At 43.7% G+C, this 288,358-nt stretch overlaps 2 protein-coding genes across 2 annotated transcripts; one reads left to right on the forward strand and one right to left on the reverse strand.

Annotated features, from left to right (window-relative positions):
• Nucleotides 1–57,596: 57,596 nt before the first annotated feature.
• FOXA1 (forkhead box A1) lies at nt 57,597–61,926 on the reverse strand. The gene is made up of 2 exons (XM_044272105.1): nt 61,481–61,926; nt 57,597–59,432 (listed from the first exon to the last, which is right to left on the reverse strand). The coding sequence occupies exons 1-2, from the start codon at nt 61,550–61,552 to the stop codon at nt 58,230–58,232; spliced, it is 1,275 nt and encodes a 424-aa protein (XP_044128040.1). The 5' UTR covers nt 61,553–61,926; the 3' UTR covers nt 57,597–58,229.
• Nucleotides 61,927–99,827: 37,901 nt separating this feature from the next.
• TTC6 (tetratricopeptide repeat domain 6) lies at nt 99,828–241,085 on the forward strand. The gene is made up of 31 exons (XM_044271261.1): nt 99,828–100,385; nt 108,138–108,239; nt 110,678–110,881; nt 111,658–111,773; nt 125,388–125,597; nt 128,999–129,158; nt 129,454–129,558; nt 130,907–131,037; nt 131,276–131,351; nt 132,978–133,381; nt 133,521–133,995; nt 136,331–136,460; nt 139,410–139,585; nt 140,850–140,986; nt 142,639–142,808; nt 144,213–144,333; nt 151,238–151,388; nt 155,764–155,846; nt 158,152–158,228; nt 167,260–167,411; nt 172,185–172,316; nt 181,169–181,318; nt 183,865–184,005; nt 193,151–193,264; nt 200,906–201,025; nt 207,313–207,386; nt 214,733–214,943; nt 230,505–230,657; nt 234,637–234,807; nt 238,373–238,598; nt 240,902–241,085. The coding sequence occupies exons 1-31, from the start codon at nt 99,828–99,830 to the stop codon at nt 241,066–241,068; spliced, it is 5,397 nt and encodes a 1,798-aa protein (XP_044127196.1). The 3' UTR covers nt 241,069–241,085.
• Nucleotides 241,086–288,358: the final 47,273 nt, after the last annotated feature.

Raw genomic sequence — 288,358 nt, forward strand, 5'->3', positions numbered from 1 at the left:
TCTGTAGACCTTTTTCCATGAATCCTCTCATTGCACAAAGGTCATAGACTCTATCAGTTTGCTGTTTTGAGTACTAGCTTGCACATCGACAATTGTGTAGATAGATCAATGTGTACACAAGACTTGTGTGCTGTCTGTGCATGTGTATATATCACTGAGTGTGCACGGGAACCTAAGAAGGGATTTAGGAATAGAACAATTAGTTCAAATGTGCAAGCTTGAACTTAACAAATGTTTAAAATATTTCAGCTTTTTAGATCGTGCCAAAACAAACCAACTCTTTTCTAAAGACGATGTATTATGTTCCTCTCTGGCACTGAATACCCTTCAAACATCCCAGGTATTTTTCTGAACCTGCTCAAGACACGTGTATGAGACATGACATTTGAATCTGATGTTACCTACAAGACTGCGGCCCATCCAGACCTACAAGAATTTACTACAACCAGAAGACAGGAACTCTGATACAAGATTCCTAGTTGTGCCAGAAGTTCATAGAGGTTATATAGATACATGGACAGAGGATGAATATCAGCAGGTCCAACTGCAATATGGCAGTGATGTTTATTTGGTTTCCTTGTAAATGTTCTGCCGATCACCCAATGAATGAGAAAATGCGGCTGGTGGCAAGTTATTGCGAGCTGAGCTGAAGTACACCGGCATGGCCACTACACAGTGATCGGAGCCTTCTGCTTCCAACTCCATCCACTGGTATGTTTTGGATATCCATATCAAAAAGGTGGAAAAGCATTTGCTTATTTGTCCAGAGATCAGTGGCACCTTTACATGGGCCAGTTATAAATTGAAGCCATGATGCAGATGTGACTGCTACTTACTGGGGAGGGGGTATGGTCTTTTTTTTTATATACATTAAGTTTTTATTTAAATTCATTTTATTCATTAAACTATTAATACTAAATACTAAAGCCAGAACATTTTGCAAGTGTTGGTTCAATCTATGTCTGCTGAATAGTTTTCATTTTCAGGCTCTAGGACAGTCCCAGATGTTCCAGATTTATTCAAAGTTGTCACCTCTTAATACATTTGGAGCATTTTACTCCAGCATACTCTGACGTAAGACTGGCGTACAAAAATACAGTCTTAGTGAATTTGTTCAAATGTCCTTCCCCAATAGACAGTCCCATATTTTACTGACCGCAATGCTGCTCATCTGTATTGAGAGACAGTCCCAGTGTTTGGCAGGTAAGGCCTCATTAAAAAAAAAGTTTAAGACCCCCTGATGTAATGTCAACAAACTGCTTAATGGGAAAAGTCTGATTCTTTCAAATTTGAAAAAAAAAAAAACACAATAAATATTTGTGTTGCATTAAAGTTATTACTTTGTGTGTCGGCTGCATCTCCCATACCGACCGCAGCTCACACAATGATGTGAGTACAGTATGATAGGGCCACAATTAAATAGGAACTGACTTTATCATAAATCACTACGAGTCAGTTAGTTCAGGTCAGGAGAATAGCGATCGGTCTGGAAGATGTGGGTGACATATAGCCTGTGTTTCCCAGACCAAGCGCGATCGTTTGAATCAGCCATAAATCTTGCAAGAGTACGCTGGGCAGGCTGCTCAGGTCGATGCAGAAAACTCCACCCTGAGAGAAGAGATGTTGGTGTTGACCCCTTGGCAAAGCACCCTCAATTGGTATATAGGCACCATAAATAATGGGGAGCCACATCCCAGCAGAACCATGTTAGGTATTCTGGTTTCATTTGTAAAACTCGTGGCAGCTTCTTTTTAATGAGACAAAGAGTTATCATACAGGGAAAATGCAGCACCAAAGACTTAAATGACATATTCAGCTTTGCTTCATCTGTATGTATCTGTTTCAGACCTCTGCTAACACACACAAGGACACAAATAGAATTCATAAGGCCCCATAGCAAAGCAAAGAATTGGCTGGAGTAATGCAAATATACATATAACGGTGGATGGATAAGTGGCATGTAGAATATCTTCAGCTCTTTGTAATGTTATAAAGAAGATCTGCTGTATGTACTGTCATAAAGAAGATCTTCTGCTCTACGCAGTGTCATATAGAAGATCTTCTGCTCTACGTATTATCATATAAAAAAAATCTTCTGCTCTATGTAGCATCATATAGAGGTTCTTCTGCTCTATGTAGCATCATATAGAGGTTCTTCTGCTCTATGTAGTGTCATATAGAAGATCTTCTGCTCTAGGTAGTGTCATATAGAAGATCTTCTGCTCTACGTAGTGTCATATAGAAGATCTTCTGCTCTACGTAGTGTCATATAGAAGATCTTCTGCTCTATGTAGTGTCATATAGAAGATATTCTACTCTACGCAGTGTTATATAGAAGATCTTCTGCTCTATGTAGTGTCATATATATACAAACCGGATTCCCAAAAAGTTGGGACACTAAACAAATTGTGAATAAAAACTGAATGCATTGATGTGAAGATGGCAAATGTCAATATTTTATTTGTAATAGAACGTAGATGACAGATCAAACGTTTAATCCGAGAAAATGTATCATTTTAAAGGAAAAATACGTTGATTCAAATTTTCACGGTGTCAACAAATCCCAAAACAGTTGGGACAAGTAGCAATAAGAGGCTGGAAAAAGTAAATTTGAGCATAACGAAGAGCTGGAAGACCAATTAACATTAATTAGGTCAATTGGCAACATGATTGGGTATAAAAAGAGCTTCTCAGAGTGGCAGTGTCTCTCAGAAGCCAAGATGGGTAGAGGATCACCAATTCCCACAATGATAGTAAAGATAGTGGAGCAATATCAGAAAGGTGTTACCCAGCGAAAAATTGCAAAGACTTTGCATCTATCATCATCAACTGTGCATAACATCATCCGAAGATTCAGAGAATCTGGAACAATCTCTGTGCGTAAGGGTCAAGGCCGTAAAACCATACTGGATGCCCGTGATCTCCGGGCCCTTAAACGACACTGCACCACAAACAGGAATGCTACTGTAAAGGAAATCACAGAATGGGCTCAGGAATACTTCCAGAAACCATTGTCAGTGAACACAGTCCACCGTGCCATCCGCCGTTGCCAGCTGAAATTCTACAGTGCAAAGAAGAAGCCATTTCTAAGCAAGATCCACAAGCTCAGGCGTTTTCACTGGGCCAGGGATCATTTAAAATGAGTGTGGCAAAATGGAAGACTGTTCTGTGGTCAGACGAGTCACGTATCGAAGTTCTTTTTGGAAATCTGGGATGCCATGTCATCCAGACCAAAGAGGACAAGGACAACCCAAGTTGTTATCAACGCTCAGTTCAGAAGCCTGCATCTCTGATGGTATGGGGTTGCATGAGTGCGTGTGGCATGGGCAGCTTGCATGTCTGGAAAGGCACCATCAATGCAGAAAAATATATTCAGGTTCTAGAACAACATATGCTCGCATCCAGACGTCATCTCTTTCAGGGAAGACCCTGCATTTTTCAACAAGATAATGTCAGACCACATTCTGCATCAATCACAACATCATGGCTGTGTAGGAGAAGGATCCGGGTACTGAAATGGCCAGTCTGCAGTCCAGATCTTTCACCTATAGAGAACATTTGGCGCATCATAAAGAGGAAGGTGCAACAAAGAAGGCCCAAGACGATTGAACAGTTAGAGGCCTGTATTAGACAAGAATGGGAGAGCATTCCTATTTCTAAACTTGAGAAACTGGTCTCCTCGGTCCCCAGACGTATGTTGAGTGTTGTAAGTAGAAGGGGAGATGCCACACAGTGGTGAAAATGGCCTTGTCCCAACTTTTTAGGGATTTGTTGACACCATGAAATTCTGATTCAACATATTTTTCCCTTAAAATTGTACATTTTCTCAGTTTAAACTTCTGTTCCGTAATTTATGTCCTATTCTGAATAAAATATTACAAGTTGGCACCTCCACATCATTGCATTCAGTTTTTATTCACAATTTGTATAGTGTCCCGACTTTTTGGGAATCCGGTTTGTAAGATATTCTACTCTACGCAGTTTCATATAGAAGATCTTCTGCTATATGTAGTATCATATAGAAGTTCTTTGATAGACTGTCATTATTATGTGTTTTTTTCACTATGGAAAGGAATGCCTTAGAGCCGATGGGCTCCATAGTAGCTTCAGGAACTTCTGTTAGGCCCTTGCAACACTTATCTCCAAGGGGATTAGAGGATTATACAGGTTAAAATCTAGTTTGTAGACATGCTACATCCATATAAATTATATTGTGAGCAATTCACTATTTTATCTAGGGTCCATCAAATTTATCTAGTCTGTTGCAATATAGAACAGACATCTTCACAATAGGCTCCTGTATATTCTGCTCTACGTAGTGTAATACAGAAGATCTTCTGCTCTACATAGTATCATATAGAAGATCTTCTGGTGTATGTACTGTCATATAGAAGATCTTCTGCTCTACGTACTGTCATATAGAAGATCTTCTGCTCTATGTAGTTTTATATAGAAGATATGTTCTACTTACTGTCATATAGAAGATCCTCTGCTCTACGTACTGTCATATAGAAGATCTTTTGCTCTACGTAGTGTTATATAGAAGATATGTTCTGTGTACTGTCATATAGAAGATCTTCTGCTCTACGTACTGTCATATAGAAGATATGTTCTATGTAGTGTCATATAGAAGATCTTCTGCTCTTCGTAGTGTTATATAGAAGATATGTTCTATGTACTGTCATATAGAAGATCTTCTGTTCTACGTACTGTCATATAGAAGATCTTCTGCTCTACGTACTGTCATATAGAAGATATGTTCTATGTAGTGCCATATAGAAGATCTTCTGCTCTATGTACTGTCATATAGAAGATATGTTCTATGTAGTGTCATATAGAAGATCTGCTCTACGTAGTGTCATATAGAAGATATGTTCTATGTACTTTCATATAGAAGATATGTTCTATGTACTGTCATATAGAAGATCTTCTGCTCTACGTACTGTCATATAGAAGATCTTCTGCTCTACGTAGTGTTATATAGAAGATATGTTCTATGTACTGTCATATAGAAGATCTTCTGCTCTACGTACTGTCATATAGAAGATCTTCTGCTCTACGTACTGTCATATAGAAGATATGTTCTATGTAGTGTCATATAGAAGATCTGCTCTACGTAGTGTCATATAGAAGATATTTTCTATGTACTGTCATATAGAAGATCTTCTGCTCTACGTACTGTCATATAGAAGATCTTCTGCTCTACGTACTGTTATATAGAAGATATGTTCTATGTAGTGTCATATAGAAGATCTGCTCTACGTAGTGTCATATAGAAGATATTTTCTATGTACTGTCATATAGATGATCTTCTGCTCTACGTAGTATCATATAGAAGATCTTCTGCTCTATGTGGTAGTGTTTGATAGACGTGTGGTTTTTTTCACTACAAAAAGGAATGCCTTAGAGCCGATGGGCTCCATAGTAGCTGCAGGAACTTCTGTTAGAACCTTGCAACACTTATCTCCAAGGGGATTAGAGGATTATACAGGTTAAAATCTAGTTTGTAGACATGCTACATCCATATAAATCATATTGTGAGCAATTCACTATTTCAGCTAGGGTCCATCAAATGTATCTAGTCTGTTGCAATATAGAACAGTCGACTTCGCAGCATGCTCCTAACAGGGGACAAGGTACGCTCTAAACGCCCAAAATATTCCAGCGACATTTAACACGGCAGAGTTAGTCCCTGAGCTGACCTGCAGCCTCGCTGTACACGTTGTCTCTGTACAATGGTCCACAGGGCAAGGTTAGTTCAGACATGTCACTGGCCCCAGTAACTCCAAGGCCACTCAATGATTCACAAAGCAAACAGCAAGTGGGGGACTGACGACTCCAGAGAAAAGCACCAGAATCTAGTGATCATTACATTGATCTATTACAAGGAGAATATTTCTTTAGATTTAGTTACTGGATTTCCACTCATTTTGTCATGATGATGGAGCACATGGACGGCCTCTTCCAATATACTCTTGTAAATGACGTCATATTAATCACATGATCTTTTGAGCTGCATTTACTGTACATGCAAGTTCGGTGTAAGTGATAATATAGCTCATGTAATAACAATTCTGGAGCATCTATTCTTATGACTCTGTGTTGTGCCATTCCTTTATTATTCCTTCTGGAAGTTTATGTATTAATTACTAGCAGTTTGCAATTATGGTACAGTTACAGACTTATATGGCGAGATGGTCCAGAATTTGTATATGGTGAATGCACATAATTAGTCAGGAGAGGTGACAGCTCCTCTTTAAAGGTTTGGCAGTAAGTCACAAACGTGTGCCGGCCTTCAGTACACTGGGAAGCGCAATTTGCGGTCCCCAATGCACGGGCACAATCCGCGCAGTTTCCGCAGACGGATGCAGAACTATTTAACTTGATCTGTGATCCGTCTGAACCGCCAAAAAATAGAACTGTTCTATTTTTTTGCGGTGCGGAGGCACGGATAGAAACTCTGTAGTGCTGCCGTGGGGTTCCGTGCTCCTTCTGGATTGCGGACTCAGTCAAGTGAATGGGTCTGCCTCCATGATACAGTGTTCACGCGGCCAGTGCCTGTATATTGCGGACCCGCTGTTTGCATGAGGCATGAGGTCTTAGCTTGTGGGAAGAATATAGGAAGTAATCAAACTTCCTGTGAATTAAAGGGCAATCTAATTTTGGGAGTAGGATCCTGGAGGGTGCCCAGCAGACCCTATCTGCACCACAGTGCAGCAAGATTATCAGTAGAAATTTAAAGGCTCCTTTACACTACCTGATGTCCGGGCAAATCTGCCGCTGTAAAAGTGCCACCAATTGCATGATGAACGAGTAAAACACTTGTTCATCAGGTAATAGGATCGTTGGTGCGGTCACCTAAATCATTGTTTGCTAGCAGCAGATAATACCGTCTAAACAGCCTCTGCTGCCGGCAAACAATGATTCTGTATGGGGACGAGCAGGGGTGCACCACTAATGAGGCCAGGTGAGGCGATCGCCTCAGTTAGGAGCAGCCGAAGGCCCATGGGCTGTAGGGAAGGGGTTAGGTTAAGAAATTGGTATTGGGAAGAGGGGGGGTGTCGTTTCAGTTTTCGCCTCAGGCAGCAGAAAGGCTAGGTGCACCCCTGGGGACGAGTGATGGCATTAGTGATCATTTCTCCCCATACTGTCGAGGAGATCACTGCATGTAGATTGTAAGCCCTCATGGGCAGGGCCCTCTCTCCTTCTGTACCAGTTTGTAACTCGTCTTGTATATTCTTAGTGCAATTGTCTGTATTTTGTATGTATACCCCTTTTCATATGTACAGCGCAATGAAATGAATGTAAATAATAATAATAATGTAAATACGGCGGTCTCCTCCACTGACGAGCAGGTGTCTATAGGGAAGGAACGCTTCTTTTCCAACAATCATCTGCTCTATCAGGCCATGTAAAGGGGCCTTAATGTATATGAATAACTTAGAGTATCTATCAGCTGTCCTGACACAGTAAATAACCAGATACCATATGAAATAATGATTTTGTTACAGTTGTGCCGCTCCTCTCTATTTGGCATTCATCTACAGTAAGTAGCAAACTCATAGCACCCACCTCCACCACTGATTGCTATGTACAATCCCAGTGCTGCACACATGGCCTGGGCTCACCAATGCTACACCACAGGCAGTTTAGATATACCATTGCTAGAATAACTCTAAGGCTGGCGTCTTTTTTTTGTTGCCATTTTTGAAGGGTTTAGCGTTTTTTGGTACGTTTTGTGAGCTGACTGCTTTGTGGCATTTTTTTTTCTAGATCCAGATGTTCCATGGAAGTCTATGGGTAATTTTAAACACAGTGCACGCTAGCATTTTTTGTAGTTACTTTTTTCAACCTTGAGGTGCGTGTTTTTAGGTCACTGGTGTTTTTTGGAGATTGCAGCATGCTCTGGGTCTCGTGTTTTCCCCTCACTTTGTGGCATTTTTGTCCCATAAACATCCTTTTTTTTTTTTTTTTTGTCTGGCTTTAAAAAACATAAATCCCAGTGTGTTGCATTTTTTCCTGATTTTTATTTTTTTACCAATGTAATTTTCCTATACTGCTCTAAAGAGGAAGTGACATCACAAGGGGGCACGTACTTTCTTTTAAAAAACAAAAGACACATACAAAAATGGCAGGTGATAAAACACACCATATGGTCGAAAATGCCTAACAGTCAACAGTTTTTAGACTTTTTTTTTCACCAATAAAAACCTCATAGCACAAAACTCTGTGTGGCCGCACCTTTAATGTGGATTATTTTTGTGCTCAGTCCTTGGGGATGCGCCGTAACGTCAAACTGATCATTCGGAAAATGACAAGATTTAAAGAAAATAAGGAAGCGGGACTTATGTGTGAGCTGCATAGTGTTTCATGTGTAATGCAACCAGTGGCTTTAGCCTCTTCTGTAATCCATAATTCCCCATTGTACACACTACTGCTGGAAATTAGGGATCACAGTGGCTTGTAATGAGTAGGCTCGGTTTCATCTTGTACCTCCTGCAGCTTTTGCTGTAATACAGACTTGTCCCATTGAATAGACTGGAGGGCATGGCAGGAGCTCTGGTTAGGGTAGAGATTACCAAAGTCGCCTGCTTGTCAGATCCACCCCCCCTATCAATGCCCCGAAAACAAAACAACCTGGGTGTCCTGCTCTAGAAAATCCACTGCTGAATCTCAGCACTAAATCGTAGCCGGCTAATCCCACTCCTGCCTCCCCAACATATTGTTCCATCTGTTCCCCCAGGATAAAAAGGGCCGGCTGCTAATATATGTGAGAGTGAAATGGCCGAGCCCTAAGAGAGGACACAAGGGAGAGAGATGTCCCAGGAGACCGCCAAATAAACACGTTTTACAAATGGATTCCTACGGTTAGGCCTATGCTCGGAGATACTGTTAAATAAATTAGCACTTCTAAGGGAGGGACCTCTGTGATCTCCAGACCTCATGTATATCAACTACTATCAGTCATAAGCTCAATTAAGCTTTCCTGCTCATTAATTTACCCATAAAGGACATCTTCAATGGGGCTGAACGATGGAAGTCGCTGAGGTAGTTTTAACAAGTCAATGAGTAAACTGCTGTTTCTGGAGAGATGCAATTAAGATTCATTGTATGAAGAACGAAATAAATCAATTACTCGATAATTACAACTCAAGAAAACTTAATACATTTCTGTCATAGTTATCTGAATGGAGAATATAATAGGCTCGTTGTAATAAACTGCTTTAGGATTCCTTCATCTGAGTTTATTATATTGTTTGTGTTGTTGTTTTTCTTGAATTCTTAGAGAGAGATGTTTCAGAACTGGTGCAAAGCTAATTTACTACTACTTCACTTCTCCTTTACTCATTTTTGGTACATCTCTGTCTATTATCTACTTTAGATGATCATAGACGTAGAAGTCCTTCCTTTATATTTCTCATTCTTTTTGACTCCCCTTCTGACGGTGGCCCAAAAAAACTGGTCATTGTATCATCATTAAGATGTATATATCTATTGAGGTTTCTAATGTTATAACATGTGAGGAGCATAACACGTTCTGTTGATGTTCTACAGCCAAACCTGAGGTTCATGAAGATCACAAACTATTGACGTTTTTAAAATAACTTTTCATCAAGTCTCTATAATCCAAGAGTGAATTGACACTTTGGACATAAGGACAGAGCCTGGAGATCTATTAGTCACCTAGAGCACTTCTTTAAGTACAGAAGCATAGCTTGCACAAGAACCGATTTGCCAGCATTAAGGGTTCCTCAAATGCACCTTGCCACCCAAATCAAGCATATTATGACTATGTGGCTGGTATGGGGTAAAGACTTTTGTCCAGGTGCCTACATCACTCTCAGTTCAGCCGAGACATAGTCATATTGAAGGTGTAGCCATAATCATCTAAGTTTACTTGGGGAACCAATATTTGGTAGATTGAATAATGTTATCATCAATAGAAGCCTTCCTCACAGAAGTGATGAATGATTCTGTCTAGTAAAATTATTAAACCAAGGTTCTAAAGTAGAAATAAAGCTAAAATCACACACACGCTGCATTTTTCGTGGCATTTTCTACCTTTATGTCAATCACACTGCAGCCAGATGTTACATTAAAGTCCATAGTGAAATATTGAAAGATCTACATACATAGCATTTTGGTTAGTAGCATTTTTTGGGTCAGTGATGTTTTTTTAAAAGACAGTATGCTCTGAGTATGACATGTTTCTCCAGCTTTTTTCCTGTAGATATCTTGCTATGATTGTAAAAACACAGGAAAAAACATGTAATGTACATCTTACTACAAAATGGAAATTGCACCAGACATTCTTTTAAAAATATTTTGTGCAAAAGACTTTACCGCTAGTCATAGTTATTATAAGGTTTGTCTTAGAATACACTCATATGGCATGTACTATCAATAGGAATCTGGCACCTGAAGCCACCACAAGTGGACCTGGTCCAAACTGGTCCCATTCTTTTAATTGTTAAGTGGTTCCATATATGCTGCCACTCTGTGCTGGATAGAATGGAATTGTAGAGACATGTAATACATTTCTAAGTAAAAGCATTCCTTAAAGGTCATATGTCATCAGAAAATAACCTACTGTCTAAATCACGTTTTTATGTTAAACATCTTTCTAAAGAATTTTTGGTGATGTTATTTTTCATTTTCCATGTCACTATCTGTATTCATAAAAAAATAAATCCTACAGTTAGTCCAATCACTAAGCCTAATAATAGGCGCCACTTCTTGGTCTGTACTGATCACTTTCCAGCAGTCATCTCATTATAATCACAGGCAGGAGCACAATGACAGATAATGCCTAATATAGATAATACAGGATCCACCATTTACAGTAAGTGATTGTTAAAGCTTACCTACCCCCTCCTGACCTCTGCACTAGAAAACTCTCCCATATTAACCAATGGGTCAGCACTATTCATTGTGTCTGCTGTAAAGCATATCCCTAAATGACAACTGCTCAGGCAAGATGGCAGCCCCCTGACTATGTTCAGGATATAGAATATACAGTATATATATATATATATATATATAAATATATATATATATATATATAAACAATCTACAAACTGATTAGAAAAAAAGAATACAATTTCAATAAACAGCTAAAAAAAAGAATGTGTCGCTATCTAGTTTTAACTGTCAGGCAAAACATTCTAGGTGGCACATTCCCTTTAATATTTTTTTTTATTCTGTGTTTCCCTTGATGCCTGGGTATAGATTATAGATTTTGAAAGGTGTTGACCCTGTGAGGAGTCAGGGAGCATGTATGTATGTTAGTATATATAATGAGGGCTTGATTTTGGGTTCCCGGGGAGTAAAAATACCTTTTGGTGGTTCCTTCATTGTAATAAAGTTGGGAGCCAATGCCTTACACCAGGGATGCCCAACCTTCGGCCCTTTCGGCTGTTGCAAAACTACAACTCCCAACATGCCCTGATATCTGTAGGCTGTCTAGGCATGCTGGGAGTTGTAGCTTTGCAACAGCTGGAGGTCCGCCCTGTCTTACACCATTAGTTTATTAGGGATTGACCAAAAAATGTGCCTATGTGACCACAACATATACGTCTGAGATCCTATTCTTCATTGACCCCCCCTAATGTAGAGTTCACAAACAATGCCGAACGGATCAGTAGGGCAGTCCTAAAAAAATCCAGAAGATGTTTAGAAAGGATGTAATAATAAAGTAAAACAGCATAAACTTTATTTATTTTATGCACTTATATACCGCTATAACATGGGTTTTGCATGGCGGATTGTCTGCACTTTTCTGACCTTCAGCGCTTTTCGCCGTTTGACCAGGATTTTTGATGCCCAAGTCCCTTGCACAGAGTCCAGTGACTGCCATCGCTCACAGCCGGCGTCGGCCATGTTCTCATTAATGAGTCATTAGTAATTATTAGTGGTTAATAGGATGTGTGATCCTGCTGCCTTGACAAGAAATGCTTGCCGGTGATTTCATGCTACATTTGATAGAGAGGTAACTTAGGCTGTACTTGGCGTGGAAATCCTCGTATTGTGTCCGAATGCTTTTCTATGCATCAAAGGGAGTAGGAAACGTATTAACCCCTTTTTAAACCAAATGGCTGGGGAGCTGAATACAAAACCCCCTGTTCTGTACTTTAATTAAAGTCGTGTTTCTGCAGCCGGGCAGAAAAGGGCTATTGGAGGGAGTTGCTATAACAACACCAAATCTTTCAGGCCTTTTCTTGTTAATCCAGTCCTCCCGTCTGCCTTGTCACTGATACTCGGGACAATGCTCCCTCTCCCGGGCTCATTCCCATTATCCTCCACTTGCTGTATGATTATAGTCTGTGCCAGAGTTATGTCTTTGTTTATCTTGCGGGGTTTTCATCCTTTTATTGTACTGCTCTCCTCCAGAATGAAAGGGGCCACAGAGACGAAATACAGAATCCCTGTACTATGGACCAGTATACGGGCTATCCGCCATAACTCACAGGGGTATCTCCAGCAGAACACATCTGGGTTCATTTCCGTTTCTTTCTATAATTATTTTGTAAAGTCTATTTTTTTAAGGACAAAAATATAATTTAGACAAATGTATTAGATGGATAGATACAGATAGATAGATAGATATGAGATAGACATTAGCTTGACAGACAGATATTTAATTGATTGATAGATAGATAGATGATAGAAAGATAGATATGTTGATATATAAAAACATATGAGAAATAGATATTAGATAGATACAGATACATAGATTGATATATATAAATTCATGTGAGGATAAATAGATATTAGATAGATATATAGATAGATTAAAGTTATGAGATGGATATTAGATAGACATTAGATGGATAGAGTAGAAATTAGATAGATAGATATTAGATAGATAGATAGATAGATAGATAGATATGCGATAGATTGACATTAGCTTGACAGACAGATATTTGATTGATTGATAGATGATAGAAAGATAGATATGTTGATATATAAATACATATGAGAAATAGATATTAGATAGATATACGCAGATACATAGATTGATATATAAATTCATGTGAGATAAATAAATATTAGATGGATATATAGATTATAGTTATGCGATAGATAGATAGATATGTTGATATATAAATACATATCAGAAATAGATATTAAATAGATAATGTTGATATATAATTACAAATAAATAAATGAGAAATAGATTTTCGATAGATGGATAGATATTAGATGAGATAGATGGATAGATATTAGATGATAGATATTAGATGATATAGATAGATAGATATTAGAGATTAGATGAGAATCTATTCATTGGTAAGTCAGTAAATACTGTATATGCTTTTACTACACCAATTTCTCACCTTCACCTATCGTCCATTATTATCAGATGTTTTTACATAAGGTCTATCACATACAGTTTTCGATGCAGTTTTTGAGCCATAACCAAATTAAAAAAGAAGGCTACTTATACAGGAAAGAGATCGCCTACACTCCTATTCACTCCTGTGTTCGGGTGAGAAAATATATCATGCAGTTTTGATGCAGTTTTGCAAACAATCTAACATAATAAACAAATAAAGGTTTAGTGTCCTAAATACTGTATTACAGAGTTGTATAAACACTGTAAACATGGCTGACCCTCTCTGCACCGTTGGTTTGTGGCGTAAAAAGTGGATGAATTTGTTATTTGAGAATTATCTGCCCTATATATGTGAAGATGATGATATTCCTATATTGTTAATACACATACAAACTTACAAAGTGAATCCAATACTGAATATACCAAGCAGTCTACTCCGGGTTACAATTTAAACAGTGGACTACAATTCTTCTGTATTATTACTAATAATTGTAACAATACAAATTATAATAATACTAATTCAAGTCTAACGGATAAATAGGAAGAATTTGTGTTTTGCATTTGTAATATAACTTATATCACTGTCCTTGTCATCACTCCAAGAAGAACAAGGAATAATAATATGGTAAGACAGAGATCAGCAACCTTCCTCACTCCAGCTGCTGGGAAACTACAACTCCCAGCATGCACATTTACTTGGCTGTTATTGTAACTCCCATAGAAGTGAAAGGAGGATTCTGGGAATTGTAGTTTCAGAACAGCTGGAGTGCTGACCCTCCCTGCAGTAGGAATTAGTTTTATCTTATAACCGCCTGATATTCACAATTTGACCTCGATACCCTTTTTTGTCTGAGCAGACTAATGTATAGATTTATGGGAAAGATTCAATACAACTTTTATACGTTTTATACATTTAGATCTCTGCTGTTTCTGACCTCAAGATGCCCTATTTGTATTTCATGATTGATAACATTCCCTGTGTAAAAGGTGGTTTACATGGTGAAGGTGAAGCGCTACATTTACATCACCTAACCTGTATGGGGATGAGTGACGGCTATCGCTCATCCCCATACTGATATACTGATTCATTGTTTATGGGCAGCAGATCACTGTTCAAAAAGCATGCTCTATTGCCCAGAAATGGTGATTTGGGGGCCCTGCACAATGGTTTCCGCTGCAAGGGAGAGCGTCGGAGCCTGAAATGCTCCAATGCTCATATCAGAGGGCCTGCCTGGGTGAAAATGGGGATATGGCACCCTGACAAACCCTTTAAATGCCTATACAGAGATAGTTGACAGTCACTGATCACGCCTCGCCCATGTACAATGAAACCAAAAAGAGCAGAGGTATAAATGGATAAATTACAAGTGTTGCTGAATCTTTTCCTATAAAACTCTATATCAATCTGCTCAGCTCCTCCTGCTCTATAACGTGCACTGCATTTCCAGTCGATGAGTTCTCTGTATGGAATTGCATCCATTCTCTTACCACTACTACACAACTGGCTCATAAATTTGCATATTTTATTTTACAGAAATAAAATAATGAATGAATGGAAGTAAATCACTTGAAGGGCACATACACATGGAAATAAGAAATATATTTAATGTCATTTCTCTAAAATATTTATCTGAGTAAATACTGATATTAAAAAGTTACTGCCCCTAACGTAACGCTTAGAAATGTTGATTATTATTGCAGGCTGAGAGGACGTGCTGTCAGGCACGTCCTCCTTGTCAGTGCTTTCAGCTCAGTCATTCGACCCAGACTGGTAAGTAAGGTATTACACGTCCTATGTATCCATCAGACACTATGCCATCCTTCACAGATCTCTGACAGATGTACATGGCAGGAGAGTATACCCCTGATAGAAGAGCCTTATACTGTCTGACAACTACAGCCTCTATGGGGGGGGCAGTCAACCTCTCGATCCTAAATTACTCCGTTCTTCTTCATCTCAATGTCAGGTTACTACTAAAGGCAAATAAAGGCACGTATACATTTAATCTGAAATAAATACTAAAATAAGATTATCATTTATAGAAAATTGTTTGTAATATAATTACTTTAATAATTAATTTCCCAATATTGTTTAAAGACAAATTTACTTTATCCAGGCACATATTCCTTGCTGGTAAAGTGTCCGTGTTAGATACAGGGTGCATTTATTTATTTTATGCACTTATGTAGGGCTGGTCTATTTACAGACATTAGCCTCAAGCTACGGTAAGTTGTCTTTGGAGTGTGGGATGAAACTCGAGTTCCCGAGGGAAACCCACACAAACACGGGGAGAACATACAAGCTCCATGCAGCGATTTTGTCTGTAATCATGGGACACTGTGTAGAATGCTAATATAATCTATGTATAAAGGACCACAGGCTGGTTTGTCACTGTTCGTATGCTGATGCCCTTTAACTGGAAACTTTATGTGTTCTCATCATATATTGTGAGCAATGTCCATTGACTAAATAGTATTTGAATATTACGGCATCAGTGCCAAATTATTACAGCCTATTGGGCCTCTCTTCCCCTTGTCATCGGGTACCTAGAATCAGGAGTATGCGCTGGTCACAGAAGGTGAAGTCCAATGGTTCATCACGTTATAATACCAGAATCCTCCCAATGACTTTCAAATGTAGGTGCTGGTGGGACCTGTATGTAGAGGAACAGCCTAAAAAGAGAACTACTCGTGATGGTGCTAGATAGCAAGGGGTGTGGTATTGGTGTGGGGATGATATTTGGACACTGTATGGTGGTATTATTTGGCCTCACTATCTATAGAACTATTAATATGAGCATTTTATGGTGGTCTTATACAGTAAGTCTACTTTTTGTCTGTTAAAGGGGTGATCTAAGATTTTGATATTGATGGCCTATCCTCAGGATAGGTCATCAATATCAGATTGGCAGGGGTTAGATACTTGGCACCGCAACCAATCAGCTGTTTGAAGAGACCGCGGTGCTCCAGTAAGTGCTGCGGCCTCTTCATTGGCCATGTGATGTCATGTTCATCGGTCACACGGCTTATGTGCAGCTCAGTCCCCCTTCATCCTTACAGTTGCATACACAGACATACACTATATGGACCAAAGTATTGGGGCCCACATCTTAATCTTTAAATTCAGGTGTTTCATTCAGTCCAGTTGCCACAGGTGTACAAAATCCAGCCCCTAGCCATGCAGACTGCCATTACAAACATTTGTGATAGAAAGGCTCATTCTAAAGCACTCACAGAATTCCAGCCTGGTGCTGTAATAGGATGCTGCCATTGGCAACTCATGAAATTTCTTCCCTCCTAGATATTCCATCATCAACTGTATTATTATGGCAAAGTTGAAACCTTTTGGAACCACAGCAACTCTCATTAAATGGAATACCAGAGATGAGTGCTGAGGCACAGAGAGCATAAAACTAACGCTCTACTGACTCTATAACTGCAGAATCCAAACTTCCTCTGGCATTAGCATGGGTTTCCATGACCAAGCAGCTTCATGCGAGCCTTACATTACCAAGCACAATGCGAAGCATCAGAGGGAGTGGTGTAAAGCACACCACCAATAGACTATGGAGCAGTGGAAACATCTTCTGTGGAGTAATGAATGATTCTTCTCTATCTGCCAGACGGATTAGTCTGGGTTTGGAGAATATCAGGAGAATGTTGCCTGACTGCACTGTGCCATCTGTAAAGTTTGATGGAAGGGATAATGCCAAGACATTTTGGACAATTGTAGGCTTCCAACTTTGTGGGAACAGTTTGGGGAAGGTCCTTTTCTGTTCCAGCATGGCTGTGCCCCAGTGCACAAAGCAAGGTTGGGTGAGTCTGGTGTGGAAGAACTTGACTGCTTGCACGCTGTCCTGACTTCAACCCCATCCAACACCTTTGGGATGAACTAGAACAGAGAACGGGAGCCAGGGACTCTCATCCAACATCAGTGTCTAACCTCTCAAATGCTCTTCTGGATGAATGGGCAAGCTTTCTGTAGAACGCCTTCCTAGAGGAGTAGAAACTGTTTTAGCTGCAAAGGGTAGAACAGCTCCATATTAATACTCATGGACTTAAAATGGGATATCATGAAAGCTCCTGTAGGCATAATGTGTAGGTGTACTTTTGTCCATATAGTGTACCTGGACAAGTAAACACAGCAGTGTCCTCATGTATGCATGCATGATCAGAAGCAGGAATAGTTAGTGCTTTGTGGACACGTGGACTTCATGACAACCCTATGAAATATTAGACATCGAATGCCTTGAAACGTACATTTAGAAATCAAGCTTTGTTAGTGCTGTTTGGGTCCCAGATTCTTCTATACATAGTGTCTCCACCATGACACCATCAAATCTATGTCGGAGTTTAAGTGCGGCAGTTCTACACAGGGTTTATGTAGGGTCACACGTTGCTTAGCAGCCTAATAAGATACTGTTTGTCTGGAAGCTATTGCCTATGATTATTCATTCAAGCTAATATTAGCTCTGATCCTAAAAAATAAATACTGTCTATGTCATGATGCTTTTTATATTGTGTTTAATATAGGTATATAGGACGTAGTCTAGCAGGTATACATGTCCAGTCAGATAGCAATACCTTCACATATACATCTATCTGTGTGATTTCCACATTTGTCATTTGACATAGTGTTCTTATATCCTATTCATGTAGTGCTCAGTATTCCCCAGTGCTATAAAATGTATTTACATCATATATATATATATATATATATATATATATATATATATTATCAATAGTAGTACATACAGATTGATATTTATGACTAATGTACTAATTATCATGTTACCATGTATGGTTAGACAATGTAATGTCTGTATATTCTGCAGTATAAGGAGACGTCGCTGTTCGTACCCAAACACTAATATATATACAGTGATCTTCGCCGATCTTCCTGCTGTCTCCCCTGGGTGCTGGAGCCTTTCTTGAAATCCAAGAGATATTAAACCAAAGCTGCTCAGTCATTTTGCAGGAGGTGGGGAGTAAGTCGAAGGCACTATGTTGAATATCCTCCTCTCAGACAAGGCAATAAAACAAGGATCAGACAAACTGGAGCAATTCAGAGGCTAAAAGAGGAGAACCTCTGAATGAAGTAACCTTGAAATCATCATGTTGGAACCGCAGTGGGGGAGCCCCTCAACGAGGCACTATCCTATTCTGCTCAATCGCTCACAAGACCTGATATTTCTATATTAGAAATCTGTATTTTGGCTATTTTTAATCATTAAAGATAATAATTATTAATAATAAGAAGAATAATGTATTGATGTTATTGGTTTCCCGTTATATTTCCTCCTTAAGACAAATATTAGCCAGTGCTTATAAATCTCTGAGTTGACCTCTCCTGTCCAAATGTTAGGGCTTATTCAGACGTAGGATTTTCACATCCAGGTGCTGTGTTAAGAGTAGTTCAGAGAAATGGTTTAGCGCAGCAAAAAGGATTTTATTAAAATAGTAGACTGGAGATGATTCATTGACTTCTGCTGGAGATTGTTGTGGGCATGCTCTATGACCTGTGCACAGGTCACTATGCAGGGAGGGGGAGGAGGTGAGCTGGGACCATCATCTATTGTGACTTCTGGATCCTGTGTTATCTGCTTCCAGCCTTATCATAGAGATGGTACCTTTCATTGTAATTCTGCCTCTGATGATAATGAGATGATAAATATATTAAATGTAAAAACTTGAATTAAACAATAGGTCATTATTGAGATGTCCCGAGAGTTGCTGCTATTCATGCACTGTAGAATGCATGACGACTGACTTGCCTTTGAACCATCTGTTGCCCAACTAATAACAATCACTTTAAAAATAGTTTTACGGAATTTGTGAGTGATGGACCATACAGTCTGTTGGAATCAAATTATTAATTGTGACCCGTTAAAGGGGTCATCTGAGAATTATTTAAAAGGGCTGAAAGCAACCAGTCCTAGAATATGAGCAGGACTGGTTGTCTCCACTTGCAGAGCTGCCTAGGGGGCAGGGTGAGGGGACTTGGCCTCACTTCACACTACGCTCTGGCACTTGCATATACTACACATTGGTGAGCGTTCCTGTTAGGCTGCTCAGCCATGATGATATATCATTGGCAGGATCACATCATTACCCTCTATTGTAGAGCAGTGTTCCTCCCCAGGCAACTTTGCAAGTAGAGTTAACCAGCCCTTCCCACATTCTAGGACAGGTTGCTTGCTGCCTTTTCAAATCATTCTTGGAGAACCCCTTTCAATATGTAGGACTATACCTATTGTCAACCACTGTGCTGTAACTTGGTTGCTTTGTTAAAATCAAGTCAGAAGCTCTTTTACTATCTCCTTTACTGAATGTCATCTTGAGTCATTGTCAAGAAACACTGAAATATGAAGTATTACAACGGGCCTTCAAATGTCCGTAAACCTTTAACAGCTGCTGTCACCAAATGCTCAATCAGACCACAGCTATCTCTCTTGAGTTTCCCTGGTGATGCCAAAGTTGAATTTTGTTGTTCATGGGGCGACATGAAGAGAAAACCAAACGCCTCTGGCTGCAGACTATCTCCTAGTCAAGCAAAAGGATGGGGCAAAAAATGTAATGTGTATGAGTGCCTATAGAGGAGGTTATAATATTACTGACCATTCAAGGACTAAACCCATAGAATACATGTCAATAATGCTAGTTTCTCTGTTCATAATCTTCTTCTTTGTCCATGAGTGTCTACCTCATCCAGATAGTGTTCTTCTTGGAAGAAATAAACCTAGTTCCAGCACTTCAATTTCGTTGTGTTGCCTTCTTCTTTATTATGGTGACCAATTTACAACATGTAGAAAAATCCAAACACTCCAACACCAGATAACTGGCGTTGGAGTGTTTGGATTTTTCTACATGTTGTAAATTGGTCACCATAATAAAGAAGAAGGCAACACAACGAAATTGAAGTGCTGGAACTAGGTTTATTTCTTCTATTACCAAAGGTCTTACCTGACTTGCTCCGTGCACTGGGGGTTAATGACTATTACCAGGTGAGCTGGAATTCAACTATACACAATGTTCTTCTTGGACTCTGCTTCAGTCGTTCTCTCTTCTTGATTTTGCTTTCTACCTTTCTCCTTACATTCCCCAGGCTGAAGGGCTAAGTTTGCTCTTTTCACAGGCTGGCACAATGGCATTACTGGAGATAATGAATTCAATCCCTTGGAGGGTCATATAGGGGAATTTGTAGCAAGACTGTTTTTTTTTTTCTTTTTCTACAAATGAAAAGGAGACCGGCATGTTTTCCTTGATAACCTCCTTTGATGTCAAGGCGGATAATTATTGAGCTTCGCCTCTTGTCCCTCAACTTGGCTAAAAGACAGGGACATAGAGAAATAGAGTAAAGGCAGCCATACACCTTAGATAGTAGCCAAAGGAGCAATCATTGAGCTTGTTGGTAATTACGGCCACCCATTGTTTGAGAATGTTGCGTGACAAATAGTTCACAGTATTACTTTTTTATCTTTTTTTGGGATAACTATTTAATTTATTGGATGTAATTATTATTATCAGTGAGTGTTTTGTTTTACCTTTGACCCTTCACTGGAGGTGAGGTTCATGTTCATGTGTATATTTATATGTCCACACATACCCCAGACTTTTTATTGTGTAATGCGTGGGGAAGGGACTAGTCCAATCCCAAAACACGTAGCTTTTTACACTGTCAGTAAAACGTTAAAAAAGACCACGCATCCAGGCGCTTCAACTCCAGCAGCTCCTCCCAAAAGCCCTTTTTTCTGGCATCTAAAGTTGATCCCAAGGGTCCTTGGTTTGAACTTTGCGCTGTAGCCTTAAAGGGGTTGGCCACTTTATGGTTACTGTTGATAAATGTGTTTGTGAGATGATTACATGGCACTTACTAATATAACCTTTGTTGAAATTCAGCACCATTTTCTATATTTCATAGGATGTACCCAGTTCTTCTGTCCACACAGAGATCTTGTCCATAAAATGGCTGCTGATGCCTCCTTCAATCAAACACACTGCACCTGTACTAAACGCCCAACAGAAAAAGTGCACTTGGCGAGTGCAGTGTGTTTGAAAGGAGGAGACATCACATGGAGGTCATTTGTCTGTTGATATAACCGTTAAACAGCAGCCATACTATGGACAGGACCTGTATGTGGACAGCACAAAAGACTTAATAAACAAGGGGACATATCTTATGAAATATATAAATGGTACAGAATTTCAACAAAGACTATATTAGTAAGTGCCATATAGTCATCCTACAAACACATTGATAAACAGTAACCAGAAAGTGGCCAACCCCTTTAACTACTTCTATGTCTGCAGGGGTGTTGTGCTACTAGCACAACCCCGAAATGTGAGCATACCTTATTACACACTCTTTTTGTATGTATTTTTTTGGGGGGGAGATAAAGCACTATGTTGTGCCATTGTGCAGTTTTGCTTTAGCTAGCCTGCAGACTATTGTCTGTCAAAGATGTGATCTTTCTGTTACGTTTTTCTGTGTATGGCATGATCAGCCAAATTCGACCAATCATTTTCCTCTTTGCACAGTGTTTTTTTTTTAATAAAGATTTCCCTGATCAGTCAGTTTAATCTGGATGTTGACGAAAAGATCCTTCATAGGAACGGCTGTCAGATGAACATCAGAGCTAATATGCATGACTGACTATAGATCATCAACAAAATTCTAATGTGCATAGGCAATTTTAGGAGAACTTGGCAATTTTCTATTGAATGTTTACCGCGAATATTACCCATTACTGTGAACTGAGAACTTGGCAATAACCAAAGACAATTACCTTTCCCAACTGGTTCAGGACCCGACTAGAGGGACGCCCATACTGGACTTAGTATTAACCAATAGACCTGACAGAACAACAGATGTGCAGGTTGGGGGACACCTGGGAAATAGTGACCATAAAATAATAACCTTCGAATTGTCATTCAAAAAAGTGTTTCTTCAGGGAGGAACAAAAATACCATACTTCAAAAAAGCTAAATTTTGCCAACTAAGAGAGGCCATAGGCCGAACTAACTGGGAAAAAGTCCTCAAAAATAAAAATACAGCCACAAAATGGGATATTTTAAAAAACATTCTAAAATCTAATTGTGAGAGGTACATACCTTATGGGAATAAAAGGTTAAGGAACAAGAAAAAAACTATGTGGATAAATAGAACTGTAAATAAAGCAATAAATGACAAAAAGAAAGCATATAAATCACTAAAACAGGAGGGTAGCGAGGAAGCACAAAACACTATATGAAAAAATTGAATATGTAAAAAAAAAAAAAAGCAGCCAAACTAGAGACCCAGAGAATAATTGCCAAAGAGAGCAAAACTAACCCTAAAATGTTCTTCAATTATATAAATGGTAAAAAGTATTAATCTGAAGGTGTCTGCCCTCTACAGAGTAGTGAGGGGGGAGTTGCAGAGAGCGATGAGGAGAAAGCAAAGCTATGAAATATTTTTTTATTCACTGAGGAAAATAAACTGTCAGATATTTCAATGTAAAAGTAAATTCCCCATTAAAATTGCCCTGTCTGATCCAGTAAGAAGTACAGCGGCGTATTAAAATAGACAAATCGCCAGGAGCTGATGGCATACACCCCCGTATCCTAAGATAATTAAGTAATGTCATAGCCAGACCCTTATTTCTGATATTTGCAGACTCTATACTGACGGGGAATGTCCCACAGGATTGGCGCATGGCAAATGTGGTGCCAAAATCAGAGCCCAGAAACTATAGGCCGGTAAGTTTAACGTCTGTCACGGGTAAACTGTTTGAAGGTTTTCTAAGAGATGCCATCTTGGAGTACCTCAATAAAAATAAGCAAATAACCCCATATCAGCATGGCTTCATGAGGGATCGGTCATGTCAATCTATTTTAATCAGTTTCTATGAGGAGGTAAGTTCTTGACTTGACAGCGGCGAATCAATGGATGTTGTATATCTGGACTTCTCCAAAGCATTTGACACTGTACCGCATAAAAGGTTAGTATATAAAATGAGAATGCTTGGATTGGGAGAAAATGTCTGTATGTGGGTAAGTAACTGGCTCAATGATAGAAAACAGAGGGTGGTTATTAATGGTACACACTCAGATTGGGTCACTGTCACTAGTGGGGTACCTCAGGGGTCAGTATTGGGCCCTATTCTCTTCAGTATACACTGCCTGTCCAAAAAAAAAGTCACCACCTGGATTTAACTAAGCAAATAGCTATGAGCCTCCTATTGGATAATTACTGCATGGGCGATTATCTTTCAGCTGGCAATAAGTTATTTAACCCCAACCGGTGCAATGAGTTGCTTCTCATTTCTTAAACAACCATGCCAAAAGACACATCTCGTGGTCGTGGAAAAGATGTTAGTCTGTTTGAGATGGGTCAAATCATTGGCATGCATCAAGCAGAGAAAACCTCTAAGGAGATTGCAGAAACTACTAAAATTGGGTTAGGAACTGTCCAACGCATTATTTTAAACTGGAAGGATAGTGGGGACCCATAGTATTCGAGGAAGAAATGTGGCAGGAAAAAAATCCTGACTGATCGTGATCGGCGAAGTTTGGTGAAATCAAATTGAAGAAAAACAAGAGTAGAACTCAGGGCTATGTTTAATAGTGAAAGTAAGAGCATTTCCACATGCACAATGCAAAGGGAACTCAAGGGATTGGGACTGAACAGCTGTGTAGCCTTAAGTAAACCACTAATCAGTGAGGCAAACCAGAAAAAAAGGCTTCAATTTGCGAGAGAGCATAAAGATTGGATTCTGGAGCAATGGAAGAAGGTCATGTGGTCTGATGAGTCCAGATTTACCCTGTTCCAGAGTGATGGGCGCATCAGGGTAAGAAGAGAGGCAGATGAAGTGATGCACCCATCATGCCTAGTGCCTACTGTACAAGCCTGTGGGGGCAGTGCTATGATCTGGGGTTGCTGCAGTTGGTCAGGTCTAGGTTCAGCAACAGTATGTGCTCCAAGAATGAGGAAAGCTGACGACCTGAACATACTGAATGACCAGGTTATTCTATAAATGGATTTGTTCTTCCCTGATGGCACGGGCATATTCCAAGATGACAATGCCAGGATTAATCGGGCTCAAATTGTGAAAGAGTGGTTCAGGGATCATGAGACATAATTTTCACACATGGATTGGCCACCACAGAGTCCAGACCTAAACCCTATTGAGAATCTTTTTTATTTTTTTGGTGGCGACTTTTTTTTTGGACAGGCAGTGTATTTATTAATGATCTTGTAGAAAGCTTGTGCAGTAAAATATCAATTTTTGCAGATGACACTAAACTATGTAAAGTAATTGACACAGAAGAGGACAGTATATAACTACACATGGATCTGGATAGATTGGAGGCTTCAGCAGAAAAGTGGCAGATGAGGTTTAACTCTGACAATTGTAAGGTTATACACATGGGAAGGAATAATACAAATTACCCATAAATACTAAATGGTAAAACACTCGGTAACACTGACATGGAAAAGGACTTGGGAATTTTAGTGAACAGCAAACTAAGCAGTAAAAACCAGTGTCAGGCAGCTGCTGCCAATAAGATAATGGGTTGCATGAAAAGGGGCATAGATGCCAGTGATGAGAACATAGTCCTACCACTTTACAAATCACTGGTCAAACCACAAATGGAGTACTGTGTACAGTTCTGGGCTCCTGTGAACAAAGCAGACATAGCAGAGCTGGAGAAGGTCCAGAGGAGGGCAACTAAAGTAATAACTGGAATGAATGGGGGGACTACAGTACCCTGAAAGATTATAAAAAGTAGGGTTATCCACTTTAGAAAAAAGACGACTGAGGGAAGATCTAATAACTACTGTATGTATAAATATATCAGGGGTCAGTACAGAGATCTCTCCCATCATCTCTTTACCCCCAGGCCTGTGACAAGGGGACATCCTCTGCGTCTGGAGGAAAGAAGGTTTGTACACAAACATAGAAGAGGATTATTTACGGTAAGAGCAGTGAGACTATGAAACTCTCTGCCTGAGGAGGTGGTGATGGTGAGTACAATAAAGGAATTCAAGAGGGGCCTGGATGTATTTCTGGAGCGTAATAATATTACAGGCTATAGCTACTAGAGAGGGGTAGTTGATCCAGGGATTTATTCTGATTGCCTGATTGGAGTCGGGAAGGAATTTGTTTCCCCTTAGGTGGGGAAAATTGGCTTCTACCTCACAGTTTTTTTTTTGCCTTCCTCTGGATCAACTTGCAGGATAACAGGCCGAACTGGATGGACAAATGTCTTTTTTCGGCCTTATAAACTATGTTATTATGTAACTTAAAGAGGACCTTTCACTAGAATAAAAAATCTAAACTAAGTATACAGACATTGAGAGCGGCGCCCAGGGATCTCCCTGCACTTACTATTATCCCTGGGCGCCGCTCCGTTCTCCCGGTATAGGTTCCGGTATCTTCATATGTTCGGCTCAACTGGGTGGAGCCTATACCGGGAGAACGGAGCGGCACCCAGGTATAACAGTAAGTGCAGGGAGATCCCCGGGCGCTGCTCTCCATGTCTGTATGCTTAGTTTAGATTTTTTTATTCTAGTGAAAGGTCCTCTTTAAGGATATCTATTCTACCAGGTGACTATATTGCATTGTATATCCTTTCACTATTGTTTTTTATATATCACTGTATAAAATTCACTATAGTTTTATTGTTCGCTGCTATGAATCTGGTTTTATATCAGCTTCCTGTTCACCGGATTCTTAGTTAATCTTCTATGACAGATTGCTTCAACTCTGAAATCTCATCACCATAATGCACAGCTTCTTTCATCATCAGTGATGCTGGAAATGACCGGCGAGGGCCAAAGTCATGTGTTTCATAACGTAATCCTGTTCCTCTGTACAAATTTTTTATGGAACAGAACGATCCCTTCAGGGGTGATAATTACTGTTGTGCAGGGGAAAAAAACTGAACTTCTGGCCTCAGCAGAGGTCCTAGGTTGGACACCCATTGTTGTGCATCCCAACCTGAAGCCATAGCATTCTAGGATGGGAACCACCTTTAAAATGTTTCTTTATGTTGTAACAAATCTATGAACCTAGTCTGTTATAGGTCAGCCCTTATAGGAAAAATGTGTCCTTCACCTGCACACTGAAAAGGCTTTGTGCTCCATTTTGTGTTATAACTGTATAGTTTCTACATTGTAGAAGTTTGTATCTGCTATTTTCTTGACAAACTGTGGGTTATAAGTTAAGTATAACCAAGAACTCTAATATTGATGCTAGCAATTGTGCAACATTTTTATTTATGAAGATGTTCTAGGAGGACAATTGAGGATGGAGGTCTATAGATCCCTCACTGTGTGCACCCATCTCAATGTGTGAAACATCTGCTGTGGAATAATGGTCAATTTGGAACATCACCTCTGAGGAAGCCCATACATGGCCGGTTTGAAACCCCAAGTGACTAGTTCCTGGACTGACCACCAGTAAGCACTGCAGAGGTGAGAAGCACATTCTTTTTGTCTTTACACGGCGACTCATACAAGTTCTTTAAAGTGAGCAACTTTTTTTTACCATACTATTGTATCTAGAGATAATACACCTGGGAGCAGGTCTGTACCCTTTTTTCCTTTTGTGATTTTATTGGTTCTTTGGATCTGGTGAATTGAACATCAAGGACACCGATAGTCTGCACTCCCACTATTGGGTTCTATTCACGCTTATGCCAGAGATACCTCCCAGTACAACCTGTCAAGGTGAACCCCAATAGTATGAGGACAACTGATTGCTTGTCCACATACAAAATCATTGTTCCTGGACAACAGAGGCTGTTTAGACCACACAATCTGCTGCCCGAGGACGATGAATAAGGTCTCCACACCTCAGATCATTTCACCCGATCATCGGGTAATCTGTGGTTCCTTTAGACTATCGGGAACGAATGTTCATAGGAACATTCGTTCCCGATAATTGCCACAAATATTGGGCCTTGAAAATCCACCATTAGTCCAAGCTAGCTGCCAATCACTGATAGGACCGCCCACATGACTCCTAAGCATAGACATTTAAGTTAATGAATAAATTACACATTTTATGGAATAATTTCCCACAAAACTATATATCAATCTGTTCAGCTCCTTCTGCTCTGTAACATGTTGCTTGTTCATCGCACTGCATTTTTATGGTGACAGTAAATGTGGAAAAATAATAGAATTTTTTTTTCTAAAAAATATTATAAATGTAGCAAATATTCACCTGTTAACTCCCCCATGGTTCCAGTTCCACCTCTCTGTTACCATACTGTACATCCATATGACTGCGGCAGCTAATCGCTGGCCACATCGGTGATGCCTCTATGTATGCCACAAGACTGCTGAGGCCAGTGACTGCAGCACACACATGGATGTACAGCAAATCATTGCTGCAGCAAATTAAACCCACCATCTGCCTGGTTGTCTTGAATTTAATAATTTATATATAAAGTATTTTCTGCCTATGGTATAGCTTTGGATTTACTATGTTTGCAGCTCACTATATCAGAGCTATGCATGAGTGCAGACCGTATGACTGACGACCACCCCAGCCTTAGGATAGACTTCATCACAAAACGCATGAAATATTTCAGTGACTTGACTCACAAGCCCACTGTATTGTAACATAACCCGACAGACAGGTTATTAGTGGGAGATTATGATGTGACTTCTTGATATTACACTTTATTATTTAAACTCAGTGGTGCAAGTATAATCTTCAAGGTATGGGATGAGGCTCTTCTTTCATATTCCAGTGACTTGGGAAGGTATCTGTTGTGGATGGAGAATATTCTATGAGATCTTGTGTTGGGAGGCCAACTGCATTCTCCAATCAGTGTTTAGTGATCAAACAAAAATGCTGAGAAGGCTTAAAGAGGTTATCCAGAAATAATGAGTGTTTAGCGAGTGCCTGCAGCCTGCCTCTCTGCTGTGTCAATGTTCTGGTTTACATCCGGCTCAGCATGGACATGGTCACATGCTCCAATGCAGGCCTAGTGGCCACATCACAGCTGAAGACATTGGCTGCAGTGGAGCATGTGACCATACACCAGATGTCAACACTTCGGGGATCGGAAGATGGACACAGCGTAGGCAGTGTGGAGGTTCAGCGTGGAGCAGGAAAGTATGAATCTTCTGTTTAGAGAGGCAGGCTGTGGGCACTTGCTAAATACCCATTATTGCCAAAATAGCTCTGTAAAGAGGACCTTTCACCTGGAAAAACATTGTGAACTAAGTATCATGACATATACAGCGGCGCCCAGGGATCTCACTGCACTTACTATTATCCCTGGGCGCCGCTCCGTTCTCCCGTTATGTCCTCCGGTATGTTCGGGGACTTGGTTATAGTAGGCGGAGACTTAGGGGACTTGGTTAAAGTAGGAGGAGTCTGCCCTTGTTCTGCTGGGCGTCTCCTCCTCCTAGGCTGTAGCGCTGGCCAATCGCAGCGCAGAGCTCACAGCCTGGGAGAAAAAAAACTCCCAGGCTGTGAGCTCTGCGCTGCGATTGGCCAGCGCTACAGCCTAGGAGGAGGAGACGCCCAGCAGAACAAGGGTAGACTCCGCCTACTATAACCAAGTCCCCGAACATACCGGAGGACATAACGGGAGAACGGAGCGGCGCCCAGGGATAATAGTAAGTGCAGTGAGATCCCTGGGCGCCGCTGTATATGTCATGATACTTAGTTCACAATGTTTTTCCAGGTGAAATGTCCTCTTTAAAGGCTTATTTCCATCATATATATTTATGGCATATCAACAGGATATGCCATAACTATGTAATAGATGTGGGCCCTACATCTGGGACCCTCCCCTAAAGGTAGAGCAGAAGGCCCTGTGATTCCTTTTTTAAAAATTTACACAGGCAGCACTCTGCATAGGCTACTTTCCAGCGCTTTCAGTTCTAGTATCTATCTATCCGTTGCATTCTGGGGTGCTGGAGCAGCAGCTTGGCAGCTGTCAGGTAAATGACTACCTATTCTTTATTGCCGGTGGATCATGTGTGTTGTTCATTTTCATCCTGTTTGAGATTTTGATGTCGTTGGCCTATCCTCAGGATAGGTCATCAATATCTGCTGACACTCAGCACCCCTGTAGATCATCTGTTTGACGTGGAACTCAGGTGAGCACTGTGGCCTCCTCACAGCATACTAAGCACAGCGCCTTACATTGAATAGTGGCTGTGCTTGGTATTGCAGCCCAGGCCCATTTACTTGAACAGGACTGAGCTGCGCCTAGGACGAGGCCACGGTGCTCACCGGACTGCTGGAACCTCTTTAAATAGCTGATCGGTTGGGCTGCCGGGTGTGGTACCCACACCAATCTGATATTGATCACCTATCCTGAGGCCAGGCCATCAATATCAAAATTCCAGACAACCTATTTAAGGGTACTTTCACACTAGCGTTGTGAGGATCCGGTAGGCAGTTCCGTTGCCGGAACTGCCTGCCGGATCCGGAAATCCGTATGCAAACGGATATTATTTGGATCCGGATCCGTCTGACAAATGCATTGGAATACTGGATCTGTCTCTCCGGTGTCATCCGGAAAAACGGATCCGGTATATTTTTTTTTCACATTTTCTTTTTTAAAGGTCTGCTCATGTGCAGACCAGAAAACCGGATCCGTCGATAGGGCAATTTCCTGAACACTTGGTACCGGATCCGGCATTATTACATTTCAATGGAAATTAATGCCAAATTCGGCAAGTGTTCCGGAATTCAAATACCGTAAAAAGGACGGAACGGTGGACATCCTGATGCATACTGAACGGATTTCTTTCCATTCAGAATGTATTACGACAAAACTGATGCAGGTTTTTTTTCCGGTATTGAGCCCCTATGACGGAACTCAATACTGGAAAACTTTAACGTGTTTTAATAAACTTTCACCTTTTTTCCCCCAGAACCATTCATTTTCAGATTGCCCACATATCCATTTTATTGTTTGTGCAGGTCTCGGCAAACTACAGAATAATAAACCTTGAGTTCTGGGAGATTCCTAGTCCACCCCAAGGCTACATTATCATTTTAGGGTTAGAAATGCAAGTAGAAAAGGAAGTGAACTGATACCCAATGCAAGAAAAAGCGATAAGAACAGACAAGATTCCCGCCAATGCTGATACGTGTTGTACCGATTGCTGTGTGTAGCTGGTGTAATATATTTATTGGTCCACCTCTTCCTTATCACCTTGTGATTTTGTAGTCGTCTCTTTTATCCTCCTTTAGAGGATACACCAGTCATATAACTTATCAGAAGGACAGCACAATTAGCACTGACAGTCACTGGCTCCTCACTTTTTCATTCCTTCTCTTCAATAAAACAGGATATTTTTATTTCTTAAGAAGATCCATATCTCCTGCTTGTATCTTATTAACAAGGGTGACGAATGTTCTACTTCTCTTCGGAGTAACATTTAGGACGTCACTGATGTACTGCCCTTTACCTAATGTTTTTACAACCGCAATTCTGTCACTATGTCTCCATGGTCTTATACAGAATCAGTTACTAGAGCCAGGCGGATAGCAAAATGGGTCCCAGGCAACCAGCAAAGCAGCCTCCTGCTTACAGCTGTTACACTTTTGGTTTTTATTGCATCTTCACGCCACAAAATACCGTAATGCAGTGACAAGGTAATACTACCATATATAAGCCACATAATAACAGAATATAATTCCCAAATCATAGTGCAATATACTGCTGAAGAGCCCCCGTACTCCCATATAGTTCCCATATAATACTGCAATTCAGTTCCAACATGACACCACCTTATACCGGGCAGTTTTTATTTGCTCCAAGGTTTTTCGTACGTGGGCGGATTTTGCATTTCTGGGGCCGCTAGGAAAGTGATGTCTGGGGACCCCCCATCACACCGCCTTTGTACTGCTTAAGGCCTCATGCACACGACCGTTGTTGTGTTCCGTTCCGTTGTTCCGTGATCCGTTTCTGTGTGTCTTCCTTTATTTTTGGAGGATCACCAGACATGAAGGAAAGTAAAAAAAAGTCTAAGTCAAGTTTGCCATGCAAATTATAGGAAAAAAACAGAGGCGGACGCGGATGACAATCTTGTGTGCCTCTGCGTTTTTTCATGGACCCGTTGACTTGAATGGGTCTGCGAACCGTTTTCTGTGAAAAAAATAGGACAGGTTATATTTTTTTGACGGACTGGAACCACGGATCATGGACGCGGATGACAAACGGTGCATTAGCCGAGTTTTCAACGGACCCATTGAAAGTCAATGGGTCCACAGAAAAACGGAACAACGGACACGGAATGAAACAATGGTCGTGTGCATGAGGCCTAACTCCCTCCCCGTCTGTCCACTAAGCCCTACTCTCAGTGCAGCCTGGATACTTCTGCCACTGCTCTAGAGCTAGAAAGGGCCATCATGGCCCCATGTTATCTGAACTGGCAGGCAGTATGCCCACCACATTTTTTTCCAGCTTCTGGCCAGTAGGGGACCCCAAGCATTTGCTTGGTTTGCATGGTAGTAAACTCTGCCACTGCAGGACCCATAGTAAAAGCACTCAGTTCCCTAAGGCTAGCTCCGAATCCTGGTCAGTAGCATACAGGTCCACTATTTTGGGTTCCCTTCCTAAATTCCTTGAGTTGTCCTCGTCTACTAAGTCCTATTTCTAGGATATCCACATGTATGGCTGCTATTACTACTACCCCAGAGGTATTGTCATCCTTCTTCCTCCTGAAATCCATCACCTGCTCCCATGTTGTGATATAGTAGGATTAATTAAACCTAATTAAATCTTGGTTATCTGTTCTCTTTAAGCACTGCTCTTCTGTATACTTCTGAATGATATACTCTTTGTATTTATGTATTCTAATCTGCATTATCTGGTATAACCTAGATGTAGACTGCTCCTAGCCTAACATCTGCTTTGTTTTCATATGTCGTCTTATTGATTGATATTGGGGCACATTTATTAAGATTGGTGTTTTAAATGCCGGTTTTAATAAGCCGGTGGATCCGCCAAAGTTATGTAGAGGCGCCAGCCTCTACATAACGTCCGCTGTTCACTTCTCCTCCTTTCACAGTACAAGGCTGGTCACTGGCATGGGGAAGAACCTTCAAGCTCCATAGATGGGCGTCTATCCTCTACCCGACCCTCCTGCAGGTAATCAAGGAATCGCAACCATAGTGAAGCACTGACTTCCTCCGTATATTAAAGTGGTTTATTATACTTACAGATTCTTGTTAAAAACATGTCAAATCATAAGGTGCACACACACAGGTATCGGGCGAGAAGAGACGCCCATCTGTGGAGCTTGAAGGTTCTTCCCCATGCCAGTGACTAGCCTTGTACTGTGAAAGGAGGAGGAGCGGACAGCAGCGCGGTCTTCCACTATAACGACTTGTCTGATTTTGTGATTTTTACCCACATCACATTGAGGACCTGCGGCGCAAGAGTACAGCTACGCATCTAAGTGATAATATATTCTATCGTGTACATAACTTCAGCGTTTCCACCTCTGAGTATGTTAGACGGCTTCCTTGCTGTCTTACATTTAGACCATTTTCTAGGCCTAAACCAGGCGTACAAAATGATGAATGAGACGGGCCTGCCGGACCATCCCCTTTCCCCGCTCCTTTTTTTTAGAACTGGCGTGAGCGGGGAAGAAGTTGTAGATTCTACCGTAACTTGACGTGCGACAGAATCTGCGCTAGATATACACCACAGAAGGTGACCGTTGCCTCATTTCTAGGCTGTGCAGGATACAAGTCACCATCCCTATAGGATTATAGTATGTGGATACAGGACAGAAGATAAATGTATGATCACTGAGGGCACCACCATTTAGAGGAACCTCAATCCCTCTCACCCAGTGGTAAATGGAGCAGCAATCGAGCGCCATTGCTGTCCCTCCAATCAAATTCTATGAGACTGACGGAAACACAGCGGCTAGGACTCAGAGGTCAAATTATAATAGTATGGGGTCAAAATTGGGAAATGAGGCTAATTATGTACCTGCACCCAGGTTTTCTACACCTCATGTGCAAAATAACAATCACCAAGTAACTTCTAACGTCTGCACATAGTGATGCAGAGACGGCCCTCATCTGGTCATAGTGCTGCATACAGTAACAATCTGGTGAGCATATCCGCGTTGTGTTTCTTTCTTTAAGAGCTTGTGAGCTTGCTCGTCAGTGAACATGTGATAAGAAGGTGTCATGTGTATATTTACAGACAAATACAGAGTCACGCCATTGTCGGCATTAATGCGGATCCAGGGGGAAGGGAACAATGTATCAAATGCTGCTATGGTAACAGAAACAGATGATTGGCATCAATGACAGCAAGTGCTGGATTTTTTAAATGTTATTGAGGCTTGTCACCACAAAATGCAGAGCAATCTGCCCGCAGCATGTTATAGAGCAGGAGGAGCGGAGCAGATCGATATATAGTTTTATGGGAGAAGATTCAGTAAAACTTGCAATTTATACATTTAAATCTCTGCTATTTCTGACTTCATTGTTCATGGGGGAGGTGTTATCGGTGATTCACAGCTATCTCTGTATACACACTTAGGGTGCATTCACACGACCGTAATTTTATTCTGCGTGCAGATAATGAACAGATCCATTTATTTCTATGGGTCGGGAAAAATTTTAGATGTCATCTGTGTGCTGTCCGTTCCGTGTGTCTGTTCCTTTTTTTTTAGAACCTGTCCTATTCTTGGCCGCAAATTGGGGTCCGTGGCCCCATTGAAGTCAAAGGGTCGGCAAAAAACACGGATAGACACGGAATGCATCCATGTGTCATCTGTTTTTTGGGGACCCCTTGACTGAAATTTTTCACGGAAACCCCTTTCAGTCACATGTGGCAGCAACATTGGCCCAGGAAGAATGGAAAGGAGACAGCAACTGAGCAACATGGCCATCAATGTAGAGAAACTGATCATTTTGGTGAAAGAACGGCCCCAATTATGGGACACCTGCTCTGAAGTTTACTATGACCGCATCAAGAGAGATGCAGCATGGGAGGAGATTACTAGAGAGCTGCATCCTGAGCAGTGGGAGAAAGCCAGCAAGGCCCTGTGCAAGAGCATGGGTATGTGTAGACCTCATATAATGTGATGTAACCATGCTGCTTCCATAATTATGTGACCCCCATGCACCCTAAAGTATGTGACCCATGTGCACCCTAAAGTATGCGACCCATGTGCACCCCAAAGTATGTGACACCCCCAGTGCACCCCAAAGTATGTGACACCCCCAAGTGCACCCTAAAGCATGTGACCCATGGGCACCCTAAAGTATGTGACCCATGGGCACCCTAAAGTATGTGCACCCTAAAGTATGTGACCCATGTGCTCCCTAAAGTATGTGACCCATGTGCACCCTAAAGTATGCGACCCATGTGCACCCCAAAGTATGTGACACCCCCAGTGCACCCCAAAGTATGTGACACCCCCAAGTGCACCCTAAAGTATGTGACCCATGTGCACCCTAAAGTATGTGACCCATGGGCACCCTAAAGTATGTGACCCATGTGCACCCTAAAGTATCTGACCCATGTGCACCCTAAAGTATGCGACCCATGTGCACCACAAAGTATGTGACACCCCCAGTGCACCCCAAAGTATGTGACACCCCAAGTGCACACTAAAGTATGTGACCCATGGGCACCCTAAAGTATGCGACCCATGTGCACCACAAAGTATGTGACACCCCCAGTGCACCCCAAAGTATGTGACACCCCCAAGTGCACCCTAAAGTATGTGACCCATGTGCACCCTAAAGTATGTGACCCATGGGCACCCTAAAGTATGTGACCCATGGGCACCCTAAAGTATGTGACACCCCCAGTGTCCCCCAAAGTATGTGACACCCCAGTGTCCCCCAAAGTATGTGACACCCCCAGTGTCCCCCAAAGTATGTGACACCCCCAAGTGCACACTAAAGTATGTGACCCATGTGCACCCTAAAGTATGTGACACCCCCCCAGTGCACCCTAAAGTATTTGTCCCGCCTGCACTAACAGGTATGGTGACACGAGTCCCCAAACTTGTCATCCAACTCCCGTTGCCAAGTGAATTACCTCTCAAAGGACTCTAAGGACAATATTTAAACTAGTGTGAGCGGCTTAGGGTTGAGTGCTTACCCCTGCTACGGTCACATGGTATACCTTCAAATTTTTGATTGGCGCCCACAGTACAGAACTCTTTCACAGCTTGAAGCAGATTCAGTAGAATCAGTGCAGGTATACCATGAACATGTGACCCTAGTGGGGAAAAGCGCCCAAAATCGTCTGCAGAGTTCATGGAGACAAAGACAAAATTAATTTGGCAAAAGGCAGTGGATGACAAGTGTAGAGACTTTTGGGCAGAATTTATGCTGGCGTAAAGAATACAAACAGTTAATGAAGTATATTATTAAGTTCGATGTACTTGCACAGTGTATATGATTAAAAAAAAAAAAAAAAGTTACTCGGTAAAAAAAAATTAAAATAATAAGAATATCATATGCTATTTTTCCAGTGAAAATTTGCCAAGACAAGGTGGAATAGCACCAGAGACCAATTCAGATGGGAATTGTAATGACCGGCGTCACGCACAGGGAGGGAAAAGGGAAAGCCCTGCCCAAGGGAGAAGGAAAGGTGGTGACCTCTGACTCACCTTGCGGCTGGCACCTGACGTCCCTAGACGGGTTCCTCACCCGTGCGGCGATCACGTGCCTAAACCCTGGCTCTCCCTAAAATGAGCCCTAGATAGTGAATGGGCCGGTGGGATCGCTAGTCCGCACCACTGACACTAAGAGGAAAACACCAAGGAGAGGACAGACAATACAGACAAAAACATAAACCCAGGTGGGCGACAACAGCAGACCACAAAGGTCCAACAGGGATCCGGAGGGAAACGTTCTGGACCAACAACCAGAGAAGGCAGCAACACAGCTCCAGTGGGTCAGTATACAGGTCCTTCTCAAAAAATTAGCATATTGTGATAAAGTTCATAATTTTCTGTAATGTACTGATAAACATTAGACTTTCATATATTTTAGATTCATTACACACAACTGAAGTAGTTCAAGCCTTTTATTGTTTTAATATTGATGATTTTGGCATACAGCTCATGAAAACCCAAATTTCCTATTTCAAAAAATTTGCATATTTCATCTGACCAATAAAAGAAAAGTGTTTTTAATACAAAAAAAGTCAACCTTCAAATAATTATGTTCAGTTCTGCACTCAATACTTCGGGTCGGGAATCCTTTTGCAGAAATGACTGCTTCAATGCGGCGTGGCATGGAGGCAATCAGCCTGTGGCACTGCTGAGGTGTTATGGAGGCCCAGGATGCTTCGATAGCGGCCTTAAGCTCATCCAGAGTGTTGGGTCTTTCGTCTCTCAACTTTCTCTTCCCAATATCCCACAGATTCTCTGTGGGGTTCAGGTCAGGAGAGTTGGCAGGCCAGTTGAGCACAGTAATACCATGGTCAGTAAACCATTTACCAGTGGTTTTGGCACTGTGAGCAGGTGCCAGGTCATGCTGAAAAATGAAATCTTCATCTCCATAAAGCTTTTCAGCAGATGGAAGCATGAAGTGCTCCAAAATCTCCTGATAGCTAGCTGCATTGACCCTGCCCTTGATAAAACACAGTGGACCAACACCAGCAGCTGACATGGCACCCCAGACCATCACTGACTGTGGGGACTTGACACTGGACTTCAGGCATTTTGGCATTTCCCTCTCCCCAGTCTTCCTCCAGACTCTGGCACCTTGATTTCCGAATGCAAAATTTGCTTTAATCCGAAAAAAGTACTTTGGACCACTGAGCAACAGTCCAGTGCTGCTTCTCTGTAGCCCAGGTCAGGCGCTTCTGCCGCTGTTTCTGGGGAATGCGGCACCTGTAGCCCATTTCCTGAACACGCCTGTACACGGGGGCTCTGCATGTTTCTACTCCAGACTCAGTCCACTGCTTCCGCAGGTCCCCCAAGGTCTGGAATCGGTCCTTCTCCACAATCTTCCTCAGGGTCCTGTCACCTCTTCTCGTTGTGCAGCGTTTTCTGCCACACTTTTTCCTTCCCACAGACTTCCCACTGAGGTGCCTTGATACAGCACTCTGGGAACAGCCTATTCCTTCAGAAATTTCTTTCTGTGTCTTACCCTCTTACTTGAGGGTGTCAATGATGGCCTTCTGGACAGCAGTCAGGTCGGCAGTCTTACCCATGATTGCGGTTTTGAGTAATGAACCAGGCTGGGAGTTTTTAAAAGCCTCAGGAATCTTTTGCAGGTGTTTAGAGTTAATTAGTTGATTCAGATGATTAGGTTAATAGCTCGTTTAGAGAACCTTTTCATGATATGCTAATTTTTTTAGATAGGAATTTTGGGTTTTCATGAGCTGTATGCCAAAATCATCGATATTAAAACAATAAAAGGCTTGAACTACTTCAGTTGGTGTGTAATGAATCTAAAATATATGAAAGTCTAATGTTTATCAGTACATTACAGAAAATAATGAACTTTATCACAATATGCTAATTTTTTGAGAAGGACCTGTAGAAGTCCAGGCAGGAAGCTCTATATCTGGCAACCAGAGAAGTGTGAGAGGGGAATATAAGGAGGTTGGGAGTGCTGGACAAGGAACAGCTGAGGAGAAGGAGCTACGGATCCCTGAGTGAGCCAAAAAGGGTTGCAAAGCAAACCCAGAAAGCTACCATAAGGAAACAGCCCTATCTTACATAGAGCGCACAGCCAACCGCTGCGACTTCCTGACCCCGGGTATAACCGAGTCAGGCGTGGTTCTTGACACCCTCGTGACAGGAATTGAGAGAGACATTGTGTAGTGGGGATGTTGGTGGGAAGAAAAGACCCTACTTGTACACCCAGCAGCTGCGTTTTTTAAAAGACATTATGGAATTGCGGCCGTAAGTAAATTTTTATTTAGTTTCTTAATATTATTTTACATGATGTACATTAATACAAGTTTATTTAAAATATTTTTTATTGAAGACCTATTGTCTATTAGAAGGCAGCGGCACTCCTGTGAGCTCCGTGGCCTTCTCTCAGCCTTTTGTAGGTAAGTGACGACATTGTGTTCAGTCTCATGACCTAGGCTTAGCCGAGCCACATGAAATGGGGCTGAGCACAATACCAAAGACAGCTGCTATACAATGTACAGAGCTGGCTTTGGTAATTATGGTTAGGCTTCTTTCATACACAAGTAAGGTTTGTCCGGCCGGCTTTTCAGCCAGGGGAAGGGCCTGCCGGATGTCCGCCCCGGACCAATTCACTAAGGGGACCAGATCTGGCGAAAAACGGCAAACATGCCGAGAGGCGCTCGGACAAAAAACGCAGCGTGCATCTGTTTTAGTACGGATCTGGCAGTTTTTTTCCCGTGGTGGAACAGCCTGCTGGACAAGCCTAATGAGAGCGTGAAAGAAGCGTTGCGCTGCTATCTGGTGCTTGTTGTGCCAGAATTATGGAGAAGCCTGTGCTTCTTCATACATTTTGTGCCAGCTATGGTGCTTTATTATTAATATGAATATGATTTTATTTATTTTTGTTTATAGTGTTGTGAGAATATTACCTGTGTTTATTGTAATGTAATTTCCACATTTTATTTTTTATTTTTACTGCACTGTTGACAATCTTGAAGAGGAAAAAAAGGTCTGTCGATTCGGATGAAACGCAGATCCCAACTCTTAATTTACTGGTTGCCTGTAGCCAAAACCCCCCAGGAAAATATGACGCCACATGAACTGCAAAAGCAGACAGCAACTGCTCGGGAAGAAAGGCCACTTTCTTCATGGACGTGTCAAGCAGCACGACGTCGGGTCCGCAATCAACCGGTGGAACCACCCGCAGATACTCGAACCATGATTGATAAATATGTGCTCGAGTATATGACAAGAAATCAATCTGAGGGCCCAGAGGAAGTAATGTTGAGATCACTGGCTCTATTCCTCCGTCGTGTGCCACAAGAGTGGCGCCCCCAGTTCATGTCTCTTGCTGGATATCTTTTCATGGCCTCAAGACCCGTCTGAGTTAGTCCATATGGTCGACCAGTACAAATGAAGAATTCAAGGAACACCTTGGATTCAACAAACCACCCCAGGGCCTCGACCATCTTTATCTAGAGTCCAATTCTCCTCCCCACCCCTGTACAGCCAGGATTGGCCAGCATCACAAAGGAGTGACCAAATGACGGGACAATCCATCAGCAGTTATACAGGCCAATATCCACATCATGAGCACGGAGAGGGACAGCCAACCTCCACAAGGGCTTCATGGCCATTTACTCGCAAACTGTTTGAATTTGGAATTTTTGTTTCTGTTTATATGGCAATATTCTGACATAAAGTTTTTTTGTTTCCAACATAATTGTGCCATGTTTTTTTTTTAAAGGATTAGAAACATTTGCTTTTGAGTAATGTTAGGAGCCTCTCTTACAGGGAAAATGGTAGTGCATATCTGAAATAGTTTCACATCTCCATTGTGAATTGCAGCTAGATGTTCTCTGCAGGAACATTCTGCCAGAGTTCACCACGCAGGTATGAAAATAATCAATTTCACGCTATACAATAACAATAAATAGTTTTCTTGGGAGGCACATTGCGGTATCACTATGGGACAGATTATTACCAGTACCACAGTCAGAAACAGAACCGTTTCATGGCCGCTCCGTGTGGTCAGACCCAAGGACTATAGTGAACACCATCAATATCTTTATCTCTCTGAAATATTTATGGCGTTCATTCATTTTTATATATGAGCTGTATAATATCCTTCAGAGGTGTTAAAGGGGTTCTTATGTATCCTGAGGATATTGCAGGAATATCAGAAAGATTTTGGTCCATCTTGAGCGATCAACTATTAAAAAATTGTTCTTAATACAAGTGTCGTCTTCTCTGTACATTCAGAGGATATATTTGGGCTTCCCATTACATCAACCTCAAAGCTTTTATTACCATGCAATTGTTATACGGTCTTGGCCCATTTTGACATTGGTGGCATAGTACCAGGATATGGTCCCAGTGTATGATAGGTATGTATCTAACGGGTGACACCACTACCTATCACATATTGGGCCCATATTCAGGTGATATGCCCCCAATCTCATACATGAGCCAAAGTATTGATTTTAATTTAAATTATAATACAATCATTTCATTGCATAGGTTGATAGTAATAAGGTATTAGAGGGTATCTAATGCCAAATTCAAAATTTAATTTTAAAATGGAGACAAAATAGTTTATAAATTTTATATTTAAAATAAAAAATTCTTTAGGAAATGAAATTTTGAATTTGGCCTGGAAAAATACCCCAGCCCGCGAGCCCAAGTCAAGGGTCCTCATTCTCTTGCGAGTTCCTATTCTAACTATAAAACATTTGGGAGACAAACTAAACTAAATGATCAACAGTGTTCTCAGTCAATATAAAATCAGTGACTACCATGAATTGCTTCCAACTGCCATGACAATGCTCCCTCTGGGCTGGTAAAATACTCAGTGTATAAATCACGAATATTCAGGCCTGACGATCCTGGTCTTCCATGCAGTGTCTGGTCCAGACCAAACGATGAAGAGGTCATGTATTGGTCCAGGTCAGCATCGAAGGAAGCATTATAAATCCTGATGAAATTGTGAAGAGGAACACACGCTTGAATCACCAGGGTAGCATTCTCTGGATCCATCTGTATAGATCACATAAACACCCTCCACTTGTTGGAAAGTAGTCCAAAAACACACTCCACATATCGACGGGCACGAGTCAACCTGTAGTTGAAGATACACCTCCTGTCACGTGTGGTCTCAGTGCAAACCCTTCATCAGCCACAATGACAAAAGGAGACGGAGGTCCAGCTGATCCAGACAGTCTTCTTGGCTCTGGCAGGTCGAGCTGGTTGGACTGAAGCCGTTCACCCATTCTGGAAGCACAAAATATTTGTGCATCTGATGTGCTCCCATAGGCCCCGATGTCGACAATTATAAACTTGTAGTCACTGTCGACCAAGGCCAACAGGACCACAGAAAAATATTGCTTATAATTGAAGAATCGGGACCCTGAGTGAGCCGGCTTCTTCACACAAATGTGCTTTCCATCCATAAAACAGTTTAGAAACTGGGTGCATTGTTCAAAGCCCTAAGTAATCTTGCACTTTGGGCTCCGGCATCATCGCCTCTCGAAGTCGCTCCCAGATTACTTTACAAGTGTGTGGAACGATCTGAGAAATGGTAGAAATCCCCAGCAGGAACTCAAAGTGCAGTGATGCAAAAGAGTTGCCTGTTACCAGGAATCTGAAAAATAAAATTGTTAAAATGACTCTGAGGAGGTGGAATTACATAAAGTGTGAATACTTTACGATATTGGTGTTTACCTGAAGGTGACGATTAGCCCTTCCTCAGGTGATATGCAGCACCTCATATTGGTGTTCTAAAACATGAGACCAGGACGAAGAGACTCCAGCAGACGGTCAAGGGTGGACACCGACAGCCGGCAAAATAGTACAAATTTCTCTGGGTGTTACCTCAGATGGGTGTACAAAGTATGGAAGTGTCCCTTCCTGTACCATTGTGAGACAATGGGGTGAACCCAAAGCCGCTTCCTCCTCGATTCCTCGTCCAACATTTGTAAATGTTGTCCGTATCGCCAACAGAGAAGCCAGTACAGGAGAACTGTATCCGCAGGTGTTTTGGCCATGATGAACACAAAAAATCGCCAGAAACCTATGCAAGCCAAGCAGAGGAATCTAACAGAGCACACTACGCTGTAGAAAGCAGTAGAAAATGGCGCCTAAGCGATCATGTGACCTTGTTATGGGTGTTAACAGGGGTTGGACATTTTAGTTTGACAATTTTCATCCGTTTTTTTTGCGGACTGTGAAAAACGGAAGACATGCGGAAACATTACGTCCGTTTTATACGGACTTTCGGAACGGAAAGATAACGGAAACCATACCGAATTAAAATTGGGCACACGGATCCATGATTCTGTGTGAATGCACCCTTATGCCTCATTCACATGTCAGTGTTCGGTCAGTGATTGTGAGACAAAACCAGGTGCGGCTCTGAACACAGAACAGGAGCAGATCTTTCCCTTGTTCCTTATACTGTATCTATGGAGGCTCCAATCCTGGTTTTGGCTCCCAATCACTGATGAAAAACACTGACTGAACACTGACTGTGTGAATGCACCCTTAGGCCTCATGCACACGGGCGTTGTTTGGGTCCGCATCCGAGCCGCCGTTTTGGCGGCTCGGATGCGGACCCATTCATTTCAATGGAGCTGCAAAAGATGCGGACAGCACTCTGTGTGCTGTCCGCATCCGTGGCTCCGTTCCACGGCACCGCAAAAAAATTATACCGTCCTATTCTTTTCCGCGATTTGCGGACAAGAATAGGCATTTATATTGCCGGCGCCCATTCCGTTCCGCAATTTGCGGATCCGCAAAAAATGGCAGTCGTGTGCATGTAGCCTTACACAGGGAATTCTATCAATAACTGATGACACCTCTATACAGAGATAGCCGTCACTCACTGATAGCTGTACATGGGGAGGTGTTATCAGTGATCGCATTCTCTGTGTAAGGCCTCATTCACACGATCGTGGTTTTGGTCCGCATCTGAGCCACATTTTTTGCTGCTCGGGTGCGGACCCATTCACTTCAATAGGGCCGCATCCGTTGCTCTGTTCCGTGGCCCTGCAAAAATGATGAGTCATGTCCTATTCTTGTTCATTTTGCGGACAAGAATAAGCATTTCTATAATGGGCCTCCTGTTCTGTTCCGCAAATTGCGGAAGGCACACGGGCGGCATCCGTGTTTTGCGGATCAGCAATTTGCGGACCACAAAACACGGCACGGTCATGTGAATGAGCCCTAAGTGTGTTTACAAAGATAGCTGTCAGTCACTTATAGTCCTCTTTAAATGTTGGTCTACCTCCTAAATCCGGAGAAAATCCTGAAGACTGGAGTGAGATTCCTTTTAAGTACAGTATTACTTTACATTAACTAATTGTAAATTAAGTTTTAGGCTACTTTCACATTAGCGTTTTTTGCGGATCCGTCATGGATCTGCAAAAACGCTTCCGTTACAATAATACAACCGCATGCATCCGTCATGAACGCATCCAGTTGTATTATGTCTTATATAGCCATGATGGATCCGTCATGAACAACATTGAAAGTCAATGGGGGACGGATCAGTTTTCTATTGTGTCCGAGAAAACTGATCCGTCCCCATTGACTTACATTGTGTGTCAGGACGGATCCGTTTGGCTCCGCTTCGTCAGGCGGACACCAAAACGCTGCAGGCAGGGTTTTGGTGTCCGTCTCGAGAGCAGAATGGAGACTGATCGGAGAAAACTGACGCATTCTGAGCGGATCCTTTTCCATTCAGAATGCATTAGGGCAAAACTGATCCGTTTTGGACCGCTTGTGAGAGCCCTGAACGGATTTCACAAACAGAAAGCCAAAACGCGAGTGTGAAAGTAGCCTTATCATCCTTTTTTTTAGATGGTTTTAAAGCGGTTCTCTGAGCTACAGATATTTATGACCTATCCTCAGGATAGATCATCAATATCATACCCGCGGGGGTCCAACTCCTGGCACCACCAGCGATAAACTGTTTGAAGGGGCTGTGGCGCTTGTGCCAGTGAAACGTCTTCTACTAGTAGTGCAGAGTATTGCAGCTCATTGGACTGCTGTGGCACCCTCAAGCAGCTGATCAGAGGGGGTGCTGGAGTCAGTCCCCCACTATCCTGAAGAATACTCATCAATATCTTTAGCTTAATCCCTTTTATTGCATTTCCCCCACCATTTATTGACTCCTGTAGTTGTTGTCCTATAGTTTATGAAGGGGCAACTATGCGTCCCCTAGGAAAGGATGAGCAAAGTAAACACGGGTGGGATGTACTATACCTGCTTTGAAAACTGTGAAAACTTTTATCAGAAAGACCCCTTAATGGCCTAGCAGTCAAATAAAGCATTACCGTTCACATACTGTACACCTATTCAAGTGTATGGGGTGGCCTGTATTATACCCGCTCACTGCTGAGATGTCGATGGTGAGCAGGTAAACATTGAAGGGATGGCTGCACTCGCACAGAGCACAGCCTTCTATTCAGGCCTCATGCACACGACCGTTCCGTTTTTTTGCTGTCTGCAATCCGCGGATCTGCATAAACACGGAAGCCGCCTGTGTGCCTTCTGCAATTTATTTGCAAAACGGAACGGGCGGCCATCAATATAAATGTCTTGTCCGCAAAGCGCAGGGCCGCGGAACGGAGCCACGGATGCGGACAGCACACGGAGTGCTGTCCGCATCTTTTGCAGCCCCATTGAAGTGAATGGGTCCGCATCTTTTGCGGCCCCATTGAAGTGAATGGGTCCGCATCCGAGCCATCAAAACGGCGGCTCGGATGCGGACCCAAACAACGGCCGTGTGCATGAGGCCTCACCCAGCTAATCGGCAGGGATGTCGGACCCCCAACCATTTGTGGATAGGTCATCAATATCAAAATCTTGGGAAGCCACTTTAAATTTTTAATTAGTTTTCAGAATATATATTGTGGAATAACCCCTTTAAAATCACCTACCTAATATTATGTAGGTCCCGCTCATAGCACCAGAACAGCTTTGACCCATCAAGGCATGGACCCCATAAGACCTCTGACGGTGTCCTGTTGCGGTGGGCACAGGTGACACAGGATTTGTTTGCATCCAACACGTAAACTTCAAACATGACTGTTATCGTACCGCCTAATATATCCCACCGCATGCCAGGTGTCATTGTATTTACTTCACCTGTCAGTGGTTTTAATGCCACCACTGATTGGTGTAACTGGGTAAACTGATACTACAGCAGGGCCTTCAGTGAATGCAGACTGTTTTATGACAGCCCGTGTCTATAGTGCCGATGCCGGACAAAGGTGGTGGTGACATTGCCACCAGCAGCACCATTACTGGATTGCTGCCACATTATGATAGATGTAGTTTACGTGAGCAGAGGTGGAAGTAGCTGCACCTAGTTCTGCTCCTCCTTTAATGAAGCCAAGAAATCTGAAGCCTGTCTCCAGACCCTTATCTCCAGACACCCCGCGCCACAAAGAACGAGTAGTTTTCTTCCTTGGGTTTATAGAGGGATGTTTTAGGGAACTGTTTGAATAAAGCTTTGTGGCAGAGAGAGAGAGAGAGGGCTGGGACCTTCATCTGAGCAAAGTTCAAACCTGTGAACTATCCCTGACTTGTGAGAGCCAACACAGAAAGGGAAAGACATATGTGCATTTCCATATACTGACGGCCAGGTATAGACAGACGGCCGGGCGCAAACATAGGAAACACCACAAAACTCCTCTAACATATTGACATACACAGATGGGTACTGGGACGGGAAAATGCTCCATAGTTCCTAAAACTAATAAAATATAGATATGACCTTTGCATATACAAGCAAACCAAGTTACGACACCACTTAGAGAATTTTCTGTTTCCGGTTGACTTGCTTGGTCATTAGAAAACGTTGTACTGTCGCCTCCTTTGTCCATTGGCCATGTCTGGTATTGCAACTCACCTGCCTCCTAATAAATGGAGCTGAGCTAATATACCAAACACAGCTCAAGAGGGCCTTGCTTTTTGGAAAGACTCTTTTCTAATACATTGTACTTTACAGAATTTGCATTATAATAATAATTCATGATTTTTATTGATTTTAGGCCAGTGTCATTTCTGTATATATACGTGTTTAATTAATTAGGATTATTACTTTTTTATACATGTTATAAGCCTACATCAATGTGTTACGTTTTTACTGGTTGGTTGATACAGTTTTACTGCTTTCTCACACGTTTGTAACTTTTCAGGCATTTTTTGTATCTTGCTATTCTATCCAGTAAAACTGAAATCAAAATTTGATACGTCAATAGGATCCATTATGATATAGATCACAATTGATCTGTCATATCCCATGTGCAAAGAGCCTAAGAACTTCATAAATACCGTGGGCTCAGTTGACATATATCAGATGTTTCTGGACAGTCGTCTTCAGGTTATAGGTAAGTGCCCCCTAGGCCACCACCACTAAGTGGACCTGGCATCTTGAGGGTGTTATCATACATGCATAACAACCTGACACTTTTGTTCACTGGCAGCAGGGTTCTTCTGCCCCCCTGTAACCCATCACTTTCAACTGCAGTGGCATCTTCTCATAGGCCATAAGTCTATAAGATGGCCACCTGCCGCAATGTAGTGATGACATCACACCTGCCATGCTGCCCAGTGCCCACTGCGCTGCCCACTGCCTACCATGAGGTGGAGAATTGGGCTGTCAAATCAGAGGAGCAGCAACAGAAGCCTGAAAGTGGCCTAGCAGCTCCAGCTGCTGTGGCTCAGGAGGTGATGGGACTGGCAGAGGAGATAGCAGCCTGAAGGCATCTACAAGTCGGCTACCACCTGATGTCTATGGAGCTTCCCTGGGCATAGAGTGCCTTGGCATCATGGAGGAGCAAGGAGAAGGGGTGAGTAAGATGCATTAGGGTTCATTCACATGTGTGTAGGGCATTCTGTTCTTGTGTCTCCATCCCAGGAACAGATAAAAAATACTTGGCAGGCCCCATTGACTATAATGGGGTCTATTGGGTGTCTGGTATTGGGTCTGTCATTTTACCAAACTGTAGTATTTTGTCCGGCATTTTTAATGAAATCTGCTGCTGATTGCATATTGTGCTAGTGGCCTCCTATGCATCATCAGGGGCCTATAGGTAAATTGTTCCAGGTGACCACTATGATCGACCATGTGACCACCTGAAAGATGACTAGCTATTTCAGCATATTTAGCATTTTGCTATATGAGTAACATTGTCTGGGACGTTGCTATGCCAGAAAACTTTCAGTCATGGGCCCTAAATGTTTTGCTCAAGCACATCAAAGTAGTGGCTGCCACAGATACAACTGTATCGTCATCATCAGAACAGAGACACAGTTCACTCTTATAGGCCACAGTCCACTAGACCTGAAGACATCATTGCACCTGCCTGTTCTAAGTCTTTGTGTGGAAAACTGTGCAGCGATGAGACATTGCTGAAAGATGTCATCATGGTGGTCTGCTCCCAGTGGAGAAGATGAGGAAAGAGATCATCTACATTATAGATGTCCCTGGGTGAAATAGGTATGCAGTACTTTATACTCCTATATGTTCGGTAGTGCTGAATGTAATGTCCATCCAACTATGCTATTAGCAATGGGGCGTGGGGAGGTTTGTAGGGAGGCTGGAACGGGAGGAAGAAAGCACAAACCTGTTTTATAGATGTACCACACAGCAAGTGGACCTGTCTGTTTTAGAATGCCAGGGCTACATTTTGGTCCCAGTCTAGCCACGGTATCAGCTATATTTCTATAGTATAACTAATATAATTAAAACCAAATATTAAGGCATATTCTGTTTTCCAATGCAATTTTTGTTTCTGATTGTAGGTTGTTGTTTTATTTTTATTTCCTAAGCGTGATTATGGGGGCGGCCATCTTGGCTGAGCTGCTGGTAATAGCATTTAGAGAGACGTTTTACAGCAGCCAACATGAGCCACAGACACAATGGACAGAAAAGGACTCAATGGGGCAGTTTTACTAATCCTGTAGATGGTGTAAGCATAGCCCGGCTGTCTAGACCTGCACCAGATTTATCAGGCTGGATGATGAATGGGGTGCAGAAACAGACACTTTTCTTTGACTCTATAGCAACTACTGCTTGGCTTAGTTTGAGCAGGAATTTTATGTCAGAATTGTGGTGCAATATGTTTCATCTTAGCTCACTCCTTACTGACTTCTATGGTAGAGTTTTTTTAGACCTGCACAGGGAGGGAGGGATATTATGTGACCCTTGTAAACAGTGGTATCTAAATATGGCATCTGTCATTGTGATCCCACCTGTAATGGTAATGAGATGACTGCTGAGAAGTGATCGCTACAGAACAGTAAGGATGCATTCACATGTGCCAGAATGTATTTGCGGACACATCTGCATCGTTAATAGTTCCCCTTATATTCCTACGGAGGTTACATCTAAAAATCTGTGCAGCTATGATCCAATTCAGAGACCATGATGTGTTTTGCGAATCCCAGTTTTTCCATCTACAGTATTTCAAAATCTGCAATAAACTCTTAACAACAAAAAAACACACCAAAATGCACCTAAACCTAAAATAAGCACTTGTTTTTTTTCGCCATGTGTGAGGACACCCTAATTGTCAGATTATTATTAGGCTTAATAATCAGTACAGAAACTGGAGGATTTTAGGATTTAAAATAAATACGTTAAGCATAAAAACTTGATTTGAGCACAAGGTCATTTTCTGCTGAGGCATTCCCTTTAAAGAAGCACTCCGCGATTGTGTATAGTGCAGGAAGATACATTATTAAAAATCAGGTAGAGGCTCTTGTGTATTCCCTGTGCACGCCTGTTTTATTTGATGTGCAATTTGTGGCTTGTCAGCCATCATGATTCCCTCTTCCCTTCGGATATGCTTTTTCTAAAGAATCCTAAATTTGCCATCATGCATAGAGGGGGGAGGAGGGGGGGGCAGAGTCTCACTGCACTGCTCTGTGTAAGGGCAGAAAGTAACGGGCCAGTGACACGCTGCTACCCCCTCACACTGCAGGTTCTCTATGTTCTCCTATGTGATACAGCTTGAGGTGGAAAGACTAAGGCCCCTTTCACACGGGCGAGGATTGCTTGAGGTGAACGCATTGCACCCGCACTGAATCCTGACCCATTCATTTCTATGGGGCTGTTCACACGAGCGGTTATATTCACGCATCACTTATGCGTTGCGCGAAAATCACAGCAAGCTCTATTTTGTGCGTTTTTCACGTAACGCAGGCCCCATAGAAATGAATGGGGTTGCGTGAAAATCGCAAGCAAGTGCGGATGCGGTGCGATTTTCACGCACGGTTGCTAGGAGACGATCAGGATCATTATTATTTTCCCTTATAACATGGTTATAAGGGAAAATAATAGCATTCGGAATACAGAATGCTAAGTACAATAGCGCTGGAGGGGTTAAAAAAAATGTGACTCTTCATCCACTTGATCGCGCAGCCGGCATCTCTTCTGTGTGTCTTCTGTGCTGTGTGCAGGAACAGGACCTGTGGTGACGTCACTCCGGTCATCGCATGATCCATCACCATGGTAAAAGATCATGTGATGACCGGAGTGACGTCACCACAGGTCCTGTTACTGCACACAGCTAAGATGAAGACAGAAGGAGATGCCGGCTTTGCGATCAAGTGGATTAAGGTGAGTTAAATTTTTTATATTTTTTTTAACCCCTCCAGCGCTATTTTACTATGCATTCTGTATTCAGAATGCTATCATTTTTCCTTATAACCATGTTATAAGGGAAAATAATACAATCTACAGAACACCGATCCCAAGCTCGAACTTCTGGGGTTTGGGTACCAAACATGCGTGATTTTTCTCACGCGAGTGAAAAACGCATTACAATGTTTTGCACTCGCGCTGAAAAATCACGTGTGTTCCCGCAATGCACCTGCACATTTTCCCGCAACGCCCGTGTGAAAAAGGCCTAACTAGTGTGAAGCTACATCCCATAGAACTACACTGGAGAGTCAGCACACACAGATAGTACAGACAGTGTGAGTCAGGAGGTTCTTATAACCTGAGCTAATTACTGTATACACTTACCTACTCTATATCTGTGCTCCTGCTCCTTTAGCTAGGGGAGACATTATATCAACAGAATGCAGGCATAAACATAAGAAGGTGGAGTGGGGAGAGGCCTGAGAGCTGCCAGGAGGGCCTTTACTGGTGATAATGTCATCCTGTAGGTCACAGGAAGTCAGCCACAGGGGAGAGACGGAGTTCCTCTTTACACATTACAGCAAGGAGTCAGACTTCAAATCATATAACCTGGTTGCCATAATGAAAAGGTTCAAAATGTATGGCTACTGAGTTAGGTTGTAACAGATTACACTAGAATGCAGTAGGGGAGTTAGTAATATATGTAAAATAAACAGGAGTACTTCTTTAAGGAGCCCCAATGGTTCAGGTCTTGAGAGTTTCCTTTAGGAATGGAAGTCACTGAAGTAGCAATAGTAAATATATCGTCTGGACAAAATTGCCGCAGGACCGTTTGGGCTTTGAAAATCACATGGCAGATTTGTTGCAGAAATTTCTATGACTGTCCCATGTATTTGAATAGTGTTTCCCCCCAAATGAGTGGGGATGATTTTCAACTTCTGTAAATAATCTGCTGTGTGTGAATACACCCTAAGGGTATAGCCTAGGGATTCAATGGGAAGACATGTAGAAGATAAAAATAAACCAGCTCACCAACTATGAAAATGATCCATGCCCTCATGATCGAAGGATGATCCAGCACGCGGTAACATCCATCTTCAGGAATGAGGCGCTAAAGCCCAAAAGTTAACATCTAAGGCCCGCTTCACATAAGTCTGGTGATCTGGTGCAGAAAACGCTTGATTGAGACGAGATCTGGTCCTGTCGTTTTCTATGGGATTGTTCACATTCATCCAGTGCGGGGAAAAAAACCTGTCCGGACACAAGTGACTTACAGTATGAGCACGCAGCCCTACTTGTGTCCGGTACGAGTGGCCTCAATCCTAGCATAGTCAGTAGTGTTATGTAGGTTACAGCCGCACATAGCAGCCGGAGGAAATCTGTGCCTTCAAATCGACGTGGTTCACAAATTGTTTGTTAGCGGCCGGGTGATTTTGCAGGTGAACAGCAGTCGGCCGCGCGGTTTTGTGGGAAACACCACTGTTTACGTTCAAAATGGTGCAGCCACTAATAATCAATATGAAAACCAGTCTGCGATAAAATCACTTACTGGCCACATTGTAGCAGCAGCTGCTGGGTCCTACTACTAACCATACTGCTAACCATGCCAGTCCTACTACTAACTATACTACTAACCATGCTAGTCCTACTACTAACCATACTACTAACCATGCTAGTCCTACTACTAACCATGTTAGTCCTACTACTAACTATACTACTAACCATGCCAGTCCTACTACTAACCATGCTAGTCCTACTACTAACCATACTACTAACCATGCTAGTCCTACTACTAACCATGCTACTAACCATGCCAGTCCTACTACTAACCATACTACTAACCATGCCAGTCCTACTACTAACCATGCTAGTTCTTCTACTAACCATACTACTAACCATGCTAGTCCTACTACTAACCATACTACTAACCATGCTAGTCCTACTACTAACCATGCTAGTCCTACTACTAACTATACTACTAACCATGCCAGTCCTACTACTAACCATACTGCTAACCATGCCAGTCCTACTACTAACTATACTACTAACCATGCTAGTCCTACTACTAACCATACTACTAACCATGCTAGTCCTACTACTAACCATGTTAGTCCTACTACTAACTATACTACTAACCATGCCAGTCCTACTACTAACCATGCTAGTCCTACTACTAACCATACTACTAACCATGCTAGTCCTACTACTAACCATGCTACTAACCATGCCAGTCCTACTACTAACCATACTACTAACCATGCCAGTCCTACTACTAACCATGCTAGTTCTTCTACTAACCATACTACTAACCATGCTAGTCCTACTACTAACCATACTACTAACCATGCTAGTCCTACTACTAACCATGCTAGTCCTACTACTAACTATACTACTAACCATGCCAGTCCTACTACTAACCATACTACTAACCATGCTAGTCCTACTACTAACCATACTACTAACCATGCTAGTCCTACTACTAACCATGCTACTAACCATGCCAGTCCTACTACTAACCATACTACTAACCATGCCAGTCCTACTACTAACCATGCTAGTTCTTCTACTAACCATACTACTAACCATGCCAGTCCTACTACTAACCATACTACTAACCATGCCAGTCCTACTACTAACCATACTACTAACCATGCCAGTCCTACTACTAACCATACTACTAACCATGCTAGGACCTACTACTAACTATACTACTAACCATGCCAGTCCTACTACTAACCATACTACTAACCATGCTAGTCCTACTACTAACCATACTACTAATCATGCTAGTCCTACTACTAACCATGCTACTAACCATGCCAGTCCTACTACTAACCATACTACTAACCATGCCAGTCCTACTACTAACCATACTACTAACCATGCTAGTCCTACTACTAACCATACTACTAACCATGCCAGTCCTACTACTAACCATACTACTAACCATGCCAGTCCTACTACTAACCATACTACTAACCATGCTAGTCCTACTACTAACCATACTACTAACCATGCTAGTCCTACTACTAACCATGCCAGTCCAACTACTAACCATACTACTAACCATGCTAGTCCTACTACTAACCATACTACTAACCATGCTAGTCCTACTACTAACCATACTACTAACCATGCTAGTCCTACTACTAACCATACTACTAACCATGCCAGTCCTACTACTAACCATACTACTAACCATGCTAGTCCTACTACTAACCATACTACTAACCATGCCAGTCCTACTACTAACCATACTACTAACCATGCTAGTCCTACTACTAACCATACTACTAACCATGCTAGTCCTACTACTAACCATACTACTAACCATGCTAGTCCTACTACTAACCATACTACTAACCATGCCAGTCCTACTACTTCAAATTGTTTTTTATTGTTTCGTAGAGATACGAAAAATATACTGAAAGTCAATAAAAGATCTGCATTGACAATGTCTTGGATACATCAGCATGCTTAAGTAACAGCCAATACATTAGATACATCGATATTAATCATGCCAGTCCTACTACTAACCATACTACTAACCATGCCAGTCCTACTACTAACCATACTACTAACCATGCTAGTCCTACTACTGACCATACTACTAACCATGCCAGTCCTACTACTAACCATGCTACTAACCATGCTAGTCCTACTACTAACCATGCTAGTCCTACTACTAACCATGCTAGTCCTACTACTAACCATGCTAGTCCTACTACTAACCATGCTAGTCCTACTACTAACCATGCTAGGACAGTATGACAGGGCAGGTGTGCCTGAAACGTGTAGCAGTTTTCACCACCTTTGTGTCCATCCATATCTATCTGTCTGTCTATGAGTCTCGTATCTAACTTTCTAATATCTATCTGTGTGTAAGTCCGTCAGTCTATCCATGACCTTATCTATTATCCTATCTATCTCATATCTATATCATTAGGGATGAGCGGCAGGGGCAATGTTCGAATTTGAGATATTTCGTGAATATTTTGCCATATATTCGAGAATCCGCTATCTCCAGTTAATTTTCTCTTGATAGCGGAAATCGGCAATTGAAAAATTTGCATTACGAAAATTCGCAATCAACACTCCTTCTAAAGTCAAAGATATTGCAGCCTTCTCATTGGCCCATAAGCTAGAAGAAGGGAGGGATCATGTGTACTGAATAAAAAAAAATCTCGAATATTCGAAATTATGAATATATATCACTATAGTCTAAATATTCACAATACAAATTCACAATTCGAATATTCGCAATCAACACTACATATCATAACTATCTAATCTATCATATATATAGAAATCTATCTCTTCACCCCTCTGTCACCTAATATCTATTTATATCATATCTGTCTATCTTATATCTATATTTACATCATATCTATATCAATCAGAAGACTTCTGGGTTGCACATAGCAGAGAGGCGATGCACAGGACATCCCAGACACAATGTAGCAGTAGGTAATGCAGTACAACACCCTCACACAGAGTGCCTCTGCCACCCTCATATCGCACAGATTCCCTCTGCCACCCTCACACAGAGTCCCTCTGTCACCCTCATATCACACAGAGTCCCTCTGCCACCCTCACACAGAGTCCCTCTGCCACCCTCATATCACACAGAGTCTCTCTGCCACCCTCACATAGAGTCCCTCTGCCACCCTCATATCACACAGAGTCCCTCTGCCACCCTCATATCACACAGAGTCCCTCTGCCACCCTCATATCACACAGAGTCCCTCTGCCACCCTCATATCACACAGAGTCCCTCTGCCACCCTCATATCACACTCATATCACACAGAGTCCCTCTGCCACCCTCAGACAGAGTCCCTCTGCCACCCTCACACAGAGTCCCTCTGCCACCCGCATATCACACAGAGTCCCTCTGCCACCCTCATATCACACAGTCCCTCTGCCACCCTCATATCACACAGAGTCCCTCTGCCACCCTCATATCACACAGAGTCCCTCTGCCACCCGCATATCACAGAGTCCCTCTGCCACCCTCATATCACACAGAGTCCCTCTGCCACCCTCATATCACACAGAGTCCCTCTGCCACCCTCATATCACACAGAGTCCCTCTGCCACCCTCATATCACACTCATATCACACAGAGTCCCTCTGCCACCCTCAGACAGAGTCCCTCTGCCACCCTCACACAGAGTCCCTCTGCCACCCGCATATCACACAGAGTCCCTCTGCCACCCTCATATCACACAGTCCCTCTGCCACCCTCATATCACACAGAGTCCCTCTGCCACCCTCATATCACACAGAGTCCCTCTGCCACCCGCATATCACAGAGTCCCTCTGCCACCCTCATATCACACAGAGTCCCTCTGCCACCCTCATATCACACAGAGTCCCTCTGCCACCCTCATATCACACAGAGTCCCTCTGCCACCCTCATATCACACAGAGTCCCTCTGCCACCCTCACACAGAGTCCCTCTGCCACCCTCATATCACACAGAGTCCCTCTGCCACCCGCATATCACACAGAGTCCCTCTGCCACCCTCAGACAGAGTCCCTCTGCCACCCTCACACAGAGTCCCTCTGCCACCCGCATATCACACAGAGTCCCTCTGCCACCCTCATATCACACAGAGTCCCTCTGCCACCCGCATATCACACAGAGTCCCTCTGCCACCCTCAGACAGAGTCCCTCTGCCACCCCATCACACAGAGTCCCTCTGCCACCCGCATATCACACAGAGTCCCTCTGCCACCCGCATATCACACAGAGTCCCTCTGCCACCCGCATATCACACAGAGTCCCTCTGCCACCCTCATATCACACAGAGTCCCTCTGCCACCCTCATATCACACAGAGTCCCTCTGCCACCCTCACACAGAGTCCCTCTGTAACCTGTCCCTCTGTCACTTCTATTTTTCAATAGAACCTTTCTCTGGACTGTGACTACATAAGGATTATTACCAGTATAGCAGCCTGTGCCTGGCCACAGAGGACTATCCTCAGTACTGCAGAGGCCGGGAGCAGATCGCCCTCTCCCCTGCAACCTCCCAGCCTTCTCTTGCTATCCCAGCTGCAGATGCAGTGAATAGAACCTCCACCCCCTATGTAGTGAATGGAACCTTCACACCAATCTGTCCTGATGCGGTGAATGGAAACTTCACGCCGCTCTGTCCAAATGCAGTGAAAAGAACTTCGACCCGGCTCTGTCCTGATGCAGTGAATGGAACCTCCACCCCGCTCTGTCCTGATGCAGTGAATGGAACCTCCACCTGCTCTGCCCTGATGCAGTAAATAGAACTTCCACCCCGCTCTGCCCTAATGCAGTGAATGGAACCTCCACCCGGCTCTGTCCTGATGCAGTGAATGGAACCTCCACCCGGCTCTATCCTGATGCAGTGAATAGAACCTCCACCCCGCTCTGTCCTGATGCAGTGAATAGAACCTCCACCCCGCTCTGTCCTGATGCAGTGAATAGAACCTCCACCCCGCTCTGTCCTGATGCAGGGAATAGAACCTCCACCCCGCTCTGTCCTCATGCAGTGAATGGAACCTCCACCCCGCTCTTTCCTCATGCAGTGAATGGAACCTCCACCCCGCTCTGTCCTCATGCAGTGAATGGAACCTCCACCCGCTCTGTCCTCATGCAGTGAATGGAACCTCCACCCGCTCTGTCCTCATGCAGTCTGTATGTCCACAACTTCTAGTCTCTTCTGCTTTAGATGAGACGAGTTTGTCATTTCTTGCAACTGGTTATCTAAATACACTGCAGCCATTTATCTCAGATATCAAATAATAATAAAAAACACTCAGCTCTGCTACATCTCTAGGGGCCTGCGGCTGCCTTCATCTGAAGAAAACATACAAAAAGATTGCCCATCATTACATTTGCTTCCCCCTTTTTTGCAAATAATTCATATATTTAATTTGTACTCGAAAACATGATTTTTCTCTTTTTAGATTGATTTAGTGTTCTCTGTATTTTTCTGCTGGGTTTCTTTTAGTGCGTTCATTTTAATCGTGATTGTATTGTTTTTTTCCTTGCTATCTAATGATGATCACTACTGTACCGATAGCTATTTAGCTTTTGAGAGACTACAAATCCCAGCAAGACCGTTAACTATGAAAAGCTAAATAAGAAATATAATTCATAAATAATACATATAATAGAAATAATTCAAGTTGCACCTACTATCCTCCCAGGTTAATAAACAATCTAATATACATAGATATTGTCTGTATAGTGTTCAGAGAAATAGCAAAACCGATAAGGAAACTTACCTGTTATTCTTGGGATATTTTGTGATATTTTATTTTCTAATAATTATAATATATATATATATATATATATATATATATATATATATATTGTAATTATTAGAAAATAAATAAAATGTCACAAAATATAAGAGGTAAGTTACCTTATCGTTTTTGCTATTTCTCTGAACACTATACAGACAATATCTATGTATAGACATGTATGTTGCACTATATATCTATAGATATATGTATACCTCCCAGCGTTATTGGCTATGCTTGGCTGTGGAGATGTATGTGCATAGCCGTGTACACAATGCTAATAAACCGACCGGCAAGAAACCTTGGAACACAGACTCAGTTCTCACGTCTGCATTTATATCTTTCTTTTATTTATTTATTTTTTTGTTTGTTTTTGCTTTTAAAAAATCAAAATATTTTAATTACAATTCCATTTATAAAATTAAACTTATTTTGAACAATTTGCTTATTTTTATTTTTTATTGAACCATTATTTAAACCATTTCATAAGAAAAACCAAAGCGGGTGTGGGGAGGAGGAATACATGCAATAAATTACGAATATCCGGGGGGGGGGGGGGGGGGGGGAAACGAATAATCATCTCCATAAAAAAAAAAAAAGACCCCAGTAAAAACAATAAAGAAAAGACCCCCTGCTCTCACTTGTCCCACTCCCTTGGGGGGGCTATAAAAATCTGTATGTATTGTATAGGAATAGCTAGGTAGGGCGTGGGGTGACCCCAGTAGACTCTTGTTTGCTCATGAAGTGACCTATGTTTTTTTTTTTTTTAATATAACACTATAAGAAATAAAATGCAAACAAATACAATAAAAGGAGAAAAAATCATTTCTAGCAAAGCTAAACCATCAGTGGGACGTTTTACTGCCAGGCTTAAAACCAGCATAGCATAGCCTCAATATCCAGTTATTCTTCCCAGTAACAAAATGAAATCCAAGGCAAGGTCACCCAAGTAACACAGACCTGAAGCAAAGTAGAAATGTAACTTTTTCACAGCACAAATGTCCTTCACAATTTTGGAGTAACTATATATATATATATATATATATATATATATATAGAAAACCATCATGTGATTTTTTTTTCTTTTCCAATTATTACAACCCTCAGTATGTAAACTTGTCTAGAAACCGATAGACATTTAGCAATATATACAGGATAGACCGTTTCTTTAAATACACCCAGTGGCAGCTTAGTTGACCTCTGTGCTTTATATTACATGGACAGATCTCCAAAAACTGCAGTTCTTCTCTTTCTCATAATAATTCTTGTGAAGCAATAGGTTAATAGAGTAACAGTCTCAGAACAGTTCTACAAAGGTGGTGGTGGGATGGTGTTTCCATCCCAGTCAGGGATGATTAGGATGTATTAAGGACTGGCCTGGAGTAGACCCCTTGATAGTATGTTGGCTCCAGTGCTGAAGGTTCTATAGTCCCTCTTGCAGACATATTACTGCCAAGTGACATGCCTGGCAGGCCCCCACCATAGGAATACTGCTGCAGGGCCTGCTCATAGGCTTTGTAGTCCAGTTTGTGCTGTTGTTCAGAAGAAGACATCAGGTTGTTGATGGAGAAGGGGTGATTGAAGGAGTAATGGGGGTCTCCTTTGAGGTGGAGGTGGGACTCATGGACTAAAGAATGAGTTGTGTGAGAGGGTATAGGTGATGGACCACCTGCCACCTGCGGCTTCATATCTCCATTAGAACCACCGTGGTCCAAGGACTGTGGACTGCTGGATGGGTTAGACATGGAGGAATTGCTGTCCATCTGGCTGGACTTACCATGCACCCGATGTAAAGGGGATGAAGAACCAGACTGGTCTTTCCTGCCATCTTGCCCCCCTTTGCCACACTGCTGCTTCTCGCATTTAAACCTCTTCTGCCTACGGAGATAGCAGCCATTCTCAAACATGTTCCCAGAGTCCGGGTGAAGAGTCCAGTAGGAGCCTTTACCAGGTTTATCTGGGGACCTGGCCACCTTAACGAAGCAATCATTAAAAGACAGTGAGTGCCTGATGGAGTTCTGCCACCTCTGCTGGTTCTGCCTGTAGTAAGGGAAGAGGTCCATGATCCACTGGTAGATCTCACTGAGGGTCAGCATTTTGCTGGGGGCCTGCTGAATGGCCATGGTGATTAATGAGATGTAGGAGTAGGGTGGCTTAGCATGGGGGTAACTTCTTCGGAAAGTTTTAGTGTCTCTGGTCCTGTTTATGTTGGAAGGGGCATAAGCCATGGGGCTCATGCCTGAGTTCATGCTGGAATAAGGGCTAAGGCTGTTCATGGAGGCTTGTTGGGCCGACATTGCATTCATACTGGTAGGGCTGAGAGCGGTGCCCATTGTTGGCACTCCAGATCCCATGCCATTCATAGCGGAGGAAGATCCAGCACCCATTCCAGACATGCCACTGGGACTCAAGCCTGGTGCTAGCCCTGAGTTGGCATATGACATGTTAAAAGATCCTGGTGTCATGTTGTTGCTAGAGCTCATGTTATTCATGGTCATGTAAGTGTTCATAGGCGCCAATCCTTGAGTCATGTTGTTAACCGGGACTGAAGAATAAGCCTGGGAATAGAGCAAGAAAGGCAGTCAAAACATGTCAAATTATAGTAAACCATCAATATATTATTATCAGGGCACTTTATCCTAATACATAGTATCCACTGGCTAAAGTTGTAGATCTACAAGACAAAGTGTTACCATCTTTAAGATACCTGGTGTTGCCATCTTGCAACCTGTTGTTACCGTTTTACAAGATACTTGATGTTACCATTTCCAGCATAAATCATTTTTTAAGTATTTATAACTCTGATACTCATATTGTCACCCCTCATAAATAACCAAAAGACTCAGTTTTATCTCTACCCTTATATCAAATAATTTCGTGTCAAACACACAGTTAAATATTTATGACCAGAAAGAAGAAAATCCTTCTTTTGGAAAATCCTTCTTTTGTATTATTACTACTACTACTATTATTATTACTACCATGATTCTGGAGAATATTTATATATATATATATATATATATATATATATATATATATATATAATTATTAATCTTTATTTCATTTTATGGGTAATATATTTACTCCTGGACAGCAATTTGATTATCTCTCTATGTATCCAGCATCTAAATGTATGTAGAAGACAATACAATGAAATAATATGTGGCCCTTATGGAAAAATTAACTTTTATTATCAGAAATAAGTTTCTATTACTAATGACCTGACCACCCCAGTTGCCCATTATCACCCTGTCTAGTAAAGATTATCCATTCACCTTCCTTGTGTGTTTTCACCTCTATACATTGAATGTCTCATTGTTAGCTAATTCACAGGTATACAATGTAATCTTCTGACTCCAGATAAATGTTCATTAGACATTGTTCCATGCTGGAGTTGCATTGAATATCCTATTGTGTTTCACTTACCATAAACTATAAGGTTTTGGATTGAAGATCAGGTATAGGTAACAATGAATTGTTATCATTAGGGTTAATTATCCGGCTCCCCTTACAGGAGAAGCCATTGAGATTGTGCTCAGTAATTCTGGGAACATTCATGAAAGTTTCAGTGGAGGATGCAAAATGTAATAATAATAATTATTATTAATTCTACTACTACCATTTTTAAATATGGTCAGAACTTTTAAGAGTAAATCCATATGGGCCTGAAGACTCTCCTAAAAAAAGGTTGATATTTTGTGATGGACCTTATTATGTCTCCAGCTCTTTCTAAGCCTGTCACCATCATGGCTCCTATAGCAAATCCACTAAATTATATTATACCCGAAGACTGATCACAATGGGAACGTTGGGTATAGTCTGTGCCATGAATGTGATTATCACTAAACATAAAATTGGGAACCTATTGTAAACCCTATTCCCTGTACAGGAGGAGTGACCAGACTTTTTTTTACTACCACACAGATTGGAAGTTTTCAGCGCTTATTTCTATGGTTTTTCTGTCAACATACAAACCTGACCACTACAAAAATCCTTCATATTATATTATACCTGAAGACTGATCACAAGTATAATCTATGAGATGATTGTAATAATCACATAGTATAAAACTGGGAACCTATTGTAAGCCCAATGCCCTGTACAGGAGGGGGGGGGGGGGGGGGGTGACAAGACTTCTTCTAAAGTACCTCAAGGAAGTAGATGTTTTCAGCTTTATGGTTTATAGATCAACCTACAAAGCTGATCACTTTGGGATCTTAATGATTGCTTCCTTTTAGATTAGGGTCAGCCAGAAGAGCGTCTACAAGACCAGAGAAGAACCTGGCTGACAGATGGCTACACATATATTCTAATATTCCAGGTGGTCCAATCTGAAGGGAACATAATGGCTTCACTTATATCCCAGGTGGTCCAATCTGAAGGGAACATGATTTTTTGGGAATCTATACACTGCTGAAAAGGATCCCTTTAGGGAACAAACTTTGAGATGCTGCTATTGACTAGAGGAACTGGTTCCACCTCAAGGTCTTACCTATCTGCTCCTAAACTGAAACTAAACGAACCAGCGCTTTTAGAAGGTCCGGAAAGTTGATCTACAAGTCAGTGGATAAGTCTTAGCAGTAAATATAAGGAATCACATTCTTACCTCCTGAGTCTCCTGGTAGTAGTTGCTCCAGTCTGTTGTCTCATGTCCTTCCATTTTTACAATTCCTAACATCCTGGATCCCAAGTACCTAAGTGAAACATTCAGACCACTAGTCCAAGAAATGGAGGTGGGAAGAAGCAGTAGCAGCAGTTGGGATGGTGACCAGAAGTGGTGGTGATGAGCAGATTGACAGGCTGCTCTGCTCTGTGTCCCCGAAATCAAATGGCAGCAGGAGGGGAACTGGGAAAGTGCAGGCTGAGCTGATGTGGATCTTACGTTGAAGAAGGGACTTCCCTCTTCCTTCTCTCTCCTCCTCTTCTTCCCTCACTCCCTCCTTCCTCACACACGTCTCTCCATGAGCTGGCAGAACCTTGAAACATGCAGCACAGAGAGCTACACCTGTCTGGCACCCATGGGAGAGCAAACTGAGCAAAGTTCTCTAAAAGGGAGGCCCCAGGTATAGAGATGTGTATCCAGGTGACCCACCCCATGACTAATAACAAGCCAATGGTGAGGAGAGGTGAAGGGACAGCCTCCTCCTTCTGCATGCCCGAGACCTCAGGCTGGGGACAGATCACAATGAAATGTAGAAAGTTTTGTATTAAAGAAGGGGGTTGTGGAAACGGAACCATAATAAAACATGACAATAATAGCAGAAGATAAAAAATATAATACCAGTAATAACAACAATAAACCACATAGTTATAATAATAATGATGAAAATACTAATAACAACAATAAACCACATAATATTACATAGGTGTATTTTATTATAAACTTGTAATAATAATAATATTAAACAATAGTCTTGATAATGATAAATAAACAATATATATATATAATAATGGTAAATTAAACTGATTCGTACATATGTATATATAGTTGTGTAAATAATAATAATTACTATTGTTATTGTTTTTATTTTATTACCTATATTTTACTGTATTTGATTCGCATTATGTTATAAAATATTATTGTTTTTATTGTATTACCTATCTTTTTTTGTATTTAATTTGCATTATGTATTATGCTATCGTTTCGTATTGAATTACCTGTTTGCCAGTAGCATTTTATTACCTACACGTGTGTTTGAATCACTACCTCTAAAAATCCGTCTATATTTTTCATCTTTTTCATGACAGTCTTTAATACGGCTTAATGTCCATCGGGGTTTGTGGCACTACAAGTCTCAGACAGTTTTCCTGGGAGTTTTATTCACCAGACAGCTGTTTAGGAACCGGGGAAAAGACCTTCTCTAGGCAACAAAGGGCACCACCATGGAGAAGACGCAGAGCTTTCTGTAACAGTTCTCACAGGGCAGAACACAAACATCAACCGCAAACACAGAGCCAGCCAGCACACCATTCACACTGAACGGCCAGGGAAGGCAAATAGATGCAAATTCATGATTTATTAAATGGAAAGGTCAGCTCTTACATCAGGAGATTTGCATATTTTTGTTGCAATTGTGAAGGTCTCAGCTGTGAGGGGTTTAGTAACATCTGTTACACCTTATATACATTATTTGCAGAAGCAGTATATTTTTTATTCATTAAATATATATATATATATATATATATATATATATATGCAAACATAGTATTACATTATCCACAGCATTGCACCATGTGAATTTATTTAAACTGCCATAGTAAATTAGTGAATATATATTTATGATATCATTTATATATTGTTTGTCATCTATAGAAAAAATACATCAAAGTTCTGTTTAAGCAAGTACAATATCTCTCATTTGCTTGATAGTGTATATATATTTATATTTATATATCACAAATACTTATACTATACAGCATATCAGAATTTCAATGTAGGTTTTTATATAAAACAAACACTATATAAATTATATAATAAACTATATAAAATAATAAATGAATACCATAAGGTGAATATTCCTATCATTTTCATAACGAATCATTCGCATTGAAATCCATTTCATGTTCTAAATGGAAACATCAAACTAAACTAAACAGATCCATCTTACCAGCAATAATTGTGAATGCCATTCCTATTATTTTCTCAAACTTCAATGATTCATATTTCATTTATTTCAATGAAAGCTTTCCCATGGGAATAAGAAGGATTTCAGTCCCATTTCCAGTGAAAAAGAATGGGGCTGACACTTCATTGTTTGTTGACTCAGGTGAAATAAGGAGTTGACACAAAGGCTGACGCTCTACAGACACACATCCATACTAACAGTAGGGACTGCCTGTCCTGTATGCGGCATTAACCCTCTGTGCCCCTGGAATGATTTCTCCACCTGCAAAACTGGCTAGGTAGAGTGCAGTGTGGATAATAGATTTGTGAATGCCCTGTGATATCCTTGTCTCTCCAGAGGAGAAAAATCTGAATGGTGATCTTAAGAATAAGCATTTAAAATCAGGGAAGCCTGCAGAAGCCCTAGTTAAATGTTAACTGGGATAACATCATAAATCCTTTAACCCATTCTCTCCTGAATGTCTCAAGGCTAAGAATATTTATTTATTTTTTGTATGTGTGTAGATAAATATCCCATGCCACCTATTTGTGTGCCCATACTGCCTAATGTGGTGAATATTGGGCAGGATTTATAATAATTAAACCCTGACCCTTCCAACCACAGGGGCCTTCAAGACATGGAGGAGCCTTCTGTGCTCATCCGTCAGCACCAAAGGTTTGAACAAAAACTGGCATGTGGAGCACTTAAGTTTAAGGTGCAGCTCTGGCACCTAATAGGTTAATGCAAACAGAACTTGGAAATACTTAAAGTATTTTTTTACTTCAAGTTATAATGCAAATACCTCCTCTGAGGGTTACCTCTGAACTATTTCTTAACCTGTGCCCCTCCAGAACAGCGCCATTGAGAGATACCATAGTTCTAGGTGATATTATTAGCATTTTCTTTGTATTTTTTTTTCTTTTTGTTTGATGTATGTCATATAGTTAGATTGTGATTATTCATATTGTTATGAAAGAGAAAAAAAAAGAAAGAAAACACAAAAATACTAGCTCTAAATCAAGCATATGGTTTAGTAGTTCTATAAATTTTAGTTGCTAATAGTAAAGCGCAGACCACTGTGTCACTAAGGAAAACCTTAAACACGATGGGGGACATTTATACAATGTGTTGTCTGTCAGCGCACGTTTTTAGTTGTGCAAAATTTTGCAACTTTTGGCCTCCTGCGCCTTTCCGAAGGGGTGTGGAATTTAGGCCAAGTTTATTTTTTAGATCACTTTAATGTCTCATTTATCTTTTATGACTTTTTAAGAAGTCGCAGATCCACGCCAGGCGTCCCCCTGTTGTACTTTTACTGATATAAAATTGATTATTACTTTGCGCCAAATATAAATTTGGTGTAAGCGCGCGCACAGCAGCTCCAATCTAGAAACTGACCTCAAATACACCTACAATGATAAATTCCTCCCTAGGTGTAGGAAAGGTGAATCTAAAGCCAGACTTGCTTTATTTCCATTACCCTTCGCATGGGTCTCGTGATCTGGTTCAGTTCCCCTTTCGGCGTGGTGCATAAAACTCTGGAAGGAAACGGAATCTAGAAAACGATCCCATAGTTTTCTATGGGATCATTCATCTTCATCACTTGTGATGCCAGAAGTCAAATAACGCCCTGCACGCTGCGTTGTCCAGTCTATGGACGCCGGATCCGTGCACTACATATATATCCGTTGTGTGCGACTCCGTCGCATCTGATATATGAGCATCCAGTCATAGATGCAATAACTTCTCACTACCTGTAGGTGCGACCTGCTTCAAGACAATTCAACTGCTAAGTTTGCAAATATTTATCTTGAGAAAACACATTCTAAAAATGATCAGACTTTAATAATTTTTCCCTTTTCCATCCAAATTGAGGTCATCAGAATAATCAATAAGAACGGAACTCCGCAGAAATTTCATTGTGTGGCCTTGTCAGTTTCATCATTAGGTATGGCAAGTGTAATTAATATTGGCGTATCCTGCTGGTATGATACATTTTTATTGACAGACATTAAGGCATATATGGAAAGATATATTCTAGCCCAGGGGTGTGCAACCTTACAGATACAAAAATAGCCAGAAAAATAAAATCGTATGACTGTCACAAACTATACAATTACACAAATATGAGTGCACACGACATTATTACTGCAATTGAGTTTTTACCTGTAATGTAGGCAACTTTAGTGAGAGTTTTGGCAATTTTCGTTTTTCACAATGTGTCAAATCTGGATTGTATTCAGTCGTTGCTGCTCGAAGCAATTCTTTCCCATGTGTGTCAGTAAGAACAGAGCGATGCTTTGATTTCACATGTTTCAGGGTGCAAAAAACGGATTCACAAACATAGGTTGAGCCAAACATTGACAGAAGCTTCAGTGCAGATAGTTTTTACATTGGGGCACTTCTCCATAGGCACGATTTTCCAAAACTCCAGGGTTCCCTCACTCAGAATTGACCTGAGTCGGTCATCTTCCAAAAGTTCAATCATCTCAATTTGAGTTGTTGCTTCATATGTCACCAGGTTTCATCTGTCACCAGGTTTCAAACAATCTGAATTGGCAGCAAAAGGGTTAACGAGGAATGTCATTTGTGGCCTCTTCAGTTGTAGATCCTGGAATCTGTCCTCAAAGGTCTGTTGTAGGTTTTCAAGAAGTTCTGCTTAGTAAGAAGTTCTCCTTTTTAGGATCTCGGCAGCTTGGGCACTTGCATTTGCCACAGAGGGGAAATGTGTTAGTTCTCCCTTTCTCAAATGAGTTTTAAAAAGCTTGAGCTTGGTAACAAATGCAAAAACTGTTTGCACTAGATCGGGCAGCATCTTTAATTTCCCTTGGAGCTCAAGGTTGAGTCTATCCAGGTTGGTGCAACATGTCCACCAGAAATGCCAGATCCAAAATCCACTGCGAATCAGAGAGCACCGGATAGTCTTTGTGTTTTTCTCCAAGAAACAACTTTACCTGACTCATAAGTTCAAAATTATGAGATATCGGTATCACCCTACCTCTTGAAAGCCACCTTACAGAGCAGTGAAGTGGCAAATCACTGGGAAGGTTCTCATCAAGGTCTGCAATGAGATTTCTGAACCGTCTGTGATTAAGCGCATGAGTGCAAATAAAATTGCCAATTTCCAGAATAGGCATCATGACGTGGTCTAAATTTTGCTCCTGATGAATGATGCGATGAAATGTCCAAAATTCTGGAAAGCGGTCATCACACTTCCATAGCCCGACAAGGCCATTCACAGATCCTATCATGGACGGTGCTCCATCTGTGGTTATGGCTGTGAGTTTTGATAATGGCAAATTTGCCTTTTCAACTACAGTCATCAGGGTCTCTTTCATATCGATGCCACGAGTTCTGTCTGTTAACGGGACAATATCAAGTAGCTCACAAATTCCCCTTCATTGTATGGTTTTTTGGCGCGAGCGATATTCCATGCCAGTTGATAGGATGCAAGAGTGACCGTTTCTGAATGTTTTGTAAGTTTCTTATAGAACTGAGTCTCTTGTTCTGAGTGGAGTTTCAATGCATTTAGCTTGTATTTGCGAAGTTCAGTACCTGCCGGAAAGTCGTGGTCCATTTTAGCATGTTGTGAGGCAAAGTGGCGCTGAAGATTTGAAGCTTTAAAATGTGGTAGTGATTTCTGGCATATCAGACAGAATGGCTTCCCTTTCCTCCCACTCCGGTGGAAATGTTCTGTGTTCATTTTCATATTTATGCTTGGCTTTATGGTGGGGGCTGGCTTTGATTTTGTTTGGATTCTTAGTTTTGTTTGGTTTCCTCCAATTATTGTTTGTCCTATGTAAGACACACCTAGGTTTTAGAGGAGAAAAATATGAAAAAAAAACAATCTTCATCAGACCTAAGATAAGACTCCCAATCCTCATCAGACCTCCAAAATAAGACCCCTAATGCTCAGATGAGACATCACAAATCAGACACCCCCATGCTCAGATCACCCACAATGCTCAGACAACCCCCCAAGCTCAAATGATCTGACATGGGGGGAGATGTGAGCATGGGGTGTCTGATTTGTGGTGTCTGATGTGAGCACCGGGGGGCTTATTTTGTGGGTCTGATTAGGATTAGGGGTCTTAATCTGAGTACAAACTACAGATTGGCGTGGTATTAAAAAGCAGGAAGTGCTCAACCTCATATGCAGTAATGCATCTATACCGAGGGGGCAGATCCTGCACTTGGGGTCCACTGCTAGTGGCAATCCCCAGCAAAAATGCATACAATGGAGGATGCCTGGACCACAAGTACCACAATGGACATCCTACACAGGATAGCAAATGTGTGGATGTGATAAACAGTAAAAATAATATAACAATAACTTAGACAGGTGCACCCTGCGGTCTTACTAACCCTCATACTGGTGTAAAATTGAGAGATTAGCCAACATATCATACTTGGAGGACATGTCTGAGCCCGAGCTTAATCTGAGCTCATACTACCCCCATGTCAGATATGTCAGATAAGACCCCCATGCTCAGTACTTCAATTTTAAAAACAAAAACTTGCATCTCCTAATCCGTGCCCCTGTACTGCTCTTTAGAACCAGGGTGCTCTCCACAGTGACCTGACGTGTACATGCTCAGATGACCGCCCATGCTCAGTTGACTGCCCCATGCACAGATGACACCCTCATGCTCAGATGACACCCCATGCTCAGATGATCAGATGACACCCCATGCTCAGATGACCGCCCATATTCTCAGATGACACCCTCATGCTTAGATGACACCCTCATGCTTAGATGACACCCCATGCTCCGATGACACCCTCATGCTCAGATGACACCCTCATGCTCAGATGACACCCCATGCTCCGATGACACCCTCATGCTCAGATGACACCCCATGCTCCGATGACACTCTCATGCTCAGATGAAACACTTATGCTCAGATGACCGCCCCATGTTCAGATGACCGCCCCATGCTCAGATGACCATCCCATGCTCAGATGACCTCCCATATGCTCAGATGACACCCTATGCTCAGATGACACCCTATGCTCAGATGACAGACTCATGCTTAGATGACCGCCCCATGCGCAGATGACACTCTCATGCTCGAATGAGATCGCGTGTGTGTGTGTGGGGGGGAGGTAATTTGACACAGGAGAGATGTGAATATGGGGTGTCTGATTTTTGGTGTCTTATGGGAGCACTGGGTGGGCTTATTGGGGGGTTTGATGAAGATTTGGGGGTCTTATCTGAACTCATACTATCCCCCATGATCAGTACTTCAATAAATAACTGTGGACTGTTCTCCATGTGTAGGAGGCTTGCCCTGCCGTACCTCTGCTGCCGCTGCTCTGAGGGCTGTGGTGCCCTCTCCACGGTGACCTGACATTCACAAAGTCAGGTCAGAGCGCGGGTCTCCACATAATAACTACGTCCTAGCGCTGTGCGCGTCATGACATAGTGGAGACCGCTGCGGAGAGGAGCGCAAAGTAGAGGAACAGCTGGCCAGACCGCTCCCCTGCGAGACGCAAATGAAGGTGCGAGCCGCGGGTTCAACCTGCACATTCCTTCTACATTTTGGGGTATTTTTTGGGACACCCTGGTTGTCCTCACTGGGGAAGGGTGAAACATGTTTATTATCAAACAAATCCATTTTGGAGCAGTAACATTGTAACCACTGGGAAACATTTAGTTTTCACTTTGTTCCCTTTCGTTTATTTCCTGCTGAAGTATGCTGAGATTTTTTTTTAATTATTTATTTTACTCACTTATATAGCATTGCTATATTCTGCAGCCCTTTACAGACGTTAGCATCACGCTGCCCCCAATGGGGCTCACAATCTAAGTTCCCTATCAGTATGTCTTTAAAGTGAGGGAGGAAACCGAAGAACCCGGAAGAAACCCACGCAAACACGGGGAGAACATACAAACTCCATGCAGATGTTGTCCATGGTCAGATTTCAACCCCATCATTGTGATGAGCTTAATGTTGTATCAGTTTTTTAAAGAAAACTTTGAATGATCTGATTTATTTCACGCATTTCCAGCTCGAGCTTCCGGTTTTCTTCAGTCTTTGAAACAGATTTTTTTCTTTGCATTAACACACTGAAAATGGCAATACGGCTTAGGCTACTTTCACACTTGTGTTGTGAAGATCCGGCAGGCAGTTCCGTTTAGCCGGATCCGGCATTAATGCATTTCAATGGAAAATAATGCCGGATCTGGCATTCCGGCAAGTGTTCCGGAATTTTGGACGGAGAAAATACTGCTGCGATATTTTCTCCGTCCAAATACCGTAAGAGTTACTGAACTGAAGACATCCTGATGCATCCTGAACGGATTGCTCTCCATTCAGAATGCATTGGATAAGGCCTCTTTCACACGACCGTTTTTTGCGTTCCGTATACAGGCCATTTTTTGCGTTCCGTATACGGAACCATTAATTTCAATGGTTCTGCAAAAAAAAACTGAATGTACTCTGTATGCATTCTGTTTCCGTATTTCCGTTTTTCAGTTCCATTGAAAGATAGAACATGTCATATTAATGCATGCAATTCACGTTCCGAGGCTCCATTCAAGTCAATGGGTCCGCAAAAAAAATGGAACACATATGGAAATGCATCCGTATGTCTTCTGTATCCATTCCGTTTTTGCAGAACCATCTATTGAAAATTTTATGCCCAGCCCAATTATTTCTTGGTAATTACTGTATACGGTATATGCCGTACGGAAAAACGGAACCGAAAACCAGAATGGAAACGAAAACACAACGGAAACAAAAAACAAAACAACGGATCCGTGAAAAACGGACAGCAAAACACTGAAAAAGCCATACGGTCGTGTGCAGGAGGCCTAAAACTGATCATTTTTTTTCCGGTATTGAGACCCTGTGACGGAACTCAATACCGGAAAACTATAACGCTAGTGTGAAAGTACCATATATGTATGGTGTGATACATTGTCGTGAGCATTAGTTTGAAGGGAGTCTGTCACCAGGATTCCTGACTATTATCTGGAGTAATACATGAATAGTACTGCAGGTAAAGAGTCCAGATCACTATTTTCTACTGCCCCGATTACCTCGCTGTCAGCGATGGGAATGATAGTCTGCGCACGGTGAGGTCAGGGAGCGATGGGAATGATAGTCTGCGCACGGTGAGGCAGAATATTTTGGCTCTATTTACAATTACAAGGGTCCGTCAATGATATTGCATCTATTGAAGGTCAGCAACCTCTGCTAAACTATCATTCTCAGCATGCTCTATTCACTTCTCTGGGAATTATGAGAACAGCAGAGCAAGTGTGCATGCTGGGAGTTGTAGTTTCACAACAGCTCGCTGACCCCTGGTGTATATTGACTTTAGAGAAAGCTATTCACCATCATTTTCCACATAATTAAAGGTCACAAAACAAAACAGGGATTAAAGAAATGCTGTGCGTGCATCCAGCCCTGTATCTAATTACCCCAGCAATGGGAAGCCCTTAGTACCCAGGACACGTGCCCTGCCAGCCCTCAGTACCCAGGACACGTGCCCTGCCAGCCCTCAGTACCCAGGAAACGTGCCCTGCCAGCCCTCAGTACCCAGGACACGTGCCCTGCCAGCCCTCAGTACCCGTGCCCTGCCATCCCTTAGTACCCAGGACACGTGCCCTGCCAACCCTCAGTACCCAGGACACGTGCCCTGCCAGCCCTCAGTACCCAGGACACGTGCCCTGCCAGCCCTCAGTACCCAGGACACGTGCCCTGCCAGCCCTCAGTATCCAGGACACGTTCCCTGCCAGCCCTTCCCTGCCAGCCCTCAGTACCCAGGACACGTGCCCTGCCAGCCCTCAGTACCCAGGACACGTGCCCTGCCAGCCCTCAGTACCCCTGCCCTGCCATCCCTTAGTACCCAGGACACGTGCCCTGCCAGCCCTCAGTACCCGTGCCCTGCCATCCCTTAGTACCCAGGACACGTGCCCTGCCAGCCCTCAGTACCCAGGACACGTGCCCTGCCAGCCCTCAGTACCCAGGACATGTGCCCTGCCAGCCCTCAGTACCCAGGACACGTGCCCTGCCAGCCCTCAGTACCCAGGACACGTGCCCTGCCAGCCCTCATTACCCAGGACACGTGCCCTGCCAGCCCTCAGTACCCAGGACACGTGCCCTGCCAGCCCTCAGTACCCAGGACACGTGCCCTGCCAGCCCTCAGTACCCGTGCCCTGCCACCCCTTAGTACCCAGGACACGTGCCCTGCCAGCCCTCAGTACCCAGGACACGTGCCCTGCCAGCCCTCAGTACCCAGGACACGTGCCCTGCCAGCCCTCAGTACCCAGGACATGTGCCCTGCCAGCCCTCAGTACCCAGGACACGTGCCCTGCCAGCCCTCAGTACCCAGGACACGTGCCCTGCCAGCCCTCATTACCCAAGACACGTGCCCTGCCAGCCCTCAGTACCCGTGCCCTGCGAGCCCTCAGTACCCAGGACACTTATTGCTAAATTCACATGCAGCAGATTTGTTGCGGAAAATTTTTCAGCCGGAAAATAATTTCCATTTCTATGAATGGTGTTGTTTTTGGCATCATGAATTGGATAGTTGCAGAAGCCGCCTGAGAAATCTTCCCGTTCTGATTGTCGCATTACCGTATATTTCTGCTGCACTTATACAGAGCTGACATATTCCGCAGCGCTTTACAGACGTTAGCATATCAATCCTTCACAACGCCACATCGCATTGTTGCTGTGCTGTAACCCTATGAATTCCAGCAGGTGCTCGTCTCCAGCGTGTCCGTTAATGGGTTAAAAGTTCACAATCCGGGAAATTCCAATAACTTACTAGCACGGCCACCACCGCGGTGTATAGGAAAGGTCACTCTGTTCCACACAGGAGAGCAAACAAAATGGAAGTGGGCTTTAGAATACAACAGGGCTAAATACTCCAGATAGATGCAGCCAAAGAAACGCAGAATGTAAATAGTGGGAAGTAATTGGGGGGGCTGGAATGTGAGCAAACCAGTGTCCCCAAGGCTAAAGTAAACTGCAATGCAAAACAATGCAAACAAGCCCCTCAAACAATGCTGACAGTTATCGAACTGCTGGCTCAGAGGTTACAGGATCCTGAGGTTATTTCCCCCCTTCAGCTGTGATATAATTGAAGAACTGTTGACTCTTGGCAGTCGGAGAAATCTTAGCATGGGCAGAAAATATCTGCAAAGTCCCAGCGCCTCCTGCTGATCAGCATCCACCTCGTGCCGCAGCTAGACGGCTCATACCAGGCATTTAAAAAACAAAAATAAAAAACAAAAATAAAAACCTGTAATGGACGAGATTTGGCTGTTACAGCAGTATAATTCATTGTATAGGACTGTTACTACTTTATGTATGGGGCCAGGGGTGTAGCTCTAGCCAAAGCCCAATCAGGTGGAGAAACATTGTACCTTTTTGTGGGGAATAACAATATGGCTGCTTTTTGCTATAATGCTGGTTTTCTGATATAAATATACAAACCGTTAATTATTGATACTTTTGCTGCTGTTTCAGATTTCCTACACTAGGTGCAGGGTTGATGACCGTCCAGAAACTTCTGAACAATCCATAAAAATAGGCAACTTTTTTCATTGTGTCCGTGATTTTTTTGGAAGCTGCTGGTACTTGAGTAGATTATTTTGGTGGCAATTCTCAGCATATCACAGCTCACTGTAAACCTTGACCACGTGGTGGGGCCCCATCTTACTTTGCTATGGGGCCTATGAATTATAGTTACACCCCTGTATGGAGCAGTTATTTGGCCGATGTTTGTCGGTATTATTTGAGCAGCATGTATAGAGCTGAGCAGATTGAGGTATCGTTTCGTGGGAAAAGATTCAGTAAAACTAGTATTTTATTTATTTCAACCTTCTGAGCTCAGTCCCCACATGGGCGGCTCTACTCAGTGATTGGCAGCCTTCCCTGTATACAGAGAGACCTGTCAGTTTCTGGTTAGGACCGCCCACACGGGCGGCTCTACTCAGTGATTGGCAGCCTTCCCTGTATACAGAGAGACCTGTCAGTTTCTGGTTAGGACCGCCCACACGGGCGGCTCTACTCAGTGATTGGCAGCCTTCCCTGTATACAGAGAGACCTGTCAGTTTCTGGTTAGGACCGCCCACACGGGCGGCTCTACTCAGTGATTGGCAGCCTTCCCTGTATACAGAGAGACCTGTCAGTTTCTGGTTAGGACCGCCCACACAGGCGGCTCTACTCAGTGATTGGCAGCCTTCCCTGTATACAGAGAGACCTGTCAGTTTCTGGTTAGGACCGCCCACACGGGCGGCTCTACTCAGTGATTGGCAGCCTTCCCTGTATACAGAGAGACCTGTCAGTTTCTGGTTAGGACCGCCCACACGGGCGGCTCTACTCAGTGATTGGCAGCCTTCCCTGTATACAGAGAGACCTGTCAGTTTCTGGTTAGGACCGCCCACACGGGCGGCTCTACTCAGTGATTGGCAGCCTTCCCTGTATACAGAGAGACCTGTCAGTTTCTGGTTAGGACCGCCCACACGGGCGGCTCTACTCAGTGATTGGCAGCCTTCCCTGTATACAGAGAGACCTGTCAGTTTCTGGTTAGGACCGCCCACACAGGCGGCTCTACTCAGTGATTGGCAGCCTTCCCTGTATACAGAGAGACCTGTCAGTTTCTGGTTAGGACCGCCCACACGGGCGGCTCTACTCAGTGATTGGCAGCCTTCCCTGTATACAGAGAGACCTGTCAGTTTCTGGTTAGGACCGCCCACACGGGCGGCTCTACTCAGTGATTGGCAGCCTTCCCTGTATACAGAGAGACCTGTCAGTTTCTGGGTAGGACCGCCCACATGACTCCTAAGCTCAGAATAAGCAGAGGTTCAGATGAATGAAATACACGTTTTACTGAATCTTTTCCCATAAAACTATATATCAATCTCCTCAGTTCCTCCTGCTCTATCTCATGCTGCCTACAGATTGTGCTGCATTTTTATGTTGATGGGTTTGATTTTTTTTTAAAGCCCCCTATCCTCACCCAGAGGGACCTAGAAAGGAGCTATACTTACCTGCTCACTTGGTTCTGGTTTTGAGACTCCCAGACTGTTTTCACTACACTTCCGGTCCCTGCATGTAAACTTCTTGCATGGATGGGGTCATGTGTGCTGCAGCAGCCAATGACTAGCCCTAGTGGTGTTGCATACCTCCCAACCATCTCAGATCCGGTGTGAAAGTCCCGGATTGTGTGTCTGTCCCACGGTCCCAGAATGGCTGAGGTATGTCTCGCTCTCAGCTGTCTCTGGGTCCATTGAAATGGTGAAGCAGGGAGCCATCCGCTCGCCGCTTCACCATGCAGCTCAACAACAGCAGCAGCACAATGCCCCCATACATCGTGTTACTGGTCTGTGTAGGAGGAGCCTGTGCTGCTCCTCCTCCTACAAAGCAGCGCAATGTCTGGCAGTTTCCTGGTGCTGCTGGGGAGCGCCGGAGTCTGAGCTGTGAGCATCGGAGAAACTAGGTGAGTTTTTACTGTTATTTTTTTTTACCTACTCTGAAGGGGCACATATCTGGTGTAGGTGTAGCCACTGTGAAGGAGCACATATCTGGCATAATTACTGTGAGGGGGCACATATCTGGTATAACTACTGTGAGGGCAATGGCGTACCGCCAATATAGGCAGCGCACGCAGCTCCTATGGGGCCCGTGGCAAGGGGGGGCCCGTAGGGCATGGAAGGCTCCGCCCCTATGTCTGTAGTTTTGTATTCATCATTGCCACAGTCTTCCGTCCCGATCCCTATCTGAAGCTTGGGCGGGCCCTGCTTTCCCTCTGCTCAGCCCCCCCCCCCCCTCGACCCAGCCAGTGACATACCGCAATGCCGCTCAATCTCCTCTGTTTGCTGGGCACTCGCACTGCACTGGCCAATCAGCATTTAGTGGTGCAAAGCTCCTGATGCTGATTGGCCAGTGTGCGAGTCGCAGGCTCAGAAGACAGCAGCAGATCAGAGCAGAACTGTGCAGGCAGCTGGATGGGCAGGACGGCAGTCTTGTGCTTAACGCGCTCACGTCATGCGCTGCAGCTGCCACTGCCACCACCTGCCTCATACTGCCACAAGTTCCACTGAGACCCAAGTCCCATCCCAACTTCAACCAGCCCCCAGCATCGCTGGCATGCCCCTTGCCTGTTGTGTGCCACTGCCAATCTGCCACAAAGGACAAAGTAAGCAGTGAGTGACAGACTCTACGTTTAAAAAAGTTCATAGGGTGTGGTGAGGGATGGGTATTGTGGGAAAAGGGCAGTAGCAGCAGCAGCAAGAAGAGATCCTGCAGGTTTGGGGGGGGCACTGTTCTATAAGGGTTATTATATAGAGGACTCAGGGGGACAATTTGCCCCAGCCCCCCCCCTTCCCCTCCCCAATGAACTATGCAGTTTAATTGCTAATTTGGAGTACTGTGTCATGGGGGGATGGTTAGTGGGGGGAAGAGGGCAGCAGAAAGCAGAGTTTCTGCAGGGTTGGGGAACACTATTCTATAAGGCTCATTATTATTCAGAGGACTCAGGACAGTGCACCACCCCCTAGTAATTTAACTCCTCAGGTCCCACAATCAATTAATAGTAAAAAATAGTATAGATTAATAGTAAAAAAACAAAAAATGTAAAAAAAACAAAAAAAAAAAAACACTGATATATTAAACATTTAAATCACCCCAATTTTACATATAAAAATATATATAAAAATAAAAAAAATCATAATATGTATTGCCGCGGCCGAAAATGTCTGCACTATTATATATAAAGAACCTGTACGGTGAGCGCCTTAACGAAAAAAAAAAAAAAAACACAAAAGCGCAGGTGGTGGGATGGGCCAGGGATGGGTAGTGAATGGAATTAGGGGGCCCAATTCAGATTCTTGCTACGGGGCCCAATGATTTCTATGTACGCCCCTGTGTGAGGGGGCACATATCTGGCCGTAACTACTATCAGGGGGCAAATATCTGGCATAACTACTGTGAGGGGGCACATATCTGGTATAACTACTGTGAGGGGGCACATATCTGGCCGTAACTACTATCAGGGGGCAAATATCTGGCATAATTACTGTGAGGGGGCACATATCTGGTATAACTATAGTGAGGGGGCACATATCTGGCATAACTACTGTGAGGGAGCACATATCTGGCCATAGCTACTGTGAAGTGGGCATAGCCACTGTGAAAGGGGCACATATCTAGGCATAAGTACTGTGAAGAGGGCACAATGTGGGTATAACTACTGTGAGGTGCACACTGTGGGCATAACTACTTTGAGAGGCACAATGTTGGCATTACTACTGTGTGCTGGCACAAAGGGGGAATAATTACTATGTGGGGGCCTTAAGGGGACTGGGTGTGTATAATTATGTTTTGGATGGAGTTAGAGGCATAGCCTAGTATGACAAAAAATTGCCGTGGTGCGCTGCTATGCACGCCTCACATATTTTCCTTCTTTGTGTTTTTCAAAAGTTGGGAGGTATAGTGATGGGCCCACAAGCGGTACAACACCCAGCCAGTTATTGGCTGCAGCGATGCACATGAAAGTTTCCATGTGGGGACAGGAATCGCAGTGAAGACAGGCCAGGAGCCAGGGCGAATGCAGCTGGAACCGAATAGCGGAGAACTGTTGTGCAGTCACTGTAAGGCTAGTTTTACACAGGCACAGAATGCTGGGAATCAGCCAGACACATTTTTGTCTCACTGATTCTCTGCCTATTTTCTGGATTGTGGCTGGACCTTCGCTGGACGCCATTACAGTTAATAGGGCCATTCCGGCAGCGTCCGGCAGTGCTGCATCCCTCAAGCTCTTCCAACCAAAACAGCCTTTCTGATCTGTAAACTAGCCTTAGGGTTTGGTCTCACAACTGATTTAGAAAATCTGCTTACAAAATCCAGCGCGGAATCCGCATGTGTTTTTCTCAGCGTGTTTTTTTCATGTGCTTTTTGTTGCATTTTTATGCATTTTTGACACTTTTTTTTAAACCAATGGGTGTTTAAGTCAATACAAAACGAAATTTTTAGCTTGTGGTCTTGGTGAGGTTTTTTGACGATTCCCATTCATTTCAATGGGAGATTCAGTGAGGATTCCACCCCAAGATAGGACATGCTGCTTCTTTTTTTTCCACGTGGAAAAAAAGCAAATGCTGCTTCCCGTTAAAATGAATGGGAGGCTGTTTTGAGGCTTTTTATGGGGCTGATTTTAAGGCAGAAATGTGCCAAAATCAGCGCCAAAAAACTCTGTGTGAAATGGCCCTTAGATATCCCCCGAAATGCAGTCTAGCTTGCATTTATAATGCTTATCCATACAATTCTAATGCATGACATTTATAGTGTTTAGTTTGTGGCCCTGTGTCTAGTCGTTAGACCGATGACTGAATGCTCTTTATGGCTGTACCAGTCTACATCTGCAAAAGTGCACTTCGTTACACATGAAAGGCCATTGATTAGTAGCCAACATGGTAATATTTGCAGTGGCTTACGTTGGGCAAGGGGAGCATTCCTTGGAAAGTCTCATTTGCACTTGCTTACTAATACAAAGTCCAGAAGCAAAATTTCAGATTTCAAGGTAAAAATATTCTAATGAAAGGATGGATTAAGAAGTAGAATTTATTCTGGTATTTGTTGGTTTTAGAAGGGGTAGAAGTAACCTTTATCCAAGTGTGCTGGCAAGGACATAGCGATAACTACTGCAAATGCTACGGAGCCAGTGTGGACAGTGGTTATTCCCAGGCTGTAGTCGGTGCAGGGCAGAGGATGAGGGAACTAGGACATTAGGATAACAGCAACCTTCTTTCCTTCAACATATGGTAACGAGGTAGTGGGATGAATAGTCTAGCATGAAATCCACCAAATCTAGTAAGAGGTCAACTGAATTTATGGGCCAAGTCCTGAAAGGGGCTGCATTGTATGGTTTTTGCCATTACTCCCCCTTCCTCTATGAAGACCACTTCCAACTAGGACCCTATATTGTGACAATAGTCCCCTTTCTGATGGGACAGCCACAGAATTACGAGATTTAAAGTCGTTTTCTGGGAGTGAGAAGCTATTTAGTCATGGCCCCTAGTGCAGATCACCTAATAAAAGATTCATATTGACCTGCTCCCCATTACTCTGATCCTGCACCCTAAATCCCGTTCCACCATCTTCCATTCCACCATGGACATGGTCACCTCTGCTGCTAAAGGCAACAACTGGCTTCAGCAGGTACATATCCCCAAGTGGCACGTTACCCAACAGTAATGTGCCCCATTGGGACACCATCTTTCATTAGGTGATCCACACTAGGGGCCATAACAAAATAGTTAATAATCCCCGGAAAACCCCTTTAAAGCATAACTGAGATTAAAGTTCTTCACTGACACCTAGATGGAATGTAGCATTTCCTAAAAGGCCATCACGAGGGTCCTACTGCTGTGACCCCCATCAATAGTCTGCAAGGGAATTGGGCAGTAAGAGTTCAATTCTCCCACAGCGACCCCACAGGAGAAGTGAGGCATTACTTAGGTCCAATGGAAATCAATCGAGTGTCCATATAATCCACAAAAGGCGTTGGCCACTCTAGACAGAGATGCGCTTTGTAGATGCTCTCCACTCCAAGGAGGTTACGAAATAGAGCCCCCTGCAATAAATAGGGCAGTAGAATATGGGTTTTATAAAGCAGGAGACCTCTTTATATTATCTCAGGAGGCCTCTTTGATATTTATCTCCACCAAAGACATGTTAATATTATCCTATATATACCATGCTGCTGTAAACCAAACCCAGTTCTGACATCAATTTACCAAATGAGTTGAGTAATAAATTTACCTTTGGGAGTGACCAGATGAAAGTAAAACCATAGAGATGGCATATCTCAAAAATACTCAAAATCAGAGGATATAGCAGTGTCCATGTATTCTACTTGTTGGGAGTGATAGATGCCAGATAGGCGCCAGTAAGCCACGGAATCTAAATATATTGGCAAAGGAAGACTTCGTTATGACTGCTATCACCAGATACTATTGATGATGACTATATTATGTAATTTACTCCATACAAGGCCTCATGCACGTCACTTTCATTTTTGTTCGCATCCGATCCACATTTTTTGCATTTTAAGGGGTCTATAAAAGATGCAGACAACACACCGTGTACTTTCCGCATCTGTTTGTCCTTTCCATCCACCCGTCAAAAAGATAAAACATGTCGTATTCTTGTCCATTTTGTGGACAAGAATAGGACATTTCTACAGGGGTAAAAAAATGGTCGACATGCACAAGGCCAGGATCCATGTTTTGTGGATCTACGGTTTGCGAACCACAAAGCAGTTACGGCCGTGTGCATGAGTCCTAACTAACACTTCAGTCTCACTTTGTGAAGCCTTCATTTCTGGCTCATGTTCATTTCACCAGGTTTTATGATAAAAAAGACAAATATAAGCTTCCTGGATGAAGAGAAGATAAATGTCCTGGTCAGCATTCCAGACATTATCCTATAGATTCCAGTAGAGGACTGAGGGGCATAGCGTTTCTATAGTAGCACAGCAAACACATGCTTAAAACCTGTAGAAAAACAGTTTAAGAGAAAAAACATTAGAGTAAATTTACTTAGGACTGCTAATTGTATGACACTAAACCGCTTGTTGTGCCGCAGTTCACCGGAGCATATAGAAGAGACTGAGCTGTACTGCATAGAGGGTGGACTATCTGTGCTTTGGTGCTAAAAATACCTTATTTCACATTTCGGTGTAGGTTTCACAATACCAAATCTAAAAAAACTAACATGACGACAACCTCCTACTATAATAAAAATGCTGTGGCAAATCTGACTTATGTGAATGGGAACATTTCACCGGATAACATTTCTCAAAAAAGCCTGCTATGAGGAAGGATCGGCCATAGGTCCGAAATGCATTAGCTGTGCGTTTCTTGTGCTGCTTGGATTTTATGATGTCCTAATAAAGTTGGAGTTTTAAAGGGTCATTGAGTTTTCAGTAAACTTTTGATATGTGAGAGAGTTTTGAATGGTGGGCGCCTGAACGCTGAGACCCCCAGATCGCTAGAATGAGGAGAAAGAAGTGCTTCCATATCACACTTGATTTCTTCGCTGCGAGAGAAGGAATCGAAAAAGGCCCATAGACTTTCTTGAGCGTTTCACGGTCCGCATCACCATGACCTAGTAATCTAAACATGAGGCAATACCAGACCTATACTTGTGATGACATTACACCTATGGCAGAGGTCCTCAGCAGGACAACTACCATGCATAGAAGATGAGGAGGTCCACTTCCAGTCTAACATGGAAGAAGGGAATTTAACACATCTCCTTAGCATATGCATTGAGCAAGAGTGTCACACCCAGAGTAACAGAAATTTGTAGTGGAGGGGGCGGGGGGAGAAATCACGGAAATGTGCAGGAGAAGTAGGGGAGAGGTGTTGCATAATGGAGTGCAGAGACCACACAAGGACAGAGCACCTTTCTTGAATACACTTTCTGTTGCAGTTGGTGGTGATGGTGGAGTTGGTTATTTGGTAATTAGTGATGAGCGGCAGGGGTCATATTCGAATTCGCAATATTTTGCGAATATTTTGTAGAATATTTGACGAATATTCGTTATATTCTACGATTTTTTTACTTGAAAAATTGACAAGGTAATGATCGCCTAATATGCGAATTTACGTAATGCAAATTTTTTCGTAATGCAATTTTTTTATCGTGAATTTTTCAATTGCCGAGCAAAAACATGATTCCTCCCTGCTTCTTGCTTGTGAGCCAATGAGTCATAGCACTATATCGAATATATTAGTTTTTTTAAATGTTCGTAATATTCTAAAACAAGAATATATAGCAATATGGAGAATATTTGAAAAAAAAAACGAATGTAGAGCAAATTGCTCTAAATTAGCTAATATCGTGCTATAATCTTTTTTTTCAATAGTTGAAATTTTTTTCCAATCTGAAGTTCAGATGAGAAAAAAATTACAACTTGGCCCACAAGCAAAAAGCAGGGAGGAATCATGTTTTTACTCGGCAATTGAAAAATTGGCGATAAAAATTCGCATTACGAAAATTCGCAATAAAAAAAAATCTTGAATATTCAAAATTACGAATATATATCACTATATTCTAAATATTCGCGAACCTATATTCATAAAAATTTGCAATTCGAATATTCGTGATCAACACTATTGGTAATATCTCCATCCACATGGTACCATAGAAGCAGACCGTGTAGCTGCTCTGGGGTCCTTCAAGAGAGAGAATACTGCTCGGTCCCATCCGACTGTTGGGGTGGTATTACACTGGCAGTGGTAAGCGCCGATGGATGATAACGCATCCATCGGCGCTCGTTTGTACCGGCCTGATTACACAGGCTGATGCAAACAATGCGGGAGGAACGATTCGTTCCATCTTCATTCTGTTCTATTCAGTATCAGCAGGACATCCATGATTACATCAGGAGATGGCTGCCGATAATCGGGAATCTTTCATCCTGGTGAAATATGGCCATCAGCCGATGAACAAGTGTTTGCTCGTTTATTATCGGTAACAAGCGTTATTATAAATGCTTGTTCCTGATAATTTACCAATTTTCATGGGGTCTAATAAGCCTCTCAGAAGGAGAGAAACTGCAGAGAAACTACATTAGTAAACAATGGGATGGGAAATTGGGAGGGAGGGGAGAACAAACATGGGTTGAAAAATCTGGCACTATGGTGGGAGACCCTGTTTTATCTATGCTATAGGGTGTCGGTTCTTTGTGTACCACTGGCCACCCAGGATAATAGCCTTACTATGGCAACTCAACTGACTACACCTTAAAGGGTAACTTAATCTTAGAAAGTATATGAGGATTTGTATTCCGCACACTCCGGAAGCCAAATAGGTGTAGCTCTCTGAGTAGCGATGCCGCCCTTTTGTTTTTTTCATCAAAGGTTAGTGACCCTTTAAGGTGGCTATACACATTAGATGAATAGTGGCCAACCATTATGGGAGTGGTCCGACTCTCCACCCAATGGCAAATGTATGGGACAAGAGAGATTGGGCAATTGGATTTCAAGAAACCCAATCCTTGTGTTCTTGATGGCGATAAGTCTCTGCCAGAGATGTCTGCCAGCGGTTTGTTCCCCTGTCCCAGCTGAGAAAACATGCTTGCTCGGCCTGCAGAGGGTCTATGGGGGTCGGGACTCGGGAGGAATAATTAAAGGATGAGCTGACAGCTATCTAAGATGTATAGCCAGCATTATACATAGCAGCACTTTGCTGCTTTCCAAATTATATGTCATGAGAAAGGTGTGTGCTACTTATCAATGACAAATCATTTATGTTACAGACTGTGAAAGTGGACCCACTGTGCCAACCAACTGATTTAACTTTGGGTTGGTCCTGAGGTGTTATTATGGCAGTCCCCTGGATGGTTGATGGCCGATGGGGCCAAAGCACTGAGGGATCAAGCAATACACATAGTCAGGAACCAGGCAAAGGTCAGGGCAAGCAAAGGACACAGGAGTCTGGCGGCCTGCCCAGAGCAGAAGCTAGCTGAGTGATACAGCACCCGTGCCCACCGTGCAGCGATCATGGAACATCAACATGAGAATTCTACACTAAGGCTGGTTTTAGACAGACGATATTCCCATCTGGGTGCTGTCCAAGTTTAGAATTGATAGCACCCAGACTGAACACTGACTCATTCAATGGCATGGGTATCTTCACATGGCTTCATCCATGTGTGGTCTGTTAAAACACATGGATGGTAAACATGGACACGTTTCTGCTCATCCGTGTGAAAGAGCCCAAAGAACCCCTTTACACTGGAAGATAATTGGGCAAATTATCTAGAATAAACGTTGGTACAAATGCTCATTCCCTATAATTGGCAAAAGGGGAATTTGCTGTGGAACACCCAACACATGAGCACAACTCTTGTTTCTCCTGTGAGTGGATTCTTTATGCGGCACCTAAAATCATCACGTTACTCTGTGTAAATAGGGATGTACTGATAACAAACAGCAATGCTATGTAGGGATGAATGATCGTAGTATTGATCATTCATTCCCATGCTGCAATGCAGCTAACGGGCACATTGGAAACTAACGTTCCTATGAATATTCGTTCCTGATCATTGCTCAGTGATATCAGCCCCTGTATATGGGCCCTAAGTCTCCCTTATTGACATCACATTGATTCCTTATGCGGCACATAAAATAACCGCAGCTTGCAGCAGTCACAAAACTGAATGCTGAACGGATCTCTTTCCATTCAGATTGCATGAGGACTAAACAGAAACGTTTTTGTTTTCTGGTATTGAGAGCCTTTGTCGGATCTTAATACCGGAAAACAACCACGCAAGTGTGAAAGTATCCTAACATGTCCCTTAGGCCATATGCACACGGCCGTTCCGCAGCCGTTCTGTGCATTGGGGACCGCAATTTGCGGTCCCCAATGCACGGGCAACGTCCGTGCGGCGGCCGGGACGGATCGAGACCCATTCAACTAAAATAGGTCCGTGATCCGTCCGCACCGCTTGTAATTGATTTTTTTGTGGTGTAGAGGCACGGACAGAAACACCACGGAAGCACTCCATAGTGCTTCCATGGGGGTCCGTGCCCCCGTTCCGCACCACAGCTCTCGATTGCGGACCCATTCAAGTGATGCGGGAAGCACACGGCCGGTGCCCGCATATTGTGGACCCGCTGTTTGCAGGCTGCAATACAGCCAGGCAACGGCCGTGTGCATGAGGCCTTATTGACATCATAGACTGATGAACGACAGATGAAAGAGCTGCTGTGCTCTAAAGATGGCCGTACACCTTCCATAGCTCTTGGCTGAACCATCATTCTCTCCCGACTCCCCAGACACTCGCCTGCTCCATCTTGGCTGACCATGTATGTGTTGTCAATGGGGGGGGGGGGGGGGAGAGGAGAAAGCCGCTGTCAAGCAGTTCTCCTAGGAGAACAAAAGGATCAGGCGAAAATGCCTGATCCTTCTCGTCCCCGACGTCACCTGTCGAGGGAGAGTCAGGAGCTTCCCCCACACATTAAACTGTTGGCCATACTCTCCATTCCAACCCCAACCTTATCTGTCCCCATTGTGACTTCAGCCATGCCTCCTTTAATTCTTCCAAAAAGAAACAGATAAGGAGCTGAAGGAGGCGGCGGGGCCACCTCAGCAATTAGTAATGGCTGACATTTCACAAAAGGGTTCATGGCCAGGTCTTCACCAGGTGAGATCAGATAAGGCTGAATGGCTTTTAGTCTCTCTCTGAACATCTGTTTAATTGCTGACAGGAGACACATTTTATGGAGAACATAGATTTACTAGAAACCTGTTCAGAGCGCCATAAAGTAACAGACAAGGGGGTTTTCCAGTTGTTCTCTTTTCCGCTGTTTTATGGGACATTTCACATAATCGCTGTTTCTGGCGACCTCCTACAACTGAGAACGTGATTGGTATCACGGCGGTGACATCATTTTGGATAAAATTACAACCTTATCCGAGCTGCTTGATCAAATTCCTGTGGTGCGAGACGTGAAGCAACTTCATCAGGAGCAATGCTTCGTGCATATTACGTAGTCCCCATTACTGCATGGAGATCTGCAGATAGCTGCTAGCTGTTAAATAGCTGTAGGCGCTTGTTCCTCCTGACCTTCCTCACCACACACACGCTACCTCGGCCCGGCCAAGCATGCTTGTGTTCTGGAATCTGCTGCCAGACAGAAGAGGGAGAGAATAAAGAACTGAAATCCGGCTGCATCTTCTCTCCGTCAACATTGGGAGAGGGTCAGGAGGCTCCATTCACATTAGATGGTCGGTGGATGTGAATGATATAAAACAAATGTGTATTGCGTTACACGTCAGAGAAAAATCGGCATGGTAACCAAACCCGAACTTCTTCACAGAAGTTCGGGTTTGGGTTAGGTCTTCTGTAGATTGTATTATTTTCCCTTATAACATGGTTATAAGGGAAAATAATAGCATTCTGAATACAGAATGCATAGTACAATAGCGCTGGAGAGGTTAAAAAAAATAAAATAATTTTAACTCACCTTAATCCACTTGTTCGCGCAGCTGGCTTCTCTTCTGTCTTCATCTGTGAGCAATAGGACCTTTGATGACGTCACTACGCTCATCACATGGTCTGTCACATGATCCATCACTATGGTGATGGGTCTTGTGATGAACGCAGTGACGTCATCAAAGGTCCTATTGCTCACAGATGAAGACAGAAGAGAAGCCGGCTGTGCGAACAAGTGGATTAAAGGGAACCTGTCACCGGGATTTTGTGTATAGAGCTGAGGACATGGGTTGCTAGATGGCCGCTAGCACGTCCGCAATACCCAGTCCCCATAGCTCTGTGTGCTTTTATTGTGGAAAAAAACCTGATTTGATACATATGCAAATTAACCTGAGAGGAGTCAGAGCTTGAAAATATGACTCTTCTCTGGTCACACAAGTAAGATATGACTCCTTTATGTTAATTTGCATATGTATCAAATCAGGTTTTTTTACACAATAAAAGCACACAGAGCTATGGGGACTGGGTATTGCGGACGTGCTAGCGGCCATCTAGCAACCCATGTCCTCAGCTCTATACACAAAATCCCGGTGACAGGTTCCCTTTAAGGTGAAATACCTTTTTTTATATTTTTTTAACCCCTCCAGCGCTATTGTACTATGCATTCTGTATTCAGAATGCTATTATTTTCCCTTATAACCATGTTATAAGGGAAAATAATAATAATCGGGTCTCCATCCCGATCGTCACCTAGCAACCGTGCGGATGCTTGCGATTTTCACGCAACCCCATTCATTTCTATGGGGCCTGTGTTACGTGAAAAACGCACAAAGCGGAGCATGCTGCGATTTTCACGCAACGCACAAGTGATGTGTGAAAATCACCGCTCGTGTGCACAGCCCCATAGAAATGAATGGGTCAGGATTCAGTGCGGGTGTAATGCATTCACCTCACGCATTGCACCCGCGCGGAATACTCGCCCGTGTGAAAGGGGTCTTATAGCTCTGAAAGTCATACTGACCCAGTTGTACAATTCACCATCTCGCTGACGTAGAAATAAACTCAGTTCCAGTCTAGAGGATAGAATCCGATAGGTGATATAGTAAAAGCCTGGTCCTTAACAGAATTAAACCAATTCTCACATTTAACAGAAATCAATATTTTTTTTTGCAACATTGAATTTGGTCAAGTCCTGCTGTTCCTAGAATGTAAACGGTTGTCCCATTACTTAGGATAGGGCATAAGTGTCGGATCGGCTGGGGTCTAACTGCTGGGGCCCCTTCTGATTATGATAACAGGGGCCCATGTTCCCCCATTTAAATAGAGTGCAGATATGCATGTGTGTCCAGCTCTATGGGACCACTCGGAAATCTCTCAAGAAATGTCCGAAGCCCGTGCCCGTGTTGTGGACCGCAAATTGTGGTCCGCAGCGCACGGGCACCTTCCGTGGGGCAGGCGCATGGGGATCGTGGACCCATTCACTTGAATGGGTCCTCGATCTCTCCTTCCCGCAAAAAGATAGAGCATGTTCTATCTTTTTGCGGTGCGGAGGCACGGAACGGAACGACAGAAAGCAGTCCGTGCTTCAGTTCCGCATCTCCGGATTTGCGGCCCCTTTGAAATGAATGCGGAATGACAATGGAACGGTGCCCGTGTATTGCGGATCCACAAATGCGGTCTGCAATACGGGAACGGGACACCAACATTCGTGTAAACAAGCCCTTAGACCAGGGATCTCAAACTGCGGCCCTCCAGCTGTTGCAAAACTACAACTCCCAGCATGCCCGGACAGCCTACAGGTATCAGCCTACAGCAGGGCATTGTGGGAGTTGTAGTTTTGCAACAGCTGGAGGGCCGCAGTTTGAGATGCCTGCCTTAGACTATATTAACATGAACAGGAAAAATGGCCGTGTGATGGCTGTTTAGGTAACGTCTGTCACAGGGCCATTTTTATAACCAATTGAGGTCTATTAGGCTTTTCACATGGCCATTTTTTTTATGACCCCATTAAAATCAGTGGGCCTGTTTATAACAGCCGTTTAGACAGGAGAGCACACGTCTGAGGGCTCATGCACACGAACATATTTTTCTTCCATTTCCGTTCTGTTTCTATACAGGTCCGTATACGGAACCATTCATTTCAATGGGGCGGGAAAAAAACGGGACGGAAATTACTCAGTGTGCATTCACTGTCCGCATGTCCGTTCTGCAAAAAAAGTTAAAATAGAACATGTCCTATAGAACAGGCATCATTACAATGGATGCCCAAAAAATGGATGCAACACAGATGTCACACAGACGTCGTCATATTTTTTTTGGGGGCGGATCCGTGTTTTGCGGACAGAAAAATACATACGGTCGCGTGCATGAGCCCTGATGGCCATTAAAAATGGGTACACTGTGTAAAGAAAAAGCCATTCAGAGGTTGCAAGAAACAAAAACCTCACCCATTTGCAAGTGGTGGAGAACTCATTCCTCATTGAGGCTTTAGATTAGAACCTGAAGCTCCCGATACGGTGACGTCACATGTGACATCATCACACTGGGAGCGCAGGTCCTGCTGCCTCCAGTGAGAAACGAATGTTCCATCGCATGCTAATGGGTGAGGTAAGTATATATATATATACTGTAATTACTGAGGGCACAAAGGGGGTCATTCTTTATACTGAGGGGGCCATTCATTATACTGGGGAGCACAAAGGGGGTCATTCTTTATACTGGGGGGCACAAAGGGGGTCATTCTTTATACTGGGGGGCACAAAGGGGGTCATTCTTTATACTGAGGGGGCCATTCTTTATACTGGGGGGGCACAAAGAAGGCCCTTCTTTATACTGAGGGGGCCATTCTTTATACTGGGGGGCACAAAGAGAGGTCATTCTTTATACTGAGGGGGCCATTCTTTATATTGGGGGGCACAAAGAGGGGTCATTCTTTATACTGAGGGGGCAATTCTTTATACTGGGGGGCACAAAGGGGGCCATTCTTTATACTGAGGGGGCCATTCTTTATACTGGGTGGCACAAAGGGGATCATTCTTTATATTGAGGGGGCCATTCTTTATTCTGGGGGCACAAAGGGGCCATTCTTTATATTGAGGGGGCCATTCTTTATACTGGGGGGGCACAAAGGGGGTCATTCTTTATATTGGGTGGCACAAAGGGGGTCATTCTTTATACTGGGGGGCACAAAGGGGGCCATTCTTTATATTGAGGGGGCCATTCTTTATACTGGGGGGCACAAAGGGGGCCATTCTTTATATTGAGGGGGCCATTCTTTATACTGGGCGGCACAAAGGGGGGTCATTCTTTATACTGAGGGGGCAATTCTTTATACTGGGGGGCACAAAGGGAGCCATTCTTTATATTGAGGGGGCCATTCTTTATACTGGGGGGCACAAAGGGGGCCATTCTTTATATTGAGGGGGCCATTCTTTATACTGGGGGCACAAAGGGGGCCATTCTTTATATTGAGGGGGCCATTCTTTATACTGGGCGGCACAAAGGGGGATATTCTTTATACTTAAGGGGGCAATTCTTTATACTGGGGGGGCACAAAGGGGCTCATTCTTTATACTGAGGGGGCCAGTCTTTATACTGGGGGGCACAAAGGGGGGTCATTCTTTATACTGAGGGGGCAATTCTTTATACTGGGGGGCACAAAGGGAGCCATTCTTTATACTGAGGGGGCCATTCTTTATACTGGGGGCACAAAGGGGGGTCATTCTTTATACTGAGGGGGCAATTCTTTATACTGGGGGGCACAAAGGGGGCCATTCTTTATATTGAGGGGGCCATTCTTTATACTGGGGGGCACAAAGGGGGCCATACTTTATACTGGGGGACACAATGGGGGCCATTCTTTATATTGAGGGGACAATTCTTTATACTGGGGGGCACAAAGAGGGTCATTCTTTATACTGAGGGGGCCATTCTTTATACTGGGCAGCACAAAGGGGGTCATTGTTTATACTGAGGGGCCATTCTTTATACTGGGGGGCACGACGGGGGCCATTCTTCATAATGAGGGGCACTATCAGGGATATTATGTGTACTTAGAAAAAAAACCTATGAAATTCCATTTTAAATTACTGATTTGAACCGCCATTAAAAACCGCTGCAAAACAGATGAAAAATGGCCAGACGGCTAGAAAATGGATGCACAAATGGTTGAAAATGGCCATGAAAAATTGACATCATGTCCGTTTTCAATGGCGTTTTTTTTATGTTGTGTAAATGTGGCCTTGTACAGTTTGAATAAAGAGCCATGGAGCACCATTCAAACATGAGACTCCCGCTCTCAAGATTGCTGGGCTTCCCGGAGGTCAGACCCCCACGATCAGAGGCTTGTTACTGATTCTGCGGATAGGCGGTAAGCTCTCACTCTGCGGTGACCCCTTTTTCGGGTTCGGCCGCACGGTCAGATTTCCTGATGAGGTTCTAGAAGCCAAAACTAGGAGTGAATTCAAGTCCTATCTGTCCTCTATACTTTCTCTCCTTCTGATCCACGCCTGACCGCGTGGCCGTTCCTATTTTATCACGTAAAGGACCCGTTCTAGCTTCTCTAAGATATTGATTTAAGCCTGACGAGGCCAGCTGAAAAATGAGACCCTGACGTCCTCGGGCCCCTCCTTACCCTATAAATGGTACTTCAAGGAGAGGCTCCGTCTGTTTAGAAGTTTCAATCTTGCTACCCAATTTTTTAGGAGCCCGGCTTGGCTGGGGCCGTTCTGTTTATTTGCAGCCAGGTGGAAACACTAAACCTGATCCTGTCATTTCATAATGTTCCTCTGTGCCTACTGCATGGACGGACACAATGATCCTATTCAATATCCAAAGAGCCAGAAATCATAAAAATAATATTTCTGCTCAGTCCGTAAATTCCTCTTCTGCGCGGTGACTCTGATCGTGGCGCACGTCGTCCAGGTGTGGGGATCTTCCTCGCTCACGCGTCTTCTTTTCTCTGCTTCTGTCAGACTTTCATGTCAGAGGGAGGACACCTTCAGAGGCAAATAGAGAATCTTGGAGACTGAGCGTCCAAGGGACAGAATATTCTGCTACTGGAGCGTATTTCTGACGTAACACTTTCATACAGCTGCCTAAAAAAATACTACTATACAGTGCCACCACCGCCATGCGCTGCTAAATAATCTAATGTTCAGTGCCTTAGTAGTAGCTCCAGTAAATACCGCCATACAGTGCTGAAAGAGGACCTTTCACCTCTCCTGACATGTCTGTTTCAGCAATGACTTGCATCCCCCACGTAATAGCGAGTCTGAAGCCTCTGTTCTTATGGCTCTTGGTAGTTTCATTCCGTTATTATTTCTACTAGAAGTTATGACTGAATTACTAGCAGTTTGTAGTGAAGGTCCAGATGGGGGTTACCAGTTGTGGGTGTGTCCCTGCACCGTCTGAGGCCGAGTTCACACTTCAGTTATTTGGTCAGTGATTTCCATGAGTTAGGGCTCATCCACACGAACGTATTTTTTCATAAAAATAATAAAACATGTCCAGATTGCGGATCCGCAACACACCCGCCCGGCACCCCTATAGAAATGCCTATTCTTGTCCGCAGCTGCGGACAAGAATAGGACATGTTCTATCTTTTGCGGAGCTGCGGACCTGAAGATCGCGGCCGCGCTCCGCAAATGCGGATGTGGACAGCACACTGTGTGCTGTCCGCATCCATTCCGTCCCCATAGAGAATGAATGGGTCCGCACTCGTTACGCAAAATTGCGGAACGGATGCGGACCCATTTGCGGACGTGTGAATGGAACCTTATTGTCCGCATTACGGACAAGGATAGGACTGTTCTATTGTGGCCCGGTACATGGCCGGTATCTGTGTTTTGCAAATCCGCAAAACAACAACGGCCGTGTACATTAACCCCTTATTGTGAGCCAAAACCAGTAGTGACGCCACTCGGAGATAAGGTATAATGGAAAGAGAAGCAACTGTTTTGGGTTTTTGACCCGAACCTAGTTTTGGTTCACAATAACTGATGGAAATAACTGACCAAATAACTGAAGTGTGAACCCGGCTTAACACTGGCAGCACTAATTGGATAATGTCAGACTGTGCAAGGACACCTACCCCCCCCAACTGGTTACACCCATCTGGACCTTCATTGCAAACTGCTATTTATTCATAATTTCTAGCAGGAATAATAAAGGAAAGGCACAGCATAGAGTCATAAGAATAGATGCTCCAGAATTATTACAAGGGGGATGCAAGTAGCTCCTCTTTAAATAATAGTAACCCAGAGTGACCACATAACAGCGCCATAGCCATGAAGCAATCTAATACCAGTGTTACACCATGCCTAAATAATGCAGTTTGTGGCGGTCGTCTGTCTTGGGCGTCTCATGTGTCCTTGTCAGCAGGGGGCACCTTGATAATATAATGGCTTCCTTTTGGAATACAGAGGGGGAGATTTATGAAAACTGATGTAAAGGAAAAGCGATCAGGTTCCACCTTTCATGTTTCAGAGCTTCTTTGGAAAATGAAAGAATCAAATCTGATTGGCTGCTACGGGCAAATAAGTCAGTTTTCCTTTGCATCAACTTTGATAAATCTTCCTCAGAATGTTATAAATGTCAAAATATCATGTTCAGAATCTTCACATTTATCAAGTTCGCCGGCTTTTGGCCATAAATCTTTTGCAGAGTATTTATTAAAAATCACACAGCCGTTAATGAATTAGCCTAAGAGTACTGCTATTAGTCTGACCTCTGGTGGTTGTTTTTCAGTACAACAGGTTCATATTCACTTAGACTGGTCTAATTTAGAGTGAGTTCACACTAGCGTTAGGGATTCCGTTATGGCTTTCCGTTATAACGGAAAATAGCGGAATCCATAAGACGGAAGGACGGATCCGTTATGCTGCCCATAGACTTGTATTATGACGGAATGCAAAACGGAAGCCTTTAAAAGGCATTCCGTTTTGATCTATCTTAGGCCTCTTTCACACTACCGTTTTTTGTTTCCGTTTGGCGGGCCGTTTTTTGCGTTTCACATACGGTCTGTATACGGAACCATTCATTTCAATGGTTCTGCAAAAAAAACGGAATGTACTGCGTTTCCGTATTTTTCAGGTTTTCCGTTCCATTGAAATATAGAACATGTCCTATTATTGCCCGCAAATCACGTTCTGTGGCTCCATTTAAGTCTATTGGTCCGCCCAAAAAAACGTATGTCTTCCATATCCGTTCCGTTTTTACTGAACCATCTATTGCCCATAGCCCATAGATTGCCCAGCCCAATTTTTTCTATGTAATTACTGTATACTGTATATGGCATACGGAAAAACGGAACGGAGACACAACGGAAACAAAAAAATGGAACAATGTATCCGTGAAAAACGGACCGCAAAACACTGAAATAGCCATACGGTAGTGTGAAAGAGGCCTTAATAGAAGTCTATGGGAAAGTATAACGGATCCGTCTGGGTCGACAGGACATTGTTTTCCGTCTTGCATAACAGGACCCAGACGGATCCGTTTTGATTCCCATAGACTTCTATTAGGACGGAAAGCAAATGGAATGCCTTTTAAAGGCTTCCATTTTGCATTCCATTATAATACAAGTCTATGGGCAGAAGAACAGATCCGTCCTTCCATCTTATGGATTCCGTTATTTTCCGTTATAACCATGTTATAACGGAAAGCCATAACGGAATCCCTAACGCTAGTGTGAAACCACCTTTACTTGTGCATGAAAAAAGTTGCATCTGTGCAGAGAAAAGTCGCACTTCACTACTCAAAACAGAGTAGTCCACCATCCCTGGAGTGGAGTAGGAATTAGACAGTTTTTGCGACAAATTCAGGCACACATCATTAAAAAGCTGACATGTTTCGGACACATGAAGTGTCCTTAGGGCTCATGCACACGAACATGTGCGGCCCGTGCCCTTATTGCGGGTCTGCAATATACAGGCGCCAGCCGCGTGCGCTCGGTGTCACGGTGCGGTGTGGAGGCGCGGAGCGGAAGCTCATGGAAGCACTAAGGAGCGCTTCTGTGGGATTTCAGTCCGTGCCTCCGCACCGCAAAAAAAAAAATTAAAATAGAACATGTTCTATTTTTTGTGGTGTGGACTGAATGTTGCGGATCGCGGACCCATTCAGGTGAATGTTCCGCAAACAGCGGGCACACGACCGGTGCCTGTGCATTGGTCCGCGGCACGGGCAAGGGGCGCACAAGCCAAACTTCAGTAAGTGTATCCACAAATAAATATACAACATATTCAAGTATGTGATGAAGGCACATAAGTTCCACCCACTATTAGGCCTCATGCACACGACCGAAAATTTCAGAGCCACAAAGCACGGATGCCGTCCGTGTGCGTTCCACAATTTGCAGAACGGAACGGACCGCCCATAATAGAAATGCCTATTCTTGTCTGCAAAATGGATACCGGCCGCGTGCATTCTGCGGAACGGAACAGCCGGCCCCTAATAGAACAGTCCTATCCTTGTCCGTAATGCGGAAATTTATAGGACATGTTCTATTTATTTTTATTTTTTTGTGGAACAGCTATGCGGACATATGGACACACAGTCATTTCTGTTTTCTTGAGGCCTCATTGAAGTGAATGGTTTCGCATATAGGCCGCAAAAAAATGGAACATAAAAACCTTACTCACTTTCTCAGACACATCTGGAGCTGGAATCGCTGCAAAATTGTGAAAATGCAGAAAACGCCGCTGAAAACCTATGTGTGAAAGCAGCCTGCTCGAGTCCGTGGGCAGGTGGTCAGTGATGCATCCTTGAAGCTGTCCGTGAAGGATCCGCGTGTCTGTTTTTGCTGTCCGTGTTTCACTGAACAGCTAAAAAATAATTTTCAAAGCATCTCTTCCTAATGATCCGTGAAACACAGATGCAACACGGATGGCATCCATGGTTTTCACAGACCTATAGACTATAATGGATGTGACGAATCCGTGAACACGGACAAAATAGAGCATGCATCTGTGGTAAAAACACGGACCCACGGACCGCACTAAAACACTGAGGTCTGAATACACACATTAAGGGCTTATTCACATGAACGTAAGGGCTCCGTGCCCGTGCTGCGGGCCACATACGGCGGTTCCGCAATACACAGGTTACCAGCCGCGTGCATTCCGCATCACGATTGCGGACCCATTCACTTGAATGGGTCCGCAAATCCGGAGATGCGGTGCGGAACGGAAGCATGGAACGGGACCCCGCGGAAGCACTATGGAGTGCTTCTGTGGTGTTCTGTGCTTCCGTCCTGCAAAAAGAAATGGGTGGATCGCGGACGCCATTCAAGTAAATGGGTCTGCGATCCGCATGCGGCTGCCCCGCGGTCGGTGCCGGTGCATTGCGGACCGCAATCACAGGATGGGCACGGAGCCCTTACGTTCATGTGAACAAGCCCTAAAATGAATGGGGGCGTGTGCTGTCCGTGGAGAACACGTACAGGACACGTCGGTGAAATGAGGGCCTGATTTTACCATTTTATCGTGTAGTTCCACAGTCCGCCACTAGAGAGCAGCAGCGAGCACGGCCCGGGCGCTTCAGAATGTGTAGGCGGGGCGCCGGAAAGTTCCTGCTCTGTTGCTATGTGGAGAAGTTTGCGGTCGGAGTCCCCGGGCGTTGCTAGGTAACGGGAGCGCTTTCCTCAGGGAGGTGTGTGACCCGGGACACCGGAACCGGAGATATAGGTGGGTGTAGGAGCGAACTCACCCCTCAGTGGACCGCTACAGCCTATACACACACCGAGCGCTAGGTGCGTTTCCTCTGCCTGACGTTACCGCAGAAGTGACGCGTTTTATTGATTTGTTGTAAATGTCGTGTATTTTCCTTCTTTGTGTGGAGGGGAGCGCAGGGGATGCAGCAATGTATCAGCTGCAGGGAGACTGCGGGCAGACAGACCTGCAGTTCCTGGCAGTGCCATGTGCCTGGGGGGCGTAATACCAGGGAGCAGACATGGCAGCTGCTAACCAGGGGTTGTCTCACTTCAGTAAATAGCATTTATCATGTAGAGAAAGTTAATACCAGGCACTTACTAATGTATTGGGATTGTCCATATTGCCTCCTTTTCCCATCACACTATACACTTCTCGTTTCCATGGTTACAGACCACCTTGCAATTCAGAAGCAGTGGTCGTGCTTGAATGCTTTAGGAAAAAGCACTAACCGTTGTGCTCTTCCACGGTCCCCGCCACCGACGCTTTTTCCTATAGTGTGCGGGCACGACCACCGCTGCTGCATTGCTTGGTGGTCATAACCATGGAAACAAGCAGTGTATAATGTGATGGAGAAATGAATCCAGCAAAGGAGGCAATATGGACAATCACGATACATTAGTAAGTGCCTTGTATTAACTTCCTCTACATGATAAATGCCACTTGCTGAAGGGAGAGAACCCCTTTAAGGGGCCCTTTTCCACTCTGTGCAGCTAGTGATGACATAAAGGGGTTTTTCCAAGTGTTTAATACTGATAACTTAGCCTCTGGATACGCCATCAGTATCTGATCGGTGGCGGTGGGGGTCCGACACCCGGGACCCCACCGATCAGCTGTTTGAGAAGGCGCCAGCTGTGAGCACCACGTCCTGCCCATCAAGCTCAGCGCCGTACATTGTATAGCGGGTGTGCTCTGTATCTTGCTCGGCCCCAGTCACTTCTATGGAGCTGTACGACGGATGAAGACAATGTCACTGTTCCGGGGCAAGCAGCTGATCAGTGCGGATGCCAAGAGTCAGACTCTCACCGGTCAGATACTGGTCGCCAGTATGACACACTCAGAAAACCCCTTTAAAGGATACAAATTGAGTGTGGCCCCAGTTTTATTATGAGGGCAGCCATCTTGCCTGAACTGCAGGGGGCTTTACAGCAGCCACATTGACCTGTGAGAGGTCATTGTGCAGAGAGGGTGAGGAGCTGAGCTGTGACATCACCCATTTACAACAGTGGATCATCTATCTATCTATCTATCTATCTATCTATATCTATCACAAAAATGGCAGCACTGGAAAAAGGAAGAAACAAAAAGAGGTGAAAGCCCGGGGGACTAGACTATTTCCCAATAAATAAAAATGGGAAAAGGCCTCACACTCACAATAGAAAAATATATAATAAAAGGTCTTTTATTCGGCCGCGGGACTGAGACGTTTCAGCTCAACAAAAGACAAAGGCTCTATCGCTGAGCTGAAACGTCGCAGTCACACGGCCGAATAAAAGACCTTTTATTATATATTTTTTTCTATTGTGAGTATGAGGCCTTTTTCCACTTTTATCTGTTTATTATCTATCTGTGTTATCTGGCATTGTAATCCTGCCTGTTATGGTAATGAGATGACTGCTGAGAAGTAATCTTTACGGCAGATACACACGTCAGCAGAATCCACCATGTATACTGTATTTGCTCTGGAACCTGCAGCAGAAATGCGAGGTTGACCCTCCGCTATCTGCCAGGGCTTGCAGTCTGCACTGACATGTAATCCACCTGCCGCGACCATCCTCAGCCTGCGATTCGTTTTCTAACCCACTCTGAGCCCTTTGCCAAAAGCTTGTTCCTAGGTGGAAAACCCCTTTAAACATTTTCTGATGACACTTTCCCTTTAATTGCTTGTCTCAAGGTAAGCAGACTTGTGAATAATACTTGTTAATACATCCTTAAAGGCTCATTCACACGTCCGTATGAACGGGTTTGCGGAACGGGTGCGGACCTATTCATTTCACCATGTGCTGTCCGCATCCGTAGTTACGTTCTACGCAGAAAAGGAAGGTTTTAGCACCAGGCGATGGCTCCACGCGACGTCTTTTTGCCAATCTTAGAATGTGGACTGATTGTTATCACAGTGATAGACAAACACACTGCACTGCGCCATTTCTGAGTAAACATTCACAGTTTAAGTGAACCCTTGAATTAACCCCTTGTAGCCCCCCCTCCCCCCTTTATAGATGGAGTCACCTTCACCAAACTTTTCATGTAGCTTCAAATTAGATTTCCGCACTGTTTAGAAGGAATATCGGACCATTCCTCCCTGCAAATGTGTTTCCCTTCCATCATTATTTGTGGGAGGTCTTCAGGACATACCACAGCATCTCCATAGGGTAATGTCAGGACTCTACCAAAACACAGATCCTCTTTTTGAACCATTCTTTAGCTGATTTACGTTTTTTTGCTTTGGGTCACCAGCGTCTCTTCAGCTTGAAGTCACGGACTGCTGCCCTTACATACACCTTAGGGTCCATTCACACGTTCACAAGTGTTTTGCGATTGGCAAATTGCGGATCTGCAATACACGGACATCGACCACGTACGTACTGCACATGGCCGGCCTTGTGATAGAAATGCCTATTGTTGTCCATGGCTGCGGACAAGAATAGCACATGCTCTATCTTATTTGCGACCCTAAAAGGGATTTTCTTCTGGATAGGTCATCAGTATATGATCCTTGCAGGTCCAACGCCTGGACCGCGCTGATCAGCTGTTTGCAGTAGCGACATGGTCTTCTCGCAGCTCACCAAGCATGGCGCCGTACATTGTATAGTGGTTGTGCTTGGTATCGCAGCCCAGCCCTATTCACTTCAGTGGGGCTGAGCTGCGCTTAGGCCACGTGACCGATGTACATGACGTCACTTGGTCTAGGAAAAGCTGCGAGAAGGCCACGGTGCTACTGCGAGCACCAGTATGTTATCAAACAACTGATCGGCAGGGGTCCCTGGTGTTGGACCCCCACTATCTCGAAAAACCCCTTCCAAATTAGTGATTTTCTCAATGATTGCAAGGCAGCCTCAAACCGTGATGCTTTCCCCGCCATGCCTGCCAGCTAGGATGAGGGTTTGGTGTTGGCACGGAGCGTTCTTTTTCCTTTACGCGCAGTGCCATGGAAGGAAGGAAGCCGCAGCATCCTGCCTCAGGTTTGCCTCCAATTTCACATAGAAATAACTTGTTCCTTGTTCGTTCAGATGCTGTACGTATTGGAAGGCTAGAACACCCTAAAATCACTGCTTCTGACTAGAGTATATCCGTGAAATGGTGTTAGGGTCCATTCACACGTCCGTGGTGTATTGCGGATCCGCAATACACCCGTGTATTGCGATCCGTGTATTGCGGATCCGCAATACACCCGGCCGGCACCCCCCATAGAACCGCCTATTCTTGTCCGCAATTGCGGACAAGAATAGGACATGTTCTATTTTTTGGTGGAGCCGCGCCCCGGAAGTTTGGGGCCGCACTCCGGAAATGCGGATGCGCAGAGCACACAGTGTGCTCTCCGCATCGATTCCAGCCCCATTGAGAATGAATGGGTCCGTTCCCGATATTGCGGAACGGATGCGGACCCATTTGCGGACATGTGAATGGACCCTTATACTGAGGCACTATACGCGTGCTGCCACCAGCTCTGTGAGGCCTAGTTTTTGTATATTATACACTTGTGGCTTTCTCTCGAGGCAGTTTGTGAGTTTTTGCAGAGAAAACCGTCCATTTCTAGGCTTGAAAATCACAATTCTTGGGGAGTTGTGCAGAGAAGGCTTGAAGCTATACAGCAATGCTGCTCACCCCTCGATAAATCATATTTCTGAAGCCCACCAACGTGGGGGATAAGCGGGCAAAATAATTCGCAAACAGTGAAATAAGATTGACCTGCTAAATTGAGAAATCTGTGACTGGAATTAATGTGTGATGAATGGGATTATCCCATCAGGGCACGTTTCTGTGAGATGATCAGCAGTAACGGCAAGGAAAATTAGATTTAACAGTGCATTAAATTGCGTATTTAGGAAGCATCGACCAGTAGATTATTTCCAAATACCGAGTCATGCTTCTGAAAATGAAAAGCAGCGCTGGTGGAAAAAAGCTAATGCTCTTGTTAATTTATTATACAGGCAACCACAGAAGAGATGTCAGACAGAAGGGGCCATTTGCATTTTAGACTCAATTATGCAGAGGAGTTGAGAACGAAGAAAGAGCTGGAAAGATTGCTTAAGCCTCCTCATAGGGCTATCAGACATGATATGGTGGAACTCAGGCCCAAAAGCAGCTCACCCCTATCTCTGATGCAAGACCCTTCTATCCCTCTGTCAAATCAATTAATTCTCTCTCACGTCCAAGATCTGGGGTTAGAAGCAAGCCATCTCCAGCTGTCTGTCAAGCTACACCAACTTCTGCGGTGTCGAGAAGAGAGGCCGAGATACAGCACAATGATAAGAATAAAGCCGGTATAGTATCAAAAGCTGCCACTTCTATGTCTAGAAATATTACTCAAGAACCAAAAGACCAGACGCCGTTGCACAGAAATGTTCCGGAGACTGAACACAATATCCAAAGGCCCGCAATTGCATCATTGGTTGGGACAACCAAACCTGTTATGGTTTTCACCCGCCCAGAGCCACCATCAAAGCCTAGATCTTACATGCCCCAGGAATCGGTCAAGCCCCGTGTTGCTAGAAAGTTTCCAGTCATAGAGAAGAAAGTGTCAAAAAAGCAAAAAGTGACACCGGCATCTTCCTTCAAGATGAAGAAAGACTTTGATGTTAGGTCAGCTGAAGACAGTGATGACAGTAGCACGTCTTCCAGTTCTGATTCCCAGGATAGTGAGGACTTGGAAAAAAGAGTAAAACGTAGTAAGAAGAAAAAGAAAAGGCATTTGAGGAAGTCCCAGACCTTGGCTACATCAGAGCAAGGTCAAGTTGGCAGTGGTGACCCCACAAGCTCCTTGTCTCCTACAGCAGACAGATTGCCTCATGTGGAGGAACCTCCTGCTACTGACTCAAAATGGGACCACAACAGTGCAAAGGGAACCATAGAAAGAGCAACAATAAGTGTGGTGTCACCAGTTAAGACCACAGCCAGGTCGGTAGATGAAATAATAGCCTCGCTGCGGTCTCCTCAGTCATATACGGCTTCAGACTTGATGATAAAGGAGTTAATGGAGAGTGTGTTGGGACTGGACTATAACATAACATCTGGGGTAAGTCTTCTTTTAGATTCTCATGCAGCTGGGTAAAATGTTTGTGAAACTAATGTGAAAGAACCATTCTTCTCAGAGCCAATGTCTACCTGCAATGAGCTTACCTACAAGACTAGGAGACATAGCAGCTGCTGTGCGGCCTAGTGAGTCTCCATTGGTGAGGAATGAGACCAAGGAAGAAGGAGAAGGAAGATGCCATGGACAGCCTGGTGTCCATGATAGGCATCCATTTTTCACTTTTTGAGCCCACCATATGCTGTTGGTGGTCATATAAAAGTGGACCCCTATTCCAGTGTTTGCTATGGACCCCACAGTTTTTTTGCCTTCGCTATTTATATTACCTCCATGTAAGTATTGTAAGTGTTGAGCTAGTGAGTTATTTGGGATTAGCAAAAAAAGGGTCCGATTTTTCCTCCCAGGAACAGCACCGCCTTTGGGATGGGCTGTGTTTGGCATTGTAGATCATTCATGTAAAGAGGGCTGGCCTGCAATACCATCCACAGCCTATTCACAGGAGTGGTGCACTTTCTGTAAAAAGTCAGACCCACCTTTCTAATACTCAACAACGTAAGACAATTTTTCTACTAAAAAGCAATATGAAAATTTGGAACCTATGTATTAGTTAGGGCTCATTCACACGACAGTATGAATAGTTCTGCATCCATTTCGCAATTTTGAAGAATGGATGTGGACCCATTCATTTAATGGGGCTGCAAAAGATGCGGACAGCACAGTGTATGCTGTCTGCATCTGTATTTCAGTTCCACGGCCCCACAAAAAATATAGAGCATATTTCAATAATGGGCCTTCTGTTCTGCAAATTGCGGAACGCACACGGGCGATATCTGTGTTTTGCGGGTCCGCCATTTGCTGACTGCAAAACACGGCAGTGTCGTCTGAATGTGCCCTTAGGGACACAAGTCCGTAGTGCTGTATCGTTTCTAATCTCTCACATCAGGTCCTGAACCCCGTCTGTTTTCTCCGATGTACGAACACACACACACTGGGGTCTAGGTATGTGGTGGTCAGTTAAAAAGGTTTTCTGAGTCTTCTTGATGGCTCTTCTAAAGATGCCCATACATCTTCAATAGCCATAGGTTGAGCCAGTGGCGTACACACAATCCACGGGGCCCCGGTGCGAAACTGATCCATGGCCCCCCCCCCCCCAAACCCTCTGCCACGCGTGTATGCGCGCGCGCGCGTGTGTGTATTTGTGTGTGTATATATATATATATATATATATATACACACTGTATATTACTATATACAAGAGGATGATATTCGGTATAACCCACGGTATTCCCACGTAAAACCAGCTCTGCTACATTATGTAGCAGTGCTGGTTTTGTCATGCATTTCTTTTGCCTTCATATAGTAAAATACTTTATTGGCCTATCAATGGCTTTATAACTAACTCTGCTATATTTCTGTAGCCTACAACCTCTGACTGCCCAGTTGAAACTACTACACCCAACATGTTCTGGCAGTAATAGTAAATGGATATTGGTGCAATTCTGAGCTACTAGTCTATATAATACAGACGTGGACAAAATTGTTGGTACCCTTTGGTCAATGAAAGAAAAAGTCACAATGGTCACAGAAATAACTTTAATCTGACAAAAGTAATAATAAATTAAAATTCTATAAATGTTAACCAATGAAAGTCAGACATTGTTTTTCAACCATGCTTCAACAGAATTATGTAAAAAAATAAACTCATGAAACAGGCATGGACAAAAATGATGGTACCCCTAGAAAACACAGAACATAATGTGACCAAAGGGACATGTTAATTCAAGGTGTGTCCACTAATTAGCATCACAGGTGTCTACAACCTTGTAATCAGCCATTGGGCCTATATATATGGCTCCAGGTAATCACTGTGTTGTTTGGTGATATGGTGTGTACCACACTCGACATGGACCAGAGGAAGCAAAGGAAAGAGCTGTCTCAAGAGATCAGAAAGAAAATTATAGACAAGCATGTTAAAGGTAAAGGCTATAAGACCATCTCCAAGCAACTAGATGTTCCTGTGAGTACAGTTGCACATATTATTCATAAGTTTAAGATCCATGGGACTGTAGCCAACCTCCCTGGACGTGGCCGCAGGAGGAAAATTGATGACAAATCTAAGAGACGGATAATCCGAATGGTAACAAAAGAGCCTAGAAAGACTTCTAAAGAGATTCAAGGTGAACTTCATGCTCAAGGAACATCAGTGTCAGATCGCACCATCCGTCGTTGTTTGAGCCAAAGTGGACTACATGGGAGACGACCAAGGAGGACACCATTGTTGAAAACGAATCATAAAAAAGCAAGACTGGAATATGCCAAACTACATGTTGACAAGCCACAAAGCTTCTGGGAGAATGTCCTGTGGACAGATGAGACAAAAATCGAAGTTTTTGCCAAGGCACATCAGCTGTATGTTCACAGACGAAAAAATGAAGCATATCAAGAAAAGAACACTGTCCCTACTGTGAAACATGGAGGAGGCTCTGTTATGTTCTGGGGCTGCTTTGCTGCGTCTGGCACAGGGTGTCTTGAATCTGTGCAGGGTACAATGAAATCTCAAGACTATCAAGGAATTCTAGAGAGAAATGTACTAGCCAGTGTCAGAAAGCTTGGTCTCAGTCGCAGGTCATGGGTCTTGCAACAGGACAATGACCCAAAACACACCGCTAAAAACACCCAAGAATGGCTAAGAGGAAAAAATTGGACTATTCTAAAGTGGCCTTCTATGAGCCCTGACCTCAATCCTATTGAGCATCTTTGGAAGGAGCTGAAACATGCAGTCTGGAAAAGGCACCCTTCAAACCGGACACAACTGGAGCAGTTTGCTCATGAGGAGTGGGCCAAAATACCTGCTGAGAGGTGCAGATGTCTCATTGACAGTTACAGGAAGCGTTTGATTGCAGTGATTGCCTCAAAAGGTTGCGCAACAAAATATTAAGTTAGGGGTACCATCATTTTTGTCCATGCCTGTTTCATGAGTTTATTTTTTTACATAATTCTGTTGAAGCATGGTTGAAAAACAATGTCTGACTTTCATTGGTTAACATTTATAGAATTTTAATTTATTATTACTTTTGTCAGATTAAAGTTATTTCTGTGACCATTGTGACTTTTTCTTTCATTGACCAAAGGGTACCAACAATTTTGTCCACGTCTGTAAATATGTAGGCTACATATGTATTATATAGACTAGTAGCTCAGAATTGCACCAATACCTCACATATATAGTATATACAGCAGTGTACTGATATCTGTACACACAGCATCTATTATACCTTGTACCTCACATATCAGTGCACTGCGGTATATACTATATATCTGTACATATTGCATGTATAATACTGTGTAATATATGCAGTGTGTGTGTGTATGTGTGTATATATATATATATACACACAAACACACACACACATACACAGCAGTGTATTGATGTGAGACATAGAAGGTATAATACTGTAGCTGCAGTGTTTACAGATATATGTGGTCAGTTATACATTATGGTCACTGTGTGTGTGAGGTATATGAGGTAGTGGTCACTGTAACCTTAGGCTACTTTCACACCTGCGTTCAGGTGTCCGCTCGTGAGCTCCGTTTGAAGGGGCTCACAAGCGGCCCTGAACGCAGCCGTCTGGCCCTAATGCATTCTCAGTGGAGGCGGATCCACTGAGAATGCATCCGTCTGCCAGCGCTCAGCCTCCCCTCCGTTCAGTGAGCGGACACCTGAACGCTGCAAGCAGCGTTCGGGTGTCCGCCTGGCCGTGCGGAGGCGAGCGGATCCGTTCCGACTTACAATGTAAGTCAATGGGGACGGATCCGCTTGAAGATGACACAATATGGCTCAATCTTCAAGCGGATCCGTCCCCCATTGACTTTCAATGTAAAGTCTGAACGGATCCGCTCAGGCTGCTTTCACACTTAGAAACATTTTCTAAGTTATAATGCAGACGGATCCGTTCTGAACGGATGCAAACGTCTGCATTATAGGAGCGGATCCGTTCAGAACGGATCCGATCGAACGCAGGTGTGAAAGTAGCCTAACTGTCTGAAGTATTATATATGAGTGAGCAATGAGTAAAAACAGGGCATGGAGGGGGGGTAAATGATGAAAAGTGGAGGACCTCCTCTTACCACTCCAGTCCAGTCTGTATGAATTAACGCAGAGCTGATTGTGAACTTCTAATACTTGCTGTTAGGGGTTGAAGGACCTGGGATGATGTCATCACAGGTCCTGGCAGATATACCTTTGAAACCTAGGAACTACACCATTTTTGGTGCAGTTCCTTTGCTAGATTCTGCAGGACCTGTGATGTTGAATTACTTGAATATGATGTCATCACAGGTCCTGGCAGATGCACTGTTCTAACCTGGGAACTACACTTTACACTGTGCAGTTCCCTTACAGGACCTCTGATGACATCATCAAAGGTCCTTTAGCTTTAGAAAGATAAATAGGAGCAATTAGGGGGCGGGGCCTCTCCTCCACTTCGGGGCCCCGTCTGCCTATATGGTAGGTAGCCACTGCTCAGGGGGAGGAGACTCAAGGGAGGGTAGGGCTGGTAGCAAGGAAACAACACTGGGGGGGCGGGCCCCGGGCCGGCCACCCGGGTTATACAGGCACAGCACTACTGCAGGGCGGGTCCACAGGCGGCCGGGGAGGAGACTTAGGGGGAGGAGACTCAAGGGAGGGTAGGGCTGGCAGCAGGGAAACTCAACACTGGGGGGCGGGCCCCGGCCGGCCGCCCGGGTTATACAGGCACAGTACTACTGCAGGGCGGGTCCACAGGCGGCCGGGCCCCCTGGAGTGCCGGGCCCGGTCGCAAGTGCGACCCCTGCGACCCCTGTATGTACGCCACTGGGTTGAGCTTGTAATTCTTGTCAATGGGGAGAGGGGAGTAAGTCGCTGCTGGAAACTTATGGCGGTTGATTGTCTTCCCTGAGAACAAAAAGATCAGGTGTTGAAATTCAACATGTCCGATCTTGGGAAGACCCCTATGCAGTTAAAGGGATTGTCCCACGAAAAATATTCTACAGTTTTCAAACCAGCATCCGGGTCTGAATACTTTTGTAATTGCATGTAATTAAAAATGTTGTATAGTTATTCAGTAAAATGTATCTGTATAGCACCAGTTAATTTATTATTTCTTTGTCCTGCTCACTGAGAAGGCCGCACATGCTCAGTTTCATGTTTCGACTGCCTCCTGAGTTGTGATAGGTTGAGCATGGACACGCCTCCTGAGCTGTGATAGGTGGAGCATGGACACACCCCCTTAGCTGCAGCAGAAAAGGCACTCCCCTTGAGCTGTCAGCTAGATATAAATCTAGCAGAGCAATGAATGGGGAGATCTCTGCATCCATGTGAGGTACAGGGCTGGTTCTAGTTTTGTTAGAAAGAGATTGTCATGTGCGATATGATGTCTGATTTTAATTTTTTCCATTATTCATGGGATAACCCCTTTAAGATAGTCTACCGTTCCAACCGAAGTCCTTGTATCATATTGTAGTGGCTGTGGATGATATTGGAGCTCTGTACATTCAAGTGAACAGTCTGACCCCCATCTGATAATGGTGGCCTGTCCTAAGAACAGGCCACCAATATACAGTACAGACCAAAAGTTTGGACACACCTTCTCATTCAAAGAGTTTTCTTTATTTTCATGACCATGAAAATTGTAGATTCACACTGAAGGCATCAAAACTATGAATTAACACATGTGGAATTATATACATAACAAAAAAGTGAGAAACAACTGAAAATATGTAATATTCTAGGTTCTTCAAAGTAGCCACCTTTTGCTTTGATTGCTGCTTTGCACACTCTTGGCATTCTCTTGATCAGCTTAAAGAGGTAGTCACCTGAAATGGTCTTCCAACAGTCTTGAAGGAGTTCCCAGAGATGCTTAGCACTTGTTGCCCCTTTTGCCTTCACTCTGCGGTCCAGCTCACCCAAAACCATCTCGATTGGGTTCAGGTCCGGTGACTGTGGAGGCCAGGTCATCTGGCGCAGCACCCCATGGCACTCTCCTTCATGATCAAATAGCCCTTACACAGCCTGGAGGTGTGTTTGGGGTCATTGTCCTGTTGAAAAATAAATGATGGTCCAACTAAACGCAAACCGGATGGAATAGCATGCCGCTGCAAGATGCTGTGGTAGCCATGCTGGTTCAGTATGCCTTCAATTTTGAATAAATCCCCAACAGTGTCACCAGCAAAGCACCCCCACACCATCACACCTCCTCCTCCATGCTTCACGGTGGGAACCAGGCATGTAGAGTCCATCCGTTCACCTTTTCTGCGTCGCACAAAGACACAGTGGTTGGAACCAAAGATCTCAAATTTGGACTCATCAGACCAAAGCACAGATTTCTACTGGTCTAATGTCCATTCCTTGTGTTCTTTAGCCCAAACAAGTCTCTTCTGCTTGTTGCCTGTCCTTAGCAGTGGTTTCCTAGCAGATATTCTACCATGAAGGCCTGATTCACACAGTCTCCTCTTAACAGTTGTTCTAGAGATGTGTCTGCTGCTAGAACTCTGTGTGGCATTGACCTGGTCTCTAATCTGAGCTGCTGTTAACCTGCGATTTCTGAGGCTGGTGACTCGGATGAACTTATCCTCCGCAGCAGAGGTGACTCTTTCCTGGGGCGGTCCGCATGTGAGCCAGTTTCTTTGTAGCGCTTGATGGGTTTTGTGACTGCACTTGGGGACACTTTCAAAGTTTTCCCAATTTTTCGGACTGACTGACCTTCATTTCTTAAAGTAATGATGGCCACTCGTTTTTCATTACTTAGCTGCTTTTTTCTTGCCATAATACAAATTCTAACAGTCTCAGCTGTGTATCCACCTGACTTCTCCATAACGCAACTGATGGTCCCAACCCCATTTATAAGGCAAGCAATCCCACTTATTAAACCTGACAGGGCACATCTGTGAAGTGAAAACCATTTCAGGTGACTACCTCTTGAAGCTCATCAAGAGAATGCCAAGAGTGTGCAAAGCAGTAATCAAAGCAAAAGGTGGCTACTTTGAAGAACCTAGAATATGACATATTTTCAGTTGTTTCACACTTTTTTGTTATGTATATAATTCCACATGTGTTAATTCATAGTTTTGATGCCTTCAGTGTGAATCTACAATTTTCATAGTCATGAAAATAAAGAAAACTCTTTGAATGAGAAGGTGTGTCCCAACTTTTGGTCTGTACTGTATGTATCGGGAAAACCCTGTTAAAGGGGTTGTCTCACTTCAGCAACTGGCATTAATCATGTAGAGAAAGTTAATACAAGGCACTTACTAATGTATTGTGATTGTCCATATTGCCTCCTTTGCTGGCTGGATTCATTTTTCCATCACGTTATACACTGCTTGTTTCCATGGTTACGACCACCCTGCAATCCATCAGTGGTGCTTGTGCTTTCACACTATAGGAAAAGGAGCCGGCTTCTCTGGTGCCTGGGAGTGTGCATAGGCTGGGGCTTTTTCCTATTGCAGGGTGGTCGTAACCATGGAAACAAGCAGTGTATAACGTGATGGAAAAATGAGTCCAGGCAGCAAAGGAAGCAATATGGACAATCACAATACATTAGTAAGTGCCTTGTATTAACTGCATCTACATGATAAATGCCATTTGCTAAAGTGAGACGACCCCTTTTAGTTATCCGTGTGACAAGAAACTAGAGAAAACAACATATGCTATACTGTGCTAAACTATAGAAAAATACATTATAATTATTATTATTTCAGGAAGCTACGGAGGAGAAAACCCATGAAGAAGAAAAAGAGACAATTCAGCCTCATCTGGACGATACTGAAACATCACACGCAGAAGCTCAACCTCCAGAGCAGGTAGGATTGCCATGAAGAGGACCCGACAGCTCTCCTGACAAGTCTGTTAGTAAATTCTTGTATTCCCCGTAATATAATAGCGCTGGGCCACCTTTTAACGGAGTGTTAGGCTAGTATCACACTATCGCTAGGATGTGGCAGGCTGTTCGGGCATGGAACAGCCTGCCGAATCTCTCTGCATTCCGGCGTTGCCAGAAGCCTGTAAATCTCCGTCCGACCCTATTAACTGTAATGGGGACCAGCGGAGATCCGTTGTCAATTTATTCATAGAATGAGGCAGATTTACCAAATCCTGTCTAAAATGTAGACCGCGTAAGTCGGTCTAAAAATGTGCACATTTATCACAGGGGCTCAGGCTGGATGATCGCTGTGTTGCAGGAATAGATAATTCTCTCTCACTTTTATGCCAACTATTGATTGCCTTTTTTAGTGGCAATATTTGTGGCACAATTTTTAGTGTAAAATGTCACATTTAGGCCAGATACGCCCTTTTCAACTCAACCCCACCCCTTGGAGAGCTAGGAGCAGTGGATTTGTCTAAAACTGCAATAGGGTTTGGTGCATTTTATGACATTAGTAAATGTGGACTAATGAGTTCCAAGAAAGCATGCTTCAAATTTCATAGGAAGTACCAGAAATAACTAAAATAGGTAGTAAAATCAAATCCTATTTAAAGAGAACCTGTCGCCACGATCTTGGACTTTTATCTGCAGTAATACATAAGCAGTACTGGACATAAGGAGTTCGATTTGCTATTTTTTATTTTCTTACCGCCCACCCTTTCCTCCAGCTAACAATGCTCAAAGATGCTCTGAAATACATTGTCAGGACTGCTGTGCATGCGCACATGAGTCCTCACCATTATGTTAGAACGGCACAGCAGTCTGGACTGTGTACTTCAGAACAGCTCACATCAGGAACGGGGGGTGGGGTTCAGAATAAAAATAAAAAATAACTGCCAAAAAAGGAACGGAGAGGACTGCTCAGTGACTGTGCGACATGCATTAATTGGTGATGGTCTGAAGGCTGGGACTCCAGCTTAACCCTTTCCAAAATTCTGCCATACATGTACGGCAGAAGTCTGGTCTTTAGCAATGGCGCCCACTCGCGGGCGCAGCAGGGACATAACCCCTGGGTTTCTGCTGTTTTACACAGCAGAAGCCTGGGGCTAATGTCTGCGATCGGGGGTAATGCCGACAGCAGATCTTTAATCCCTTTGGTGCCGTGGTCCAATGTGGTTGAGATCAGGGTAGGCATCCCATACTTGTAATAGGCCTGAGCCTGTACAAGGCCTCCAGACCAATTACTAGTATATTCCAATGCAGGCCTGTAGGTGGCAGCACTACATTGGAATAAACCAAATTGAGTATTTCGAAATGGATGGATATTCATTACAGAATACAAGATGCATATAGAGTGCAATATAAGGTGACTTAAAAATGTAAAAAAGGTTTGAATTAAAATAAAAAAAAAAAAAAATGAAATCACCCCCTTTCCCTAGAATAAATAAAGAGTAAAAAAAAAAGTTAAACATCATGGGCATCACCATGTGCAAAAACGTCCATACTATTAAAATCTAAAAATATTTATCCCAGCGTAATGAAAATCAGAATCAAAATGCTGATTTGCCATTTTTTTGTCACTTCACCTCCCCCCAAAAATTGAACAAAAAGTGATCAAACAATGAGCCTCACACAGCTACATAGACATAACTAGAAAAGGTTATGGGGGTCAGAATATGATGATGAAAAGAAAAAAATTGTTTCCAATTTTTTTTTTAAAATTATATAAATGTGGTTTTGCTGTAATGATACTGACCTGGAGAATGAAGGTAACAGGTCAGTTTTGCCGCATAATGATTGCCGTCAAACATAACCCACAATACTGTGGTGGTATTGCGTCTTTTTCCAATTCCACCCCATTTGAAATAGTTTCCAGTTTCCCTCTGCATTGCATGCAGTTTTAAATGGTGTCACTAAAAAGTACTAATTGTCCCACAAAAAGCAAGCTCTCATATGGCTGTGAATGGAAAAATAAAAATGTTTTGGCTCTTGGAACGCAGGAGCGAAAAATTTAAATGCAAAAACGGAATAAATGAAGAATGAAGGGCCCCTGGCAGGTGAGTTGGATGAGTTGCAGTTCCTGTACAGCACATGTGTACATTTTTGGTATATATGGTGCAGTTTTATGCTGGTGAGGGCCATAAAGGGGCAACCACCCTTGTGTGCCGCTATGTGCGCGCTTCTCTCCTCTCATTCTAGTGATCTGTGGGGGTCTCAGCATTCACACCACCACCTATCTAAACTTATCTTACATTTGAGAGCCCTAAAACATGGCAAGCTGAAATGATGTATATTAAATATGTACCACTTTAAGTGGCTCCTTATGTGCTTATTAGAATATAAGGCTTATGATGTCAATTTCTATATTACATTTAGCCTGAGCTCCAGGTTCCTGAGGCAGACACCACACTGATGGATCCCAGGCTTTCTACTCAAATGTCTCTTTTCATGGATAAATATGACGAAGAACAAAGTCACCAAAGGTCCACGTCCGCTGGGGAGCAAACCATTAAATCAGTGAAGACGGAGGAAATGACAGAAGAAGAAGAAGCCAAAGAAACCCTCAAGTCATCGTCACAGGTAAAGGACCATATAACTGATCTTATACATTAGAACAAAGTGGGGGCTCAGTTCCATTTTTCCGTATGGCATATACAGTATACAGTAATTACATAGGAAAAACTGGGCTGGACATAAAATTTTCAGTAGATGCTTCCACAAAAACAGAACGGATCACGAAGACATACGGAGTACATTGCGTACGTGTTTCATATTTTTTGCGGACCCATTGACTTGAATGGAGCCGTGGAACGTAATTTGAGGGCAATAATAGGACATGTTCTATCTTTCAACGGAATGGAAAAACGGAAATACGGAAACGGAATGCACACGGAGACACTTCAGTTTTTTTTGCTGACCCATTGTAATGAATGGTTCAGTATAAGTAACGCATACTGAAGTAAAAAAACGGCCAGTATACTGAACGCAAAAAACGTTCGTGTGCATGAGCCCTTACTCGCAGACTTCAGATCAGATGATGCCAGTGAGGCCAGAGTTATGGGAATCCAATATGTGCTGACTACATAGATCAAAATCCTGCATGTCATTTTAGCAGGTCTGAACCTTACCAGTTCCATTATATCCCAATATAATTGGAGTATTTGCAATGCTGGAATTGAGGGTCTGTTGCTTCTGTGAGCGGTGGCGACTCCCTGGCTGTGTACGGAAGGAGGGGCAGTGGTGAGAAATCACCAGGCGTTGACAGAACAACTGTTTGTATTTTTACTGGTTGAAATAATCTTGTTTTCCCTTTTTAACCCCTGAAACCTTTATCTTGGCTTTTTGTTTTTCTTCAGATCTCCATCTCGGACATCATTCATGTGAAAGGAGGTGCAGCGCCACTGACGAGACGCGAGACACCAAAGATTCGACCTTCTGCGGCTCTTCTTGCCACCTGGACGCCAAGAGCAAAGTAATTACTACAAGAGTGTTAAGGACCAAGGGATAAATATATAGATTATCCTTTATGTCTACATTGTCTGATTATGTCTCCAAGCGCTTCTAGCAAAACTGGCAGTGCATTTTTTTTTAAGCTTGAGACCACATTGCCCCAGTAGCATGTGTTTGAGCAATTTGAGGAATTTTCTATAAAACGGAATTACCGCAAAAATGATACACCTGGAGCACGATGCGGGAGAGAGTGCCACATGCCTTAAGACCATGTTCACACGATTAAAATCCGCCTTGGATTCCGCTGCTTGGAATCTGTGATCCAAGCTCAACCAATACTGACTTAAATGACAAAAACTCCACCATTTGCACATGGTAGCGCTTATTTTACAGACTCTAAATTAAAGGGGTTGTCCAACCGTTAATATTGATGACCTGTCTCAGGATAGTTAATCCATATCAGATTGGTGGGTGTACAACACCTGGCCCCCCGCCAATCAGCTGTTTGCCGAGGAGGTGGCACTCCATGCAAGCGCCGCTTCCTGGTCTTTACATTACGCCTCGTCTCCTGTGGAGCGGTGACATAGTGTAATTACAAGTACTCGCTCCATTCACTTGAATAGAGCAGGTACTTATATTACACTGCATTTCCGAGGCGAAGGGCAGTGTAATGAAAAGGAAGTAGCACTCGCATGAAGCCCTGCCTCCTCTTCAAACTGTTGATCGGCAAGGGTGCCTGGAGTCGGACCCTTGCCGATCAGATATTAAAGACCCATCCTGACAATTGTAAGTATGTGTTGGGCGAGCACTCTAACATCAGGCTAACGCAAATCACACATTTATTGCATAAATAATAAATACATAAAACAATATACCCAATAAAAAATCAATATAAAACAAATGGTCGCAATATATTCGCAAAGGGGACAATTCAAATGCGCCACCATAAATGTCCGTGTTGTGATATGGATCTGTTTACCATGCATGCGCATGTAATACTCTTTGTTTCATATGCGACACCTGAGGGATTGGTATTGTGTCGCAGAATCCAATGAAGTCCTCACTCTATAGAAGTGAGAAAGATGTAATGAAATTATAAGATGGAATCTCGACAAATATATTAATTTGAGACCCCAATACTAGTGGCGTGGATCCGGAGTTGGAATCCCTGGAACTCTGTGGGTGGGCGCCCCGGTTCGACGAGACGTCACATGCTCGGCACTACGGCGTCCCCTCGACCTGGGGTCCCATCCCATGACGACCTTGGGGTCCATTTCTGGATCCAAACCCCTAAGTTTATGCAGTGATACTATTTGCATTATCCGAATTATTTGACCTATCTGACCCATTTGCCAATTAGGATGTGATACAATTTTGGTTTTTCACCATGTACTGTGCTGACTTCAATACACGCTTGTATTGCTCATACCCTTGAATAACATTTTTAATCCAGAGTTAAAAAAAAAAAAAGAAAGAAAAATCGCTGAGAAAACGCATGAAAGAAGAATCACGGTAAAGACAGACATTATAGAAGCCTAACCTTGAATATGTTTTTGATATCTATTACTGACATTGCGGATTATAATATTCGACTTAGAAAGCATACAAAAGAAGAAAAATCACAATAAAGAAATCCAAGTAAACCGCAATGAAGTCCCCAAAAAAATTGTAAATGTCCAATTCTATACTTCAGATCCGGTTTCCATGTATTTATCCCATCTCTACTCGGTACGATGGACGCAGACAGGTGTAGCGTGACCACTGAGGAAGGGATGGTGACATATCCCGAAACGCGTCTGGTAACATCGCACACCTGCTGAAGTATCTCCAGTTGCATGGCCATGCAGACATTTCCATAAAGGAATCGAAAAACTGGATTTTGAGTTTACATATAAGAGACGCCAGACCAGGATGAAACCGAAGTATCGCGAGTTTGTCCCCGCGAGTTTTCGACAATACAGATCTCGATAATACATACTCGAGGACTGCAACGCGAGACGCCGTAAGTCTCCCGCACCGCTCTCCCCTCGTCAAGTCAGCGGAGACACCACAGATAACCCCCGTAGGAAGGAGGTAAGCGGCTGAATAGCCGACATGGTCATCTAAAAGTCGTAATAAAGTCTTATATGACTATTCATGATAGTTTCAATACTATCATTCTTCGGACTATATTAGAACTTATCCGAAAGTAATATCAATACCTCCACTATCTGCGACTTTTCTGCGACACAATACCAATCCCTCAGGTGTCGCATATGAAACACAGAGTATTACATGCACATGTATGGTAAAGAGATCAATATCACAACACGGACATTTCTGGTGGCGCATTTGAATTGTCCCCTTTGCGAATATATTGCGACCATTTGTTTTATATTGGGTATATTGTTATATATTGTTTTATGTATTTTATGCAATAAATGTGTGATTTGTGTTAGCCTGATGTTAGAGTGCTCGCCCAACACATACCTACTTTAGTCATCTCTCTTTTTGGCGAGGCAGGGTGTCCTCTCATTTGGGTTGGTAGCACCATACCATAGGTAATAGGGAGTGATCCACCACTACAACAGAATACCATCCTGACAATTGGTCATCAGTATTAATGGCTGGACAACCCCTTTAAGATATGCTCCTGAGGTGACATGTTACTTCTTAGAAGCGGATTGATAGTGGTTTGTGCATTGTAGTCAAAAAGAAAGCAGAAAAAAATGCTAGCTTCTGAATTATCCCACCCAAGGTATTCAGCTAGTGATTCTGCTACTGATTTTTCTGCCATGGATTTTGGCGTGTGAACATAGCCTCAAAAACACCCATAAGATGGCAAGACACATTGCGGCTGATTTAAAAAGACCGGGGCAGGAGAATTATCTGTTTTACCAATGTCAGACTGGGCTGCCTAGGACCCACCAGTAAAATTCATTCTGGGGGCCCACTGTATATCAACATGCAAATACTACCTTCCCCCACACCGGCAGCAGCAGCAAGATGCTACAAGATGATTGATTATGATGGCCCCTGCAATGAGGGACGTTCCCTGGTGAAAGAGGAAGAGGCTAGCCTGACTGTGTACCTAGAGGTCACCTCAGCCACCTGATGCATCTATGATAATAAACTAGGTACAGTATTTTTCCCCTATAAGGCGAACTTGCCCATAAGACGCACCTTAGTTTTAGAGGTGGAAAATAAGAAAAAAAAATTTTTTTCATCAGACCTCAGCTCAGATCCTCAATTAGACCCCCGATGTTAGTCAGACCTCAGAACAGACCTCAATGTTAATGAGACCCCCAATCAGACCTCAGATTAGACCCCCAATATTAATAAAGCACCTATTCAGACCTCAGATCAGACCTCCATGTTAATAAGTCCCTCATGTAAAGCAAATCGACTTACCTCTCCTGCTCTGGACATCGGCGCCGCTCTTGAGACCCAGCACTCTTCCTGCCTCTCTGTGCTGTGACCTGACGCCGCACAGCATGAGATGACAGAATGCTGACATCTTCACGCTGTGCGCAGTCAGAGCACAACGAACGGCCGAGGAAGACCAGAAAGCTTCTCCTGTATTATTGAGCGCTTCTATAATGGAACCGCTCATTATTAGTCACCCTATAAGACGCGCTGACATTTTACCCCCCAAAAATGTGCGTCTTATAGGGCGAAAAATATGGTACTTTGTTAAATAATCTATCCAGTTTTTATATGATACCAAAGGCTTGTTTAGATGCTGTACCCTGTCTTTCTATATGATGTGCCCTTGTTCAGGGGGTGGTGGATGGGGGCCCACCTTTCTCAGGGGCCCAACAGGGGATTCACCCATTCCCCTGTGGTCCAGTTTGAGCCTGTGTTTTAGACACTTTTTATACCCTGCTGGACACTTTTCAAAAGTGTCTAAAAAGGAGGGCTTGGTTTTGTCCAGTTGTAAAATGTGGCAGAGTTAATGGTGCACACCAGTTTTTTGGCGCAAAATGTAAAGTAAACCACTCAAGATGCAGCAAAAAAAGTTGAAAAGAGATTCACTTGCGCCAAAATGCGTCAAATCTATCAAACAACGCGTGTCTCAGTAATACATTTGCCGCATGTCCAGCCTAACTTCTTGAGGTTTAGTTAAAAGGGGTATTCTGTTTGGGAAAAGTTACCACCTATCCACAGGATAGGGGATAGCTATTAGTTCGGTTGGGTTCTACCTCTTTGACCCCACTGATCACGACAATGTGGACCCCATACTGCTCGGGGCACCTTGAAATGAACTGATTGGCATGTCGAGCATACTCAGTGTTACTCCATTCATCTCTACAGGAGTTCTGGAGACAGCAGAGAACAGCACTCGGCTATTTCTCAAACTTCCATATAGATAAATGGAGCGGCAGTGTGCATGCCCAACTTGTTGCTCCATTTATTTCGGTTTCTATTACTCATAATCGGTGGGGGCTCCAGGTGTAGAAAATGGTAAGAGATGGGCCTACTGGCCCGTCCCCTTCCCCACCCACGCCAAGCCCACAATTTTAGACCCGGTGTCGCCATCTATGCCTGAAATATGCCTAATTTAGGCGTATTTCAGATTAGTAAATGACCCCCAAAAATTCTAAAATAAAAACAGCAAAAATAAAGTCCTATGTATCACTGAAAAAAAGATGCAAAAATGATTTAGATAGGCAAACATAGAAGATCTATGACTTTAGAAGATTCATGGCCTAAAAAATAATACAGAAAGTGTGTCTGGTTGGGTAGGATGAGGTGGTAAATGGCCTACAACTGGTTAATCATGGTCCTGGACCAAGAAAATAGCATTCAGTAAAGTTGTTTTTCTTTAGTTTGCCCTAGTACTAAATGTAAGCACCCATGTTCATTGCATATAGTGGAAATGACCAGGGAGCAATCACATAGTATTATAGATGCCAGTGACGTAGTATTATAAATACCCAGCCTGGACTTAGCAATACAAGACAATGAAAAAGTTAATTTCACATTTTCTGACCCTCGCTCGGAGTTCTTATATCATCGCCTGGTAACTATATAGAAGGATATATCTGAACCATATTTTGTTGACCTTTATAAATTCATAAACTGCTTCTATCATCTCATTTCCAAGACAGCCTCATAAAAAAGCCCTGATTTTCTAAAGCAACCATCTTGGCATTTTGGTGACCCCATACGTGCCCTTACTTATCTACAGTCCCTGGATGCTTCTTCACCCAGGCCAGATTATGTATGAGGAGACAAAAGGAACTCCCAGCCTTCAATAAATACTGTCAGCTTCTCAATGGCACAGAAATGCACTGACATTTTTCCCCTCTCCACTCTCACAAAGCAGAAAATATTTTTTTCGCTGTGCATTAGGTAGAAGTTGGCCACACACGGAGCTTGAACACTCTTCTGTCTCCCGACATAAAGAATGATAAATAGCTGGAGTAAGGAGACGGGAGGCTATAAAAACATGCACCTTTTTACCCGCAACATGCCAAAAACAACTTGTTTCTGCTGATAGACCTCTGGGAATGTTTGCCAATGAGGAAAGTTCCTGGGGCGGCTGTCAGGACGGCCGTGCCAAACACTGGCTTTCTTGAGTTTTCATTGAGAGAAAGGGCTGAGGTGACAGGGTGACATCATGCAGAGGTCAGGTACATGTTTTGTAGGATTGTAAAAGCCCTAGACAATAGTGAAATGCTTAACGGGTCTGTGGAGTCGTGTTTGTTTTTGAGCAGAGGGCCAAGTATTCTACTGATCGGCTTAGACGTCTCTACACACAAGGTTTCTGGCCTGAAAGTGGTAGCCAAGAAGATAGTAGACCTGTAAAAATCCAACCAAAACTATATGTATGTATCCAGAAATGTACAGTGTGAAGGTTTAGTGCACTGCTTCTGTACAGACCTGGCATTGCCTCTACTGGTGATGTGGTGGAGATGTGCACTATTGTCTATGTAGCTGGGGCATTCTAGAGCTCTAGTAGTTAAAGGGAATGTGTGATGAGAATGTGACCTATTGTTTAAAGAGGACCTTTCACAGGTCCGGACATTATAATATAGCTAGTGGATTCTGTGGGGCATACTTATGGCATATTACAGCACCTACTATTTTCTGTATGTGCTGCTCCGTTCGCCCGCTGTGCCCCCCGTTCAGTTTATCTGACTGGTATGTGACTTCATAACATTGGTACAAGGAGGAGGAAACGGCAGTGTTTCTCACGGGGCGTCTCCTTCTCCCTGGCTGTGAGTGGTCCAATTGCAGCCAAGAGCGTCACAGCCAGGGAGAAGGTGACGCCCATTAAGAAAAAGGGCTGAACGGAGCAGTGCATACAGAAAATAGTAAGCGCTGTAATATGCCATAAGTATGCCCCACAGAATCCACAAATTTATATTATAATGTCCGGACCCGTGAAAGGTCCTCTTTAAATCACATTTTTATATGTAACATAATTTTAAAATAATATATTTGAACAAAAACATAAAATTTTGCAGCTTTCGCGCTGGCCTCTAGGCTTAATAATAGGCGCCACTTCTTGGTCTGTACTGATCACTTTACTGCAGTTTCCTGCTTATCTGTGATTCTAATCCTGCCTATAAGGATTTCACCTCTGTGTATAGATAAGACAGGATCCACCATTCACAATAGGTGATTGTCAGAGCAAATCTCTTTGAACAGGTCACAGAACATGCCTAGAAAACTCTCCCATGTAAGTCAATAAGGCCCCCTCCTGTCCATTGTGTCTATGGCCCATGTTGCTGACATAAAACATAATGTTTTGTAAATTCTGTTAAGAACAGTTTAGGCAAGATGGCCGTCCCCATAATCATATTCAGGAAATAGAATAAAGAAATCTGCAATCAGAAAATAAAACTGGCATGTACAATTTTTGCTGACACATTTCCATTAAGACTGTATGAGATTTCCAAGCCCATCTAGTTGATCACAGACAGTTAATTATTATGCAAGCGGGTGTGGACCCACTGCGCCACTGACTGGGTATACTCTGGATGGGCGTAAACTAAGCCACTACCTGGTCTTCACTAGAGTCTCTGATGGTGAGGATATGCTTTGGCCGTTAGGGTAGTTGCTACTCCAGAGCAGTCCCTGAGTCAGTGGCAGCATGGCGGCAGGGAAAGTGGGGAGCCCAGCGCCCTTGCCCGCGGTTAGGGGCAGCAGCGCCGGGACGGACCGCTGGCCTAATAGTACCACCCCCCCCTTACGCCCCCTCTCCTCAGGCCTTGTCCTGGACAATAATTTTTTCAGAAGAGGGGCATTGATGTTTTCTCTAGGTTCCCAAGATCTTTCCTCAAGAGCAAACCCCTTCCAATCCACAAGAAACAGGGTTTTACCTCTACTCTTCCTCATCCCCAGAATAGCTTTTACCTCACAGATGTTTTCATCACTGACCGCAACAGGAGCTGAGACAGGTTTTTTGACAAAACAATTCAGGATTATAGGTTTCAGCAGGGAGACGTGGAAGGAATTCGGTACCCAAAGAGAGGCTGGCAGCTTAAGCTTGTAGGAAACATCATTAATTTGCTTGAGGATCTAAAATGGACCAATGAAGCGTGGACCCAATTTGTAAGAGGGCATTTTAAGCCTAATGTACTTGGAGGCAAGCCACACTTTATCACCAGGATGGAACTTGGGAGGACAAGGGTTGATCAGTAAGAAAATCCATGGCTATCTGTTGCCAATGAGCCTCAGGAACAGGAATTGGAAGTAAGAAACCTGCTGGACGTTGCTTGGAGGTTTTATACTGCGCACATGACGGACAGGCAGCGACAAACTCTTGGATGTCTTGCCGCATGGATGGCCACCAGTACCGTTGAGCAATGAATTTGAAAGTCTTGCGTTGTCCGGCATGACCTGCAATTTTTGAGGAATGACCCCAGACTAGAACTTGCTTACTGAGGTTCTGCGCAACAAAAAAAAAATTCGGGCAGAGTCTCAGACAACTTGACAGGACAAACAGCATATTTTGTGGGATCAATGATGTGTTGAGGCTCCTCCTCCCGATCAGTAGCATCAAAGGACCTCAAGAGAGCATCTGCTTTGATATTCTTCTCTGCGGCACGGAAACGAAGAACGAAATCAAAACGGGCAAAGAATAAGGACCATCTGGCTTGATGGGGATTCAGTCTTTGTGCAGACTGCAAATAGGTCAGATTTTTGTGGTCAGTGTAGATCACCACAGGATGAGATGCTCCCTCTAGAAGGTAACGCCATTCCTCCAGTGCCATTTTGATGGCCAATAACTCTCTGTCCCCAATCGAATAGTTGTGCTCAGGAGAAGAGAAAGCCATGGAGGAGAAACCACAGGTTACCATCTTACCAGAGGAAGCTTTTTGTGAATGCACCGCCCCAGCTCCAAGAGACGATGCATCCACTTCCAGGTAGAATTGCTTGTTTGCATCAGGGCGATGGAGAACCGGAGCCGCAGAAAAGGCCTGCTTCAAGGCCTGGAAGGCCGATTCAGCCTCAGCTGTCCAATTCTTAGGATCTGCTCCCTTATGGGTCAAGGCAGAGATGAGAGTAGTCAAGGACGAGAAGTGCGCCACAAACTGGCCATAGTAATTGGCGAATCCCAGGAACCGCTGGATTGCTTTTAAACCTGAAGGACAAGGCCACTTTAAAATCGCTGACAGATTCTCAGGATTCATCTGCAGACCAGTATCGGATATTATGTATCCTAGGAATGGCAGAGAGGACTGCTCAAAGGAACATTTCTCAAACTTGGCGTACAGACGATTTTCTCTTAACCTTTAAACGACCAGACGAACCTGCTTCCGGTGAGTAGTCAAATGTGGAGAAAAAACAAGGATATCATCTAGGTACACCACAACACAGGAATATAGCAAGTCTCTGAAGATATCGTTAACGAATTCCTGGAACACTGCAGGGGCATTGCTTAGTCCAAAGGGCATTACCAGGTATTCATAGTGACCATCACAGTATAGTGGTGATATAGTGGTATAGCGGGTGTTGAATGCGGTCTTCCAGTCATCCCCCTGGCGAATCCTGATCAGGTTGAAGGCCCCACGTATGTCTAAGAGAAAACTTTAGCTCCCCTGAGGCGATCAAACAATTCAGGAATTAGGAATTTTTTTTTTTTTTACGGTTATCTTGTTAAGACCCCTGTAGTCGATGCATGGCAGTAGTGAGCCATCTCTCTTCTTCACAAATAAGAAACCTGCAACAGCCGGAGAGGAAGATTTATGGATAAATCCTATGTCGAGGTTCTCCTTGATATATTCAGACATGGATTGTGTCTCTGCTGGTGACAGGGGATAGATGCGTCCCTGAGGAGGCGAGGAGCCCGGAACCAAGTCAATGGGGTAGTCATACGGCCTGTGAGGAGGTAGCGTCTCAGCTTTCTTCTTGTCAAATACACCCGCATAAGCATGATACTCTACTGGCAGACCCTGGAGATTGGGTGGTACCCGAGGTGACCGAGCTGGCTGAATTAAGACACTTCCCAAGACAGGACTGTCCCCAATCAAGACAATGAATGAAATCTCTTCAGAATAAAGCGCTCCCACCTCTAATTTTACAGGTTCCGTGATTAACTGTATGGACTCAGATAGAGCCTTTCCATCGACGGATGATACCGTCAGAGGACTCTGCAGGCGTTGAACAGGTATCTGATGACGATCCACTAGGCATGGTTCTCCGTAAATCAAACATTGCCTAACGACAAGGTTACTGGCAGAGTCAGAGGAGGAGAGGAATTGTCTTCACCTAGGGATGCCTCCCCAACAGACCCAAGGCTCTGGAGTTTTCCCAGCTTCAGAGGACAGGAACAGAGAAGATGAACAGCACCGCCACAATAGAAGCAAAACCCCCTTGTACGACTGTGACCACGTTCTTGTTCAGTCAGCCTGACTCGGTCACCCTGCTAGGGTTGTGGCGCAGCCGCAGACGTAGAAGGCTAAGGGACTGAAGATGCTGGATGATATGGTCTAGTCTCACGTGCTACCTCCTTAGCACGCTCCTGGAAGTGCAGATCAATCTGGGTGGCCAGGGAAATAAGGTCGTTCAGGGTAGAGGGAACATCCCGACCGACCAGTTCATCCTTAATTTTCCCGGAGAGACCCTCACAAAAGGCGGCCACTAAGACCTCATTATTCCAGTCCAATTCAGAGGCCATTGTCCGGGACTGGACTGCATACTGGCCCACGGATTGACTTCCTTGGCGCAACCGCAGTATAGAAGACGCAGCTGAGGTGGTGCGTCCTGGCTCCTCAAACACCCTAAGGAAAACCTCTAGGAAGGACTGTAGTTTCATAACGACTGGGTCACTCCTCTCCCAGAGTGGGTTGATCTAGGCCAGGGCTTCTCCTGTAAGGTGCAACATTAAAAAGGTGACCTTGGCTCCGTCAGAAATAAACTGATGCGGCATCAGCTCAAAGTGCATAGTGCACTGATTAATGAATCCCCTGCACTGTTTAGAGTCTCCATCAAAACGTGGCGGAGCTGACAAACGAGTACAGGAACATGGCACATAGGGTTTCAACGGAGCTGGTACCAGGTTAGCCGCTGCAGCGGGAGCTGAAGGGGCAGGGTTGGTGGGCGAAAGGTCATTAAGGCGCATGTTCTCATTGCGTAGATAGGACAGAATATGAACCTGACATTCTCTCTCCTGAGCCAACTCCTGGCACAGTTCGGTGAGGTTTGCTGGGTTCTGATTAGCGGGATCCATGGTCTGAGCAAACTGTTATGCAAGCGGGTGTGGACCTACTGTGACACTAACTGGGTATACTCTGGAGGGGCGTAACTAAGCCACTACCTGGTCTTCACTAGAGCCTCTAGAGGTGAGGATAGACTTGGGCCGTTAGGGTAGGTACCACTTACCAGGTGCCACTCCAGAGCAGTCCCCGAGTCAGTGGCAGCTGACCAGGGGTTCAGAGTACTCGGGGCAAGCACCGAGGGGACTTGCGTGGCCAGGAGATTCCGGGTCTGGACAGGTGGCAATCAATCGAAGTCCGTAGGCGAAGTCCTTGGTCAGAGGCAGGCGGCAAACAGGCAAAGTCCAGGAGTTAAATAAGCAAGGTCCGGTACACCGCGAAGCAGGCAAGAGAGACAACTTCGCACTTGGAGATAGACAAGCTAAAACCATGAGGTTGCTGAGGCCACTTCCTGTGGTAGGAAGCGCCTTTAAAGAGGACCTTTCACTAGAATAAAACTTCTAAACTAACTATACAGACATGTAGAGCGGCGCCCAGGGATCCCCCTGCACTTACTGTTATACCTGGGCGCCGCTCCGTTCTCCCGGTATAGCCTCCGGTATCTTCATAGTTAGGCTCCACCCACGGGAACCTGCCGGCGTCTCCTTCTCCCATATTGTAGCGCTGGCCAATCGCAGCGCTCAGCTCATAGCCTGAGAGGCTTTTTTTTTTACACAATAAAAGCACACAGAGCTACGGGACTGGGTATTGCGGATGTGCTAGCGGCCATCTAGTAACCCATGTTCTCCGCTCTGTACACAAAATCCTGGTGACAGGTTCCCTTTAATGCTGCCATAAAATGATGAAATAATACCACCATACAATGATGAAATACCTCCGTACAGTGATAATTAATACCACCATACATTGGTAAAACAATGCCATAATACATTTATGAAATTATATCACCATACAGTTATGACATACTGCCACCATACAGTGTTGAAATAATACCACTATACAGTGATGAAATAATGCCACATACAGTGATGAAATAATACCATGCAGTGATGAAATAATACCACCATACAGCGATTAAATAATACCGCTATACTGTGATGAAATAATACCAACATACAGTGATGAAATAATACCACTATACTGTGATGAAATAATACCACCATACAGCGATGGAATAATACCACCATACAGCGATGAAATAAAACCACCATACGGCGATGAAATAATACCACCATACGGCGATTAAATAATACCACTATACTGTGATGAAATAATACCACAATACAGCGATGAAATAATACCACCATACAGCGATTAAATAATACCTCTATACTGTGATGAAATAATGCCACCATGCAGTGATGACATAAAGCCACCATTCTGTGATGACATAGTACTACGTTACAGTGATGAAACCATGCCACATAGAATGATAAAGTGATGCCTTCATACACTGATGAAATAATACCACTATACTGTGATGAAATAACACCACCATACAGCGATTAAATAATACCACCATACAGCGATTAAATAATACCACCATACAGCGATTAAATAATACCACTATACTGTGATGAAATAATACCACCATACAGCGATGAAATAATACCACCATACAGTGATGAAATAATACCTCTATACTGTGATAAAATAATACCCAGTAGTGATGACATAGTTACAGTGATGAAACCATGCCACATAGAATGATGAAGTGATGCCTTCATACACTGATGAAACAATACCATCATATGATGATGAAATAATACTACCATACAGTCATAACTTCAGCTTTTACACAATCCATACACAGGATGAATAGACTCATCATGATCCTCCCAATGCCTTTTAATGGATTTGATGAGTTTCTGGTGTTTTATCAGCTTTATTTATGTTTTGTGGTCTTTTACTGGATAAGTAGATGACAGTAAAGGGAAGCAGGAAGCTATATAGGGTATATTCATGTGGCTGACGTTTTGCCAGAAAGGTCCGCCATGGAATCTGGGCCATAAATCTGAAGGCTTGGATCTACATCTGCCAGGGGTCGATGTGGATTTTAAATCCGCAACTGTGTAAACGACAATGTGGATTCCCATCACAACCACTTGAAATGTCCACCGTGTAAAAATACCCTTAGTGAGCATAATAAACTATACAGTATCTATAGAGATATGCATATATTTTAATATTCTCATTACTTAAATGGGCTGTCTGGAGACAGAAAGTTACTAATATAGTGCAATTGGGAAAAGTGCAACGGTTGCCAGATTTCAGGGTCAACACTGTGGCCCCGTAAAATCCTCTTCCACGTTTGACGTTCTGACACGGGCAGAAGGCTTCCTCCCACTCTCTGTGTCAGTGATGGGCCTGAAGGGAGCCCTTTTATGACCATTGTGTGGGTAGGCTGTAAACATGACTTGGCTCCCATTGTTTTCAATGGTAGGCATCGCTGCAGTTTGCGGGCCGACAGTTTAAAGCCATGACTGCGCCAAGAAGGGGCATGTCTTTCCTTGGCGCTGTGTGCACACAACTGCCACTATGGAGCTGTGGAGGGGGTCTGCTTGTGGTTTAGCTCCAAGCTGCAAGCAGGTCTGCAACATCCGAACTGAACAACGAGGTATATAAAGTACAGTGGATCTTGACAGTGTCAGGATCTGCCGTGTGAGCAGGCCCTAAAAGATCCTCTCAACTATAACATGGTATTTTATAAAACTGCGGTTCTGTTTTGCAATAAAGGAGCCTTCGGGTCCCCCCATGCACCAAGACATGTCTGCCACCTCCACCCTCCATGAATGGAGCATCTCTGCAGTTTCAGTGTTGTCTTATGAGATTAGCGTTTTTATTCTTTCACAGTGGTAGACGTATTGTATTCTGTTTTATGTGGTCTTTTAAATAATGAATCCATGTTCTATGTCATCTTTACATCTCGTGTGAGAACTTGAAAGCAGTAAAATTAAGTAATGACATTTTTTTTTTTTCATTTTCAGATTTGGTGAACATCAGACAATCCATCACCTCTGCACCTTGTCACCCAACCATGTCCTACCAAGCTACCTTCAAGTGTCTTCACGGGTGCATCACACAGTGGACAGAAAAGGCCATAATATCGAGCTGAATGTTACCATCCCACCCGAAAGGAACCAAGTAATTGACGCTAAATACGGCTTGCCAAATGGCTGTGAAGAAGAAGACTGGGGGTAATAATATCTTTAGTATTTTAATATTGGTAGTGGGTCATCCAGCTTATCCCCTATTGTCACAATGTAGGGGGAGGGGAGGAACACCAGAATGACAACAGAAAGAAAATGACCACCACCTAGGAAACCCTAAACCTAGCTCTGACTCCTGTCAATATGAATAGACCATACATACACCGTAAACCTAGGCCCTAGTAACCCTGAATAGCCCTATGAGTAGTGACAGGGTCTGAGACCACTGCTTCCTTCCCAGATGAACGAACCAGCGTCTCCCTGAGGCCTAGTAAACAATGAGCAAAAGGGAACAACAGAATACAAAGGGAAGTACACTTATCTTCCATAGAAAATGGATGAGCAGGAACTCAGATGAGGACCACACACCAGCTCTTCCAACTCCAGGCAGATAATATCAACTGCATGGTATGAAGTGTGAGTCCAGACTAAATAGCGGAGCAGTAATGAGCACAAGCTACACCTGAGACAAGAGGTGTAGTCACTACCAACAACAACACTGCAAAAAGTGAAAACAGGCTGTCAGATAACCTAACGTGCAGCCAGTCTCTCAGATCTTCTAACCTCTGTCACAGGAGGGACCGTGACACCTATACACAGGATAGAGCATATGGGTCAGACTACTGGGGCCTCTGCCAATACAACTAATCCCCTATTCACAGGATAGGAGATAAGCCGACCACTGGGGCCCCTGCCGATCATGACCACATTTGAATAGAGTGGACCCATGCACCCTGCCTCCCCATTCAACTCTGTTGGGCACATACTCAGCTACTGTGTCTCCAGCAGTGCCATAGAGTTGAATGGAGCGGTGGACGCACATGCTTAGTCTTTCACTCCATTCAAACGGGGAGCATGGGCCGCAGTTCTCATGTTCAGCAGGGGCTATGGAGGTCTAGCTAGCAGCGCTAGCATGGAGAGCAAACTATGGTCTCGAGTAAAGAGTAAATTCTGTCATGGTCTTGCAGTGTCTCTTCAGGGTATAAAATGTACTTATATTAATATATTCCATTATACTACTTTTCCACCCCTTGGCAGAATCCACAGCTATTTGCATTGTCAGCCTAGCTGAGCAGAGTAGTTTTGCGGGCAGTGCTGAAGACAGGTGTAATTGCCTGACAGTCATTATCTCTCCTGTTGGAATGTGGTCTCTCTTAAGAAATCACTTATCCATGACAGTCCCTCCCATTTACACAAAGAGCCCATTACAGGAGCGTGTGCATGGGATGCTTGATTCCCAGTACGTCAAGACCTGGCCCCCACTTGTCACCCGTCTCATGAGTGATATGTGTTTACTTTCGCCAGTCACTGTGTCCAGCCTGGAACCCCCAGTATCTCTCACAACAAATTAAACGGGGTATGAATGAATTTTAACTCGCCTTCTTGTCATCAGTACATCTTCATAGTGACCTCCAGAATGTGCTCATTTCATTATATTGAAGTGTTTGACACCTGAATTGTATAGAAAAACTCTGAGTGAATTTGGTCTTTCACCCTTCCAAAATATCCATTACAAAATATTCAGGACCCACAATAGAAATATTGGGGTTTACCTGCAAGGATCAGCATTATAATTCATCCCAACCGCTGTATCAAACATACAGGATCGAGGGCTATTCAGTCAAGTACTGGAGGATCCCCAAGATTTCTACATTCTGCACCTAGGGAATATTTTAGGCGGATTTAATAGAAAATTCAGGGGTACCATACCAGCCTACTACATCTATCATCTGAGGTCCCAGGATAGGAGAAAGGGCAAGTTTTATGTACACTCGTCCTTCGAGATCAGCCATAGCAGCTATGTCCACTGTGTAAACGGCTTAAACAATGGTTTCCAATTACAATCGCCAGTGATCCTTAACCCTAAAGGTTTTATTGGTTTCACTATTCAAATAAGGAGCTCTTCTTATCTGGGGATATTATCGAAACTGCCAGAACAATGGTTTCCAGTTACAAACCGCAGTGATCCGTTGATCAGTAGAAGACCAGAGTTAAACAGCAACCTCAACAATTCTGCTCCCCCGTACACCTGCTGGACTGGATGAGGTTGCAGTATAATTTCCCAATGTTTCTAGTCTTAGAGATAGTTGTAAGGTGGCCATAGACATATAATTCAGCCAAGTTATTGGTCCTGATTTCCGCATGAACGTGTCCTTTTGGCTCCTCAGAATCTATATACTTATTAACAGTGGATAAGAAGCTGTCCAGTCTGTCAGCTCTATAGAGGTTACCTTGTCGGCAGATCCCATTGAAGCTCGTGGAATCCACTGACAAAAATCAGAGGCCAGACTTTTAAGGTGCATTTAGCTGGCCCGAGAATCCCGACAATCTTCCCATGTAAATATGCAGCTGATCAACAAGCGAAAAGCTTGGTCATCGGGTGATCCTGTTGTTCATGCAGACGCCACCGATCATGGTTTCTGAGCAGCAGATTGTGTGGTCTACACAGGGATCTGCCTCTCAGATACCATGAATCTGTATGAAGACAGAGATCACTATAGCGATCCCTCATCCTCATACAGTCGAGGAGATTGCTGCATGTAAACGTGTGGTCTCCATTCACTGACCAAGCACCTTTAGTTTATGAATAGCATGGAACTACAATTGGTAGGAATGTAGACTGAACTACAGGGTGGGGGAGCAGTAGATAGCATCTCTCCATTTCCATCAGCAAATTCAAAAAAGCTTATGACTAGTCTACCTAAACAGGGATAATTCACACAGTGATGTCACACTACAAGGATAATGCTCACAGTGATGGAATAATGGCATGATACTGTGCACAGTGATGTCACAGCACCGGGATAATCTGCACAGTGATGTCACAGCACCGGGATAATCTGCACAGTGATGTCACAGCACCGGGATAATCTGCACAGTGATGTCACAGTACAGGGATAATGCTCACAGTGATGTAATAATGTCATGATAATGTTTTTCACAGTGATGTCACAGTACAGGGATAGTGCACGCAGTGATGTCATAATACAGAGTCATTGATGTCATAAAGCACAGGAATAACACAAAAAATGTCACCATGTACCTGCTTCCTCACAGCACAGTAAAAAACATGTAATGATGTCACATGCAGGTATAACACACAAACAGTGCACAATACAATGAATAATATAGTGATGTCACACAGAAGGGATAACTATGGGGCTCCATAGTAAAACTTACAATGAGGCACATTCAATGTACCATGGCACGTTGCATGCACGTCATTACTAACTGCACCATATGTTTGAGTGGGAATGGACCCCCTCAGTTGTTGGGCCCCATAGTGCTACTCTGGTAGATATGCCCATGTCTCCATAATTGATACGTGCTCTTATATAATGTGTGGAAGAGGCCTCAGACACGAATTTACTCAGTCTGTGTTATTGCAGGCCTCTACAAGATGGAATTTCAGCCTCTTCATTACCGTCTCTGGACCAGAAGGGTGGTGTTGTTACCCTGCCTCCTCGAAATCCACAGAGCCTACCGCAGTGGCAGAAGATTGCTGAATATTATGTGGAAGGACCCCGAATGCAGCTTGTTGGAGAACAGGTAACATGACTTCTTGAAATAAAAAAGCCATATGGTGTGCCTTCTCTCCTCACTTCTGAAGAAAGGCCCAGTAGAAAGTCAGTGAGTTGTCTCAGCGCTCAGACCCCACCAATCAAAGCCTCTTGTCACTATGACATATCAGAACTTTGTTAAAAGTATAGGTGCAGTGCAAATTTCATTAGTACATGTTTTTTCACAGGCAGAAAAGGTGTAACTTGAAACACGATATGGTTGACGACCATTCGTTAATATATAGTATGTTACGGTATTATTTGTATGTCTCTGTTGTGTATAGGCTTTTCTGAACCCAGGAACGCTGAAGATGTTCTGGGCTCCAGCTCCTCCCAAATTCTCATCTCCTCTGTCACTGATGCAGAAGACCCTGTTTGCCAAGTATGAGGTAGCTATGACCGGGACATTAGTATTGTTTTCCTTTTTTTGGGGGGAAGGGGGTTACATTTGGGCTTATATTTTCATTTGAGAAAAATGTAGTTTTGTGTACCTTTATCATTCAGTTTTATGTTTAGTATGCCTTGAAAATACTGTTCAGAATTCTACAACAGCTAATAACAGGTAGTTACTAAAGAGGAATGAAAGACCAGAAGGCACTCCTTATGAGAATAGAGATGGGTCTGCTGGGGCTATCCTTACCTGGGACCCTAACAAAGCTGCGCATTCACAGTAGAGCATCTGAAAAGGGACACGTGTAGGGACAGTGCAACAGATCTTTTGTGCAGGAGAATGAATGCCAGTGGATTCTGAAGTTAAAAATCACATATTCAGGTTCAGTTTGTGGGATAAAAAAATTAGTGACGGATGCCTTCTGAAACCCAAATCACTGAGAAGGTGCACAAAGCGACATTAAAATTGCTGCTGAATGACATAGGTGGTGATCTGGTGGTTTACTTACCTCCCCAGGCTTCATTAATACGTCTTGTAAGAAAGCTGAAAATATTGTGCACATAGTGGACATATTACTAATCAGACAGGTCAGGAAGAGAGAGAACGTGCAGCAATTCAAAGCTACCCAGCTCTCTCTCTTCCTGATCTCTTTCATTGATCAGGCATGGAGCTTTATGGGTGCCAGACCCCTCTGACCGGGTGCCAGATCTCTAAGACCTGCTATCAAGATTTTTTGCAAATAGTCTTAAAATAGGTAGATTTATTGGGGTCTTTAGCCCAAAAAAATACAGATGTAGTAGAGCTGAAGTGGACAATTAAAGGGAACCTGTCACCGGGATTTTGTGTATAGAGCTGAGGACATGGGTTGCTAGATGGCCGCTAGCACATCCGCAATACTCAGTCCCCATAGCTCTGTGTGCTTTTATTGTGTAAAAAAACTGATTTGATACATATGCAAATTAACCTGAGATGAGTCAGAGCTTGAAAATATGACTCTTCTCTGGTCACACAAGTAAGATATGACTCTTTTATGTTAATTTACATATGTATCAAATCGTTTTTTTTACACAATAAAAGCACAGAGAGCTATGGGGACTGGGTATTGCGGATGTGCTAGCGGCCATCTAGCAGCCCATGTCCTCAGCTCTATACCCTTTAACCATGTTTTTTGCACCTTGATGCTTCTTGTAGTTAAAATGTCTTGCCAGATTTACTCATAACAGTCCTCTGAGTTCTGATACTTATTGATGAACACATGTGATATTCGCTGCTTGCTGTTTATTCTTCATGCTGTAATTTTTTACAATTCTTCCTAATATGTCGGAATGTATTTTGCCATCTTTTAGAGCTGCTTGGATGAACAGGATGAAGTAGAAGAATTTGCGTCAATGCAGGCAGAGAGCGAGTCATCAGACGAGGAGAATGTAGAAGACCTGGCGATGCTGGTAAATTCTGGACTTCTCATTAGATCTAATTCGTGAATCACATTTATGTAGATGGAAAAATATTTTGACTAGTTCAATCCATCTATGGATGAGAATAATTGCTGAAGCACAGAGTATTTCAGGAGATGACTATAGCTTTCTATAGGGAAATATTCATCAGTCTACTTACAGAATTCTGTACATTGATATAGTGATGTAACATCCAGTTATAGGACACCATTCCTCCATTTTTTATAGATCTATTTTTTCCTTATTGCTTTGCGTTCATAGGACAGAATTTTATCTCGGAGATAGTCAATCATTGCCAGATGTCCATCTGTCATCTTCATCTGCTGGATCGTCAATGGTAAGTAAATGTGTTAATATCCAACGGCTTATTCAATGTCAGAAAATTTGGCAGATAGATGAAAGACAAATGTGTTACACGTGACCCCTAGATTTGTTTCATGACCAGAACTGTATGCGCCAATTGCTGGACATGGAAAATGAGTAGAAACATATGGCAGTAACTAGAGGACAGTTTATAATTGAGTCTGAGCCATTGAATTTTAACACAAATGTGATATTGTTGTATGTATGGCTCAAGAATTACCGATGGTTCTGCTATTGGGTTTGCCCCCTCTCATGTCTCCCCGATCTGTAAGAAATTAGCACAGGTTGTGATTAGGGATGAGCGAGCCCCGTACAGTATTAGAATGTATTGGCTCCAATGAGCCGAAGTTATTGCTTCGCGAAGTCTCGCATAGTAACTTTAAAAATTAATTTGTACTGTAAAGAAACATTTCCCACACTCGGGATTTTTGCAGCTCCTTTTGACCTCAGTACTAGCTGTATTATTATTATTACCTGGCTGGATCTCTGAGATCACTACCACGTGTACAGCACCAATGATGGATCTGTCTGGGGTAAAGGCTGCCTCCTGTCTTTTTTCTCTTGTATATGGGTTATAGGCTGGTCATACACATAAGATTGTTCTGGCAAAAAAGGTACTGCCAGACTCCTGTCAATGGTTTATCACCCAGAGAGCAAAAGGATCAGGCAGTTGAAATCCAGTTTTTAAGCCTCCTCGACATATGCCGTTGTGGGACAGTCGGCAGGTCCCTCACATACATTAGATAGTCACTGAATTAGTAGCTTTTGCATAAATACATCTAAGGGCCTCTTTAAATATATATCCGTCCCAGTTTCTGGTTCAGTCTTTGTCTCGAATAGTGCAGAAACGCTGAAGGAAAACTGTAGCCAGAACTGATCATATCGTTTTCTGTGGGATCATCGATTTTCATCTAGCGCATACGTTGTGATGTCAAATAGTGACTGACAGAAAAACACTTCATGCTGGTTATTCCTGTCCGGCACTATCAGTCCATGGACGCCGAACCTGTTCACTAAAGTGTACTTACACATATATCAGTTAGGTCCGTCTCTGCCAAAAAACAACACAGGACACAACTGATGTGTGCTCAGCTTTAGGCCTCATGCACATGACCATATACGTTTTGCGGTCCACAAATCTCACCATCCGCATATTTTTTGCAGACCCATTGACTATAAAGGGTCCATGTTCCACATTTTGTCGGCATATTATATATTTTTGCAGAATGGACATACAGATGCGGAAAGCACACAGATGATCCTTGTGCTTTCCACATCCGTATGTCTGTTCCGCAAAAGGATAGAACATGTCCTATACTTGGCCACTAAATGTTGACCACATAAAATGCGGATGCAATACGGATGGTACCTGTATTTTGTGGATCTGCTATTTATGGACCACAAAATACATCTAGTTGTGTACATGAGGCCTAATATGTATGGCTAGATAGGTAACCGACAGACTGAGAGACAGATCGATAGATGGATACTGTAGATATGCACAATAGGTATGATGTTCAATGCTATTTACAGCTAATATTTTTGTAAAGGAATTTATATAGTTGAAATACTTGATATTTTCTGTGTTTTTGTTGTCTAGAAATCAATCTCTACCCCAGATCTATCAGTCCATAGGGAAAGTATGTTTCATCTTTCAGCTGACTTTCAGACCAGTATGAAAGAGCTGGAAATGTGGAAGCAGCAGTGTTACAAGTCAGAAATACCTCTACCAGCTGGTCCTGGTGTCCGTAATGAAGTTCATGAAGAAGAAGAAGAAGAAGCACAAACTGCAGAGTCTCTGCCACACAACACCCTGAAGCCAGTCTTACCTGTGGAGAAAGGCAATGAGTTATTTTCTTCTGATTCTAGAGTTGTCACAGCTCACGTCTTAAAACGTGTCTCTCCCTTTAAGAAGAAATTAAAGGAAAAGAGAAGACTCCTGCATCCATCAAAATTGCAGGGAGTTCTACAGAAGCTGAACCAACCACCCTGCACCATACAAAGGTTAGTATTTTTTAACTTTGTGCATGGGTCTGCTGATGCCTCCACAGATTATAACCTAGTTATACACTACACTTTGTGGTCACTATTATATTAGGAATATATACCTACTATTAAATATAAGTATTTCATTTTTAAACAGATCTATATCCCTGGTAAGAACACCAGTCAGACCAAGCTCTGCTCAGCGTCTGAGGAGCAAAAGTCTTCCACGCCAGCTAGATTTTTCTTGCTTCTTGAAGACACACGGTAGCTTCCAGACTGGTCTGGATATTCGTGAATGGGTGAGAGATATCTGGAACAATTGGTTTGATGAGGTTTTTCCACCAAGTCAGGCATCAGTTGAGGATGACCACAAGTGTTTTGATATGACTGGCGTCATTCATACTGAACAAGTTGCCAAGGAGGAAACGTCATGGACCATTGGATTGGATTCAATACCTGCACTTCTGGTTGAAGACCCAGCAGCATCAGTACAAGATGTAATGGGAGAGATTTCTGATTTGACCAATCGAATAGAACAACAGAAGACACCTTCGATATTTCACTACTGTAGAAGGGGTGCACTTCACAGAAAGATTGGGAATTTAACACTGGCTCTTCAAGATTTAGACTTGGTAAGAGTATAGAATATCGAAAAAGAGCAAAGATGTTTTAGGGTTTACATCCAAGGGGCAAAAAATTAATTTCCTGGTTACAAGCAGGGTGAGACTTTACCACCAGTGTAAGAGGGAGTCTAAGAGGGGCCTTGGCTTTTACATAAATGTTTCAAAAGAAGACAATTTCTGTCACGGGTAGAGTCACGGGAATCAATATAGAGCGGAGGTGCACCCCCTGAGCTGCCACCCGGTCCCCTGTCCCTGCCTACTTGCACCACCCGCCCCAGGTGACGGAGCGCAACTGGGCGACAGTCCCTAACCTACTAAGTGCAAGCAGAGAGAAAGATACAGCAGGGAAGAGGACAGCCACTGAGAAGTTACAATAAGCGGACAAGAGGTAGAACAAAAACGGAAGGCGAGGCGGGTCAACTAGCCAAAGTCAGTTCAGGAGGTCACGTCAGAACAAGGGAAGAGGCAAAGACAAATCCGTAAACAAGCCGAGGTCAAATACCGAGAGGTAGCGTCAAGGTACAGGGAGGAGGCAGAAGAGGTGTCACATGACCGGCAGACAGAAAAGTCGAGCACCGAGTGATCAGCTCGGCGCTCAAGGCAGACCTAGGAGCAGGGAGCCTCCCAGCTAGCAAAGCCGCCCTGGGAACGAGGCCAAACACAGATCCTCGCTCCCGAAGCTAAGCAGCAGGTCTGCGGCTGATGGGAGACCGAGTGCACCTTCGGCGCCCCGTTACAATATCTCTTTCAGCTGAGCCAGTCATTAGGGTCCTTATTAGAGATGAGCGAACCTTTTGCGATTTTGGTTTGTTCCAGGTTTGCTGAGAGAAGACAGAGAGACTTGTATGTTTCTTGGCAACATATATGCGTTGTCTGGAGATGTAATCTTTCTCATTGCGGAGAGCGCCTATGTGTGGAGTATTGTAGGCCAGGCAATGTCCTTCTGGGTTTTAGCTTTCTTAAGCCTATCTGATGCCAGCAGATGTGCTAATTTCCATATATTTTCCCCGAAACCCAGAGGAAGTTTGACTGGCTTACGGTACTTTTCATGCATACTAGGCTCCCTCTATAAAAATAAATAGTAAACCAACCAGGACCTCACAGGCAGCCAAGCAAAGTTTCTTTTCTCAGCTTTGTTAAAGGGTAGTTACCCAGAAAGAGCTGGATTCCTGGTATAAGACTGGATCTTTCCTTTTGGAAAGGATGCTAGCTTGCGTGTCTCTTTTCCAGAGAAGCATTATTTTCAGATTCAAGTACAGCAATAGATAAAAAAATCTTATTATGAAAATGCACTGATTGAACAGTTTGAGGCTACCACCAGGAGAAAATCGTATCATGAAAAAGCACTGAGAGAGAGCCTAGTATATATGTCTAACATCAGTTGGCATCAGAAAGCCATACTTTACATGATCTTTTTTGTCAGGAAAGCTTATTTGCATAGCTTTTCTGACAAAAAGGAAAGAAAAGGTAATTCTTTCTGATGCCAACTAATTTTAGACATAGATTTAGAAATGAATCATAAAAAAATCAGGTTTGGTAGAATCCAACGTTTTTGGGAAATTCTTCACAAATTCCAAACCAGTAGAATCGATTTGCTCATCCTTAGTTAATATCTTATGGAGGATGAGCCCTCAGAATCTTCTGTTGGGGTCAAGTGAACATTTCTGTCTTTGGATTATTCACTTATCACACTGCCAGGGAATCAGCTTGTGGAATTACTTGTCTCAGAGCCTCTGTGAATGGCTCCATGTTGTAACAGGTGGTGCCGGCAATATACTATTTGTGACTATACCCCATAACTGCTGCAGCCAGACACTAGTAGTCTTGTGCCATATACCACTGAAGCACTGGCAGCAGTGTTGATATGGAGTATAAGGCATGTCATCGCTGCAGCCGTGTACACATAGCCCAGTGGGAAGGACAGAAATGACGGAACAATTAGTGAGTATACTGTACTTTCTTTTTTTCTGTTATTTTATCACATTTATGGTCTCTGGGCACTTTTCGAAATAACTCAGACAAATGACTTAAGAAGCAGTATACTCCCAGAAGAGCATTCAACGCTCCCCTCCTGTTAATAGGCCTCATAGTAGACCTTGCCTCTTGTTGTATGGCAACTGACTGTAGCAGGAGCCTTGCCCCGCTGCATTTTGTGCCATATGAGATGAGGCATTCTCACCTCCTTAGGAAAGCCCATCCGCTCCCTGTTAAAATTGGAAGGGATCAGCAGGATGTTGTCACCTTTGCAAGATTTAGGATCTGGCAGAAAAGCCTTATTTTCTAGGTTTGCTGTTCCTTTAAGTGGGACTTGTGCTGTCTGTTTACTTCTTGCTCTTCCCCACAGGTTATAAAACATGAACCACAACTGCTGGATGCATATTGGCACCGACATTTAATTTACCTTCTGCAAGGCAAGACAAGCGAAGCTTTGGATGACCTGAACTTTATTACTAAATATAATAAAACTCACGCAGGTAAGAAATAGGAGACTTGCTAACAGCCCTAACTCCACGGGTCAGCCTTTAATACTGTGAGGTTAGAGAGGACTGCAGAGCGCATGGCTGTGCCCCAGACTATTGAACACTGGCTATTTCTAAGCTGGGGGTTTGTGCTCTTGTGCGATGGGGAATATTTTATTTGCTCAGTTACTTTAGGTGCTCTGGGGCACATTTATCAACATATGCCTATTTTTCTGGCGCACTTTACTCCAAAGTTGTGCCTTATCTGCTGTAGGATGCATTAATTAACAATTTATGCCAGAAATTGGAATCAACATCAGTAGATAGGATAAATAGACTTAACCATGAAAAAAGATACATACAAATATAACTTACAGAGTGAAGTAAGTAAGTCACCCAAAGCTGTGAACAAATGGGCGAGCTCCACAACCACCAGTGCCCAGCATGGCACCTGGCCGACGCCCATACGATACAAAGAGAGGTGATGGTAGCAAGACATCTTATCCTGATGATGTCTTCAATGGAGCTGAGCTTTTTGTTACATAGCTAGAAGTCTTCTAGTCTCTGCCCCCCCCCCACCCCTCCCCACCTAAAGGTCAGTGTGCAGGTACAGTTACATCATACTGCAGTAATGCCAGGTATCACTATGTACCACTAACCAACTACATTACAAGGAACTATATTGGAAAGGACGACTAAATACCTTTATATATACACCCATGACTTTATTCTACGTTAAAGGGATTGTTTCACCTCGGACAATGGTGTCTTTTCACTAGGATATACCACCAGTGGCAGATAGGTGCAGGTCACACCTCTGGGACCGCTCTTATCTCCAGAACGGGACCGCCAATGAATATGGAAGGCAGCTGCGAATTATATGCGGGTGTCAGAGGTGGGGCCTGCACCTACCTGATATTGGTGGTATATCCTAGAAATATGCCACCAATGTCTGAGGTAAGACAACCCCTTTAAAAGAACGTGTCAGGGCAATTGAGCTGTAGAGATCCTGTTACCTCTCCTGACATGTCTGAAATGGCACATTTTGAGCATGCATGACTCTATGTTGTGCCAACTACTAGAAGTCTGTCGCTGTCCAATCAGTGCTGCCATTGTCAGACTGAAGAAGGACACACGCCAACTGGAAACACCCAGTTTCACTCTTATTCATAAATTTATACACATATATCAGTTATATAGTAGGAATAACATAGGATCGGGACACCATGCAGTTGTAGTAAAAGTATTTGTTCATATAATGTAATATAGGTTCTAGACTGATGGAGACCTGAGGGCAGATCTGGGAAGTCATAGGAGCTAGGACAGTACTGCCTGTGGAGAAGGAATAAACATCCAGGACATGCTAGGATTCATCGATTGGCATGTAAAGACCTAATATAAAGGCAAGGGGTGGACTGGGAGCCTAAAGTGGCCCTGGAAAAAAAACTAAAAGAGGCCACATGTTGTAGGCGGGTCCAAATTGACAAAAGACAGGCCAACACAAGTAGGCAGGGACAAAAGAAGTAGGAAAGGCCAGCAATACTTTAGTGTTTTAAAAAACGCCACCCCAGCAGAACCAAATTTTACAATGCAGCAAAAAAATCTTCTGCCCCAGTATTCAGGAGAGCATCTGGGGGCCACCAAGTACCTGGTGCTCCTGGAAGTAATTACTACTGAGGGCATTAGATCATTAGGTATCCATCTGGGAGCCATGAGGAAGGCTTGGGTGGCTCCCCTGGGCATCGGCCCACTGGGAGATTTCCTTGTAGGGGTCTATGGCCAGTTTGACCCTGACAATATGTACTAATATTTCATCTGTTTGTAAGGCCCACAGGCGTATTCTTCTTCTTTTAATTAGAATTTTGTGTTGCCAGATCATGGAGTATGCAACAAAAAGTTTGTTAGGAAAGGGGCTGGAAAATTGCCTGTATCATGGGAAGTATTAACCCTTTACATTTCTGTACTGGCTCATTTCTTGAACAGTAGTAAAGTAAGTGCTATGATTGTACCACTAGCCACTAACAACCATAAAACATGAGCGAGAACTCTTCTGACCCATGGACTTAATGTGAATGATCATCACTGATCATGATGGTCCTTATTTGGTGCAGTATATGTGTCACAGTCCCTCAGGTGACTAATGTCAGGAGATCAAGGAGACTGGCTGAGCGTGGAGGAATCTTAACAGCCTCCTTGATTTCTCTTGATTCAGTATTGATAGGGTTAATGACCACTTCCCTTGTCTCAGCTGTTGCTCAGTGGTCATCACTTCTACCCTTTATAGTCTGACCCCACCCTTCTCACTATGTGGTAGATTGCTTCATTTGGTTTTGGAAAGAGCTGGAGTGTGGTTCTCCCTGAGTTCCTGCTCATCCTTCTACAACAGAAGCTAAGTGTCTCGCTTGTTTGTATTTTGTCTTTTCCCCTTGGTTGTCGTTACTAGGCCTCGTGGAGACACTTGTTCCTTCATCTTGGAAGGAACGGGTTGTCTCAGCCCTGCCAATATCTTTAGGGCTCCTCAGGGTCTCCAGGGCTTCCAGGTTCCTGTGTATGGGCATTTCTATCTTCAAGGGGTGCCCATATGGTTAGGAGTCAGGACCAGGAGTAGGGTTCTTTAGGTGGTAGGTAACCCTTTCCCTTCCCTAAGGCCTAGTGGCTTTTCCCTTCCCCCCTGGTTGTTGGTGTGGTGTACTGTTTACTCCTTTACCTCATCCATGACAATATGATCAGCTTTCCTTTCAAATGGTTTTCCATGGAAGCAGAAGAGATCTTGCATTAACTGGATCCTTTTAGGTGGCAAAAATTGCCCAGTAGTCCAGTTTGCAGGATCTCTGCAGAGCTTGTGGCCCAACTGGCAGTTAGTGCAACTCTAGCAAGAGTTTACTGTCTACACTTTGCAGCACTATGTCAGATTTAAGAACTATATGGATGTTATGAATAACTTACCTTTTCTAATCTCCACAGATGCCTACTTGTCCAAAGCTGAGATCTACAAGCAGAAGAAAGACTACACCATGTCCATCATGAATTACACGCAAGCTCTTAAATGTAGAGCTACTGATGATGACATATATTACCGACGAGCACACATGTATGAGGCTCAGGATGAGCTCATAATAGCAATGGATGACTATGCACAGGTATGAATAGCAATATGTTTACAAGAAGGCAAAACCTAGCTATAGTAATGGAAACGTTGCTTTATCTGCAAAGCTTGGGTGCTGTAATTGGAAGCATCCACCAACAAGGGGACAAGACATTCACAGCCTTTTAGCAATGTTTATAGGACTCTTTTGGGTTGTTGACAGTGAAGACGGGGAAATGATATCCATTTGTTCCATACCGTACAACACGTGTCCATTTCTTTTTTGTCATTATATTTTGAAGAGCATCTGTCAGCAGGATCAATCCTATTAAACCAGGCATATTGCTTAGTAGGGTAGTAGGGTCAATCCTGCTGAGTGAAATGACTCCTCTCTTGTTTAAAGTGTAATGGTCATTTCGTATAATTTTCAGTATAGTGCAGAGACAGGGATGTTAAACATTTTTGTAATATGTAAAGAGTCATCTAACAAATCTGAGTGCTGCTAAGAAGAGTTGTCTTCAGCATTTGACTGAGCGCTGAAGACACCTGTGTGTAACATGCAGAGGCTCCCAGCCGCCTCTTGTCACTATCCCAGTCCCTGACTATGTACAGGTGCCCTAATTCTCTTTAGCAACTCTCAGAGTTTTGCAAAAAAGACTCTGTGAACCGACAGTTACACCTCAAATCATTGGCCCGGTTTTGAGAAATCTTTGTTTTATTTCATATGCTAATGAGGTGTTAAGTGCATGGAGTGGTGAGCCTAACCCCTAGACGCACCGCTTCACCATCACCTTCCTCCCATTAAGTGACAGAGCCAGACATCGTCATTGTCTTCCTACCTGACCCTGTATTCCCGCACATGCGCCAGTGAAAGTTCAATCAGTGCATGCGTAGTATATCTATGTCGGCTTAGATATATGATGTTGAGATCCAAGCAGCTCATACAACTATTGGACATTCACAAGCGCATGCGTGGGATTGCAGGCCCATGCAGGAAGACCATGGATATGCCTGGGCCTGTCATTTAACGGGAGGGTGGAGTGGCCGAGAAGGGAAGGCAGACATGAAGTGGTGCTCTGAGGGGCTAGGCCCACCCCTCGGTACAACTGAAAGACCTTATTAGCATATACAGTAAAACACAGAATCTTCCAAAAACTAAACCCCCCCAAAAATTATGGATTTAAAGAAGTGATCAACCCTACCAGAGTGTGCCTAGTGTAATAGGGTTGATCCTGCTGACAGATGTTCTTGTCTGCACTCTGTATGTGGTACCATTTCTGTTATTGATACGTTGACCAGAGCTTTTCTTCTACCCTTAGTGCTTCTATCATAACCCCAGCCGCACTGATGCACTCATGAAGCACGGGATATACTATTTCGAGAATGGCAACTGGAATGTCTCTGTGCAGGATTTCACTGCAGTCATCAAACAGGACTTTGACAACATAGAGGCCAGGTCTGATCCTGTGGTTTTAATACCATCACTGCTGTTATTTATTATTTATTTAGTGTATATACTGTAGTATTGTCTTTGTGTTCTAAGCCTATTAGTTTCTAATATCCTATAGACACTTATAATAACTGTTATACATTTTCATTGATCCAATTAGGGATCAGTTATGGTGTCTAATCACGTTTACATGTCATGTTATGCCGACTTGCATCTCCAATGTCATTCACCTTTTGCTTATTGTATTGTTGCCTGATAACTATTTATCTTACTGGTAATAGGCAGTAACAGAGGGAGCCCCATGGCAAAGGTCAAACTGGACCTCATTATGTTTTACCACCCAACACAGATGGACCTGGTGTTTGTTTTCCCCCTCCATTTCCTTGTCATTATTCTTAACCACTTCCCTACCGCAGTACGACTACAAATGTTGGTGGTATGGTCTTTAAATATAGTGCCCACACCAGATCGGAGTGGGCACCATAGCCGCTGGGGTTCTGTTTTAAACAGCAGACACCTCCAGGCAATGACTACGATTGTCAATAACACCAATCCCATGTGATCCCTCAAATGCTGCAATCCATTATGACCACAGCATCTGAGGCAGCTTTCCCCAAGAGTGCTTCTCTCCAAGGAATCTGTTTCTTCTCTGTAATAGCCTCGGTCTCTCTGAAGAATCCAAGACTATTACAGCTGTAGTTCTTATCAAGGCCTGCAGGTGGCAGGGCTCCTTAAGAATATAGCGAAACTCCCATACACTGTAATGAAAAATCATTGCCGTGTATAGGAGAAGCGATCTGTAGATTGCATATTGAAGCCCCCTAATTCTACTTGAAAATATTTTGAAAAAGTAAAACAAAAAAGTTTAATAAAATTGTTATAAAAAATATTTAAAAAATGTAAATCACCCGCTTTCCCCATAATGAAAATAAAAATAAACAGTAATAAAAAAAGTACTGCCGTGTCCCAAAACTCCTGTACTATTAAAATATATATATTAGAATATTCTAAAAATAAATTTATTTATTTTGTATGGTGAATGCCGTAACGTAACGTAAATTAATATGACCAATTTGCTATTTTTTATCACTAACCCCCCCCCCCACCCAAAAAAATTAAATTTAAATGACCAGAATATCATCCACACTCCAAAATAGTATCAATAAAAACACAAAAAAACGGAAAATCGCCTGATAATGAAGTGGTAAAGGTGCCAATACAGCTACATAGTCAAAAGCTCCCTCATACACGTACATTTTTGGTTTAGCTCCATGTGTGTGTAAGAACAAAAGGATTGGGCAAAAAAATAAAATTTGCCTGATTTTCTCTCCCCTGACACCATCTGTTGGGGGGGCTCTGGAACGCCCCTTACGCGTTAGATTGTCGGTTTGTCCTGGTTGACAATACAGTAATGTATATGGTGAGCTTTAGACCAGTTCCTGACCCCCCCCTTGCTAATAATGCAGTTCCTTTGGAGGCAGGAGACCTGCATAGGATGTCACCATCCAGTATCAAAGGGGATCGGATCCGCTAGTATTGGGACAGCTCCCTTCAAGGGCCCTATAGCAACCAACTGGTCCTGACTGTAAGATATGTATGCCCTTGATAATAAAGAGTCAGTGTAACTAAGTAACCTGGCTGTATCCATATGTTGGCAGAATGTACCGTGGAAGAGCTTACACTAAACTTGCCCGCCATGACGAGGCGGCAGAGGATTTTTCATCTTGCATTCACTTGGATCCGAGAAACTGGATGGCTTTTTATTATCGGGGATGCCTATTGCGTAAATGCTATCCAAAGCACGCACTGCAAGACTTCAGCATCTCGGGTAATGTCACTGTTATGAATTGCTCTGACCGATATTAAGTGCATTTAACCAACAGAAAATGAAGGACATGAACACTTAGTTATGTTACATTTACCCCTGCACCCCGCATAAGGATGACGACAACATAAGAGTGGCCGAGCAGGTGGAGAAAAGCAAAGCAACTACATGAAATAAAATACAGATTCATCTTCAGAGGAGGGAAAGACGAGCAAAATGAAATTGGCTTCTTTTCGTTACGTCAGCTTTGTGTCTGGGACTGTTATAATTTGGGGGGTACTATCTCTCCTTGGGGAGAGCGCCTCGGCGTGAGGAGACCTTTAGGCCATACATGCTCCCCTGAAATCTGGGCTGAAAGGGATGCAAATGAGCCATTAACAATCTCTGCCTCTAATGCCTCCAGATGTAAGGCAGCTATCCTATAAGTCAATTCAGCTCTATAAACAGGCCTTGAGACATGACTTAGATACAACTATAATTTCAGTACCACTGAAATTCTGACTTAGGCCTCTCACTCAGTTAAGCCAGTACTCTCTGCTCTGATGAGGGGCAATCACCCAGAAACAGCTGTCTGCAGATGAGGTGCTGGCTTATTTAATATCCAAGTCATGTCTCAAGTTTGTTTAAAGGGCCGAATTGACTTATAGGATAGCTGCCTTACATCTGGTGGCATCAGAGGCAGAGCTTGTTAAGAGCTCATTTGCATCCCTTCCCTCCCAGAATGTTATAAGGGACATTATTTTCTTAGCTTTGTGGGAGTTGTCCCAATAGGACAGTTTTCAGAATGATACTTCCTGAGGGATTAGTTGATTGATGCTGAAGGGCACATGATAGCACCTGGTGTAGGGGCCGCGGACCACATCACATGCTGCGTGTGTATTATTACATGGTACTTACTGATATGATTGGATGACCATATAATACATGGTTCAGTCTGCTAGAATGGAGACTGGCCTTGCATGGTAAGGGTGGTGTAAAATTGGTAAGATGCACATAGTGTAGAGACTGTTCTTCATATAAAATGGAATCTGATTATCTAAGGCTACATTCACACGACTGTCTTTTCGGTCCACGTTGGATCCGCATTTTTTGGGCCCATTCATTTCTATTGGGCTGCAAAAAATGCAAAAAGCACACGGATACCATCCAAGTGCTGTTCCGCAAATTATAGAACTTGTCTTATTCTTGTCCGTTGTATGGATAAGAATAGGCATTTCTTTAATAGGACATGTGGAAAGTGCGGGATGCACACGCCCAGTATCTGTAGTTTGTGGCTCCACGGTTTGCACACTGCAAAACGGATACAGCCACGTGAATGTAGCCTTAGAAGATTGGCGTCCTACAAATGTGTTTTTGGGTATGTACAGAATATTGGTTTGTAATTCTATCCCTATCACTATGCCATAGTGTTTCTTCATGATGGATTTGAGAACCTCAATGCCTTTCTTCATCGTGGCGTACTCTACACAGACCTGGGCCTGTGGGCTGAGGCTGCATTCGATTTTGAACACGTCCTTGCCTTAGATAAGTATGTATCCAATGTGACCGTAAAACTGACCTACTGTTAAAACTTCACCAAAGCTCACCTTCCACATTGATATTCCCAACATGAATGACTAGAATCTAAACATTGATGTGGATAGCAGTTTAAACCGACACAATATTCCCTTGACAAAGCTGAAATCCTAAAGCACATGAAGTGTTGTCATAGGGACATAGTGGTAGCTCTAGTGGAGTCAAAGACATTTGTCTTGAGATCTAAAAAAATACCATATTATTTAACTTTTTATTTGTTTTTAAAAGGCTCAGAGTGGTGTAAAATAACTAAAGGGGTTGTCTCACAAAAATATTGCACAATGTTCAAGCCAGCTCCTGGATATGAATATTTTTCTGATTGCCTATAATTAAAAATGTAGTATAGTCACTGAGTTAGGTTACATGCACACGACCGTTGTGTGTTTTGCGGTCCGCAAATCGCGCAATTTGTGGAACGGCACGGATAGCCTTTAATATAACTCCCTATTCTTGTCCGCAAAGTGGGGACAAGAATAGGACATGTTATATTTTTTTGGAGGGGCCACGGAATGGAGCAATGGATGCAGACAGCACACGGAGTGCTCTCCGCATCTTTTGCGGCCCCATGGAAGTCAATGGGTCCGCGTCCGAGCCGACCAAAACTGCAGCTCGGATGCGGACTAAAACAACGGCGGTGTGCATAAGGCCTTATTCAACAAAATTTGTCTTTATAACCCCACCTGCGTTTTGTATTTTTCCTTATTTCTCTGTTCATGTGGCTGAGATGGTCGCACTTGCTCAGTTCCATCCTTCAACTGCCACCAGCCATATCTACTGTTAGAAGCTATAACAGTTACAGGGAGGGAGCTGCGGCAGAAATGACGCATCCGCTGAGAAAGGACACTCCCCCTTAGTTGTGATAGGGAGAGAGCAGCAGAAGAAGGGACACTCCCCCTTAGTTGTGATAGGGAGAGAGCAGCAGAAGAAGGGACACTCCCCCTTAGTTGTGATAGGGAGAGAGCAGCAGAAGAAGGGACACTCCCCCTTAGTTGTGATAGGGAGAGAGCAGCAGAAGAAGGGACACTCCCCCTTAGTTGTGATAGGGAGAGAGCAGCAGAAGAAGGGATACTCCCCCTTAGTTGTGATAGGGAGAGAGCAGCAGAAGAAGGGATACTCCCCCTTAGTTGTGATAGGGAGAGAGCAGCAGAAGAAGAGATACTCCCCCTTAGTTGTGATAGGGAGAGAGCAGCAGAAGAAAGGACACTCCCTCTTAGTTGTGATAGGGAGAGAGCAGCAGAAGAAGGGACACTCCCCCTTAGTTGTGATAGGGAGAGAGCAGCAGAAGAAGGGACACTCCCCCTTAGTTGTGATAGGGAGAGAGCAGCAGAAGAAGGGACACTCCCCCTTAGTTGTGATAGGGAGAGAGCAGCAGAAGAAGGGACACTCCCCCTTAGTTGTGATAGGGAGAGAGCAGCAGAAGAAGAGATACTCCCCCTTAGTTGTGATAGGGAGAGAGCAGCAGAAGAAGGGACACTCCCCCTTAGTTGTGATAGGGAGAGAGCAGCAGAAGAAGGGATACTCCCCCTTAGTTGTCATAGGGAGAGAGCAGCAGAAGAAGGGACACTCCCCCTTAGTTGTGATAGGGAGAGAGCAGCAGAAGAAGGGACACTCCCCCTTAGTTGTCATAGGGAGAGAGCAGCAGAAGGGACACTCCCCCTTAGTTGTGATAGGGAGAGAGCAGCAGAAGAAGGGACACTCACCCTTAGTTGTGATAGGTAGAGAGCAGCAGAAGGGACACTCCCCCTTAGTTGTGATAGGTAGAGAGCAGCAGAAGAAGGGACACTCCCCCTGAACTGCCGGCTTCATATGAATCTAGCAGAGCAATGAATGGGGAGATCTCTGGACCCATGTGAGGTACAGGGCTGGTTTTAGCTTTGTTAGAAAGATATTGTCATGTACCATATGATTTCTGATTTTTTTATTTTTATACATTAATCATGGGATATCCCCTTTAAATAAATGATACTCCTCTTACCGATCCCCCACTGCTCCCGTTTCAGTGTGTCCCTGTCCCTCTTGGCACAAAATTAAATAACCACTCCGCCAATTAAAGGCTGAGGTGACTTAAAGCAAAATTGCCAAATCTAAGATTTGAACCAAAATCAAATAAATGTTAGATTTAGGTAACAATTTACAACATATTACCAGCAAACAAAATAGAAAATTTACATCACCTGCCATGCTCTGTTCACACTAGTGTGAGAAACGCTGCGCTCCTCCATCTTTTTGATTTCTGTCAAAAAAATGGAAACCACAACAAAACCCGATGAGCCCCATTATGGGTCAGTCAGTATCTTTCGTAGGAAGGATCTGGCAAAACGTTCTTGCTTCTGTTATGAGCAGGAACAATAATGGTAGCATGAGTTCTGACCTGATACTGTTTGAATATTGCCACAGTATATGCAGCTATTAACAGAAGGGGAGCTACAAGCGGGGGTCCCAGGGCGCACGTCACCCCCCCTTCCCATCCATTGGTTAGAGCCTCCACCAAACCCTCCTGTCTCTTCTTAGCTGTCATTAAAATCCATCACATCTTGTTGATAGGTACGTGGACGATAATGTGACTCATTCTATTGTTACTAGTTCTTTCTTTTCATGTTACTTTACGTTTCTTCTTAGTCATTTTATTATTTTCATCACGACAAAAGTGCCATTGTTAAGTAGTTCTATGTTTTCACGATCGAAACCACTTTGTGCGAGAGTACACGTCAATGAAAAACGGATGTTCTGATGATAACGAGTCTCTGGTACGGGGACTGTGTGTACAAGGAGGCACACGAGTGTATTAATTAAGCTTGTCTCTCTTGATCCCTCTAAAAAGACTGGCCTGTGTATGGAGAGCCATACCCTGTGACCTCTTAGGCCTGGGATATGAGATACAACGTGTCACCCACTGGCCCCATGTTGTAGGCAGATCCAGACTGACAGAAGACGGGGAAACACAAGTAAACAGGGCCAGTAGAAGTAGACGGGGCCTGCAATACCACAGTGCAGCACAAAATACTGCCCGAGCAGAGCCAAATACCACAGTGCAGCATAAAATACTTCCCGAGCAGAGCCAAATACCACAGTGCAGCATAAAATACTTCCCGAGCAGAGCCAAATACCACAGTGCAGCACAAAATACTGCCCGAGCAGAACTAAATACCACAGTGCAGCACAAAATACTGCCCGAGCAGAACTAAATACCACAGTGCAGCACAAAATACTGCCCGAGCAGAACTAAATACCACAGTGCAGCACAAAATACTGCCCGAGCAGAACTAAATACCACAGTGCAGCACAAAATACTGCCCGAGCAGAACTAAATACCACAGTGCAGCACAAAATACTGCCCGAGCAGAGCCAAATACCACAGTGCAGCATAAAATACTTCCCGAGCAGAGCCAAATACCACAGTGCAGCATAAAATACTTCCCGAGCAGAGCCAAATACCACAGTGCAGCACAAAATACTGCCCGAGCAGAACTAAATACCACAGTGCAGCACAAAATACTGCCCGAGCAGAACTAAATACCACAGTGCAGCACAAAATACTGCCCGAGCAGAGCCAAATACCACAGTGCAGCACAAAATACTGCCCGAGCAGAGCCAAATACCACAGTGCAGCATAAAATACTTCCCGAGCAGAGCCAAATACCACAGTGCAGCACAAAATACTGCCCGAGCAGAACCAAATACCACAGTGCAGCACAATATACTGCCCGAGCAGAGCCAAATACCACAGTGCAGCACAAAATACTGCCCCAGCAGAACTAAGTACCACAGTGCAGCACAAAATACTACCCGAGCAGAACTAAATACCACAGTGCAGCACAAAATACTGCCCGAGCAGAGCCAAATACCACAGTGCAGCATAAAATACTTCCCGAGCAGAGCCAAATACCACAGTGCAGCATAAAATACTTCCCGAGCAGAGCCAAATACCACAGTGCAGCACAAAATACTGCCCGAGCAGAACTAAATACCACAGTGCAGCACAAAATACTGCCCGAGCAGAACTAAATACCACAGTGCAGCACAAAATACTGCCCGAGCAGAACTAAATACCACAGTGCAGCACAAAATACTGCCCGAGCAGAGCCAAATACCACAGTGCAGCATAAAATACTTCCCGAGCAGAGCCAAATACCACAGTGCAGCATAAAATACTTCCCGAGCAGAGCCAAATACCACAGTGCAGCACAAAATACTGCCCGAGCAGAACTAAATACCACAGTGCAGCACAAAATACTGCCCGAGCAGAACTAAATACCACAGTGCAGCACAAAATACTGCCCGAGCAGAGCCAAATACCACAGTGCAGCACAAAATACTGCCCGAGCAGAGCCAAATACCACAGTGCAGCATAAAATACTTCCCGAGCAGAGCCAAATACCACAGTGCAGCACAAAATACTGCCCGAGCAGAACCAAATACCACAGTGCAGCACAAAATACTGCCCGAGCAGAACCAAATACCACAGTGCAGCACAAAATACTGCCCGAGCAGAACTAAATACCACAGTGCAGCACAGAATACTGCCCAAGCAGAAGCAAAAACCACAGGGTAGCACCAAATACCACAGTGCAGCACAAAATACTGCCCGAGCAGAACTAAATACCACAGTGCAGCACAAAATACTGCCCGAGCAGAACTAAATACAACAGTGCAGCACAAAATACTGCCCGAGCAGAACTAAATACAACAGTGCAGCACAAAATACTGCCCGAGCAGAACTAAATACCACAGTGCAGCACAAAATACTGCCCGAGCAGAACTAAATACCACAGTGCAGCACAAAATACTGCCCGAGCAGAACCAAATACCACAGTGCAGCACAAAATACTGCCCGAGCAGAACCAAATACCACAGTGCAGCACAAAATACTGCCCGAGCAGAACCAAATACCACAGTGCAGCATAAAATACTGCCCGAGCAGAACTAAATACCACAGTGCAGCACAAAATACTGCCCGAGCAGAACCAAATACCACAGTGCAGCATAAAATACTTCCCGAGCAGAACTAAATACCACAGTGCAGCACAAAATACTGCCCGAGCAGAACCAAATACCACAGTGCAGCATAAAATACTGCCCGAGCAGAACTAAATACCACAGTGCAGCACAAAATACTGCCCGAGCAGAACCAAATACCACAGTGCAGCATAAAATACTTCCCGAGCAGAACTAAATACCACAGTGCAGCACAAAATACTGCCCGAGCAGAACTAAATACCACAGTGCTCCTGCATTAATTTATTCTTACAGCATCAGATCATTATATACCCTGTCAGCAGCTGTGAGGAAGAATCCAGACATCCCCCTGTGCATCCGTCCACCAGGACATTTCCCTGTAGGGTCTATGGCTAGTCCATCCTGATGTCACCCTTTTATCATAAAACTTAATGGGGTTATCTGACCCCTTTAACCTTTTATAGTCAAATACTTAATAAAATAAAGCTAAATTAATTCAAAATATGAGACACTGACCAATAGAAGATTAAATATTTTTTCAGTGCTAACAAGGAGTGTGTGAGGGAGGGCAATGTTACTTAACACTGTCTTATATACAGCATCTCCTAGCTGAAGGATGCCCCCATGTGAGGTATTAAACCTTTCCAAACCACTGCCATACATGTACAGAGGAAGTCCGCTCTTTAAAGATGGAGCAAGCTCAGCAGGCGCCGTAACCGCTGGGTTTCTGCTGTTTTACACAGCAGAGGCTCAGGGGTAATGTCTGCAATGGGCAGTAATGCCGATCGTGGTTATTCAACCCACATTTGACTATGGCATCTGGGAGAGCTAAAACGGGGAACCACACGCCTCCCGTTCCAGGCCGCCTTCCCCTGGCTAAGATCAGGGAAGGTGGCTGTACTATTATTAAGCATAAGCCTGTAGTAGGCTTGCAGGCAGGTTACTAGTATAGTCCACTGCAGGCCTGTAGATGGCAGCACTGTATTGGAATATACAGAATTCAGTATTCTATAATCCATAAATTTGAATTATAGAATACAAGATGCAAAAGGAAAAAAAAAAAATCTAAAGTAAAAATACGTAATGGAAAAACTAAACATCATGGGCATTGCTGCGTCCAAAAACGCCTGTACTATAAAAATATTTATCTCGTATGACAAATGGCATAACGAAAAAAAAAATGGCTGATACGGCATTTTATTTGTCACTTCACCTCCCCAAAATTTTTTTGAATGTGAGTTGTACACAAAATGGTATCAATAAAAACTACAGATCTTCCTGCAAAAAATTATCTCTCACACAGCTCCGTAGACGTATTTATAAAAAATGTTGCGGGGGGTCAGAATATGGCGATGAGAAAAAATATTTTTTCTCAAAGTTTTTATTTTTTTCAGTATTAACACACAAAACAACTATACAAATGTGGTATTGGTGTAAGCATACTGACCTGGAAAATAAAGGTAACAGGTAATTTTTGGTGCACAGGGAACGTCATAAAAACCAAACCCATAAAGCTGTGGCGTAATTACGTTTGTGTTCCAATTCCATTAAAAAGTACAACTTGCCCTACAAAAAACAAGCCCTTATCTAGCTATGCGAACAGAAAAATAAAAAAGTTATGGCTCCTCGAAGGCAGGTAGTAAAAAAATGAAAATGTCCGAGGGCTGAAGGGTTTAACGATTGGAGTTTCAGTTCATAGTTATTTCTGGGATGCTCTAGATATGCAAACCTCTTAAAGGGGTTGTCCAAGTTATATTTATTGATGACCTATCCTCAGTGATACAACCCCTTTAAGGATGTTTGTTCAAAACTTTTTGTGCTAAATGAGTGAAATATGCCAAACTCCTACACATAACCCCTTAAGATGATCTCATTTCCGATGTTTTCTCTCTTATGCACAGATCCGTGCCTGTGGCACATGTGAACTTGGGTCTGATTTGCCTGCTTCACCGAGACCAGTACTCTCTAGCAGTGCGCCACTTCTCTGCAGCGATAAAAGTCGACCCTCTATGTATCCGAGCATATCTCTGCAGGGCACAGGCCTACAGACAGGTAACCATAAAGATACAATGGTTCTAATGTAACCTACTGGATAAAACTGACAGCTGCTGCTGTAACAGAGGGGGTAATGTGCAGATTTGCCTTAGGCCTATTGCACACGACCGTATGGCTTTTTCAGTGTTTTGTGGTCCGTTTTTCACGGATCCGTTGTTCCATTCTTTGTTTCTGTTCCGTTTTTCCGTTCCGTTTTTCCGTATGGCATATACAGTATACAGTAATTACATAGATAAAATTGGGCTGGGCATAACATTTTAAATAGATGGTTCAGCAAAAAACGGTACGGAAACGGAAGACATACGGATGCATTTCCGTATATGTGTTCCTTTTTTTGCGGACCGATTGACTTGAATGGAACGGAATGTGATTTGCGGGCAATAATAGGACATGTTCTATCTTTAAATGAAACGGAAACGGAATGCATACGGAGTACATTCCGTTTTTTTTGCGGAACCATTGAAATGAATAGTTCCGTATACGGACCGCAAAAAACGGCCAGTAAACGGGGGAAAAAAACGGTCGTGTGCAGGAGGCCTTATACAGCAGTTCTGCCTCATGTGAATATCAATCAATGAGTTATGTCAGATGGTGGCAGTGAAGGGGAAGCTGTCAGGACAGGAGGGAGATTTCTTCTGCTGAAACCACTGACTGGATACAAAGTTTAGGAAACTGTCAGTAGGACTAGATCTGTGGGAGCGGGGCTTTTCACTGCCGGCCAGATTTACTATAACTTTTGCCAGAAACCGGCGGAAGTTATAACTGAAGTCTGCGCTAAGCCCTGGCTGGCGTAGATATCCTTTTCAGGGGCACAGCAGGGCAGAGATGTGCCTAATTTATTAAGAGGCAGCATCATATTAAGTTGGGCACATCTCACACCAGCGCAGGGTTACGGGTACACTAGTCTTCATAAATCTCCCCCAAAGGCCCTGATATATCATGCTTTCACTCCAGAATTCTGGCTTTAAAAACCCACACAATGGGGCTTTTGCGACTTTTTGCACATGCGCAAAACTTTTGCAACTTTTTTGCATTTTTGCACCAGTTACTCCACTTTTGCAATGTGGGTGGAAAAGTGGACGTGGTTAGCTATGTTATTGAGTTTCACTCCAGATTTATCGCTGAGACTTTTCTTTTTTTCTTTTTTTTTAAGTTGCAATCTCACACCAGGATGGAGTAGGAAAACTGGAGTAGATTTTCTAGTCAAAAGTGTTGGGTTTAAGGATAAGACAAATTTATCAGACAACATGAGACATTTAATAAATGTGATATAAAAGTATAACAACGCAGAATTAGGCAAAACTGACTTCAAATATTCCCCTCATGATAAATTCCCCCAAATTGTTGGAGTATGCGCTTAATTTATGATGATAGTTAAAGGGAACCTGTCATGTGGATATTTGATTATAATCTAACTAATTATATACAGTCATGTGAAAAAATTAGGACACCCTTTGAAAGCATGTGGTTTTTTGTAACATTTTTAATAAAAGGTTATTTCATCTCCGTTTCAACAATACAGAGAGATTAAAGTAATCCAACTAAACAAAGAAAACTGAAGAAAAGTCTTTTCAAGATCTTCTGTAAATGTCATTCTACAAAAATGCCTATTCTAACTGAGGAAAAAGATAGGACACCCTTGCCCCTAATAGCGAGTGTTACCTCCTTTGGCTGAAATAACTGCAGTGAGACGGTTCTTGTAGCCATCTACCAGTCTTCGACATCGGTCTGAGGAAATTTTACCCCACTCCTCAATGCAGAACTTTTTCAGCTGTGAGATGTTTGAGGGGTTTCTTGCACGTACAGCCCTTTTCAAGTCACCCCACAGCATCTCAATGGGATTCAAATCTGGACTTTGACTTGGCCATTCCAGGACTCTCCATTTCTTCTTTTTCAGCCAATCTTTGGTTGATTTACTAGTATGTTTTGGGTCATTGTCATGTTGCATGGTCCAGTTCCGCTTCAGCTTTAATTTTCTAACTGATGGTCTCACATGTTCTTCAAGCACCTTCTGATACACAGTAGAATTCATCGTGGATTCTATGATGGTGAGCTGACCAGGTCCTGCTGCAGCAAAGCAGCCCCAAACCATGACACTTCCACCTCCATGCTTCACAGTTGGTATGAGGTTCTTTTCTTGGAATGCTGTGTTTGGTTTACGCCAAACATGTCCTCTGCTGTTGTGTCCAAATAATTCAATTTTGGACTCATCTGTCCAAAGAACATTATTCCAGAAGTCCTGGTCTTTGTCAACTTTATCTCTGGCAAATGTCAGTCTGGCCTCGATGTTTCTCTTGGAAAGCAAAGGTTTCCTCCTTGCACACCTCCCATGCAAGTTAAACTTGTACAGTCTCTTTCTGATTGTAGAGGCATGTACTTCTACATCAACAGTAGCCAGAGCCTGCTGTAGTTCTCGAGATGACACTTTAGGGTTTTTGGAGACCTCTTTTAGCATCTTGCGGTCTGCTCTTGGGGTGAACTTGCTGGGGCGACCAGTCCTGGGCATGTTGGCAGTTGTTTTGAAAGCCCTCCACTTGTAGACTATCTTCCGGACAGTGGAATGGCTGATTTCAAAATCTTTTGAGATCTTTTTAAATCCCTTCCCAGACTCATAGGCTGCTACAATCTTTTTTCTGAAGTCCTCTGACAGCTCTTTTGCTCTCACCATGGTGCTCACTCTCACTTCAACAGTCAGGAGCACACCAAACTAAATGTCTGAGGTTTAAATAGGGCAAGCCTCATTCAACATGCAGAGTAACGATCTACTAATTATGTGCACCTGGTGTGATATACATGTGTGAGATCTGAGCCAATTTAAGAGGGAATACATGTGAGGGTGTCCTATCTTTTTCCTCAGTTAGAATAGGCATTTTTGTAGAATGACATTTACAGAAGATCTTGAAAAGACTTTTCTTCAGTTTTCTTTGTTTAGTTGGATTACTTTAATCTCTCTGTATTGTTGAAACGGAGATGAAATAACCTTTTATTAAAAATGTTACAAAAAACCACATGCTTTCAAAGGGTGTCCTAATTTTTTCACATGACTGTACAATCATTAACTACTAAAAAGTACCTTAGATGTATTCACTTACTGGTGTGACAGATGGTTACCTCATAATATACACACAAAGATGCTGCATGCCGCATGCTAATGAGCTGATTCGAGTCCAGCGTAATGTCATTGAGTCCAGCGTATATTTAATTCAGAGCTATAGCCACTCCCCTGCCCATCTGCTGCTGATTCATGTGGAAAATAACTGTTAATCAGCAGCAGGTGGGCGGGGAGAGTCAGGAGCTCATGAATATTCATGATTCATCATTATCAGCTGGAGCTTTTCAATACAAGATGTTGGCAGATTGACTGTGTCAATTAAAGAAAGTGACCCAGCATTTTGCTAATAGAATCAATCACTTATTTATGTTGCCTTTTTGGAGATGCATTGCTGCCATCAAGTTCTAAATGAGTTCATTATTTTGTGAAATGGTAAAATATCTCACTTTCAACATCTGATATCTGTTCTATGATGTACTGTGAATAAAATATGGGTGTATGAGATTTGCAAATCATTGCCGGTTGTATATTACACACACTCTCAAAAGTTTAGTTGCAACAAGTCCATAAATTATTGAAGTGAAAAAACAAAGGGGGAGATTTATCAAACTGGTGTAAAGTAGAACTGGCTTAGTTGCCCATAGCAGCCAATCAGATTCCACCTTTCAAGAGAAAATAGGTCCCGGAGCAATATAAATAAGCACACTACTGCGTCAGGTCATTGATCTTGTAGTTTATTCAACAATGATTTATTTAGTGACGTGTATTTTATGTCTTCCATTATGCAAGCTATTGCCATTGAGACTTTTATTTTCTTGCTCTTCTCACATTTAGTTTTTTTATGTTCAATAAATTATGAATTTGTTGCATTGAAACTTTTAAATATATTTGCATAGTACTTTGCGTCGGCCTCATCATATATTAAGCGCATCCTCTGGCTGTCCGTGAGCCTAGAGTGAAAAATCGTAGCGTAGATTTCGGCCATCATTTACACCAGAAAACTGGTGTACATGGTGATAAAAACACCACTTGCACGTAGATTTGAGAAAGTTGGTGAACTTGTCTGCCCGCTTTTCCAGTCTTGCTTTGCCATTCTCCCATGAACGGGATGTACTTCCCACATAATGCCATAAACATATAATGAAGTGATGGTGATTCAATTGCGTGGTGCCAATGGGCTAAATGACAGCTGCAAAAGCCCCCTCCTCACCCCATCATGGGTGTAGCCCTAAAAGACCCTGTGATCTCCATATTACTAAGTTAAACAAGAGAATTAGCCGCTACTGTATTGACGAGCCTCTTCTGTCCCACCTCTTGTAGATGAAAGATTTGCGTAGTGCCTTGAAAGATATAACACGTGCCATTCATCTGCGCCCGGACTCCCCTGAACCCTATATCATTCGGTGAGTAGCTGTTAAGTAAATCGAGATGATTTTCCATCAAAGAGCTTTTCCCAACATAATCTTTGGTCTTTTCTCAGGCTGTTAAAATTCTATTTAACCATAACTTCCATGGTTATACAATGTGTTAAAGGGACTGTTCCCATATTGGACATTTGTGGCATATCCACAGAACATACCATACACCTCTGAGATTTGCACCTTTCTCCAGAATGGGGCTTGACTGTTTCCATTATCCTCTACTCCCATAGAAGATAATGGCAAGAACCAAGCTCTTCATTCATTCTTAACTTGGGAGTCACATCTAGTATGATAAAACACACAACTAAGCTGTATTTCTGATATTTTATATATCATTTTTACCTACAAATTCTGTGTTGAACATGTGGGAATATAGTTTAAAATCTTGTCTGCAGTTCTGTAAAATAACCACTAGGTGGTGACAGAATTCTTTTCTTACTGTATAGGAATTATTTAATTCTTGTAAACATTATTTGATTCAGTTTGTGTGTGTGTGTGTGTATGTGTGTGTATATATGCAAAGTTGCCAAAATTATGGGTGAATAAAGCTCCACTGATTTTTCACTTTTACTTGGAGTGCAGTCCTGCTTTCTTTGAACCGTATATATATATATATATATATATAATATATACACACACATTTTACAGATGATACATAGGACCCTGGCCTCTAATAATTACATTGTACTTTAAAGTACCGGGACTTTTAGTTGAAGAAAAGATTTATAAAACATAAATGTGCTGTACATAGACAACCATTTTCATATGCTTACAAATGGCACAGACTAATTATCTGGAGCTAGTGTTCAGCCCTAATCTAGAATATATTATCAGATTATTGAAGATTATAACCAGGGGATTAGCCATTCCTACCCTAAATGTTCCTAAGTACATTATAGATTTCTAAATCCTGTGTCTGAGCGCTGTCATGTTAATGCATTAAAGGGGTTATCTAAGACCTATAATGCCCCCCCAAATGCCTGGGCCCCTCACACAGATTGTATTTACATCGCTCCCCGACACCCGCGTCGCTTTTGAAGCCCGCACGGCCGTCGCTGCATCTCCCCGTCGCGTGGATTAAAACATCCGACGTCAGAGGTGGGGGCAGCAGCCAATAGCAGGCCGCGATGGGGACGAGTCTCCCTAGCGTCACTCGTGATGGTAGGGAGGCTCCTTCCCTTCGCTGCCTGCTATTGGCTACCCCCCCTTCCCCCCGTGACTGGATGTTTACTATACTTCCCTTGCATCAGGTGCACCTTCATCAGCTGATCCCCAGGCTGGCTTCACTACAAAAAGGGTTTGTTATGATGAAATAACCCCTTAAAACCTTTCAGGATGAAGGGAAACGAAGCATTGCATTCTGCTTGTCAGATTATTTGACCTTTTATGTAACGTTGTAAGGATACACAGAGTTTCTGATAGTGAGACTTTATCCAGGCTTCATAACTGCCTTGATATGCAGTGATAGGAGATGAGGTGTCATGGCGATGCTCCATGCCCGCCGCTATCCTGCTATCTGCTCCTGACACAGGCGCTGCACACACTGGGCTTCTCCCCGAAGACGGGCTACCAGACTTGGGCTTCTCCCGGAGACGGGCTACCAGACTCCTGTGTCCTATCCTGCAAGTTGCATCCTGGCTGCTTGGTCTCTTTCTGTGTATGTATTACTGCTTATTAATTGAACCTCTCCCTGCAGCACTGCAAGGGTTAATTCCCCCTTTTTTTTCTTTCTCTGTGTTCAGCTGTTTGATAAATGCACTAATCAGCCCTCCGATGAACTTGCTGGGATGTTTGTTCCACTCCTAGCCTGTGCAATCCATTAGATCCCTTTATATTTCATTTGCTAGCTAAGTCCTGCAAAATTCTACCCCTGTACCAACTTCTGCTTTGTTTCTCGACTCTTTGCTGCCTCCCCGACCCGATCCTGTTCACCCAGTAAGTCACCAGCCAACCACATCGGGAGGCCAGATCCCTGTATAGGGTTTGAAGGGTGAAACGCCGGTGGACTGCCGGTTGGTTGACACAGTGGGTCCATACTATACTATTTATTGGATATTTTAGATTATTGGTTCAAGAGGAGGCTCTAGTGAGAACTGTTATAAGACAAATATGCTGCAGCGCATGGTGCAAAACATAATGATAAGTTGCTCCCTACATGTAGTTCCTTAAAAATGAGAGCCACAGGGTTCAAGCAGTTGTTAAAGGTCACACTTCGTAATGACTCTGTTGTGTTCCCTGATAAAGGTCATGTTGGTCATTAGGGATTTACATTGTCTGTCTCCTGCAGGGGACAGTATCTCTATGAAATGAAGAGGTATGACCTTGCCAGCTTCTGTATTCATTATGCAGCGGAGAGGACTCAAGGTAAGGAGCAGAATGTCTTCTGTAGCAAGGCAGTACAGCCAAAAATAAATACTGCTGAAAACTTCAGTAACTTCAGGACTCCAATGTTACTCACCAAAAATAAAAGAATGGCTTAGAGCTAGTTTCATGTCATGTCTTCATCTACCCTTAAAACACCTCTGTTCTCTTCCGCTCAAGAAGCCTGCACCCCACACAACACATCAGCCTGAATTACTATTGCACTGGTATGGCCGGTATTATCACATGAGATGAGATCTGTAAGGAAATACTATGGTCACTATCCAGAACCACAGCTGGCAAACTCAGAAACTGCCACCATTCTGCCTTAAACACTCTTATTGGTAGGAAGGTAGAGCCATCCCTAGGTGGTTCTTCTCCAGAGTCTGCTGCAAGATAGGATAGGCTTGGCTGCTTGGTACCCAGGTTATGACTGCGGATTTAGGGTCCATTCACACGTCCGTAAGTGTTCTGCGGATCCGCACATTTCCGGCACTATAATAGAAAATGCCTAATCTTGTCCGCATTTGCGGACAAGAATAGGACATGTTCTATTTTTTTTGCGGAAACGGAAACACGGATGCGGAAGTGCGGATCCACAAATGCGGATGCGGACAGCACATTCCGGCCCCATTGAAAATGCGGACAAGAATAGGACATGGAAGGGGTTAAGAGATGGAGGGATCTCCTCCCTCTCCCATCGGGCTGCTGCTGTGCTGTGGCAGCGGCCTGATGCTTGATGGTTAACAGAGGGAGGGATCTCCCTCCCCCATCGGGCGCTGCGCTGCTGTTACCATGCACCTGGACGTTTTCACAGGCATCCGGCTTACCTTGGTATAGCTGATCAGGCTCCTGCTTAAAGGGACACTGACAGGCCTTCTGAGCATAATTAGCTCTTTATATGCCCCCCTAGGTCTTATAATAAGTTTCCAATTCATATAAGTATTATCCCTGTGCGCATATTATTAATAAATAATAAAAAGTAGACATATTAGGTATTGCTACGTCCGTAACGATCTGCTCTATAAAAAAGTCATATGACATAGTCCCTAAGGTAAACTCTGTAAAAATAAATAAAAACTGCACCAAAACAACCAATTTTTTTGGTCACCTTGCCCCATAAAGTGTAATAATGAATGAATGAAAAATCATATGTACCCAAAAATGGTACCAATAAAACTGGAACCCTATCCTATAGTTTCCAAAATGTGGTAATTTTTTTTGAGTTTCTACTGTAGGGGGTGCTTCAGGGGGGCTTCAAATGGGACATGGCATCTAAAAACCAGTTCAGCTAAATCTGCCTTCCAAAAACCATATGGCATTCCTTTCCTTCTGCGCCCTGCAATGTGCCCGCACAGCAGTTTACGACCACATATGGGGTGTTTCTGTAAACTACAGAATCATGAGCGGTGATTTTCACGCATCACTTGTGCGTTGCGTGAAAATCGCAGCAAGCTCTATTTTGTGCGTTTTTCAACGCAGGCCCAATAGAAGTGAATGGGGCTGCGTGAAAATCGCAAGCATCCGCAAGCAAGTAGGGATGCAGTGCTATTTTCAGGCACGGTTGCTAGGAGACGATCGGGATGGAGACCCGATCATTATTATTTTCCCTTAGAACATGGTTATAAGGGAAAATAATAGCATTCTGAATACAGACTGCATAGTACAATTGGGCTGGAGAGGTTAAAAAAAAAAAATTAAATTTTTTTTTAACTCTCCTTAATCCACTTGATCGCGCAGCCCGGCTTCTCTTCTGTCTTCTTATTTGCTGTGTGCAGGAAAAGGACCTGTGGTGACGTCACTCCGGTCATCACATGGTCCGTCACCATGGTAAAAGATCATGTGACGGACCATGTGATGACCGGAGTGACGTCACCACAGGTCCTTTTCCTGCACACAGCAAATAAGAAGACAGAAGAGAAGCCGGGCTGCGCAATCAAGTAGATTAAGGTGTTAAATTATTTTTTTTCATTTTTTTTTAACCCCTCCAGCGCTATTGTACTATGCAGTCTGTATTCAGAATGCTATTATTTTCCCTTATAACCATGTTATAAGGGAAAATAATACAATCTACAGAACACCGATCCCAAGCCTGAACTTTTGTGAAGAAGTTCGGGTTTGGGTACCAAACATGCCGATTTTTCTCACGTGCGTGCAAAACACATTACAATGTTTTGCACTCGCACGGAAAAATCGCGCATGTTCCCGCAACGCACCCGCACCTTTTCTCGCAACGCCCGTCTGAAAGAGGCCTAAGCCTTCTAACGTCCCAAGAAAAGAAAATGTCATTTACAAAATGATCCAAACATAAGGTAGACATATGGGAAATGTAAAGTAAAAAATATTTGAGGAGGTATCACTATCTGTTTTAAAAGCAAAGAAATTTTAATTTAGAAAATTGCAAATTGTTCCAAATTTTTGGTAAATTTGGAATTTTTTTCTAAATAAAAATGAAATATTTTGACTCAAATTTACCACTGTCATGAAGTACAATATGTGACAAGAAAACAATCTCAGAATGTGATTTTAAAGTTATCACCACATAAAGTGACACATGTCAGATTTGCAAAAAATGGCCTGGTCCTTAAGGTGAAAAGTGGCAAGGTCCTGTAGGGGTTAAGATGATTGATTATAGGGTCCCTGCAACGATTTCGGGAAGGCGGGTCCCTGGAGAAAGAGGATATGAACAGTCCTGCCTCTGTAGTTTCCCAAATCTACTCAGGTGGAGATTCTGTAAGCTGCCTATTAGTATGTAGTGCAGCCAGTGTGCTTTGTCATGTGCCTCTTATACAGTTGGTGGGGGGCTGGGGGCCCACCCTTGCTCAGAGGCCCATTGTGGGATTCCCCTGTTTCTCTGTAGACCAGTTTGCACCTGGTCAGTACACATAGTGCTGGTAAGGGAAGGTTTAGAATAGGCTTAGAATTTAGGTACATAGCACAGAGGTACAGAGCCAGGACACAGACTTAAATTATCAGCCTAAGGGCTCATTCAGACGACCGTATGAATGGGTCTGCATCTGTTCCGCATTTTTGCGGAACGGGTGCGGACCCATTTATTTCAATGGGGCTGCAAATGATGCGGGCAGCACACGGTGTGCTGCCCGCATCCGTAGTTACATTCCGCGGCCCCGCAATAAAGATAGAGCAAGTCCTATTCTTGTCTGCAGTCGCGGACAAGAATAGTAATTTCTATCATAGTGCCGCAAAACACTATATCCGTCTGAATAAGCCCTGAGATCAACAAAGAACCTGATTGGCTCAGCTTCCAGCCTCACTGATAGGTCAACTAGCCAGTCTTGAGTAGCGGACATGACGTCCCTCCAAGACAAGATCTCTATGAAACCACAGTTCGTGGTTCCTTTTGTTGTCATATCTGATGATTGGCTATATGAGGTGACCCAAAGGGTTAATGTTTGGGACTGCTGCCGTATAGAAGATGTGATTAAGGGGCCGGGTTTGTGGCAACACCATCAAACATCCTTGTACTGTAGAATAATCCCTAAGGGCACTTTGCTGCTGAGCTAATATCTTATATGCCATCATATATCAGTTGGAATTGGATTGTTACAGTCGTCACAATGAGTGATGCCTGGAGAACAACAACACAAGGAACAGCATTCAGTGAACTACGGAAGAGGAATTGTATTTTCCAGGTTTTCAGTGGTGGAAAAAAATGTTTTGTTAGAAATAATAAATGTAAAGAATGTATTGATAGTTCACAATTACCCCAATACACTAGTATAGTTCATTTATTAAAACCATCCTAGAGAAAATCTGGCCTTGTAGCCAATATAGCTCAGCTTCCTTTTTTTAAATTGTCCTGAAAAAATGAATGTTGCGCTTTGATTAGATGGTATGGGCAACAAGGCTAGTTTTTTTTCCATCAGTTTTGATAAATGAGGACCGACTCATCATTGCAGCACTGCACACATTCAAGTCTGTGGGAGCAGCGCTTCAGTGATGAGCGTTGTCAACTACAGTTTTGTTGGTGACGTGGCTGGGTTTGGGGGGGCCCCAACGCTACGCTGAGTCCCCCAGACATCGTCGAGATGTCATCACGTGTTGCTGCTCTCCGGAAAGGTTCGTAAGGCGTGTTGCACCCCAATGGGAAATAAGTCCAGAGAGTCAGGGTCTGCAGTAACCAGTGTGCTTCTTTACGGGAGGAATTACGGTGCAAAACAGTATAGGCAAGGCATAGGGTTGGCTTCTCCAGTCTCCTCCCTGGCAGAAGAAGGGTTTGATGTGGAGGAAAGGCTTGAGCTAGCTATCCCTCTCTCTCTTCAGAAGGCTGGTACCCTGGTCAAAGGCTGGTGATCCAGGGTCTGTGGCAGCGTATCACCGTCTCAGCGTCTTCTTCTGGTCACTCAGTAGTCTGGCAGAGTCTCCTCTTCCAAACACTGTTCTTTAACTGCAGAACACTAGGGGCTCTGAGTGCTTTCCTTATGTACAGTTTCTAGCTAGACTGGAACCTTCTAGTGGGAGGGGTGGAGTGGAGAAACTCAGCACAAACAATTACAAAGTTACCACTCCAGTATGGCATAGACTTTACATTAGAGCCTAAATGATACTCAGTGGCAACGACACAGCAGTTTTTCCAGACAAAAACAAGTTTCCAGACATAACAACTGAGCTAAACCAGACAGTCACAAGGTCAGTCTGTCTGGTTTTGGTGGTAAACAATGTCTGGCTTTTTTCCTCCAAAACATGCTCTTCTTTAAAGCTTATGATAGCTATGGAAAATCGACAGCTTCTTATTCAAAGTCCCAAAAGTCTCTCAGTATTCATTAACCCTTTCCACAGAACCTTGCAAATACAGTGCAAATGAAGTGGATATATATTACAGCATACATATAAAATGCAGTTAAACAGTGCACGTTAACCCTTTAAAGTGAAATAAAGAAGTTTATAACTTTACATAGGGGAAAAAGGGGTAAATGTTCAGACTTCAAAGTACCCCTGCTCCAGGGCATTACAAGTGTAGTTCCAACTTCCTGAGGATAGGCCATCACTTAAAAAAGGCCGGGCACCCTTTTAAGGTCCTGTCGTATAATCCTTGTCATATATAACCTTTTGTAAGAAAATTGGAAACTATTTTGAGTGAAAAATATGCAAAAACAGAAAAGCGAGGAAGTGGGCAAATACTTTTCCACAGCGCGTATCTGTGGACTGTGCTTCATCTGTATGTATCCAGGCAAAATTGAGAATAAATGAGAAAAGCTAGGCTAGCATTTTACAGTTGACTTCTTAAAACAACTGTCTGCTAAATTGTATGCTGTCAGCATTACAGATGAGATCAGTTTACAAAATAAACCCTGTAATTAAGCTAATGAGAACTAGGATAATATGTGGAGTCATTAGTCAGCATCTCTAACTACAAAGGTGGGAATCTCTGAAGCTTGCACTCTGTATGTGTCCACAACATGCCTCTCTATAATTTATCACCTTAGGCTACTTTCACACTTGCGGCAGAGTGATCCGGCAAGCAGTTCCGGTCTGCACATCGGATCCGGCATTCCAGTATTTTGAATGCAGAATCCGGCACTAATACATTCCTATGGAAAAAAATGCTGGATCCGGCATTCAGGCAAGTCTTCAGTTTTTTTGGGCCGGAGATAAAACCGTAGCATGCTACGGTTTTATCTTTTGCCTGATCAGTCAAAATGACTGAACTGAAGACATCCTGACGCATCCTGAACAGATTGCTCTCCATTCAGAATGCATGGGTATAAAACTAATCAGTTATTTTCCGGTATAGAGCCCCTAGGATGGAACTATGCCGGAAAAGAGAAAACGCTAGTGTGAAAGTACCCTTAGTTGTCTTGCTGCCCATTTGTTTGAATTACAAGGTGGCTCATGCAGGGCCATAGGATATGTCACACCATTAGATCTTCTCTATGCTGGATCACAAGGGGCTCTTTTTAAATCACCACACAGAAACTACAGTGTGCACAAAATGTCATAAAATCAGTAGTATTAGTGAGATGACCTTTAAAATGTAGGGTCCACACAAGAAATGACCCCTGCTACCTTTATTTAAAGCAGTTCATATACACCCAAAAAATCTAATAGAAACCAGTATCCTCAGCTGAAGGAGATGCACCAAATTAATATTAAAGGGGTTATGCTAAGTTTATAAGTTATCCCCTCTCCACAGGATAGGTGATAACTAGCTGATCACTGGGGATCCAACCCTGAGAGCCTCGTCGATCATGAGAATGAGGGTCTTGTTTCCTTGTTCTGATGGAGTGGCAGGTCATGCATGCGCACTGGCACTCAATTCATTCTCTATGGGAGCGCCACAGATAGCCAAGCGCTGTACTCAACCATCTCCCATAGATTATAAATGGAGCGACAGGAGGCATGGTTGAGCTGCTCCTCCATCAGAATAGGGGGATAAGACCCCCGTTTTTGGAATCAGTGGGGTTCTTAGTAGTTGTGGGTAATGGATAACTTAGAAAAATGGCACACCCCTTAAAGATTAATTTGACCCATTTTCTGGCAGTGCGTGTGCCAGGAAACCAAATCTGTGCCAGATATCAGCTGCAGTATATTTGAACTATAATTTACGCGCGTGTGTGGCATAAAATACAGTTAATTTGTCAGCTAAGGAATGCCATGCCCCTTCCGCTATCTATTCTCAGCACCATGTTTTTTACGCCATAAAAGTTGCTTAAAATTATAAATGATCCGAACTGCCTTGTATTTTTGGGTCGTGCTTTCCCAAAAAGAACATGAACTAGGCTGGGTCAAGGGAGGTCATAATAAAACAGGGGTGGATCAAGCAAGGTCATAGAAGAACGTGAATATATCAAGGGAGGTCTTGGAAGAACATAGTTTGAACAAGGGAGGTAAACGAACAGGTTGGATCAAGGGGGGAAGTTATCAAAGAACATTGATGGATCAATAGAAGTTATTGAAGAACAGAGCTGGATCAAGGGAGGTCATAGAAGAGCAGGTCTGAATCAAGGGAGGTTAGATAAGAATAGGACTGGATAAAGATTGCTATAGAACACTGCTAGATCATGGGATAACATAGAAGAACAGGACTATTGTAACAGTGGCTGCTGTACACCGCTGTTCCCCCGCTGACCACCGTGGTCCAGGGATTCCGTCAACCGCTGCAGTCCTGGGATCTGTTGCTGTACGTGCTGTGGTGCTGAGGATTCCGCTCCACTGGTTTCACTCACCCCTGGCCACAGCATGCTTGCTGCTGGTATCTTGTTACACTGCCCTAAAGGCGGCATGCATCACTCCCTGGGCTGCATGGGTTGGGTCATGTGACCTCGCTGAGCAACCCAGACTCTCCTGCAGGTACTAAAGTGTCTCAGCCCCCTTCCCAGATGCCTCATTGTCAAGGTCCTTGTGTTTGCTAGCTCCTGATACTCACGTGTGCTCCTGACTTATACTTCGTTCCTGGATTCTGCTACTCATCTGATCCCTGCCTGCTTGCCTTTATTCTCCTGTTGCCGACCCGGATTGCCTGACCTGTTCCTGTGCCACCTGCCCTGACCTTTTGCCTGTCTGACTATCCCTCTGTCTCATTCTTTGGTCCTGCACTATTGCTCCTGGTAACGACTCCGCCTGCCTAACTACTTTTGTACTTCTGTTACCTACTCAGGTACCTCCTGGTCTGCCTGGACCAGCTGCCTCGTGTGCCTACCCTCCTCAAGAGGTAGCGACCTGGTGTTCCCCTCGGGAAAGTCTATTCCCACCATCAGGGGTACTGTGAAGAATCGAGGGGTACACTTAGACGACGCCCTTAGAGAAGGTGGGACACGTGGCACAGCGGGTTCACATTTGCTGGTTCATGACAACTATATCAAGGAAAGTTATAGAAGAACACAGCTAGATCATGATAAGTGATAGAAGAACAAGACTAGATCAAAGGGGGTTATAGAAAAACACAGCTAGGTCACAGGACATCATAAAATAACATGATAGGATCAATAGAGGTTGTAGAAGAACAGGACTAGATAAAGAAGGGTTGTAGGAAAACACAGCTGGGACATGGTAGGTCATAAAAGAACAGGGCTAGGTCAGGGAAGTTTATAAAAGAACAAGGCTGGATCAAGTTTGGTCATAAAGCAACTAGGCCAAATGCAAGTTGATCAAGTTGATGAAAGGTCCTTGGACATACTGTTTGTGTGTACTCCCTGCCAGTAACAGTGTAATTATCTACTATGCATGGTGTCGCCCAAAAATCTCTGGTTGGGCATGTTGTGCTTTAGCATACCCGATGATTTGTTACTCCAGAAGTAAGCAGTATTGGAAGTGTTATTGCAATAAACATGAACACTCACCTATTATGTTTTTTCTGGATAGCATTGCAGAAGAGATGGGACATCAAAGCTCCGAACAAAAAGACCCTAAAGTTGACCTGTCCCCTCTCCTGACATGCCTGTTTTAATAGCTACATGCATTCCCCATGTAATAATAATTTTGGAGCATCTGTTCTTATGGCTGTATGTTGTGCCATTAATTTATTATTTCTGCTAGAAGTTATGAATGAATTGCTATCTGTCTGCAATAAGGGTACAGAGGGCTGGTAACTAGTTGGGGGGTGTACCTGCACAGACTCACTCTATCCAATTGCTGCCATTTTCAGACTGTGTATGGATACCCCCCCAACTGGTTAACACCCTCTTGTACCCTTACTGCAGACTACTAGCAATTCATTCATAACTTCTAGAAGGAATAATAAAGGAATGGCAACACATAGAGCCCTAACACTAGATGCCCCAGAATTGTTATTACATGGGGAATGCATGTAGCTATTAAAACAGGCATGTCAGGAGAGGTGAGAGGTCCTCTTTAATAAATGCTGCATAATAACTTCTTTTGCAAATATTAAAATGTTTGGTGGCATGTTTAAAAATGTTTTCAAACTTTTATGTGTTGTTGCCCTTTCAGAGAGGATCCTTTTGTTCTCCCTATTGTCTTTCCGTGTGGAAGAGCCAAAAGTGATTGAATTACTTGTCAGCCTATGCCTGTGGATGAAGTGCCTTTCTTAATGGTTTCTAACGATTATTACCAGGTTCCTCACCAGTACAGCAAGCCCTTGTGCAGTCCTTCCACCAGCAGTACAACAGTGCCATAGACTGCTTGGTGGCTGCCATAAAGGATAAACCAGTTCCAGCTCTGATAGTCCTGTTGGGTAAAATTCAAATGAAGGCCAAGAAATACAAGGTAATGCTAAAATGTATGAAAAAGGATGTGCCAATCTTGTAAAATTTTGGTGAAAAATACTAAAAGTTCTAAGAAATAAAATAGAGTCTTAGAAAGCACTGAACGTTAACCATGAATGTTTACTGACTACCATTCACACTAACGCCAGCTCCCCTGCTCCTGTACAAGGTACCACTGCCAATGTCACCAAACCAGTTTGTATCCTGGACCACAATAAACACATGGGAGGGGTGGATCTTTCAGATCAACTTCAGAAGCCCTACAGTGCCACACACACAAAAAACGAAAGTGAGGTACAAAAAGCTGGCTGTACACATTGTACAGATGGCAATGTGAAATGCGTGTGTGCTATTTCAGTCTGCAGGCCACACAGGAACTTTCCTTCAGTTCCAAGAGTTGGTTATCAAGGCCCTAAGTTTTCAAACCCAGACCGGGGAGGGTCCCAGTACTTCTGGAAGTCGTGGTGCCCGTGTTGTACCAGGGCAACATTTTCCAGGTCAAGTCCCCCAGACAGCAAGGAAGGGAAGGACTCAAAAAAGATGCAGGGTGTGTTCCAAAAGGGAGATAAGGAAAGACACAATTTACCACTGTGAAACCTGCCCTAAAAAACCTGGCCTGTGCATGCCGGAGTGTTTCAGAATCTACCACTCATTTATGGAGTATTAATTTTAAAGGGAGTCTTTCACGCCGATTGACCCTATTAACCTATTAACACACTTATGTCCACGGCATCCACCCTATTAAAACTGTTCTTACCGTTAGTTCCCTGCTAGCATCATTCGTCCAAAAAACACTTTTATTCCGTATGCAAATGAGGCTGTGAAGGCCGGTGCCCAGGCCCAGGCCCCTGGGTCATTTTCATACCAATTCACTCCCCCTTCTCCGCGTCTGCCCGCCCATCCGCCGCACCTGCCCGCCCATCCGCCGCGCCTGCCCGCCCATCCGCCGCGCCTGCCCGCCCTTGGTCTCTTCTCTATCTTTCCTCCTACTGTCCGTAATCCCGCGCATGCGCCGATGCCCGCGATATCGGCGAGTGCGCATTGAATGACCACAGTCTGGCCGGGGCATCACAGTTTACTGTGCCCATGCGCCGGCCCGGGCCTAACTTATGTTCTTGCCGTGATGCTGTGATCGCGGCAAGAACGTAAGTTAGGCCGGTGCCGGCGCATGCGCGGGAGGGTGTAGTTTCCTGAATGGGGTAAATTTTTGGGGGTTTCCACTGTAGGCCACCTCCGGGTGTCTTCATATGCGACATAGCTCCCAATTATCATTCCAGCTAAATCCACTCTCCAAAAGCCATATGGTGCTCCTTCCACTCTGAAGCCTGCTGTGTGCCAATACGTAATTTTTTTAGCACATTTGGGGTGTTGCCATATTCAGGGGGAAATGGGTAACAAAATGTGGGGTGCATTTTGTCCTGTTACCCCTTGTAAAAAGTGGTTAAAATTGTGGGTGTAAAGCAACTTTTTCTGGAAAAAATTTTAATTTTTCCTTTTCACAGCCAAGCGTTTCCTAATTCTGTGAAACGCCTGATGGGTCAAAGGACTCACTACACACCTTGAAATATTCCTTGAGGGGTGTAGTTTCCGGAATGGGGTCAATTTTTGGTGGTTTCCACTGTAGGGCCATCTCAGGGTGTCTTCATGTGCGACATAGCTCCCAATTACCATTCCAGCTAAATCCGCTCTCCAAAAGCCATATGGTGCTCCTTCCACTCTGAAACCTGCTGTGCGCCCATACATCAGTTTTTGAACACACAGGGTGTTTCTGTAAACTCCAGATTCAGGCTAATAGATTTTGAGTTCTGTTTGGCTGTTAACCCTTGTTGTGTTGCAGAAAAAATAAATTTAAATTTAAAATCTGCTAAAAAAAGTGAAATTTTGAAATTTCATTCCCATTTTCCTTTAATTCTTGTGGGGCACCTAAAGGGTTAACAATGTCTGTAAAATCAGTTTTGAATAGCTTGAGGGGTGTAGTTTCTAAGATGGGGTGATTTATGGGTGGTTTCTAATATGTAAGCCCCAGAAAGTGACTTCATAACTGAACTAATCCTGAAAAAAATGGGTTTTGGAAATTTTCTTAAAAAGTTTAAGATTTGCTTCTAAGCCTTCTAACGTCCCAAAAATAAATAAATGTCATTTTCAAAATGATCCAAACATGAAGTAGACATATGGGGAATTTAAACTAATAACTGTTTTTGGAGTTATTACTATCTATTATAAAAGTTAAGAAATTGAAATTTGGAAATGTTTCCAAATTTTTGCTAATTATATAATGTTTTATAAATAAAAAGGAAATATTTTTATCACTATCATAAAGTACAATATGTGACAAGAAAACAGTCTCAGAATGGCCTGGATAAGTAAAAGCGTTTTAAAGGGATTCTGTCATGAGATCTTACCCCTATTACCTAAACATATGCTCATGTCCGGACTAATAAGAAGAATCCTAAGCTGGCCTTATTAAACCTCACTGTGGCTCTATTTGCCCAAAAAACTGTTTTTTATAACCTGTCAATCACTTACTTAAGGTGCCCAAGGGGAGGTCTGTTAATACAGGGTGCCCGCCCGCACCCCTCGCCGTCCGGTGCCCAGCGCCACCTTCCCTGTCTTCAGCGCCGCCTTCTACAGCTCAGCGCCGCCTCCGCAATCCTCCCCGTCCCTCTGCCAGATCCCGCGCCTGCGCACTAGGCCCAATCTGCAGGTCATATCAGGGTTGAGCGAAGTTCGCATCAGGCCGGCGCATGCGCACTTTGCTCAGCGAAGCCGCGGCCAGGAGTCCGCACGAGCGCATCAGGCTGAGCTTAGTGTGCAGGCGCGGCATCTGGCAGAGGGACGGGAGGATTGCGGAGGCGGTGCTGAGCTGTAGAAGGCGGCGCTGAAGACAGGAAAGGCGGCGCTGGGCACCCTGTATTAACGGACCACCCCTTGGGCACCTTAAGTAAGTGATTAACAGGTTATAAAAAACTGTTTTTTGGGCAAATAGAGCCACAGTGAGGTTTAATAAGGCCAGCTTAGGATTCTTATTAGTCCGGACATGAGCATATGCTTAGGTACTGGGGGTAAAATCTCATAACAGAATCCCTTTAAAGTTATTACCACATAAAGTGACACATGTCAGATTTGCTAAAAAATAGCCTGGTCCTTAAGGTGAAAAATGGCAGGGTCCTTAAAGGGATTGTCTCATCATGGACAATGGGGGCATATCACTAGGATATGCTCCCATTGCCTTATAGGAGCAGGTCCCACTGCTGGGACCCGCACCTATATCGAAAATGGACCCCCGAAAGTGAAGGAGTGCGCACTGCGCATGCGCAGCAGTTCATCTATTTTCTATGGGGCCGGCGAAAATAGCCGAGCGCTGGCTTGGCTATTTTCGCCGGTCTCATAGAAATGAATGGGAGCGGGGGCCGCTCCCATTCACTTCTATGGGGAGTCGGCTTGGTGGTGGACGGACCGAGTCCTCCAGCCACCACCTTGCCGGACTCCGTTCTCGATATAGGTGCAGGTCCCAGCGGTGGGACCTGCACCTATAAGACAATGGGGGCATATCCTAGCGATCTGCCCCATTGTCCATGATGAGACAACCCCTTTAAGGGGTTAATGTATATGTCATGTGTATATGTTAAATGTGAACACAGGCTAAGCAGTTTAGTGCTTTGGAGTTACTATTCTCCCAAAAAGAAGATTTAGTAACATTTTTTTATTTATAACTAGTGAGTTACTAAATTGTTACCTTCATGTTTTTCTATTTTATTGCTAAATGCACGTGTTAAACAAAATGAAGAAACTCTGTGGATAATGCTGATTTAAAATGTTCTATTCTATCTTTAATATGTACAGCATCTAGTTGTCACATCAGGTAGGGAATAGTGCAGATCTGACCTACATCCACACCACTGTCCCTACCTCCTCAAACAAGCTGTCCTGAATGATGGCCCCCAACTGGGCATCGGTCTCTGACCTAAGTGCGCAGGACCTACTTTGGGGAGACAGAAGAGGACCAGAGAATATAATCAAAACCAAGAAAGAAGCAAACACAGAGTAATATACTGAGCAGGGTCAAAACCAGGAGATAACACTAGAACCAGAACCAGCAGTCAGAGGTGAAGTCACTAACAGGCAGAAGGTCAGAACTCCAGGTATCCACATGAAACACCAAGTAAGCGAGTGAGGCAAGAAGACCAAACACAGTCAACTGTGGCCTGTCCCGCCAACAGGACACATCGCCTTTTATGACCACATGAGGCCGCGTCAAGCATCCTTGCTCCCTGATAGACCGATCAGCCCCACTGTCAGCTGGTTGCCACAGTAATGTAGTGACACCCGTGGCACTGCATTAGAGTGGCCAGACTTACCGCAGGAGCGCAGATGAGTAAGTACCTAACACTATGCAGACCTATGTGTCTCCATGGTTACAGACTACAAACAATCCCTGACAATTGTGGGCCTACTTGTTACCTAATGAATATAGGTTACTAAGAAATTGGGGACAGGTGAAAAGGGCTGTCACTGCAGAATTGGACAACACAGGAGCTGTTTGTAGGAACACAACATGGTAGGAAATATAAGTAGCTTTATGTTTCATGTGATGATTTTCATCTCTTTTGAATATGTTTATATCACAATTATATATTTTTACTATTGGAAATGTTAATTCATTTTGACATCAAGTCTGAAGGTCTGCCCTTTATTGCAGAGATTCTTACCTCAGGAAGAATCGAAAAAAGGTTTTCTTCTTTGATAATTAAACATTGTTTGCGTCTCTTAATAGGAAGCGAGTGAAAGCTTCAGACAGGCACTTGACCTGCTGGACCAATTAGATGAGAGGTCACCCACTACTGACAAGGCCGACATCTTCTACCTGCTGGGCCTGTGCTACATGGAGCAATTAAAGTTTTTGCAGGTGAGTGGGTCTTAAAGGGAACCTGTCACCGGGATTTTGTGTATAGAGCTGAGGACATGGGTTGCTAGATGGCCGCTAGCACATCCGCAATACCCAGTCCCCATAGCTCTTGTACTGTGTAAAAAAATTGATTTGATACATATGCAAATTAACCTGAGATGTCTCCTGCCCCTGACTCATCTCAGGTTACTTTGCATATGTATCAAATTTGTTTTACACAATAAAAGCACGCAGAGCTATGGGGACTGGGTATTGCGGATGTGCTAGCGACCATCTAGCAGCCCATGTCCTCAGCTCTATACACAAAATCCCGGTGACAGGTTCCCTTTAAGACACCTTCTGCTTGTGCATTTCCAGTGTATAAAAAGCCTGTACTGTGGTTACGTAACTACTGAAGTCACACTTCTACTGTGAAGCATAGCGCTTATGTCTGCGCTGTTAATTTGGAACACATCAACAGTGCACACTGGAGTTGTTAAAAAACTGTCTCAAATTTTAACCTTTTCATTGTCAGTTTTTTAAGTAGATTATTAGGTGTTGGGTTTACATGTATGCTAAGTAAAAAACAAAAAAAAACAAGACTGCACGTCATATATAATCTCATCTTTATTTAAACATAGTTAAAAATCTAATTACAATAAAAAACATGTATAAGCAGCATATGGACCAACATATCAGCTAGACCTCATAACACCCAGGGCCCAATATAGTGCATAGTGCAATATTACTATCTGTGGTGCCAATCGGCATCCGACATTGTATCTTTAGGGACTAGTCTTAATAAGCACCATAAAGGTACCAAAAACACAGAAGTACACAATAAGTTCCAAAATCCCAGAATAACACAATCCAATATTGTCATAAGATATGCATACATTACAGGTACTGCTCTGACCCTTGGGAGATGACTGCACCCGATGTACGCTCACCCAGCTTCTTCCTGGGAGTGTGTCATATCTCCATTTCCCCTCATTTTTATACCGCAAATAACCAGTCACATCAGAAAATACACATGTGCTTGAAAATTATATGTCTTCATAATATCTGAACTCCAATATGGCGCATGATCATTCCCGCCTGCCTCATTCAGATGGCGTTCAGGAACGGCCATATTCTTGCGAGATTTCACCTAATCACAAATCCGATTTCAAATAGTCAGTCACCTGACCTTGTCTCCCATCTTGTGAGACAGGGCGGGATCCTAGGGCCTATTATCTCGCGATTCTTCAAGCAAGTTCGTTACACCGCCCATACCTCAGTACATCGGAGGTATGCTAAGGTTCAATGGCCTTTTATGACCAGATGGAACTCCATCACTGACTATTTTGGCTAACGTATCTGCACACACAGTTGTGTGGTACATACAGTATGTAGAATATACTACATTGATTTCTACTGACATGGTCAAGGTTACTTTTCATTTTCATCTTAATGGAGTACTTTTTCGACAGTTCATTGTGAATGGCGGTGGAGCTTTATTTTACTGTTGGTGAGCCTGTGTGATACAGCAGTAAATTGTATTTCAGCACCTTGGACAGCACATTAATAAATGTATTTGAAGAGGACCTTTCACCACTCCTGACATGTCTGTGTTAATAGCATTCCCCATGTAATAACAATTCTGGAGCATCTATTCTTATGTCTGTATGTTGTCCCATTCCTATATTATTTCTACTAGAAGTTATGAACAATTGCTGTCTGCGGTAAGGGTACAGAGGGGAGGTAACAAGTTGGGGGGGGGGGGGGGGGTGTACCTGCACAGTCTAAAAAAGGCAGCACTGATTGGATAGAGTGAGTCTGTGCAGGTGCACCCCCCCCCCCCCCCCCCCCCCGACTGGTTACCTCCCCTCTGTAGCCTTACTGAAAGCTACTAGCAATTCATTCATAACTTCTAGTAGAAATAATAAAGGAATGGCTTAGACATAAGAACAGATGCTACAGAATTGTTATTATATTGGAAATGCATGTAGCTATTGTAAGAAGATATAAGGAATCATCGAGGATGATAGGTACATGTCACCGAGGTTCCTGGCCTCGGTGGAGTAAGAGACGGTTTTTATGTGTCAGCAGCAGTTGCTGTTTGACACCTTAATACTTAGTATGGCTGTGTAGCTGATCCGGGACGGCTCTTACTGTGAGTAGTCAAAGTGCTGTGTGGGTGACTACTCCCCATGTTCCAGGCCGGGTTTTGCAAGGCCTAAAAACCAGCCAGCACTGCCAGGTGAGAGGGATTACCTCAGTCTGACAGTAGAGCTCAGGAGGTGTTTGTGCTGGGATCTGAGGCTTGTGCCGTGCTGGAGGGCTGAGACCCGTCTGTAGGGCAAACGGCCCCCCTCAAAGCCTGCTATGGACTGCTGGAGGCCGAACTACCAACAAGGTGATTTTGGCTATGTGGACTTTCCATTGTGTGTGAACTAACACCAAGACTGCAAAGTGACGCCTTGTTTTTGCTTTATGTGTGAATAAACCCAGAAGTTTGATTTAAGAGCTGGTAATTTGCCTCTGGTACACAGGGTGTGCGGACGCAGTACAGAGTAAATCCCCACACTATTAAAACAGACATATCAGGAGTGGTGAAAGGTCCTCTTTAACCACCTCCCGACCGCTGTACGCGTATATGCGTCCGGGAGGTGGTTGCTTTATTCCTCCTGGACGCATATACGCGTCTTCTCGCGAGACGCGAGATTTCCTGTGAACGCGCGCGCACAGGCGCGCGCGCTCACAGGAACGGAAGGTAAGCGAGTGGATCTCCAGCATGCCAGCGGCGATCGCTCGCTGGCAGGCTGGAGATCCGAATTTTTTAACCCCTAACAGGTATATTAGACGCTGTTTTCATAACAGCGTCTAATATACCTCCTACCTGGTCCTCTGGTGGTCCCTTTTGTTAGGATCGACCACCAGAGGACTCAGGTAGGTCAGTACAGTCCCACCAAACACTACACTACACCCCCCCCCGTCACTTATTAACCCCTTATAAACCCCTGATCACCCATGATCACCCCATATAAACTCCCTGATCACCCCCCTGTCATTGATCACCGCCCTGTCATTGATCACCCCCCTGTCATTGATCACCCCCCTGTCATTGATCACCCCCCTGTAAGGCTCCATTCAGACGTCCGCATGATTTTTACGGATACGATCCATGTATCCATGGATCCGTAAAAATCATGCGGACGTCTGAATGGAGCCTTACAGGGGGGGTGATCAGTGACAGGGGGGTGATCACCCTGATTACCCTGATCACCCCCTGTCATTGATAACCCCCCGTAAGGCTCCATTCAGACGTCCGCATGCGTTCTGTGGATCCGATCCATGTATCCATGGATCCGTAAAAAATCATGCGGATGTCTGAATGGAGCCTTACAGGGGGGGTGATCAGTGACAGGGGGGTGATCACCCTGATCATCCCCTGTCATTGATAACCCCCCTGTAAGGCTCCATTCAGACGTCCGCATGCGTTTTGTGGATCCGATCCATGTATCCATGTATCCGTAAAAAATCATGCGGATGTCTGAATGGAGCCTTACAGGGGGGGTGATCAGTGACAGGGGGGTGATCACCCTGATTACCCTGATCACCCCCTGTCATTGATAACCCCCCTGTAAGGCTCCATTCAGACGTCCGCATGCGTTCTGTGGATCCGATCCATGTATCCATGGATCCGTAAAAAATCATGCGGATGTCTGAATGGAGCCTTACAGGGGGGGTGATCAGTGACAGGGGGGTGATCACCCTGATCATCCCCTGTCATTGATAACCCCCCTGTAAGGCTCCATTCAGACGTCCGCATGCGTTTTGTGGATCCGATCCATGTATCCATGGATCCGTAAAAAATCATGCGGATGTCTGAATGGAGCCTTACAGGGGGGGTGATCAGTGACAGGGGGGTGATCACCCTGATTACCCTGATCACCCCCTGTCATTGATAACCCCCCTGTAAGGCTCCATTCAGACGTCCGCATGCGTTTTGTGGATCCGATCCATGTATCCATGGATCCGTAAAAAATCATGCGGATGTCTGAATGGAGCCTTACAGGGGGGGTGATCAGTGACAGGGGGGTGATCACCCTGATTACCCTGATCACCCCCTGTCATTGATAACCCCCCTGTAAGGCTCCATTCAGACGTCCGCATGCGTTCTGTGGATCCGATCCATGTATCCATGGATCCGTAAAAAATCATGCGGATGTCTGAATGGAGCCTTACAGGGGGGGTGATCAGTGACAGGGGGGTGATCACCCTGATTACCCTGATCACCCCCTGTCATTGATAACCCCCTGTAAGGCTCCATTCAGACGTCCGCATGCGTTCTGTGGATCCGATCCATGTATCCATGGATCCGTAAAAAATCATGCGGATGTCTGAATGGAGCCTTACAGGGGGGGTGATCAATGACAGGGGGGTGATCAGGGAGTCTATATGGGTGATCACCCCCCTGTCATTGATCACCCCCCTGTCATTGATCACCCCCCCCCCCCCCCCCCCTGGTAAGGCTCCATTCAGACATTTTTTTTGGCACAAGTTAGCGGAAATTTTTTGTTTGTTTTTGTTTTTGTTTTTTCTTACAAAGTCTCATATTCCACTAACTTGTGTCAAAAAATAAAATCTCACATGGACGCACCATACCCCTCACGGAATCCAAATGCGTAAACATTTTTAGACATTTATATTCCAGACTTCTTCTCACGCTTTAGGGCCCCTAAAAAGCCAGGGCAGTATAAATACCCCACATGTGACCCCATTTTGGAAAGAAGACACCCCAAGGTATTCCGTGAGGGGCATATTGAGTCCATGAAAGATTGAAATTTTTGTCCTAAGTTAGCGGAAAGTGAGACTTTGTGAGAAAAAAAAACAAAAAAAAAATCAATATCCGCTAACTTATGCAAAAAAAATAAAATTCTAGGAACTCGCCAGGCCCCTCATTGGATACCTTGGGGTGTCTTCTTTCCAAAGTGGGGTCACATGTGGGGTATTTATACTGCCCTGGCTTTTTAGGGGCCCGAAAGTGTGAGAATAAGTCTGGGATCCAAATGTCTAAAAATGCCCTCCTAAAAGGAATTTGGGCCCCTTTGCGCATCTAGGCTGCAAAAAAGTGTTACACATCTGGTATCGCCGTACTCAGGAGAAGTTGGGGAATGTGTTTTGGGGTGTCATTTTACATATACCCATGCTGGGTGAGAAAAATATCTTGGTCAAATGCCAACTTTGTATAAAAAAATGGGAAAAGTTGTCTTTTGCCAAGATATTTCTCTCACCCAGCATGGGTATATGTAAAATGACCCCCCAAAACACATTGCCCAACTTCTCCTGAGTACGGCGATACCACATGTGTGACACTTTTTTGCAGCCAAGGTGGGCAAAGGGGCACCTTTCGGATTTCGCAGGCCATTTTTTACACATTTTGATTGCAAGGTACTTCTTACACATTTGGGCCCCTAAATTGCCAGGGCAGTATAACTACGCCACAAGTGACCCCATTTTGGAAAGAAGACACCCCAAGGTATTCCGTGAAGGGGCACGGCGAGTTCCTAGAATTTTTTATTTTTTGTCACAATTTAGCGGAAAATGATGATTTTTCTTTTTTCCTTACAAAGTCTCATATTCCACTAACTTGCGACAAAAAATAAAAAATTCTAGGAACTCGCCATGCCCCTCACGGAATACCTTGGGGTGTCTTCTTTCCAAAATGGGGTCACTTGTGGCGTAGTTATACTGCCCTGGCAATTTAGGGGCCAATATGTGTGAGAAGTACTTTGCAATCAAAATCTGTAAAAAATGCCCTGCAAAATCTGAAAGGTGCACTTTGGAATATGTGCCCCTTTGCCCACCTTGGCAGCAAAAAAGTGTGACACATCTGGTATCGCCGTACTCAGGAGAAGTTGGGCAATGTGTTTTGGGGTGTCATTTTACATATACCCATGCTGGGTGAGAAAAATATCTTGGTCAAATGCCAACTTTGTATAAAAAAAAATGGGAAAAGTTGTCTTTTGCCAAGATATTTCTCTCACCCAGCATGGGTATATGTAAAATGACACCCCAAACCACATTCCCCAACTTCTCCTGAGTACGGCGATACCAGATGTGTGACACTTTTTTGATGCCAAGGTGGGCAAAGGGGCACATATTCCAAAGTGCACCTTTCGGATTTCACCGGTCATTTTTTACAGATTTTGATTGCAAAGTACTTCTCACACATTTGGGCCCCTAAATTGCCAGGGCAGTATAACTACGCCACAAGTGACCCCATTTTGGAAAGAAGACACCCCAAGGTATTCCGTGAGGGGCATGGCGAGTTCCTAGAATTTTTTATTTTTTGTCGCAAGTTAGTGGAATATGAGACTTTGTAAGGAAAAAAGAGAAAAAAAAAAAAAATCATCATTTTCCGCTAACTTGTGACAAAAAATAAAAAATTCTAGGAACTCGCCATGCCCCTCACGGAATACCTTGGGGTGTCTTCTTTCCAAAATGGGGTCACTTGTGGCGTAGTTATACTGCCCTGGCAATTTAGGGGCCCAAATGTGTGAGAAGTACCTTGCAATCAAAATGTGTAAAAAATGGCCTGCAAAATCTGAAAGGTGCACTTTGGAATATGTGCCCCTTTGCCCACCTTGGCTGCAAAAAAGTGTGACACATCTGGTATCGCCGTACTCAGGAGAAGTTAGGGAATGTGTTTTGGGGTGTCATTTTACATATAACCATGCTGGATGAGAGAAATATCTTGGCAAAAGTCAACTTTTCCCATTTTTTTATACAAAGTTGGCATTTGACCAAGATATTATTCTCACCCAGCATGGGTATATGTAAAATGACACCCCAAAACACATTGCCCAACTTCTCCTGAGTACGGCGATACCAGATGTGTCACACTTTTTTGCTGCCAAGGTGGGCAAAGGGGCACATATTCCAAAGTGCACCTTTTGGATTTCACCGGTCATTTTTTACACATTTTGATTGCAAAGTTCTTCTCACACATTTGGGCCCCTAAATTGCCAGGGCAGTATAACTACCCCACAAGTGACCCCATTTTGGAAAGAAGACACCCCAAGGTATTCTGTGAGGGGCATGGCGAGTTCCTAGAATTTTTTATTTTTTGTCGCAAGTTAGTGGAATATGAGACTTTGTAAGAAAAAAAAAAAATCATCATCATTTTCCGCTAACTTGTGACAAAAAATAAAAAGTTCTATGAACTCCCTATGCCCATCAGCGAATACCTTAGGGTGTCTACTTTCCGAAATGGGGTCATTTGTGGGGGTTTTCTACTGTCTGGGCATTGTAGAACCTCAGGAAACATGACAGGTGCTCAGAAAGTCAGAGCTGTTTCAAAAAGCGGAAATTCACATTTTTGTACCATAGTTTGTAAATGCTATAACTTTTACCCAAACCATTTTTTTTTTTGCCCAAACTTTTTTTTTATCAAAGACATGTAGAAAAATAAATTTGGCGAAAAATTTATATATGGATGTCGTTTTTTTTGCAAAATTTTACAGCTGAAAGTGAAAAATGTCATTTTTTTGCAAAAAAATCGTTACATTTTGATTAATAACAAAAAAAGTAAAAATGTCAGCGGCAATGAAATACCACCAAATGAAAGCTCTATTAGTGAGAAGAAAAGGAGGTAAAATTCATTTGGGTGGTAAGTTGCATGACCTAGCGATAAACGGTGAAAGTAGTGTAGTGCCGAAGTGTAAAAAGTGCTCTGGTCATGAAGGGGGTTTCAGCTAGCGGGGCTGAAGTGGTTAAAGAGAAGCTGTCACCAGAATATGCAGTATAATCTGCAGGCAGCATGTTAGAGCAGTAGAAGCTGAGCAGATTGGTATATGGATTTTTGGGAAAAGATTCAGTAAAGGCTTGTTCACATCTGTGTTTGAGGCTTCATTCGGAGCTTCTGTTGCTTTTTCTAACTTAACACCACTGTCACGAACAATTGTCAGTACACAGGAAGGTATGTATATAGAGATAGCTGTCACTCACTGATAGCACCTCCGCTGTGTACTGATAGCTGTTCACGGGGATGGTCTTTGCTGACTCGATTTATTTTTTCCAATCTCGTAATACACTGCTCATTTCGAGGGATTAGGACCACCCTTCAATTCAGCAGTGGTGGCCATGCTTGCACCCTATAGGAAAAAGCATCAGCGTATTCGGTGGCCAGGACTTCATATCTGTGCTGCAGCTGTGGCCAAAAAAAACCTGGATACGAGCAATGTATACTGTGATAGAAAAATGAATCCAGCCAGCAAAGGAGGCAATATGGACAATCACAGTACATTAGTAAGTGCATTTGTCTTCATGATAAATGCCATTTGCTGAAGTGAGAGAAGCCCTTGTAGCATGTGCACCACTGCTCTATTCAAAGTTTATGAGACTAGTGGACATAGTTGTGCGGTGTAGTCATCCTTCTTTGGCAGTCCCATAGACTAGTCCCATATGTTGGTATGGAATCCAAATTATTGTGGTCGATGGTGGGTGCATGACCACTGGGGCCCCAATGTAACAGTTATCCCCTATCCAGTGGCTAGGGGAGTAACTTGTTCTAACCCCTTTGATGTCATTTGGGGTGTGAATGTAAGGACAGATGACAACTGTATTGTTGATGGCCTAGGTTCACAAAATATGGTACATTGAGAAACACAGGACTGAATAAGATGATGTATGTACAACATGTAAAATGGATTGCACACACAATATGGACGTTTCTTATTCTGTGTTGCTGTCCATGTGATATATCCCAGGAAATTTCTTCCACATTATTATACATTGCTTATTGATGGTCGTGTGATTATTGTGTGTATTGTAATAACAATGCTAAGCAACAGGATTTGTTTCAGTTAACACGGTATATTTTCCAGGCCCTTGAGGCGCTGACCAGTGCCGTGAGGAATCGCTCTGGTTTTTGCGATGCTTATTATCAACGTGGACTCTGTCGCATGCGTCTCCAGCAATCAAAGTGTGTGCAGGATTTTAACAAAGCTCTCCAGATAAATCCAGGACATTTCCAGGTAAAATTATATTGATAATAATATGTTATAATATATCTCCTGAAGTAATGTTAAATATGGTAGATGTGGCGGTGGAACATGACTTCGGAACGTGATGGCTGCCTGATCGATCACACAGCTCCTCACTTCCTCATTGCTGATATACCCTCCAGATCGGGTGAAGATTGGGAGAGATAAAACTAGGGATTTACCTCTCACCTTGAAAGAGAGTAAAACTCGGGCAGACATGGATACATTTCTGAAGAAAAAGATGACTTTCAGTCCAGCTAGAGCTTCTAAGATATCGCCTGCCTCACTCAGACAGTACAGCTGTCCCAGCCACACAAGATGGGAATCTCTCAACGATATCCTGCTATTTTCTAAAGAAAACCATTCTTTAGGTACTGAACCCTGGCCTGAAAGATCTCTCCGAGATCAAGGCAGATATCAAGGAAATAGGCTAGAAGGTGAAGCACCTGAAGAACATGGTCAGAGACTCCATTAGCTGCTGTCACTCAGAAGGCCACAGACATGGACAATCGCAGCAGGACAAAGAATATCAGATTAAAAGTGTAACTGTCATTGTTTTTTATTTGCTAGTTTATTGGAGCTAGGCATGTATACCTGAGTTAGGCTGTCAATGATTGCCAAAACATCTGTAATTACCTTATAATAACAGCTTTCATTAATGTCCCCTGTCCCTTTCCACTGGTTTCTTAAAAGACCGTTGCTGTGGCTTGTCTGTCTTTCCTTCAGTGTAAACAGAAGACAGAGGGGCGGTCCTTCACACTGCATGCCTGCATTAGGCTTCAGAGTGAGGAGGCGTGTCTCTCAGTAATCCAATCTGATTGGCTGGCAGGGAGCTGCTGGCTTAAGCAAGTGTGTATGGTATGTGAAGTAAGGGAAGGCAGTTTTGGCCTCGGAGAACTGGCAGAGGAGCCATCTTGAGAAGATCTTCATATTGTAGAGTTCAAAACAGCCGTAACTAAGCAAAAAGCTCAAGAAAAAAAGTGGTATGTGAAGAAACTAAAGATTAATGCAGCAGCAGTAACGTATGTTAAAATAGATTTTATTTTTTGTGAAAACATGACAGTTACACTTTAAAGGCATACCAGAGACTTTTACCGATGGGACTCCTCAAGCAGTGGCTGAAGTTATCTTTACTATATTACTGGGACAGGAGAGGGCTTCAAAAATGGTAATTGAGATTATTCATAGGTCATTACGCACCAAGCCTAACAGTACTGAACCCGCTAGAGATCTGATCTGTGGGCTCCTGAATCATGTGGACCTGGGAGTTCTACAAACCAGCAGAGACAACCTGGATCTGACAAATAAATCTATTCACAATGACCTCGCACATGATGCTGTACCTAGATGGCCTACCCTTAAGGGTGCATTCACACGACCGTATAAATGGATCCACATCTGTTCCGCAAATTTGCGGACCCATTCATTAATGGGGCTGCAAAAGATGCAGACAGCACACCGTGTGCTGTCCGCATCCGTTGTTCCGTTCCGTGGCCCCGCAAAAAAGATAGATAACGTCCTATTCTTGTCCGCAACAAGCTTAGGAATTCTCTATATAGCGCTGGCCATGTGCGGTCCACAAATTGTGGAATGCACACGGCCGGTATCCGTGCTTTGTGGATCCGCAATTTGTGGACCGCAAAGCACCTTACGGTCGTGTGAATGCACCCTTAAGGGGTTTTCCAATCATATACAATGGGGGCATATCGCCAGGATATGCCCCCATTGTCTGATAGGTGTGGGTCCCACCTCTGGGACCTGCACCCACAACTAGAACGGAGCGGGGAAATGAATGGAGGGCGCACTGTGCATGCGCAGCCGCCCTCCAGTCATTTCAATGGGGCCGCCGAAAATAGCCGAGCGCTGGCTCGGCTATTTCCGTCTGCCCCATAGAAATGAATGGGAGCAAGGGCCGCACGTGCGCGATACGCTCTCATTCACTTGTATGGGAGCAGCGCTTGGTGGTGGATGGATCCCGGGAAAATTCATCTTACCACCATCCTGATCATGGCAATACAGTTGAATTCTGGAGGGTATCTGTGGTAGCTGGCAGGGTACAGAAGTACCTGATGCTCCCATCATTAATTAATGTTGAGACTGTCAGATTGTTACATACTCGGTGGAATGAGGAGGGGGTACAGAGTTTGCGGTCACACTGAATATTCTCTGCCCGATATGATGAGACATGTGTGATTAATGGCCGCACTTTATAAAGTGCACATGACTGTTGCTGCTGTATATTGCTATAGTATACTTGATGGCACATCATTTGGTCGGTGGCTCGGTGCGATGAGCCTTGGAAAAATAAGCTGTATGTTTCTTTCCTTTAGAAATAGTCATTTGTGAAGAGTTCTGTTTACAGTGCAGGGATGCTATATTATTGACCATCAGTATATTGTATGTAGGGTTTGTACACTGACTTCTACTGTACATTATATATATATATATATATATATATATATATATATATATATATATATTCATCTGCTGATAAGTGCATGGCTCAGCTCACCCTGATCATTTGTTTCTTAATGCAGGCCTTTTTGTGCCGAGCAGCTTTCTATGGATTTAGAAAGAGATATTCCAAAGCCATCATGAATTGCAACGCTGCAATCAAAGTGCAGCCGCACAGCGTAAGAGCTTATCTCTACAGAGGAGCATTAAAGTACTACATTAAGGTGAGACGTCCTATTGCCGGAACATCCTTTCAACTACTCTAAAAGGCTTGAAGATTGTCTCTGTAAGTAATTGTCACTCAAGAGGATTTTATTTCATCTTTACTTTTTGCTAGTATGTGTACCGTGGGGTCCGTTCTTTGAAAAAGGAGGCCATTTATGGTGCAAAAAGTTTGTTTTCTGATTAGCTGAAATCTACATGGTGACACCAGTGAAGCCATAAATTATAAAATTATTTCCAGCAACAACTGCAAAACCAGTAAGTGTGTAATAAAAGACGAGAAATCTCCTTAAAGGGGTTGTCTCACTTCAGCAAATGGCATTTATCATATAGACAAAGTTAATACAGGGCACTTACTAATGTATTGTAATTGTCCATATTGCCTCCTTTGCTGGCTGGATTTATTTTTCCATTACATTATACACTGTTCGTTTCCATGGTTACGTCCAACCTGCAATCCAGCAGTGATGGACATGCTTGCACACTATAGGAAAAAGAGATGGCCTATTGGCACTCCTACGGTCCCGGCCACCAGAAAGTCTTGTGCTTTTTTCTATAGTGTGCAAACACGGCCACCGCTGCTGGATTGCAGGGTGGCCATAACCCCTGGATACGAGCAGTGTATAATGTGATGGAAAAATTAATCAAGCCAAGAGGCAATATGGATAATACCAATACATTAGTAAATGCCTTCTATTAAAGAGGTTCTCGGGGCTTTTAGGTCATGAATATCAGATCAGCGGGGGTCCGACACCCGGCACCCCTGCCAATCATCTGTATGAGAAGACGGTGCGCGCAGTGCACATGTGCCGTCTCCCATCTGTCTTCCTGTTCGCTGCTGCTTTGCCATAGACAGCAGCGGTGAACAGGAAGAAAGACAGGAGATGGCACATGTGCACTGCACTGCACCGTCTCCTCATAAATTTTCTTCAAAAATCACTAAACTGTACTATAAAGCAGAAAAATGGCAGCACCAGAACAAAAAACAAAATAAAGAGGTACAAGTCTAATGGGACTAGACTATTGCCCAAAAGGTATAAAATGCATCCACATGGGTGAATATTTATCTTTTTTTACTTATTTGAGTGTGCTGCCTTGTTTGCATTTTTTAAACTGTACTACTATAGTTCTTACACGATAACTATTAAGATACTATCACACTGTATCATAGCCTCTAGATACCTGTTACATTGCATTACAGCCTATCAATGTGAGCACGCACTGATTTTACATAAAAAATGTGCAGCCTTTAAACGCAAACACACACTATTGTGACATCATCATAACAGAGCTGTGCCTATCAATACACACTATTGTGACATCATCATAACAGAGCTGTGCCTATCAATACACACTATTGTGACATCATCATAACAGAGCTGTGCCTATCAATACACACTATGGTGACATCATCATAACAGGGTACTGCCTATCAATGCACACTATGGTGACCTCATCATAACAGAGCTGTGCCTATCAATACACACTATTGGGACATCATCATAACAGGGTACTGCCTATTAATACACTCTGTTATGACATCATCATAGTGGAGTGCTGCCTATTAATACACACTATTGTGACATCGTCATAACAGAGTGCTGACTATTAATACACACTACTGTGACATCATCATAACAGAACAGTGCCTATTAATTAGGGCTGCGCATCTTCACTCGTCTCACGATTCGATGCGATTACGATTATCAAGTCCACGATTCGATTCGATTCGGCGATGCATCAAGATTATTACCCAAGTCCCCTTGTTTTTCAATTTTACATCAAAAAATTAATTCAATCAGTCAGAAATTGCACAAAAATATTTATTTGTATCTATTGTCAGGCGGATCCGTCTGACAAATGCATTGAAATACCGGATCTGTCTCTCCGGTGTCATCTGGAAAAACGGATCCGGTGTTTATTTTTTTCACAGATTTAAAGGTCTGCGCAGATCGGAAGAACGGATCCGTCAATGCAGCAATTTTAATGCCGGATCTGGCACTAATACATTTCAATATAAGTTTAAAGCTGGATCCGGCAAGTGTTCAGGATTTTTGGCCGGAGAGAAAACTGCTGCATGCTGCGGTATTCTCTCCGGTCAAAAAACGTAAGAGGGACTGAACTGATGCCTCCTGAACGGATTGCTCTCCATTCAGAATGCATTAGGATAAAACTGGTCAGTTCTTTTCCGGTATTGAGCTCCTAGGACGGAACTCTATGCCGGAAAAGAAAAACGCAAGTGTGAAAGAACCTGAGAGACCATCAGTATTAGGCTAGTTTCACACTAGCGTTCGTCGGTCCGTTCGTGAGCTCCGTTTGAAGGGGCTCACGAGCGGACCCGAACGCCTCCGTCCAGCCCTGATGCAGTCTGAATGGATGCGGATCCGCTCAGACTGCATCAGTCTGGCGGCGTTCAGCCTCCGCTCCGCTCGCCTCCGCACGGACAGGCGGACAGCTGAACGCTGCTTGCAGCGTTCGGGTGTCCGCCTGGCCGTGCGGAGGCGAGCGGATCCGTCCAGACTTACAATGTAAGTCAATGGGAACGGATCCGCTTGAAGATGTCACCATATGGCTCAATCTTCAAGCGGATCCGTCCCCCATTGACTTTACATTGAAAGTCTGGACGGATCCGCTCAGGCATCTTGCGCACTTAGAAAATTTTCTAAGTTATTAATGCAGACGGATCCGTACTGAACGGAGCCTCCGTCTGCATTAATATGATCGGATCCGTTCAGAACGGATCCGATCAAGCGCTAGTGTGAAAGTAGCCTTAGTCCTGGAGGTTTCAGGTTGATAGATCCTGTGTATCCACAATCACCATCCTCTCAGTAGGGACTGATACACGTGTGAAGGGGCTCTGATGGTGCAGGATCAGTAACTGTCAGTAAGGCTGGTTTCACACGGGCGTTGCGGAAAAATGTGCGGGTGCGTTGCGGAAACACCCGCGATTTTTCCGCACGAGTGCAAAACATTGTAATGCGTTTTGCACTCGCGTGAGAAAAATCGCGCATGTTTGGTACCCAAACCCGAACTTCTTCAAAGAAGTTCGGGCTTGGGATTGATGTTCTGAAGATTCTATTATTTTCCCTTATAACATGGTTATAAGGGAAAATAATAGCATTCTGAATACAGAATGCATAGTACAATAGCGCTGGAAGGGTTAAAAAAAAATAAAAACGTTAACTCACCTTATCCCCATGATCGTGTAGTTCCCGGTCGGTCTCTTCTTTAGCTGTGGGCTTGGGCTGAATGACCTTTGGTGATGTCAGATCACATGCTCCAATCACATGGTCCATCACCATGGTGATTGAGCATGTGATCTGACATCACCACAGGTCCTTTAGTCACAGCTAAAGAAGAGACCGACCGGGAACTAGGCGATCATGGGGATAAGGTGAGTTAACTTTTTTATTTTTTTTAACCCTCCCAGCACTATTATACTATGCATTCTGTATTCAGAATGCTATTATTTTCCCTTATAACCATGTTATAAGGGAAAATAATACAGTGAATAGACTGTCACCTAGAACCCATGCGTGAAAATCGCACCGCATCCGCACTTGCTTGCGGATGCTTGCGATTTTCACGCAACCCCATTCATTTCTATGGGACCTGCGTTACGTGAAAAACGCAGAATATAGAACATGCTGCGATTTTCACGCAACGCATAAGTGTTGCGTGAAAATCACCGCTCATGTGAACAGCCCCATAGAAATGAATGGGTCAGGATTCAGTGCGGGTGCAATGCGTTCAACTCACGCATCGCACCCGCACGGAAATCTCGCCCGTGTGAAAGGGGCCTAAATCTGACACCCCAGCAGTTTCAGATCCCTGCCCTTAGCTGAGAGTTGTCAGTGTGGATCACCTCCTGCTGGGAGCAATCTCCTGAATAGTGTGAGATAAATGTAGACATTCCCAGACTGGCCACTAGGGGCCGCTGTTTGACCGCCTTTCATAGACCCGGAACCTAAAGTTCCGTCCACTGTAGACGGATGGGAAGAATAAGAAGATACACAACCGGAAAAATAAAGAAGAAACATGGCGCGGGCGGCAAAGGTATGAGAAGCGGCAATATGAGCTGTGTAGGTGGCAGGCGGTAGGTGTATATGCTGTGTAGGTGGCAGGCGCTTTGGAGGTAGATATTACATAGGTGACAAAACTCACCTCGCCGCCAGCCACCGCACGTCCGCACTGCCGCCTGCTTCTGAGTGTCTGACTGGGAGCCGGAGATGCGCGGAAACCACGCCTCCGGCTCCTCCTCACTCAGTCAGACCCGGCTCACTCAATGTTGTGGCCACCCCCTCTGACACGTCAGCGGGAGGCGGGAAAGAAGGCGCCCAAAAACTTTTTTCCGACTCGGCTGCACGGCGGACGCGTCGCTAACGTCATTAACATGCATCGATTATTTAAAGCAACCGCATCGATGCAGAATCGCCGGGGGTCGAATCGCGATGCATCGCTGCATCGATTATATTCGACAGCCCTACTATTAATACACACTATTATGACATCATCATAACAGAGAGCAGTCTATTAACCCTTTCAGGACCAAGCCATTTTTCACCTTTCTGCCCAGGCCATTTTTAGCAAATCTGACCAGTGTCACTTTATGTGGTAATAACTTTTAAACGCTTCTACTTATCCAGGCCATTCTGAGATTGTTTGTTTTCTCTTCCCATATTGTACGTCATGACACTGGTAAAATTGAGTCAAAATTGTTCACATTCCAATTTCTCTACTTTTATAATAGATAGTAAAACTCCAAAAATAGTTAGTACTTTACATTCCCCATATGTCAACTTCATGTTTGGATCATTTTGTGAATGCAATTTTATTTTTTGGGGACATTAGAAGGCTTAGAAGTTTAGAAGCAAATCTTGAAATTTTTCAAATTACCTTATTTTAGAAACTACACCCCTCAAGGTATTCAAAACCGATTCTACAAACGTTGTTAACCTTTTAGGTGTTCCACAAGAATTAATGGAAAATGGAGATTACATTTCAGAATTTCAAATTTTTGGCAGATTTTCCATTTTAATATTTTTTTTTCCACTAACACAGCAAGGGTTAACAGGCAAAGAAAACTCAATATTTATTGCCCTGATTCTGTAGTTTACAGAAACACCCCATATGTAATTGTAAACTGCTGTACGGGCACACAGCATTGCGCAGATGTAAAGGAACGCCATATGGTTTTTAGAAAGCAGATTTCACTGGGATAATTTTAAGTTGCCATGTCACATTTGAAGACCACCTGATGCACCCCTAGAGAAGAAACTCCCAAAATGTTACCACATTTTAGAAACTACACCCCTCAAGGTATTCAAAACTGATTTTACAAACGTTGTTAACCCTTTAGGTGTTCCACAAGAATTAATGGAAACTGGAGATTCAATTTCAGAATTTCCCTTCTGTTGCAGATTTTCCATTTTAATAATTTTTTTCCACTAACAAAGCAAGGGTTAAAAGCCAAACAAAACTCAATATTTATTTTCCTGATTCTGTAGTTTACAGAAACACCCCATATGTGGTTGTAAACTGCTGTACGGGCACACGGCAGGGCGCAGAAGGGAAGGAACACCATATGGTTTTTGAAAGGCAGATTTCACGGGGATAATTTTAGGCTGCCATGTCACATTTGAAGACCCTAGAGTAGAAACTCCCCAAAAAATTACCCAATTTTGGAAACGGAAACACAACGGAAACGGAACAACGGATTCGTTAAAAACGGACCGCAAAACACAGAAATAGCGATACGGTAGTGTGAAAGAGGCCTAAGGTGAAGTTTTGTTGGTATTATTTTAGGGTACATATGATTTTTGCTCTATATTACTCTTTTTGTGAGGCAAGATAACAAAAAAAATAGCTCTTTTGGCACAGTTTTTAGTTTTTGCTATTTGCAATGTTCATCTGGCAGGTAAGATCATATGGTATTTTTTTAAAGCAGGTTGTTACGGACGCAGCAATACCTAATATGTATAGTTTTTATTAATTTATGTTTTACACAATAACAGCATTTTTGAATAAAAAAAATAAATCATGTTTCAGTGTCTCCATATTCTGAGAGCCCTAGTTTTTTTTATTTTTTAGGCGATTGTCTTAGGTAGGGTCTAATTTTTTGCGGGATGAGGTGACTGTTAGATTGGTACTATTTTGGGTGGCATATGCCTTTTTGATTGCTTGGTGTAGCACTTTTAGTGATGTAAGGTGACAAAAAAAAGTTTTTTTAGCACAGTTTTTATTATTTTTTTGACGGTGTTCATCTGAGAGGTTAGGTCATGTGATATTTTGATAGAGCCGGTTAATATGGACGCCGCGATGCCTAATATGTCTACTTTTTTCTTTTTTTTTTCTCTATTCTTTACAAAAAATATATTTTTTAAAAGAACACATTTATTATTTTTTGCTTGAAACTTCAATTATTTTTTTCAACTTTCTTTTTTTTAACTTTCTTTTTTGTCCCATCCCCTTTACAATGCATCACAATACTTCTGTATTTTGATGCATTGGCTGTAAGTGTATTACAGACTGTAATACACTTACAGCCTGCTTGCCAGTGAGATTCAGGGGGCTGGATCTCACAGGCTCTCCCGTAAGGCAGCCACCATGCCTAAGGAAGGCATCGGGCTGTCTTCCCTGCCATCGGGTCCCCGTCACAGCAGCGCGGGGACCCGATGGCTGCTTCCTCCCTGCACGGACATCGCACGTGCCACGGTCAGCGCTGACCGCGGCCGTGCAGGGGTTAATGTGCCGGCATCAGTGATTTCACCAATGCCAGCGCATACAGCAGGGTTGCGGCTATCAGTAACTGCCGACCCTCTGCCGCGGATCGGGCGGGCGCAGCTCCTGCACCCGCCCGATCAGGTCGCCTTACATATATACGGCACTGGGCGTTAAGGGGTTAATACACACTATCATGACATCATCATAACAGAGCATTGCCTATTAATACACATTATTGTGACATCATCACAATATTCCAACATAGACACATGTGATATTCACACTTACACTATTGTGGCATCATCACTAAACAGCAGTGTCTATCAATATAAACACATAAGGGGAGATTTATTTAAAAAAAAATAATAATCTAAGGCAGTTTTTCATTACACCAGTTTTGATAAATCTCATAGACTATTATGACATTATAGCCTAGGCTATAAATTCACACGTCATCAAACTACCACATTATTGTGCCGTTATCATGCTGTGCCTATAGATAGATACAACCAGCCTATTCCTGACACACTAGACTCCTGATTACGAGACCATCAGAATAGCGCGCGGTCTATAAATACAAGCACAATTCCTCTTAGTACATGGAAGCTTATGAATACATTAAACACATCAGAAGACAGTCTTTAATTATTCCAAACAATTGTGATGTTATCTGAATAAAGTGTATATCTGAATAATGGGCATAAGTGCTCTTGTGATATACTAAATCAGTACAGATACAAACCGTCACACTGTGACATCATATCCATATAAACACACATTCATAACCTCATCATTGTGCAGACTGCAGATACCCAATACACGCACACACTATTGTGACACCGTCCCAACAGAGGGCGGCCTAGAAATTCATAGTAATGTGATATCATCATAAGAGGCATTATATGGTGGCACCATAGAACTGCAAAGACCCCCGGGACCCCCCGTCAATCAGCTGTTTTGAGAAGGCACCAGCGCTCCTGTGAGCGCCTCTGCCTTCTCACACCTCGCCAAGCACAGCGCCGTACAGTGTATAGTGGCTGACCTTGGTTTTGCACTTAGCCGGAGCTGCTCCTAGGACACGTGATCGATGAACATATCATTGCTGGCCTAGGAAAAGCAGAGAGAAGGCCATGGCACACAAAGGTAATAAGGAACGGTTAGCACTTCAACCCCACAGGACGCCCGCACGGGAAGGGAAGATCCTCAATGCAGTAAAGAAATCCCAGCGGGCACTGATTCTTCAATTCATGTATCCTTTTTTTCATCTTAGCAATGGTGCAACAATGTAACAATGGACGCGTTTTGGCCCGTCCAGCCTTTATCAACTTTTTTGAGCTGACGAAGGCTGGACAGGCTGAAACGCGTCCATTGTTACATTGGTGCACTATTGCTAAGATGAAATAAAGGATACATGAATTGAAGAATCAGCGCCCGTTGGGGTTTCTTTATTGCATGGTACACAAAGGAGCGCTGGTGCCTTCTCCAACAGCTGATCGACGGAGGTCCTAGGTGTCGGAACCCCACTGGTCAGATACTAATGACCTATCCAGAGGATACAGTAGGTTGTCATTAATCAAAATCTCAGAAAACCCCTTTAAAAATTACTATGTTTTGTTCTGTTTGGATAATCCTATGTATGATCATAGGAATACATAAAAGTACATGAATAGAAAAAAACTAAAGTATAGTATTGCTGAACTGTGTAATATCAGAATATCTTGTCTCAATTCCAATAAAAATATTATCACCCAAAATTGCTATGTTTCTGGTGGCATATGCATTTAGCCACATGGTAAAGATCCTCTGGTTCCCCAGAGCGAGAGATGATCTCTGTGATCTGTAATTGCTCTCCTTTCTTGTGCAGTTTTTGAGCCCTGAAAACTGCTGACGGCACTAGAGATGATGGAGTCATACAGACATACCTATTTGGAGGTTGCATGACCGAGAAATTGAAGTTTTCTTTAACTCGGTGCCATGACGGCAAGTACCCAGGGGACAGTCCCTTCATGTTCAGTCCCTGGACTTTCTGCACTCATCTCTGCTCTAAGTAACAGCCGTAGTGGTCTTCTGGCTGGTGGCTGGAGCTGACAGTACAGAAGGATGAGGCTGGGAAGCGTTCATTGCAGAAAGTCCAGGACACTGGACATGCAAGAACCACCTCCTTTGGAACTTGCAGTTGCAGCGCCGATGAAGGCTTTCATACTGCAGCATGCATGACCGTCACTCTAGGCATGTCCGCATTGCTCTGTCTGTCACCTGTGCTGTCAGCATTTCGAAGGCTGAAAACTGCTTTCCATACTGTACTTAAGATTTGTCATTGTTATTAGTTCATTTTATTAAAAAATCCTTTAGAAAAAGAAACCAGAAATTCACCGACGTATGTCAGTATAACACAAGACATAATCAATATTGTGTTCATTCCAGGCATATAAATTGGCAATTCAAGACTTAACAAAAGCCACCGAGTTGGATCCGTCTTGCTCCCTTGTGTATTACAACAGAGGAGTCTGCTACCATCAGATCAAGATGTACGAAGAGGTAAGGGCTGTGGGATAAGAGCCTGGATTAGAAAACCATAGACATGAAAGTCGTATTTGATGGAAAGCTGCAGCTTCAGTGAAATTGCTATTCTTTGTAAGAATAGATGTTTGAGCATCAGCTACGGGAAATATAAAGACAGACATGTGTAGGAGCTCCATAGTAAGTATGAGAAGCAGTATAAACCTTCATATAATATGGCGGAAATTAGCTTTAGAGTATTACTTCAATTCGGCAGATGGTTCAGTGCTGTGGCCTAAACCCAGGGCATTACTCAGCAACAAACGAGCACTAAAAATGCTCGAAAAGTAATAAATGTTCCAACACTTTTCCCTTATTTTACCACATATTACAATTAGAACTGAAAAATATATAAATAACTGTTTGTGTGTCCCAGAAGCTCAGCCATGTCTCCCTCCACCTCCTTACAGTCCTGTGTGTGAAGGTAAGACAACTGGTGAGAGCAGGAGCCTCCCTGCTGTGCGCTGTCTACAGTAGGCCATGTACACACCACATCGCACAGCCGGTTTCAGAGCCATTGCAGTCTGTGGGGCTATTTTATAACAGCCAGTGAATAGCTGGCGTCCAAATATAGAACATGTCCTATTTTTGGCTGTTTACACAACCAGATGAACCCCCCTGAAATCAATGGGCTCCCGTCTAACAGCTGTTAAAAATGGATTCAAATGCTTGTGTGTGTGTGTATATATATATTGTGGGGATCCGCTCTGGTAGGCAGTGGTAGCGAGTGCAGTATAGAGGCAACACAGAATGGTCTTGGTGTAAAACACGATGCTTTGTTTATTCACACGGTGCATACAAGTGAAAGACGGTGCAGTTCATAGGGAGGGTGGTCACACACAACAGCAAAATAATAATTCAAACACAGCAAGTCCCTGCTGCCGGCTACATGAGGCCTGTTTCAGTCACATAAAGCAAAGTCTATTTAAAGCCAGGAGTAATGTCACCTTTTTCTCCTTGGTGAAGTAAGTCCATGGGTCTTGCTTTTAGCCACAGGACACGGATCCCTCCTGGGTTCAGCTGCAGGATCCTGCACAGTCCTCCACAGGCCTCAGCACACAGCCCAGCTCACCTCCACTTCTCACTCTCCCAGCCAGAGAACACAGAAGCTTCACATTGCACACCACACCCTTGTTGCTGGTCAGGTTTTTAACCCTTCCCTGCAAAACCTGGCCTGGACCGTGGGGAGACAGGCACCCGCCCGCATATCTGCCTGCTCCCAATAAGAGCCGGCCCGGATCCGCTGTGTTAACAGCATAACCGCTGCAATATGCACTTTTCTGGCTCTTACTCTACCGGTGCCAGGACCCCCTGTGGCACGTACCTGCCGTCTATTACCACCCCAGGTACTCTCCTACATATCCCCCCCTTTGTTCAACCCTGAAGGGTTGCACACCCTGTTCAATCCTGAGGGGTTGGACACATGTACAACAGTGTACCCGGGAAAGGGCATCGGCATTCCCCTGTAAGCGGCCTGCCCTGTGTTCAACACTGAACTTAAAATTCTGGAGGGACAAGAACCATCTGGTGACCCGGGCACTCCCCTCCTTGGCCCGGCTCATCCACTGGAGAGGGGAATGGTCGGTCACCAGACGGAACCTTCTCCCTAACAGATAGTACCGAAGGGACTCGAGGGCCCACTTAATGGCCAGGCATTCTCTCTCTACCACACTGTACCTGGTTTCCGCTGGGGTGAGTTTGCGACTCAGGAAGACAACAGGGTGTTCCTCCCCACTGATTTCCTGAGAGAGTACTGCCCCTAGGCCCACTCCAGAGGCGTCCGTCTGAACGACAAATTCCCGTGTGAAGTCGGGTGTCACCAAAACCGGGGACCCACACAGAGCCGACTTCAAACGGGAGAATGCCTCTTCCGCCTGCTCATCCCAGCGGACCATCACCGTCTTCCTCCCCTTTAAAAGTCTTGTTAATGGGGCCACTATTGTGGCAAAGTTGGGGATAAAGCGCATGTAATATCCTATCATCCCTAGGAACGAACGTACTTGCTTGGTGGTAAGAGGTCTGGGCCAGCTCTTGATCGCCTCAACCTTGTCTACCTGGGGTTTGACAACTCCCCGCCCAATCACGTATCCCAGGTACCGGACCTCCTCGAACCCGAGCGAACACTTTTTTGGGTTGGCCGTCAGTCCAGCTTTTCTAAGTGAATCGACTACGGCCTGTACCTTGGGCAGGTGACTCTCCCAGTCCTGGCTAAACACGATGATGTCGTGCAGATATGCCGAAGCATATGGACGATGGGGCCGTAGGATGACGTCCATCAATCGCTGGAAGGTGGCTGGAGCACCATGTAGGCCAAAGGGCAAAACTTGGTACTGAAATAACCCCTCGGGGGTGACAAAGGCAGTCTTCTCCTTTGCCACCTCCGTGAGAGGCACCTGCCAATATCCTTTTGTGAGGTCGAGGACCGAGAAATAGCGAGCTTTCCCTAGCCGTTCTATGAGCTCGTCTACCCGGGGCATGGGGTAGGCATCGAATTTCGACACTTCGTTGAGCTTTCTAAAGTCATTGCAGAAGCGCAGAGTACCGTCAGGTTTTGGGATGAGGACTATGGGGCTGGCCCACTCGCTCCTTGACTCCTCAATCACCCCTAACCTCAACATGGACCTTACTTCTTCTGAAATGGCCTGTCGCCGGGCCTCCGGTACACGATACGGCTTTAACCGTACCCTGACGTGGGGCTCGGTGACGATGTCATGTCGGACTACCGAAGTTCGACCAGGAAGCTCAGAGAATACGTCCCTATTTCGACTCACCAACTCTTTGGCTTCCTGAGCTTGTTTAGTCGACAGACCACCCGCTATCTTTACTGCGGAGGTGCCCTCCCGGACCTCGGGTGGAGCTGGGATCTTCCCCGCAGACAAGACAGTGCTTGGGCTGTCCCCAATGAGACACTCCCTATCTCTCCACGATTTCAGTAAATTTACATGATATACCTGTTCTGGCTTCCGCCGGCCTGGCTGGGATATCTTGTAATTCACTGGCCCTACCTTCTCTTTCACCTCGTAGGGACCTTGCCACCGTGCCAAAAACTTACTGTCAATGGTGGGGACTAGCACCAGTACCCGGTCACCCGGGTTAAATGTCCGGACCTGGGCACTCCGGTTGTATACCCGGCTCTGTGCCAGTTGGGCGGCTTCCATGTGTTCCCGGACAATTGGTAGGACTGTCTCTATACGGTCCTGCATCTTTTCTATATGCTCTATAATACTCTTGTGGGGGGTGGGCTGTTGCTCCCACGCCTCTTTTGCGATGTCCAGCAACCCTCTTGGCCGTCGACCGTATAATAGCTCGAAGGGCGAGAATCCCGTAGATGCCTGGGGCACTTCTCGCACTGCGAACAATACGTACGGCAGCAACAGGTCCCAATCCTTTCCGTCTTTGGCTACGGTTCTTTTAAGCATAGTTTTTAGGGTTTTGTTAAAGCGTTCCACTAGTCCGTCGGTCTGAGGATGGTATACGGACGTGTGCAACCGTTTAACCCCTAAAAGCTTGCAGAGCTCCCTCGTCACCTTAGACATGAAGGGTGTCCCCTGGTCGGTCAGGATCTCTTTTGGAATCCCCACCCTTGCGAACATACCCATGAGTTCTTTAGCTATGAGCTTAGCAGAAGTATGACGTAGTGGGATCGCTTCAGGATATCTGGTGGCATAGTCTAAGACCACCAAGATATGCTGGTGCCCTCTGGCCGACTTGTTTATGGGGCCTACCAGATCCATCCCTATTCTTTCGAAGGGGACCTCGATGATGGGCATGAGTACTAGGGGACTGCGATAGTGGGGCTGGGGGCTCGTCATCTGACACACTGGACAGGATTGGCAAAACCTTTTGACCTCCTCATAAACCCCGGGCCAATAGAACCTTTGCAGAATCCGCTCTTGGGTTTTTTTTACGCCCAAATGTCCTCCCAGCACGTGGGAGTGGGCCAAGTCCAGTACCACACGGCGGTATGGCTGGGGTACCACCAGCTGCTCCACTACCTCGTGCTGCACTTTGTCCACCCTATACAGCAGGTCCTGGTTAAAAGCCAGATGGGGAAACACAGAGTCGGCCCCTGGGTGCTGAGCCACCCCATTTACCACTGTCACCCCTTTCCTCGCCCGTAATAATGTCGGATCCTGGAGCTGGGCGGTCCCGAACGTGTCACGGGATACCTCCAGGTCCGGGATGGACGGGGTTTCCACGGATTCGCCTGCCAACACCTCTAGGGGAAACCTATCGGGATGACACTCTACGGGTGATGTGGTGACCCCTACAGCTGGTATCCCTGCATCGGGATCCTCGGGCACTGGGCCCGATTGTCGTCTGTCCCTAAGGGAAGGCATATTGCTCTTCCACAGAGTCCAGAACAAAGGAAAATCCCTTCCCAGTATGGCGGCATAAGGGATTTGGCGTCCCACTCCGACGACATGCTGCACCTCTTTGCCCAACATGGACATGGTAACCCTGGCAGTGGGGTACTCCCGGCGGTCCCCATGGATACAGACAATGGACAGGGTTTGCTTCTCTGGGAGTGTCTCAGACACTAAGGACTCATGCACTAGGGTCACCAGGCTCCCAGAGTCCAGCAAAGCATTAATCAGATGCCCATCGACCAAGACTTGGCACAGAGGTGGCATATCGGTGGTCGGCCTGGCATCCGCGGTACATACAGGCCGGGCAAAGAAAGAGGACCGGCGAGCGAACCCGCAATCCATGGGTTCAGGTGTTTGAGGACAGTTCGCTGCCCTATGTCCCAGGCCGTGGCAGTGCCAACATTGAATCCCCGTGGTCCCTCCCCGGTCTCTCTTCCCTGGAGTAGGACTAGCCTTCCCCCCCCTTTGTGGTTGGGTCCCTTTTTCCGGATCCCTAGCCTGAGAGGGAGCCCGACGGGATTCCTGCGCCTGCGTTGAGTCCCGCACCAAGTCCTGGGTTGCCACATACCTCTCGACAAGGCTTACTAACTGATCCAGGTTGCCGGGGTCTCCCTGACCAACCCAGCGCTGTATGCCCCTTGGCAGTGTGCGCACCAAACGATCAACCACCACCCGTTCCACCATCTGCGAGGGGCTCAATGTCTCAGGCTGCAGCCATTTTCTTACCAGGTGTAACAGGTCATAGGCCTGGGACCGAGCAGGCCGGGACTCGGAGAAGGCCCACCGGTACACTCGATGTGCACGCACATAGGTATTAACCCCAAGACGAGCCAACACCTCCCCCTTCAGCTTCTTATAGCTTTTGGCTTCCTCCTGACTGAGGTCGAAGTAGGCCTTTTGTGCGTCTCCCACTAAAAATGGCGCCACTACTTCGGCCCACTGTTCTGCCGGTAACCTTTCTTGTTCCGCAGTGCGTTCGAAGACCATCAGGAACGCCTCGATATCCTCTTCGGGGCCCATCTTTCTTAACGCTGAGCGCACCTTATCCCGGGCAGCAGGTAGGATTGCGGTCCCCCCCGGGACGGCTTGTTGTTGTAACACCCGCATGGACTCCTGCATAGTCGCCAGTTGCTGGGCCAGTAAACTATTCAACTGCCGCTGGTCTCTCAGGGCTTCCTCATGTCTCCGAGTAGCCTCCTCATTACTTTGCACCAAGTGTCTAATAGCCTCCTCCATCTTGTCTGGAGCCACAAAACTTGCTGGCTTAATATGTGACATACAGTCCAAACAGCACCATTTTCAGCCTCACTGCCGTTTGCCCGCTGAAGCCACCAATTGTGGGGATCCGCTCTGGTAGGCAGTGGTAGCGAGTGCAGTATAGAGGCAACACAGAATGGTCTTGGTGTAAAACACGATGCTTTGTTTATTCACACGGTGCTTCGCTCGGGTATATTTCATCTATTTAATTTTTTGTGTGTGTCGTAAAAAGATATTGACACTATCCACTATAAGGCCCCTTTCACACGGGCAAGTTTTCCGCGCGGGTGCATTGCGTGAGGTGAACGCATTGCACCCGCACTGAATCCGGACCTATTCATTTCTATGGGGCCGTGCACATGAGCGTTAGTTTTCACGCATCACTTGTGCGTTGCCTGTAAATCGCAGCATGCTCTATATTGTGCAATTTCCACACAACACAGGTCTCATAGAAGTGAATAGGGCTGCGTGAAAATCGCAAGCAAGTGCGGATGCGGTGCGATTTTCAGGCACGGTTGCTAGGAGATGATCAGGATGGGGACCCGATCTTTATTATTTTCCCTTATAACATGGTTATAAGGGAAAATAATAGCATTCTGAATACAGAATGCACAGTACAATAGCGCTGGAGGGGTTACCGTATATACTCGAGTATAAGCCGACCCGAATATAAGCCGAGGCCCCTAATTTTACCCCCAAAAAATGGGAAAAATTATTGACTCTAGTATAAGACTAGGGTGGGAAATGCAGCAGCTACTGGTAAATTTCAAAAATAAAAATAGATACCGTACCAATAAAATTACATTAATTGAGGCATCAGTAGGTTAAAGGTTTTTGAATATTTATTTCAAAGAAAAACAATATGGTATCAACAATAACTTTAACAGTACAAAAACCAACTAAAGCGAATATTCGATTTTTGGGAAAATACCAGTTCATGCGAATTTTTATGCGAAAATTTGAATGCGATTTTTTTTTTTGCGAATTTTCGCAATCAACACCTAGACTCGAGTATAAGACGAGGGGGCTTTTTGAGCACAAAAATATGTGCCCAAAAACTTTTTTTAAAAACCTTAATCCACTTGCTCGCGCAGCTGACATCTTTTCTATCTTCTTCTTTGCTGATTGCAGGAAAAGGACCTGTGGTGACGTCACTCTGGTCATCACATGATCCATCACCATGGTACACCTGATGTACCTGTGTGCCAAATTTCGTGATTGTAAATGCGACGGTGCGGATTCCTTTAGCGGACAAAGATACATACATACACACACATACACTCAGCTTTATATATATATATATATATATATATATACATATATATACACACACACACATTTACTGGAGCGAGTGTCAGCATGTTCAAGTGGATGAGGTATTTTTTTATTTTGACTTTTGGCACCAAGAAAAACTGTTACTAATTTATACTGGAGGCACTATTGGGTGTGTTTTATATACAGGGGGCACTGCTGGGGGATTTAATACATGTGGTTGCACTATTGGGGTATATTTTATACTAGGGGAACACTATTGGGGGGGATTTTACATACGGGGGCACTATTGGGTTGATTTAACATACAAGGTTGCACTGTGGGGGACCTTATATATACTGGGGCTACTATGGAGGGCATTATAGAACCTGGAAGCATTACAGGAGAGCCATTATTTATATTGGGGGCACTGTGGTGCTATAGTGAGGGCACTGCAGGGGTTGGGATGCTAAAAAAATCAATGAACCAATGAAATTCATCAGCTTTTCTTGGCCGTTTTAAACGGGCATGAAAAACTGATGCAAAACGGACAGAAAATGGATGCACACATGGTTAAAAAAATGGCCATGAAAAACTGACAGTGTATAGCCGATGCCATAAATGTTACTTCCCACTGCCCTATAAATCACTAAAACTTGTGCACATACTGAGCTCATTTTATGCTATTGTGAAGTACATTTTGCGTTATTGTAATGTCTGTTCCTCCTGTATCATTTTGCAGGCACTGAAGGATTACGGTATTGTTCTTCTACTTGGAGGATGGAAGGAAGTAGATCTTAAGGTTCTTGTTAATCGTGGACTACTGTACCTTGAATTACATGACTACGCCAATGCACTAGAGGTATCAAAGAATACATAATCCATTAAACATGCAAGAATCAGATTGATGTACCTAATGCACCCAGTGTGTTAACATGTATTTGGGAATTTTTGGGTCAGATATACAGTACATCGATCTGTATAACACCAATTCCAGAAAAGTCGGGGCACTGTGTAGAATGTAAATAAAAACTGAATACAGTGATTTGCAAATCTCATAGACCCATATTTTATTTACAGTAGATCATAGAAGACATATCACAAGTTGAAAGTGAGATATTTTACCATTTTATGAAAAATATGAACTCATTTAGAACTTGATGGCAGCAACGCATCTCAAAAAAGTTGAGACAGGGCCATGTCTGGTATTGTGTAGCATCCCCTCTTCTTATAACAACAGTTCGTAAATGTCTGGGAAGTGAGAACAATTGCTGGAGTCTAGAGAGAGGAAAGTTGCCCCGTTCTTGTCTTATGTAGGATTCTAGCTGCACAACAGTCCTGGGTCGTCTTTGCCAGATTTTTTGTTTCATGATGCTCCAAATGTTTTCTATTGCTGAGAGGTCTGTACTGCAGACCGCACCTGGTCTCTTCTTCTGGCAAGCCATGCTGTTGGGATTTATGCAGTATGCGGTTTATGATTGTCTTGCTGAAATATGGAAGGCCTTCCCTGAAAGAGACATTGTCTGGATGGGAGCATATGTTGTTCTAAAGCCTCTATATACTATTCAGCATTGATAGTGCCTCTCCAGATATGTAAGCTGGATGGTCCCTCTCCTCTTGAGTCCATAGAACATGGTGTCCGTGGTTTCCAGAAAAAAATTCAGATTTTAATTAATCTCATCACAGAACAATTTTCCATTTTAAATGAGCTCGGGCCCAGAGAAGATAACAGCATTTTGGGATTGTGTTGACATATGGCTTTGTATGATACACCTTTAGCATTTGCACAGCGAACTGTGTTCACAGATAGTGATTTCTGGAAGTGTTCCTTATTTTCAGTAGAGAATCATGCCTGTTTTTAATGCAGGGCCCGTAGAGGATCCAGTATTTACCGTCGGCCTTGTCTTTTGCGCACATGGATTTCTCCAGATTCTCTTAATCTTTTCTTGATATTATGTACTGCAGAGGGTGGGATATTCAAAGTCTTCACAATTTTACGCTGTGGAACATTTTTCTGAAATTGTTCCACAATTTTTAGACTCAGTCTTCACAGATTAGTGAACCTCTGCCCATCTTTGCTTCTGAGAAACTCTACCTCTCGAACATGCTCTTCTTTATGCCCAGCAGGGCCGTTTCTAGGGGCGGGCCGGGCGGCCGCCCGGGGCGCTGTCAGAAGGGGGGCGCCGGCAGGGGCGCCCTCTTGTCGTTTCTCTGCCTGTTATTACTCTCGTGCCGTACGCCCCCCTGGCTCCCTCCCTTTGAGATCTCGCCTGCCCTGCGACCTGCGCCCGAGTGCCAAGTCCTCTGTCCGTACGTACCGAGTCCAGTCACTCAGCTCCGGTACATGCGGTGCAGGCGGCACTTACTGACGTCACGCGCCTGCTCCTCCCACTAGGCGCCGCAGGCACGTGACGTACAGTGAGTGAGTGAGTGAGCACCGCACTGCCTGCCTGTTACCGCCCGCCCTGAGCCCCTGAGCAGTGCTGATTGCTGAAAAGAAGCCTGCTGTGAGGATCCGGGACAGTGGGTCGACTCGGGTGCAATGTGGTTAAATTAAACTATTTTTTTACAATGGGGACAGTGACACTGTGGATGGTCTGGGGGGGGGGCATTAATTACAATGGGGCGGGGCCACTGTGGGAGACATAAAAATGGGGGCCACTGTCACTGTGGGGGACATTAAGTTTAATAAGGATCACTATGGACATTATTTAGAATGGAGGCTGCTGTGGGTGTCATTATAACTATAATGTCTGATAGGCCTAGTCCTGAGCTGAGTTATATTACCCTGCCCATGCCCTGTATAATAATGTACCCATCCCTGATACCCCTTAGTTATAAGGGGTATCAGGGTACATTATTATACAGGGCAGGGTAATATAACTCAGGACTAGGCCTATCAGACATTATAAAGTTATAATGACACCCACAGCAGCCTCCATTTCTAAATAATATCCATAGTGATCCTTATTAAAAATAATGTCCCCCCACAGGCAGGCTCTGCGGGCGGCGGCGCTCACTCACTGTACGTCACGCGAGGGGGTTTGTCGTTTTTTTGACACTCGCCCTGAGAGAAATTTTACCTAGAAACTGCACTGATGCCCAGTCATGTAACTGAGAAGCAAATTGCTCTAAATTAGTTAATTTTTTTCATGAAATTGTAAAATGTCTCACTTTCAACATTTGATATGGGTTCTATGATCTATTTGTATACAATATTGGTCTTTGAGATTTGCAAATCATTGGATTCTATTTTTATTTACATTTTACACAACGTTCCAACTTTTTGGAATTTGGGTTGTACTTATTACACCTATAAATGTTCCCAGGAATCAACACAGATTCTAATAATAGTAATAGTGATCAATAGAGATGCTTCACGTTACATTATATCTTCAGAAAGACACTATCTGCAACTTCTCCCCGCTCACGCAAGGTCTAAATTTATGGGCGGGGAAGGGGACAGGCCGGCAGGCCCTTCTCATTCACCATTTTGTACGCCTGTTTCAGGTGTAGAAAATGGTCTAAATGTAAGACGGCAAGTGAGCTGTCTTACATTTAGAACTGGCGCTTGTTGCTCCGAAGTTATGAATAGGCGGGTGCCTCTTCATAACTTTGGTGGAACCACAACCAGCTTAGGGGTTTATTAAGACCGGCGTCTAAAACGCCGGTCTTAATAAATTTGCCCCTTTGGGTTTGGGATTTGATTCAAAATGATAGACTACTATTAGATATGGAGCTCAAAATGGTGCAGTGGTATATCACATTTATATTTGGACTCCATTTTTGCAGTCTGGGCGTATAGTATGCTTGTGTAGTCTAAAGGCTCATTCCTGACAATCTGCCTGTCTAAATAGGCAGCAGATCACCCAATGAAACGCTCGTTCATTGGGTGAAATGATCATTCTGGGCAGCAGATCATACTCATGCTGTCTAAACAGCAATCTGCTGTATGAGGATAAGTGATCGCAATAGCCATACCTCGTTCTCAAACTGTGGAGGTGATTGGAGCACCTTGAGTACTGCGGCTTGTTATTAGCCTGCTGCGACTTTATGGCTATTGTATTCCCCATACAAATACAATAGCCATATAGCCACAGCAGGCTAATAACAAGCAGCAGTACTCAAGGTGCCCAAAAACCTTTGAATCCGGATAATACAGCAGGACTACTCCTGCTCACATCCAAATAAAAAAAAGCCTGCTCCCGACCACGTGGGACGCCACGTGGAACGCCGAGCTGAGACGCGCATTGCTTGCACGGAACTAACCACGTGGGACGCTGTGCCAAGACGCTGAGGAGAGCGAACATCGCCAGCATCGCGGGGCAGATCCGCACCACAGATCCCTATTGAGACATCATATCCAGGAGCGGTAATGTACCTCTGACACTATTAAAGGTCCCATAAAACAGCAATATTATTGTATATTGTTCCATGAAAGGAACAGCATCATTTATATAAAAACATCTTGAAATACAAACATTCTGTAACCCTTGGAAGGCCAGGAAAGTATACCTTTGGGAATACAGTGATCGATATATGTGAATGATAATTTGATTGATATAACAGAATGCTAACATTCCTGGCTAGTTTCCAGATTAACTAAATAGAAGCATCTCTCCTTTCTTCCTACTATTTGGATCCAACATTTTGGACACCTGCAGGATCCATCCCATTTACTCCCACATACAGACTCAACATTGCTGCTATTCTCACCGTTGCTGCGATCAGCTTTGCTGCTACTAAGGATATATACTTTTAATACTAATACTTTAAGTGTTGCTATAGGATTTCAGTGTTGATATTTTTTATGAGAGTTTTTGGAACCGCGCTGCTCTGGACTATAATCTCCGGTCAATAGTGGATGGTGCCGGGCTCCAACACCTTTCCTTTCCACCCAAAAAAGGTCCAATCTTCCACAGATGGTTTCCTCTATAGGGTTCAAGGAAATTGATACAATAGTGAAGCAATAGTGAAGCACCCTTTGCAGGGCCATCTTTAATATTGATTGGACCCTGGGCAAAAATTTACTTGGGCCCCCTGGATCCCGCCTTCCCACACCTTAGCAGGCAATCACGCTCTCCACCACAACACACACACACAAAAAATCCACACATCTGGTAGAGTACAGTGAATGACTGTAAATACTTCCAGTTCTGAAGACTCCAGCGGCTCAGGATCAGTGCTCTGGGCTCAGGCTGGAAGTGGGCACCGCTCTGCAGGAAGGAGACCAGGGCTCGGCCTACCCTAGTGTTACAGTGCACCCCAGCACCCCACAGTATGCAGTATAGCACCCTATAGTATACAGCACAACACAGTATGCAGTTTAGCACCCCACACTATACAGTACCCCACAGTATATAGTAGAGCAGTATAGCAGCCCACAGTATACAGCACCTCACGGTATACAACACCTCACTGTATACAGCATCCCAAACTATACACGATACAGCCCCCCACACTATACAGTACAGCAGTATAGCACTCCCCCCCACTATACAGGCCCCCCACACTATACAGGCCCCCGACAGTATACAGCCCACCACACAGTATACAGGCCCCCACGCAGTATACAGGCCACCCCCGTCACAGTATACAGCCCACCACACAATATACAGCCCACCACACACTATACAGCCCACCACACAATATACAGCCTACCACACAGTATACAGCACCCCACTATACAGTAGTTTACAGTATATTAACATAACAGCCCCTGTCACCTTTTTCTGATGTAATCTTTACACAAAAAAGCTCCACAGTTAACTTCTGCAACACTCAGTAGGACCTGTGATGACCTCATAGCCATGTGACCAGTAATTGCTAGGTTACTGGTCACATGGTAATGATGTCATTAAGGTCCTAGAGCAAAACTAATTAAGGTCCTAGAATTAAGATCATTAACACAGTACGATCATGATGCCTGTGTAGCCGACAGCCTGACACCCGGGGCAGTAGCTAGCAGGGCTCAAGAGGCAGCTGCCTTGGGCCCCCCAGGAGCAACTGGGCCCAGGGCAGCTGCCCCTTTTGCCCCTTGGTAAAGACGGCCCTGACCCTTTGGCTTGATGTTATTATCGCTTCTTCAGGGTCGCCCCTGAAGAAGCAAGGCAGCGAAACCCGGGTCGGGCAGAAACCAGACGATTGTATCTATTGATATATGCCTTTTGTTGATCGACTCTTGTGAGTACAATAAAACCTTTTAATAACATCAAGCCAAAGGGTGCTTCACTATTGTATCAATTTCCTTGAACCCTATAGAGGAAACCATCTGTGGAAGATTGGACCTTTTTTGGGTGGAAAGGAAAGGTGTTGGAGCCCGGCACCATCCACTATTGACCGGAGATTATAGTCCAGAGCAGCGCGGTTCCAAAAACTCTCATTACCTTCATTTCCAGTGTGATACACCTACCACCCTACTCCGGAACCAGCAGCAGCACAAGCAATTTGTCCGTGTGAGGATACAGGACTGACTTTTTTATTGTTGATTTAATTGATATTTTTTATATTTATTTTTAATACTTTTAATTGTTGCTATAGGATTTTTACCGACATTTATTCTTTAATGACATCAATTTACTGCGGCTTTATGTTGGATAATATCTATTGGCGGTATGGCATTATTTACTCATTGGTACCACTGTTCCACATCATCATCGCACTGTTTGGATATTTCATTGTTACAGTCTATTCTTTGATGCGGCTGCCGGATTATTTGCACTCATATATTTATATACGGACTGAGGGTAAATCCTTCCCCCTCTGCATATATAAAGTATCGAGATATATACCTTATTGATGTACCTATATTTATTTTTGTATTGATATATTATACTTTGGGACTATTCTTAGAGGATAACCTTCTTTTTTAAACTTGTTTGCCATAGCTACCAATAAACTAACCATAGACCCACGCTCCACAAATGTTTAGCCATCCATTACGTTTTATCTATTATGCAACATTTGGTCAGGTTTTAGTGAGCAAATTATCGAACTGTGACCAAATCCTCATGCATCCTTGTGCCAGTTTTGTCCTTTTGGTGCATATTCAGCAAATTTTGTGCCATTTTTGCAATTAAAAAATGACACTGTGTATACGATGTACAGCATTTTAATGCACAGCATAAAAGCAAATGTATTTTTTAACAGGATTTTAAAGCTGTGGCTATGAAAACTCCCGGTGATATGAAGATCCATCAGGTTATAGGGAACTGTCATCACAGGTAAATATATAAAGCCACAACTTAGATGATCAGACAAACTTACTGCTTCATAAATAGCTTTCTAGTATCCCTATCCTTCCCTTAATTAGACTCATTTACATATATAGCGATAGTTACATGTTGCTGCCTACATCGGCGTATCGCTGCACACTGTTTCTAAACTCCCCCCTGGGAATACGGCACAGAGATTCATCTTACAGAGCACCGCTGTGTGACATTGAGATCAGGTCTCCAAATAGAAAGCCACTCTTCCACGGTATGGTCCCGGCTCTTCCCTACTTTACTCTCCTTACTCGGTAGTTTTAATGGCACTCTCTCAGTGTAGCTGCATGACACCGCATTGACGTTGTCCACATGAGAGACGGTTCACATCTCCTTTTTGCTGTCATGCGGATACGTTTAGTCATGCAGTAAAAAAAATTTGTGATTTGTGGTTATTTATCCTTTATTTTAATGTATACATTTCATGGAGGAGCATACGTTTCAATACATTTGTGTCCGTATTTTTTAACCAAAAACGTATACGTTTTTGTGAAACCTTTCTTTTTAAAAATGAAGATTTGAAGGCCTTATCTGAAAAAAACAGATACGTTTAACGGATGGCAATGTAATGTCTTACGTTGCCATCCGTCTGCCATTCACTGCAATGGCAGAAAAGCGTGGTATGTTACATTATTTGGTCCTGCAGAAAAACTTACAGAAATGAAAAACTTGACAAACGGAGTCAAAAGTATGCACTTTTGAACTATGTTTGCCCAATTATAGTCCATGGGTACGTATATGTTTTTTCTGTTTACAAACGTATCCACTTGACATACAGCAAAAACGAGATGTGAACGGCGACACATCGAAAGGGATGCTGTTCTTGATTCTCGGTACGTGGCTGTTTGACACCTCCTCAATTGACCATTGCGTGGTTTCCCAGGATGATGGCGTTTAAAAATGGCGCGTTGATTCAGCAGTGTCCCATCTCTCACAGATGATAAAGTGTAGTGACTATTCTCCTGGATTACTAGTCAGCAGTGTTTCATATGATCTTCATATTATCGCCTGGGCTTACCTGGAGCCTCATTGGATACGGTATTAAAAAAGTACCAGCTACTGTCCGCACCTTTTGCTTAGTAAAAAATATAGGCCAGGTAGAGTCGAGGCAGTTCCATGCAGTGGGAAAGGGCTTATTTCAGCGCTGATATTGTAGGGCTGTAGATTTCCTTAAGGCTGCTATTCTTGGTGGTTTTTATGGTGTTTTATCCTGGCCAAAAACGCTGTGGTCACGTGTTGCCTTAAAGAGCTCATGTCAGCAGGATCAACCATGTTGAGCCAGGTATACTCCCTGGTAGGGTTTATCCTGTGGTTTAAAATGATACCTGTCTTGTAAAACTCGGGGCTGGCGTTCCTGAGAAAAAGACTTAGATTTTTTTTATACAAGTGATGTGTCAACCAGACAGCTGAGAAGCTCTGACAGAGGCCTTTCAGAACCTTTATACTTCTTCCTGGAGTGTGTGTGCATGCTGATCCTGTTTCCCAGTCTGCTACAAAGTTAAGTGCTGTACATTTATCTGTTATTTTCTGTTTGCTGGATCCCAGGTGACCCTGACTCCCTCCGTGTCTGGTGTAGGGAGCCGGTGGTCGTGTCCCCTCACTATTGTAGGGTGTTCAGGGGTTATATAGTCAAGGTACGTGGATATGCAACCATCCACCTTTGGGATCTTTCCATAGGCTAAGCAGCCAGGGAAAGTGCGAGGTCTTGTGCAGGGGTCTCCCTTTTGGTTCCTTAGCTTTGGATCCAGTGAGTCATATATGCATGTTGCTTTGTCTTGTTTCCTGTACACCGTCCGTGACATGATGGCTTCAGGGCACCGAGGAGCAGGGCCAGCACTGGAAATCTAAGGTGCGCCGAGAGGCCTTGACCCGCCTTAGGTGCACTGATGCCCTCATTTGCATAAAGGATACAAATCTTCTATTTCTCTCTGGAATGCCGCAAACGATTTTTACAAAACATTTTATTTATTGTAATCAGCACGATCAACCCTACAGGGCAGTATGCCTGGTTTGATCCCGCTGACAGATGTTCTTTAAAGAGCATCTGTGAAGATGATCACCCTACAGCTTGTCTAGCCCTGTCATCTTGCGCCTGCTCTAGTGTTCATTGTCTCTGCATTTGCACTGTCTGAATATTTCGTACTTGAGAAGCATATCCACTGATAAAGCGCCTAGAAAATAATCTATGGCGCAGGAGCAAGAAGACTGGCCTAGACGAGACGTCAATCCAGGGAGAGAGGGCTAAGGCTGGAGGTATGTTCACAAAGTGGTGCTCAGGCCAGCCCCTCCGTGTTCCAACAAACCGTTTTCTCTGGAATGGTGCATCATACGGACATAAATAAGGTATTGTTTTAATTAGCATGATCAACCCTGCCAGTCAGGTTTATTAGGGTTGATCATGCCGACAGATGCTCCTTAAAGTCTGTATTGAAATATAATAATGCATAGTCTTCTTTTCCAACAAAAGAATGGAAGGTTAAATATAAAAAGACAGGGGCACATTTATTAAGACCAGCGATTTAGACGTCGGTCTTAGTCCCTCTGCGCTGCCGGTAGAATGCGCCAAAGATATGTTGAGGTTCAGGTCTCTACATAATTTTGGCTCTTCCTAAAGCAGGCCGTGCCACATACTAAAATCTACACCAGCTCCCTTGCTCCATAGACTGGTTAAATGGCAAAAGAGAAAAGGGGAGAAGGCGCTCATAGGTGGTGGTTGACAAGAGATGTTGTTACTTGTTCTTAGCCAGGGTGAGTGGTTGCTACTCACCTTGGTTAGTTTGTACTTTTTGGTAGTACAGTTCTGGTGGTGGTAAAAACGTGGGGTGTTGTGGGTTGGTGCAGCCGATTGACGTCCAAGTTGACCATGGGCGGGAGCCAAGCCGCCACTTTGGTGCGAATTGTGGTGTATGGGGAGGTTGCTCGTCTGCACTGGGTTCATGCAGTGAGCGGATGGACACAAGGCGCAATTCACAACCCAGTTGAGGATACGAAATATTTTTTATTTTTTGATTAGCAAAGACGACGCGTTTCGGGGTACGCAGACCCCTTTATCAAGTCTAAAAGGATCAACACAAAATTTGATGATGTAATATGTATAAAAATACAATTAAAATTTAAATTAGAAATGAAAATTAATATGTAAAAAAATATATATATATATATAAGCATATAAAAAAGAGACGGATCCATGAGTATAAATGGACGAATCAATAGGTAAAGTAATTTTGTTGGGTTAAAACAAAGACGAGAAAATAGTATAAGCATAAGCATAAGTATAAGCTTGCATATAGAGCGTGTAAAATGATATAAAAATAAGGAATAAATGAATAGTACATAATGCAGACGGATATTAATTTCTACAGATGTGAGCGGTTGTATGTGTATCTGGTGCTGGGTGATTCTGTTTGGTTGTATGGTCTGAATTTCGACTGATCAATGTGTGGAAAAAGAGTTGTTTTCTTTTTTTCTCTTTTTTTCTTCCAAAAGACAAATGTGTTGCTGAGTGAGTGTGTCATGTATGGGATGCTGTGTGTGGGTCATAAGTTGTATTATAATGTAATATAATTACCTGTATCCTTGTCACCGTAGGCTAATTGGAGGTCACTCTCGTTGGAGATCCCTTATTTGGGGGGGGTTTTTATGTTGCGGTCCGCACTGCTGTGGTGGGTGATAAAGTTATGTTTAGTGGGGTGGCGTTTGGATGTGGAGATGGGAGGGACAGGGTGAGTGAGGGGTTAATGAGAGAATGTGAGGATATGTGAATCTGCTGGTTTGGTTATGTAGCATGGTTGGTATTGATTGTTCGGGTTGTGGTGGTTTTTATTATTATTATTTGGTTGCTGGGGGACGTGGGTGGGTGGCAGGTGTGGGGAGAGTGACTGTGAGTGATGTAAGGCAGGGATCCGGGTTTGATGCAGGATGCGATAGGCACTGGGTAGTGATCGATGGGCAGTGATGGTGTGCATGGGATGTGGGGGATAGTGGTGGTGGCTGGGTGGCAGTGGCGTTATGTGAAGGGATGGAGGGGGCAGGATGAGCAGGGGGTACCTGTGCAGTAAGGGGTTAATGGGGGAAGGTGGTCTGCTGGTTGGGCTGTGTAGTTTGTTGGATGTTTCTGGGGGGAATAGTATGCTGGGGGACGTGGATGAGTGGCAGGCATGGGGGGAGTAGCTGTGAATAATGTGGGGCTTGGGTCCGGACTTGGTGTGGATTTGTGGTGGGCAGTGAACAATGGCGTGTGTGGGATGTGGGGGATAGCGGTGGTTACCTTTTGGATGCGGCCGGTGAGTGTCCTCCAGTGATGGCGCTTCTGGCATGGAAAATGATAAATACTGGCATGGAAAATGATAAATAAGACGGGCCTGCCTACCAGCCTGCCCACTTCCCCACCCATTCCCCACACATTCACGGCACTCGGGAAAAGTGGCACAAGCGGCAAAAAGTTGCAGATTTTGTCATAAACAATCATTGGGACAAAATCTGCGACACTAAGGCCTCTTTCACATGGGCGTCATGTTTTTTGCCCGGATAAGAGCCAGGTGCGTTGCGGGAAAATGCGCAATTTTCCCGCGCGAGTGCAAAACATTGTCATGCGTTTTGCACTCGCGTGAGAAAAATCGCGCATGTTTGGTACCCAAACCCGAACTTCTTCACAGAAGTTCGGGCTTGGGATTGATGTTCTGAAGATTGTATTATTTTCCCTTATAACATGGTTATAAGGGAAAATAATAGCATTCTGACTACAGAATACATAGTATAATAGTGCTGGAAGGGTTAAAAAAATAAAAAAGTTAACTCACCTTATCCTCTTGTTCGCGTAGTTCGTTCCCGGTCTGTTCTTTGCTAGCTGTGGGCTTGGGCTAAAGGACCTGTAGTGACGTCAGATCACATGCTCCAATCACATGGCCCATCACCATGGTGATGGAGCATGTGATCTGACGTCATCAAAGGTCCTTTAGCCCAAGCCCACAGCTAGCAAAGAACAGACCGGGAACGAACTACGCGAACAAGAGGATAAGGTGAGTTAACTTTTTTATTTTTTTAACCCTTCCAGCCCTATTATACTATGTATTCTGTAGTCAGAATGCTATTATTTTCCCTTATAACCATGTTATAAGGGAAAATAATACAGTGAATAGACTGTCACCTAGAACCCATGCGTGAAAATCGCACCGCATCCGCACTTGCTTGCGGATGCTTGCGATTTTCACGCAACCCCATTCACTTCTATGGGGCCTGCGTTGCGTGGATTATCGCACCGCAACGCACAAAGAGGAGCATGCTGCGATTTTCACGCAACGCATAAGTGATGCGTGAAAATCACCGCTCATGTGCACAGCCCCATAGAAATGAATGGGTCAGGATTCAGTGCGGGTGCAATGCGTTCAACTCACGCATCGCACCCGCGCCGAATACTCGCTCGTGTGAAAGGGGCCTAATACGCCAAAAAGTGGTGTATACATCATAATAAATGTCCTCCATAGTGTTTTCAAATGTTTTTTTTTTCATTTACTTTAAATGACCAGTAAATGAGATTGCGTTAATGAGCCCTAAATGGGTTTCTTGTGTGACGCGCTGAACTCTGACATTACAGGATGGGAGCAATCCATAAATAGTCTACAGCACACTAAAAACCAATTGATTGCCTGTGGTGTACACAAGAACAGAAGTGATTTATGGGATACGGAAGAGAACATGACAAATGACGTTTCCACCAGATATTACACTGCTGTTTGTATAGACACAGATCAATAATTTGCTAGCCACTAGCCTTTTTAGATTGCAGCAAGACAAAAGATTTGTCTTGACAAACTCTTAATGATTAAGTCCGAATACGTAAGATGTAAAAGGTGTCAGAGAGGGAATCACTGAGATGATAGTAACCAGGCTTTAAAGGGCATCTGCAACCAGTTTTATGCTGCCTTATCTGAAGACACCATAAACTGGCGACGGATACATTTAGGCCCCTCTCACACGGGTGAGTTTTCCGCGCGGGTGCAATACGTGAGGTGAACACATGGCACTCGCACTAAATCCGGACCCATTCACTTCAATGGGGCAGTTCAGATGAGCGGTGATTTTCACGCATCACTTGTGCGTTGCGTGAAAATCGCAGCAGGTTCTGTATTCTGCGTATTTCACACAACGCAGGCCCCATAGAAATGAATAGGTGTGCGTGAAAATCGCAAGCAAATGCGGATGCGGTGCAATTTTCACACATGGTTGCTAGGAGATGATAGGGTTGAGCAACACCGGACCCCATTAAAGTAAATTCACTGTATTATTTTCCCTTATAACAAGGTTGAGGGGTTAAATAAAATAAAAATGAACTCACCTCATCCACTTTATCACTCAGCCGGCATCGTCTTCTTTCTTCTTCTTTCAGGACCTGCAAAAGGACCTTTGATGACGTAATCGCGCTCACCATGTGATGAGCGTGGTGACGTCAGCGCAGGTCCTGCTGAATGAAGATAGAAGGATCTTTACAGACGTTAGCATCACGCTGTCCCCAATGGGGCTCACAAACTAAGTTCCCTATCAGTATGTCTTTGGAGTGTGTGTGGAAACCAGAGAATCCGGAGGAAACCACACAAACACTGGGAGAACATGCAAACTCCATGCAGATATGGTCCTTGGTCGGACTTGAGCCTAGGACCCCAATGCTGCAAGGCACCAGTGCTAACCACTGAGCCACCGTGCTGCCCTTTTTACATAATCATTATATGCAATTTGCGCATACAGCTAAGAAAATTGCGCAAAAGACAGGTGAAATTTTTAGTGGAAATTATACGCCATGTGCAAAGTTACCCTTATAGGCAGTGTTATTAACATGGTCAATGCAAAGAACCATCACATGATTTATTGAAGCCTAGAACTGTACAAAGGGCCAGGGGACATCCTTTATGTGGTAGAAAGGCAATTCAGACCTCTCTATAGGAAAGGATTCTTTACAGTGAGAGTAGTAAACCGTAGTAAAGGCAGATTCTACAAAGCATTTCGGGGGTCATTTATGATCTGAAGTACTTTTTGGCGTACTTTTGTTGCAGATTCGGTGGCAAAGAGGATTTGCAGCGGAATCTGTGCATTTTCCCCCCTCACACCACTTTTCCGAGGTGGCAGGAAAAGGGGGCGTGCTGCGGGTATCATTTTCTACGCCTGTTTTTGGGACAAAAAATGACTTAAATCTACTCTAGCAAGGGAGCTGTCGTAGATTTAAGCAAGTTGCTTCTAGAAGAAGATAATTTCTATTGTATTTAATTCTACTGTGTTAAAGGGTAATGATTTATGTACTTTCCCTTTGCCAGGTTACAGCAGTATGAGGAAGCTGTGCGGGCATTCAGCCAAGTGTTAGAAATAAACCCTCTGACTCCTGAGGGCTACATTGGCCGTGGCAATGCATACATGGAATATGGCCACCAAGAGGGCATTAAGCGTGCTCAGGCGGACTTTGTGAAGGCCCTTCACCTGAAACCCACATGTATTGCAGCAAGGATCTGTCTGGGATATAATTTCCAGGTGAGAACTGCCTATATTTCCCTGGACTGATTTGTGGTCACTCTGCAGCTACTGATTAAAGAGGTTCTCCAGGAATTAAGAAAATGAAAATAATAAAATATTACTTTATTTTAAATATATTCCTAAATACCATACATTAGTTATAATGGCTCGGTCTGTCTAGGGAACAATCATTAGGAGACATAAAATGGCCGCTGTCCTATTAGTACTCACAAAACCTGTCCTAACCACACAGCAGGACAAGTTATTTCACAACACTGAGCTAAAGAGCTGCCTCATCCTCCTCTCTGCTTGCCAGGGATTATGATTCTTAATACAGTTTAATATGATATTCAGCTGAATCTCTGTAGGAATGGAGTTCATGAGGAGACATGAAGTACAGAGAGGACGGACAGGACAGACTGTTGTAATGTGGGACTGTGGAGACTACATACAAGTGTTGCTGCTCATTACCCACATCCCCACCTTCTTGCTGTACTTCATGTCTCCTCATGAACTCCATTCCTACAGAGATATCAGCTGTATTCATGATTATAATCCCTGACAAGCAGAGCAGAGAGGATGATGAGGCAGCTCTTTACCTCAGTGTTGTGAGGTAACTTGTCCTCCTGTGTGATTAGGACAGGTTTTGTGTGTAATAATAGGACAGCGGCCATTTTATTTCTCCTATTGATTGCTCCCTAGACAAAACTAGCCATTATAACTAATGAACGGTATTTGGAAATATATTTATAATAAAGTCATATTTAACCCCTTAAAGGGGTTGTCCAAGTTATATTTATTGATGACCTTTCCTCAGGATAGGTCATCAATATCAGATCGGCGGGGGTCCGACACCTGGCACCCCTGCCGATCAGCTGTTTGAAGAGGAGGCGCGCTCCGTGCCAGAGCTGCCTCCTCTTCACTGTTTACCTTCTAGCCGTTGCATCTGCAGTGGTGAGCAGGTGTAATTACACCAAACGTCCTATTAAAATGAATGGGACGGCTTGGGTGTAATTACACCTGCTCACCACTGCAGATGCAACGGCTAGAAGGTAAACAGTGAAGAGGAGGCAGCTCTGGCACGGAGCGCGCCTCCTCTTCAAACAGCTGATCGGCAGGGGTGCCAGGTGTCGGACCCCCGCCGATCTGATATTGATGACCTATCCTGAGGATAGGTCATCAATAAATATAACTTGGACAACCCCTTTAACCACTTCAGCCCCGCTAGGTGAAACCCCCTTCATGACCAGAGCACTTTTTACACTTCGGCACTACACTACTTTCACCGTTTATCGCTCGGTCATGCAACTTACCACCCAAATGAATTTTACCTCCTTTTCTTCTCACTAATGGAGCTTTCATTTGGTGGTATTTCATTGCTGCTGGCATTTTTACTTTTTTTGTTATTAATCAAAATGTAACGATTTTTTTGCAAAAAAATGACATTTTTCACTTTCAGCTGTAAAATTTTGCAAAAAAAACGACATCCATATATAAATTTTTCGCCAAATTTATTGTTCTACATGTCTTTGATAAAAAAAAAATGTTTGGGCAAAAAAAAAATGGTTTGGGTAAAAGTTATAGCATTTACAAACTATGGTACAAAAATGTGAATTTCCGCTTTTTGAAACAGCTCTGACTTTCTGAGCACCTGTCATGTTTCCTGAGGTTCTACAATGCCCAATCAGTAGAAAAACCCCACAAATGACCCCATTTCGGAAAGTAGACACCCTAAGGTATTCGCTGATGGGCATAGTGAGTTCATAGAACTTTTTATTTTTTGTCACAAGTTAGCGGAAAATGATGATGATTTTATTTTTTTTATTTTTTCTTACAAAGTCTCATATTCCACTAACTTGCGACAAAAAATAAAAAATTCTAGGAACTCACCATGCCCCTCACAGAATACCTTGGGGTGTCTTCTTTCCAAAATGGGGTCACTTGTGGGGTAGTTATACTGCCCTGGCAATTTAGGGGCCCAAATGTGTGAGAAGAACTTTGCAAACAAAATGTGTAAAAAATGACCGGTGAAATCCAAAAGGTGCACTTTGGAATATGCGCCCCTTTGCCCACCTTGGCAGCAAAAAAGTGTGACACATCTGGTATCGCCGTACTCAGGAGAAGTTGGGGAATGTGTTTTGGGGTGTCATTTTACATATACCCATGCTGGGTGAGAAAAATATCTTGGTCAAATGCCAACTTTGTATAAAAAAATGGGAAAAGTTGTCTTTTGCCAAGATATTTCTCTCATCCAGCATGGGTATATGTAAAATGACACCCCAAAACACATTCCCCAACTTCTCCTGAGTACGGCGATACCAGATGTGTCACACTTTTTTGCAGCCAAGGTGGGCAAAGGGGCACACATTCCAAAGTGCACCTTTCGGATTTTGCAGGCCATTTTTTACACATTTTGATTGCAAGGTACTTCTCACACATTTGGGCCCCTAAATTGCCAGGGCAGTATAACTACGCCACAAGTGACCCCATTTTGGAAAGAAGACACCCCAAGGTATTCCGTGAGGGGCATGGCGAGTTCCTAGAATTTTTTATTTTTTGTCACAAGTTAGCGGAAAATGATGATTTTTTTTTTTTCCTCTTTTTTCCTTACAAAGTCTCATATTCCACTAACTTGCGACAAAAAATAAAAAATTCTAGGAACTCGCCATGCCCCTCACGGAATACCTTGGGGTGTCTTCTTTCCAAAATGGGGTCACTTGTGGCGTAGTTATACTGCCCTGGCAATTTAGGGGCCCAAATGTGTGAGAAGTACTTTGCAATCAAAATCTGTAAAAAATGACCGTGAAATCCGAAAGGTGCACTTTGGAATATGTGCCCCTTTGCCCACCTTGGCATCAAAAAAGTGTCACACATCTGGTATCGCCGTACTCAGGAGAAGTTGGGGAATGTGATTTGGGGTGTCATTTTACATATACCCATGCTGGGTGAGAGAAATATCTTGGCAAAAGACAACTTTTCCCATTTTTTTATACAAAGTTGGCATTTGACCAAGATATTTTTCTCACCCAGCATGGGTATATGTAAAATGACACCCCAAAACACATTGCCCAACTTCTCCTGAGTACGGCGATACCAGATGTGTCACACTTTTTTGATGCCAAGGTGGGCAAAGGGGCACATATTCCAAAGTGCACCTTTCGGATTTTGCAGGGCATTTTTTACACATTTTGATTGCAAAGTTCTTCTCACACATTTGGGCCCCTACATTGCCAGGGCAGTATAACTACCCCACAAGTGACCCCATTTTGGAAAGAAGACACCCCAAGGTATTCCGTGAGGGGCATGGCGAGTTCCTAGAATTTTTTATTTTTTGTCGCAAGTTAGTGGAATATGAGACTTTGTAAGGAAAAAAGAAAAAAAAAGAAAAATCATCATTTTCCGCTAAATTGTGACAAAAAATAAAAAATTCTAGGAACTCGCCGTGCCCCACACGGAATACCTTGGGGTGTCTTCTTTCCAAAATGGGGTCACTTGTGGCGTAGTTATACTGCCCTGGCAATTTAGGGGCCCAAATGTGTAAGAAGTACCTTGCAATCAAAATGTGTAAAAAATGGCCTGCGAAATCCGAAAGGTGCCCCTTTGCCCACCTTGGCTGCAAAAAAGTGTCACACACGTGGTATCGCCGTACTCAGGAGAAGTTGGGGAATGTGTTTTGGGGGGTCATTTTACATATACCCATGCTGGGTGAGAGAAATATCTTGGCAAAAGACAACTTTTCCCATTTTTTTATACAAAGTTGGCATTTGACCAAGATATTTTTCTCACCCAGCATGGGTATATGTAAAATGACACCCCAAAACACATTCCCCAACTTCTCCTGAGTACGGCGATACCACATGTGTGACACTTTTTTGAAGCCTAGATGCGCAAAGGGGCCCAAATTCCTTTTAGGAGGGCATTTTTAGACATTTGGATCCCAGACTTCTTCTCACACTTTCGGGCCCCTAAAAAGCCAGGGCAGTATAAATACCCCACATGTGACCCCACTTTGGAAAGAAGACACCCCAAGGTATTCAATGAGGGGCCTGGCGAGTTCCTAGAAATTATTTTTTTTTTTGCATAAGTTAGCGGATATAGATTTTTTTTTTTTTTTTTTTCTCACAAAGTCTCACTTTCCGCTAACTTAGGACAAAAATTTCAATCTTTCATGGACTCAATATGCCCCTCACGGAATACCTTGGGGTGTCTTCTTTCCGAAATGGGGTCACATGTGGGGTATTTATACTGCCCTGGCTTTTTAGGGGCCCTAAAGCGTGAGAAGAAGTCTGGAATATAAATGTCTAAAAATGTTTACGCATTTGGATTCCGTGAGGGGTATGGTGAGTTCATGTGAGATTTTATTTTTTGACACAAGTTAGTGGAATATGAGACTTTGTAAGAAAAAACAAAAACAAAAACAAACAAAAAATTTCCGCTAACTTGTGCCAAAAAAAATGTCTGAATGGAGCCTTACCAGGGGGGGGGTGATCAATGACAGGGGGGTGATCAATGACAGGGGGGTGATCACCCCATATAGACTCCCTGATCACCCCCCTGTCATTGATCACCCCCCCTGTAAGGCTCCATTCAGACATCCGCATGATTTTTTACGGATCCATGGATACATGGATCGGATCCACAGAACGCATGCGGACGTCTGAATGGAGCCTTACAGGGGGGTTATCAATGACAGGGGGTGATCAGGGTAATCAGGGTGATCACCCCCCTGTCACTGATCACCCCCCCTGTAAGGCTCCATTCAGACATCCGCATGATTTTTTACGGATCCATGGATACATGGATCGGATCCACAGAACGCATGCGGACGTCTGAATGGAGCCTTACAGGGGGGTTATCAATGACAGGGGGTGATCAGGGTAATCAGGGTGATCACCCCCCTGTCACTGATCACCCCCCCTGTAAGGCTCCATTCAGACATCCGCATGATTTTTTACGGATCCATGGATACATGGATCGGATCCACAAAACGCATGCGGACGTCTGAATGGAGCCTTACAGGGGGGTTATCAATGACAGGGGGTGATCAGGGTAATCAGGGTGATCACCCCCCTGTCACTGATCACCCCCCCTGTAAGGCTCCATTCAGACATCCGCATGATTTTTTACGGATCCATGGATACATGGATCGGATCCACAAAACGCATGCGGACGTCTGAATGGAGCCTTACAGGGGGGTTATCAATGACAGGGAGTGATCAGGGTAATCAGGGTGATCACCCCCCTGTCACTGATCACCCCCCTGTAAGGCTCCATTCAGACGTCCACATGATTTTTACGGATCCATGGATACATGGATCGGATCCACAGAACGCATGCGGACGTCTGAATGGAGCCTTACAGGGGGGTTATCAATGACAGGGGGTGATCAGGGTAATCAGGGTGATCACCCCCCTGTCACTGATCACCCCCCCCTGTAAGGCTCCATTCAGACGTCCGCATGATTTTTACGGATCCATGGATACATGGATCGGATCCACAGAACGCATGCGGACGTCTGAATGGAGCCTTACAGGGGGGTTATCAATGACAGGGGGGTGATCAATGACAGGGGGTGATCAGGGAGTGTATATGGGTGATCACCCGCCTGTCATTGATCACCCCCCTGTAAGGCTCCATTCAGACGTCCGTATGCTTTTTGCGGATCCGATCCATGTATCTGTGGATCCGTAAAAATCATACGGACGTCTGAACGGAGCCTGACAGGGGGGTGATCAATGACAGGGCGGTGATCAATGACAGGGGGGTGATCAGGGAGTTTATATGGGGTGATCATGGGTGATCAGGGGTTTATAAGGGGTTAATAAGTGACGGGGGGGGGGGGGCTGTAGTGTAGTGTAGTGTGGTGTTTGGTGGGACTGTACTGACCTACCTGAGTCCTCTGGTGGTCGATCCTAACAAAAGGGACCACCAGAGGACCAGGTAGGAGGTATATTAGACGCTGTTATGAAAACAGCGTCTAATATACCTGTTAGGGGTTAAAAAATTCGGATCTCCAGCCTGCCAGCGAGCGATCGCCGCTGGCAGGCTGGAGATCCACTCGCTTACCTTCCGTTCCTGTGAGCGCGCGCGCGTTCACAGGAAATCTCGCGTCTCGCGAGAAGACGCGTATATGCGTCCAGGAGGAGTAAAGCAACCACCTCCCGGACGCATATCTGCGTACAGCGGTCGGGAGGTGGTTAAGGACTTGGCCGTTTTTTGCAAATCTGACCAGTGTCACTTTAAGTGCTGATAACTTTAAAACGCTTTGACTTATCTAGGCCATTCTGAGATTGTTTTTTCATCACATATTGTACTTCATGACACTGGTAAAATGAAGTAAAAAAAATAATTTTTATTTATAAAAAAATTCCAAATTTACAAAAAAATTGCAAATGTCCAAGTTTCAGTTTCTCTACTTCTATAATACATAGTAATACCTCCAAAAATAGTTATTACTTTAAATTCCCCATATGTCTACTTCATGTTTGGATCATTTTGGGAATAATATTTAATTTTTGGTGGATGTTACAAGGCTTAGGGCCCTTTCACACTTGCGTTGTCCGGATCCGGCGTGTACTCCACTTGCCGGAATTACACGCCGGATCCGGAAAAACGCAAGTGTACTGAAAGCATTTGAAGACGGAGCCGTCTTCAAAATGCATTCAGTGTTACTATGGCACCCAGGACGCTATTAAAGTCCTGGTTGCCATAGTAGTAGTGGGGAGCGGGGGAGCGGTATACTTACAGTCCGTGTGGCTCCCGGGGCGCTCCAGAATGACGCCAGAGCGCCCCGTGCGCATGGATGACGTGTTCCATGTGATCACGTGATCCATGCGCTTGGGGCGCCCTGACGTCACTCTGGAGCGCCCGGGGAGCCGCACGGACGGTAAGTATGCTGCTCCCCCGCTCCCCGCTACACTTTACCATGGCTGCCAGGACTTTAGCGTCCTTGCAGCCATGGTAACCATTCAGAAAAAGCTAAATGTCGGGTCTGGCAATGCGCCGAAACGACGTTTAGCTTAAGGCCGGATCCGGATCAATGCCTTTCAATGGGCATTAATTCCGGATCCGGCCTTGCGGCAAGTCTTCAGGATTTTTGGCCGGAGCAAAAAGCGCAGCATGCTGCAGTATTTTCTCCGGCCAAAAAACGTTCCGTTCCGGAACTGAAGACATCCTGATGCATCCTGAACGGATTTCTCTCCATCCATGCATTAGGATAATCCTGATCAGGATTCTTCCGGCATAGAGCCCCGACGACGGAACTCTATGCCGGATCCGGACAACGCAAGTGTGAAAGGGCCCTCAGAAGTTTAGAAGCAAATCTTAAAATTTTCCAGAAATTTTCAAAAACCCAATTTTTACGGACCAGTCCATATCTGAAGTCACTTTGCAAGGCTTACATAATAGAAACCACCAAAAAATGACCTTATTCTATAAACTACACCCCTCAAGGTATTCAAAACTGATTTTACAAACTTTGTTAACCCTTTAGGTGTTCCACAAGAATTAATGGAAAATAGAGATACAATTTCAAAATTTCACTTTTTTGGCAGATTTTCAATTTTAATAATTTTTTTCCAGTTACAAAGCAAGGGTTAACAGCCAAACCAAACTCAATATTTATGGCTCTGATTCTGTAATTTACAGAAACACCCCATATGTGGTCGTAAACTACTGTATGGGCACACGGCATGGCGCAGAAGGAAAGGAATGCCATACGGTTTTTGGAAGGCAGATTTTGCTGGACAGTTTTCTTTTTTGGCACCATGTCCCATTTGAAGCCCCCCTGATGCACCCCTAGAGTAGAAACTCCATAAAAGTGACCCCATCTAAGAAACTACACCCCTCAAGGTATTCAAAACTGATTTTACAAACTTTGTTAACCCTTTAGGTGTTCCACAAGAATTAATGGAAAATAGAGATACAATTTCAAAATTTCACTTTTTTGGCAAATTTTCAATTTTAATCCATTTTTCCCAGTAACAAAGCAAGGGTTAACAGCCAAACCAAACTCAATATTTATGGGCCCTGATTCTGTAGTTTACAGAAACACCCCATATGTGGTCGTAAACAGCTGTACGGGCACACGGCAGGGCGCAGAAGGAAAGGAATGCCACATGGTTTTTGGAAGGCAGATTTTGTTGGACTGTTTTTTTTTTACACCATGTCCCATTTGAAGCCCCCCTGATGTACTCCTAGAGTAGAAACTCCAAAAAAGTGGCCCCATTTTAGAAACTACGGGATAAGGTGGCAGTATTGCTGGTACTAGTTTAGGGTAAATATGATTTTTGGTTGCTCTATATTACACTTTTTGTGAGGCAAGATAACAAGAAATAGCTGTTTTGGCACCATTTTTATTTTTTGTTATTTACAACATTCATCTGACAGGTTATATCGTGTGATATTTTTGTAGACCAGGTTGTCACGGATGCGGCGATACCTAATATGTATACTTTTTTTTATTTATGTAAGTTTTACACAATAATATCATTTTTTAAACAAAAAAAATCTGATTTTAGTGTCTCCATATTCTGAGAGCCATAGTTTTTTCAGTTTTTCGGCGATTATCTTAGGTAGGATCTCATTTTTTGCAGGATGAGATGACTGTTTGATTGGCACTATTTTGAGGTGCGTGTGACTTTTTGATCGCTTGCTATTACACCTTTTGTGATGTAAGGTGACAAAAAATTGTTTATTTAGCACAGTTTTTATTTTTTACGGTGTTCATCTGAGGGGTTAGGTCATGTGATATTTTTATAGAGCCGGTCGATATGAACGCGGCGATACCAAATATGTATACTTTTTTATTTATTTATGTAAGTTTTACACAATAACAGCTTTTTTAAAACAAAAAAATGATGTTTTAGTGTCTCCATATTGTGAGCCATCGTTTTTTTATTTCTTGGACGATTGTCTCAGGTAGGGGCTAATTTTTTGCGGGATGAGGTGACAGTTAGATTGGTGATATTTTGGTGGGCAAACACCTTTTTAATCGCTTGCTGTACTTTTTGTGATGTAAGGTGACAAAAAAATGGTTTATTTAGCACAGTTTTTATTTTTTACGGTGTTCATCTGAGGGGTTAGGTCATGTGATATGTTTATAGAGCCGGTCGATACGGACACGGCAATACCTAATATGTATACTCTCCCCCCCCCCTATTTTTTACCAATTTTTTTTTACTTTATTTGGTGAAAATGAAGTTTTTGTTTATTTTTACTTGAAACTTTTAATTTTTTGGGGGGAAAACTTTATTTTTTCACTTTTTTTTTTGGTCCCACTTTGGGACTTGAACTTTTGGGGGTTTAATCCTTTACAATGCATTCCAATACTTCTGTATTGGAATTCATTGGCTGTATGAGTAATACTGTGTGTATTAGGCCTCATGCACACGACCGTTGTGTGCATCCGTGGCCGTTGTTCCGTTTTCCGCGATTTTCTGCGGACCCATTGACTTTCAATGGGTCCGTTGAAAACTCGGAAGATGCACCGTTGTTCATCAGCGGCCGTGATCCGTGTTTCCTGTCCGTCAAAAAAATAGGACCTGTCCTATTTTTTTGACGGACAACGGTTCACGGACCCATTCAAGTCAATGGGTCCGTGAAAGAACACGGATGCACACAAGATTGGCATCCGCGTAGGTTACTTTCATACAGACGGATCCGAAGATCCGTCTGCATAAAAGCTTTTTCAGAGCTGAGTTTTCACTTCGTGAAAACTCAGATCCGACAGTATATTCTAACACAGAGGCGTTCCCATAGTGATGGCGACGCTTATAGTTAGAATATACTACGAACTGTGTACATGACTGCCCCCTGCTGCCTGGCAGCACCCGATCTCTTACAGGGGGCTGTGATCCGTACAATAAACCCCTCAGGTGCCGCACCTCAGGGGTTAATTGTGCGTATCATAGCCCCCCCCTCCCTCTATTGTATTAACTCATTGGTGGCCAGTGTGCGGCTTCCCCCCGGCCCCCCCTCCTCCCTCCCTCTATTGTATTAACTCATTGGGGGCCAGTGCGGCTCCCCCTCCCTCTATTGTATTAACTCATTGGTGGCCAGTGTGCGGCCTCCCCCCCCTCCCTCTATTGTATTAACTCATTGGTGGCCAGTGTGCGGCCTCCCCCCAGCCCACCCGATCATTGGTGGCAGCGGAGAGTTCCGATCGGAGTCCCAGTTTAATCGCTGTGGCTCCGATCGGTAACCATGGCAACCAGGATGCTACTGCAGTCCTGGTTGCCATGGTTACTTAGCAATATTAGAAGCATCATACTTACCTGCTGCACCGTCTGTGACCGGCCGGGAGCTCCTCCTACTGGTAAGTGACAGATCATTAAGCAATGCGCCGCACAGACCTGTCACTTACCAGTAGGAGAAGCTTCCAGCTGGTCACAGACAGCGCAGCAGGTAAGTATGATGCTTCTAATATTGCTAAGTAACCATGGCAACCAGGACTGCAGTAGCGTCCTGGTTGCCATGGTTACCGATCGGAGCCCCAGTGATTAAACTGGGACTCCGATCGGAACTCTCCACTGCCACCAATGATCGGGGGGGGGGCCGCACACTGGCCACCAATGAGTTAATACAATAGAGGGAGGGAAGGGGGCCGCACACTGGCCACCAATGAGTTAATACAATAGAGGGAGGGAGGGGGGGCTGCACACTGGCCACCAATGAGTTTATACAATAGAGGGAGGGAGGGGGGCCGCACACTGGCCACCAATGAGTTAATACAATAGAGGGAGGGGGGGGCCGCACACTGGCCACCAATGAGTTAATACAATAGAGGGAGGGAGGGGGGGCCCACTGCTGCCTGGCAGCCCCTGATCTCTTACAGGGGGCTATGATGCGCACAATTAACCCCTGAGGTGCGGCACCTAAGGGGTTAATTGTGCGGATCACAGCCCCCTGTAAGAGATCAGGTGCTGCCAGGCAGCAGGGGGCAGTCATGTACACAGTTCGTAGTATATTCTAACTTGAAGCGTCCCCATCACTATGGGAACGCCTCTGTATTAGAATATACTGTCGGATATGAGTTTTCACGATATAACTCAAATCCGATGGTATATTCTAACATAGAGGCATTCCCATGGTGATGGGGACGCTTCAAGTTAAAATATACCATCGGATTGGAGAAAACTCAGATCCGATGGTATAATAGGGACTCCTGACTTTACATTGAAAGTCAATGGGGGACGGATCCGTTTGCAATTGCACCATATTGTGTCAACGTCAAACGGATCCGTCCCCATTGACTTGCATTGTAAGTCAGGACGGATCCGTTTGGGTCTGCACGGCCAGGCGGACACCAAAACGACTTTTTCTTCATGTCTGTGAATCCTTCGAAAATCAAGGAAGACCCACGGAAGAAAAAACAGACATGGATCACGGACCTACGGACCCCGTTTTTGCGGACCTTAAAAAAAAAACAGTCGTGTGCATGAGGCCTCATATAGCTTCCGGCTTGTGAGATCCAGGGGGCTGGATCTCACAGGCTCGTCACCGGAAGTCAGCGCAATGCCTTCCTTAGGCATCGCGCTGCCTTCCTTAGGCATCGCGCTGCCTTTTATGCCATCGGGTCCCCCCTACAGACCCATGGGGACCCGATGGCACCACTGCTCCTGCCGCCGCACCAGGTAAAAGCCGCAAACCACAGGTCTGAATTGACCTGCGGTTTGCTGCGATCGCCGACACAGGGGGGTCACGGGACCCCCCCCCCCCCCCCCCCGTGCATTTAGCCAAGGTGCCTGCTCAATGATTTGAGCAGGCACCGGGTTCCGATCACCGCCCGCCGGGCGGCGGTGATTGGAACTATACATGACGTACCGGTACGTCATGGGTCCTTAAGGACTCGGGAACCATGCCGTACCGGTACGTCATGGGTCCCTAAGGGGTTAAAGGGAACCTGTCACCTCCCAAAAACCATCCCAAGCCACCAGCAGTACCTGCGTGTAGCCAGCAGTGTGCTTCTGATGATGCCTTTCTTCCTGAAGGCAGATGCAGCAAAAGTACTGAAGACATTGTTTTATCCCCTGGCCAGCGCGCTTCTCCACACATGCTTGAAGTCAAGGAGGCAGTGGCCTCCTTGCTTCAAGTCACGGTGACCGTGCCCCCTTCCCTGCCCCTTCGCTGTGACTGACAGCGCTTATGCAGATAGTTCGGCAAAGCCAGCTGAAATGCCGTCTTTCAGTCACAGCGAAGGGCCAGGGAAGCGGGTGCGGTTACCATGACTTGAAGCAAGGAGGCCGCTGCCTCCTTGACTTCAAGCATGTGTGGAGAAGCGCACTGGGCAGGGGATAAAACAATGTCTTCAGTACTTTTGCTGCATCTGCCTTCAGGAAGAAAGGCATCATCAGAAGCACACTGCTGGCTACACGCAGGTACTGCTGGCGGCATGGGAGGGTTTTGGGAGGTGACAGGTTCCCTTTAAGTATTTTCATCTTCTTAATTCCCGGAGAACCCCTTTAACTCAGTATCTAGCCCTAAGGGCTCATGCAAACAAATGTATTTTTTTTCCGTGTCCGTTCAGCTTCTTTTGCGGCCTGTATGTGGAACCATTTGCTTTAATAGTTCCGCAAAAAAAACTGAAATTACTCCGTGTGCATTCCATTTCTGTATGTCCGCATGACCGTTCTGCAAAAAAGATCATGTCCATTTTAAGGACAAGGATAGGCATTGTTACAATGGATCCGCAAAAAAAAAAAACAGGTGCAATACTGATGTCACACAGATCTGTGTTTTGTGGACCGCAAAATACATATGGTCGTGTGCATGATCCCTAAGGGTGCTAGCACACATGGCATCCAAAACTGCATAAAAAAAACACCTGTGGTTATTATGCGTTTTCTTTTAGCAAGGGAAAACAGACGGTAGACTTATATTACATTAATGTGAAAAGGCTGCAACACTCTTCCTACGCCAGTGATGTCACAGTCATCACTCACATGACAGCGCAATTGCGGACAAGAAAAGGCATTTTTTTATGAGAGTGCTCGCGATGTGCGGGCTGCAAAATGCGGAACGCACATTGCCGGTGTGCCTGTTTTGCGGATCCGCAAAACACATACAGCTGTGTGAATGGACCCTAACTTGTACAACCCCTTTAACTCAACCATAGGAGTCCATTTTACATTTTAGTTAGGAGATCTGCTGTGTCCCCTGGTCACATGTCAGGATCATTGCAGTCTGACATTCGAATAGGTAACTCTCCTCCCCCTCCCTCAGATTGAAGGTGATTTGTGAAATAGCCATCGGAGGGGCTGGGGCTAACATAGTATAAGGATGTTTTCTAGCAGGAGGATAACCCATGTGATCAGCAGATCAGATGTCACAGAAAGTGCCACATTGATCCTGCCACGTAACTGTGACAGAGCGGACCCCCAAGCTGAAATGTGAAATGGACTCCTATAGGAAGTAAATGTATTTTTTGGACTATAAGATGCACCTGACCATAAGATGCTCCCCAGGATAGGACAACAGAACATCAAAAAATACATATTTTCTACTTATTAAAACGTCCTTGGTAGTTTTATTCACCACAGTCTTCTCCATGGGCTGAATGATCGCACTAATCACACAGATCGTTGTTGAGCAGGGAGCGAACGGAACACAACAACGGTCGTGTGCATGAGGCCTTAGAAGAACACACAAGCAAGTGTGCATGCTTGGAGTTGTAGTTGCGTAGCAGGTGGAGTGCTGAAGACTGCTGATCCTGTACCAGTGTATCATTTGAAAACTCAGTGTCAAGAATAGCAGCAAACTCGTGGCGTTGAATCGCTCGAGGGTATTATTCCCTTAACAGGCTTATGTTTCCCCACCATTTGGACCACGTCTTGCTTCCGAGATTTCATTACACTACATACGTTTTTCATAGAATCTCTGAATGATTTTAGATAGGGACCATTTGCTCGCCTTCTGCATAGAACACAATATTATTAATGTTTCATAAATTGACTATAATGACTTTAAAAGCCTTTCACTATCCAGGATAATGCATTTTCCAGCAGCACTTGTTTATTCAGTTATTGAAAAAATATCCCTCATATTAAACTTTTTTTTTTTTCTTGAATATCCATGTTAAACTGCTGCTAATGCACAATCAGTCAGTAAGCCTATTCAAGAGCATTAAAGCAATCTTCTTTTCATCCTAAAATGACTTACAATATTGAACAGAAGATTGTATATAAAGAGAACCTATCACCTCTCCTGCCTCATGTAGTAGCGCTTCTGGGGCATGCTTTTTCCCAAATCTGTTATTATTGAAGTTATTATACAAATCAATAAAACAGAATAGAAACAATGCTGAAAAAGGAAAACACAAGCATAGGTTACATGATATGTGAGAAGCCGCACATAGCCAGAGTCACACTTCTATGCATGTAACAAAGAGCTCAGCTCCTTGGATGACACCGATTAGGTACGATGTGTTGTTACTACCTCTCCTCTTTTTTTTATCACCATGGACGTCAGCCAGATGCCATGTTGGGAACTGGTTGATGAAGAGCTTGCTCATTTTTTTGAACGTTAAATGATTTGTTACTTTACTTTACGTTGTATGTGATCCGTTTGTGTATATTTTTTAAGCATTTTACCACTGTCTGGTAAACGTTTTATGCACCTAAGCCTTGTTAAAGGGGTTGTCTCACTCCAGCAAATGACATTTATCACGTAGACAAAGTTAATTCAAGGCACTTACTAATGTACTGTGATTGTCCATATTGCTTCCTTTGCTGGCTGTAACAATTTTTCCATCACGTTATACACTGTTCATTTGCTACTTACAGGTGTTTTCCAGTACTTTAATATTGATGGCCTATCTTTTGGTCCTATCTGATACCCTGCGTCTCCACCATCAGCTGTTTTGTAGACAGAGCTGATTACTGCAGCGCCACAGTAACCAGCTCTGTCCGTTACACAGTGGATGGAGCTGTGTAGTTCTGGCAGTGAAGCTACTGAAAAAGAGATGCTCATTGGGTCTGTGGAGTGTCTGACTTGATCAGATATTGATGGTCTATCCTGAAGATAGACCATCAACATAAAAGTCCTGGAAAAACTCTTTAAAAAAGCACTCCCACAAAAATGTTTATTCTCTGACCTGTTAGAAAGGTACATTATGTATTATTATCTTACCAGTGACTGTATTTGTGAGTTATAACCTCCCTTCTGATCCTCAGCTTTGTCATGTGACAGTACTCTGACTCTCCAAGTACCACAGTATCTTATGTGTGGACAGGAAGTTAGTTTCTTTATGTATTTCTATGAAAGCCTTAATGTCAGTCTCATAGGAATGAAGTAACTTCCTATCCTATGTCAGTTGGAGAGGCAAAGTGTTGGTCACATGACACAGCTGAGGTTCAGAAGGGAGGTTATATCTCGCAAATACAGTCACTGGTAAGAAGATTACCTTCACTACAATTTACATCATGTACCTTTCTAACAGGTCAGAGAATTAAAAAAAATGTTGGAGTGCTACTTTAATATATCCCAGGTGCCATTGTAACAAGGTACTCAATGTTATGATTGATCATTGTGTATACATATATATTAGTATTTAGCAGTGCTGTTTTACTGTATCTTCTGCAGGCCCAAGGACTTCTTCAACGAGCTTGGAACCAGTTTACTGTGGCCCTGGATATTGATGCAAGAAGCATGCTGGGATTTGAAGGACGTGCTATTGTAAATTTGCAGATTGGGGACACATTTGCTGCCCTGCAGGACATGAATGCTGCGTTAAAGGTGATCTTGTAAAATACATCACAATTCAATGTGTATTAACATATATAGATGAGTCAGGTATGGAAGGTTTATCCAGTAACCACAGCAATTTTACATGACATGAGTCTGACAACCGGGGAATCTGGAGATTGGTTGTGATTTAGATAACCGTTTTCTAATGGTGTGCATCGGTCAGCTCTTGCAGACTATCTTCTTCTGTATAAGGGTCACCTCTAGCAGACAGATGTTAGGAGAACAGATGAAAATGACAAGTACCATCTTGTGGACATGCAGACAAGTAGCAGTGAATACATTATGATATTTTGTGTAACGCTATATGTAAATTGCGCTTTCCAAAAAAGAACAAGAAAATAAATAAATCACCAGTAAATAATAAGCACTTTAGCCTGTCTTCTGTACAGCCATTCCTAAACTATAGCTATTTTTAAGCTAGATGACAACCAGTATGGGCACATCACATAGGGGTTGGCGCTTTTCTTAGACACGTGAATGACAAATAACCTTATTTATGCCTCCCCTGTTTCCATATCTTTGCATATGCACAGAAGATTTGCAATACTCGCTCTGCAAAAGGAAGGAATTTTTCCACTTGAGGCAAGTTGGACAGGAGTAGTTTATCAGCAGATTTGTACCTATGAAACCAGAGCTTCTAGGTGTAACAGCAACGCCCCCGTTGCTCCTAGAGGCTCATTTGCATATATATATCAAAACATAATTTTTCTCAGCAGTGCGGGCACATATGAACAGGGACAAACATAGATGCCTTCAGCTGCCAAGCGCACATGTAACAGGTCAGCCAGGTCCATAGTTACAAATCTGCTGACAGATGTCCTTCTCGAACAGAGTATTGGACTGGCCCACCAGAGTTCCAGAGGACCCTCTGGTGGGCTTAGGCTCTGACAGAATAGTGTACCCCAAATAAACAGGGCCCCTATAGTCCAGTAGAAAACAATTTAACTTGGAGCTGAGTTTAGAGCCAATAACTTACCATTAGTGTCTGTTTCTTTGCCCTGAAATTACACGTGGACATGCAAATGTTGTGTATATATTAATGGTGGGACCTCTCAGGATGATTGCTTCAGTGGCGCTGTTTCCGGGGGCCCAAGGAACCCTAGACCGACACTGCGAACAACCCCTTTAATGTTCAGTATCCTAAAAAAAAAGACAACTATTTTACTGTCCCCCAAGTCCAGCTTTTCCTCCACTAATGTGCACCCCAGAAAGAGTACTCGCCTTTCCATTTGATTGCCCTTGGAGAGAAGTGTGTGATGAATGTGCAATGGGCATAAATCCTAATAACCTCTTGGTAAAGTAATTTGTAAGTGAGAATATTTTTGTTCAAGGTGAGCTGCTTGGGGGAGAGCCAAAATGCTCATGAATGAAATAATCATCCTCTATTCCCCCTTTAAGATTTATGCCGAACAAATTATGGCATGGAAATTACTTTTCCTCTCACTTAAGCTGTAAAACGGCCAAGCTGCATACATTTCGTCAGGTTTGCTTAATTCAGACTGTAAGGGTGAAATATACAGTGAATTTACCAAGTTCACTGATTAGAATTTACTCAAGTAAAGTGAATGTGGTATAAAAGGTATTTTACTGTTGCAGGATATTAATATATAGGACAAATAGGAGGTTTAAGGGGTTTTACTGGGTTCGAAAAATGTGGGTACTTTCTTCCAGAAACAGTGCCACACCAGTCCATGAATACTCTCTTCTGGAAACAGTGCTACACCAGTAAACGGGTACTTTCTTCCACAAACGGCACCAAACCAGCGCATGGGTACTTTCTTCTAGAAGCAGCACCACACCAGACCATGGATACTTTCTTCCAGAAACAGTGCCAAACCAGTGCATGGGTACTCTCCTCCAGAAACAGCACCACACTAGTCTTTGAATACTTTCTTCCAAAAAAAAGCACCACACCAGTCCATGGGTACTTTCTTCTGGAAATAGCGCCACACCAATCCATGGGTACTTTCTTCTAGAAACAGTGCCACACCAATCCATGGGTACTTTCTTCCAGAAACAGTGCCACACCAATCCATGGATATCATCTGCCAGAAACGGCGCCACACCAGTCCATTGTACTTTCTTCCAGAAACAGTACCACACCAATCCAGGGATATCATCTGCCAGAAACGGCGCCAATCCAGTTCATGGGTACTTTCTTCCAGAAACAGTGCTGCACCAGTCCATGGGTACCAATACCACTCAGATATTGCAGCTCAGCTCATTCGAAATAAACGGGACCAAGCTACAATATAACACACAACATGTGGTGTTTCTGGAACAAATCTGACATGACTTTTTAGTCCAGTATGGCCCTTTTAAGCTGCAATTAGTATGCAACTGACAAGGATTTGTAATAACAATCTGCACTTTTACTAGTAACAAACTCAAGTAAAAAAGCTGTGTTTGGGTGTATTCACATGGCGCAGTTGTAGTGCAATGTTTGCCTGGAGGCAAAAAATATAGCACAACCCTAATAGAGTATAACGGACAGTGTATAACAGAGCAGGAGGAACTGAGCAGACTGGGATCTAGGGGGAGATTTATCAAAACTGGTGTAAAGTAGAACTGGCTTAGTTGCCTATAGCAACCAATCAGATTCCATATTTCATTTTTTAGAACTTCTTTGGAAGATAAAATATGGAATCTGATAGACAACTAAACCAGTTTTCCTTTACACCAGTTTTGATAACTCTCCCCCATAGTTTTATGGAAGAAGATTCAGTGTAACTAGTATTTAAACCTTTCTATTCTTAGGAGTCATGTGGGCGGCCCTGCTCAGTGATTGACAGCTAACATCAGTTAGTAGGACCACCCACAGGACTACTACGTTTGGAAAGAGCAGAGATTTACATAACTACGGTTTTCTACAAAACTATACACCAATCTGCTCATCTCCTCCTACTCTGTGACATGCATTTTCTTGATGAGAACTTCTATTTAAAGTCGGCATTTTGCAAGAGTGCAAATTTACTAAATGGGGATTTTGTTAGACCACAGTAATGTGGTAAAACTGATCCCTAAGATAGGTGTGCTGATTTCATAGTTTAGAGTATCACAGAGGTTGCCAGGCACACCCCAGTGCATCGTGCTGGATTTGGCATGAATGTACACTGTACTTTGCTCCTATAGACAATTTCCCTGTCAATATGCTGACTATATTAGGGAAATGCTCATTATGCAGATTGCGTAGGACATCTTAAAGGGAATTTGTTGCCAAATACCACCATAATAATCCAAGTGAAGTGTCAGATGTGCGCAGGACTCCTGAGATTGCGCTTTCCCCACCCAATGTTGGTGCCCACATTCCTGATAAATTGTTAATTTTGTGATATGCAGATTAGCTGCTTGGTGCACCACCATGGCATCTTGTTGCACCAAAAGCTCTGCTCCTTATCGTGTCGAGCTGAGACCCCAGCTTCAAAACAGAGCCAGACAGGGAAGATTTGGGCTATGGCTACACTGCGACTTTTGTAGAATTGACGCATGCAGATTACAGCCCTGATGTTTGCCAGGCTGTGTAATACAGATGACTTCAGCCCTGGCAAGCATCGGGGCTGTACTGCATGCGCACCGGTCTCCAAAGCATTGGCATATGCATGAGATCGCAGAGCCAGACGAGAGTACTTTTCCCCTGCCTTACCCTGTCATTCAAAACTAGGGGAGATCAGCTGGCAGAGATAAGCGGCAGATCATTTGGTGCAATGAGGTGCAACAGTGACACCCTCGTTGCACCAAGCATCTAATTTGCACATCACAAAATCAAGGATTTCTCTGGAATGCGAACACCAATCGGGATGGGGGAAACATTATGAGACGTGCACACATCTGACACTTCACTTGGATTACTATGGCGGTATGTAGTGACAGATTCCCTTTAAAAGCCGTTACAAAACACAACTGTCCTTTAAATGATGGACGTGTCCTCTTTTATTCTTATTACTCTTTCCCTAATTTCTCCCTACAGCTTGGTGTGACTGCGCAACTTCTCACAAATCGAGGAGTCATCCATCAGTTCATGGGGAAGTTACCCAATGCGATGCGGGATTACCAGTCAGCAATTACTGCCAATCCCAAGTATTCATTGGCTTACTTCAATGCAGCAAACCTATATCTCCATAATCGGCAGTTCTCACAGGTAATTCATTCTCAAAACCTCATTATTAAGCATTGTGTAGCTAAGGTTTCCAGTATGTATCAGATAAGAAGAAAACTCATTCCAAGTATTCAATATATGTCTTATATCTACGAATTCTGTAGACTCAAAATGCATTGTGCCTTAAAGGGGTTCTGCATCTGATCGGCGAGGGTCCGACACCTGGGACCCCCGCCGATCAGCTGTTTGAGAAGGCAGGGGCGCTCCAGGAGCGCCGCGGCCTTCTCACTGTTTACCGCAGGCCAAGTGCCGTCACGACTAGTATCAACTGGCTTGGGCGCGGCTAAGCTCTGTTCACTTGAATGAAGCTTAGCCGCGCCCAGGCCATTGATACTAGTCATGACGTCACTTGGCCTGCGGTAAACAGTAAGAAGGCTGCGGCGCTCCTGGAGCGCTGCTGCCTTCTCAAGCGTCTGATCGGCGGGGGTCCCGGGTGTCGGACCCCCGCCGGTCAGATGCTGATGATCAATCCAGAGGATAGATCAGTTTAAACAAACTGCAGAACCCCTTTGAGGCCTCTCCCATTAGTAAACCCAAGCCAAAAGCACTAAGCTCTTGAAATGTAGTATGCAAAGATAAAACTAAGGGGGTAATTTATTAAGACCGGCATTTTTGTTCACATAGGCATATGAGGGCTTATTTGTGGGACAAGTTGTACTTTATAATGGCACCATTTAGATAACCATAACTTGTATTGGAAAACAGGAAAAAAAGATCTTCCTGTGGTGAAATTGGAAAAAAAAGATTTGGGTTTTCTGTTTATGGCTTTCATTGCACACTACAAATGACATGAAATCCTTATTTTAAGGGTCGCTATAATTACAGCGACACCAAATTTATATATTTTTTTGTTATGTTTTACTACTTAAAAAAAACATATTTTTTTGCATCGCCATATTCTAACTATATTCGCCATATTCATAACTTTTTTATTTTTCTGTCTAAAGAGTTGTGTGAGGGCTCTTTTTTTCAGGGATAGCTGTAGTTTTTATTGGTACCATTTTGAGGTACATATGACTTTTTATCACTTTTTTATTCAAATTTTATTTTGGGAGGGGGGCAACATGACCAAAAACAGTAAAGTGGCTATTTTTTTTTTCACACCGTTAACAATGCATGGTAATTATTGTTATATTTTGATAGTTACTGTAAGATATTCTCTGAAGTAGCTTATTTTTTTTTTTTTTTTATGTTTAAAATTGGAATTGAATTTAAAAAAAATAATTGTTTATATTTATAAAAAACATTTTTTCACTTTTTTTACTGTATGTTTTATTCCCCTAAGGCAGGCATGTCCAAACTGCGGCCCTCCAGCTGTTGCAAAACTACAACTCCCAACATGCCCTAATAGCTGTAAGCTATCCAGGCATGCTGGGAGTTGTAGTTTTGCAACAGCTGGAGGGCCGCAGTTTGGACATGCCTGCCCTATGGGGACTTGTACATATGATCCTCTGATTTCACAGGTTGCCTGATTTTCACAGCCTCTGGCACGGCTTTTCAGGCAGCTCGCTATGACAGCACTAGGAGCCCTTACAAGGCCCCGAGATGTTATAAAACCAATTGTAGCTCTACAATTTTGCCATGGGGGCTATGATTGGAGGACAAAGAGAGCCCACTCCCTCTAACCCCACAGATTCCACGGTGGCTATTAACAGTGCCATCTGATGGGTTAAAGGACATGGATCAGAATCATCTCCATTACCAGTCATTGCCGCAGGTGCTTGCTGTAGAGCGAGCTTAGTGTGTGAGCCCACTCCTTACAACTCCTTAAGGCCAATCAACTACATGTATGTGAATATGCGTTAAAGGGGTTGTCCGGGTTCAGAGCTGAACCCGGACATACCCTTATTTTAACCCCCGGCAGCCCCCCTGAGCCTAGCATCGGAGCATCTCATGCTCCGATGCGCTCCAGTGCCCTGCGCTAGATCGCGCAGGGCACAGGCTCTTGTGTTTTCAATAACACACTGCCGGGCGGTAACTTCCGCCCAGCGGTGTGTTCGGTGACGTCACCGGCTCTGAGGTGCGGGCTTTAGATCTGCCCTAGCCGTTTTACTGGCTAGGGCAGAGCCAAATCCCGCCCATCAGTGCCGGTGATGTCACCGGGCTTCCTGTCAGCCCCATAGAGAGCCCGGTACGTCACCGGAACTCAGAAAAATGCCTTTGCCCTGTGCAATTTAGCGCAGGGCAAAGGAGAGCATCGGAGCATGAACTGCTCCGATGCTCATGTCAGGGGGGCTGCCTGGGTGAAAATGGAGGTATGTCCAGGTTTAGCTCTGAACCTGGACAACCCCTTTAAGTGGATAAACCTCTGCTCTTTCTGACTTTAGTTGTACCCAGAGGCTGTCTTATCAAACTGATAACATTCCCTGTATGTAAGTGTGTATACAGAGATAGCTGTCAGTCACTGATAGCTGTACACAGGGAGGTGTTATCAGTGATTGATAGAAATCTCTGTGTAAGTGTGTATACAGAGATAGCTGTCAATCACTGATACCTGTACACAGGGAGGTGTTATCAGTGATTGATAGAAATCTCTGTGTAGGTGTGTATACAGAGATAGCTGTCAGTCACTGATAGTTGTACACGGAGAGGTGTTATCAGTGATAGAAATCTCTGTGTAAGTGTGTATACAGAGATAGCTGTCAGTCACTGATAGTTGTACACGGGGGAGGTGTTATCAGTGATTGATAGAAATCTCTGTGTAGGTGTGTATACAGAGATAGCTGTCAGTCACTGATAGTTGTACACGGAGAGGTGTTATCAGTGATAGAAATCTCTGTGTAAGTGTGTATACAGAGATAGCTGTCAGTCACTGATAGTTGTACACGGGAGGTGTTATCAGTGCTTGATAGCATTCTCTGTGTAAGTGTGTATACAGAGATAGCTGTCAGTCACTGATAGTTGTACACGGAGAGGTGTTATCAGTGATATAATTTTCTGTGTAAGTATGTACAGAGATAGCTGTCATTCACTGATAGCTGTACATGGGAGAGGTGTTACATGAAGGTCGTCTAAAGTTCAGAGACAGCAGAGATTTGAATGAATAAACAATTATACTGAATCTGTTTCCACAAAATTATATATCAATCTGCTCAGCTCATCCTGCTGTGTAACAGGCTGCCTGCATATTACACTGCATTTCCTGGTAAATGGTTTTGTTTAGGGCTCATGCACTCATCTGTTAGTGTTTTGCAGGCCGCAAATCACGGATCCACCAAACACGAATCCCAGCCGTGTGCATGCTGCCCATTTTCTTTTTCACTTCAATAGAAAAGTCCTCTTTAAACACTCTTTGCTGGTAAACAGACCAGCCGTCCTTTCAGTGTATTGTTGTTCTTATGCATTGCATTAGCTGGCATGATTAAAAAAAAAAATTAACATTTTAAGATTTTTTTTAAATAAAATTTAGCATTTAATTGTGATTTTGCCCACACACATCTGTTTTCTGCAACTTCATTGAGTCATTTGAATAATTTTGTTGTTTTAGATGAAGTCCTTGATCATTCATTGTTAATTACATTTTCTAATTAATCTGTACACGTCACAGGCTAAAGAATGCTACTGCCTTGCCATAGACCTGGATCCTGACAATGAATCAGCTGTTCTGAACCGTGGGATCACAAATATGCTTCTACAAGATGCACAAGGAGCACTGGAGGATTTTCATAGGGTCCTAGACCTCTGTCCAGTATCTTCTGCTGCATATTTCAACCGCGCCACTTTACATAACACTTTACATGAATACCAGCAAGCCGAAAGCGACATATCTCAAGGTACCATACTCATCTCCTTTACTCTTATAAAGAAAGAACATTTTCTCAGGTTTCAGTTAATGATTTGATTTTGAGAAGGTCCTGATCAGATCAAGAGCTTATTTTCAGACCATACATTTTGTGGCTTTGGTCTGTCCTACATTTGAATACAATATTGAAACGGGGACGTAAAGGGGGTATTCACATCATATTAAGTGATGGCATTACTCTAGCAAATTTATGATCAGGGGTGTTCACACGTCTGGAACTTCCACCAACCTAAGGCCTCATGCACACGACAGTATTTTGCGTTCAGTATACTGGCCGTTTTTTGAGCTCAGTATACGGAACATATACTGAACCATTCATTTCAATGGTTCAGCAAAAAATACTGAAGTGTCTCAGTGTGCATTCCGTTTCAGTATTTCAGTATTTCCGTGCCGTGAAAAGATAAAACATGTCCTATTCTTGTCCGCAAATCACGGTGCTTGGCTCCAATCAAGTCAATGGGTCCGCAAAAAAAAGGAACACATACGGAAATGCATCCGTATGTCTTCCGTATCCGTTCCGTTTTTGCTGAACCATCTATTGAAAATGTTATGCCCAGCCCAATTTTTACTATGTAATTACTGTATACTGTATATGCCAAACGGAAAAACGGAACGGAAAAACGGAAAGGAAACGGAAACCCAACGGAAACAAAAAACGGAACAACGGATCTGTAAAAAACGGACCGCAAAACACTGAAAAAGCGATACTGTCGTGTGCATGAGGCCTAAGGGAGAGTTCACATCTCAGTTTCATGTTCCGTTCTTTTGATCCGTCAAAAGAACTGAAAAAAAAACTGGATCCTGTAAGAAAAACGGATCCTGTGCATCAGTTATGCACATTTGGCATCCATTTGAGCCGTTTACGTCAGAGATCCATTATTTTAGATGGAAAAAAATGGCCTGCTGTCCAATGTATTTTTTCCGTCTTAAAAAACAGATCTCAGACAGGAAATTGCTCAGATGGAACTTAGCCTAAGAATGACACGGGCTGATTCTGCGGTTCTGTCTGTATAAGTCTTTCCCTGCGCAATAGCATCATTGCTACCTTCTGTGCAGGAGAACTGCAGCACATCTCCATTCAAGTGAATGTGTCCGGCTGCAGTTCCCTGCATGCTCGGGTTGTTGGGAGTGTCACTGGGTGGGGGAAAACTGAAGGGGCAGAAGTGCTGCATCAAGACAGCTTCCCTTCATTCTCTGCGTCAATGGAGGTACCAGAAACCACCACCGGTTATATAGTAATGGCATATCCTAACAGTATGTTCTATAAGATGGCAATACCCCTTTAATCTATAGTTTTAGATTTCATGGACCTTCACTGTAAGGGTCCATTCACACGTCCGTTATAACACTCCGTTTCCGTTCCGATTTAAATCGGAACATTTTTTCGGATCCATTAATTTCAATTGCCTCTGCAAAAATGCGGACACCAATTATAGTGCTGTCCGAATCACGGAATCCGTTCCGTTTTCCTATTTTCGAGTATGCGGATCCTGAAAAAAAATTAAGCTTGTCCTACTTTCTGTCCATTTTTCGGGTCCGTTGTCCATTCAAGTCAATGGATCCGCATAAATGCGGATGACATGCGCAAAACCATCTGAATGTCATTTTGCGGATCCGTTTACAGGAAAATGGATGGAAAAAAAAAACTGAATAACGGAAACACGGAACGGATTCAGAAGCACTTTAGTAAAAAAAAACGGAAGGTTGTACTGAAAAACGGATCCGCAAAAAAAAGGAACATTTATCTGGAAGGGTAAAAATACTGAAGTGTGAATGGACCATTAGACAGAGGAAGAACAATTCCTAACTTTTTAGGCAATTTTTTCTGGGCTCTATTCCCTTTACAAGCTTGAAGCTTAGAGAAGGGAAGCTGCGAGGAATGCAACTTCCCCACATCTTCCCTGACAGCGGTCATAGGATATTGCCCAGCACTTGTTTTCTGTCCCATACAAATAATACAGGCTGTTAGAAGTAATGACAGGCCATCAGATCAGTAAAATTGCCATAAATATATTTTATTGTGAAATTCTTTTTCTTAAGGAAGTAACACGTCTTGTTAGATTTTACATTATGCATGCTCAATGATAGTTATAGTTCCTGCTCAGTGGTTTAAGCCGAAGTGTGTATATCTCCTTGTGTTGTACATTTTTACATCTCTTCATACAGTATGTAACTAGGGAATGAGGCTAACTTTTACACTTGATTCAGAAAGTTATTAACTAGGCTCTTCAGCAATGTAATCACGAGTATCTCATCATGCTTTGTTTTTTACAGCTTTGCTTCTTCAACCTGGAGATCCCCTGATGTACAAGCTGAGAGCGGACATAAGAGGAAAAATGGGACTGGCTGAAGAAGCCATTGAGGATTATGAGCAAGCTATAACGATATTACAACAGTCTTCCCAGAGTCAGGGACTCGCCAAAGTGGAAAGGCATCGTTGACATATTGGGGAGGGATGTCATTTCAGGCCATTGGTCTGGATCTGTTCCTTGTATGCTCACACTGGTAAGAACCTTAACGGGGATTTCTTATCTCAGCAATTGTGGTATATTCCTGGGATAAGCTACAAATGTCAGATAGGTGCTGGTCCTACCTTTGGGACCCGCTCCGATCTCCAGGACAGTGAAAGGAGAGCAGCTGCCCATGCACAGTCATCCTCTATTCACCGCTATAGGATTTCCACAAATAGCCAAGTGCTGGCTCAGCTATTTCCAGCAGTCCCATAGTGGTAAATGGAGGTGGTCGTACTTGTGCGGCTTGCTGTCCGTTCACTGCTATGGAACTTATGAAAATAGCCAAGTGCGCTTGCTTGGCTATAAGTCTCATAGCAGTGAATGGACAGAATATGGTGTGACCTACTTCACATCGGGGGCCCGTTTTGGAGATAGGAGCAGGTCCCAGAAGTGGGGCCAGCACCTATCTGACATTTGTGACATATCCTTAATGATATGCCAAAAATGCTGAGATTCGAAAATCCCTTCAAGACGTTTTTTCAAAAGGTTTGTGAACCTGCATGGAATCATTGCGAATCCTTGAATGCTTCAAATGTGAGCAGTAGGCTGCGTTGACTTGTTGACATTATATCCATAGGGATAGCATATCATGAATGCTTTGTCCACTGGACTTCAAGATGCCATGGACAAAACATCAGCATGGCCTTTAGCCATTGCATAATGCAATCAAGTTTAATGGCATCACTATAGACACAGTTCTGGAGCGCAAGGGACTGAAGAAGAATTTTGTGTTTTTGTTTTTTTTTGTGTGTTTTTGTTTTTTTAATTAACGAAGATTCCTGGTCTTTGTGAAGAATTTGGTAAGTTCCTGAAAAGCCACTTAAACCTTGTTTTGTACAACTTAGCAATAAAATCACATATGTATTTATTAACATGGTAATATCTGCATTCTTTAGTCTTTTAGTTACTTTATGTATAACAAATTTATTACCTCTTCTCTCCTATTGTGTTCTTTTCTACAATATTATAGACGAAGAGCAGGCTAAAATATCATGAGGTCTGCTTTAGGCCTCATGCACACGACCGTTTTTTTTTAAGGTCCGCAAAAACAGGGTCCATTGGTCCGTGATCCGTGACCGTTTTTTCGTCCGTGGGTCTTCCTTGATTTTTGGAGGATCCACGGACATGAAAAATGAAAAAAAAATCTAAGTCAAGTTTGCTATTGAAATGATATGAAAAAACGGACACGGACCACGGACGCGGATGACAATCTTGTGTGCATCCGTGTTTTTTCACGGACCCATTGACTTGAAAGGGTCCGTGAACCGTTGGCAGTGAAAGAAATAGGACAGGTCATATTTTTTTCACGGCCAGGAAAAACGGATCACGGATGCGGCTGCCAATGGTGCATTTTCCGATTTTTCCACGAACCCATTGAAAGTCAATGGGTCCGCGAAAAAAAACGGACAACGGCCACGGATGCACACAACGGTCGTGTGCATGAGGCCTTACAAGGCAGTCTGTAATATAACTAACAGTAAAGGCCATCAGAACGTTGGATAAGCATTGTTAACATACTGTACATGTATGTTTTTTTTTTGTAAATACAATCTTCAGAAAAAGCCGTTTTAATTCTTTGGAAAGCGGTAGGTAGGTGGGCTTTCCTGTTCAAAGTGCCCAAACTGCCCGCCATCCCTAACGTCTGCGCCTCACCTTAGTCTCCCAGTGCTTCCTCCCCTCCATGTCATGGTGTTCGAGTACCGCATGGCCAAAAGGGCTGCAGCGGGTTCTAATTAATGGCCACGCAGCACTTTCAGTACCGCACGACATTTAACAATACAGGCCCACTAGACAGTGTGGTCTTCATTAGTGTGGTCTTCATTAGTGTGGTCTTCATTAGTGTGGTCTTCATTAGTTTAATTAGAGCCAGCTGCAGCCCTTTTGGCCACCGGTACTTGAACACAGCACGGCACTTGGCACAACTGGCATACCCTTCGTTTTCTTTCTTTTTCGAAACATTATACATTTCCTGGAACAATGTCATAAATTACCTTACAAGATCTCTAATATTCTGATCTCATGCTCATATGTATATATCCTAAGCAAAAAAAATGATCAAATGGGACTATATCTTCTAAAAATATATAATAGTCTTTATTAGTCAAAGTTCATTACTATACATCAAATAATAGGAAAGAAAGGCACGATGGAAATAGATGCAGAAAAAATTGCATGAGGCACATACATCAGATAAAGCACTCCATACCAAAAAGTATTATAACAAGGTATAGCCCTGGGAGGTAATGATATCTATCAAAAAGAACCCCCGATATAGATATACCCAAAATAAATAATATAGGAGGCCCTAATTACTACAAACTACCAGGGAAGTGATTATATCATCAACATGTGCGCTGTATCACTCCTATAATAGGTCACCATGAAGAATATATACACAGTTGTCATTTGTACCAAACAGCACACATGTAAATCATAATCACAGTCTATATCAGAAAGAATGAATACATATCTGGGAAGAATAGCCAAAACAAGGCTACAAAACCTACCCACAGACATGGTGTGCAATAAGCTGGGATGCCACCCTACTCACTGGCACCTCGACACGTGTTTTGCCTCACAGGCTTCGTCAGGAGGTGATTACTTTTGTAAAATGGGGGTATATATAGGGAACAGCGGATTTGTAATGAGCTACAAGGAGAATAACCTGAGAAACTCCGTCATGATGGCTGACCTCATCTTTCAGCGCGTCCACACACCACCACCGCGCATCAGGTAACGTGTGACGGAGCGCATCCCAATGAAGTCAGACAGCACATGTACCGGGCCACGTCTTGGTCTAAACGTGATAACAAAGTCATGTGATCCCGTAAGAGCATGTGGCCTATTTAAGACAAAATCATGTGATAAAGCTCTTGTACATAGCGTAGGTATAATGGGTGACATCCAGTTGTAAAACCTCATGCTCAAAACAAATTTACACCAATCAAAAAATATTAGAAAATCATGATAATTCAATATAAATTTACACCCATGATCATGTAATCAATTACATATATCATTAATAATAAATCACAAAAAAATATAAAAAAAAAGACATTATAAAAAGTATATACTTATTTAAACAGTTCATAATATATTTAACACCATAATAATGTGATTAATTGACACAAACCATTTTTTTTCTTTTTACCCAAACATTTTTTTTTATCAAAGACATGTAGAACAATAAATTTAGCGAAAAATGTATATATGGATGTCGTGTTTTTTTTTAAGTTTTACAACTGAAAGTGAAAAATGTCATTTTTTTTGCAAAAATTTCTGTAAATTTCAATTAATAACAAAAAAAGTAAAAATGTCAGCAGCAATGAAATACCACCAAATGAAAGCTCTATTAGTGAGAAGAAAAGGAGGTAAAATTCATTTGGGTGGTAAGTTGCATGACCGAGCGATAAACGGTGAAAGTAGTGTAGTGCCGAAGTGTAAAAAGCATTCATTATGCATATCTTATTTTAATTATTGTCACATTGCTCTTTTTCTTGAGCCTTAACAGCTTTTCACATTACACATCTATTGCGGTTTTATGAATTAATGAGTTTATGTGTCAATTATTCACATGATTATGGTGTTAAAGATATTATGAACTGTTTAAATAAGTATATACTTTTTTATAATGTCTCTTCTTAATATATTTTTTTTGTGATTTATTATTAATGATATGTAATTGATTACAAGATCATGTGGGTAACTTTATATATGTATTTTATTGCTTGATCATGTGGGTAAATTTATATTGAATTATCATGATTTTCTTATATTTTTTGATTGGTGTAAATTTGTTTTGATCATGAGGTTTTACAACTGGATGTCACCCATTATACCTACGCTATGTACAAGAGCTTTATCACGTGATTTTGTCTTAAGTCACATGCTCCTACATGATCACATGACTTTGTAATCACATGTTTACACCAAGACGCGGACTGGTACATGCGCTGTCTGACTTCATCTGGATGCGCTCTGTGGGGACGCGCTGAAAGATGAGGTCAGCCATCATGACGGAGTTTCTCAGGTGATTCTCCTTGTAGCTCATTACAAATCCGCTTTTCCCTATATATACCCCCATTTTACAAAAGTAATCACCTGCTGACGAAGCCTGTGAGGCAAAATACGTGTCAAGGTGCCAGTGCCTAGGGTGGCATCCCAGCTTATTGCACACTATGTCTGTGGGTAGGTTTTGTAGCCTTATTTTGGCTATTCTTTCCAGATAGGTATTCATTCTTTCTGATATAGATTGTGATTATGATTTACATGTGTACAAATGACAACTGTGTATATATTCTTTATGGTGACCTATTATAGGAGTGATGCAGCGCACATGTTGATGATATAATCACTTTCCCTGGTAGTTTGTAGAAATTAGGGCCTCCTATATTATTTATTTTGGATTTGGGGTATATCTATATCGGGGTTCTTTTTAATAGATATAATTATCTCCCAGGGCTATGCCTTGTTATAATACTTTTTGGTATGGAGTATGGAGTGCTTTATCTGATGTATGTGCCTCATGCAATTTTTTCTGCATCTATTTCATCGTACCTTTCTTTCCTATTATTTGATGTGTAGTAAAGAACTTTGACTAATAAAGACTATTATATATTTTTAGAAGATATAGTCCCATTTGATCTTTTTTCTTTTTTTTTGCTTAGGATTTGGTTGTTGTTTTGATCTAGGGCCAGTGCTTGATAGTATGAGGTTGTTGTAGGTTTTTATCATGTGTGTGTATATCTATGTCTTCATATATTCATTATTTGCAAATTTGAGAAGTGAAAAATGTTTTTGATGATAGATATTATTTGGTATTAGTTTAGTGACTATTAAATCGATTTTCAAATCTTCTAAGGATGTTAGGTTCCAGATATAAATATATATCTAGAGTTCCTCTATAGCTGGGGCATTTCTGGAACACTGCTTGCCGCAGGAAAGGTTTTCCGTTTGATTGAAGTTAATGAGACTGCAGCATCTGCTTGACTGCAGAATAAGACAGTTTTGCCTGCAGAGATTTTAATATTTTTTTCATAAATTTCATGTGACGTCTGGGTAGTATGATGATAAACGAGGCTCTAAGATGTCAGATTTCAGTGCACATAAACAATATGTACCCATTCAATAAGTTTTCCTCAGATGAACTCAAACAGTGAAGAAGTATTGCATATGTAAAGTGTGGGAGGCGTTTATAGCAACCAGTCAGATCCCTGATTTAATTTCCTAATCTGATTTGCACAAATGGCAGCAAATATCTTGCTTATTTATATATATATTTTTTTATCTTCCCCTTTGTGTGATGTAGTATTACAGTGGGATGCGAAAGTTTGGGCAACCTTGTTAATCGTCATGATTTTCCTGTATAAATCATTGGTTGTTACGATAAAAAATGTCAGTTAAATATATCATATAGGAGACACACAAAGTGATATTTGAGAAGTGAAATGAAGTTTATTGGATTTACAGAAAGTGTGCTATAATTGTTTAAACTAAATTAGGCAGGTGCATAAATTTGGGCACTGTTGTCATTTTATTGATTATAAAACCTTTAGAATTAATTATTGGAACTCAAATTGGCTTGGTAAGCTCAGTGACCCCTGACCTACATACACAGGTGAATCCAATTATGGGAAAGAGTATTTAAGGGGGTCAATTGTAAGTTTCCCTCCTCTTTTAATTTTCTCTGAAGAGCAGCAACATGGGGGTCTCAAAACAACTCTCAAATGACCTGAAGACAAAGATTGTTCCCCATCATGGTTTAGGGGAAGGATACAGAAAGCTGTCTCAGAGATTTCCGCCGTCTGTTTCCACAGTTAGGAACATATTGAGGAAATGGAAGACCACAGGCTCAGTTCAAGTTAAGGCTCGAAGTGGCAGACCAAGAAAAATCTCGGATAGACAGAAGCGACGAATGGTGAGAACAGTCAGAGTCAACCCACAGACCAGCACCAAAGACCTGCAACATCATCTTGCTGCAGATGGAGTTACTGTGCATTGTTCAACCATTCAGCACACTTTACACAAGGAGATGCTGTATGCGAGAGTGATGCAGAGGAAGCCTTTTCTCCGCCCACAGCACAAAAAGTGCCGCTTGAGGTGGGCTAAAGTACATTTGGACAAGCCAGCTTCATTTTGGAATAAGGTGCTGTAGACTGATGAAACTAAAATTTAGTTATATGGCCATAACAAGGGGCGTTATGCATGGAGGAAAAAGAACACAGCATTCCAAGAAAAACACCTGCTACCTACAGTAAAATATGGTGGTGGTTCTATCATGCTGTGGGGCTGTGTGGCCAGTGCAGGGACTGGGAATCTTGTCAAAGTTGAGGGACGCATTCATTCCACTCAGTATCAGCAGATTCTGGAGACCAATGTCCAGGAATCAGTGACAAAGCTGAAGCTGACTCGGGGCTGGATCTTTCAACAAGACAACGACCCTAAACACTGCTCAAAATCCACTAAGGCATTTATGCAGAGGAACAAGTACAACGTTCTGGAATGGCCATCTCAGTCCCCAGACCTGAATATAATTGAAAATCTGTGGTGTGACTTAAAGAGAGCTGTCCATGCTCGGAAGCCATCAAACCTGAATGAACTAAAGATGTTTTGTAAAGAGGAATGGTCCAAAATACCTTCAACCAGAATCCAGACTCTCATTGGAACCTACAGGAAGCGTTTAGAGGCTGTAATTTCTGCAAAAGGAGGATCTACTACATATTGATTTCATTTCTTTTTTGTGGTGCCCAAATTTATGCACCTGCTTAATTTGATTTAAAACAATTATAGCACACTTTCTGTAAATCCAATAAACTTAATTTCATTTCTCAAATATCACTGTGTGTGTCTCCTATATGATATACAGGGAGTGCAGAATTATTAGGCAAATGAGTATTTTGACCACATCATCCTCTTTATGCATGTTGTCTTACTCCAAGCTGTATAGGCTCGAAAGCCTACTACCAATTAAGCATATTAGGTGATGGGCATCTCTGTAATGAGAAGGGGTGTGGTCTAATGACATCAACACCCTATATCAGGTGTGCATAATTATTAGGCAACTTCCTTTCCTTTGGCAAAATGGGTCAAAAGAAGGACTTGACAGGCTCAGAAAAGTCAAAAATAGTGAGATATCTTGCAGAGGGATGCAGCACTATTAAAATTGCAAAGCTTCTGAAGCGTGATCATCGAACAATCAAGCGTTTCATTCAAAATAGTCAACAGGGTCGCAAGAAGCGTGTGGAAAAACCAAGGCGCAAAATAACTGCCCATGAACTGAGAAAAGTCAAGCGTGCAGCTGCCAAGATGCCACTTGCCACCAGTTTGGCCATATTTCAGAGCTGCAACATCACTGGAGTGCCCAAAAGCACAAGGTGTGCAATACTCAGAGACATGGCCAAGGTAAGAAAGGCTGAAAGACGACCACCACTGAACAAGACACACAAGCTGAAACGTCAAGACTGGGCCAAGAAATATCTCAAGACTGATTTTTCTAAAGTTTTATGGACTGATGAAATGAGAGTGAGTCTTGATGGGCCAGATGGATAGGCCCGTGGCTGGATTGGTAAAGGGCAGAGAGCTCCAGTCCGACTCAGACGCCAGCAAGGTGGAGGTGGAGTACTGGTTTGGGCTGGTATCATCAAAGATGAGCTTGTGGGGCCTTTTCGGGTTGAGGATGGAGTCAAGCTCAACTCCCAGTCCTACTGCCAGTTTCTGGAAGACACCTTCTTCAAGCAGTGGTACAGGAAGAAGTCTGCATCCTTCAAGAAAAACATGATTTTCATGCAGGACAATGCTCGATCACACGCGTCCAAGTACTCCACAGCGTGGCTGGCAAGAAAGGGTATAAAAGAAGAAAATCTAATGACATGGCCTCCTTGTTCACCTGATCTGAACCCCATTGAGAACCTGTGGTCCATCATCAAATGTGAGATTTACAAGGAGGGAAAACAGTACACCTCTCTGAACAGTGTCTGGGAGGCTGTGGTTGCTGCTGCACGCAATGTTGATGGTGAACAGATCAAAACACTGACAGAATCCATGGATGGCAGGCTTTTGAGTGTCCTTGCAAAGAAAGGTGGCTATATTGGTCACTGATTTGTTTTTGTTTTGTTTTTGAATGTTAAGATGTTATATTGGTTTCACTGGTAAAAATAAATAATTGAAATGGGTATATATTTGTTTTTTGTTAAGTTGCCTAATAATTATGCACAGTAATAGTCACCTGCACACACAGATATCCCCCTAAAATAGCTAAAACTAAAAACAAACTAAAAACTACTTCCAAAAATATTCAGCTTTGATATTAATGAGTTTTTTGGGTTCATTGAGAACATGGTTGTTGTTCAATAATAAAATTAATCCTCAAAAATACAACTTGCCTAATAATTCTGCACTCCCTGTATTTAACTGACATTTTTTATCGTAACAACCAACGATTTATACAGGAAAATCATGACGATTAACAAGGTTGCCCAAACTTTCGCATCCCACTGTACATGCTGGCCAGTCAAATAAATGGTCGACCGTGTACATTTCAAGACTGCTTGGTAGTGGATATCAATTCTGGTTATCAGAAAACCAGTGGACTCCACCCTCTGACATACATATGTCAGAATGTGGGCAGAAGTTGTTAAACAGCTCTTTTAAAAGATTTTTGTGGATATATTTTTTTCTAAAGGCAGGTAATGCTTTGCAATGAAAAAGAAAATACATAAAAAAAATATGTTTAATTCCCTGCGGCTGCTTCGGTGGTCCATGACGGTCTCTGTTTTCTGTAGTTGGTCACATTCTGTCTACACACATGAGTGCTGCAGCCAATCAATGTCCTCATTTTCACCGTATGTACAGCCAAGACGACTGAGGCCAGTAATTGGCTGCAGCAATCACATAGGTAGACGGCATGCGATCAGGTGCATGAAAGAGAATCAGAGACCAAGATTATTGGAGCTGGAGTCGGGGCAATAAAATTGGTAAATGTCATTTAATTTTTTTATTTTAAAACATTATTTGCTTTTTGAAAAAAATATATACACTTATTGACAAAACAAAGTACCTTGAAGTAGTTTTTGAAATCAAATTAAACCCTCTCTGTTTGAATATAATGATGAGATATGTAAGAGATTACAATATTAGATTGAAAGGAGAAGTAAATTGCGGAAAAAAGTAGGCTCTAGTATCCTGTTGAGCACCTTGAGCCTGGATGCAAGATGAGATACAGTTGGCATGGAGGCATACAGGTTCTGTATGGTATCCTGGGGCACATTTGCCCATTGTGATGCAGCTGGGCTTGTAGATTCTGCACACTCATAGGTTTTTTTTTTTTAAATGCTCGTCTGGCTATTAAATCTGGTGATTGGTCAGGCCAAGGAAGTGTTACAGTCTTGTGGAGACATTCCTGGGAAACCCTTGCTGTATGTGAGCAAGCATTATCCTGCTGAAAAATGCCTGTTGGAAGCCCTGCCATGAGAGACAACACATGTGGCCACAGGATGTCCTGCACGTATTGCTGAACTGTTAGTGGCCCTCGTATCACTACTATAACTAAGCGATGGCTCCCCAGATCATCATGCCAGCAGTTTGGGCCGTGTATCGCAACAACAACAAAGGCAGGATTGAGACACTCACCACAAGGCCTCTGTATGCAAACCAAAATGTCATCGGAACCTGAGCAGAACCTGGGTTTGTCGCTAAAGATGATATGATCCTAGTATGTAGTCGTCCAGGTTTCTCATTCATAACACCGCAGCAAACAAAGGTGACAGTGGCTGGATGTCAGTGGTAGGACACGTAATGGGTGCCATGTCACCAAATTACCTTCTGTTAAGAAGTGGTCCAGGCAGAGCCTGTTGTGTGTAATGACGGTTCTACCGATGTCAGGATGGTGGACAACGAAACTGTGGGAGCTGTTAGTGCAAATTATCCTCCCTATAAGTGGTCTGTCTGGGCTGTCCATAGCCTGTTTGCTGTGTGTCCATACCCTCACATAACCACTGCTCCCAACCCTCCTAACAGCTAGATCAGAACAGTCTAGATGGCAGCTACTTCATTGAAATGATGATCGTGCGTCTCTCAGTCCAATGATGCACGCCTCTCAAAGTCCGACAAATAGGTAAAATGTGTTTTGGTGGATGCCTATAAGCATGTGTAGCAGTCAAAACAGACACTTTGTAAAGATTTGCACACACTTTTGCTATAGTGCTGGAGGATTTACAAGGCAATTAATCTAAACCAGCCATTAATATGTATTCCATTTGGCTTTAGTACGACTTCCTTTCTTTTTTTATACTTTCTAAGAATTTCAGTTAAAAGTTTGGAGGGATATTTTTCAGTGTCTCCAGATCTCAAAAGAACTCTTGGCTTGATCTTCATCTTCAGAGCTTCTGCTTGAGGTAATCTCTCTTTGCAATTGATGTTTTCCCAATCATTTTCCACAGATACAGTCACATATTAAAATGTGTTTGCACTTCTTAGCATTTATAATGCCTTCCAATCAAAGTAAACCTCCCTGGACTTGCTCTGGTTGTCCCATGCTTCACTACTGATTTTAGACATCATTCAATGAATTTTCCATTACTTCAGTGGTTCCTCCTTCTGCAATATGGAAAGATCTAAAAAGTACCTTATTCAGTATTTCAGAGGTCAACTCTAATTGCTGTGTTTTCAGACGACACATCCTTTCAGATTTAGTGTTTGAATTGTCTTCTCACTAAAATGGACAGTAATGTTGATGTTGACTTTCTGATTTGAAATAAAAGTTTTAAGTAGTGCTTATCAAATGGTGACCGTGTTGGCAGGTTCTAGTTCTTACATGATCATTTGGATTCTTATCTATATATTTTGGGGGTCATTTATCAAACTGGTGTAAAGTAGAACTGGCTTAGTTTCCCATAGAAACCAATCAGATTCCACCTTTCATTTTTTTACAGCTCCTTTGGAAAATAAAAGGTGGAATCTGGTTGCTACGGGCAACTAAGCCAGTTCTACTTTATACCAGTTTGATAAATCTCCCCCTTTTTTTCTAGTTTTGGAAACTCCTGTTTTTTTTTTTAACTTTCATTCTCTCTTTTAGATTTGTATTTATTTTTTTGCCTAATTTTCTGGTAATATATTTCCTTTTTTGTTTTTTTTATACTGATATCTGATACCGAAAAATGCTAAATTTGTATCTGTCCTTAGCTAAATGATGCGCCAGGCTGGGATAATTATGACAACTCTATCTAGCTTAAATCTAGTAAAATCACTCTGAGCTGGTAAAAGGGGGGACCAGAGATTTTTGGGTTCATGGTGTAAATGTCAAGACTCACTTGCTTTCACACAATTTAATTTAATAGATGGTGTATTTAGCAAATTTCTAAATCACTTCATTTTAAAAAATCTGCCTGCAGGTAATGGGGTGCGTGTCAGAGCTAGCTGAGCGCCTAAGCCTGATAGAAGCATGGCCTCTACAAAGTTTTAGAATAGCACACTCATGTGTGTCTGTAAGTCTGATATCCCCCTCCTTATCAGTTTTCTAAGCTCCTTGGAAAAAAACTAATATAGTGGGAAGTGAGGTCTCTACGGTACAGTATTGGCAGGTTCCTTAGAAGAGAGACACCCACTGCTTGTGAGAGAAATGCATCTATCTGTGCAGCTGAAACAGGGAATAATATGGCTGAGGAAGACATTAGAGACCTGCTAATTCACGGTTATTATTCTACAATAAAGCACAGCCATTATGTAAACTTTTTTTGTAGACTCGGGTACGTTTTAAGGCTTGTTGAATAGTCTGAATATTCTGGTCACATTTTCTGTGTCCAGACTGTTCCTGCATATATTGTGCTGAAGGACCTGATCAACACAGAACAAAATGTTCTATATAGAATATGACCGTTTCAGAGAATAACAGCATAAGAACATGTGACTGAGACCATGTCTTTAGGAGCCACTCGGGACATGTTAATAAGCCTCTGGTCACCTTAAGACTTTACTTCAGATGCATGGGAAAATAGTTAATGTTTGTTTCATTGCAAACTGAACTAAACTAAGGACACCTTAATATAAAGCTGACTAATTTGTCTGAGTCATTTTCTCCGTTAAATAGTCTGTTTCCAATTCCAGAGGATAATTACCAGACGCAAATTTGTTTTAAGAACATTGTGCAGAAATCCAGTGTGTTCAAAATGAAATGAGACAGTGACTTAAATACCAGGATATCAGGAGAAGGTAACCAGATGTTACCGCTAATTTGTATATCATATTAGCATTTCCCCTGCAGTCCGGAACCAGGAGAGCAAACAGATGGAAAGTTTAGGTACAGATAAGTCTTTAGCACAATGGAAGTCTTTGCTTCAATCTCAAAATGTCAGGACACCGACTAAAAACAAATATATTAATTGATGTTTGTGGAGACATCGTGGCGACAGACATATCTTTATCTAAAGCTACTTTCACACTGGCGTTTTCGTTTTCCGTTTGTGAGATCTGTTCAGGGCTCTCACACGCGGTCCAAAACGGATCAGTTTTGCCCTAATGCATTCTGAATAGAAAAGGATCCGCTCAGAATGCATCAGTTTGCCTCCATTCCGCTCTGGAGGCGGACACCAAAACGCTTCCTGCAGCTTTTTGCTGTCCACTTGACAAAACTGAGCCAAATCCGTCCTGGCACACAATGTAAGTCAATGGGGACGGATCCGTTTTCTCTGGCACAATAGAAAACGGATCGTCTCCCATTGACTTTCAATAGAGTTCTTGACGGATCCGTCTTGGCTATGTTACAGATAATACAAACGGATCCGTTCATGACGGATGCATGCGGTTGTATTATTGTAACGGATCTGTTTTTGCAGATCCATGACAGATCCGCCAAAAACGCAAGTGTGAAAGTAGCCTAAGCTGTCAATTGTGTAAGAAATTTTATAGTTGTCTAATTAACTTCCCTGTTAATTGACATCCCTGTTAATTTTTAGAAACTTATAGTCCCATGTTATAACCAATCGATATAAGAAGCCTCTTTTTACTGGAGAGATTGAACATATTACCGGTACTTATGAGCAGAGACTCGCTACCCTTTAATATCCCCGTCTCTCTTATTTGCTCCTCTTGAGTTTATCTTCTTTACTTCCAGTTGACATTACAGTATTTAAAGTAATAAGCTACTGAAGTGTGCACTGTCTCTGCTGATTTATTTGTCCAACATATAACCAGTTCTAGTGGAAATTTCCTATGAGCCACTATCTAGGTCGGCGGCTCATGAAACGGCCCGTAAAAGTAATCTTTTAAGGACACAACCAATCATTGCATGTTTGCATGACAATACTTAATACATATAAGTTAGCAATCCCCCCATTGTCTTTTGAAACATTTATTTACCAATATCATGTGAATTTTATACTCTATTCATTACCATTATGACAATAGTAAATGTGTGTATGTGTGAATTGATGCTGTTTCGAAGCAAAGGGCGATCACGCCAAACAATGATTTTACTTAGATTTCTCTTTTCTTCATTCATTTAGCATTTTGTTTATTTATGAAAAATAAATTACTACTATGTTTGAAAGCATTCTTACTTTGCATCATTTTTTCACACTTACCTTAAACATTTGCACAGTACTATATACACGATCAAGTCACATTATTATGACCACTTTCGACATCGAAGTCCTGTGTCATGAGCTGGCTTGGTGGGTATACAAGGTAAGTTATAGGTTGTCTGCACACATATCCCTTGTTACTGTCATGGATTAAAGGGGCGATTTATGATTACCGTACTTTCTTTCGGGCAAAGGTTTGCAGTATTTTTTGCAACTGCACAGTTTATGAACTGCTCACATGCTGCTGTAGTGAAAGTGTATTGTGAGCGGACAAATGGCTCCATTGTGAATAAGCAATGAGGAAACTGTGGAGCTCCACGTGCCATTGATGTGAGAGGTGAACATCGGCTACAAATGTGCAGGAGGGCCGACGGACACGCTACAGTGGAGCAGTTCACCACCGGAATGAACCAGGGGCTACCAGACGTCTCTAGAACAACAGTTCAGAAACCCTACTGTGTATAGGGCTCCGAAGCAGACAGATGGTCACTGAACCTCTTCTAATAAAGTTGCACTGGCAGAAAAGGCTTTAATTTTCTCCGCAATATCAGAATTGGACCTGCTTTGCCACCTGTGATGTCTGTTTTCTGCTTCATTGAACTGATAAATGTTGGAATGTCAGGTGAGAAACATCAGAGAACAAACACCCTGCAACCATTGCTGGAAGAACACAAGCTGCTGGTGGTAATGTTATACTTTCTCTCCTTTTAGGGTGTGGCTGCACCCTAAAGGGTGTATTAGACACGGCAACGCTGCAGACGATTGTTGGAAAGGAAACATTTCCTCCCGGCAATTGTCAGCTAGCTAGCGGAGCACACAGATGTTATTACATGTAGTAATGTCCTCCATGGCATGGGGAGCAGCGATCGCTATGCCATCACTCGTCCCCATGAAGGGCAGCAGTGTGCTGGCGGCAGATCGCTATTACACAGTGTAAACCCTTGCCAGCTCCATTGTGATAGAAATCACAATTGCCCGATGAACGAGCATTAGATTGACAGATGATGGCTTCATAGGAACGCTCATTAGTGTTCATCTGCCAGAAAATCTGGCAATGTAATAGACCCTTGAGTCTCGGACATAGCATACTGCCTGTGAGTGAAAGCGGTGTTACTTTGTCTCCAGTATGTGGTAGGAAGGCACCTGATATAGTAAGGGACTATACTTGTGTGGTTACAACTCAGCCGAGAAGGTTTTTGTTTTCTGTGAAAGGTTGTCTTTTTGTTCATGATGTTAAAAAAACACAGGCAAGCTTCTTTTTATTATGCCCTGTGTCATTGTGTCTAATTTTTGTGGCCCTGCTTTGCCTACCTCTCCTTACACAAACCCTGACACTACAGAGTTCAAAACCTTCTTTTGGCATTAACACCAGCACATATACCGTGCGCTGGGAGCTTCATGGCATGGGTTTCCATGGCCGAGCAGTTGCATGCAAGCCTTACATAACCAAGTACATACAATGACAAGCGTTGGATGGAGTAGTGTAAAGCATGTCGCCACTGGACTCGGGAACAGTGGAAATATATTCTCTGGAGTGATGAATAATGGTTCTCTATCTAGTGGTCTGATGGATGATTCTGTGTTTGGTGAATGTCAGGAGAACGTTACCTGCCTAACTGCATTGTGACAACTGTAAAGTTTGGTGGAGGAGGAATAGTACTATGGGGTTGTTTTTCAGGGTTTTCCCTATAATTCCAGTGAAGGGAAATCTTAGTGCTTTAGCATACCTAGACATTTTAAACAATTGTATTCCTCTAACTTTATGGGAACAATTTGGGGAAGGTCCTTTTCTTTTCTGTGCCCCAATAAAAAAGCAGGCTTCATAAAGACATGGTTGGGTGAGTTTGGTGTGGAAGAACTTGACTGGTCTGCAAAGAATCCTGATCTTAACCCCATCCAACACCTTTGGGATGAACTAGAACAGAGATTGCAAACCAGGCCCTCTCGTCCAACATCATTGTCTAACCTCACAGATTTTTTGCACAAACTGCAAAATCTTGTAGAAATGGAAGCTGTTTAAGTTGCAAAGGGGGGCAAACCATATTCATGCCTATGTATTTAGAATAAGATGTCATAAAAGCATCTGTAGGTGCAATGTGAAGATGTTTCAATACGTTGCCCATGTAGTCTGTCTATCATAGATGTAACTACCAGGGTAGCAAGTAGCAGCTGCTATGGGGCCGCAATAACTAAGACGTGTAGTTAGTGATGTATATGGACAATGGAAGAGTGCATTACTTTTTGCATTATTTCTGTGCTGTGACGTCACTGATATATTTCTGTACATGGCCATGTGTATTTTCATACTATTGTGATATTACTGTGAGCCTTATTGTTGTACTGTGATGTCGCTACCCTGTGCATTAAGAAAACCAACATAATCATACACTTCTCATATTTGTGCTACTGAAGGTGGTCATAGTGGTTCGGGTCCCCTCTCCAATTTCTGCTATGGGACCCCATGGGTTCTTGTTATGCTGCTGCTATCTATCTACACATAAAAACACTATGAATTCTGTGTAATCTTTTGTATATACACTACTGACTTGATAAGAGGTGCAATTTCACTGTAAATAGTGCACTATGCAGCCCTCCTTATAGATCCCATATCTAAGATGAAAGAGACAGATGAAATGTATCGGCACAGTAGCTATGTTATCTCTACACGGCTGCTGAAAATATAAGCAAAGCTAAGTAAACACATTAGATAATAGCATTGTAAACCTTAAAATTTAATTTATATTTTGTTTGTTTTACAGACTGGAGCACTGAAGGTGATGTCAGCACCCAATGTCCAATCCGCTGTGGCATGACTTGCAGAAATAAAAGCTCTGTCAGTCTGTGCAAACACATCCACGAGGGAAAGGGTTAATGATTTAGCCTGCCCGCTCACAGCTGAGATAAGGTGACTTAGCTAAAGGTTGATTGTAATAACCTTTTATATTAAAGCCTACACAGAACCATCAGATAGTGAAATAAATTAGTTGCAATAATTTATAGCAAATGTATTGCTGTCATGGAAGTGGAGGCGGGTGGCACCCTCATTTTATTTCCTCGCTATGTTAAGTATTAAAGGGGTTTTAAATACTTTTACATATACTTTTAGAAGGATATTTAGAAACCATACTTTAGGGAGTTTCCTTTCAAGTAAGAGCAGCCCCTGCTTTGGCTGACTCAGCCCATTCATGTATTATATGGTTGCTCACTCATTTGGAATATACTACTATGTTCTCTCTCCAGTTGCCGAACACATCTTTGCCCTGTATTGCCAGGGGTGCCACGATCCTGACCCACATTGATCAGCTGATCGTACAAGATTAGGACAGAGTTTAACCCCTTAAGGACTCAGCCCTATTTCACCTTAAGGACTTGGCCATTTTTTGCAAATCTGACCAGTGTCACTTTAAGTGCTGATAACTTTAAAACGCTTTGACTTATCCAGGCCGTTCTGAGATTGTTTTTTCGTCACATATTGTACTTCATGACACTGCAAAAATTGGGTCAAAAAAGTTAATTTTTTTGGATAAAAAAATACCATATTTACCAAAAATTTTGAAAAATTTGCAAATTTCAAAGTTTCAGTTTCTCTACTTCTGTAATACATAGCAATACCCCCAAAAATGTTGATGACTTTACATTCCCCATATGTCTACTTCATGTTTGCAGCATTTTGGGAATGATATTTTATTTTTTGGGGATGTTACAAGGCTTAGAAGTTTAGAAGCAAATCTTGAAATTTTTCAGAAATTTACAAAAACCCAATTTTTAGGGACCACTACAGGTCTGAAGTCACTTTGCGAGGCTTACATAATAGAAACTGCCCAAAAATGACCCCATTCTATAAACTACACCCCTCAAGGTATTCAAAACTGATTTTACAAACTTCGTTAACCCTTTAGGTGTTGCACAACAGTTATTGGCAAATGGGGATGAAATTTGAGAATTTCATTTTTTTGCCTAATTTTCCATTTTAACCCATTTTTTCTACTAACAAAGCAAGGGTTAACAGTCAAACAAGACTTTATCTTTATTGCCCTGACTCTGCCGTTTACAGAAACACCCCATATGTGGCTGTAAACTACTGTACGGGCACACAGTAGGGCGTAGAGGGAAAGGTGCGCCGTATGGTTTTTGGAAGGCAGATTTTGCTGGACTGGTTTTTTGACACCATGTCCCATTTGAAGCCCCCCTGATGCACCTCTAGAGTAGAAACTCCATAAAAGTGACCCCATCTAAGAAACTACACCCCTCAAGGTATTCAAAACTGATTTTACAAACTTTGTTAACCCTTTAGGTGTTGCACAAGATTTAATGGAAAATAGAGATACAATTTCAAAATTTCACTTTTTGGGCAGATTTTCCATTTTAATATTTTTTTCCCAGTTACAAAGCAAGGGTTAACAGCCAAAAAAACTCATTATTTATGGCCCTGATTCTGTAGTTTACAGAAACACCCCATATGTGGTCGTAAACCGCTGTACGGGCACACGGCAGGGCGCAGAAGGAAAGGAATGCCATACGGTTTTTGGAAGGCAGATTTTGCTGGACTGGTTTTTTGACACCATGTCCCATTTGAAGCCCCCCTGATGCACCCCTAGAGTAGAAACTCCATAAAAGTGACCCCATTTTAGAAACTACGGGATAGGGTGGCAGTTTTGTTGGTACTAGTTTAGGGTACATATGATTTTTGGTTGCTCTATATTACACTTTTTTGTGCGGCAAGGTAACAAGAAATAGATTTTTTGGCACCTTTTTATTTTTTGTTATTTACAAAATTCATCTGACAGGTTAGATCATGTGGTATTTTTATAGAGCAGGTTGTCACGGACGTGGCGATACCTAATATGTATACAATTTTTTTTATTTATGTAAGTTTTACACAATGATTTCATTTTTAAAACAAAAAAAATGTTTTAGTGTCTCCATAGTCTAAGAGCCATAGTTTTTTCAGTTTTTGGGCAATTATCTTAAGTAGGGTCTCATTTTTTGCAGGATGAGATGACGGTTTGATTGACACTATTTTGGGGTGCATATGACTTTTTGATCGCTTGCTATTACACTTTTTGTGATGTAAGATGGCAAAAAAATTGCTTTTTTTACACCGTTTTTATTTTTATTTTTTTACGGTGGTCATCTGAGGGGTTAGATCATGTGATATTTTTATAGAGCTGGTCGATACGGACGCGTCGATACCTAATATGTATACTTTTTTTTTTTTTTTAAGTTTTACACAATGATTTCATTTTTGAAACAAAAAAAATCATGTTTTAGTGTTTCCATAGTCTAAGAGCCATAGTTTTTTCAGTTTTTGGGCGATTATCTTGGGTAGGGTATGATTTTTGCGGGATGAGATGACGGTTTTATTGGTACTATTTTGGCGTAAATGCGACTTTTTTGATCACTTTTATTACCTTTTTTGGGAAGTAAGGTGGGCAAAATTTCAATTTTCTCATAGTTTTTTTTTTTTTTTTTTTATGGCGTTCACCGTGCGGGGAAAGTAACATGACCGTTTTATAGATCAGGTCGTTACGGACGCGGCGATACCTAATATGTGTAGTGTATTTTATTTTTTTTATTTTTATTCAGTGATAAATGTTTTTTTTTTATGAAGAACGTGTGACGTACAGCGGCTCACCCCTGTTGCGTATGGGTAGGTGCTCACCCTCAGGTCCTACCCTCAGGACCCAGAAGAAATAATGGAGAATAAGAAAAATGAGGGGGCACACTCAAGAGGGATCACTGGATAAAGTGTAGATAATTGTGTTTAATAATATTTTAAGAACATACCCTTAAAAGCATTAAAACATACATAAAAGATGTAAAGTTTTATGTATGTTTTAATGCTTTTAAGGGTATGTTCTTAAAATATTATTAAACACAATTATCTACACTTTATCCAGTGATCCCTCTTGAGTGTGCCCCCTCATTTTTCTTATTCTCCATTGTTTTTTTTTTATCTTAACTTTTTTCACTTTTTTTTTTTACATTTTTTTTGACCCAGACCCACTTGGTTCTTGAAGATCCAGTGGGTCTGATGTCTGTATAATACAGTACTGTACAATATATATTGTACTGTACTGTATTTTACTTACCACTTTGTCTGAACAGATCTCTCCTTTCAGCACAGATCTGTTCAGCACCATGGACAGCAGGATGCCTGAGAAGGTGTCCTGTTGCCATGGGAACCTTCCCCGTCTGCTCAGTAGTGTTCAGAACTTCGCAGACGGGGAAGGGTAAGGACGGGTCTGTCGGGGGGCTGCCTGGGAGCTCTCTCCCTCTCCCATCGGGGGGCTGCAAAGGCACAGCAGCCCCCGATGGGAGAGGGAGGGAGCTCCCTGACCTGTTAACCTTTTCCATACAGCGGTCCGTACGGACCGCTGTATGGAAAGGGTTAAACGGCTGACATCGCATCACCGATGTCAGCCGTTTATACCAGGGTGCCAGCAATGTGCTGGCACCCTGGTATACCCACTAGAAGCCAACGATTATTCAAGGGGAGGCGGGCGGGGGATCGTGATCCCGCCTCCCGCACCGCCCGCCTCCCGCACCGCCTGCGACACCCCCCCTGCACCACCCGCCTACATAATATCATTCAGGGATGCAGGGGGGGTTAATAAAAACTTAATTTCTGGCATTTTAACGTTTGATCCCCGCGGTCAGAGACCGCGGGGATCAGAATCGGCTAAAAGCGCAGCAAACCGCAGGTCTGAATTGACCTGCGGTTTGCTGCGATCGCCGATACGGGGGGGTCACATGACCCCCCTCGGCGTTGTGACAGGATGCCGGCTGAATGATTTCAGCCGAAATCCCGTTCGGATTAACCCCCGGGGCGCCGCAATCTTATTTTAAACTCATGACGTACCGGTACGTCATGGGTCCTTAAGGACTCGGGAACCATGCCGTACCGATACGTCCTAAGTCCTTAAGGGGTTAAAATAACTTTGAAAGTAAATCCAAATTAAGCAGATTTATAGTTTTTGGCCCCGCCCATTATTAAAAGCCCCTCCTACATATAATAGGCCACTCCCAACAAACACTGTACAGCTGACATTCTATAGTTGCGGCCTGTCTCTACTCATCATACGGAGAGGGGGAGGTCTGTCCTGGCTGCACTGCCTGCTTCACATCATACAATAAACAGCAGGCTACAGCCAGGAAGCTCCTCCGCTCTCCTCCCTCCACAGATCCTGCTCAAGGCCTGTGGTTCCCCCACCATCTGCCACCCGCCCGTGGCCTGCTGCCCCCCTTGACCGTCCTCACCCAGCTCTGAATCCTCCTTCTGCAAATGGCAGGGGGAGGAGCCGGAGCATCTCCTCTCCTACATAGCACCACATACCTCTTACATCCAGTGATGTCACCTTTGTTGTAGATGTTCTCTTCCCTCATCTTCTCCATTCAGACCAGACCGCCATGATGATTTTTTAGCCATCTCCCATCTCTGCAAAGATTAACAAACAGACATTAGTTTCCCACATTTCCATCATCTTCACATCTTCTGAACACCCTTTCCTGCCACCCCCAATACTGTGCCTGCTGTGCCCCCAATACTAGACTGCAGAAACAGTCCCCCTGGAAATACTGCTGCCACACAGATAGTGCCCCAATACTGTGCCCGCTGTGCCCCCAATACTATACTGCAGAAACAGTCCCCCTGGAAATTCTGCTACCACACAGATAGCGCCCCCTTCAACAATTACTGCGCCCAGACACTAATAGTATAAAGATAATGTCCCCCAAAAATTATTGTGCTAAGCTGATACTGTGGCAGGGTGCCCCCCAAAGTAACAGGGCTCCCCAAAATAGAAATAATTCTCTGCCAGAGCACACAGTAGTAATAATGCCCCTATAGTGCCCATACTAGTAATCATGTTCCTCATAGCCCCCCAGTATTAGCAAAGCTCTGCATAATACCTCCTAGTACTAATAATTCTCCCTACAATATGACAGTACATGAAATACCCCTCCTTAGTGCCTGCTGTTGAGCTAATGTCCCCATAATGTATGCCAGTATAAAATACCCCTATATAGTGCCCCAGTAAATGTCCTCATAGTGCTCCTCTCCCCCTTCCCTATAGTGTCCCCCATAATATGCCAGTAAAAAATGCCCCTTCTAAGTGCCACCATATGCCCCAATAGTGCTCCTCTCCCCCATAGTGCCGCTCTCCCCTATAGTGCCTACCATAATGTGCCAGTAAAAAAATGCCCCCTTCGTGCCACCAGATGCCATAATACCCCCATAATGTGCCAATAAGAATAAAGGCCCCTTTAGAGCCCCCACTTCCCCTTAGTGCCCCCAAATAATGCCCCTATAGTGCCACCAGATGCCCCATAGTGCCATTCTCCCCTATAGTGCCCCCATAATGTGTCAATAAAAAAAAGCCCCTTTAGACCCCCCAGATGCCCCCATAGTGCTCCTCTCCCCCATGGTGCCGCCCCATAATGTGCCAGTAAAAAAATGCCCCTTCAAAGTGCCACCATATGCCCCAATAGTGCTCCACTCCTCCATAGTGCCCCCCTCCCCTATAGTGCCTTCCATAATGTGCCAGTAAAAAATGCCCCCTTAGTGCCTCCAGATGCCATAATGCCCCCATGTGCCAATAAGAAAAAAAGGCCCCTTTAGAACCCCCACTTCCCCAAATACTGCCCCTATAGTGCCACCAGATGCCCCATAGTGCCGTTCTGCCCTATAGTGCCCCCCATAATGTGTAAAAAAAAAAAAGCCCCTTTAGAGCCCCCATAGTGCTCCTCTCCCCCATGGTGCCCCCCAAATAATGCCCCTATAGTGCCACCAGATGCCCCTAGTTCCATTCTCCGCTATAGTGCCCCCCATAACGTGTAAAAAAAGCCCCTTTAGAGCCCCCATAGTGCTCCTCTCCCCCATTGTGCCCCCCAAATAATGCCCCTATAGTGCCACCAGATGCCCCATAGTGCCGTTCTGCCCTATAGTGCCCCCCATAACGTGTAAAAAAAAAAAAAAGCCCCTTTAGAGCCCCCATAGTGCTCCTCTCCCCCATGGTGCCCCCCCCATAATGTACCAGTAAGAAGTGCCACCCAAAAATAAAAATACCACCAGATGCCCCATAGTGCCGTTCTCCCCTTTAGTGCCACCATAGTGCCAGCTCCCCCCCTCCAAAAAAAAAAAAAAAAAAAAATACACTTACCTCCATCAGCAGCGATGCGATGCAAGCCTCTTCCGGACTGTGTCCCTTCTGTGTGCTGCCCGGCTCAGGCGGCGCGATAATGACGTCATCGCGCCGCCTGAGCCGGCCTCTGATAGGCTGCAGGCATTAGTGCCTGCAGCCTATCAGAAGAACAGGGGAGGGACACGCCTCTCCCTCCCCTGCTATGCCGCAGCACAGGCATATGTATCGCTGTCCTAAAGACAGCGATACAGATGGATTAGATATGGAGATGAGCGCTTCCACAATGGAAGCGCTAATCTCCTACTGCCCCCCCTGCCCCCCCCCCCCCCCACCACCACCTCTGCCGCAAATGCCCGCAATTACATGAAGGATAAAAAAAAAAAATATGGGCTGGTTGTTCTAGGGGGGTCCAGACCCGCTGGACCCCCCTGTAGGTGCGCCACTGCAAGAGACACCCCCCAACTGGTACCACCCAATTTATTAATATTTCTTTGGCAAAAATGACTGAGAAACTGAACAAAACAGAGGATGGGGTAATTTATTATACCCCCAATACCAGTTTTCTGCCGTTAAAAAGTCGCAAAACGCGGTTTTCCATCTTTTTAAATGCTATTGCAACCTTTTTTTGTCACAACTGGCATTTTTACTCTGCCCTCGACAGTTTTCAAAAAGCAGGTGGGGTGTGATGAGGGTTGGGAATGAGCATTTAAGCTGGAGTAGATTTCAGTCCGGCACAAGGCCCATCAAGACCAGCTTAGCACATCCTGGTCTTGATAGATCAGGGCCATTGTTCTTAGAAACTGTGTGCCAGAAATGTTATTTCATAGGGAATACACATATTTACTAAAGCAGCCATGTCAGAAGAGCTGACAGATCCTCTTTAGGTGTTTTATTTTGGTAATCTCTCTCCTGCGCTTTTTCTATAGAGGGGATTGGGTTTTAATATCTACAAGATATCTACAATATCTACTACACTGCTTCTGTGTAACGTGCTTCGCTTCCCATGCAAAAAATAAGAATAAAACAAATTCTGCCTTGCCCTGGTTGTATCCCTAGTTTGTAAATCTGTTGCGCACAGCTCTGCTGTAATTAATTCTCACATTTATGTTTAATAGCCATGTCTGCATTGTATTAATGTGTCATAGAGAATAAGCTGAGAGGCCAGCAGGATGCTATAATGAGATATTATTTATTAATAAACAGCAGATGATTATGTCAAATGAATTTACCAAGATGATAATTTACCATCAAAATGCTCCTGTGTCCTGTTATAATACCGCTTTGTAGTAGCAGTATCTGTTCACCACCTTAAAAAGGAATTTCCACCTTTTAACCGATGTTATTTTCAGGTACAAAATTCTGTTCTAATTAAGAAGCTAATCAAACTTGACACTTTCAATGCTGTTGCCATGGTAGAATGTTTGTATGGAAGGGATCTAACTAAGTTGTCTTTAGTGCTCCAAATCTTAAAAATTAGCCTAGGGGTATGATTCTCGTTTGTGGTGCAATCTCGGAGAAGCCCCCAAAAACTGTCATGGTAAAATTTTTGCATGATCCCTAAGCAAAAGATCTAACCATATTGCCTGCTTTGCTCCACATCGTAAAATGTAGTTTAGGGGCAAAATAATGAAAAGACATGACTCATGGTGATATTTGAGTCTTTCTCTTCTGACCCTAAATGGCAGAAGATTCCTTTTGTTAGCAAATATTTGAGTGTTACCGTTACAGCCTAAATGAGTTAATAGGATTTTGCCACCTAGATGTACAGTACAGACCAAAAGTTTGGACACACCTTCTCATTCAAAGAGTTTTCTTTATTCTCATGACTATGCAAATTGTAGATTCACACTGAAGGCATCAAAACTATGGATTAACACATGTGGAATTATATACATAACAAAAAAGTGTGAAACAACTGAAAATATGTCATATTCTAGGTTCTTCAAAGTAGCCACCTTTTGCTTTGATTACGGCTTTGCACACTCTTGGCATTCTCTTGTTGAGCTTCAAGAGGTAGTCACCTGGAATGGTTTTCACTTCACAGGTGTGCCATGTCAGGTTTAATAAGTGGGATTTCTTGCCTTATAAATGCGGTTGGGACCATTAGTTGTGTTGTGGAGAAGTCAGGTGGATACACAGCTGATAGTCCTACTGAATAGACTGTTAGAATTTGTATTATGGCAAGAAAAAAGCAGTTAAGTAAAGAAAAACTAGTGGCCATCATTACTTTAAGAAATGAAGGTCAGTCAGTCCAAAAAATTGGGAAAACTTTGAAAGTGTCCCCAAGTGCAGTCACAAAAACCATCAAGCGCTACAAAGAAACTGGCTCACATGCGGACCGCCCCAGGAAAGGAAGACCAAGAGTCACCTCTGCTGCGGAGGATAAGTTCCTTTGAGTCGCCAGCCTCAGAAATCGCAGGTTAACAGCAGCTCAGATTAGAGACCAGGTCAATGCCACACAGAGTTCTAGCAGCAGACACATCTCTAGAACAACTGTTAAGAGGAGACTGTGTGAATCAGGCCTTCATGGTAGAATATCTGCTAGGAAACCACTGCTAAGGACAGGCAACAAGCAGAAGAGACTTGTTTGGGCTAAAGAACACAAGGAATGGACATTAGACCAGTGGAAATCTGTGCTTTGGTCTGATGAGTCCAAATTTGAGAGCTTTGGTTCCAACCACCGTGTCTTTGTGCGACGCAGAAAAGGTGAACGGATGGACTCTACATGCCTGGTTCCACCGTGAAGCATGGAGGAGGAGGTGTGATGGTGTGGGGGTGCTTTGCTGGTGACACTGTTTGGGAATTATTCAAAATTGAAGGCATACTGAACCAGCATGGCTACCACAGCATCTTGCAGCGGCATGCTATTCCATCCGGTTTGCGTTTAGTTGGACCATCATTTATTTTTCAACAGGACAATGACCCCAAACACACCTCCAGGCTGTGTAAGGGCTATTTGACCATGAAGGAGAGTGATGGGGTGCTGCGCCAGATGACCTGGCCTCCACAGTCACCGGACCTGAACCCAATCGAGATGGTTTGGGGTGAGCTGGACCGCAGAGTGAAGGCAAAAGGGCCAACAAGCGCTAAGCATCTCTGGGAACTCCTTCAAGACTGTTGGAAGACCATTTCAGGTGACTACCTCTTGAAGCTCATTAAGAGAATGCCAAGAGTGTGCAAAGCAGTAATCAAAGCAAAAGGTGGCTACTTTAAAGAACCAAGAATATGACATATTTTCAGTTGTTTCACACTTTTTTGTTATGTATATAATTCCACATGTGTTAATTCATAGTTTTGATGCCTTCAGTGTGAATCTACAATTTTCATAGTCATGAAAATAAAGAAAACTCTTTGAATTAGAAGGTGTGTCCACACTTTTGGTCTGTACTGTACATGTCTTTGCAACATACCATCTGGACACAATTAAGGTACACTAGCACTGGAAAACCAAAGCAAGCTAATTCCTTTGTCTAGATACATGATGTCCCCTCTGTAGCCATCTAGGTTTGATACTAAATATTGCAACCTAGGTATATCCAAGATTTTATTATGTTTAATCATATTAGATTAGTATAAATACACAGTTGCAGAAAACTATGACTTAAATGGCTTGTTAATGTCTTTTGATGTGTTTCTTGTCAACTTAAAGGGAACCTTTATCAAAACGCAGTGACAGACACTGTGCTTTCAGTGGTATATCACTCATGAGCTAATATTATGTGGTTGCCATGAATTAGCTCTATAATTGTTGCAGCCCATGATGGAGAAGACATACAGTTATTCATGTTGAATACCCTGCTAACGATTGACCGTTTTCTCCTCAGTTTTCACCCTACTAAAAAGCTGTCAGCCATTGGCGGGTGGGTGGGATGAGGGGGAGCGCATGAATAGCCATGACTCTTCTCAGGCAGCCTGTGACTCTTCTGTGGCATGGGCAGCAAGTTATTGGCTACTTAAAGGGGTTGTCTCATCTCGCTTTAACTAAGGTGGAGTGCTCTGTTGTTTCCAGCCTTGAGGTGGTCAGAAATGTGTCTCATCTCGCCTTAGTAATGGTGAGATGAGACAACCCCTTTTATATAGGCTTATGAGTGACAGAGAGCTGATAGCCTGAATATTCTTGTGTTCATCTCAAGGCAGATTTGGCCCAGCATTGAGGGCAAAAAAAAACATGTTGGCTTGAAACATACCTGCCGACTCTCCCAGAGTACCCGGGAGGCTCCCGGAAAAAGGGAGACCTTCTGGACTCCTGGAATAGTTAGTAAATCTTCTGGATGCTGAAGAAATTGGCCACAATACTATGTCAGTGCCCAAATAAAAAGCTGGCAAGTTGGGTTGGAGATGTAGAAACCATTTGTGATTATGGCATAGGCTAGTTATCACTGGATGTATTAGTTTGATACATAAATGTTATGCACACAGATTAACATATCTTAACATGGTCAAAAAAGTTGGTTTATATCATATTGCTTATTGACATGGTGGCACAGAGCAAAACACTGATTCTGTACTGGATATAGAGAGCTTGCAGTGGAGGAAGGGTTGTTGTATGTACACAGCTTGGATAACAAGGTGTACCCACCGAACCTGTTGATACAGATGGAAAAAGAACAAAGTGTTTTGCACTGGTACCCGATGAAAATAAGGAAAGCGATGATGGAACAGCCTTTACTAGGTTTAGTCAGGGCAGGTGAACCATCCCTTCTGTTACAGGTGTTATGTGAGAGACCACAAAGTACCAGCACCTAGAATGGGAAGTCATTAGCCTAACTGCACAATGCTGATCTCAACAGGCCTGATAAGGTGTGCTGGGCGCTGTGTTTGCTCAGCTCAGCGAGAGAGATTAGATTATAAAACCGAAATCTAACCAGCTTGACAGAAAGCAGTAGGAAATTATTACTAAAGGGCTTTTATAATATAAGAAATGAGTGCAAAACTGAGGGATAGAGAATTCTCAGTAACTACAGGATATGTCTAAAGAAACTCCTTTATCCTAATATGCTGTATATGTCCTTTCTCAGAGGGCATGTCCTTTCTGCTTCAGCTCACTCCCTGTAAATATCACAGCTTCTAACAGAAGATCCAGCTGAAGGATGGAACTGATCATGTGCATCCACCTCAGTGATGTTACTAAGATGGATGGAGTTATATGGAAAATAACAAACAGCAGGTGGGCACTACACAGTTGCATTTTATTGAATTAATGAGTGGTTGTACTAAATTTTTAATGACGTGCAGTTAAAGTATTCCGATCCAGATGCTGGTTTGAAAAACTTTAAATATTTTCATGGTACAATCCCTTTAAAATTTCATGACAGTGAGAAAATAGAGATTTTATACATTGGTGGAACTTCTTAATTAAAAATATTATACAATTTTTTCTGCACAGCTCCCATGAATAACTGTGATTCTCTCCATGGTAATAGAATGCAAATAAACCTCCTGTCTGGTTAGATCCTGTAGTTGTGTACAACTTCTGGAAAATGAAAAAAGAATGCGCGGGAAACTAAAAAGAGTTCTGCAGGTAGTATATATTCATGACCTATCCTTAGGATAGGTCATCAATATCTGATCGGCGGGGGTCTGACACCTGGCACCCCTGCCGATCAGATGTTTGCAGAAGAGGCGGCGCTTCATGGGAGCACTGCTTCCTCTTCATTACACTGCCTGTCGTCTCGGAGGCGCAGTGTAGATAGAAGTACTTACTCTATTCAACTACTCCCCTGCTACAAGAGAGACAACGTGCAGTGTAATGAAGAGCAAGCAGCAATCACATGGAGCTCAGCCCACTCTTCAAACAGCTGATCGGCGGGGCTCCTGGAATTAAGGGGAGGGGGGTGATACTGGGTTCACCTCCTTGTGTCTCAGCAGGCCTGGAAGATCCGTGACAGGTCCCTCCCATAACAGAGGTTAGAAGATCTGAGAGACTGGCTGCACGTTAGGTTATCTGACACTTGTTGCAGTGTTGTTGTTGGTAATGACCACACCTCTTGTCTCAGGTGCAGCTTGTGGTCATTACTGCTCCTCTATTTATCTGGACTCACACTTCATACCATGCGGTTGATATTCTCTGCCTGGAGTTGGAAGAGCTGGTGTGTGGTCCTCATCTGAGTTCCTGCTCATCCATTTTATATTGAAGATAAGTGTACTTCTCTTTGTATTTTGTTGTTCCCATTTGCTTGTTGTTGTCTAGGCCTCAGGGACACGCTGGTTCGTTCATCTGGGAAGGAACCAGTAGTCTCAGACCCTGTCACTACTCCTAGGGCTATTCAGGGTTACTAGGGCCTAGGTTTCCGGTGTATGACTATTCCCACCTTCAGGGTCTATTCATATTGACAGGAGTCAGAGTTAGGTTTAGGGTTTTCATAGGTGGTTACTGTTTCCCTTTCCCTAGCCTTGAGGCCTAGTTCCTGGTCATTTTCCTTCTGTTGTAATTCTGGTGTTCCTCCCCTCCCTTTACACTGTGACAGACCAACACTCTCCACCCAACGTTTGACAGGCTGCTGGAGTTCCTGCGAGATGGTTAGACATATGAAGACACCAACATGTGACATTCCGTGTCTGCTGAAGAGTGGCTCATTGTCACTTTGAGTTTAGCAAAAAAAATTAAATCCCTTTTAAATAATTATGCAAAGTGTCCCACACAGGTAAACTATATGGTTATTTTTGGAGATGTCCAGTACAATAGGTTTATTATCCGTTATATCACTGTTATAGGTGTTATCTCTGTGAGATCTTTACAGGGGTTGCCCCAAAATAGTTTTATGACATTGCAATCAGATATGTTGTAAAAGCAGGATTGATGGGGGTCCTGCAGCTAATAACCCCACCAGTTGTGAGGATGAGCTTGGCTGGTTATTCCTCCTCAATGTAGAGATGTGTTATATTTTTTTTTTTCTGAGACACTGACATGACTTTTTCCTCCATGTTTACAACATAGCTCATATTATTTTTATATTATTTCCATGTTACATTTCCTGTTTCATTGTAATTTAACACACTGTTTAAGTGAGAAGCAGTGCATGTGCCAAAGGCTATTCTATACAAGCAGAGCTCTCCCCTCCACTGCCACTGCCATTAGATTTGTGTAGGCTCGGAAGCATTTCGGCATTCTGCTCATTTCTGTACCTGTGAATAATTATCAGCATCGGCTTACTTAGTGCTCATTGCTGAGGACACATAGTTCAAAGTATTATTGCAGTAATTATATCCATCTGAGAATAAAAGACCAATCAGAATTTAACAAGTTTGTTCATTTTAATACCAGATTATGTCATTGCCTATGATTAAAGGGGTATTCCTACAATGAATAAATATCAGATAAAATATACCATATTTTTCGCTCTAAGACGCAGGTTTTAGTGGAGGAAAATAAAAATAAAACATTTTTTATTAGATCTCAGACCAACCCCAAATCTTCATCAGACCCACAGTCTTCATCAAACATCAGATCAGACTCCCAATCATTATCAGACCTCCAGTGTTCATCAGACCTTAGATCACACCCCCAGTCTTTATCAGACCCTTAACCCCTTCAGGACACAGCCTTATTTCACCTTAAGGACCAGGCCATTTTTTGCAAATCTGACCAGTGTCACTTTAAGTGGTGATAACTTTAAAACGCTTTGACTTATCCATGCCATTCTGAGAATGTTTTTTCGTCACATATTGTACTTCATGACACTGGTAAAATGGAGTAAATAAAGAAATAATTTTTATTTATAAGAAAAATATCAAATTTGCAAAACATTTGGAAAAATTTGCAAATTGCCAAGTTTCAAATTCTCTACTTCTATAATACTTACCGTACTTTACATTTCCCATATGTGTACTTCATGTTAGGATCATTTTGGGAATTACATTTTATTTTTGGGGTACGTTACAAGGCTTAGAAGTTTAGAAGTAAATCTTGAAATTTCTCAGAAATTTTCAAAAACCAACTTTTTAAGGACCAGTTCAGGTCTGAAGTCACTTTGTGAGGCTTACATAATAGAAACCACTCAAAAATGACCCCATTCTAGAAACTACACCCCTTAAGGTATTCAAAACTGATTTTACAAACATTGTTAACCCTTTAGGTGTTCCACAAGAATTAATGGAAAATAGAGATACAATTTCAAAATTTCACTTTTTTGGCAGATTTTTCAATATTTATGACCCTGATTCTGTAGTTTACAGAAACACCCCATATGTGGTCGTAAACTGCTGTACGGACACACGGCATGGCGCAGGATGAAAGGAATGCCATACGGTTTTTGGAAGGCAGATTTTGCTGGACTAGTTTATTTGACACCATGTCCCATTTAAAGCCCCCCTGATGCACCCCTAGAGTAGAAACTCCATAAAACTGACCCCATCTAAGAAACTACACCCCTCAAGGTATTCAAAACTGATTTTACAAACGTTGTTAACCCTTTAGGTGTTCCACAAGAATTAATGGAAAATAGAGATACAATTTCAAAATTTCACTTTTTTGGCAGATTTTTAATTTTAAGATTTTTTTCCACTTACAGAGCAAGGGTTAACAGCCAAACAAAACTCAATATTTATGGCCCTGATTCTGTAGTTTATAGAAACACCCCATTTGTGGTTGTAAACTGCTGTACGGACACACGGCAGGGCGCAGAAGGAAAGGAATGCCATATGGTTTTTGGAAGGCAGATTTTGCTGGACTGTTTTTTTGACACCATGTCCCAATTGAAGCCCCCCTGATGCACCCCTAGAGTAGAAACTCCAAAAAAATGACCCCATTTTAGAAACTACGGGATAGGGTGGCAGTTTTGTTGGTACTAGTTCAGGGTACATATGATTTTTGGTTGCTCTATATTACACTTTTTGTGAGGCAAGGTAACAAGAAATAGCTGTTTTGGCACTGTTTTTTTTGTTATTTACAGCATTCATCTGACAGATTAGATCATGTGGTATTTTTATAGAGCAGGTTGTCATGGACGTGGCGATACCGAATATGTATAAAACATTTTTAGTGTAAGATCCTCACCTGCTTTGCACTCCAGGGGAACCAAGAGGGGTCCTCGTGGAGTTGCGGGACAGGTTATGCGTGTCTCTGATGCACCAGCGCTGACCCCTTTGCGAGCCAGTGCGGAGATGCGTTCGCGTGGACATCGGAGGGGAGGACCGTCGGAGTCCCGGGGACAGAGTGGCCAGGCGAGTGACAAGACGCCGCGGCCAGGGTTGTCTCCGGTGTCTCCTGCGACTTCCGTTTCCGCATCTGGGTCCACGCGCTCGCATACTCGCGCTGAGTCAATCATGCGTCCGTGCGTACGCACGAGGGCAGGTTCGCAAAGGGATACACGGTCGCGAGTACGCGCTTCTTATGCACTTCGTCGACCAGTGGCGCATATTATACTGACTCACAAGAGCAAAGTGGATTAGGGAGCCAGCCATGGGTTAATCAACTTGTGATTGCCTTAGGCCTTGTACTCAGGTGCAGGGCAATTTGTTCACCTATGGTAGTGGACACTTGGCACCCTGGGATTGGTCAGCAGGCATTTAAAAGGAGGTCTCTCAGGGTGATCAGTGCCCACTGTTATTTTCCCTCAACCAGGTATAGGTCACAACTCCTAGTGACTGAAGACTGCCAGGAACTTTGTCCTTACAGCGGACCCAAGATCTGGAGTGACTCGACTGCCAAGTGCACAGCATCATTCAGCACTGGTTGGGACTATTCCTGGAATCTCCTTGCCTGGTTTTTTGTTATTATTCCTTGTTACCAGCAAGTGTCCTGGACGTTTATGTTTCTGGTGAATAAACACCTTTTTGCTTTCATCACTGGTCTGTTTGTTGGTGCCTTGCATTACAGAACAGTGGGCCCAACTAACAGTTGCCATGGACAAGATCCAGCAGCAGCTGAATGAATTAACGGGAGCCGTTAACCTGCTGTTCCAACGACGCCCAAATATACCAGCAGCCGCTGCAGCGCAAATCCAAGAGCAACTGACAACTGTGATGGAGGAGGTTCAGCAGCTTATCCAGGGAGCCTCAGCACTACCCGTCACTATCGCAAGGCATCAAACAGAACCTAAGATCCCTCTGCCTGACCCCTTCACAGGAGAGCGACAGGAGTTCTTAAACTTCAGGGACTCCTGTCTCCTTTATTTCCAGTTACGACCGATGGCTTCTGGCACTCTCAGGCAGAGAATTGGGATTGTAATGTCACTGCTACGTGGAGACCCCCAACGTTGGGCATTTAACTTGCCTCAAGACCATACAGCTTTTTCGTCAGTGGATGCCTTCTTCGAGGCTATGGCTGTGATTTACGATGACCCGGATCGTACTCGCACCGCAGAGACCAATCTTGAGCATATTCAACAAGGCCGCCGCCCAGCTGAAGAATACGCTGCAGAATTCAGGCGATGGGCAGCTTTCACCACCTGGGGCGACGCAGCCCTACGCCATCGCTTCCGTTTGGGACTTTCGGATGCGGTCCGGGATCTTCTTTTGGCCTTGCCTACCCCCTTCTCGTTGGAAATGGCTATCTCTCAGGCAATCGATGCCGACAGGCGAATCCGTGAGAGGCGAGTGGAACGGTCGTCTCGGTTTTCATCCTCTCGACCACATCCAGGGCCTCTAAAATCGGCCGAAGAGCCAATGGAGGTTGGATCCTCCCATCTCACACAGGCAGAACGAGCTCGTCGCCAACAGAAAGGCCTGTGCCTATTTTGCGGGAAGTCTGGACACCTCGTTAAAACCTGTCCCCTCCTGCCGGCGGGAAACGAATGAACCTAGGGGGCATAGAGGAGAACCCCCTAGGTGCTATTATCCCTCCTCCAAGCCGGGTGATGGTATCCATATCCTTACGGTGGCAAGACAAGGTCCATGAGTTGTCAGCACTAATCGATTCTGGGGCCGCTGGGAATTTTGTGGACTCAACCTTGGTTCGTCGACTTGGCATCCCGTTGATCCAGCCGAAAACCACCATGTCAGTGACCGCGATTGATGGTTCCCCTCTTCAAGATGGTCGTGCAGTGTGGATGACTCCGGGAATACAGGTAACGGTGGGGGCTGATCATCGGGAGACCTTAAGCCTTTTTGTCCTTGACATGCCATCCACTCCCGTGATTTTGGGTCTCCCTTGGTTAAGGCTCCATAATCCAGTAGTGGACTGGCGCTCGGGTCTTATCTGTCAGTGGAGTACGGAATGCCTTACTAAGTGCATTCGTCCCGACCTGTCACTAGCCTCCATGGAAGTATTAAGTACTTTACCACAGCAGTATCATAATTTCCGAGATGTGTTCAGTCCTCAGGGGGCTGATGTATTACCTCCCCACAGGTCATATGATTGTCCTATAGACCTGTTGCCAGGCACCATGCCACCACGAGGGCATCTTTATAATCTCACTGGGCCTGAGGTTCAGGCTCAGCGGGAGTATATTAAAGAGAACCTTGAGAAGAATTTCATTCGTCCATCCACTTCCCCTGCTGGAGCTGGATTCTTCTTTGTGGAGAAGAAGGATGGAGGCTTGAGACCTTGCATCGATTATCGTGCCCTTAATCGGATTACGGTGAAGAATCGGTATCCACTGCCTCTGATTGATGATCTGTTTTCTCAGGTGGCAGGGGCCCGAGTCTTCACCAAACTCGATTTAAGGGGTGCTTATAATTTAGTTCGCATTAGAGAGGGTGACGAATGGAAGACCGCATTTAATACCAGAGACGGGCATTACGAGTATCTCGTGATGCCTTTCGGTCTCTGTAATGCTCCCGCGGTCTTCCAGGAGTTCATCAACGATGTTCTCAGAGATTTCTTGGATAGATGTGTTGTTGTCTATCTAGATGACATACTAATCTACTCCTCGGATCTGGTCTCTCATCGGAGACACGTGTGTCAGGTTTTCCAGAAGCTGAGGGAGAACCGCCTCTATGCCAAACTTGAGAAGTGTCTGTTTGAGGTGAAGGAGTTGCCTTTCCTGGGGTACATTATCTCAGAAAAGGGATTGGCTATGGACCCATCCAAACTTTCTGCTGTCTTGGATTGGCCTCAACCTAAGGATCTTAAGGGGTTGCAGCGTTTCTTAGGCTTTGCCAACTTCTACCGCAAGTTTATTAAGAATTTTTCTGCGATAGTAGTACCTCTCACCAACCTCACTAAGAAGGGAGCTAATCCTTCTAAGTGGACGAGAGAGGCAGTCAGAGCCTTTGAGACGCTGAAACAGGCCTTTTGCACGGCACCAATTCTTACTCATCCAGACACCTCCAGACCTTTTGTTCTCGAGGTCGATGCCTCAGAGGTCGGTGTAGGGGCAGTTCTCTCACAGTATTCTGGGGACCCCGAGAGGTTACATCCCTGTGCCTTCTTCTCTCGGAAGCTCTCTCCAGCCGAGTGTAATTATGATATCGGCAATAGAGAGCTTCTGGGAGTAAGATTGGCTTTTCAAGAGTGGAGACATTGGCTAGAGGGTGCAGAACATCCCATCACGGTTTACACTGACCACAAAAATTTGGAGTATCTAGAGAGTGCCAAAAGACTCAACTCCCGACAAGCCAGGTGGGCATTGTTTTTCACCCGCTTCAATTTCCGCCTCACTTATAAACCAGGTTCCAAAAACGTGAAGGCAGATGCCCTGTCCCGCTGCTTCCCTGAGGCTGCTTCCGTCCTGGACTCTGAGCCAGAAACCATTCTCCCAACTAAATGTTTTCTTGCTGCCCTGGGGGCCGCAGAAGTAATGGAGGACTTGTCCTCTCTTCTTGAGCCCTCACAGGCAGAGAGTCCACCTGACAAACCCGAGGGTCGATGGTTCGTACCCATTAACCTTCGATTGGAGGTCATCCGACAGCTTCATGACTCAAAGTCTGCCGGGCATTTGGGTGTTAAAAAAACACTTGCCCTTGTTAAACGTCACGTGTGGTGGCCCAACATGTCCGTGGATGTTAAGGCCTATATCCAGGCATGTACTGTTTGCGCCAGATGTAAACCGTCCCGGTCTGCCCCTTCTGGGACTTTACTCCCACTGCCTATTCCCCAGGCTCCATGGACTCACATTTCCATGGATTTCATCACAGATTTGCCAAGGTCCTCTGGAAGTACGGTAATCTGGGTAGTGGTGGACCGTTTTAGTAAAATGGCCCATTTTATCCCACTCCCTGGATTGCCCTCGGCCAGAGAATTGGCAGATCTGTTCTTGAATCATGTCTTTCGATTACACGGAGCGCCGGATGACATTGTTTCAGACAGAGGAGTGCAATTCATCTCCCGCTTCTGGCGTTCTTTCTGCTCCCGATTGGGTATTAATTTGTCTTTTTCTTCTGGTTTTCACCCAGAGACCAACGGTCAGACGGAAAGGACTAACCAGACCCTGGAGCAATATCTCCGGTGCTTCGTGTCAGACTGCCAGGAGGAATGGGCAGCGTATCTACCCTTTGCGGAGGTGGCTTATAATAACTCTGAGCATGCTTCCACTAAGATGTCTCCGTTCAGGTGCGTGGGGGGCAGGGATCCAAGACTCTCTTCTTTGGCCGGACCCTCCACTGACTCACCGGTGGTGGATCAGTGGTTCAAGGATAGGCGTCCCATTTGGTCGTCGGCCCAGCGGAATCTCCGCAGTGCGGTGGCGCAACAGAAGAAATTTGCTGATCGTCATCGCACCGTAGAGCAAAAGTTTAAGGTGGGAGATCAGGTGTGGGTCTCCACCCGGAACATTCCGCTGCGTCAGCCATCTTCCAAGTTGGGTCCTCGATTCATTGGCCCATACCCAGTGACACAAAAGATCAACCGAGTTACGTACAAGGTTGCTCTTCCACCGTCGATCCGAGGAGTGAACACCTTTCATGTTTCACTTCTCAAATCGGCAGCCGACTCCGCTCCCTTCATTCAGACCCCATCCCCGCTGGAGGTCCAAGGGGTACCGGAGTTCGAAGTGAACAGAATTTTGGACTCTCGTTTTGTCCAAAGGTCTCTTCAATACTTGGTGGACTGGAAGGGTTTTGGTCCAGAGGAGAGATGTTGGATACCTGCTCGCCAGGTGCATGCGGATGAGTTGGTGGCAGCCTTTCACCGGGATAATCCGGGGAAAGCTTGCTTGGAGTCTTCAGAGCCGCCTCCTCGAGGGGGGGGGGTAATGTAAGATCCTCACCTGCTTTGCACTCCAGGGGAACCAAGAGGGGTCCTCGTGGAGTTGCGGGACAGGTTATGCGTGTCTCTGATGCACCAGCGCTGACCCCTTTGCGAGCCAGTGCGGAGATGCGTTAGCGTGGACATCGGAGGGGAGGACCGTCGGAGTCCCGGGGACAGAGTGGCCAGGCGAGTGACAAGACGCCGCGGCCAGGGTTGTCTCCGGTGTCTCCTGCGACTTCCGTTTCCGCATCTGGGTCCACGCGCTCGCATACTCGCGCTGAGTCAATCATGCGTCCGTGCGTACGCACGAGGGCAGGTTCGCAAAGGGATACACGGTCGCGAGTACGCGCTTCTTATGCACTTCGTCGACCAGTGGCGCATATTATACTGACTCACAAGAGCAAAGTGGATTAGGGAGCCAGCCATGGGTTAATCAACTTGTGATTGCCTTAGGCCTTGTACTCAGGTGCAGGGCAATTTGTTCACCTATGGTAGTGGACACTTGGCACCCTGGGATTGGTCAGCAGGCATTTAAAAGGAGGTCTCTCAGGGTGATCAGTGCCCACTGTTATTTTCCCTCAACCAGGTATAGGTCACAACTCCTAGTGACTGAAGACTGCCAGGAACTTTGTCCTTACAGCGGACCCAAGATCTGGAGTGACTCGACTGCCAAGTGCACAGCATCATTCAGCACTGGTTGGGACTATTCCTGGAATCTCCCTGCCTGGTTTTTTGTTATTATTCCTTGTTACCAGCAAGTGTCCTGGACGTTTATGTTTCTGGTGAATAAACACCTTTTTGCTTTCATCACTGGTCTGTTTGTTGGTGCCTTGCATTACATTTAGTTATGTAAGTTTTACACAATGATTTCATTTTTGAAACAAAAAAATCATTTTTTAGTGTCTCCATAGTCTGAGAGCCATAGTTTTTCAGTTTTTGGGCAATTATCTTAGGTAGGGTCTCATTTTTTGAGGTGCATATGACTTTTTGATCGCTTGCTATTACACTTTTTGTGATGTAAGATGACAAAAAATTGCTTTTTTTAGACCGTTTTTATTTTTATTCTTTTACGGTGTTCACCTGAGGGGTTAGGTCATGTGATAGTTTTATAGATCAACTTATTACGGACGCGGCGATTCCTAATATGTATACTTTTTTTTATTTATGTAAGTTTTACACAATGATTTCATTTTTTAAACAAAAAAAAAATCATGTTTTAGTGTTTCCATAGTCTGAGATCCATAGTTTTTTCAGTTTTTGGGTGATTAACTTGGGTAGGGTATGATTTTTGAGGGATGAGATGACGGTTTGATTGGCACTATTTTGGGGTGCATATGACTTTATCGCTTGCTATTACACTTTTTGTGATGTAAGGTGACAAAAAATGGTTTATTTAGCACAGTTTTTATTTTTTATTTTTTACGGTGTTCATCTGAGGGGTTAGGTCATGTGATATTTTTATAGAGCCAGTCGATACGGACGCGGTGATACCTAATATGTATACTTTTTTTATTTATTTATGTAAGTTTTACACAATAAAAGCTTTTTTAGCCACCTCCCGTCACACTAACGCCGAAAGGCGTCAGTGCTGCGGCGCTCCCAGGTCACACTAACGCCGATTGGCGTCATCTCGCGTGAGCCGAGATTTCCTGTGAACGCACGCTCCCTGATCACCCCCTTATCCACCCCCCTGTCATTGATCACCCCCCCCTGTTAGGGTCCCTCATCCTTGCCAGGTAGTTAGCTACTTGCTAGGTAGTTTAGCGCCCAGCCCACCGCACCGCAGTCACTGATTTGTCGCTGATCAGCGTCATCGCTGTCACTAATCAGCACTAGTACTATATAGTATCTGTAAGTGATCAATACTGATCGCAATCAGATCTATATAAGTACATTAGGGTCACCTTAGGTTCTACAAAAAACGCAGTGTTCGCCCGATCAGGCCTGATCTTGTGCACACACTTGCGTTCAGTCCGCCCCACCGCAGTGACAGAATTTTTTTTTTCTGATCACTGCAAAAAACGTAAAATCGCTGCGCCGCTATAAAAGATCACTTTTGAGCTTTTTGGATCTTTATTAGCGATCGCAGCTTTACTTCGCAAGCACTCCTTTTTACTAGGTAGGTTTGCTCTTTTTCCCGGGTAGTCTCAGAGGAATACCCCCTAAATTTAGTGAACCCAAAATGTCAAACAAGGGGTATTCCGCTGAAGAGGCCTACAGGATTCTGACCGTGATGGATGAAAGCGATGGGGACGCCTTATCCGCTGAATCCAGTGGTTCAGAATATGAACCTGTAGACAGCAGTGGCACTCTAACCGCTAGCGAAGATGACGAGGTAGAGGTCCCTGCTACGGTCAGGCGTACCCGATCCCATGTCAGAGTTCTGCATACCCCGCATGATGATCCTCATTTGCAGCAGAGTGATGCTAGCGCTGATCTTGCTTATGGTGCGGCATACACCAGCAGCGCAGCACATCCTGGACCTTCTACCAGCACTGCCGTATTCCCTGGTGAAGTGGCGAGCACCAGAAGGGCAGTTCCAGCTGGTACGGTGGCACGTGCAATAACTCCCCCGTCGCAGCCACCGCGTTCACAGGCCCGTAGAACCCTTAGTCTCCCAGAGGTGCTGGCAAATCCTAATTGGCAATCCCCTGATTCCGCCGCACCCGTATTGCCCCCTTTCATCGCCCAGTCTGGAGTTCGCTTGGAGACGGCTCATTTAGGATCGGCCCTTCAATTTTTTGAGCTGTTCTTCACCGCGGATCTCTATGACCTAGTTGTGGCTGAAACCAACCGCTACGCCACACAGTTTATTACCGCCAATCCGGAAAGCTACTATGCCCAGCCTTTCCGGTAGAAACCAGTCACCGTTTCCGAGTTTAATTTTTTTTTGGGCCTTATCCTCAGCATGGGTCTAACTAAAAAAAATGTATTGCGGTCATATTGGTCTAAAGACCCAATACATTACATGCCCATGTTCTCTGCTGCAATGTCCAGGGCACGTTTTGAGGTCATCATGTGCTTTATGCATTTCGCTGACAATAGCACCTGTCATCCAAGAGGCCACCCTGCTTATGACCGGCTCCACAAAATTCGGCCCCTCATAGACCATTTGTCATCCAGATTTGCAGATGCGTATACCCCTAATCAAAACATCTGCATAGACGAGTCCCTAGTACATTTTACAGGGCGCCTTGGCATAAAACAGTACATCCCCAGCAAGCGCGCCCGGTATGGGGTCAAACTGTATAAGCTCTGTGAAAGGGCCACAGGCTATACATATCGTTTTAGGGTCTATGAGGGAAAAGACTCAAAACTGGAGCCGGTCGTATGTCCTGACTACCTGGGGAGCAGTGGCAAGATTGTCTGGGACTTGGTGTCACCCTTATTCCACAAGGGGTACCACTTATACGTGGACAATTTTTACTCAAGCGTGGCCCTCTTTCGGCACTTACATATAGTCGGAATTCAATGCTGTGGCACCACGCGACCTAGTCGCCGGGGCTTCCCCCAATGGCTCGTTAGTACCCGACTTGCACGGGGGGAGAGGGCTGCCTTGTGTGACCAAGAACTGCTCACGGTGAAGTGGAGGGACAAGAGGGACGTTTACCTTCTGTCCACCATTCACGCAGACACGACTGTACAAATTGAAAGGGCAACTGGTGTCATTGTGAAACCCCTCTCTGTCCACGACTATAACCTTCACATGGGAGGGGTGGACTTCAATGACCAGATGTTGGCTCCCTATTTAGTTTCCCGCAGAACCAGACGCTGGTATAAGAAGGTGTCTGTTTATTTGATCCAATTGGCGATGTACAATAGTTTTGTTCTCTACAGTAAGGCTGGGAGAACAGGATCCTTCCTAAAATTCCAGGAAGAGATCATTTCGGAAATCCTGTATCCATGAGGGTCCGTGCCCCAAGGCCCTGATGTAGTGAGCCGGCTACATGGCAGACACTTCCCGTCTGTCTATCCTGGTACCCCAACTCAACGTTCCCCAAGAAAAAGATGTCGTGTCTGTAGCAGGGGTGGAATAAGGCGTGACACCACCTTTTTTTGTCCTGACTGTCCTGACCAGCCTGCCCTATGCATAGGGGAGTGTTTCCGCAAGTTCCACACTCAGGTACACTATTAGCATAGGGATTGCGTACACAGGACAGGCACACAGGGGTCTTAGGGCCCTTTCACACAGAGCTGCCACAAACCTCTCCTTTCACCTGGGACAAAGTGCATAATGCACTTCGCCACATCTTTGGGCGATTTGCGCTTTGCACATTGTCCCATGGGGAAGGAGAGGTTTGTCCAATAAAGGTAAAAAAAACAAAACCAAAAAAAAAAAATCACAGGTAAGCAAAAAAGTTATTGTTCTGTTTCCAAAGTTTATAAAAGTTAATGTTCTCTAAAGTTAATGTTAATAAATTTATTGCGTTGCGGCCTGTTTTTTTTTTTTTACCTTCTAGGTGGACCAAGCGATCAAGCAGCTGCAGCACTGATGTGCATTCTGACAGAAGCATTGCGCTGCTGTCAGATTACACAAAAGTCAGTGTATGCGGTGCTGCAAGATGAGATTTCTCCTCTGCAGTAAAAGATACGTTTGCCGAGGCATATGAGCTGAGGAGGAGGCGGTGTTCATATACTTTGGCAAACACTTTGTATATATAAAAAAAATATAAAAAATCCCGGCAATGATTTATTCATCCACATCGATTGATGTGAATGGAGAAATCGGGTTTGCCAGGGCATACGAGCTAAGTGGGTATGGATGTTGGGCGGAGCTCCTATGTCCTGGCAGACGCCTTTCCCCTCCTTTTTTTTTGGGCAGAGATTTTTTCATCCACATTGATCGATGCGAATGAAGAAATCTGTGCCGTTCATTTTTTTCTTTCAGCCCAGTACATCTAGTATCGCCGTACTCAGGAGAAGTTGGGCAATGTGTTTTGGGGTGTCATTTTACATATACCCATGGTGGGTGAGATAAATATCTTGGTCAAATGCCAACTTTGTATAAAAAAATGGGAAATGTTGTCTTTTGCCAAGATATTTCTCTCACCCAGCATGGGTATATGTAAAACACATTCCCCAACTTCTCCTGAGTACGGCGATACCAGATGTGTGACACTTTTTGGCAGCCTAGGTGGGCAAAGGGGCACACATTCCAAAGAGCACCTTTCGGATTTCACTGGTCATTTTTTACAGATTTTGATTGCAAACTACTTCTCACGCATATGGGCCCCTAACATGCCAGGGCAGTATAACTACCCCACAAGTGACCCCATTTTGGAAAGAAGACACCCCAAGGTATTCCGTGAGGGGCATGGCGAGTTCCTAGAATTTTTAATTTTTTGTCGCAAGTTAGTGGAATATGAGACTTTGTAAGAAAAAAAAAAAAAAATCAGCATTTTCTGCTAACTTGTGACAAAAAATAAAAAGTTCTATGAACTCACTATGCCCATCAGTGAATACCTTAGGGTGTCTACTTTCCGAAATGAGGTCATTTGTGGGGGTTTTCTACTGTCTGGGCATTGTAGAACCTCAGGAAACATGACAGGTGCTCAGAAAGTCAGAGCTGCTTCAAAAAGCGGAAATTCACATTTTTGTACCATAGTTTGTAAACGCTATAACTTTTACCCAAACCATTTTTTTTTTACCCAAACATTTTTTTTTATCAAAGACATGTAGAACAATAAATTTAGTGAAAAATGTATATATGGATGTCGTTTTTTTTGCAAAATTTTACAACTGAAAGTGAAAAATGTCATTTTTTTTGCAAAAAAATCGTTAAATTTCGATTAATAACAAAAAAAGTAAAAATGTCAGCAGCAATGAAATACCACCAAATGAAAGCTCTATTAGTGAGAAGAAAAGGAGGTAAAATTCATTTGGGTGGTAAGTTGCATGACCGAGCAATAAACCGCTAAAGTTGTGGAGTGCCGATTTGTAAAAAAGGGCCTGGTCACTAGGGGGGTATAAACCTGTGGTCCTTAAGTGGTTAAAACCCAAAAAATGATGTTTTAGTGTCTCCATATTCTGAGCCATAGTTTTTTTTTGGGGGGCTATTGTCTCAGGGAGGGGCTAATATTTTGTGGGATGAGGTAACGGTTAGATTGGTACTATTTTGGTGGTCGTACGCCTTTTTGATCGCTTGCTGTTGTACTTTTTGTGATGTAAGGTGACAAAAAATGGTTTATTTAGCACAGTTTTCATTTTTTATTTTTTACGGTGTTCATCTGAGAGGTTAGGTCATGTGATATTTTTATAGAGCCGGTCGGTGCGCACGCGGTGATACCTAATATGTCTAATTACCCCCCTAATTTTTTACCAAATTATTTTTTACTTTATTTGGGAAAAATGACGTTTTTGTTTATTGTGACTTGAAACTTGAAATTTTTTTGGGGGGAAAACTTAATATTTTTTCAACTTTTTTTAACTTTATTTTTTGTCCCACTTTGGGACTTCAACTTTTGGGTGTCTAATCCCTTTACAATGCATTCCAATACTTCTGTATTGGAATGCATTGGCTGTATGAGTAATACTGTGTGTATTACTCATACAGCTTCCTGCCTGTGAGATCCAGGGGGCTGGATCTTACAGGCACGTCACAGGAAGGCATTGCGCTGCCTTCCATGCCATCGGGTCCCCCCCTACAGCTCCACGGGGACCCGATGGCACCGCACGCAGCCACCCGCACAATAAAAAGCCGCAAACCGCGCATTTAGCCGAGGTGCCTGCTCAATGATTTGAGCAGGCACCGGCTTCCGATCACCGCCCGCCGCGCGACGGTGATCGGAAATTCTCAGGACGTACTGGTACGCCCTGTGTCCTTAAGTACCAGGACATCAGGGCGTACCGGTACGCCCTGTGTCCTGAACAGGTTAAAGGGATTCTGTCACCAGATTTAACTCTATTTAGCTAGCTAACATTAGCGATGTCTGACATTCGCCAGAAATCTAACTTTTATAATATGCTAATTCGCCTCTAGGAGCAGGGGGTGCGTTGTTGCGGCTGCTCCTAGAGGCTCCGTTCTCCCACCTTTGTCGCCTCCCTCAAAGTCCTGATTGACAGGGCCAGGCAGGGCTTGCATCTGTCTTCCAGCCCTGTGCCCTGGTGAAATCTTGCGCCGTTCAGTATTTAGCAGGCGCGGTCAGGTAAAGACGCTCGCAGGCTGTCAGCTAGCTTAATAGGGTTAAATCTAGTGACAGAAACCCTTTAATCAGGCCCCAGTTTTCATCAGACCCCAATCTTCATCCGACCCCAATCTTCCATCGGGCCTCCAATCTTCATCAGGCCTCCAATCTTCATCAGATCTCAGATCAGACAAAAGATAACTAAAATAACTTACCTCTCCAGCTCCAAAGGGCACCAACACTCAGGAAATATAGCTCTCTCTCCCTGCTGCGCTGTGACCTGATGTTGCACAGCATCAGACCAGAGAGCAGAGAGCGCTACATTCACTGCTCCCCCTGCTGTGCTAATGCTATGCGAATTTCTGGAAGTTACATTTACATGACGGGGGTATTGGTTATGTATCGTTCGCCCCTTCTTACCTAATTGCCCTTTCTTGTATCCCCCACCACCCCCATTACATTCTTCCATCACCACCCACCGAACCCACATAAAACTCAGACAACTGACTGGAAATGTAATGGCCACAGCAGCCGTTTATTAAATAACAAATACATAAATAACCACAACCATAACAATAATAATAACCGAACTCAGTGGGGGGAGGTCCTTGAAGCCACAAAACTTCGAGCTGCCGAACCAGGGTGAGCCATTCTTGCCTCCAGCCGTTACCCCCAGCTCAGAGGCACCACCGAATGACCCCCCCCTCAATTCACCACAACAGCTCGCTCCAAATGGAAGTCCAGCCCCCACCGTGGGGCCCCCAATGTCCTCAAGTTCCACAGTGGCCAACTCCAAGGACCCCCCCCTGCCCTAGCCGCCGTGACATGACCAAACTCCCCAACATATCTCCTCCCCTCGCTCAAACCAACCCCCAAAACTAGGGAGGGTGGGTGGGAGCTTAACTTTCTACCTAAAATGGCTCCCTTCTGCTTCTTCCCCCCAGTACTTAAACCCCCTTAACTCCTCCCCCTAACTCGAACTGGCCTATCCACACCCACTTGTTCCCCCCTCTAACCCCCCTTCTAACCCCCCTCCAATCCAACGATCCCCCGGGGTTCCCTAACCAAACCCCCCGTCATGGGGGCCTCCCCTAAAGGGCTTCACCCCCCTAGTCCGGCCATTGCTTGATGGGGGTATTGGTTATGTATTGTTTGCCCCTTCTTACCTAATTGCCCTTTCTTGTATCCCCCACCACCCCCATTACATTCTTCCGTCACCACCCACCGAACCCACATAAGACTCGGACAACTGTAACTCTGCATCTGTAATGAGAAAAATTGCAAGAACAATACCACAACTTTTTACATGACCAAAAGCACCCCATCCCCTACCATCCAATCGGAACGCCTACAAGCGATCTAAACGAACGTAGGACCGAAACCGAGCCTAATCTCAACGCCCAATCTGCTTGATAACCTCTTCTCCCAAGCCCAACCTTGCCGCTTCCGTCGCCGCCCCAATCCTAAAGAAGTGACTGGAGTACCCCTCCTTTTCCAACCCCAACCGGTTATACTTATAACACTTATAAAATACCGCCGAAAACTGAAAACGGGATAGAAAAGACACATCGGCGTACACCAACAAAGAAAAAGACGTCCCAACAGCCCCTGCCCCATAGTCCTGCAGACATTGAACCGGACACATATCACAGCCCCCAATCCTGAACAACACCACTCTCCGACCCCGACCTACCACATCTGTCTTTGACCGCCGGATCACAAACTCCACTCTGCCCGCAAACAAATCAACGTTGTCCCTCAATAGCCCCCCACCCTGCTCACCGACGGACAAACCAGTTCACCCAACCGCATTGCTCCAAAAAACGCTAAAGAGAATGCCAAACGAAACAACCGGACCTCTCAAGCTGAACTACAAACCCACCGTAATTGGCTCCCCAACTGCAGTAATAACGCGAACGACACTGGCCTCCTACTATCCTCTCCCGTCCGCATCCTCAGCCACCCTTTCAATGCCTGAACCACCAAAAACGACTTTGTAATATCAGCCATCCGCCGTAACTAAAAACCAAACGCCAGACCTGCCATATAACCGTTAATCTTACTCACCGACCAACCCTCCTTACAGTGGCCCAAAAACATTAACAACGAAAAATCTAATTCCTCATTCCCCCCTCCCAAGCCGGTACACCAGTCCTCCCAAGCATGCCAAGCCCTCAAATAGCCCATGTACCCGGCGTCAATGAAGCTTGAATGAGCCCCGTTACGGTTCCTCCAACAGGTCCCACAGGCAAGCCGAACATTCCAGTCCAACCGCATCTGCCTCCGGAGCCAACCGCCGGAAACGATCCCACTGCGAACGAGAAAGCGCGTCAGCCATACAATTGTCCACCCCCGGCACATGCACCGCTACAACCCAAGCATTGAGCGACAAGCACTCCAACACCAAGCGCTGCAGCAGCCGCATCACTAACGGCGACGAGGCCGACAAGCTATTGATTGCCTGAACCACCCCCATATTATCACAGTGAAAACTTATCTTCCTATCCCAAAAACGATCCCTCCATAACAAAACTGCCAACACTATGGGAAATAGCTCCAATAAAGCCATGTTCCTCACCCAGCCCCGCTCCACCCACACAACCGGCCAGCCCCCCGCACACCATTGACCCCCACAGAACGCTCCAAAACCTGAACTCCCTGCCGCGTCAGTAAACAGTTCAAAATCAAACAAATCAACAACCTCTCCCATGAATAGGGAGCAACCGTTATACTGATCTAAAAAGGAACTCCACACCTGCAAGTCCGCTCGCAACTCCTTCCCCAACCGAATGTAATGATGCGGGGCAACCACCCCTGCGATCGCCTGTGCCAACCGTCTGCAAAAAAACAGGCCCATGGGCATAATCCGGCAAGCGAAATTGAGCTTCCCCAGCAGCGAATGAAACTCCCTTAACTGTAACTTCTTAACCCGTCTAGCCTTTGCCACCATCCCCTTCAAAACCTCCAACTTATCCAACGGCAATCTACACTCCATTTTCACAAAATCAATAACTATCCCCAGGAAGCTCAACTCTGTTACCGGACCCACCGTCTTTTCCTTGGCCAATGGAACGCCAAACAAATCAAAAAGCAAACTTAACGTTTCCAACAACAATGCACAAACGCGCGAACCCGGGGGACCGATACACAAAAAATTGTCCAGATAATGAATCAGTGATTCACAACCTGACGAGTCCACGACTGCCCATTCCAAAAACGAGCTGAACGCTTCGAAATAGGCACACGACAGAGAACACCCCATGGGTAAGCAACGATCCACAAAAAAAACAAACACCCCAACAAATGTTG

This window comes from Bufo gargarizans, chromosome 11 (assembly GCF_014858855.1).
Source record: "Bufo gargarizans isolate SCDJY-AF-19 chromosome 11, ASM1485885v1, whole genome shotgun sequence".
NCBI classification, from domain to species: domain Eukaryota; kingdom Metazoa; phylum Chordata; class Amphibia; order Anura; family Bufonidae; genus Bufo; species Bufo gargarizans.

Coding starts and splice junctions, on each gene's coding strand:
- FOXA1 (XM_044272105.1), bottom strand. CDS start 61,552: ATGTTAGGAATTGTAAAAATGGAAGGACATGAGACAACAGACTGGAGC. Junction 59,433..61,480: donor ACTACCAGGAGACTCAGGAG/GTAAGAATGTGA, acceptor CTCTATTCCCAG/GCTTATTCTTCAGTCCCGGT.
- TTC6 (XM_044271261.1), top strand. CDS start 99,828: ATGCCCCAGGAATCGGTCAAGCCCCGTGTTGCTAGAAAGTTTCCAGTC. Junction 108,240..110,677: donor AAGCTCAACCTCCAGAGCAG/GTAGGATTGCCA, acceptor TATTACATTTAG/CCTGAGCTCCAGGTTCCTGA. Junction 144,334..151,237: donor CACGTCCTTGCCTTAGATAA/GTATGTATCCAA, acceptor TCTTATGCACAG/ATCCGTGCCTGTGGCACATG.